Source organism: Typopeltis vanoorti, chromosome 20, assembly GCF_054136105.1.
Source record: "Typopeltis vanoorti isolate ZY-2024b chromosome 20, IOZ_Tvanoo_1.0, whole genome shotgun sequence".
Classification (NCBI taxonomy): domain Eukaryota; kingdom Metazoa; phylum Arthropoda; class Arachnida; order Uropygi; family Thelyphonidae; genus Typopeltis; species Typopeltis vanoorti.
Genome location: NC_143568.1, coordinates 36,885,977 through 37,129,769, shown reverse-complemented (window position 1 = coordinate 37,129,769; position 243,793 = coordinate 36,885,977). Strand labels below are relative to the sequence as shown.

The window sequence follows — 243,793 nt, the reverse complement described above, 5'->3', positions numbered from 1 at the left end:
GTGTGAACTGTCACTCCTGTTACGGTCCGTGAGAGCGGACGCGTGCGATCTGTGTTTAAAAAGAAACTCGAACGCCTTCTCTCCGACGCCGATCATTTGTTAATCAGTCGCGATTTTATCAGGCCTCTCTAGAAGCACGTGCGAACGGACGTGGGGTTCACGAATGGGCGTGGCCTGCCCTTTCGGAAGGTTGTCGCTTAATGAGCGTAACTGGTAATGCGTCCGTAAAACCCAGAATAACGAATTATCTTATCGCACTCCGCGAGATGACGTCACCCCCCCTATTGAACCACGTGATCTATTAGAGTTAATTGGTCCGCTCAGTCACTTCCTTTTCGGCTTTTTCAGTTGACGGCTATGAGTCGCCGTTTCGTCGAAATGCGTGTATTCAACGGCCGTCCCGATTTCGGTACATCACCTTGCGGTAAGAAGAAAACGCGTTGAAGCGAGACATCGCAGGGAAGAGTAATTTCTTCACTTGAATATGACTTAATGCTGCGCAAGACGAGAAATTTCGACATTCACAGCTCGCAAACAAACTGAAGCGCTTTTAATAATTCATTGCATTCACAGAAAATATTTCGAACACTGAAAATTCGTCATGTTTTTGGGATTTCCCCCAACACCGTACTTGAATTTGTCATTGACTAGGAAAATTTTTCTTCCCACAACTTAATAGTTTGTACATGAAAATGCCAAAAAAAAAAAAAAAAATGAAAACGCTCTACAAGAGAACATTAAAATTCAGTATTAAAAGCGATAAAAAAAAATGAATCGCCAATATCAAGTTGGTGTAGAAATTGCACACCCGACATGTCAGCCCCCCCCCCCCCCGTTTTATATTGGGGTCCTGTGTGGTAAAGAACCAATTGATTGAGCAACTAAAGGTCTTCGTTCTGAGAAAAGAACACAACTTTCTCTTTCATTCCATCCACGGATTGAAAAAACGAAGTGGATTGGCAAAGTCTGTATAATAACAGAAAGGAATTGGGAAATATTCGAGCTCTTTCCCTTAATAACTGTTTCAGTTAATTTTTAAAACCTTTTAAAAATGAAGTGAAACTGTCTGATAACAATATTTTCAAAATTTTTGATTTCTTTTAAGAAAATCAATCGGAAAATTTCTTTCGGAGTGTGTATTCCAGGAAAAAAACAAACAAAAAAAACAAATTCGTTATATTTGTATATTTAATTGAGAATAAACAATTTTCGCGCTTATCTGATAACTGGTTAAAAACAAAATTAAAATTTCCACTTTTCAGCATAACGTAAACAGTTCCCATGGTTACGTGTTGCTCATTTCAATTAATCGACCATCATCAAACTCTCCTACAGTTAAACCTGCGATCTTATCTTACTAAGACGATCCTCCATTCCTTATTGATCGCTATCAACTCTGCCCTGTGGGGATAGTGAGAAGGGGGGGGGAGGTGCTGTGATTGTACTTCTCGGAGGACCCAACTTCGGAATTCCCGCGTAACGAGCTGCCTCCGTGTTCGCGTATGTGTACAGGCCAACGCCCATTCGCTGCTTCGGAGCAGCGTGGGGTGCGCTGTTCACGTAGCCGATAACGCCTCCCCTCCGCAGCTTTTGCGAGACATTTAAGTTCACAGCTGCCTTTCGGTTCCGTCAGTTCTCTCTCGCGCGCGTGTTCAGCGTTCAGTAAACCTTCGCCGAGTGAGCTTCTGTAGTGCCGTTAGTCGTCGCCGGCTACGCGCCACGTGTGCATCTGTCGAACGGAGAGAGAGAGAAGTCCCACCGACTCCATGGATACCGCACGGTGTCTCGTGCCGACTTGAGGGGACCGACATGAGACCCCCGCACACAGACAAGCATGAGTAGACAATGGATTGTCCTTTTAGTGTGGTTTACCTATCGCCTCGCGTGCTTCGTACACACGCATCCAGTGGACCAAGTAAAGCATCCCGTCGCCTCTGAGATGGATTTTGAACTGCAGTTCATCAAGCAGAGGATTCTGGCAGAACTGGGACTGTCCAGGATCCCCGACATGTCAAAGGTGAACACCTCTCGCGAGGAGATGCAGCGCGTGCTGGAGACTTATGAACGCATTGTAGAAGAAAGTGAACGAGAAGACCGAGAAGATGAGGATTGGGAAGAAGAAGAAGATCACGAGGTTCAGAGACTTTACAGCTACAGAGACTCAGGTAAGCCTCAATTCAATTCTTGTTGCTTTATTTCACGATGTTTTGCTCATAAATATGCTCCTCTGACACTCAATTTCACGATTACCATGACGACGAACACTTTTAGTAGTTAATTTCATTGTGAATGTTACCATGGCTACCTACAGTTACTCTATCCATCTTCATACTAACAATCGCAAGTGAGTGATGAGGGTTTTTATAGCCAGAAAGAATTCCCACGAGTGTTTTTTGCATGCATTGCTCGTTTCATTTTAAATGTCGCGTTCAACTCTTCCGAGTTCTAAAGTGCGTTAACGGACTTGTTTACTATCAAAACAAGCCCTTCAAGCATTCGACTACGATTTTCTATTTGCGCACAGTTGCGGAAGCTGTCCTGCGACTTGATACGATGAGACCAGTCCATCACGGGCACCCGTACACCCACGCCAGGATTGTTGGCATCGCAAAAATGTGCAGCATCGCACGTGGTTGACATTCTCGGACTGGTGTCGGAGCAACTGGTTTTTATGAAAGTGCACATAACAGCATCGCGCGGAGGTCGTTCGGAGACGTCGCAAAAGAACATTTCGAAGTGTTTATTCGAAGAAATATTTGGAGCAAAAAAAAAAAAAAAGTCCTCTAAAAGCTCTTAAATATAACCTCGCGGGGGTATGAAGGGAGTTAATTTTAACTTCGGGGAGGGACTACTCCGAAATATGCCAAAGAACTAAAAAATGCTGAGCCGAAACAGAAATTTTATGAACGCCAGCAAACGTGTTTGGGGGTTCGCATTCTAATTCTAGGCAACGTGTACACAAACACCACGATGTATACACTACCCCAGCAAAAGTTAGCGAATGAAGTCCAGAAATTTGCTCTCACATTAATCACAATGTTTCCGTATAGTCAAAAAAACCGATTTTTTTATTTTTATTTTCACTTAATTCTTCAATTCACCACGGTATAATTTCCTTAAGAAACAGTTGCAAAATTTTCCGTCAAGTGTTGCCACAAGTGCATTCAATTACAGACCAAGACCCACAGTCGGAGTCCCGAGCACTTTCGTCATAGCAGGCGACAGGAGCTCAATATTTGTCTTTTGTGTCGTAAGGCGGCTAAGAGTGATAAGGAAAGGTCGGGATGTTGCAACCTCACGATGGTTCCAATTCTCGGACTGCTTAAGAAGACGATCTTTTTAAAAACACACGCACTTCCCTTCGAGAATGCCGTCGCCAACAAACACCGTGACCTCCTCTTGACTATCCCAACAACCGTGCACTGACGTGTTCGGAATTTTACCCCAAAGGAATGTGAACACGTCAGTTTTTCCTTTTGAATGAATCCCCCCCTCCAAATAAAACAAGTCCCTCTACTTCATTTCCCGTACCGACTTGTAATTATTCCCCCCCTACCCCTAAACCTAGGTGATTCGTCTTTCCCTCCCTTCCAACCGCTTAGGTCACTTCTTCATTCGTTCTAGTCTCTTAAGTGCACCGAATCGCGCCCACACATCAGCCACCAAGGTAGCGCAACCAGCGGGCTTCGGGGGTCACGACCCTATCCCTTTATAACAAAGTAGTTACGGCTCTGTCGCTGGCGAGATTGTCTAGTCTTGTGACACCTCATCTCTCACCGTTATCCTCCGGAGACCGGTCTTGTGAACTATGACCGTTTTTCAGGTCAGTTACGGGTTGCTCTGCATCGTCTTCTTACCGATTGTCCCGTACGATAACGTCCGTTGCGATTTGAATTAAGACGCATCGTAGGAGAAGTTGAAACTCTGCTTACAGTGCGTTGGCATCTCCTCCCCTTTAACAATTAAGGGCGACTTCATCCCGCCTGCGCCAAGGAGGGACGGAGAGAGAGAGAGAGAGTGACAGAAGGGGTATTTTAAGACTGTGAGCGTTCGGTTACATCACCTTGTTTCATCAGGATTGGTAATCCTCGGCAATAGGGCACTCTGCGAACTAACGACCTTCGAGAAGTTCTAAATTCGTCGCCTTCCTCTTTATGAAACGCACAGATAAGATAAAAGTCGCGTGATGAAAGATCTCCTTGTTTGACGTACAGTGGGTGTGTTGCCCATGTTGACATCTGTATTCACGGGCTTTGTAGATGATTCTTTGAAAATTATTGTTGCTGGTTTGCTGGCAACGTCTGGCTGAGGGTATTTCTGGTGATCACGAGATCAGTATCTTCTCAAGCCAGAGCCGAATTTCGAATTAAAAAAGATTGCAGTCTGTGAATTTGAAATCAAAGTTAGTTACAAACACACAACCAACTAGGAAGAAAATCAGACGTGATGGACATTTTAAGACATGCAAGCAATGGTTGTGTTGTAGTACCGTTAGTGAAGAAATTGAAAAGTCCAGTAGCATCTACGATGGGATTAGCAATCAGTAGAAGCCACTGCAAGGAAGAGGAGTGGTGGAAAGTGTCCAGAGCATGTGTTCCTTGAGGAGGTGGAAGAAATAATTATAAGAGGGTGCATGCCAGTTGTACTGCATGATTAATCACAACTGGACTCCGATTGCAAATGACGTTAGGAGGCACAGTTGAACCGACGATGTTATTGTGAGGTCCTTCGTAATTGATCGTAGGGTTACGATCGTGCAAGTGGAACACACACACACACACACACACACACACACACACAGGGGCGGAATGACTAATGGGAGAATCACGACTTTGCCACGATCACCAAGATAAAAGTGTATGACAACTCGCACGTGAAGTCACGAATAGGTGACGTCGCGATGACATCACAATGGACACATTGTTGGTTTACAGGGGGCGCTGTGCGTATTCTTCAAGGTCTTTTCATTCCGACGGATCCAGGATCGCCGATTTCAGGGCTAATTAAATCGATCCCAAGAACAGCCATTGACGTACGCGCACCTGCTTGCAGTGGTAGTGAAAGGGGGATGCTCCGGACCACGTGCGAAGGATTTTACGTCACACACGCGTACAAAAAAAAAAAAAAGTGGGAATTCCACACATTCGCGTGGGGGTCAACACGCAACCGTACTCAGCCGGTTCTGTACAAAGAATGATCGATTCCCCCCCCCCCCCTTTAACTTCTCTCCCACCGGGTCAGTTCTTTCCTTGGCGTGTGTAGCTCCGTTCGGAGCGTGCGAACTGAATTATTCATGACCGCAAGTCACGCTGGGGATCGGGTCGAGAGGTTATTAGCAGATCGGAGTGGTTACGGACTAGAACTCGTTCCGATGCGATTTGGTTATCGACGAGAATTCTTCTGGTGCCGACAAAGTGAGGATTTCTTTTTCGGTGTTTCGTTCGCATACATCGACGCTCCCTCCTCTCTCTGAATGTGTCGCATTCCTCTCACGTAGGACCCACACTCCGCGGTTCTCAACGAGTTCTTCCTTCCCAAACAAGCATTGTCGTCCTAAATGGGCCAATTCTCATCCGACGACTTGTCCTATCACAGCTTGTCACTCGTTTTTTTTTTTTTATTTTGAAGTCAACTCTTAAAAGGTCTTCCTCTTTTTATTGCATTCCCCGACACGATAACCTTAGAATGAGGCATTATTATCGCTGTAAATGATTCGTTCTAACCGAAAAAAGTTTTTCTTTTCTTGACTTTACCAAGTCCATCTGGTCCCGTACATAACACCGACTGTTTATTTGGTAGAATTTTTATTAAATGGACCCACTTCGCTTTACAAATGAGGAGATTCGTTTTTTGTTCAACATAATCCTGAAAAAACGAATTACCTTCGTTACTAGGAGCAAATATTTTTTGCGTACTTTCTTACAATTGTAACTTATGTGACGTTGCTATGACAACTTCTCTAAGAACGAAGGTCATTGAAGTATCTTCATGTCACGAAATAAACCGATGTAAATCCAACCTTCTTGAATGTTTTATTCTCGATGGAGCTCATCTCAGGAGGAGGGGTGTCAGTTACGGGCGATGAGCGAGCTATCAATACTAAAAACGTCCTTACAGTATGACCAGTAATCAAAATCAGCATAATGTCGGAAACTCGGAATTTGAAGAAAACATTTCAGTGTCACAAAGCATTCCCAAGAAGGCTGGAGCATTCTTGGGTGTAAGATTTCTTGATGAAAATAGCAATAGCTACGCCTAATTTACGAGTTGTCTTCGTATTGAACTTGAGATCAACTACTCGCTTTCAAATAAGTTTTATCTCGAAGAAGGCTCCATTTTTTTTAATGTATTCCTTCCCCCGTAGGTTACTGCCAGTACATTATTGTAAGCGACAACTCACTGGAAGAAGAAAGGGTAGCTTGAACTGTCGTCTTTCTTTTGAGTGCAAAACGAGAAGCAGGAATTTTATCTCTTCGCTGACCTCATTCTTATTTTGACTTCGGTCACTTGAGGAATAAACTTAGAATTTCTTACGTCTAATTTTATCAAATTTTCTTACATAGAATTCCATTTCCAAAGAAATCCAATGGACATTTTTGATGTCGTTGGACCTGCGAGTTATTCCGCAAATGGAATGAATTGTGGTGACTCAATCTAAAAAAAACTCCAACATTCAGCCCGTTTTGTAAGATGAATCTGTCCACTTCGTCACTCTACCTGTCATGCAAACACTTGTAATACTTCCAAGAGCTTTATTTGAAATTACACATTCGAGTTCGGTAACCATATAGTGAGCAATGACCAAATCAAAGAGCATCTTAAGATATTCGCCTTTCCGAGAATGGTTGGCTTCTGCATATTCACACTCCCAGCTAACCATTTTGGTTTTCCGATCCGTTATGAACATTTTAAACAGAATAAAAAGAAGCCAACCGCGGTGATGGACCGATGGGTCACTATCAATGAGAATTTTGATTTTTTTTTTTTTTTAATACTTAAAAATCCACGTACACCAAGAGCGCTGTCCAGGCGTTTGTATTGATGGTTTCACTGACCCGAGTGGTTTCGAACTGGTTGGTTTTCTTCCGATACCACGAAAGAAACCTTAAGGGGACAAAACTCCCTCATTCAATACCAAAGCAATCCTATATCAGAGTTCTATGACGATGGATAGAGCCGTAGGCGCCATCTTCTATTTCTATTTTAGTTTACATTGCCGAAATAAAGTCGTATGGTCTTTTCTTTGATAACCTAAAACACTTATTTTTTTTTTTTGTACATTTTCATATTAATTTTTCTTGAACTGTATTTTCCCACAAATAATGAGAGCCGTAGCACGAAATTGACGTATCCATTTAACGTGTCTCAAGTTTACAAACAATCCTCGATACTTGAAGGGTAGTTGGGAAGCTCGTAATGTAATACCTACAATAGCGTATTTACAAAACATGTTTACGCCACAGTTTTGCATCCTGCTAATGTTGCGTTGACAGGAAAATCCATTCTTGTCTCCACTCGTGTAGCCAATCTTTGCCTTAACTCGGCCTTGAACGTTCGCTATTTTTCTTTTGTTGATTTCTTCAGAATCTTGTCCTTCGTCGTTTTCTTCCTAGTTGGATGATCGAATCTTCTCTCTCGGTAATTTTATTGCCAAATTATCGGTAGCCTCACTTTTCGTTGCACTTCCGCGTCGTACCCGCGCACGCTTCTCCCAACCCCCTTACGTCATTAGATGGATTACAAAATATTTTTAGGGATTTAATAAAAACATTTGCCAGTTAAGGTAAATATTAAATTTCACAACTGTTAAGCTAGTATTATTAATAACAGAGCTCCATTTTTTTTATATTAAACTCAGATAAGAGATGTACGCGATGAATAAAGCAAAGGAAAGAATTTGATAAGCTATTATCAATAGTAAGCAGAGCTGCTCTGGTTACTAAAACAGACCAGTCCAATAATCAGATATTAGGTTGTCATAGCAACCATTGAATTATGACGTAGAATACCACAATTAACTCGGACCTTAAACTATCAATGTCCCTAAAAGTAAACTTAATGAACTTTTGTTACACAACAAAGTGGCCTTTTTTGTCCAACCGGGGAAGAAGAGTATGGAGTGGCATCACGGCATCAATCGGTAAGCGGAAAAACGGGCTTTGTTTTCCCCAACAGAATTTGGAATATGCTTGTTATATTGGCTAAGTTCGTTCCATTTTCACCTTTGTTTATTAAAGACATTAAAAACAGCACCGCTTCTAGAGATGAATCCCCGTTTGAGTTTTGTTGCGTTCAGAACTGCAACGATAAAAGAAAATCAGATAAATTTCGTAGCGTAGTTCAATTCGGACGGAACCCATCTTCCAAGTGAGTATGTGCGTGCGCGCAAGTAGTTTCTATTATTATTTTTTTTAAAATATACTTCTCCAGAAAATCCCGCATCTTTCGATCATCTTCAGTCTAAAAGATTGTGCTAGTCGCGAGTTGAATACACTGCCATGCCTTACGGGCCGTTCTGAAACCTTATTTTGGTTATCTTGGAATCACAGTGGCATTACCATCCTGATAGACTTTCCACCTAAGAAAAAATGCTGACACTAAGAGTAACAGGCGTCCTTTTGAAGATGCATGTCGATAAGGAGTCACTGCAGAACACTCTAAACCGCAGCTTCTGGTTTACCATCGCTGAATGGTATGAACACTGATGGATATGGCTGGATCCACACTTGGATGTTCTTTTACCATTGTGTATTGGCAGTAATTTTGATCTCTTCGCCTTTCTGTCAGTCATTGTAACATTTTTAATCAAAGAGCTGGCTGTCCAGCGTCGTATGTACTAATTTACATCTTGACACCCGGTAATTTTGTCAAAATTACCGGGTGTCAAGAGGTTACCAAATGTAACTTCTATTCAATAATAGAGGTTACGTTTTTGTTTTGGCCTCAGTGATATCGAAGTATAGACAATATTCTAGAAGATATTTTAAATGCCTTTTTAATATTCTACGAGTCTGTCAAGATCGGAATCCATCTCAAAGGAATTTAGAACAAAGCACTGCAGCAGAGTGGAATTTCCAGATTTTTTTGACATTCTTTTGATATTGCGAGAAATATGAAACTGAAGACAGAGATGATTTGACTGCTAACGAAGCAGAAATGTTAAGTAGGCCCTCTTTCGTGGAATGGTAGATCTTGGGCAATGCTACTTGATAGAGAAGGTATTTGGAAAACGTGATTGTACTCTGAAATGATGTTCCTCAAGGCTAAAAGAAGGCATCCCCTTGTGAGCTCGTGTTTGAATAACGCATTGAAGTGTCACCATTTTTCACCGCTGTTGAAAAATGGTGACACTTCAACTGCTTTTCCGAACTGCTTTTGATAACCTTGTTGCTATCTTCCAACCCTCGTTATAACATCCGATTATAACGCAGATTAAACTCGTCTTAAGTGAGATTCTAAGTGAAGGGTAAAGCGCTTTTGCCCTCACGGCCCCGTTACTGAGGAATTCGGAACAAGAAACGAAAAACCATTCGATAAAAATCAAGAAATACAATTCGCGGAAAATAGAAACAAGTTGAAAGGGTTGCAAAGGAGGAAAGGGAAGTTGAAATTAAAAATTCGTTATATAAAGATAAGAGGACTGAAAGCGGTTTCGAAATAAATGACGATCGATTGTGAAAGAATCAGACTATCATGACTACGGTGCTTTGAATAAGCAATCCAGTTCAGGTCCACTTCAAGTTAAAATGTTGTCATGGCAACGTGTGACATCACTTTGGTAGTTACCTACAGTAAAACCGTGCAGAATTGTCGCTGTCGACCATTTATGGTCCTTGCTGCACTGCAGATAAATGCAAGGTTTTCTCACTGCATCCAAGACCCTTTGCAGGACTGTTGCGCTCCCACGCGGTAATAAAAGAAAATTATGATTTTTATGAAGGGCTGAATCTTGGTGAAACAAGCGAGTTTACTTGACGAACGATAATCAAGCGTTTTCATGTATCTGAGTTAAATATGATTAAACACCTTATGACTGCATCAATTAGATCTATAAAACCCCAAAGTTACTTTCACCGTAACCGATCCTTGGGGCACATACAAAAGAAGTGGCATGAGAGATTATTATGGTGGTATGCACTCAGACGAAGAGTGTCGAAATGATGTGACGGAAGTCTTTCGTATCCACTGGAATAATATCAACGGACACACTGCATTAACCCAGCTGATACCACAATACATGGCTGAAATTCTTGCATAACAGTACGAAAAAACAACCACACTGTCGTATTTCACACCAATGACAGTAACGTACCACCTGCGTACATCTCGACTGGCTTTGCGACGTTGAAAATATTAACCATACGCCACGCTGTTATTGGTCAGAATCGTGCAAAAGCAACTCTGGCTAGGCGGCGAGTTTTGTCTGTTAACTGCGTGGGTTCTTCGGCCATTGCTTCCATTTTTGGCATGGATAGGAACCTAAGTTTCTGAAAGCAATCCTTTCATCTCCTTATGAGCACCACCAAACTGGCTTTCATTTGACACTGGGGGGGGGTGTCTTTTCACACAAATGACAATCGTTTTGGGACTCATATACGTGCATCTGGATAGAGGAAGATATCGTCATACTACAGCCCATCTCTTGCTGTTATTTCTTTAGATATTTTGTACGGCGAGTCGTGAGTGTCAAATAGATGAAATAGATGGCGCAGTTCGAATGAACAAATTAAGGTGAATTGGTAACCACTTCTAGTTCAAGATACGTAACAGACCGCCGCTGTGAATCCATTCAGTAATCTGGCGCGAAGAGTTGGTTGCCAACTAGTGCTAAACATCGGATGACAAGGCTTGATGAAGGAATTTCCTAATCTTGTCGATCGGGTTTAGATCCGCCATGACAGATTACATATAGCAACCATGGATGTGTACGGAAATGTCCAGTGGTGATCCAGGTATGACATCGGATAGCGTGTGTACTTTCGTTTCCTTATTTAACAATATTTTAAAAATTTCTAGAGAGAGAGAGATTGAGGAACAATTTCAGTAGCTTTTATACGGAATGTATAAGTTGTTTCATATTTTGAACAAATTAAGGTTGAAATACCAAAACCTTTACGATATGGTTTCAAATAATTACAAGGACTGACCTCTGAATCTTGCTTGATCGAATTGTAAGAATCGGTAGTTAACTGGTCTTCACCCTTAGTTGCCACATAGATGAGCCAATGGCTGTCGATGATTTCAGAAATATACAGACAACTGTTGACCCTTCTGACCTGAATCCTAACACTTGTATTGTTGTCTGAAATAGTGTTTCTATGGTCGATGTTTCTGAGATGTCGGAGATAGGCTGAAAAAAAATCGAAAAGTTTCTCTATTCCACAATCAGAATCGAAACTGTCTTTCTTCAGGTGGTCTAGGATTATGGCACAAGAAACGTTTATAAGATTACACACGTATAAAAAGGAAAACTTAAAATTTCAATGGATGGAAAAATCTGGATCGTTTATTTTCGATCTCTATTTTAAAGTTATATTAATAAGTGGAAATCAAAGAAATATTGAAGTAATCAGTGAATTTATCAGTGCGTTCTTTGTGCAGGTTTTTTTACTGTAAAATCCAAGAATATCGTCGCTAGAAATTCTCTGAACGTGCAGTCTCAACTAAAAGTACAGCAGTAGACGAGTTAGTTTCTTGAGTGCCCGCTAGATGACACCACTGCAACATGTACAAAACTGATTCTCTAAGTGTAGATAGAATTTAATCTATTGAGTAATTTTGCAGTTTATTTCATATTTGTAACTCGAATGAGCAAGTAATATTGCAAAGAAAAACATTATCTTATAATACTTATATTGTCTCACTTAAGATTTGCACACTAACTAAACATGGCCAATTTTAAAAGAACAGTGCGTGCGTTCAAGTTCTGCTTCAAACTGGAAAAAATTCCACAGTAAACTTGCTTTCGGACAAAAAATGTTAAAAGTATTTTATTGGTTTCTCCAAACTCTAAAGTAAAAGGGAAATTCATTGGTGATACTTGAATGATGGGGAACCTCCACTGATAAGCATAACGCAGGAAATGTGTGATTCAAGGAACCCGTGCATGAAAACAGATTGATTGCCATTAACTAAAGAAACTACCGAAGTGACATACGGGATATTAGTTTCTCCACCACGGCAATACTCCCGCTCACTTTGCATTCTTCGTGGAGTAATTGTTGGACAAAAATGTCATGAAAGGTGTTCCGTATCCTCGTGACTCCTCTGATCTCTCATTTTACGACTTTTAAAACTGAAATACTGAAAAGGAAGCGTTGATGATCGTAACCGAAATATAATTACAAGCTTGTTTTATGATCTTTAACTCGATAAACTGTACTTAATCAATTTAATCTTGCAGCTGGCACACAACCTGATTGCAAAGCCAACTAGATTTCGTGTGGGTTGCGTGCCAACCACCAGCTTTAGTTGGTCGAGTTGGTTTCGTCATCAGAATTGACTCAATCGCACATCCTTCACCCAGGAATAGGAGGATGTTTCTTTTCCTTACAAATTTCTCCACGTATTTCGCATAAGATGCAGAGAAATTTGTAGGCACTTCAAACTGAGGATGACATTGACAGACTGGGGAAATCTGCTTTGCATGGGGGAGAAAGGATAGAAGAATCTCATTTTAATAATTCCAGGCTGTCTGCTTATGCATCTGTAGAACCATCGCTACAAAACGTCTCATGGGAAGGGTGAAGAATTTGTTCAAAAGATGAATAAAGATGAATTGACAGAAACCGATCGATGCTTCTAGTATTTTGGACTCCAGTATCCACTAGAATTAATTGTCCGCTAATATTCCTCATCCTACTAAGTCATGAATCCAAACACAACCAGGTGTCTTCTAAAGACTTCGGACCATGTCATTGATTCGATGGTTTCAATCGGTCGAACGGCTGCGCCAAACTAGTGAAACAAAGATGGGATTAGCTATAAATCCAAAGAATGGCTTTGGTTTGAATCCTGTTAACACACGAGAAACACTGGAATAGAATTTTAATCGAATTTTTTTAATAAGGAAAGTTCATCCTCCCCCTCTCCGTTTGACATACAAACCACAAAATTAGCAGACATCACAGGGGAATGCATCATTGCTTAAATTTTCTCGGTGAATACTACACAACACGCCGTATAATTCAAATTAGACGTATCCTCGCGGTTTCTTAATACCCGATGCATATTTAGTTTGTGGATTTCGATCTCTTGCATCGGTTCCCAAACCCCCCCCCCGAGGGTACGTTCTGAGTCGTTCAGGGGTACACGAAAAATAATCAGTAATGGCGGAAAAACAAGTAAAGTAAACAAATTACATTAAGGCACTGAACAAACCCTTTTTAAATCCATTTCTATAAATTGTACCCTTTGTATTTAAAAACAGCTATTTTAAAAACAAAGAGTACAATTTATTGAAATGGATTTAAAAGGGGTACACTAGTGGAAAAAGGTTGGGAACCACTGATCTATTGATTTAGACCTGGCGAAATACCAGCATGCTACTGTAAAGACGAATTCAAAGGGAAACTAATGTCCTTGGAAGCCATATTTGCCATGAAAATCTTCTTGTGTTTGACTTAAATTATCATAATAAGCAAAGGGACACGCATTTTTGTCCTGCTAGTAGATGTGTTGGTCTGTTGTGAAGTTAACGTTGTGTTATCTACTTAAAGTGGAAACGCAGGAATATTTCATTGATGGTCGCTCTCATTAAAGAATCAGAGGAAACTCAAGGGATCGTTTAGATCTCCTGATGTGCGAATTATAATTCTGCAGGTGCTGTTTCAGTTGTCCTGGTATTCCATGACGATTTCTAATGAACCTTTCCGCTGGTTGTTATCCTCTGTTTCCTGTCATCTTAGGCAGGAATAAGAATGTTCAGTTCCATGTTATTAATAAGCCTGTTAAGTAACAGAGCTGCTGAATCAATTGATTCATCCCCCCCCCCCACACACACTTCATTGAAGGAATGCCCATTGTCAATTGCTTAGTAATTTTCACGCTATTCCATCTCTTTATCTCCACTGTAGGTACTTGCCATAGCTTCCGTTCTTTGGGCGGATGCTTCGCTTAACAACAAGGAAATCATTAAGGATATCGGTCCACTCGTGATTTTATATTTTTTGGCTCTCATAGAGGAGAATATTTGTCAAATGAACGACAGAACATGTGCTTCGATTAGAATGGGCTTCTCAAGTGAAAAGGAGTTGGCCAATGTCACATAGAGGTGGCAAGAATTCTTCCTCTCGTCACAAACTAATTTTTCACTCCTCCCAAACAGCCTTCCTACTTGACTTCTAGATGAAATTGGACCGAAGCAAACTGAATGAATCTGTAACGGGTGAAAACTGTGGTTCTGAATGATTGGTTACTTGAGATGAATTGTTTAGCCAACTTTTATTTGGATAGAATGGAAATTTGTTTTATTGCGATGGCTGATGACAGCTTCCGTAGCTCATTCGGTCGAAACTGAATGAACTACGGAACTCGCTTCTTTGCAATCAAAGAAGCGAGTTCGAATCCCATCTAAGATGCAAAGAATCAGCTTTAACAGAGTTAGACGGATATTTCCACTCGGAAAGTCGGGTATTTCATCCGCGCAAAACGGACCAACTAGCCAGGAGAACACACGCTCACACACGTGTTTGGACATGACTAACTTCCTTATCGTTTAGTGATGCGAAAGATAATTTGGGCCGTTTATAGACCTGTAAGTCTCGCTGATGATTATTACTGTTGACAAGAAACTAGTTATATTTAGAGTTGTTTATTAGTAATGGCACTTATCTCCTTTCTCCGTATAAGACTATCGCATCTTAATTTTTTTTTTTTTTTTTTTTTTTTTTTTTTTTTTTTTTTACGGAACCGTTCATATTTATTACGATACTCTTTTCAACTAAAGACCATCTTCGATATATTGACAGTTATGTGAATGCGCATGTGTAGTCCAGTTCAAGTATTTACTTATGTGAACGGCAGACGAAATACTTGATCGGCTGTCGTGGTATTTTACTAATTGGATGTGAAATTTTATTTGTGGGCAAACAGCCAATCTCGTCTCCATTTAGTCGATCCTTTTGAATGAAGTTTTGTTTGCACTCGGGGAAATCTTAATGCTTGGAATTATCCACTGAAAGAAAGATGTCAACAGAGATATCCTGGTCAGGGTGGGTTCAAAACAAAGAGTTAAAAGGCTGGAGTGGGCGAGGCAGGGCCAACACGAACCAGTGGGATACTGTCCAAAATGACGTGCAGGAGACAATGAACACGAGGGGAAATTCCTCCCGATTTGTGAGAAATATTAGCGAGGCCTTGAAGTGAATTAATAGCGATTTCCTCCTCCTAGCGTGTGTGTGTGCGTGCGTGTTTTTCCTTATTTGCAGAAAGAAACAATCGCTAATCTCGTGGGAGGCTCGCTTCAAGGCTCCCCTGTTAACCACTAAGTTCGACTTCCGTCACGGGAGATCCGTGAGTTCCACTTGATGAGAAACTAATAGGACGAATCGTCTACGCACAGAACACACACATCAACAGGCTGTCGTGTCTGAGTTGAGACCGGCCATAACGCGTGCACGCTACTCCATGCAACCGACTCAACGTCAGAAATATAACGGCCAATTAGTCGGTAAATCCGGGAGTCGAATTTCGTTCACTACTTGCCACGCGTGAAACTTACCACATAACAATATCTCTCCCCCCCCCCCCCTCCTACTCTCACAAAACGAACGGTGAAAGGGACAGGAAATTTATTTTTTAAATTTTATTTCTTATAAGAGTTCAGATATGTAGCCTGTTTAATTTTTTTTTACACTTAGGGTAAAAATTGTGAAAAAAAATTGCTGGTTCATGCTCACATTATTGCAATTGATAGCGCGAGAGCATGCTGTTATTGTTGCGTGATGCTTCCGGATTTCACGTTGCCATAGAAACTCGATTTCTATGGCAACTGCTGAAATCATCATGACTTAAAGCGTTTTTACAAAAATAATTTCTCGCGAATCCCATTAATTTATACTTTCAAGCACAGCTGTGAACTCGTACTCTGAAATTGTCTTTCTTCATCGTGTTTAGTCTTGACGGGACGTTCTTAATTTATTGTATCAAAGATATTTTCAGTACATCTATTCTTAGGAGCTTACGGATTAGTTGCGACACTCGTGTAATTAACATCTTCCGAATACAGAAGATGTCATTCTGAGTAGAACATATTATGGCATCATTGACGTACGATGACGTAAGTTGCTGCAGTTTTCGATTGTCATCCTGTTTTTCATAACGTTTGGCGTGGGTGGTGTTCTGCACTGTCACTTAACTGTGCAAAAACAATGAGTCTAAGCTTTGTTGAATCCGGTTGGGAATATCCAGAGTAAGGGGGAGAAAGCTAATGATTAAAATTGTCAGAGGTTAGCACGGACTTCGTGTTTACCAAAAACGCTAATTTGGTGTCATCAAGCTGCAGTGAACGTAATTCGTCGATTTCACAATCGCCGATTTTGAGACAATCGCTTAATTATGAAACTCTTCATAATTCTAAAACTTTTCTTGCAGACGTAAGGCGTAAGATGCTAAAAGTCATGTTACGAGGGAAATATGTCTTCACATAATCATACTAAGATCATAATATAGCATTTTGTTTTGCACGATCTTTTTATTTTTTTTAATTACATGCCAGTTGTTTATCTGTATATATTTTTCGTTTTCTGTTCACCCTCATCTATAACCGATAATTTTTATGGAAGTGTTTTCACTTCTATATATGGAAATGCATCCATATATGGTAATTCGTATTTGGGAGCTATCCTTGTGCATAAGAAAAATGCATAATTATTGGATCCTTTATGACGTGTTATAAATTGTTGATTTCAAAATATCCAATTCCCACAACGATCGCAGTTGTGAGTTTTATTGCAGGTTTAACTACAAGTTAAGGTTAGCTTTTTTTTTTGTACTTAATATATAAAACTAATTTTTTTTTCGCTGTTATTTACAATGAGCGAAAGTTGCTTTGTGGATCGCACAATCATTCAGTGATTATCATGGGAAAAAAAAAAACAAAAAAACAATAGCCCCTCTTACAGTTCGAACCGACTGAAGCTATTTTATCAGGAAGGGGTTCTTAGCCAATTATATCCCGATCTCTGAAGACGACCCACATTTGTGAGAGCGCGGTATTTCCTGGGAGGAAAGTTGACCCACAAAGAAAACGACGCAGACTACCAAAAAATATCCCCTCAAGCCCCGCAGCTCGTTGATCAAAGGCTGTGCTTAAGTAGGGTCGAGATGCAGCCGTTGCTTGAACAAAAGACGCCCTAGTTGGACTGAGCGCATTCAAGAGTACATTAAATAATTACAGGGTAGTGATGTGATGTCATCGTAGCGATTATGCTGATCACGGCAAACGGGTCATGAATTTGCGGACAATGAATTTTTTCCCTTGGGATCATAAAAAAAAAAATGCAAACGTCTGGTTCATTTGGGAAGATTGGAATTCAGGGACTTTATCACGCATGCGTCAAAAGGTTTCGTCATCACTCAAGTTTCCCGCCATTTATTCAAATCTGTGTCTTTCCTCTCTTTTTTTTTTTATTTTTTATTTTTTAAAGATGCACTGCGAAGGTGAAAGTCATGTCATTTTCCGTATTTTCTTTGTGTAAAGCGACAGCTTCGGTGGCGAAATAAACCATACAAATACCATCCATTGCTCTCTGGCGAACAGATTTCATTGCGTACTGTATATCGTAGAATTTCCTCAACCTTAAGTTACCTCTAAGTAACTGACTGTTTCGATCGTTACAAGTAACGCCATCTAGTGATCAGAATATGAATACGGCATTGACCATTGAATAAGATATGGACCGGACGTTTGTTTATTATTGTCGTTTCCCATATGTAGAGATCAGAATGGAGGGATTTAGATGCGTTTTGCAAATCATCCAGGAATGACTTCCTCGTTTCAGATAGCGATGTTAGAAACGCGATACACACGCTACAATCGCAAATGCGTTATCAGCTGCCCGTCAAAGGACACGGAACCACATACACGTCGACTCTGGAATTATGGTCGATAGCAAGCTAACAACATCCGTTTTCGTGCTCCTTTCACTGATAACCGCATTCCATCTCATCTTCCTCTTTACGCGTTAGGCCTGATGATTTGTCACGACCAACTAACTCGGCTTCCTAGAAACAAACCCAATTTGCTACGCAGGGTGGCTGATTACTCTAATAATTCTTATAACTTCTTGAAAGGATTTTTTTAATGTTGTGCATTTATTCAAATAATCTTGTTTATGGGCTGTGAATAAATCAGTCAATTAAGTTGTCGTTCTCTCTTTCAGGATCACCTCTGCCGCAATTACAAACGCCGTTCAAGGAACGCGGACCATCCCCGACACTTGTTTTTCCCCTTGGACATCGTGGCTCACCACGGGAACAGAACGGCCGGACTAACCATCCAGTCCGCTAAGCTACGAGTGTACGTGAGACGACGGAGGAGCAGGAGGAGAAATCCCCAAACAAACGGCCAATCAGGTCGCATCGGAATCACCATCCGACTGTACCAAATCACCGAACCTCCGTCCCAAAGAGGGGGTGACGGGGAAGCTTCTAGTCGAAGAGCGAAATGTGGTGCCCGACCGGGACACGTGGGAGGTGTTCGACATTTCGCGAACTGTCAGTTCCTGGATCCAGAATTCGTCGCACAACCACGGACTTCGGCTGGAGTGCGATCGATGCGAGGCGGCCAATTACGTCTTCGTCGCGGGGCCCCCTCGAAGAAGGGCGAACGACGCGAGATTCGACCGTCGAGCCATGTTGGACGTTTCGGTTCTGGAATCCTCCTCACGGACTAAAAGGACGCTGGGGAGGGAGAAGTTCCGCGGCTCGAGACTCGAGTGCAACAAAAACACGAAAAGGAAGGTGTGCTGTCGGCAGTCGTTGAAGGTGTCGTTCAAGGAGATCGGCTGGGATTGGGTGGTGCAGCCCGTCGAGTTCGAAGCGTACTACTGCAAGGGGAAGTGTCGCTACAAGAACCTGAACTACGCCACCACGCACGCGCTCATCCAAGGAATTCTCAATCACCGAAAATTACGACGTGTGCCGAGGCCGTGCTGTGCACCAAAGAAACTGAAACCTCTGCACCTCATCTACTACAACGACAAGAACCCGCCGGAACTGGTCGTCACCGAACACAAAGGAATGATCGTCAAGGAGTGCGCATGCTCATGACACGAAGACTCCCCCTCCCCGCGAGTGCAGGACTGCTGTGATAGAATTACCTCAACACGCATGTAACATAGCAATGCAATAAATTAAATTTGAACCTTCTGCATTTGGTCTGTCTCTGTTTCACCCTACATTGAAATATTGCCAATTTTTTTTTAAACGAAGGTATGATTTTAATCCAAAATAAAATTTGTGTACCATTAAAGAAACAAGCAGTTTGGATAATCAACAATAAAAATGCGCATTTTGCAACCACATTCTTTGTATAGCGACGTCAGAGTGACGTCATCATCACAGCAATTGCACCTGGAGCTATTTTAGCTCGACGTACTGTATTGTTTGGTGTGATGTTTACAGCCGAAAGTGAGTACCTCGACAAATATTGATGAAACTTGCAAATATCAACCACATTATTTAATTTTCAAATGATTTCTTACGGTTCAAATCATAACTTAAGAGTTCATCCAGGTTACACAAAACCGTGAAATTACGGAACCAATAGATAGGCGATCATTATGTACGAATGCATATAGAAAAAAAATGGGAAAAACATTTTTATAGTACAGGTTTCGTATCTAAAGAACCTTTCTGATACAATTACATCGTAATTTTTAGGATATAGCACGTGCACCCCCCCCCCCCCTCTTACGAGTATCATTGCCTTGTGAAACGCTAGTAACTCTTTTCGCGAATTCATTCTACACATAAGAAATGTCCGCTGATCTCTTTTTTATACACCACAAAATGTGTATACGGGTAACGCTCGTAAAGCGCGGTACTTATACAACACGGTTCCGATATAACACCGTCTACAAATTGTAGTAACCCTTTATCTTTTCATTTATTTTTCACCGCGTGACTTAAAAATCAAATTTTATCTTCGTTAAATTTGCATCTGCCCGTATCGCGCATGTAGTTATAAGTAGCGAAGTTTAGGTGAAATATCCTTCAGCACGCATGTACGTCAATTGTAAACGAAGACAATTGAAATTGTCTTCGTTTTCTGCCAGGAAAGCGCATTAAAAATCATAAGTGTGTTGATCTTCTCAAGCTGAGCATTTCATTTTCTTCTGAGTTACATACAATATGTAATGCTTTTTTTATCTTAAAAAAAATTTCTATAGTAATGGCCACTTAGAGGGCTTTTGCGATATGGTTGAAAACGAAATCAGTGAATTGATGGGGAAATAGATTTCAATGAGGAGGAACTGGTACAATTGATAGATGACGTCGAACCAAATGGCGGGGAAAGTTCTGTCGGAGATTCTGATTGATGAAGCCGTTAAAAAAAATTCAGTTTAAAGAAATTAGCAGAAGGATTGGACTTGGCAAGAATGTTATCTTATTGATAATGATCTCTCAATGGAGCGCTCCGGAAAATTCACGAGACAATTGGATATTTGTTTAGTTCCGTATTATGAACTTAATAAAAAATTGCATCATAGTGGTAAGCAAGGTTTTATTACTGACTTCTTGATAACTAAACCAGCCGAAGTATGCAATGAGAATTATACAAATTGTGTCCAAGAGATTTCAAGTGATGACGACGTCCGGCCACTCGTAAATAAAGAACATCTACGGAATGTTCGTTTTGAAGACATAAGTGATGACGATTAAAACATGCACTTTAGTTTATTTTGCCTAAAACATTTATGCATCATGTGCAATGACGTTTGCGTACAATTTGTGATTTTTAAAAGTTTATATTATGTATTTGTTTTATAATTTATGTTTTCTTAACTTACATGAATTACTTGAATTAAATAAAAAATATATTTTTGTTGGATATGTCATTGTTTATATAATCTTAAAAAAAAAAAAAAAAAAAAAAAAAAACGATTTCGGAACCTAACCCTACTTTTTCTATATGATCTGAGTCTCGCATAACGCGATTTATATAACGTGGCATTTTTGTGGAACCTAACGGCCGCGTTATACGAGGGTTACATGGAATTGAAAAGTCGCATCCATTTCGTCGTAAAATCGAATTATCTTAGACTTTTGGGAGGAGAATGTACACTTGCTGAAGTGTATACTGGCAGTTGTACAATGCTGATATCAATGACATCGTAGCCTGAAGTTTTAGGATAATTATGACGCTTCTAATTCCTTTTCCGAAATGATATCCACTTATCTTTTCAAAGATAAGTAGATCTACCATTTCCTTAACGTATTGCAGTCAGCTTTGCTAAAATATAATGTGAAAATACTTGGAGATTGTCGCAAAATTCAAACGAATCTGTCAGTTGTATTTAAATCCTGTTCTACTGCCATCACTTACTGGAAGATTTTTTAAAGTTTACCAATTGTTTACAAACATCCTTTGTGCATTACTTCCCCTCTCATCTCTTAAGGGATTTTTTTTTCTTCCCTGCGCGACCGATCACTTATCATTCTTTGACTGATTTGCATATTACTATTACCCCGAATCTTATCTACTCTAGAGTTTAAAGGAAAAGAAATGCTGCTTTTGTCACGGAAATTTTACTACCGACCTTCGATCTCACCTCGCCACAGGTTGATGCCCCTTAGATTTCCTTCTAGGAAATTCTGATGTTTCATCCCTCCAAATCAGCCTAAGAACACACGCAATCAACAGCCATAACACAATGGCTTCTCTTTGGAGTGTAATTCCAAATACCCCCAATTCTTGTTCTTAACACTTCATTTATATTTATCAAATGTCTTTTTAATCCCAGTCTCCAGGAAGAGAATTTTCTATGGTAGAAGCGTTCTCTTCTTCCTAATAAGATTATTCATTTGCCTTCAGATTATCCTTTTTTGAATGCTCCGAGGCATGAGAAATCGTCCACTTCGTTCAGTGCCAAGCAAGTACGTCAAAAGTACTCTTAGTCTAAGTACTCAGTTTTATTGTTATTTAACTGCACGTCTCGTATTGTCATTTTCAACATTTCGAAACCAACTTCACGACTGTGTAAACACGGTACATCCCATACTTTGTTGAACTTCAATTCCAATCTTAATTCCACCTTTTCGCTTTCTTTGCAGGCTCGATGGCTTCCCTATCCTATTTTTGACCATCCTTGGAAGCATTTTAATATTCTTACATTTTTGCATTTTTTCAAAAAGATCTTTTCTTTTTTTGTATTTTTTTCCCCCTCTCCTATTCACTCATACGAAGCTGTTAACGACATGACGCTTCCGCTAATCAACCAATGCGCAGTCTTCGTGAACTCCTTTTATTTATGACATCTTTTGCGCATTACATCACTTTGTGTTTTGCAAACTGTTCGTTTTATTTTGTTTTTAATAATGGCAAGTGAAATAAAGCAAGGGTGCGTTGCTAGTGAAAATTAGACGCGTGAACCTCTTGCGTTACACACTAAGATTAAAATGATTCACTTGAGTGACGATGGCGTATCGAAAGCCGAGAACAGGCCTCGCCTAACTTATCTCGCACTACAGTTGTTAAAAACAGTACTACACGAGTTAATACTACAGTTATTCCCAAAAAAGTGTTCTCTTAAGCCCAACTATTCAGAATAACATTTGCGTATCGGATGAAATGTCATATTTATGTACGACTACTTAACATTATTCAATCATTACACCCACTACAAATGGAGGGAAAGGCAGCGATTCGCTATACGCGGTGGTCTGCAACCTAACGTGTCGTATGACCCGGGTATGCCCCTATATGTCTCGCAATAGCTAATTTTCTTTCAATCCAGAGGTAGTCTTTCTTCTTCGTTGTTACCATTGTCTACACGAAACATTCCTGTATCTTTTACATTCTGTCCATCTGCAAAATTTCTCAGTTTTGTATTAAAATCACCTTCGATGATATTGCTTCCGTTTAGTGCTCACAATATTTTGAGACTTCTCCGTAGGTGTCATCGTGAAAATTGGTTGACAAGGTCTCCGATTTGTCTTCTCTACCGCAGTGCTGTGCTGTATTCAGTTGTCTTCTAAACCTTGCATGCAAAAGGTCACTCAACGGCCATTCCGTGATCCTCTTTACCGAAGACACTGGTGGCTTGTATGCACGTGATGCTGACGATTACTGTTGACTATCACCAGAAATACCTTTAATAAATAATTTCTCGTGCGGTAATTTATTGATAGAAAACCCATTCTTCGACAAGGAGTAATCTATATTGATAATCTCAATTTGGATTGTTTTGAAGGAGAGAATTCTTATCTCTTTCCTTTATAAGATTTTTTAAGTTGATACGAACTCTTTACGAACATAATCAATTTAGTTTAATCCTTTATCCAAGTGTGAGCAAACAAAGTTTGCGCCTGAAAATATCTTCAGGACTGACCTTACCTCCTCAGTCCTGAAGATACTTCGATGTTTCAATGGCTTAAACTACTAATTTTTTTTTCTCCTTAAATTCTTCCTCATTATTCAGAATTACCCGATAAATCTTAAGCAAGAATCTACAAAATTCTTAAGATTTATCTGGTAATTCTGAGTGTTAACTGCTCTTTACTAAAGAACTCATTTACTTGAAGAAAATACTTAGTAACTTTCTTCTTTTATGCATGTTATCGATTTATTCTTAATGTATTCCTTAAGTATTTAAACCATTTCTCTGTCTTTTGTCTTCTTTCTTAGCTGCTCATCGACTCTTCTTACTCAACAGACTGTTTTCATTGTTTATTTTCAAGAGTCTTTTCTTAGAGTTTTTATAGAATCCTTAAAGTCCATTCGAAGTTCGTTCATTATCTCTTGTTCCTCTGCACTCGACGCATCCTCTCTGATTGACGGTAATGCTCATCTCCAGTAAAGCGATCTGATTTTTCATTCCTGCAATCTAACCCCCGTTCTATGACGCAGTGGTTGCAGTCCATCTGATACCGCATATAAGCGTCAATTTAACTGATAGCGCGACTAGCTATACCATTGAATATCTGCACCTATAACACGATTATCGACACGCCTTTTGTTCCACACCACTAATTTTCTTCCTGCTTTCATCGATGCTATCACTTGCTAGCCGGCTGCTATTTATAAAGGCCTGTAAGCAAGTTTTAAATCTTTCCAACTGAGTGAAACCTTAGAAACTAAACCTTATTTGTTGATATTCTACTCAATGATGTTTACTAATTGGGAAAAAATTAGCCGTGAGTTTCTTTTAACGTGTTCTTTGCATTAACCCGCAGTTTACTTGATGATATTAACCAATGCGAACAACTGAAAACATTTAGTTATATTTTCTCTGTCAGTCTTAAGATAAACACCGATGCGAGTGTCGGTCAAAACCTTGAGAGGTTCTGGGGGGGGGGGAGAAAACCACGTGCATATGGCAGGAACCGACCAAAAATAGACCATCGAACTCGCTCTAATTCCAATCGGATTTCGGATCAGGAGATGGACTGTCAGTTATGTCATACTCTCTCCCTTGATACTTCGGAAATCATCGGTAGCCTTGAGCTCAGTTATCAGTGACGGTTAATGGATAGAGCCTGCCTGAATATCGAACTTTCAAACACTTGGTTACGGCTAAAGGCGCTTGGACTACTCCCATTGAAAATAAAAGGTTAGATTTTTATTGCTGAGGCTCTGCTGAACTGGCCACCATCACTCTTTGCTTCCTTTCAAACATGCAAGAACACGAGCAACTGCTGGATAACATCGATTTACTGTCAACCAATCAACAATTACTAATATTTTTTAAAAAATTATATTATGATGAAATATTATTCCAGTTTTCGATTCAAACCTAGTTGTCTTACGTGGGAAAAAAAAAAGAAGTCTTTCCTCGCGCCAGTTGAGAAATTCAGATTCGGGATTTTCATTTAATGTTCATTTATATATATATATATATATATAAATATGGGCCTCGAAGTACTAACAGCTTTCCGGCAACTACTCATTGGTATTTTTGTTTGTTTCATCTCCTCTATTTCTAACATCAAAGCCATTATTTTTTATGAGAGATTTTTATCCGGCAGTACTCTGACTTCCTATATTATTAGATAATAAATTAATTTTCTTCTTTATTCCAAACGTATATAAACCCATTTGCGCAGGATAACTTTTATCAACTGTGACGTAACAATGGCCATCGTTTAGTACAATATCGAAGTTTTAAATATAACATATCACTGAAAGGAATAGCACATGTCTGTAATAAATTGTTCGCTGGTAGCGACATCTATCGACGCGTTTTCTAGTGCACGGTAACAAAAATAGTAGCAGCTCTTGTGGGTTTGTATGTATTCATATTGACATGATTCCTACGGACATGGTTTACTAACGCCACCGCATTCTATTTTAGTTTTTCTTTCTTTTTGACTTTTTCTAGAAAAGTAAACAAGTTCGTAGTGCGAGAAGTGTGTTCGGATCCGGTTCAGTGACACTATATTCTCCTTCATTCTTTCTCTCCCTCTCTGCACGTTCCGTAATCCTGAAATGACTCATTCACGCGGATATAAACAGCGATGCTGCCAGCAAATTATTTTTTCCCCCCGACTAATTGATGTTCAGGTTAACAATGTCATCACGAAAATCGTGTATTTTCTCGATACAAAATCTCGACACAAAAAAAGAGATTACGTATAAGGCATAGTTTCGCAATTGGCTGGTAGATGGCGCCACTAACAAACACTCGGTGTACTGTTATGATAGTCGCTGCTCTAATAAAACAGATTTATTTATAAGTTGTTCGCTTCATAGAGAAAGGTTTGTGCATGTTTTAAATTAGATTTCTGCATTGTGTAGGAAAGAATGTTTTAGTGGAGCAGTTTATCTAAGATTACATAAGATATGCTTAAGTGCTGTAATGGGATCTAGAAATGAGGATTTGCGTCATATCACGGCTTGCAGGTGATCATAACTCGAAACGCTTCCTTAATTGGTGTGGTGGTACCCTGGAATGGCAGCCACGATCGTGATCCGGTTGAGACGCCATTGTCCCTGCGGACCACCTGCTCGCGCGCTTTCAGAGGCTCCTTTCGCTATCACGACACGGGTGCTTACTTAGTTAAGCAGGCGGCGTGACTTTGATAGAGCGCTTGAGTCGCTTCCTACTCATCTGTGTCCGTTGCAGTCTTGGCGGGGTCCCCGGGAAGAGGCCGCTTGACTGATCAAGTGCAAAAGTACTGCTGAAGCGTGCGTTGATGCCGATCGGATGGGGAACTCGAGTGATCAGAGTGGGGAAAAGTGATCGATTCGCAAAGGTGGATGCACTGATTGTTGGTGGTGACGTCATAATTGGGTCATGTTTAAAAGCCATGCGCGAACGTTAATTGTTGGCGCGATTATTGTTGCAAAAAAATCATCCGTTTGTTGCGAAAGTCGATGAATATTATAGAATGAAAACAGCTTTTTTAACACAATGCTTACAATAAGAAGTGTTTCATTTATAGCACAAAAAAGATGAATTTCGTGCACCTTCCTTCCTCAGTGTGAAAAGGAATCCTGAGTTGCATTCCATTTCTAATGAGACTTACCTGAGATGCATTGAATAATGGAGATGACGTTGCTCGAATCGTTGCTCTGATGAGGGTGACAGACCTTCGAAAGAGGCAACTGAAAGTAACGGGTCTGCCGAAAGCACGATTGTTTATATACGCCACCCTTTTTTGTGCCACGGCTTCCTTGTAATTTTGAGTCCAGGGTATAAAGAAGTGACAGAATTCTGTCAACACAAATAATGCAGGTACTTTTTCCTCCCTTCCGTATCGAGAGAACTCCGTCTACTGGCGGAAGTTAGTCAGTAGAGTCGGAAGTTGACAATAGAGTCGCGGCAGGCTGAGTGTCCTTACGGAAATCACTGGTGTAGAAATTCGAACTACCGTAACCCTACTTTTGAATAGAATGTTGTTTCGTGACTCGTATTCGATCAAGGGATTCAGCGAGACACGTGCTGGCAAACTCGAAACGTTAATTACTACTATTCATAAATAGACTACAGCACATTGAGAAACAGCGCAAAACGCGCAGTTTCTCTCCTCAAATATTCACCAAATTTGGAATACAGTTACTCCTTAGGATATTTATGCATTTTCCAGAACAACAGCCTAGTTGAAATATTCAGGGGGATGGAAAACCATGCCCTCCATCTGGTATAGCTTAGTTCGGCTGGTTGCGACCAAATTTGGAATTCAGCGGTTTTGCTAAAGTTTCTTTTGCAGGTGCGTCGCTGCCTCATTCAGCCCACTGCGATTAGTCATTTGTTGGTTAATTCACTCAAACGTGATATTTCGTTCCTCGTTTAGAAATTACTGGAGGTGGGGTGGGAGTAGGATGCGCTATTGTTTTAAGCCAGTCGCCTAGTACTGGACAAAAGATGTTTTCAGTGGTTTTTTTTTTTTTGGTCTTTTATGAAGTCAAAAGAGCACACTGAAGAATAACAAGAAGAATCGATCAGTTTGGAGACCTAAAAAATTGGTGCTGTGATGCGGTAATTGTAATTGTTCTTCGGAAGCTATTTTCATAATGTATAGGCTTTTTTTACACTTTTCTAATCTGTGTACTGCACGAAGTGAAAACTCTCTCACATTCATACAATTTTCCGAAAAGAAAAGAATTTAGTGCTTTCCTGAACCTTTGTAAAACAAAATAATGACGTCTGCTAACAATCGACGTCTACGTCATCTGGAAACCTCTCATCTGATTGGTGATCGAATGTGTGAATCACTCCGCGAGAAAGGAGAAGGATTTTATTTTATAAAATCCACTTCTGAACAAATATCACACGCTCAAGTTTCTTGTCTTTATTTTATTTATTTATTTGCGAGTCATTTTTACCACCTTCTATCGTTTTCCGTTGATTAATGTTGAGAGTTAACACCATTTTTCTGTCAATAATAAAACAAATCGTTGCATTGTTGAAGATGAATGTGCCATTTTGTTTCCATGACAACAATAGGGTTGGATTATTAATTGTTACAGAATGGATGACATTGCACAATCTACACAGCGAATATTTAAAAAGTAACTTTTTTTTTTTTAATTCTAAAATGAAGCATTTACAGAAACGCTCAAGAATTGCCAACAAATTTACTTGTCAGTGAAATCAATGAAAATTCCGATGTGAAAGACTGTCTTGGGAATACTGGAGCATCGCAACATCCTTGTAAAGTAAATAAGGGCACTCAGTGGTACCAAACGAAAAGAGTCAAAGTGGAGATCGTCATCAAAGTCAAATGCTAACAATTTTTCTTCCATTCTTAAGAACCTCATCTTTAACTAAAGATTGTGCCATTAGACTTCTCACTGGGTGTCGTCGGTGTGTTCGTAGTATATACACGTGCTCTTGATAATATTTGTCGTAAAAATCGAGCGAAATCGTCGGGATTCGTATATTTTGACAAATATATTTTTCAATAATGAGATTGAGAGGAGTTGTGGGACAACATACAGAAATGTATGATAACATTTTGGCACTGATTGCCAAACACGATTGTCTTTTAAATAATATTCTGCATCGGAAATTGTACGGCGAATATGAACACACTGATGGTGTTTATAAGTTTCAAAAGTATTTCATGTTGCACGATTATTAAAGGATGATTTTGCAGTGATGATGATGATAGTATTAAGCGATGTAATAAGCGATGTAATCCTACTGACTTTAAAGCTAGTCAGCTTTTTTTTTTTTTTGAAGAAAGTAGGATTAACGTACACAACCTACCAATAACTGAGCCTCCGTAGCTCAGTGGATACTACAGACGAAAGACCTGCGTTCGATTTCCGTCCATGACGTGAGGAACTTTATCTGGTCTATTTCGACTAAAGGTGAGTTAGCCGGTCTCATACGGAGGTTTCCTTCCCCTAAAACAAGCAAATCGGCCCCATGAACATACGCATCTACAGACATAGGACACACCGGAAGGCATAGGGATAACCACCTTATCCTCGAGTTACGGTAGCGATGTCCAAGAATACTTGGAAAGATCGTGTGAGGGCTAAAGTGCCTGCTAGGGCCACTAATAGGGGAAAAAATATTATCTCCCCATAATTGTCCGCACACCTCTGTTATTTCAAGTTAACATTCCAGGTTTGTTAACGGCATAAAAATCGGTGTGCAGATCGTAGGAAGCAATATTTCATCGTAGCAGGTGAATACACGCCGTATAGCAACATGACGTGAACTCAGTGACTAGCTAAAGGTGTCAGCGTGGGCTGTCACATTGGTGACATGTCCATACGTGCCATTGTCGCTCAACTGGAGCATCCAAAATCATCGGTTGGCGATGTGATCAACGAATAGACATGTTCTGGCATCACTAGTGCAGGAAAACACCCAGGGCGGTCGTCGATGACTGACAGGGACGGGAGAGAATGTTAAATCGAAGATGGTTCGGCACAGACCATCCTTGACGAGTTCCAGAGCGCCAGTAACACCATGGAGAGTACAAGTCGTGTACGAAAAGCACTCCATTGACTGGGTTTCCACGGAAGAGCATTAGTAAACAAGCCGACACATCGCAACAACGCGGCTCGTCTTGCCTGGTGTAAAGAGCGTGAGCTGGACAATTGACGCACTCCAAAGCGATGAATCAACGCTCGTCTGTTTCCAGTCTGGTGGGAGGGGGTAGAGACAGCCTCATGAACGCTTGTTACCAGTGTTAACAAGCTTGTTGGAGGTTTGGTGTAAAGTAAAGTTTAGTGGTGGAGTAATGGTGTGGTGTGCATTCAGCTGGTTTGAAATGGGGCCACTGGTCGTTGTCCGCGGTTCCATGAAGGCAGCTGAGTACTACCTTGATATTCTGGATAATCAAGTGCTGCCTACACTGTGGAGTTTTTATGGAACGGACCCGTGTTACTGTCAAGACGACAATACCCCATGCCACAAAGCTCCATCTCTTATGGAATGGTATGAAGAGATGGGTGTTAAACGACTGCCCTGGTCTGCACAGAGTCGTGACCTCAACCCCCATCGAACACTTATGGTATGAACTAGAGCGGCGATTGAGGTCCTCGGTCTGTCACTGAACTCAGTGCTGCTTTGATGACGGAATGTAGACATTCCACCTGATGTCTGCTGCACATTGGTGGAATGTGTCCGGAAAATTATTGGTAAGTAACGTATACTATCGATGTTGCTTTTATGAATAGAAGTGTTGGCCTTTGTTTCTGTGGTGGCTCATGTTCTGGTTGATTAATTGCGCCGGTAGGACGCTCCATAATTAGTGTTCTTTAACACTAAAGCATTATCGTAGCGTGTTCAGTTCTTAGGTGTTGTAGATTCTGTGGCTAAGTTAAGCAGTATACACTGCTTGCAAAAAAGTTAACGGACACCATAGTGTGAGGAACAAACAGCCATGGCGCCGACATTAAGATGTAAGCAGTCCTTTCGCTGCAGCATCCTACGGGGCATATTTTCCGCAAGCGTTCGATAGCAATCCATGAGAATTTTAGACCATCCTTGCTCGCATGTAATGAGATCCTGGACTGCTGTTGGGACAGACGTCTTTTGACTTCACCCACCGTTCCAGGTCATCCCACAGATGCTCAATAGGGTTGAGATCACGGCTCTGTGGAGGCCAATCAAATAAGGTGATGTTCACGTCCACAAACATGTAGACATGAACATCACCACGCAGTTCTAGTCGTAGTATTATGATGCAGATACCTCTCGCACCGGAGAGGTCCGAGGCCAAACCAGGAAAAACAGGACCATGCCATCACAACTCCGAATTTCATACTTTGGGTTACGAACTCTGGTGAGAGACGTTCGCAGTGAATCCACCGCACCAGTCCTTCTGTTTGGTAGAGGGTGTAGGGATTCGTCTCTTCATAACAGCTTTCCAAGCTTCCACGTCCCATTCAGTCGTGCTGCTTGCACCACTGAAGACGATGCGGCATGTCAGTTCGGGTAATGCGGGGCTTGCTTATTACGGTCCTTCCACGGAAACCCATGTTGTGAGCCTCGGTTCTGAATGTTTTTGTGCAGATTCGTGTTCCACTCGATGCCCGGAATTCCGCACTCAACGTGTCGGCCAACGGTTGGTGGTTTGTATATATTATTCTTCGTAGTATCCTACGGTGACGTTCGGTGAGTCGTCCCCGGCGGTTGACTCCCTACACTTCCTTCCACCTCAATGTGGTATCACCGATTGTTGACCTGGATGGCCCATTTCAACAATTTGCCGAACAGATAGCTCTGCGACTTTACCTCCTCTCACAACGCGTCTTTCGAACTCTGTCAGTTCCCTTCTAGCAGCCATTTTATTCGGACGCAGTTGCACTCACTTGGGAGCATCCCATTCTTCCAATTTATACAAACTCGTGACTCTTCGCGATGCACCTTGTCCATAGAGGTGTCCTTTGACTTCTTTTCAAGGAGTGTATTTGTGTAAGTGAGCATCGATGCTCTCAAGTTGTACCATCTGACTGTGAAGCGGGTTGTGATTTGTGTCTGTTTATTGAAATAATTTCTTAATAACATCACGCCATTTCTCAGGTATTTTATACTCATGTCAATCATGCTAATTCCTTGACGTATTGGTTTCTTTAAGTTAAGTGGTATTATATTTGAGAAAATTTTGCTACGACGATGAGGAACTTGGTATGTGAGCAGTTCCTTTAAGTCGGCAGTCTATATAAAGGTCGAAGTTTTGAGGGAGGGTTGCGAGTGTGATTTAGGGGGCAATGACAACTGTTAATGCAGTGGTGAGCAAAGTACCAGGGGCGGATATTATAATAATTTATTATCATTATTAACTGTGTTGAATCTGAAATATTCGACATGTCCACCATAAGAAGTGTGATCTACGAGTCAAGAACCAGAATTGCGGATGGACAACTTCATCTTCCCTTTACTCCGAGTGACACCCTTTAATTATAAGGCGATCAGTCATGGTGTCTTGTTGGTAACGTCTGTATGACCAACACTAATTTATTCAGAGTGAATCGTTTATAGCAAATTGATGGTTCGCATTTGTAATTGAGTGATAACACAAGAACTGCTCACGTCATAAATTGTTGATTATTTCATGTAAAAAATTGTCTAGGATGTATCGGTATTTTATTGATGTACATATTTAATTTAGTAGTTTTTTTTTTTAAATGTTCAGTAAAAAATGGTTGCATGATAAACGTAATTACTTTTGTGCTTTCTGATCCTTCTAATTGTATGCACACTCTTTATTGTTCTGGGCTAAAAATTCCATTTTTATTAGTACTATGTGGAGAATGCATTTTCTAGATGCAGAAGAGTATTGCAAACGTGTTGGAGAATGGTTCTGTACAGAGCCAAACCTTGGGAAGAAAATCAAATCAGTGTAGCAAAGACCACCCGAATGTCTTGGATAATTCAATGTCTTGAATGCCTGTTGTCACTTTATACGTAAGTCGCTTAAAATACGCAGCTGAAGTTCAAGCCCACACAGCCACGAAATTAAAACCAAAATATGCTTGCAACCTTCGCCCAAGGATTAGAGTTTGAGTAACTTTTTATTTTTCAGAAGAATCGAAAGGATTTTTCTTTGATGGAAACAGTGTCCGGATTAGGGATCGCAGCAGTTGTACGCAATTCTTTTTTTCCTCCTTGGCTGTCCTTTTCAATCATTTGATAGTCTTGGGCAGGCCTGCTATGTGCGATTGGTAAGTGAGAATATTGGCTGTCCCCATTTTCCAAAAGTTAGTTACGGCTGAAAGGCCTGCCTACATCCTTGGAAGAATAAAAGGCATTAGTACAAACATAATTTTATGAGATCAAGTTTTGTATTTCGTAGTTTCAGTGTATACTGTTCAATTTAAATGTTCTTCCATTGAGGGACACCAAGAAGTGCATTCATCTTAGGTTCAACTGGAATTTGGTGCTAGCTTCACATCAGCGCAAGTTTGCCTCATCACGTGTGCGTTCCCTTGTCTACTTACCCTGAGGGAGAACACGAAGCAAAGGAACGCCGGGATGAATTTCTTGACTTCCGGAATTCTTTTCACATCCGGAATCTCAAGAATCGATCGCCCCTCACACACACACATACCAGAGAAAGTTGCCACCTGGCTTACGAGAGGGTGCACGCTCTGATTTAAGAAGGTTCCGGGGTCACTGTTTTAATTAGTGCCTCATGAAACAAGCAGTCCCCGAGATCTTGACCTTGCAAGCGAGGAATGTCGTTAAGCGATTAAGGCGGGATGGGGAGGACCCGCCAAGAGCAAAGTGGAGAGTCTCAGTAGACTTGCCTTAAAATTTGAAATTGTAGCCTAACTGGATATTTAAATTAATTTTGTTCCTCTCAAATCAGCGACAGAAATTCAAATATGAAACATGCTTAATATGTATGAAAACAAGACGCCACCTACCGAGTGTTCATAAAACAATCTAATATCGAAGTGCGCGTTATTGTTCAGATGGTTGTTTGCATCTGGATGATCGACGGTCCTCTTCAGATTGTAACCGGGGAAGGGGTTGTTCCGTATTTTTCTTGAAGACTTACCATTTTAACGTCAGTACAGTCGTAGTTAGTGCACGCCCACATTCCAAAGTGAGGTTTGTTTGAATTTGGTAAAAATTCATTGGTTTTCTCGATGACGTGTCGTTTCAACTACGAAATAGATAACGAGGTGTGGTCAGTCTACTACGACGTTGCGCTTTTGTGCACCGTGCGTAGGGCTATGGCATCGCGAATACATGCCCGTGATAATATTGTTCTAAAGTTCTGTGGCATATTTGAATAATTTTCATCGGCCAGTGTGAAACTCTTAACCCGCTTATTGAAAGCCAGAAGTGGGTGGGAAAAGTCGACTTTGCTTTGTCGCTAAAGTACAGTTTCCGAATTTTCAAACCCTTATCCCGGCGCCGGTACAAATGTACCACGAATTACCAAACTTTTGTATTAGTGAAATTAAAAAAAAAAAATTGGTGGTAAAGATTTTTAATTTTGGCATAAGTAAGATGATATAATAGATCAATTTATTTTACAGCCAAATATATATTTAAAAAACTTTAAAAAGTTTCGAAAATTTATCAGTAAGTCTATTGGATAGGGTCCACCAATGGCCAAAGCTTGTTTTATTGGTTCCTGAATACAAACTGATATCTTTCGTGTTTTCAAAGATTTCCCCATCTTGTCTTCTGTTAACGTGCTAGAATTAAAACTGTTACAGCTAAGCACCATGGTGTTCTCACATAAACCTAATATATGCCGTAATAGGACAGTTAATCCTGTCGATTAACATACGTGTACGATATCTGTCCACGTGTGTATTCTCTAGCCGGTTAGACAACTTTTAAGGGTTGGAGAACCTGAGTTTCTGGGGGGAAAAGTCCGCTTATCTCTGTATGAAATCAGCTAACTGACCTTGAATCAAAAAGCCGTTAAGAAGAGCCTTCGTTCTGCATGGCATTCGAAACCAGGTCTTGTTAACACACCAAAAGCATCGTGACATGAAATTTAGATAGTCGACCTATGGCGGCTGTCTCATGTTCTGCCTTCTTATGTTTAATTTCTCGAACATGTTTCATCTGTGGTATTCTTCGCATTCACTTCTGTTCTTCATAAATAGCACACGCATCAGGTAATATGTAAATTTTTCGAGTCAGTTTTGTGCATAACATTTTGTTGAAGAAAGCCATCATTTGATATTCAAATCACCGAAATGCTCAGCGAGTAAATAGGCTTCCTGCCTCAGCCGTATCATCTGAGCCAAAATCACTAAGCCTTTTTCATAGCAACATGAAGCAGGACTTCCAGCACAGCTTCGAAACGTCTCTTCGCATTTTTAGCAGCTTTTCGGGCCTGCGCGATCTTAGCTCATCTAGTTTAACTTTGTCTTGCACTCTTTTTACGCTAAGAGCGGTTCTTCCCTCTGCGAACGCTTATGATAATCGCAGGTAATTGCTCGTGACGCATCGTATCAGTGAGTCAGTAAATTGGAAGCTCCTCCTCGTGCTTCGCGCGCTAACAATCGCCTTTCAGTTGGTGACCTTCCTAGCAGGATGAGCCATCGTGTGGCGTCATGCGGATCACTTATGTAACTGCTCACGAGGCTCTCATCTGGAGCAAGCTCGCTTTGGTCACTTGAGAGATAATTGCGATAAAGCGGTTAATCGCGTGAATTTGTACGTTTTGTTTGTACTGACTAATACTGCGTCGAGAAAAGGATGCGGTGGAGCAACCGTTTTAAAACGCATGACAGTTGAACCCACGATAGATACAGAGCAGTAGTACTTGTGAACGAATCCAAATATGACAGAACTTTTTCAAACCACTTTACGATCCAATGAGCAGCGTGATCTCACAGCGGATGGTAAAAATCATCCATGACTTAGGCGGGAACTACTGGAGATATTGCAAATGGTTCATCCACTCTACGTGGCAAACAATCTTCATCTGACTAGTCCCAGTTCGCCTCTTCGTATTTTAGACCTTCGCATAAATTCCATTTGCGTGATTCAACTGACCTCGTAAATTGGTTGTAATTTTAGCGAACTTCGGTGCTGGTCTAAAGAGAAACTAACTCACCAATCATCTTTTCCCTCTGTCGTTTTTGAATATTCGATTCAGTTATTATTGCTCGACCTTACATTTCAATTAGAATTACAGCGCGTGTTGGCAGTGCATGCGTTTTGTTCATGATCGGTCTCGAGGGAGTAATAATGATCAGACTTTGAAAAAAAATTCTAAATATGTTGATTTTCGTTACATAAGCCGTGTCACTTTTCGTGATTTTATGTAAACACCACGCAAGGAAAGTTGTCGATCAATACAAGCATACACCGACAACGGTGGGTGGGGCCATGGACAATGGCGGCTCGTGGCTTGAAATCGTGTGGGGGGGGGGTGCAACTTTCGAAATATACATACACACTGTAAGTACAGTGTATACGTGTTTGGATAAAATATCAAAATTATGGTAAAATTTAAAAAAAAAATTAAACATGAAAAAGTATTGTTTATTATCGATAAAATTATAGTTTAGTATAATTCAAAATTATTTAAAAATTACTATAACAAATGTTATGTCTTTAATTGTGATGTCCAAATATTTAAAAAGACGGAGTAAACACGATAAGCACTACGAACACAAACTGCATATAAACAACAATGGAACTGCGCGACGGACAGTGCCGCATTACGCTAATAGCTTGCATCTCCTATGACGTGCATATGCTTGCACGCGTAGCAATACGACACTGTGGTAAACACAGTGCTGCTAGCGCCCTCCCAAGTGCTACAAGATGGATTTTTATTATTTTTTATACAAAATAAGAGAATTGTATAGGACTGTTGATGATAAAATTAAATATTACAAGCAAGTATAAATATATTTATTATAACGAGAAAAATTGGAGGTGCTGCAGTTCCGCAGTGCACGAGGCGTCCCTGGCCACGGATTAAATAACCCGTGCTCCAAGCGTCCCTGCCACAGTAGTGTTCTCAATCCATTAACTGGAGGGCGGAAATGCGATCCGCTCTGAAAACGAATGCTTGCGGTAGTTCTCCCACCCTTCCGGGAACTAGACGACCCACTCACCCATTCTTTCCTTACGCAGATACTTCAGTGGGTGAATCTATGAGTAAGTTCTTTTCTTGGGGATGTTTCTCAACTAATTTATTAAAGGACAATCCAGCTACTAAAGCGAGGACACTTCTTGAAACATAAGGGGCCCATTATTCGTCATCAAGAAAATAAATCTAAAAATAAATGATAACAGAAAATGCATCACATGACCACTAATTTCTGTAAAATTATTTTCGTTCCGTCTCTTATTGTGTTCAGCGGGTGCACTAGTTGGCGCCTTTCAGCTGTCAAACTAGCGCACGCGCCATGAACAACGCGTGCTTTCGTTTTTCTTTTAAAATGTCCACGCCACTGCAAAGTTCCATTGCGCTATTTGGATTGTTTCCAGTTCAATATGCGCTTACACAAATATTCTGAAATAGATGGTGGCGCCATCTCTTAGTATTATATGTAAACAGTAAAGTTGTACGATCTATTTTGATTAATGCTGGCTTATTTACAATTACATTTTTTTCAAGCAGCAAGGTATAAAATGATACACGATTTTACTGATTATTAAAAAAATAAATGTTTTAACTTATCAAAATTATTCTTAACTAAATGACGTCAAAAATTATACGCGCGCACAGGGTGGGGAACACCCTGTGTGCGCGTATAATTTTCTCGCTGCTGAAGGATGATGAATGGATAGATAAGCATCGGATGTTGCAAATAAGATTGTTTATAATGCATCATTGAAAATAAATTTGCTCTCCCTATATGCGAAGAGGGCAGTACCACACAAACGAAGTAAATGAAGTTCTAAATGTAAATATCAGATTTTGTTCGATCAAAGAAAAGAGAACGCATAAAAATGTACAAACATAGAGTAATTCGTCATTTTGTTTCTAAACATCAGATGGCATTGTTATTAATTCTAAAAGCACGATATGCAGCTTGTAATTTTCAGCTTATTGAATTGTAAGCATTTTATTCTGATGAAAAATGTACACGAAAGTAGAATCCAGACCCAAGTAACCACACTCAAGTTTTATTATCACTTACTATACAAATAAATACGCACAAATCATTCATTGTAAGCCTCAGTAATTCTCGGAGGTATAAGTTAACCGGCTCCATCTCCAATGTCGTTTTCGTTGTTATTTAAAAAAAGAGAACCAGTAACAAAATAGGCGAATGTCTCACGGATACGCAAAAACTAAACACACAGCAAGACATCGTACAATCCCAAAAACAATATCAAAAAATATTACATTTGTCAGCATTAATATTGCTTTTGTAGGAAAAAGCTAGGTGCACACCGATAATTCCAATACAAACAAAGTGGCGCACTCTGGCGGAACGATTTTTTTTTTATTATTATTACCGGTTTTTTTTTATAATTAAAATAGTTTACTCTGAGCAAAAAATGGCTTGAAATTCGAGCTAAATTTACGTGCTCCCCCGCAATTAATTCAAATCGATTATTTATCGGTGTAATACCTTGAACTCCATGCAGGGGTGGAGGACAGAGGAAGATGGACGAGGCTGCTTTAGTAGTGGGAGCTACAGACAAAGGCAAAAAGAGTAGGAAGATACGTCGTACGCTTTGATTGAAAAAGGAGCAAGCTCTCACTTGAAGTAGACACCACTGTCGGTACAGCAGAGCAGCCAGCAAACACCCACAATAAAGAATCGGGCCTCATCGTGAGGGGAAGCGGAATGGTGCGAAAATCTAAGGCTAAAAGCTGTCACACTGTTTGTCCAGGCAACCGTCACGAATCTGTAAAAAGCGTATTGGAACACCCATATTTACAATCACAATAATCCCGAACAGACATTCTCACACACACGTATATATACATGCACTAGAATAACAGAAATTACACAAGAACAGTTTTTTTTTTTTTTTAAGCGCAAGTTCAGAAACCTAATGTGTTCTAACAAAAATATTAACATTATTGTACACAATATCCTATACAAATGTTTCTGCACCTAGCCGTAATTCAAACTATTAACAAAAGAAAAGAGAGAAAAAAAAAAGACCTCCCTGCCGAACTAATTCAAAATCTGTACTTGTTCTCTATCCAAAAACATAACAGAATGACTCATTGATTTTTTTTTTTTTTTTTTTTTTTTGATTCATGGACACGTGTGCGATATGTACAGAACTACGTGTTTTGCGTCATCATTTGTGCTTCTAGATATGCTGTAATGTTACCCTTTGGCCTCGAGTTGCAAGATATTATTATAATATCTACCAACAATTCTTTGCGTAATAGTACGACAAGAGTTTAAATAAGAACAAAAGTGACATCTAGTGAGAGATTTCTGTATGAATGACCAACAGCACCATGGAAGTTACTGTACACTATTGTAGAGCCTAACTTCGACTATTTATACACTGTGGGTGTGTGCTCGTTCCACGAATACAGCTTTCCGTACGCCATATCTTCAGGTGGATTCACGTCTCCAGTCCAGGTGCACTGTCCATCAACCTCCTGCCAAGTGGCGGGATTTCTAAATGACCAGAATAAAGCCCAATTATGGGGTTTTTTTGATACCCGTTCAGAACACACTTCCGCTGTTGACGAAGTAAGCGCGTTAGCTCTCCATGCTGGCGGAGAAGTCTTCGTCGTCTGGCTCTTCCAAAGTGATTTGAAACTTTATTTTTTCGGCCGCTGCTGCCAAGTTCGTCGACGAGCCGTCTTCATCGTAGTTCTCTCCGTTATCCAACACGCCTTCTTGATTACCGCCGTTAGGACTGAGAGGAATCATGTTCTGGTACCAATCTCGGTTCTCCTCCAACGTGTCCAGAATCATCTGCGCATCGGGGTGGACGAGATCGGCCCACGTTTCCCACAGTGGATGAACAATGTAGTCGATGAAACCAACCTGAAAAAAGACGAATTAAACGCATGAACACAAATTAAAATCAACACTCAATAAACAATGATAACTTTTAGAAATAATGATACGAGAAGTAGCACGTGGTGCGTTTTTAACTGTCCATTGGATTGCATTAAATTAAATCGAGAACTCGTGTGAATAATCAGAACAAATGTCAATAAATATTCATCTAATTATGCACATTCAGTTGTTTTTTAAAACTAGAAATTAATTTTTGATTTACGATCACCCACCTGTGATTTCTCGATGGTCGCCGTATGCCTGTCGCACATGGGACTGATGTCCAACCCAAGTTCCCTTTCCTTGTCTCCCTGCTGGAAGAATTCTTCCATGATGAGATCAACCCAGTGTCGGTACGTGTCCAGAGGTTTGGTGGGATTACTCAGATCGGCACAGTGAACCATGTTCTGCAAAACCTGAAATTCCAAGGAAGATATGAAATCGTTATTGATGTAAAAGTGAAAATCTTTATCTTCCTTTCTTCTTTTATTAGGTTTTATAAATATATTAATTTAATCTTTAGAATGTTTTTCAGTGTCATTTACATTAAACCCCAAGAATTCAAATTATTAACTGCTTCTATTAAACTATTTTGTTTCTCACTGGCCTTCTTTAAACACCTTCCGTGTTATCAGAAGATATTTTCATTTCATATTTAGGAACAACTTTGCAAGTGTATAGAGAAAGAGCTCGACTATAGTTGTATCTTCATTAGAAATATTTTGATCATCTGCATGCGGTGACGTATTCAGTTGGTATTTTGATTCTACATGTTTGCAATTCGTGTAGCATTTACACTTTCCCATTCTTTAAGTATTTAAATCGATATATATTAAAATGGACACGTGCGTCCCTGCCGTACAACTCTATTTTTATCCATTCTGTAGTCACGTCATTGGTTTTTACCGCTACAGTATTATTTTCAAAGTTTTTCCGTTTTAAGGCGAAGATTGAAGCAGTTAGCAACTGATAGCAAAGTAGTTTTTTTTTTTTTTGAAGTCAAGAGCTGTCAGCATCTGTAAGAGGTCTGATTTTTATAGGCAGTCTCATTTTGTTAAATATCTCTAACTGAACGGTTTAAATTAATGGAAATCAAAATATAATTTCAAATCATTATTAAAGAAATTCGTTCGTTACATAGCTTATGCATGAGGGTGACATTGCACACGTCTAGTTTAGGAATGTAAGTAAAAACGAAACACTACTTTTATTATTCAACGAAGGATTCAATCGTACGCAGTTTGGCAAAGGATAACAAGTTACAGGCCGACAGTTAGTTGCTAAGGTGGCAATGAGTATGAACTGTAAAAGTTACCTCATTCTTAGGACTCATCGAAACAAGCATATCCACAGAATTGTGTTCGAAGCAGTTATGTGCATTTCACAAGAAAACTGAGGATAAAACTAAGCCCTAAATCGGCTAACTCAGTGCTGGAGATTTAAAAAAAATGTGGAGAGCTTACAGGAAGATTAAAATAGACTGTCAATATAGGCAAAAGATGATGGGTATCAGTTTAATGTAGAGTTATGCACTTTGGGATAAATAGATTACAAATAGATTGATGGCAGTATAATCCAGGAAGTAGATGAAGCTAAAGATTTAGGGCTGGTGGTGGAAGAAGACAGAGGGTTAAAGTTTAAAGGACACATATTGATAAGGTGGCCCATAAGATTACTTGGTTATTGAAGAACACATTAAGAAGTAGAGATAAGGAAGTTGTTATTCCTCTCTGTTAAGGCCTTGATACGCCCACATCTGGATTACTGTGCTCAAGTCTGACCTCTCCCTCTGGGTTTCTTGGAGATGCGAGAGCAGTGGAGATGATTCAGATGGTGAGTTGTTTAAAGGGTTTTATAGGATTGATTCAGGGGAAATGTTTCAGCACTTGGCTAGAGGGACCAGAACAAGGGTTCATTCCTGGAAGTTGAATAAAAGTGTGGTTAGTAGGAGTGTGAGGACTAGATTTTTAGCTTGGAGAGTGGAATGGGTTGCCAGAGTCAGTTGTGAGTACTTTGTCGGTTAATGGGTTCAGGGAGAAGTATAATAGACTGGGTCTCCCGCGATGAGTTTTCGGACTCCATGGAAGTGCCCGTATAATATAATAATAATAACGCTAATGACGGGTATGGACCATATTGGTCGGTCTGTTCCGGTCTCATTATCCACCCCAAATCCTTTTTTGAGATCCACCCTGCTTCTCTTTCCAATTGGCTTATGTTTTAGTATTTCTTTAGGATGTCGGGTGTTGGCCATTCGGTTTACATGTTCAATCTATTTGTTTAGTTTTTCTTCTGTTGATTTTGTTTTTAGTTCTTTTAAATGTCTTCGTTCATTTTTTGATCTAATAATGTGTATTTTGCAGTTGTTCTCATAAATCTCATTTCACTTGTTTTTATTCTTTATGTTGTTTGTTTATTGCCCAAATTTCACTGCCATATAATAATGTGGGCACTGCTAAAGTATTGCATATTTTCAAGCGTGTTTCTTTTTGTACTATTTGGGTTGAGAGTTCTATTTATCAGGCCTATGATCTGTAAAAATTTTGAAGTTTTTAATTTTATGTCTTTTTCTTCTTCATATGATATTTCACATCCAAGATAACTGAAAGTATTTATCTGTTCTATTATTTTATTATTAATAACTATTTTGCTTCTAATTGGAGTTTGTCCATAAAATGCCATTGTTTTAGTTTTATCTATGGATATTTTCATTCCAAACTGTTCTATTAAAATGTTCAAAATTATATATTGCTCTTTATAAATTGTCTTCCTCATATTACCTGATCATCTGCAAATAATAGCGTATTTATTTTGTTATTCTGGAAATTTCTATACCTTGATTGTTTAAGGTGTTCCACTGTATAAATATTTCATTAATGTAAATATTGAAAAGTATTGGAGACCGAGGGCATCACTGTCTTACTCCTTGGTTTATAGATTGTTTTTCAGACATTTTTTCATTTATTTTTATTTCTATTTCATTATCATTGCATGTAGTACAATATTAGGTATATTTATTCTTTGCAATATATCAAACAGTAAATATATTTTTACTTTGTCCAATGCTTTTCGTAATCTATAAACAAAAGATGAGTTTCCAAATTAAATTCTCTTCTTTTTTCTGTAAGTAGTTTTAAACAAAAAGCTGCATCCATTTCGATATTCTACTAATATTTTTTCACTGTATATTTTCAATATAAGTATTCTACTATGTATTCAATAAAACAATACCTCTGTAATTAATCAGCTGTTGTTTTAACACTTATTTAAATATAGGTAAAAGCCCCAAAGAAGGCTTTGTGCTTATTTTATATATCCCCCCCCCTCCCCAAATACAATGTCCTACGATGCTAAGTGACCTAGCGATTGAGTAATATCATTTTTTAATTATATACTAATCTGTCTGTAAATATATTCTTGAATTTTGTTCGTCCACTCTTTTCCCTCTTTCATCGTGGGAAAACTCATAAAAAATGAACTCGTCGCTGGCTTCTTATTGGGATTCAGAAAAGCACTAAGTTGAGAGCCACAACCTGACAAGCGACTTATATAAGGGTATCAGTTTCCTGATTATTCACCCTAAGGGGTGTACTGGATAATATGCAGTAAACATGTTTACAATATTATTAATCTCCTGTCAAAATTTTCCTCCAAATTAGTCTGACCATCAATCTACCCAAATCTTGGCTTTCCTGCCACCGTAGCACCCATTTTCTTAATCTTTCCCTCTCCCACCCCATTTAAGTGACCATTAACATTTCATTTGAACAAAAATCTCAACTAAATTTATATTCTTATTGAATCTCACCTTAAAGTTTAATCCTCACTTATCGACTAACGCCATCCTGTAATATCACACGAGGTCATCTACATATTACTCCACCCAGTTTTATGTCACCGGCAAACACACAAACACGAGAGATAGATTTTACTCTTAATATTTGCACTTAAATCATTTAATTAAAATATTAAGCAAGAAGGGATCGCAGCGCCTCGTTAAAAATAATTGGTTTAATTATCTCCAACATACACATCTAAGGATGACGTTATCCGTTCCTTAAGCCTAATCCGTTGCCAAATGTGTTATCTGACTACCCCCATGCGACGTGCTCCTTTTGATGGCCACCTACCTGAATTCTTTCTGTGTAATTGTCGAGTAGAAGAACTCCAGAACCAGCGACTTTCTTCGTTTCCACCATCGTCTTCAGATCTGCCAGGAGACTCATATGCTTGGACATGTCTGTCGCCAGAACCTGAAAATAAACAACCACACAGTCAAACCACAAACTATTGCTTGTGTATCATTCCAAACATTATAGTATATTATTCTCTCTTTCTTTAATGGACCACGTTACAATAACATGTATGCTATTGTAACGTGGTCTTGTATGTTAATAAACCTCAGTTGGGATGCGTCTCCACCTGACTGATTTGTGTTCTTTCATTGCGAATAATTTCTGCCGACTCTGAAATATTTACATATTAATTAAAAGTCTATTAAATATTAGTTCTTTAGTCACTCGTATGAAAAACAGAAGTGAAACAAGAAATGTAACCGAAACCTTTGATGCGAACACATCAATCAATGATGAACCGCTGGAATCTTGAGTCCAGAAATTGGACTTAACTACAGAGGAATATTTTTCCGAAAGATGGATAGTCGAAAACATTCTCAGGAATATCAAATAACTGTTGTCAGTTGATCGAACTTCTTTCGCTTTGTTCACGCAGATGTTTTTGTCCACAAAACCAACAGGAGAACTTGCGCTGTTAGCAAATGTACCCCTTCGATTATAAAAGTTCCGCATTACGTCCAAAAAAGAAGGTTGAGTGCATCGCATAGTAATTTCTTATTACACCTAAAAGGGATGTTTCGTAATACTTGAATTGCTTGCGCTTGAATTCGTGTAACAGTTGCTTTAGAACAATCCCGATAATTGAAATCAGATTTTTATTGTGAATTGAAGACGGAGCACTCAGAGAGGAGTCCATTAAATCGAATTAAGTGTAAACAACCGATTCTAGAAACGAGGTCAAGCGAAGATACTGTAGAACGTCTTACGGGAATTACGGAAATTACACGAAGCAGGCTCAGAAAGCAGACAGCGCACTTCTAAGTGAGCTTCAATGGATTGTGTCACAACGGATCTGCTCCCGTTTGGTTTGTGGAAGATAATGGATTACGGGAGCTAATGGATCGAAACCACGCAGTTCAGCGACTTTGCGGAGAGATGCAGAACAATAGAAGAAAATAAGGCCCCGCATATTCGTAGTTGAAGGGAAATGATTTCGCATCTGAGGTACAGCAATGAGAACCGGCTTGACTGACAAAAATACAAGATCATTGGCGGGTACTGTGATGTTGACAACAAACAAAGTTTTGTTGTCAACCGACTGATAATAACACCTTATATAGGGGATGTTTCAAAAAGAATGACCCGATTTCAAATAATTATATTTAATAATGAAAATGTGGTAGATTTACAAAATAAATTACCAAGTATGGCCTAAAGTTTCACTCACCACAATTACACCACAGGCCGTTCCCATGGTATGAGTCGCATTCATTTGTGGTTGCAGAAGTATACAATTTCCCAATCGGGACATTCTTTTTGAAACACCGTGTATATAGCACATCGGTTTTCTTCCATCTAAGCCTATGTGAAGGGGTGTCCAATGCGTGGTTTACTTCTGAATTGCTATAATGGGATCGAAGGTATTTCTTGTGTTGTCCGATGGATGTTATTACAGCTTCTCTGTCTGTGGCAGGCAGTTGCAGCCACAGGGTGCTCCACATACTCCAATAGGCGATATAAAATGGAGTTCGCCCGTTCTGTATCGCATGTTGGAGCGATAAAGAATGGAGTTTATCTTTTGGTGAGCCGATCCGACTTGCTGGTTGAAGTGTTTTGCTTGAACGTGGCGTGAAATTATATTTCTTTAATATACGCTACGAATATAAGGAAGAGGAGGAATAGTACTGCATATTCGGATTGGGCGACATGTAGTACTTGACCCGTTTTTAGGGCAGTGTGACGGAGATAGCGGTTTTGTAGCAAGACCTGCGTCAGCAGAACGAACAGCCCTGGTATTAGCGTTTTGAGTATCTAATGCTGTTGGAGTGAGCGAAGGTGTGATTAATTGTGGAACCATCTTCCAGTGTTTGGTTCTCTAAAATAATAATAATAATAGCGAACCATCTGAAAGACGAACTGGTATATCAAGAATGGGTGGACAGTTGTTTGTTTTTTCTAAGGCGAAGTGAATTTTATTAGATAAGTTCCAAAAGAATCTTAAAGTACATTGACCATGGGGGTCAAATGGCAAATACGTCGTTCATAGCGTAGCCAAAGGTTGGAAAGTGGCTGTGCTTTTGTGCTCAATATAAAAATTAGGCAAGGGAGGAAGCTCTTCTGATACCATTAATTTGCTTGTGGATTTTTTTCTTGCCATGTAAAGTAGCCGACAAACAAGTCAATTTGAATAATTCAAGCGTGACAAGGGAGAAATGTGGCTTATTAATTCAAGAGTCTGTTAGTGCTACATTAATAAATAAAAATGTAATATCAAAATTAACCATGATTGATTTTATAAATATAGGAGAATTACCTGTTAAAGCGCAAGCCATTTTTCTAAATGTTTGCAAAGTGTTGTGTGCAATAATGGGTATTATTTGGTCCCTGCACAAGATACCTCATATTTTTTTGTTTGTTTGAAAAAAATAAACAACTGTCTACCCTTTCTTGACACACTAGTCACTCGTCGTTCAGATGGTTCACTATCTTTTTCTATATTTAGAAAGCCAATACACACTGAAAATTACTTGCATAAACAATCAACGGCCCAACAGTATGGGATCCCACAAACGCTAATTCATCGATCGAGGAAGAGCTGTTTGTTCTAAGTGGCGCACAACTCAACTGCCTCTGCTACACTTTTGTCCAATGATTGCAACTCTTACAAAACAAATAAAAAAAAAATATCTCCCTACCTTCCCTTGCCAAATACAAAGAGCAAAACAAAACTGTTAACCCATATATCCGTAGTGTATCTTAAAAGATAGCTAAAGAAATATTTCACATCAAGTGCAAGCCAATTTCAAACTAGCCACCCTGATCGACTCACCAAAGGAAAAACTAACTCCATCCCTCTTTTTCATATTGTGGGATGTATGAATGTATTTCTTGTGTTCTCCGCCTCGGAGAATACAAGAAGGTATATTCACCGCCATCATCACGACAATTAAGGACTGATGTATACTTGGGCTAGTTCTTCATACAACAATATTAGAAGGAAGAAAACTTATGCGATGTAGAAGTTGTTACAAGTTCGGAGAGAATACTTCTTTTAGAGTGGCAATGGCTAGAACACGCGCTTAACTTCCGTAAATATGGCCGCCTTAACACATGCACTACTTACCATGTCGATAGCCATCTTCCTTAACGTTTGCTTCTGCTTCTTGGACAGATTGACGAAGATGTCGCAGTTTTCATCCTGAAGTAATTTAAAGCCCACTGCCAAGTGGTGGTTTTCCAGAACGGACTCGTCGTTGTACATCAGCGCCAATTCCGAGCCTGCAACGAAGCAAAGCGCATTAGTTTCTGGTATTTCCCGAAGAGGGCACTGAAATTGCGAATAGTTAACTGATCGAATTAATCTCTCCCTCACACACACACACAAAAAAAGAAAAAGCCTGTGCTGTCATTTTAAGTTTTCCTAATTATAAACTGACACTTATGACTTACTTGAGTTGATTAAGTACTGATTGGTGACACCAGGGTGATCCACATCGTGCAACGATGAAGCAAAAAGTGCGGCTAAGATTTCGAGATCCGTGAAGACATTCTGTAATTAATTATAAGACATTTAATTCATTCATCGAAAAGCTTTACACTTTTACGTCAGAAATGACAATATTTTTAAAAATAGGAACACATTTCATGAGCGAAAACATGACTTATAAGCATACAAAAAACTATTAGTCAGTGGCGCCATCTCACCGGCTGATTATGAACTAGATGGGTGCATCGCAAGCGTATTCGCCAATAATAATAATAATAAAAAAAAAAAAAAAAAAAAAAAAAAAAAAGATGCAGCTAATATCTGAGACGGATGTGCGTTTGGGAGTGTGAACCAAAACGATACTTACATCCAGGGCGGGTGAGAGGAGAAGCACGTGAACGGACTGTGTGACGTCAGCAGCGTGGGCACTGTTGTGGTATGGCACTTTCAAGTAGTGTTCCTCTAAAGTGAGCAGGTAGTTGAGGAAGGTCTTTGAGGGAATCTTGAAGGTCTTCAGCAAGTCTCGTTCCTGAATAAAGTGACGTCACAATCAGCTAAATTAGGACAACGCAGAATTTTTATTTGTGAAATATACGCAAAAATAAAGACGATTTTAGAACGACGATTGTTAAAAAAAATAAAGTGCACTGAGGTGTACACGCACACACTTCAGCGCATTTGATTAAAGAATCTCCCCCCAGAAATTCTCTAAATATAAAATTTAGAGTCTGTTTTCTAGAAATTATTTTTGGAGGAAAATCTTCATAAATTGTTCGATTTGCTGAATTTTCAAAATTAGAAATCTTCAAATTTCAACCAATCATTTAAAATTCTGTACATTTAAATTTTTAAATGGGTAATTTAATATAAATTTTTAAACATTAAAATTAAAATTAAAATTAAAAAAATGTAAATCTGCTCGAAACAATTGGCGAGAGCCGACTTAGCTCACCCTCCAGTAATAGTCCACCCCATAAAAAATAACTAAGTCTGTTAGGTAAAGAAAATATTTTATGCATTTTATTATTATATTTAGTCTTTCAATTTCTTAAACATTTTCCATCGTAAGTAGTTATTGCTGTCACGATTTATTTAATATATACTGCATTTACATCGCGTACCTGTAATGTTATATTTGAACGATAGATGGCAGCAGCATCGCACCACCATCATAACGTGAACGCATTGATCTGTAGGTTGGAAATCAGATAATTTTACACTTCAAGCTCAGTTTATGTTCAAAATATTTCGCTCCAGTTATAGTGAAGACAAGAATTAGTGCTGTTGATAAACTCTGATAGTGAATTTGTAAGCATTCTAAAGAGGCTTATTTCGTTTTGCTTCTACAGCATACAAAATGCATGAACATGCATTTTGTAATATGAAGGAGTTAATTCTCTTGATTTCAAATATTTTGAAACTAATATAAATTTCATTGTAAAAATAATCAATAAAAACTTACCCTAAAAATGGTGTATACGATTGTAGTGAGGGGTCTTCCTCCAGAAAACTCTCCTACTTGGAAGATATCGATCCCCCACTGGTCCAAATTATCCAGCATCTAAACAAAAATATAAATAAATAGTTTTTTTTATAAAATGCAAGTACGAACTGGAAATCTTTAATAATTTTTACAGTCAATCTTAAATCTGGACGCAAGACTATTTTTCAGGTTAAAAACATCCAAAATTAGACATCATACGTAGTTCTTTATCGACTGCAAGTGGGAAAAAAAAAAAACGGAAATATGATTCTTTTGTATGCAAAATATATCTCCGATATGCACGTGAGTTCGAAATTCATGGGACAACAGCTGATTTTTAATTTCTAATTAATTTTAATTGTAAATTTATATCAATTTAAAAGCGTGATAAATGTTATACGTGAAAACTGAATAAATTAGCAAGTAATAAAGAAGTATTTAAAAAAATTAAGTATTTCTCGATCAGATACTCCTCATGAGAATGAAGTGTAGATTCGCTATTGTGGAAAAGTTGGTAAAACCTGCAGATTTTTTAGATCGGGAAGAAAGGCTATTTCTTCACAGCTCGTACTTGCAGGCTATGTTGTTCACTGATATCTTGCCGTTGGCACTGAGCAGATTTACTTGCCAAGTTTAACGTCGTAGTTTTTTTAGCATGTTGTCGAAGGCAGGCGGCTTAATTGGAAAATGCAGCATTATTTTAATAACGCGAAATGTGGATTTAGAATTGGATCGATGATGAGGGGATCGATTTAATTCATTACAAAGTTTATGCAAAAAAAATTTGGTAATTTATTTCTAGGGGAAAAAAATGTACGCCGACATCGGAAAAATCAACAACATTGCTAGAATTAATTTTGTCCCTTTCAATGGGAAGTAAAATTAAAATCACGTGGTTTCAATTAGTCTTTAGCTGATTCTTTTGACAACTTATTAAACTGTTTGATGGTTGGCGAGGTGATGACTGATTTTCAGATAACTTGCTGTGGTTTTCGAGTCTCAACTATAGGCGTGGATGTTTGCGAATCCTTTTTAAGGTGGTAGATGATTTTCGTATCTCGGTGTGAGACTACAAATCTGCTTACTGTAGCCTAACAAACAAAAGGTTACATTTTTGATCGCAAAGGCAGATGTACAACAGGCTCACACTCTCTAGGTTGGTTGGATTTGCATGAAAACTGAATGAATCTTGTTTTTTTCTGTAAGATTTCGCTCTCCCCCCCCCCCCCGTTCACACACACAGTCACGAATCTATGCGAGATTCTGAATTTTTAAAGGATGATTTGTGTTCTCTAACTTAGCTTCTACGAGAACATTCTAGTAAAAAATTAGTAGGAGTAATGAAATCAGGAGCAGCTTTGATCCAACTAAAAAGGAGGGGTGGAACTTTATCTCGTGTTCACCATCGGTACAATAATACTGTGGGTAAGCTACAGTATTACTGTAGCGAAAAGGTAGAAACCAGGAAGGCTGAAATCGTATCAATTTCCACATCTATCCACTTACGAGGGTTACATAACTAAGTTCATATTATTTTGCAGCGCCTCAACCTCGCTATCGGTAGTAGCGACGCCCTCGGGTTGGAACATAAGAAAAGTTTATAGAACCTACGTTACCTGGTCGTAAGCAAACAGGCGATCTTGATACGTTGAGTGTAAAAGTGTAATTCACGTTTACAGAAACTTCACATACGTTTATGTTATTTTCTTATCAGTGTGATATCCCCCACTCTCCGATGATATATCGCTGAGAGGGATGACGGAAGAAATGAGATTTTGGAAACAAAATAAGATTTTCGTATTAATGATTTTCAGTTATATTGCGTACAACTAGATCAGAACGAAGTAGGGATTGGAATCAGGAAGGTGATTTTTTTGAAATTTATTCTAGAGGACAGGTTATACGATAGGAAATTTTGGGTGAAGAATATCCGAAGTGTGTATATATATAGTTTTTATGACAAATTCTTTGAAACGGGGATGTTAAGTCGAGAATAAAACGCTTACGTCTGAAAGCTCTTCTTCGTGAGGTGTTTCCACTCCGAACTTGGGGAGTTTCGTTAGACTGTTGGTATGGCAGAGGGGTTTCTTCACCCCCGTGATCTGAGACATCGCCTGTCCTGCTTTTTGTTTTGTGCGATTCGTTTGCGCTTGACTCTCTTCTGCCCATAAAGATGGCAGATCCAGTTCCTGCTGTTTGTCTAAAAGAAAGAAAAAAAAAAAAATGTAAAATTAACGTCTGGCATACATTTGCACGATATCGGTTGCTATGACAACCACATATAGAAGACAATCCAGAGAATCAGCGGTATTGTTAATTTAATTGTTCGTTAATGATGACTTAAGGGGCTTATGAGTTATATTATTATTATTTGTTTGTTTTTTTTGAGGGGGGGTTAGCTTAGTGCTACAAAGATCTTTTATTAAACTGGCACATGTCAAATCTAAGCGAGGCTGAACCGCAATGCGCAACGTTGCATTTTCTTCATAAAGAGTTGACCTTTTTGCGCCGTCTCCCCCCCAACCCCAGCATATAGAAATTCCTACTCACCGAGGAAAGTGCTGCAAATATACTCCGATATTTGGCATCCTGATTTAGATTCTGAGAAGTGACTCAACTCCTTATTCAGCATCCTCTTAAACTGAAAAGTAAACAAAACAAATTACACGACACTATTTTCGTAAATTTTATAGAATAAATAGAACACAAAAGTTAATAAAACTCACATTAACTAGTATTACACATATCTAGTTTTAAAATAAAATGAAACCAAATAAACCATTACAATATTCATCGTGCATTGCGGTATTAAAAATGGCTGCTTCTTAGAAGTACGTCTGATGAGGACTTCATTGTAAATTCCTTTCCTCAGCCCCCCCTTCCCTCTTCGAGGCCAAGTTATATCTACAGCTTTCTTAAATGTTTGCGAGACTTGAATACCTAAGTTTTTCCTATGGCTTACCGGGTGGTGCCGTTTTTGACCCTCGGTACAGACATGATGGAGCCACGAATGGTTTAAGTTGACGTGACTACTCGTGTAACGGAGATGTTAATTTACGACCTTCGTGATAACGAACCTCATTTAAACAAACAGTTTACAGTGTTGGGACAATTCTTGGAAATGTACGCCAAACATCTTAAATATCTTTTCGGTTTTTCGTAAAACGCAGGTGCACCCATTGACTTTGGACAATGTCAGTTTTCTCGAACGGACATTTGCTACTTATTCCCCCCTCCCTCCCATAACCACGAACGTATAATCATACTCCAGTCAGTGTCCATAGTGAGCGGACTTACTTCTAAACAATCCTTCCTTAATGTGAGATGAGACAAGCAAGAAACTCACTTTGCTGGAAGCCATGTCTCCCACAGATCGATGGGTGTGAATATTCTCCAGTTGATCCAGACACCAATCCAGTTCTTCCAGAGTTTCTGAAGCGAGTTTGGAAAACCCATCATCTGAAAAATGAAATGAAAAAAAGTTAAGAAATAATTATATACTTCCGCCCTCCTCTTTCATGCATTTAAATATATTTTTTTTCTATATTATAAAATGCGCATTCTAAAAAAGGTATATTGGATTTCCTGGTTCTCTTTAATTCATGCGTAAATTACTGAATTAATCTATTGTATTGCCAGTCTGAAACCCTTAGCAACGAATTGCGCATGCTCAGTCAATTGAAACTCTTGTATTTGACATATAAGCTGGTAGTTTTTCAACGACGAAAATTTCAATGGACTGAGCATGCGCGTTTCGTTGCTAAGGGTTTCAGACGCATGCTCAGTCAATTGAAACTCTTGTATGTGGCATATAAGCTGGTAGTTTTTCAACGACAAAAGTTTCAATGGACTGAGCATGCGCGTTTCGTTGCTAAGGGTTTCAGACTGGCATACAATAGATTAATTCAGTAGTTTACTCATGAATTAAAGAGAACCACATATAAATGTTGCTGTTTATCATCTGAAAGAGGTACTGTTTATTACTTCAAAACAAATCCATATTAAATCAAATCTTACAATACTCATAATTTAATTCTAAATTTCATAATATATGGAAGAACGCATGCAAACAAGACACGTGTCTTCATCAGAACACAGTTAAATCACAGAAGCATATCACGTGATCCCAAACAATCGTGTAGCGCAATGATTTGCGTGGCTTCCAAGCGATTAGAAAGGTAACAGTACACGAAATACGTGCTAGCCTAACGATGCTAGTGGAATATAAACTGAGAAGGCGGATTCAGTTTAACACACGAAACGGATGATACCATCTGTGGAGCAAGAAAGAAACTAATAAGGCGCCGTGGCAGTAGGAGTGGCACAAAATTAAGATATGTGTAGACTGCAATGCGTTTAACAGTCGATCACGTGATCATATTTAAAACAATATTTCTCTTAGAACATAAAAGGAAAATTGAGTAATGGTGGAATATCGGAAAGGTAAACAATTAAAGGAATATAAAAGAAATTTTCTTAATATTTTTCATGTACAAGAAATTAATTTGAATAAAAAGTCATACTTTTAAGATTATTTAAAGAATTATATTAACTATACATAATAAAATAAATACACCATATCAGTAATAATATAAATTATATATTTATTATTATCATATAATTATTAGACAGCAAAGATGAGATTGGTAAGTAATGTCAGTGATATAATCAAACGGTAATTAAAATTGTTAATAATTACCTGAAAAAGATTTTGATGGCGTGGTGGCAAAGGTCGGAGTATTGGAGGGCCTCCTGGAACTCCTGAAAGCAAATGATTAAAATTTTGATTATTTAAAGAAAAAATAAATCAGGTGGATTATTTATATTCCACCTGATTTATTTTTATTTATACGTACTAAAAGAAAAATTACTATTCCCTCTCTAAAAACACAAATAGAAAGGATGGGGGATTTTAAAATCAACGGTTTATTCCTCATCCCAAAATATCCCCCCTAACTTTTGCTTAATCGGTGTGCAGCTTCTCACAATTACGAAAGAACTCGTGGAGCTTCAACCTGATAAATTGTTGCACAGTCGAATTAACCTCTTGTGTGAGTGCACGTCATTAGCTGCAATGCCAAGACAGTCTTATTTTTTTTTAGCAAAAGAACATTTTTGTACTTCGCTCATTAAAATGCAACTAAAACGCTTAATAGACATTTGAAAGGGGCGAGGAAGAAGGGATTTAATCCGGGAAGCTAATAACACAAAGAAATTATTGAGGCAGTCACGTGATCCAAAGAAATGAGAATAAAAACGATGGGTCTGGATAGCATCTCTCTCTCATACACACACAGCATAAACGCCCTGACTTGAACACTCATTTCGCTCTGTTCTCGATGTGCCTTAGGATATACAATATCTTATATTCTACTGAGAAAGATTTATTTATTTTCTTTGAAAATCAAACATTCTGAATTAAAAAAGGAGATCTGATAATCTCATTTTGTTCTTCAGAAAAATGAAAGTAAAGCAAAAAAAAAAAAAAAAGAATCGTAAATGAAAAATAGGCTTACATTATGGCGCCCATACGTACTTGTTTGGTGCAACGTTGGTGAGACAGATATAATTATTGCGGACATTTTTCAGACTGGCAAGGATTTGGGCAAACGGGGTGACGATGAGATCCTCACAGTGTCTGCAAAAAGAAAAAAAAAAAAACAAGTAGAGATAATTCCATTAGCGATCTTACGTCAACGTAAGAAATACATCTAAAAACAAACAACTCTAGTATAAAAAGAAAGTGAAGAAAATGGGATTTGTAATGGATACCTGTTATGCTCTGGTGTGAGAGAACAAGCAATTGCATTAATTGGAATCATGTCACGGAGCGATATCCAATTACAATGGACTCCCTCAGTTGTTCATCCCGAGTCCGTGTGTGTTTTGAAACCATTTGTTAGTTACTCAAGGCAAGCACCGAGTCTCTTTTTCGGAGTCGGAGTTCATTCAACCCATTCTGAGAACTTTCTTTTTGTGGGCATCTGTCCAAGGCGATATCTGGATTTTGTCCATCAAAGGCAAAAGAAATTACGCAGCCAGAAGCTGATTTCATCCGCTGTGTAATTTCAGTGGAAAAACAACACCTGAGTATTCATGTGCGTGTGTCGATAGATGGCTTGGGCGTATTTTTAGAATGCCTTAATATTTCTTTCGCATTGTCACCGAGCGCATTAGCATTTTCTTACGACCACGCGTTCATTTTCTTTATTCACGAGAGTTATTTAAAGAAAACGAATTTTCCGCACGTGGAGATCCCGCATTCACCGAACATTTGGAAGGAAATGGGCCTCGATCAGGAGTGTCAACCCTCATCATTCCTTACGGTAAAACTTATCTACACACCGCTAGTCTACATCACAAAGAAGACAATTTTGCGGAGCGCAAATCACGTCTATTGATAGAGTAGCTAACGAAGTGCCAAAAACTCATTCGTTAAAAACATCACAGAGACGGAATGAAGACGTAACCTTTCACCTTTGGAGGGCATTGCAGAATTGGCGTTGTGAGATGGCGGTGCTGATGCACACAACACAAGATTGTCTCTTCCCATTGCTGAGAATATTTTGCAGTTCATGATGCGCAGCCGCGAAGTATCGAGAACGAATGGGACAAAAGTTTTCATCCGCCATGCGAGTGATGAAAATCTCATCATGTCATTGTTTAAACTAAGGGATGGATCAAATGTAATTTCTAATGTGAACTTTACCCTTCTGTTTATCTGTAAGTCGTTTAAATTGAGGTTTTTACGTCATTGTTTGCATCTCCTTAAAACTTTAACTTGAAGTGGATTGCTTCTTTCCACACCAAATCCCACGCCATTTCTGTTAAGTCATTCTTCTTCTTGGCAATTATTCCACAAATATGCGGCGATTATTGCCCTTCTTAGCACAATTTCGAGTAGATCTTTCCCAGTCCTTGAGAATGACGTATGCTCAAAGCGGTGAAGGCGCAGTCAGGCATTTCGCCAAGCTAGAAAAAGGAGTTCCATATGGTTCGCGATAAAAATACAAAACCACTTAAATGAATGTACGAGGAGCGAAGGACTCCTGTCCGATGGAATGATGCATAAATAGTCTGCAGCATCCCAACGATGCCAAAAACTCTTCACACCGTCAGATATTACAGGAGTGTCACGTGATAGGAATGGTGTAACCGGAAAAATTTGCGATGAGCAGCTAAAAATGTTTACATTTTTAGCTGCTCAAACTATTTCGAATTCGATAATTGGAAACTATTGTCGGGTCCATATCAAAACAGGGGCTTTACTCTTTTTTGAAATTATTAACTATCGCTATTTTTTTTTTCTTCGTATACATTTTCTATTGAAAAGAACACACGTCTTTGTTTGAAGCAGTCTCTTGCAGATGGATTTGGCACGTAAGTGGTTGCAGTCTTTGACAGCCGAAACCGGCAAATGAATTTTTCAAGCAACTGTGATATTTCCGTGCAGCAGGAACAATTCTTTGCAGATTTCAATCAAAGAAATTGCCGAACTAAAGTAGTCTTTCTTCATCTGCAAAGAGCCGTATTAATTCTATCATTTCAGTTGAGAAAAAAAAAAAAAAAAACAGCTGCAGTTTCAAATTGCAAGCCTTTGCAATCTGAAGCAGAGAATTATCGCCATTCTAGTTATCAACAGTACTTTAGAAAGAGTCACAAACACATTAATTTCTAGCATGGGATTAGTAACCATGAAAAACCAGCAGTCATCCACTCCAAGGACAAATACATAGACGGACGTGACGGAAGCACTGGTTCTGGTTGAATCTGGTTTTGGTCGTTTACGAAGCTGGGAGCTGCCACAAACAGGCATTTCGCGTGTCATAAACAATATTCTCGAGTTTGTAGTCAGCAATAATATCGCATTAAAAATCATAACATTTCCCCACTTAATGCGTTGTGTGTTCATCATTTAATTCTTCAACGTCTGAACTCAATCTAGTCGCGTTACTTTTATTGCGTTTTAAGACCTTGACGAAGTATTGATGGTAAAAGCGAAGTTGTAAATTCTCTACGCGTGGGAATAACGCGTGACATTTCCTTGCTGCAACAGAAGATGAAAATATATGCAAAAATACAAAGAAAGGATATTTTGCAATTTAGTAGGAGAGTGTAAAACCAGAACTTCGTTTATGGACAGCCTATTGCGCGCATTTTACGACTGTTTTCCAAGAAGTTCATTAAGAGGCGCTTTATATTTGCTAATAATTCAAAAACATATTTAAGTAATTAACCCGAATATTTGAACCAATCTAGATTGCAAAGAAAATATTACTGCATGCAATAAAAGACTGCGTGTGTCACAAGTGGCCGATGACGTAATGTTGAGCTACTTTTGGCAAGTTCACGATATGGCAGAAAGAAAGCCTGGAGCTCGTTGCCTTTTACAGCAGTCAGTAGTTCTTTTGCATCAAACCGCTTCCAAGGAATAGAAACAGAAATCCGTCTCTTCTACAGCATCTTAAAAACAATACGAAGCAGTTTTCTATGAGCATTTCCTTGCTAGCGATTCTGTAAGAGCGACAGCACACATCCCACCTACTTATTTCCAAGAACATCGTCTTTCTTAGTCTTTATCCTTACTGACAAATACTACCTTTGAAAGATGTCTGCGACTAATGTAAATCCCTTGGTCTTAACTCCAACACGTAAGCCTCTCCCCTTACACAGAGAAGCACAGTTATTTCGCTATGCTGTTTGTTAAATGCAGACTAATCCCTAATTCCATTCCTTGGTTTATTTCACTTTTCCAGTAAAGTTTTTTCCCACCAACTCTCAGAAAACAGGGATTTCGTTAGATACGTCTTGACAGCCTTTTTAGACTACCTATTGTGACGTATTCTTAGAACTTGGAGATTATTAGCGAAGAATGACACATTCTGCTCTGAATGTCACGATTGTTTATCAGGAGTGCTTGGAATTTCGAGTCATTTAAATCATCATTAACATCTTGTTGCTAGGTAACAGCATAGGTGATATCAGAAGAACAAAAAATTCTTTTAATGAAAGTTAATAATTCTGAATTTTGTACGCGAATAATCGACAAAAACAATCCAGAAAAGACTTTGTGCGTGAAAACAAGAGCAGTTGTCAATGATGGGGTCGGTAACCTTTTTTATCCTTGGGGGATAATTTACATCCGGAATCCTAAAGGCCCAACAATTAGCCATCAGGGTGCTAATAAATTTATGATTGCACAGGTGTAATATGTATTGGTTATTTGCTAAATTTTTTTTAAATATTAAAATGAAATAATTAGCTTTTAACTATACAGAAAAAGAGCGGTTTGCTAGGAAAATATATGTCGTAAGGTCCGTAAAACAAACTCAAGGGACTCGACTGTCGACCGCACCCTATGATTTTTGTTTATATATATTTTCATCACCCACAAAAGGTTGTTAACCTGTTGTACGTTTAGTACGGCGAGTGGATTGAAGTTAATCTATTCATTAGTGTAGTGATCGAACGATGGATCTTTTTCCAGGCTATTTCAGGCCTCCAATAAACGTGACAGAAATCTCACACTGGGGGATAAATATCATTTACATCCAGGCTCACAGCAGGGATGTGAATCCACACTTTATCGGCTGGAAAAAGGATGTTCCACTCGGTTAATCAAACATTTATTGGTGTATTCAACAACAAGAATTGTAGCGATGACACAAAAATTGTTTGAGTGGTCAGATGTCGGAACATTATTAACTTTATGATAAAAAAACGGATGCTTATTTTCTTAGCACACACACACGTTGCTTATCACTTCAAGAATTACTAACACAGCAATGTGGTCTAAATGCCGATTACAATTTTTGCTATGAAGTTATTGTTTTTTTTTTTTTTTTACTACACAAAGCAATTCTTCTAATAAATGACAACACATTTGATGAAACATGTAGCGTCGTTATTAATCAAATACCACCACATGATAAAGAAATCATTCCTTTTAAAATCTTACATAAATTCCAGGTTTTTTAAAAAAAAAAAAGAAATGGATTCATGTCTTTTTGCTCCTTAAGTAGATGGAGCTGTTTAGTCCTAAATTTATTTCCCCCCTCACCATCGAAGGATCCGAGTACATTCCTACAGCGTGCTAGATGAGAGATGTTTCCCAATTTTAAACGGTGTGTATATGTACACACACACCTGCGTGCTTCACAGTCGATTTTGCCAAGTTATAGCATTAAACCTGCGCCAAACGGACTAACTCTGGAAGTGGCTGAAAATAGGCTTAGGAAGAGGTGCGCTGGTCACCGATTGCAGCTGAACCTTTGAGTCCTTCTACTGCAGCATCAGAAGCCAAAGTATGCAGCATAACGAGTTTTCTTAACGTACAACAGCTAAAAATAGGGATTTCCACCATCGATATAGGATTACTTAACATTTTGCGTGCCATTACTTAGGGTGAATTTTTTTTTTTTTTTTTTCTGCCTAGAATTGCAAGATAGCAATATGTGGCGGTGGGAATTTCAGTAAGTTGTTTTGTCTTTTTTTTTTATCGTCAAATACTTTTAACCTTTGGACGTTTATTTGTAGACCGATAAGATGCGCAGCTGTGCTGTGCTGTCTGGAGAACGAACGAACAAACAACTGCTGCACACATAACGTTGCGATACACCATCTGAGCAGCCAGAATAATTGGAGAGAACATTGGAAAAGGCGTCTGGGCTACAAAATGTTGTTATCTCAATTTACCCGCAAGCACGTGACCTTCAAGGTTATTTAAATAAAAAATGCAGAAACATTAACTAAGCAGCAGAAGAGAATCGGTGGAGGGAGAGAGGGCGATGTGGAAATGAGATTTTAATGTAGTTCCCTTCGTTAGCATTCCTGGGCTGCAACTGAGGAGAGGCGAGAGGAATAATTAGCACCACCACGTGCGGCCCGTAATATCGCTAGCGGAAGAAATCTTTTTTTTCTTTTTTTAAATTGTAAGAAATTTATCCTACCCTGTTAGATCCCGTCTTGAATCTGCTCCCATCAGTCGCTCCCAAAAGGTCGCCCTCTGTTTTTTGATCCGGAGGACACTCGTACTGAAATTCCTCGGCAGCACCGACTCTTCCTCCATCTTGGCACGATTCTCAGCTCGAAGGTGGTCGCAGCTTTTGTGAAGTTCACTACCGTAAACGACGTGCACTGAATCTAATCTTCACCGAAGTTTTGCTTACGGATTCTTTCCGTGCACCGTCAGTGGTCGCTAACACATCGAGGGTTGAGCACTGTCATGACCTTTGGCATCCACCGATCGTCAAGAGTATTCCGTGCGAACCTTCATTCCGAGAAACACGGATTCACGCAAACAAAAGGTTTTCACGTGCGCTTTTCACTTCCCCCTGACGAATATCCGCTCCGATCAAGCCAACACCGCAGTGCCGTGTGAACGATGAATTTTCGACGCACCAGTCTTCCGGAAGTTGCAGACGAAATAGCGAGGTTTTCCTTGTTCGAGAACGACATCCTCACAGCTGATCCTCCCACACATCGGGGACCGTCTCTCTTTTAGCACTACGCATCGAGGTAATCAATATCATCCCAACTGCCGCGCACTCCCGCCTTTAAAGGGGGAATTGACGGCTGTACTGCTCTTCGAGTTATCAGTCGACGCACGTGAAGGAAGCCAGCGCTATCTAGCGGGAAAGTTTGGATGTGTGACGAAGAGCTCGTCGGCAAGAATCCGTTACCAAGGGGCAGTGCAATTCGATGCCTGAAACAGTGGGCTGCGCTGTTGCACGAGGCGCGGGAAAGAGACACAGTTGGAAACATCACCACAAGCGACTGACGTCGTCTTATTTATTTTTAATCTTTTCCTCCGCCCTGAACGAAGACAAGTGTGTGTGTGTGGGGGGGGGGGAATGCTTTCGATGAATGCCCTGTTAGCCCTTCGTTGGATTTATTCAGCTGGTGGTGATTGCGATGTAAGGAAGAGAAATGCGCGAAATTGCACAGAAAAGCTTCGTCATGGATAGAAAAATAAATACACTGGTTGTTCAGCATTAAAAGAATCACAGAAATACGAAAACTCAAAGTTACAATTCGTATTTCGCGGATCGCTGTAAGGTTTCTGTTCTTGGCATATCCGAACACGAGCGATCACGTTAACATTTGAAGAGCGTTTTCTATTGATATTTCGAGAAGGACATTAGTCGTAGCTTCATCTCCTGTGAAGAATGATTCTCAGTTGCCAACATCCCTCCCTTCTCCTATGTATCGAAACTTACACGAGATGTTTTTATTCAATTGCACTCGTGGCGCGCATGCAGGATCCAGTCGGTCACAACAACGTACAGACAGACATCCAACCTAGTTGATTGCATAGTTGGATTGTAGAAATGAGACAAATGCTCCGTATACGCGTTTCCCATTTCACACTATTTTGAATTATCAGATGTGGCGGCTTATGAAACATTGCCGAGTTCTCTTTCGGTGTGTAATTCCTCTTTAGGAAGAGAAATTTGAATGCGTATAAAAATTAATCTATAAATGAAATATCCGCAATGTACAGTGAGCATTTCAAAATCTCCATACAACGCGGTTTCGATATAACGCGCGTTATATCGAAAAAAAAAAAGCGCGTTATAACCCTTGTTCAACGCTGTACTTATACAACATGGTTTAAAAAAAAAAAAAACACGGTCTACAAATTGTACTAACCCTTTATTTTATTTTATTTTTTTATTTTATTTTTTATTTTTACCGCGTGACTTAAGAATCAAATTTTATCTTCGTTAAATTTGCGTCTGCCCGTATCGCACACGTAGTTATAAGTAGCGAATTTCTATTAGGGGAAACACCCTTTCGTGTAGTACTATCATATCCTGTACACCCCTTGAGGGTACATGGCAGGAATTTGATGATGATGAAACACCCTTTAGTACTCATGTACGTCAACCGTATAAAGTGTTTATTGTTGAAAATTGTCCTCGTTTCTGTCAGGAAAGTGCATTAAAAATCATAAGTATGTGTTCATCTCGAGCTGAGCACTTTATTTTCTGCTGAGTTACATACAATATGTAATGCTTTTTTTTATATAAAAAAAAATCTTTTTATAGTAATGGCCATTTGGAGCGCTTTTGCGGTACACGCGTTTGTTAATAGGGATAAACCCACCCACTGTAAACTGCCAAAGGTAACAATTGAACAAGACTGAAGATACATTAGGTTTCGATCAGCACATGAGACTCAACCTTCGCGAACTTCTTCATAAGTGGTTCAATCTCTTCGATAGTGAATTGATTGATGGGGAAACAGATTTCAATGAGGAGGGACTGGTACAATTGATAGATGACGTCGAACCAAATGGCGGGGAAAGTTCTGTCGGAGATTCTGATTGTGATGAATCCGTTAAAGAATTCAGTTTAAAGAAATTCGCAGAAGGATTGGACTTGGCAAGAAAGTTATTTTACGGATAATGATCCCTGAATGGAGCGCTCCATGAAATTCACGAGACGATTGGATATTTGTTTAGCTCCATGTTATGAACTTAATAAAAAATTGCAGCATAGTGGTAAGCAAGGTCTTATTACTGACTTCTTGATAACTAAACCAGCCGAAGTATGCAATGAGAATTATAGAAATGAAATCATCACTTGAAATCCAAGAGATTTCAAGTGATGATGACCTCCGGCCACTCGTAAATAAAGAACATCTACGAAATGTTAGTTTTGAAGAGAGTGATGACGATTAAAATATGCACTATTTTATTTTGTCTAAAACATTTATGCATTATGTGCAATGAAGTTGACGCACAATTTATAATTTTATACTATGTATTTGTTTCATAGTTTTCTTAACTTACATGAATTACCTGAATTAAATAAAGATATATTTTTGTTGGTATGTCATTGTTTATATAATCTTAAAAAAAAAAAAAAAACGATTTCGGAACCTAACCCTACTTTTTCTATGTGATCTGAGTCTCGCATTACGCGATTTATATAACGTGGCATTTTTGTGGAACCTAACATCCGCGTTATACGAGGGTTACCTGTATATAGGTTTCGTTTGATGACGAGTGTGACGTAATGTTACCATAGCAACTGCAAGTCCACATTTGGCAGTTGGCTGACACGATCGTGCCTTCTAGATGTCCATAAATATTTCAACTTAAAAAACGAAACGAGCAACATTCTTGCAGGCCTCGCGCCAAAGATGTTTTACTTACGTCTACTTCACTGGAAATTTTACACACTGCATTTGACCTTCCTGATACTTTTCTTTAGCTTGATGATCTCAGACCGTCTCAATTTTTATAAAATATTATATTTTATAAAATTTTTATAAAAGGTCTCTTTTACTTTTCATTATAAAAGAAGTTTCTTCATATCTTAAAGTATTCTATGTAAAACTTGAGGTAATCGGTAGGTAGCCACTCTCACTTTTCAGCATCGCTGCAATGGAGTGTATTTCTGCTGCGTACGGAGACGAAAATCAAGTTGACTAATCCGAACCAGTATTTTTTTTTTTTTTTGTATGTGTGTTCCAAGGTCGATTGGTCCGAGGTAAGAGATTAAAAGTTCGAGTTTCTTCTGGGAACGAAAACCATTTGTCTGCTTCAGAGACCGGAACTTGATTCTAGTCAGTGAATACATCGAAACCTCCAATGGACTTTCTTCAAATTGTGGTCATTTCATTTTAGATGCTTTTTTTATTATTATAAACTGAATGGATTAAAAAGGTAAGCAGTGATTTGGCATCTCCTCTCTTTTAAATAACTCGGAGGCATCATTGATCAAGATTTAGTCACTAACTTCGTACATAAAACCCGTTACATCCAAATCACTACAAAACTAGATGGTACGTCATTAACTTCTGTAGTTCCACGATCCGTGTGGACTGAATGCTATCGCCTCATAGAATTCAGACCATAAGAAAAAATTAATACATCATTCTGTAGAGCTAGATTTGCTCTTCCACTCAAGGTATTCCTACTATCTTGAATAATATATATGCAAGTCCGAGATCGACCGAACTATGGCTAATCATCTCAAACAATGAAAATGACCACATTACGAGATTCACTTGATTCACGCGATCCATCGATTTCTCCTGTATTCCATAGCTAAGGTTAAGTGTGAAGAAATCGAAACTAATCAGGAGGGATTCAACTTGTATCGAATGAAGCTCCGTATGCAAAGTAGAGGGGAGGCGAGGCGACTGTGGAATATGCATTTTCAACACGGACAACAACACCATCTTTGTAAACGATAGGAATTCTCTATTAAGAAAATCAGTTACTCGGGAGGACGATATGGAGGTTCTCTTACGTAGCAGAAAAGATGTTGAAATAGAAAAAGTCATCTGTTTTTTCAAGGGGCATCGTTGTGAGGAAGATGTTGCATACGGAGGATAATGAAAAGGGAGGGAGATGGCGTGAAAGAAAAAAGACTAACGTGAATCAGACAAATAACTTCGTTCTAAGCGAAACAGAGAGGAAAGTAATGGCGACACTAATAAGAATTAAATGGCTAATAAGGAAAAACGAAAGCTCCTTCATTAACTGTGGGATGGACGCGTTACTTATTTTATTCTCTGCTATTTTAACTTGTAATTTTTTATGAAGGTCTATTAGGTTCTGTCTTTCCCTTCTACTCCCCCCCCCCTCTTTCGTGTGTGTTAATCTTCCAACGCGTGCAAACTAAGAATCTTTGCATACCTCGAGAACTTGCTCTTCCGACCAGCCAGAAGCCCTTTTGGCCTGAAATCCCCATTTAATAACAGCGAAATCGTTTCTCGTGCATTTGTAACACGCCATTATTTTTAATACATCAAATGAACCAATCTTTCAGTTAATCTTCGCTTCTCGATATTTTTTAAATCCTAAATCTAATCTTCTATGAATGTCTTATAGCAGCACAATTTTCTTATTGCAGTTGACTCTCCCCCCCCCTTCCATTTTCACAATTTATCTCTTTTTTGTGACCAAGTTTCTGATTATACACAATTAGGAGTTTTTTTTTTTTTTTTTTTAAATAACACTCAGCACATGGGAATTTGATAAATGACAGCATAAATGTAGCGTGCGTGTGTGGGGATAATAATATTAATTATTCAAGTACTAGTAAATTTCCACTAAAATTAATTATTGTCTGTAGGATTCAGTCCCGGTTGGAGCCAACTGCCATTAGGATACACACTGAAAACAGACGTGCGTAGACACGGAAGATCCCAATTTAGACAATCAAGGGACTAATTAAAGTTCACTGATGATTCGCGGTGCAGTTGGTGTAGCTACGGAAAGCGGCTATAAAGGAATGAAAGAACTGCAGAGGCAACTAGGAAAAAAAAGGCAAAATAACAAAGTAAATACTAGTAGGCAATATGAATTTAAAAAAAAAGACTTAAGAGAACTAAGCAGGTTTAAACTGAGGTATTTAAGACCAAATCCTGCTGTGTTTATACTGTGTAAGACGACAGTATAATCAATCCAGAAGGAAAGGTCATATCTACATGACCTTTGTACAGGGCCAAATAGTCCAGGTATACTCACAACCCTCAACGCGTAGCCACCTCGAAAAGCTAAGGATTAAAGCTACACACACACACACACACGGATGTCACGTTTGTTTATTAGATTTAAACCATAGGGCTTCACTCCTATAGAAGACCAGGATTGAGAATATAAAAACTGGAACGCATATATAAGATTCTTTATGGATGATACCGAATTATTTATGGTATCCTCACAATAGAATAAATAATGCATTTAGAATATATAAATAAATAAAATTTTCTAACAACTTTGCAGTGTGTTCACGGAAATGTGTGAGGGGTTCTTTCATTCCTAAGTTTCGTTCTCCACTTCTTATCATCGCGGTAGTTGAGAGCATTATCTGCCACTTTGCTGTATGAGAGGCGGTGCAGTAACTAAGTGACGCCATCTCCTGTGTTTATTGATTATATGCGTGTAATTATGTGTACGACAGTAGATGAAGAAGAAAAGCTAAAATTCTTGTATTGCGCTGTGGAATCTTCCGGGCAGCCATGCGGACCTCCTGAATTAGAATAAAATGCCTTTGGGATTTGCTTGTTTATTGAAATACCCTCATGTATTCGAACATGGATACAAAAACCCAACGTCAATTTCTCTAAACTGGTAATGCATTTTGGCCAGTGTGACACCGTTGACATGTAGAGACCAGGTTGTACTACGCATGACCATGTTTCCAGACGTGCCGCTAATCTATTACTGATTGTGGTTGAATGTCCTCCCGTTAATTATCTTCTCTTTCTTAAAGGATCTTCTCGGTGATATTTTATGAAGCATGCAAACAATTCAAACAAACAAAAAAATATGTAGAAATGTGTTCATTAAATAGAAGAAATATCACTTAACTGTTTGTGGCGAAATCCTGCTGTCTTTTCCTTGTCCGGTAGGGGGCTCTGACCACTGCAAGTACACAAACAGTGCGGTGTATCTCAATCACAAATCTGCATACCGATATTTAATACACTTACGAAATTTGTGGCGTTAGCAGGCAGCAGCAAAAGAAGTTTGTGGTTAGGAAAAATCACGAATGAGAAATTGAAATAAAGAAGAAATTTTGGACTTCAAAGAAGCATAATCACATGACTATTCTAATGTCAAGCATCATGCAAAAGCGTTAAGATAGGGGAGGCATTCTCCCCCCTTCTAAAAGCAATTTCGCATGCAACTAAGCTACCAAAACATTTCGGGCGTATCATGCACCGACCTATTTATCGCCTTACAACACGTCCTCAACTCCCTAATGGTGCTATGACAAGATGTGTTATGTAGTTAAAGATTGTCTGCGATAACATAGCTTCTGTCTACCAATATATACGCTCCCTCGCTGGTTTTATGTGTACGCGTGGGATAGGCATGTCTGTGAGAGAGAGATTTTGGCTACTTTGTAATCTGATAGGCATCTTTCAAGAAACGGGCTTCGAGGAAGGTTAAAAAAAAAAACTCCGCTAAACGTCAAGGAACGGTCGGTGATAACATGGTTCGCAGCGCCATCTATGTGTGACTCAAGGTTATCACAACTGGTTTTCTTGCGATGACGTCTTACTATGGGAAGAAAAGATTTCGGGCCAACTGAAAACAGAAGACACAACAAACTGGGATTGCGAAAGACGAGGCCGATAAAAGGTATTAACGAGCTTTGAGTAAACCCTCCGTGATTTACGGCCACGAACTATTATTGTTCTTGCAGGACGGAGGGTCACACAAGTCTCATGAAAAATTCACCGACACTAAGGAGACACTATAAAACAGGAAGTGTCGAGAGGATGCGCGTGAAGAGAGATATTCCCTACTTGGAACAGGTCGGGAGCTTCAGAAACGTTCGTTTCTGAAGCTCCCGACCGAAATTCGTTAACTTAGGTCACGTGATGGAAATAGGATAATTACGTCTGTCACGTATCTGGTAGTCTCCATGCAGTGCAGCTGAAATGCAATGCTAATAATAAACATAGCTGCAGAATATTTTATTTTTATTTTATTTTATTTTATTTTTTTTTTTGCGCAGTGTGCACGCTTCCGAAAGTATAGTTCTCTTCCCTCCCGCAAAAGCTATTTGCGCAATAAAATTATCGGTGCCAACAAGGCGGCTAATCAAAGGCACTTAGGCAGCCTGGAATAAAATAATAAAAAGAATTTTTAATCAGGGAACAGTAAAATAAAGAAGAGAATGCGAACGAAAGCATCCATTTTGATCATGCGCAGTCTCAGAACCACGCCGGTTTAGCAGAATAACTGCATAGTGGGAAAAAAAAAATTAAAAACTTGGAAATCTAAAAGCAAACAATGCTTTGAAATTTCAACTATTGTTGCCTTGTATGTTGTTGGTTAACAATCGCGTATTTTATGAAGTCACGTTGAAGCGCGTGTTAATAAAAAAAAAAAAAAAATCATTGTATAGTATGCATTCATGACACAAACAAACCATCAAGTCAGACTGAGAAATACGCGGATTACGTCATCATATTTCATCCCCGGACAAATGGAAGCAACGTACTGAAAATTACTTAGTTTATGACCCCGATAAATATTTGTACACTGTTCCCTTGATTTGTGGCTGTGTGTAGAACTCTCTGCAGCCGATCTTGAAGGTCAACGATGTTCAAACGAATTAAAACAGAAGTCGATGAATTCGAAAGGTCATGACCTCGTACGTAATAGAGCCTTCGCAAGGCCAGGATGTAATCCAACGTGGTTTTATTTATTTTTATTAATAGCTCAGACATTCACCTGCAACAATTAACTATTCGTCAGTTGAATCCACCTGTAATAAGTAAACATTTGAAGCCGGCTCGTTTCTCTGAATAGAACGCATCTCTTCCGACAATATGGATCGATTCGGAGACAGTGGATTGGAAATATCGAGAAAACACTGTTAATAAAGAAAAGGTTAGGCGAAGATCGTCTTATTTCTAATTGAATCCGAGGAAAGGTTAACCCACGCACGCCCATTTGTAGCATCTTTCCCGGGGACTGCATTCGATCTATTTATTCTATCAACAGGTCAACGTCCTTTCTCTTCGCTCGCGTTTAAGAACTTTTAAGAATAGACGAAGAGAGAAGGAAAGGCAGATCCCTAAGGGAAGAAAAAAAAAAGCTTCTGTAGAAGGAACTCATTGGCCTGGGAATCATATTCCACCCACGTGCCTCACGAGAACGCGGCCAGAGTTAGTGTCGGCTGCTTGATCGGGGGCGGAGAGAGAGATGCTATTCGATCAGATTACCTGGGATGCAGTTGTGTGATGCGGTCAAATTGCGAGGGATGCGACAAGGAAATGGAAGATGCGCGAAACAGATTCCCAGGGAGTTCATCCAGCATGGTAGTCTGTTAGAGAAGTTGCGTAGGCGACCCACACAAACAAACGTTTGCTGCAGTTCCATTGCGAAATCCCGGGCTAATTAAACCTCGCATTAATTGGGTTGTTCCAGTGGTTTGCAAGGCCATCTTTTCTCATCCTTTGTGTTGCAGCAAAAAGTACGCAAGTGTGTACTTTTTGCTGCACTTCTGTATACTGCGATTCTCCGATGTAAGATACTATTTTATTACCGTCCTCCGATTTCTATTTCCATTTATGGATTCGATTCGTCCTTCCAAGATCTTGCATTAAATTTAGTTTCATATTTGTCAGCTCCGCTGCTCTTCTTAGAAATCGATAAAGGTTCAAAAAAGGTTAGCCCACAGCATTATTTCGAAGGCCTGCGCTGCGTTTTGTTTGTGTTGTTTCAGTGCTACACAATAAATCTTTTAAATGTGGGGGTTCTGGAATTTGTTGTTTTTTTTAGAGAAGGTTTCTTTTGAAAAGGTTTTTTTTGATGCCGAAAATAAAACCTGCGTGTTTGGCGAAATTTATTATCAATGGGACAGCTTCGAACTATTCTTATGCGAACGTAAAAAGAATTAAATAAAAAAAAAAAAAAAGGAAGCGAAGTAGCTTCGATAAAGGTCATCCTTGAGAGGCAATTGCATGCAATACGCGTGCTCCTCGAATAAAAAAAAAAAAAAAAAAAAGTACAAACACCGAGGGCCCAGTTTATTAGTGTACCTATCTAATAGCGAATCAACCAGCAGAAGGACTCCATTGATTCATATGAAACCATCAGCGTGGAGCAAATGGAACAGAAGCTCGCTCCATTTCTTCCGGAGTCCTTAAGCCCACTGTTGTATTGCGTCGCCACTTGACCCTTTGTGGTTCGGCTGTTCTTTCCTGACATTATCTCCAGCCAAAGAACTTCTTGTCATATGAATATTTCTTTCTTGATACCTCAGTCCATCTCTAGATTATGCTGCCGAAGTATCGGTGGGATACACGTTTTAGTAATATTTCAACCGGAACGAATAGCGCCAACTATCACCTCATGTTCATAGTCACTCAAATCACTTTGTTGACCTATTATCGCATTGAAATGAGCACACACAATCACATTAAAAACAAAACATCGGTTTATCTATCAACTTGGTTTACGAAGTCTGGTATTGACACAACAGCACCAACTTCCATTGAAAATTGGAGGGGGGGGGAAGATAACGAATAAAGTGGTAGATCAACGATTACAAAATCAAAGACATCGGTAACCTTAGCTAAGGGTTTTCTGAAAAATTATCCAATATTCAGAGACAGGATAAAATGAATGCAAGAATAGCGACCACCGGAAATTATTTTTGACTGATGCCGATCTCAGAGTCCAACCTTGCGGCTACGCGAAATAGTCACACACCGGTCAACTCAGTTTCTTCGAACTGTTAATATTTGTGGATTTACAGTTATTAAACTACGCCCCCCCCCCCCCCCCAGGAGAAAACAGTACCGTTCTAATGATGGCTTTAACAACGCTGAACAGAATGATATCCGAGGACGAAACAACCCTTTCTCCTGATTGGAAATTGGGTATACGTCGTTTCTTGCTTTTCAAGCAGATCTACGAAACAAAATAGATTTACAAGGCGTTGATATATTTTTTCCATTTTGCCAAATCAGTGGTTCCCAACGTATGGCAAGTGTATTCCTGTCATTCAACTAGTTTTGGAAAGTGAGTACGATAACCTCTCAGGCCAGGTCATTCCATTATGTACCTTTTAGTGGTTTCTCTGTAACATAACGAGAAAGAACTACAAAAACTTGCTCTTTCATCTCTTACAAGAATTATGTAGTGGATGTCGCTGCGGTCTTAGAAATGTGACCGATGATGAAATATTTTCCAGGAGGTGGATTTAGAGCAGTGATGCCATAAACAGGAAGAGCCTTCGATGTCCTTGCAATAATTGATTCACAGAAGTTCGAGACGGACTCATTAATTATTCAACACTCGCTAATGAGGGGATCTGCTTGGAACGAAATCGGCAGAAGGGTGGATCAAAGAATTTGCAATGACGCATTAGCTCTCAGCTCGTCAATCGGAAAAATTCTTTGCGTCCTTCAGGGCAATTTCGGTCCCTCCATCACACTTCAAGAGAGCGAAGACTGAACTATTTTCCTGTTTATCCTCCCGTCGGATTATTTCTACATTCTTTCCGGTTCGACTTTCTTCTTTTCTCCCTCCAGCACGGCGTAACGATCCCTAAAAGCTTCTGTTTCGCACAGACGAGAGAAAGAAGGAATTACTTTCGAAGTGCTGAGCATTTCCGCCAAGCCTGGGAGGCATTTGGTGACCTTAAATGTTGCTAACGGCAAGCGAGTGTTTCTCCGGCAACTGACTTACGGCTTTCCTTCAAGATTCAGTTACTTCTGGCGACTCTAAGAGGATTGAGATGCACGGATGCTAAGCCAGGTGCAATTGATGACCGCACTGCAATATCACGTGACCCCTAAATGCTACAAATGCATCGAGAACGCTATGCGAGTGTCGAAGCTCCGCATCCTGGAGCACGTGGACGGTTAAAGAAAGTAACTTACATGTTCCAGTATCCGTAACACACGACCTCCATCTTCACGTTCTTCTGTGCGGCAAGCATCCACACTGGCGGTGTTTGCTCCGTCGACGGCTCTTAGTACAACGAGGTCGTGTCACCAAATCGTAATTTCTTCCCGGAAATGACTTTGTTGGCAGCATTTTGTAGCCGTCGCTTTCTCCATTGAGAGCATCCCGTAGGCAGACGAGTGTACATTTTTGTGTGTGTGTATGCGGATGTGTTACCAGGAACTAGGGATCAGAGGAGGGGGAGGCAGTTTCGTGCATCGACTCATGACTCAGCCCACCTTTCCAGAAACAAGCCCCGCTTGGCACTCACTCGTAAAAAATACTTCTTAGAAACGGTTAATTCACCGACTATTATATTTTTTTTTCTCCCCGCTGTTTAAGGAGCACCCGTTTAGATAAATGCATTAATTACAAGAAGAGCATATCTAAGAAGAAAGAGAAGTCGAAGTGAAGCAGTTGCTTGAAAAACGGTCCCGAAGCTGAAACGGTTGCTGGAACTTCCAAAACCTGAGTTTGTCTCCTCTGCGCATGTGCAGAAACAACTCGGAATGAAACTGTGAAAACCTCATCGCTCCCAGCAGCAAAAAGGATTTCTTTGGGACATCCGTCTAGGAAATTTAAGAAAAATAAAGCAATTGCTTAAGAAAGAACTTACTTTGGGGGAGACATGACACTCCCTATAAAAAAAGAAAACTCCAAATTCTTAATACTCGTTCACTTTTCCAAGCATCCACGCACCTTCTTTAAAAGCGCGCAGTGTTGTAGCTCGTGCTGTTTTAGGAAAGCTGGTAATAGATAAGCGGTCCTTGACACCCCCATTGTGATAATCGCTTGTTCCCTTGACAACTGCACGGTATATTCCCGGTGGCTCATTCAGCGAGTTTCTACCGTTTTAAGAAATTGCGGTGTGTGGACAAATGAGATACGACACATCAACGACTGTTTAACCTCTTGGCGTGTGCCTCGACGTAGGTCACGCTTGCTCAACAAACAAAACTACCGCTCTGCTAAAGGGCCAAAACAGAAAGGTCGTGGCGATGACGTAAGTGGAAACGAAGTAAAAATAGAAATCAAAGCTGAGCAGGCAGAAGGGTGGTTGGAATAATTGTCGACTGGAATCGGGAAAATGAGGTGTAAATAAAAAAAAATAGGATAGCCGAAGAACGGAGATCAAAGGTCACTGCATCAATCATCATCCCCGTTTTGACAGCCAAGCCACACCTCGGTCACACACGAATGGCCGGAAGAATCAGTCTCGGTAGGTGATGGAAATGAGCAACTGCAAAAGACATTTCTCTTCCTTATTTATTTTTTTTTTTTGGGGGGGGGGGGGAAACGCGTGAGCAGATATCGCTCAAAATAATCCACTAAATATCATGCCATCAGCGGAGATCTTTCGTTCAAGGCCGTCAAGCTAAGATCAGCGACCCCCGCGATTACACCCAATTATCCAGTGGCTTTAGATAATTTGCGTTAGCGCAAATAGTGAATTATTTGCGCTAACGACGATGTGGTCAGCAAGCGCGAGAAACAAAGAATGCATTTATTGCTCTGAGAGATCAATAGATGCATTCTGAAATTAGCGATGCGGTTGGGGTCTTAAGGAGAGAGAGAGAGAGCAAAGACGCGCGAGACACTTGGCGATTGTCGCTGCTGCAGGAACGAATTCTTTGGCTAGTTGCCAACATTCGAGTTTGCTTACAAAAAAGATCGGATTCTATTGCTCTGATGAGTAGCCGAGTCAATTTTCTTGTGTCCTTCAGAGGGCACTAACATTGTTTTTCCTAGAGAACATTGTCTTACAGCTATTTTCCTTTGAGTGTTTTCTATAGTCGGTGCGTATCCCAAGAAACAGCTATTAAGAAACTCCAGATCTTTGCCAACAAACCATTTCCAGTAATCATCGCAGTCATATTTTACGTCACCTGTAAAACAGACAGCTTTTAAGTTAACAACTGAAAAACAAGAATACGCGCATGCTCAGATGGTTTTGTTTACGTAACAATGAATCACAGAAAAGAGCTTGCTTGTCTCCATTATTGCGTCCTTTGCCTTTAGACCTTTAAATGAAAACTATCCGGGAGTTTTTAAAGCAACCTCTCGTTGGAAGTAAAGACCTCAACACATATTACACCTCTGATTGATACAGGAAGAAGCTGAACAAAGAAAAAAAAGACGCATCTTTTAAATAAGAAGATGCTCCAATAATCTGATTATGATGTAATGTGCTTTGTCCAACCCAAAACGCTTTTAATGTTTCCCATCAGCTGTTTCGGAGAGATTAAGGGAAGCCACAACCTCTTTCTGTGCAATATCCTTTTTATCAGCACCGTCTGAGCCGCGAATATTTCTTTTTTTTTTTTTTTCTTTTCTTTCTTCCGTTGATAGCCTTTCAAACACGCGTGCATCGCAACGACAATATTTAAACCGCGTGCTTGCGTTATCTCGGGTTTCCTCTCCTCTTCCCCCCCCCCCCCCGCCTCCACAATTCTCCGTACGTTGTCAAGCACGTGCAGGAGGGACCGCCCGTAATTGACTCGCTGCAATTTCACGCGGCATTTTTCACCAAACTTTTACAGCGTCATAAACGCTTCCATGTTTAATTCAAGGTTGTTTTTATCATTCCATCGTACCCCCTCCCCTCTAACGCTCTCTGGACCCCCCTTTTTTTCTGTTGCCTTTTTGTGAACTACAAGTTCTCGTTTCCCGAGCAAAGTGCTCCCATAAATCCTCTTACGAACTGAAGTTAGTTTCTTGCAAAGTATTTGCTAAGATTTGTCAAGTGTCATCTGGAATTCTTTGACGTGTTTTCATTTTTCACTCCGCTGCTTGTCAGTCTCCATTTATCTGCCGATGCTCACCGCGTGTCAGTGGCGCGAAGATGGAGCGCGCTAATTGCACACGAACAGCGTGTCTAAGAACAATTAGTGACACGCCGAGAGCTTCAAGAGGTTCTTTTCGCTTTGAGTTTTTTCGAATAAAACTCAAGGAAACTCTCTCTCTTGACGCATTGGGAAACTTAACCTGTCTGGAGTCTACGAATGTGCCGGAGATGGCAGTTAAGACACCCTTTTATATATCTGTGACGCGTCGCGAATTCCTGTCGTCAAGTTTCTTGTTAACAGTAAATGCAATTTATTTGTTTATTTTTATTAAATCTAAGAGGGTAATTTATACAAACTTTTAAGGTGATTTTTCAACTCTTTTTCTAAACACTTAGACGGTCTGACGTCATTAAGGGATGTTCACCTGAAAAGACCGTTTTCGGTTGTTTCTTCTCTGCTTTGGTTCAATGCCCAAAAGGATCACTCGGAACGAGGACCAAAATTAACAGTTCTTTAAATTTAAGATAAGATTTCTGTTTTCATAAAGGCTTAATATAGTTCTGTAAATTTAAAAATAATTTTTTTTTTCATTTTGAACGCGTATGTCAAGTTCTTGCCCGCTCCCCTAATTTGCTGATTACTGAAATCTGCAATTATTCGGTGTATTTGTATGGGTGTGTTTTTATGTTTTTTTCATACAATATCTTTCCTTTTTATTTACGTATCGTAGGTTTATTCCTAAAATGTAACTGATCATCAGCAAAGCTTTCGTAATGAGGATGTTTGGGTTGTGTGTGTGTGTGATGGCCAGCTGATCGACTTTTTTATGGCAGGAAGCGATCTCGTATTTCATTGGACATAATATATTATGAGAGAGAGAAAGACGAAAACTCTCTATGAAAAAAAAATATATGAATTTTAAACTTATAGAACTGTTATTAGGCCTTCATGAAAACAGGAATCTTATCTTAAACTCGTAGAACTGTTTTTGAATGTTCATAATGTTTAAAACGATAAAATAATTTAAATAAATTATTTAATAATAAGCTTTACTTTTTGAGATAATTATTTTTACAGTCAGTTAACCATTACTTTGCAAAAGAAAATGAGCAGAAGGTGATAGCAAGCGCCAGTTTAACGAACTGTGGGAAAATGAGTTCTTATTTATTGAGGGGCCTTCAGGAAAACCTTGTGCATTGTTTGTGAAAGCATTCTCTCAGATAATAAAAGACATGATCTTAACAGACACTATAGAAAACATCAAGCTGAATTAGAAGAAAAACTGAAGAGACAACATATATTTGTGAAACGAAGTTGTGAAAGTGTGGCAATGCTGGAGGCTAAAAAAACACAAGCCTTTCTCTGATGGAGAGGAAGTTGTTAAGCCCTGTCTCGAAAAATTTGCAAAATGTCTTGGTGATAAGAATGTTGAAAGAAAAGTAAACCAAATTGCTCTGTCCAAGCAAACAATTACAAGACTCATCGAAGAACTTTCCCATGATGTTACTGAGCAATTGAAAGACCATGTTCATGCTTGTTCTTTCTTTTCTTTAGCCTTGGACGAATCCGCTGACATGTGTGACGTAGCCCAATTAAGCATTTTTATAAGAGGAATTGATGGTAATTTTAACATCTTTGAAGAACCTATCGGTCTTGAGTCACTTCATGGAAAATCCAGAGGGTCAGACATATTTGACAAAGTAAAGTGATGTCTAGAAAATCAACAACTAGATTCTAGTAAGCTCATCAGTGTTTGCACTGATGGAGCATCGTCAATGGAAGGTAGAGTTTCTGGGACTTTAACTTTACTTGAAACGTTTTTAGGTCGTTCTCTACTAACGTATCATTGTATTATACATGAAGAATCTCTGTGTGGAAAAACTCTAAATTTGAAGCATGGTATGATGCCAGTTGTAAAGTGTGTGAATAAAATTAGAGCAAGAGGGTTAAACAGAAGAGAATTCAGAGAATATTGTGAACTGCTATATATGGAATATGGTGATCTCATCCTTCACTGTGAGATGCGCTGGCTTTCTAAAGGACAAGTTCTCAGTAAATTTTGGAAGCTGAAAGAAAGTGTTCGTAATTTTCTGGAAGAGAAGGATGAGCTGCATGAGGAAAAAGCCCTGTTGTGTGATGAGAAATGGCTATTTGATGTAGCATTTTTAGTTGATGTTACCAGCGACCTCAATGATCTAAATTTGGAACTGCAGGGCAAGAACAAATTGCTTCCTAGCTTAGTAAATGACATCAGTGCATTCAAAATGAAATTAAAACTGTTCCTCCCCCAGTTAGAAAACGGGGGTTTAAGTCAATTTGCACATTTAAAAGAACATAGTGAATCTGTTGAAGATAATGGCAACTTGACAGAATATACTGGGAAACTCAGATTATTGCAAGAGTCCTTTAACAGTGGTTTTAGCGATTTTGCCGAAGAAGACTGCATACTTGCATTTATAAATCCCTTTTAGCTTATGAACAAAAAATCTTGACGATGCCTACTAACATACAAATGGAACTTATTGATCTCAAAACCAATTCATTATTGAAAAGGAAATATAATGAACTTCCATCACTCCCAGATGCTTTTGATATAATTAATTTCTGGTTATCGTTTCCCTGTGAACATTTTCCAGAACTGAGAAAATTTGGTCAGAGTTATATCTGTCGTTTTGGAACTACCTACAGATGCGAACGAGTATTTTCATGAATGAAAAGGATTAAGAACAAACTACGGTCGCGACTGACTGATTCAAATTTGAAAAACTGTTTGATGCTTTCTGTAACTGATTGAACACGCCAAACATTACAAGCTTAGCAAAAGCAAAGCAATTTCAAAAGTCAATAAAATAATGCATAACTGTTAAATATATCCATATACCATATTTTAAAAGGCCTGAAAAGTAGTTTAAGTTTGTATGGCGCATCTTAACTAAAAAATGAAAAAATTGACGCATAACCTATAAAAGGTTGGCCACCCCTGGTCTAGTGGCTTGAGGGTGTCGATGTGGAATTGCAAATTATGTAAAAATAAATAAATAATACAGAAATTAAAACTTACCCCTTCTACGATAGTAATGTACTATAGGTTTACAACCTTGTTTGGGTTGGGTCACAAAGTAAATAAAACTGGGGGGGGGGGGGACTCTTGAAGACTGAAATATCCCTTAAAATTAATCGAAAATATAAATCTTTAATTGTACTAAAGTTGCGTCGTTTGTTTTTAATTAATGATAAGGCGGATAAGTCAAAGAGATGATTTATGTCATTTCTGTTAATAAGTGTTTCTTTTGAGGGGGGGGGGGGATACACTTTTGTTTTCTTATGATTACAGACGCAATAAAGGTTATGACGACAGTGATGTGTGATAATTATTAATTCGTTTATCTGGCGGATTTGACTGTTTTCCAGAATGAAAAACTTGACTTGTTGGGAGAATGCCATTTGGAATTATGGAAGAAGCAAGCAAGGTGATGAGGCCAGTGCACCTCATCTAGTAAATGCGCGTGTTCTTCTGGTCAGTTTGCCTGTTTTGCGGGATGAAAAAAATTTGAGTTTTCGGAAAGAAAAACCTGCCAATTTCGTACAAGACCGGCTGACTCACCTTCAGTTGAAAAGTCCTAAAGGTACGTCCCATCCTAGGCGGGATTCGAACTCAGTTTTTTTACCAGCCAAAGATTAAATGCCACGTCACCTTTGCGATAGCACCCCAGGAAAATCAAACCACTTCACTTCATTGAGGACCGGGATGAATGAAAGGAGCTTAGAAAACATCCATCATCCTTCACTGGATATTTTCGCCATCACTTTGGTAACTGAGATTCACTATTATAACTACTGCGCGCTTCGATGAAAGCATTAAAACTCTTCTTGTCAGCGGTGACCTTTGTCGGATAACTGCAATGCTTAAGGGCTTTCATGCAAACTCAAGAGAATGACATCACGTCACAACCCTCATTCTTAAAACAGAAAAGAACTTCACGCGCCATAAAACAATTAGCTGAAATGCACATCCTATGTATGCACGCGCACCTGAATATCTTGCGTCTTGGGAGGTTTACTTTCACCAGTTTCGGATAATCCGGGTCTCAAACAGCTGTCAGAACTTGTAGCGATCCCTCTGATAAGAACGGAAGAGGGCAGCATCTTTTCCTTGAAGTGTTTTATTTTTAGCTCTCTTCTCTCCCTCTTCAAGTGGGAGTTTTAAGTGCATTTTTGAATCAATTTTCCGCCGAGGTGATCATCAGTTTCTTTGTTAGATGGTGCTGGCATTCTGCTGTACATTCTAGTGGCACGCTAATCATACATTTAGATAAACAAACACTGAATTATTCCTTCAACAAGTTGAGAAAACATTTTTGGCCTTCGCCCATCCGATATGGCCCATGTGTTGCAAAAATTATACGAACACCATTTTTTTTCTCAAATATCAATTGCTTTTATATATCGCAACACGACATAAGAGCAAAGTGGACGTAGTTTAGAGTAAAAAAAATCCGAGAAGGTGTTATAATGGGGTTCTCATATTAACCAGTTATATTAATTAATGATTTCGTACTATGGAAGTAAATTTAAAAGATAAAAAAAAAAAGATGAGACGATAAAATATGAAAATACGATTAAAACAAAAGAAACCCAAGGAAGGGTGGGTAGTCAGACTAAACGAGATAGGAGAGTGTCTAGAAATTGTGTCTTTCTAGAATATTGCATGCCTTGGCTTCCGTAGAAGGTAGCCCAATATGTAATTCGACCCTGATTTGAATCGAGTGGTGCAGAGTTCGCTGTCATTGGACAATAGATCGTTGGTAAGACGTATGAAGATACGAACCATGAAGCATATCCTTCACATAAGGGCCTACTGATGACGGCTGCCAGAAAAACTATTTTTACCAGAATATATCATCTCGAGTGTAGTACTGTGGCGTGTGTGAGAGAGAAGGGGGGGGGATGCTTTTCGTTGCAACTACTTGTTATAGATGGCTAAGAGAATGGCAAAACGTTATAACATTATGAACAATTCTCTGACCGTTTTGTTTTCACTTGTAGTTTCTATGGAAATCACGCAGTTGCGCAGAGCATCAATACGACAATACATTATGTTAAACTTGCTGGTTTATCGATTTTCTCTTGAACCCTACAGCTCCCTTATAAGCAAGACGAGTTGGAATGGACAGAGATTGATCCAGTTGAGTTAATGAAAAACAATAATGTGCTTGAAACAAAGACGAGGATAGCGCACATGCAAAAGAAGTAGCAATAATGATGTCCAGTAAAGCAAAATCCTCGATGATAGAATGGGAACCAATTAAAGAAAGATGCATAAGAGCGAGATTTAACTGAAGATTCTATAAAGTGACAGTTATAAATGTATGTGTATGCACTAGCTAATGATGAAGATGACAAAGAAAAATGACACAAATCCTAGATTATAGTAATGGGGATCTAAGCTAAAATAGGAAGTGATCGTAGAGAAATGATAATGGGAAAACTAGTATAAATGAAAATGGAGAGAAGTTATAGGATTTCTGCATGGCGAACGAATTAGTAATAGAGGAGCCATCTTTAAATACAAAAATATACATCATGGAGAGCAGTAGATGGAAAGATGTACAACCAAATTAATCATGTGATGACACAAAGAAAATGGAGAGGATCTCTTTTGAGAGTAAGATCAAAGAGAGGAGCTTATACTGACCATTTTTGTAATGGGAGAAATTAATATAAGTGCGATGGTATTAAAATAATAATAATAGATATCTTCACGCACAAAACTCAAAATTTATGAAAGAAAAGAAATTAAGAAAAAATAATAATAAATACAACATAAGAATAACATTAAGTTACAAGAGAAATATAAAGAATTTAAGAAAAATGCAAGAAAAGATAACAGGTCAAATAGCAACACAATAAAGAACAATCAATAGAATGGCAGTCAAATCTTTATTATCAACTTTGTGGATTTCGAAAACATTTTTGACAGCGTTGCCAGAAAAGCAAAATGGAAATTAATGTCGTATTACGGTATATCGTGTAAGATTATTAACATAGTTAAAAATTAAAAAATACAAAATCCTACACAATGGAGAACTTTTCTGAAAATTTTTGATGGGGTTTACTAGCACAAGAGCACATGAAGACCAAAACAATAAAACTCGATGAAGAAGTCCTGACTGTTGGACTTAAGAATAAACAAAATGCAGACATAATCCTGGATGGTCAAATTTTAGAAACATTGGAGAACTTTAATTACTTAAGATCAATAATAAATAAACACGTAGGAACATATAAAATCTAAGATACGTGTTAAGAAACCCATTTCAGTTAAGTAGTCAGAATTTTAAACAAAGAGGGAAAATGAAAACTGTGCTTGAATTACTAAAGCTAGCAGGTTTCGTAAGTTCCTTAAAGAAAACGATAAACATCCTTCTTAAGATAGCTGGATAAGAATGCGCAAGATGTTTAAGTAATGTGTGCTTAACTTCAGAAATAAGATGCTGATGCAACTGATCTTGAAATGCTGAAAGTGGTACACAATTTCTCTGCCATCCTCTTTGCATCGTTTGTCCTGTTAGTGGCTCAGTTGGTCGCAATACTTAGAATCGGGGAGGGGGGGGAGCTTATTCTCACTCGCAGACATGAGCGAATAAGCACAAACACAGGCATGGATCGAGCGTACCCAAGGAAAATGCATTAGCCCAGTAGGAAATGGGGGAATTTTCTCCCCTATTATAAAACATTACGCTTTATTGAGGATTTAAAATGGCGAAAACGACTTCATCCGCTCAGTAAGCAAGCTACGATTCCAGATTCAAATCCAGCATTTTTCATCTTGGAGAGTTCAGACTTTTCTACTTCGAGGGACAATTTTACATCCTCCCCCCCGCACTCCGGAGAATATCCTGAATATAAATGAAGTATAAGAAACTTGACAGCCATGGTTTTTGTCTATGAGTTGGGTGAATTTTTCTAAGCACAAAACATTCACTACCACTTATTTCACACGATCTTTTGAGTTCCGTCTTAACTCAAAGAACTATGAAAGACTCAAAGAGAAATAAATTGCGAATGAGAAAATAAAATCTTCGTCAAAACTCTCAAATTCACGTTGGTGAATTAGAGAGGTATCCGTGCTATCGAAGTTCTTTTCACATTCTCGTGGTTCCGCATATGCTCGCTCTGACGTCAGGTGTTTAAACACAACATCGCATCGTAGTGATCTTCGGCTAAAATTCTCGCATGTTATCAAATGCACAATTAAATTGTGGGTCGAGATTCATACGAAGCACTTCATCCAGTCTCTTTATTTCGCTTTTAAAACAATCAAAACTTAAAATCCGAACTTTCGCCACTGTATCTTAATAGTGAAGTCGTCTTCGCTGGTGACTTTATTCTTTGCAATTCTAATCGGCTCTCCTTCCGCTCCATTTTTTCCAGCTGTTCTGACCCAACAAGTAAATATGCCAAAGGGGTTTGTTAACTCCAACGCCCTTACACAAACTGTCCTCGCCGTTCAGAATACCAAAGAATCCTAACCATCTCTTCAGAATTTTAACTAGTCGAGATACTTCTCACTTTGTCCTCAAGACAATTCAGATCACAACTTGGTATTGATTTCTTTTTCCGACTTAGTTTTTACTTAGCATTAGAAGGATGCCACGTGGGATGATCTTCGATTTATAGTCTACATTTTCTTGGTTGCAGTTACTATTGTTTACAATCTTACTGTGTAATATTTGTACTTACGGTGATCGTGTACTTGAAATAATAATTATAGGTATGGATAACTATAGTATTTTTTTCCTACTTTAAAATTGTGCCCAAGCCGTCCAAGATAAGAATTTTGTGTACAACTAGTCGAAATCTACACTTTCTTATTTTTTTTCCCATACTTGCATATTAATTTATAACCAATTAGTGTGAATAAAATGAACTGTGGAACTTTTAGAGCATCACTTCCTCTTATAGAGAAAGTTCTGATTCCTCTGCCACACACAACTTTTATCTAAAGTATTTCCATCTATTTTGCAACCAGCTCGTTGCATCATCACTTGCAGAAGAAACCCATTATCTGGAATTTTGTTTTCTCTTCATCTGAACACATTTAGATAAATCCAATCATCCCATTTTGAATGCATCGTATTTAACGATAGAAGTAAACAGTCCCATTAATAGCCAACTTCAAAGCTCTATGGAAACCTCTCAACTAATAATGAATGGAAGTAGAATTCCGACTTTATCGACCCTTTGGATCGATAGAGACAGAATTCTCGCTTGTGCTACTCATCTTTTCAGTAAATGCCATGAAAAGATTGGAGAAACTCAAGTGCTTTACGCTTTTGGCATCATAGTTTAAGTTATTTCTCCTAACTCAACCCCCGATATTAGTTATAACTGCAAATAACTTTGAACTGTTTCGCCATTTATGAAAGCCTTTAGTGATAAATGATTTATTAAACGGTGTGAGACCAATACCATACGTTACAGAGACTGAGTATTACTTGAGGGGGGGGGGAGGATCATAGTTAATCTCTAGAGAATGGTCCCTGGTTTATATAACCCCTTTTCCTTCCAGGATAATCCTACTTTTGGAGTCCGACCATTTGTGATCGGGATTTAGAAAATGCAACTGATTGGCGTGTCTTAAACTGAAAAAAAAAAATAATTATAATATTAATCCTATTAAAAAAGGGTCTAGCACAAGCGAAATATTTGTAAGGAGAAGTGCATAACGATGCAAATAAGAAATAAAAAGCACATTAAAATAAGTTAAGAAAATAATAGACAGCAGAGAAAATACTGTAACCTGTGGACAAATGAACTGTGAAAAATACAAACTTATAAAAACGAGAATAAAAATTAAGGCAAAAGCAAAGCAGTGGAGACGAAACGAGGCAGAGAAATTGAGGACCTGCGGAGAAAACAAGACGCTGCTCAAAGAAGTGCCGACCGAAAACTGGAATGAACGGATGTAAAAGAAAACAGAGATAAGTACTTCGGATGTCTAAGGCTTAATTAGTGATGTAGGAATCAAACAGAATTTTTAAATCCTTTGTACGAGAAATTGCATTTTAAATCAACATTGACAGCATCACCAAAAGAACCGAATTCCATGCCTCGTGGGGATTTTTGAAAACATTCAGCCTCGTGAACCATGTTTCTTAAAATATTCTTAGAATCTTACACGGAAGAATAAGAAAATTAAAAAGAAGCCTGGAAGTATATAGTTTGGAGATTGCGTAGGAATAAGAAAACCTCGGTTTTGAAGAGAAGATAGAGGAAAAACTAAAGAATCAGGAAATGTTTGCGTATCTTTTTGACAAATGAGAAAGTCTTTTGACAAAGTACATCACAAGAAACTAATAAGTCTACCACGCGGTATTGGAGTAAGCGGAAAAGATGGTGGAATTGTAAGGAGACCTTGAACCATAAAGCAAATATAAAAGAGGATTTATATTTACAATGAGGACGACGAGGACAAACGCTCAATTTCATCAGCACGGTGCTGTTACATGCTTACTCAGAATATTTTATAGAAGACTACAAGAGAAGAAGTATCAAAATAAATGGAGTTCTAAATACTATTATCAGTTATGATGATGATACAGTGCTACTAGCAAACTGGGAGAAGGGCATTAATGAAAGTGCGTCAAAAAGGGAAAGTGAAGAAATTGGATTCACTTTGTGTGTGTCCCACGCACTCAAGTTTGTAAACCGAGTTAGCTTTGCATTAGAGGAATTCGAACCCGTAACTCGTTGGTCGGAGAAGGACTAACCATTCGGAGAATAAGACGAGCAATAGACAAGAATAAGACATTTAGGGCTGCAGGATAAAAAAATATGCCAAAGTAATCGTCACCCCACAAAAAAAATCGCCAAAGTAAGAGAAAATACCGGAACAAGTGCCCCACAAAAGACTGAATTCCTGGCCAAAATAACCTTCCAAGCCTCCGATAAAATCTGCATGTTTAGAGAAGGTCAGAGTTATCCTTTCCTAGCGTAAACATTTAAGAACTGGCATCTGATTTTCTCTCAGTGACATGCATGACCTCTGGACATATTAATCTTGCACAAATCCAACCAATCGACCAAGAACGTGTTGGTTCACGTTGTTCACAAATTCTACCCCTTCTTTGAGGAAATCGCTCAAACTGATCTTTTCCTCACAAAACGCCCCCCCCCCCTTACACACTTGATATCGCCTCTTCTGTAGGCATTTCAGGACACAAAAATAGTGCAGAATCCCTCCTAAGATGTCTCTCTAAGAGAGAGATTCTCGTGTTTCGCAAAACATTGCCAAATCGTGTTTTGTTTTATTGGTGAAATATCGATTTTAATTTCAGATTCAAGCACTTTCAGAAAGTAACAAATTTATTCTCATTAGAAATATTCCTTTCCTGTCTAATTCACTTTGAATTCTTGACTTTTATCGTAGTCGTTTTTTATTAAAATGGCTTCAACTGCATTTGTGAGGTGCTCACGGCATCTCAGTTACACTTGATGTGGTCCTCCACAAACGCTTCTTGAGCAATCGCTAATTGTCTTCCGCTGGCATCTTCTAACTGGTTCCCACTTTTCTCTCTCTGGTTGGTCGTCGTGCATGAGATAGCGGCTTTATCACCTTTCGAGAAAGCCAGTCAGCTCTGCTGTTTTCAAAATCGTGGCTCCAGACAAACGGACACCCACAATAAGCCCTTTATCGAACTCCGAAAGTTCCTTTTTTTTTTTTTTTCACTTTGATCAACACTATTTGACGAGTACTGACCAACAGCATTCCTAAATGGCTGCCTAGAACACGTGGTTACGTATATGGGCATAAACGTTCCTAATTAAGTGGTCGGGGTATGCACGTGTATTATCAGGATCGTATAAGAAGCCTTCGTAGCTCCCTCAGTATAGACGAAGCCCTTCGGTTGGAAACTTCTGGGTTCGAATGCGGCCCAGGACGCTGATAAAACGCTTTTTATCGGCGTTTTTCAACTGAGGGGTGTCCTCACTGGAAATTCGGGTTTTTTGTCCTACGAACCGGCCCATTAGTACAACACTTGACTGACAAAAGACTTTATAACTAGTAGTATTGCAGTGCCGGATTTACGTGCAAGCTAAAAAAGCTACAGCTTAGGGCCTCGCAATCTTCCGGGGCCTCAAATAAAAAAAAACGAAAAAATATAAAAATTGATAAAAAAATATTCGTAGAAAAATCACTCGATTGAAGTCAGACATATCACGATGATAATTTCTAAATAATTTTAAATATAATATTAAAATAATTTTGGCGCATTGTAAAAGTGATTGAGATATATTGTCTTCTTTTTTTTTTCAAAAGCATTTATTTGAGAGTTTTTAAAATGTCGGCTAACTTCAAAGGGTATCTATCCAATAATTTTTGACCACTCTTAATCTTACATAGTCCTTCCAAGTGGGCTTGCCCCAAGGTCATTGTCTTTCGGCTTTCCCCACTTTAACTGAGAAAAGTCCCCCAGGGGAATAATAGAACGATACAAAAGAATTAAAGATTACATTCTTTTTAAAATTAAAACTACAAAGTTCCAAAATAGAAAAATAACACGTTTAAAATGTTAATTTCTGTTGGGAACGGCAACCAATTCGTTTGCTCTCTGTGTCTTCTCAGGTGAAGTTAAAATTTATTGAAAAAGAAATTGAAAAGGTAAGTGGATGTAATATTATTTTACTCTCCCCCCCACCCCAAGAATGAAACATCATTAAAATCGATATAAAATAAAAACATGTATTTATAATAACTAACGAAGGTTCGGCGTGCTCTCCCCTAGCCGGGGGGGGGGGGGGCGAGACATGTTGTAGAGTTGATTGATAAATTCTGGCGGATTGCACGGAAGATATCTTGTTCAGGAAGTTTTTTCCCTCTCAAAAACGTATTAATTAAAATTGTTATCTTTAATACCTAAATAATTTTTAATTAATTTTTAAAATCATTATTTAGAAAATGTTTGTAATCTTTTATTTTCTAGCATTTGCTTCTGCTGTTCCATTTCCAGCCATACAATGAAGCGAACATTTGTAAGCGGATACCAGAAAAGAAAAGAAAAAGAAAGCTGCAGCAGCTTGAAGACGAATTCAAAAAAAGCAACAAAACTTGATATATATTTCACCGCAGCAACGAAAGATGATCCACAGACCAATTCCAAAACAACAGCCTATTGTCTCTGAGATCAGAGTGTTGCTGGAGAACCGGCATCTACAGTTGAAACAACAAAATTCACGAAACTCAGTGATATTGGTCAATGGGGTGTCTTCACACAGGATGAACTCTCATACTGGATCTTAAAAGGTCCATCAGAGTGTCAGCACTGGAACGGTCCATTTGAAAACTCTAAGCGTTCATTCAAAAATCAGGTTAGATATTGTTCACAAGGTTCAGAATAGGAAGGTTAATGGTGAAGTATACGATCGGGAATGGCTTGTGTACTCACCAACAACAGGTTGTATTTATTGCTTTGTCTGCAAACTGTTTTCAACATCAGCTGCAGCACTAGCTTCTGATGGATTTTCTGACTGGCGAAATCCCATCGCAATTCAAAGTCATGAGCACTCTGAAGATCATAGAAGAGCTTTGCTTACGTACTTGACAAGAAAGCGTGGTCAAACCTTAGACTCGGGACTAGCAAAACAAATAAAAGAAGAACAGCTTTATTGGAGGAATGGGCTTGAGCGTGTCGTTGCAGTGATATGCACATTAGCAGAACGTGGTCTGGCTTTCAGGGGAGACAATGAAACTTTTGAATCGCGAAATAATGGCAATTACCTTGGTTTTTTAGAATTGATTGCTAAGTTTGATCCATTTCTTTCCAATCACATAAAACATGGAAACAGAGGATCTGGGTCTCCTTCATATTCGTCAAAGACAGTATGTGATGAATTGATCCAGCTTATGTCTAATAAAGTAAGAAAATCAATTTTGGATGATCTGAGAAAGGCAGGTTACTTCAGTTTGTCTGTGGACTCTACGCCAGATCTTTCCCATGTGGATCAACTAACTGTTATAGTAAGGTATGTATCCCCTGGTGATGGTTTACCTGTTGAACGGTTTCTGACTTTCCTAGAGTTGGAAAATCACAGTGGTGAATGTATGGCAGTATGGTGGTGGATTATCTAAGGACTGCAAAGTTATTTCAGCAAATGCAGCGAATATGGCTGGCAAATACAAGGGAATGCAACAAACAATCCTTGAGTTAAACAAGCGTCTAAGGGGTGGTCTGTGATGTTATCTTTCTTGAAAACAGACTCAGATACCAGAGCACTAAAAAGACTGTCTGACACTAGCTGGGAAGAAAATGTCAAAGCAGTATCTGCCATAAATGTGAGTTATAAGCCCATCATAGATGCTCTAAGTCACTTTTATGATGGTAAGAATGAAAAGAGAGCTACAAGACTAGAAGCTGGTACTCTTCTGGAAAAAATGGAGGAAGTAGAGTTTGTTTTTATGCTACATTTATGGAATCATTTGCTCTCCAGTATGGCTCTCCAGAATCCAAAGATCGCACTTGCCACATGTGCAAATCTGTACAAATCACTTTCTCACTATATTAAAAACATTCGAGAAAATTTTGATGATTTTGAAGAAGTTAAATCTAGATTACCTGGTGTAGAATATAAGTCTACAGTAAAAAAAAAAAAAAAAGAGGATGAGAAACAAACAAGCCAATGATGGAGCTGCACCTGACGTTAATGAACAGCTTTCTCCAAGAGACAAATTTAGAGTGAAATCCTTCATTCTTATCGTAGACATCCTTGAGGCAAATTTAACGAGAAAAGCAAGTCTACAATTATGTTGCAAATAAATGTTCATTTTTAGTTGATTTAGAAGTTTCAGAGGTACAGCTACGAAAAGCAGTAGATACGTTAATAAAAGAGTATCCACACGATGTTGATATTAATCTCACGAGTGAATTGAGGCACTTCCATGCGTATGCCAAGCAGAATTATCCTGAAAAAGAACATTTTCAACACAAAGATTTGTATCAAATCATCTTGCAAGACAAGATTGAGTTAGTTTTCCCTCAGCAAGTCTAAATCCGGCCCTGGTGTATTGGTTTCATAAGATGGTGCCGAATGCTCGAGTGTGTTCCGGTTTTTGTATCATACACTGAATAAAATCATATCTGTCGTTCCCTCAGTATTAATTAAAAAAAAAAAAGTTCCCCCAGAACATTCGGTATAGGAAGAGTGCAATGCCAAAGGGTATAACACAAACAGGACATGTTTGTGTTATACCCTTTCAATGTATTTTATAATGAATTATACCAAATGTTTAAAAATGTATACTGCAATATTTATAAAAAAAAATAGAGTAACATTAATTACATTATTATTTCTTAGCGAAGTAAAAAAAGAAGCGATTTAAAAGGAGCATACAGGAAATGACGTTTGCCTGAAGCGACCACTTCGTACTCTGCACGAATTCCCATTTGGGCGACAAAACTTGTCTAAGAAAACCAGAAATGGGATTCGAACTTCCAACCCCGTATTGTCCTCAACGTTACATTCCTTTATAATTAACTATTTAATAATAATAATAAATGCAGTTATCGTAAACTCAACATCCTCTTTCATTTTATAAACACCAATAAAATATTTCATCTCGTTACTCTTCAAAAATCCGTCATCATTGTTATGCACAGTTGAGTTTGCAAACAGATTCGTTTGATGGCCTTTTGATGCAATATTAGAAGAGGATGCTGTCGTCATGTTTCCCACAGTGTTGACCTTCACTTATCCCTTAACGTCCTCTCCAGTGTCCGAAGCGGACATTGTCTCTTTCATCATGTAAACTATTAGACGAACTTGTTTCGGAATTCTAGTAATTAGTTCGTCACACTGACCTCTTTTGGTGTTTCATTGCAATTCGCCTCACTTTGCGTTTCCACAGGAACGTTGTGTGTGATGTCACACTTAGAAACCCCCCCTTCCACTTTGCATCGAACTGCTCGCTCCGAATCCCAGACCATCTGCATTTTGATTACTTGACCACATTCGCCAGCAACTCCGTCTGTTTGGATGACCCCCACCAAGAAACACCTGCACGCATCGGCGAGCAATCTCTCTCCTCATAGCAAGCCAGCATCGGATGAAGATTGCGTATGCAGAATGTCATACCGGTAGATGGCGCTGTCGCTTGCTCTGTTCTTCAATTATTGGAGTGGAACGATGCATCTCGACACGAGGGATGAACTAAAAAACTTCTGAGTGGTGCAAACGAATATATTTGTATATTAAATTGTCGAGTAGAATCAGTGGGTGTGATCCCGAAGGCTCTGGGGGGGGGGATTAAGAATTTATAAAACAAAAAAGAAATTCAAATTCTCAAGGCGTGTTTTTTACCATTAAGAATTCCCTCTCCTGTGGATAACTGTAAAAATACCTGGAGAGAGTAAATGGAAAAAGTGTGAAGAATGCATAATACGATCCAGAGAGAGAGAGAAAGAAAGAAACCGATGCCTTTGGTCTCAAAGTACGAAAACAAGCGCTTCAAATTAAAACGCTTTATTATGACGCAAGTATATCCTCATGCTTGGCAAAGTGCCAAAGGTAATTCGTTACCATAGTAACAACCAGCTTCAACTGCTATCTCACTAATGATACAAATTTCGCCTACGGCTCTACAAGATCGAAGTGTTAGGGACTCGCCGCAACGTGAAAACACCTTCGAACCATTCCTGTGCAATCGCTCGGGAATTTTTTTTTTTTCAACTGCTAACGACCTACCCTTTACGATGAACGCAAAACCTTGAAGTGTTTACGTTTAAAAGGTGCGCTTGTAAAAAAAGCAACAAACACGAAAATGGAGCAGACGTGCACTCTCGTCCTCAAATTCCCATCGCCGAAACCAACGCAAGCGTGCACAGTTGCACGTCATGAAAATTAACGAGGGGAGGGTTGCATCGTAACAATCTAAAGACAGTAGAAGAGGAGCGGGGGGGAGGGGGGGGGGGAGTGAGATCGCCTCGTGCAGTTGCTAACGGGCATAAACATGTATTCATCTCATAGTTGGACGGTTGCCATCATTCTCCTGCCCAACAACCAAACAGGGGAAGTTGCTGTTGGTTATCAGAAAAATCGCACTGGGTTCGAGGTTATGTGTACGGGTTTCCGAAACCCTCCGCTTCTTTGTTTTAATCTTTTGCTTTGTCGCCTTCTTTCAACGCCTTTTCTTTGACCTCCGATTCGGCAACTTTCCCTTATTGATCCCGCAGACCTTGGCCCAGTCCCAAGTCTCTGGCAGAATACTCCTGATTATTTACCCTTGATCATAGACGAATGATTCCTCCTCTCGTGAATAGCAAGGTCAAGCGTCCGTCGACTGCAGTTGAGCTACTGATCGAAACAACAGCTGCATCATTATCATAAAAAAAAAAAAAAAGAAAAATGAGCAACCACGGAATATTTTCCCTTCTGGCAACATTCCAATGCAAGGCTTTGAAAGTTTTCGATCGTTGAGTGCTGCCATCTAGTAACAGGATAACGAACTAACCTTTTGTTGACAAAAAAAAAAAAAGAAATAAAAAAATGCTAAAAGAGATTGTGATCTTTACCAGAAATCTTACGCAACATCCCCAGCCTCCTTCACACCCACACTACATCCTGGAACGTATCCCTGTTACGTGCACGGCATCATTCCATTGATCTAACGCGAAACAGTCACCTCCATATCCTGACGGTAGCGTCGTAGAACAAACTAATCGATAGCTTCGCTCCCGCCGGCTTTTCTCTCCATTGATATTAATTCAATAACAGCGCTTGCTTCTCCTAGTTTATATAATGATCATACTCGCTACACCACCGTTTTCTCCCTTTTAGCGATCTCTTAGTATTAAAGAGAACTCAGTAAGAGGGGGGGGGGGTAACTATTGTTGTTGCAGTAATCACCTATTTCCACCTTCCCTTGCAACAGATACAAGAAAACACACAGATCCACTAAACTGAGGTTGTCTGACTTGCATAATCTTGTTAACATGGGCAGCATCAACAAGTATTGCAAAATATTTGCAGTATTCACCTTATATTCTTATCTGCGGCTTGGAAAGTCGAAAGTTTTTGGTCACTAGAGGGCGTGTTTCGGAATGGTGTAAAAAAATAAATCTTATATTAGCCGGCAAACAGTGTTAAAATCCCGGTGGTCTACAACGTTTCATGGGTTGGAATTATGTTAAAAATAATTACCTGTACGGCACATTACATGGGATTCGAACCCAGGTTTATTCCCAAGTAGAAAAAACAGGTTTTGACGCTGAGCTTAAAGCGTGGTCTTTTTAATAATGTCAGGGATTGTGAAACACGATCCCGTCTCCTTACTCAAAGTTAACAATAAGAATGAATACGCCAGAAAGACGCTTACAGATCACAATAAATTTTTAAGCTATCGAGAGCGTCAACGCCGGTATCGTGAAAATAATAAAGTAGGCTTGAGACATACACGAGTACTATTAATGATGATAATAGTCATGATGCGAGTGCCAGCTATAAAAATTGTGTCCAATCGAAAAGATCGAGTCCACACCCGAAAAACGAATGGGCGAGGGTTGACGAAATTAGATCAGGATAATTCAAATCTAGATACGTACTAGGATTACTTTTTCGCACATTCTTGTATTTATTAGAGGAAGGATAATTGGACGAACAAATACTGTACGTAATTATCACAATCTATCGGCACCCGAGATTAAGCTGCCCTAAAATTGAAAGAAAGTGTCGCTGTGGAAAATATTGGATAGAAAAGTTGTGATCACCTTGAAATTGTCCATCGTTTACGGAACGTATTCTTAATATTAAGTTAATCAATGGCAAACACATCCTGTGCCATACACGAAAATGTTATGAATGTATAAATAGCCTGAGAATATCAATGCCATTTTTTTTTTTTAATTAAAACGAATTTTTCCCCTCTTTCAATAGCGACCGCAATGCATTCATCTTTTTCTGTATTCTTGAAGAAATAATCAACCTTAGAAACCGATAAAGCGACCTCTTTTATGGTTTTAATTAAACTGAGCCAACCGAATGCATCTTAATCATCGATGTAAGCTTTGATGCGGGGAAAGCCTGAGCACATCTCAGACGTTTCCGTGTATGTTTCTTAAAATAAATTTCCTCTTTAGATATTCAGAAATTTCTTTCATATATTTTTTTCTTTTTCTATAAATAATTTAGACTTAGAACGTCAATAGAACGGATGTCAGAAATTACTGGAATTTATTTTGTGAAAATTATAATTTTCGATTTCAAGCAAAAGGCAGAATTATATTAATATTTAATATTCAGTATTTATTAATTTTAAAAAATTCACAGAATTAATTTAAAAAATACTATTTATAAAGAAAATTATATTTCCAAAATATTTTTAAATTTTAAACCTCTTAAGGTTGAAAATGCTTTTGAAAAAAATGCCAAGCAGGAATCATACGCAAAGATCACGTAATTTTATAAAAATATTTATGACGTCATTTCTTTATTACAACAATTGTTGTAAGAACTTAGGATAATAAGTCACGGTTGTGTATAGAATATTTTGAATTTATGTTCCTTGAGGGTTCTATAAATCAAAGAATTTTTCTTCGCTGTTTGATTTATGTTTTAGCTCTTCCATTTATTTTGCGGAAAGGTTTCGCATTTTGGATGATAGATGGCAGCACAAGAACGTTTATTGGATTTTGCAAGCTTTCCAGTCTTAAGAATACTATTTCAGGTTTTCGACTCCAAATCTTTGTTGAAAACAAAACGTCGTTTTATATTTTCGTTACCAAATCTATCAAAAGTTTTATATAATTTGGTTTCAGCTTATTTTGGCAGGTCCAATTGCATCTCTAGCAGTAAAATTGCAACACGAATACATTACGATGAAGGGTGTGGAAAAGTATTGACTTCCATAGGGTAAGTAAAAAACTTTATTTTCTAAACGAAGTACGCAGAAGTCTTTAGGCTTGAACTTTGGGAAATAGGTAAGCAGCCGGTCTTCAATCCTTAATCATTGCCGATAAATCCTTGGGTATCGACTATTTTAGACTTATGGCATGCAAATAACTACGCCATTTCGTGCTCCTAAGCCCAACCGATGTTATTATTGGAAATGGTGAGTTTTACTGCCTTTTTAGGTAAAATTCCAGTTTCCAGGAGGAAAGAACGTATACTTGGCTGCACCAAATCACTCAGGAGCTAGTTTTCTTAAGCTTTCTAGTTTTAGCTTTCTAGTTTTCGTACGGGGTAGAAGGCTTTTTCCACCCGGAAACTCGGGTTTTTCGTCCCCCCAGAAGACAAACGGGCTCCGTACGTACGCACGCACGCACACACACACACACACACACACACACACACACACACCAGGAGGCATAGGGCTAAAACCACTTTATCCTCGATGCGGTTGCAAGAATAAGAAACCTCGACACCGTAAAAGGTAGAAGAAATGGATTAAGAAGAAAGAAATTGAGCCTTATTCAAGGGGCTAACTACTACTAATGAAAATGCAGTCTCGATGGTTTCTATTCTTCAATTTCTAAACAGTAATCGCAAGCATTTACTTGAATGTTATTAATACTAAGTGTTTACTTCAGACATACACGCTGTAAGAAATAAACAAATACTCTAACGTCTTTTATTCCTTAAGGACAGTAAGTGAAAGCGTTTAAGTCTTAACTCTTGGAACCTGGAAAAACCCAACTTAGTCAGCTGACCCATGTTTGACAACACTGATTGTTGGAATCAATCAGTTGGTCGGTTTGTTTATTTACAGGATGAAAAACCATTCGAGTCATTTGGTAGGGGAGACCGTATAAGAACCCAATTTCAGTTACTAAAAAAAAAAAAATCCTTTATAATAACGAACGTTTTTCACGTCAGCGATGAAAATCGAATCCCAATCCTATGAACCAAATGCGCATGTCTGAAAATCCTCTCAAAGTGCTCGAATCTGCTACGGAGTTTCTCTCTCTCTCTCTCTCTTTTTTTTTTTTTTTTTTTTTACATACTTTTCATTTGTGCATTCAATTAGAATTAATACTATTTCTATTATTTTTTTTTCAAATACTTTTAAGGATTGCATAAACCGGATCATAATAACAAAAAAAAATATTTTATTTGATTTTAATCAGTGTCAGCGAACAATAAGTAGAAGTATCTTTCAACGTAGTCGAGGGATGGTTTATACATTAACGACGACGATTTTATTTGGAAACTGGGGATTCAATATGCGCACGAGTCAATTCTCGCTTATAACTGAGAGATAATTAAGCATCAATAATCGATGCTACGACTGCGACTTAAATTGAGAAATCATGGCTGAATAATTCCCTTCGATAAAAATAAAAAACACTTGTTAATACTTGCGTCATCTGTAAGGTAAATAACAAAAATAATTGCCAGTCTAAGTTAAATGATTAAAGATTACTCAGTGACTAATTTCTTCTTTTATTGAAGAGTATTTCGAAGCTAATTAATAAAAAAAACATTTCGAGAAATCGCCTAATGTCAAAAGTACAATTGTTTATTATTTAATGATTATTTTTAGCCGATTTCAACAGCTTTCTGGTAAAAGCATTGTTGGCAAAATCCTAACAGACTGTGGACTGACAACAATGATCAGTAGCAAGAATGAGTGAAACAAACAGAATAACAATGACGTTACCGTAGTGTTGCAAAAGCTGAGCTACCAACATGGTGAAACAAGACTTTTTTTTCAGATTTCCTGGAGAGAGAAATCTCTAAGAACGGATGGTACTCACAGTATCCGGATTAGTGTGAATTCTTGATGATCAGAAGCAACGGAAATTTGAAAGCAATGTGTTGTTTTGGATTAAGTTGTTTTCTTGGAAGAACTTTGGCAACGTGAGTCCAAAAGAAAGTTCTAGGATTAAATCGTGGATAAGCTATGCAATATTGAAGATGAGGGTCTAAGGCACATCTATCATGTTCATACTAAAGCAAGAGGCTGCGACAGAACCGCCACTGACTGAGCAACACAGAGCAGCCCAGAATGTCGAAATATTAAATGATTATGTTTTCTGAGCCACGTCTACACATCCTAATCCCTACCAGGACAATCCCCCACGCCATAAGACCATTGTCACTACGCTTAACAGATGGGACGATACACTGTGACTTTCCCTTTGAATGCCTGTACGTGTGTGATGATCTCTCTCTCCATCAGTCTTTCAATGATTGCAATCAAGGTCAACTCCAAACATTACTGGCGCTGATATTTTAGCAGTGTTCCCATGGAAAAGGAGGACGTGAGTTTACAGCTGTAGACATCCCGAATTCCAGGCTACGTGATGCATGATGGGAGGAACAGACACGCCCTTTCGAGACTCTTCTATCCTATTAAATCTTTTTATATTCCCTACCTGTCGGATTATTGGATACCTTGTTTAGCATCGCATTTTTATTGATGGAGTCTAAATCAAGTCCCATCTTCAGTATCTCATGCAACCATTCAGCATCTTCGGGAAAAAATGAAGGTATCCCATCATTTTTGTCAATAGTGTACATACACCATTTTTTCTCGTGACCATTAATTTTTGCCTTGGTGATAAACTGCAGGAGTTAAGTGATCCCAAGAAGTCCTACAAGTTTATTCCAATTCACTGATGACACTTTAAGATTACAACGAAAGTCAAACATCTTACTTTCAATTCTCAAGCAATCTATCCATCGTTTAATAATAAAAAAATAAAACGTTGGAAGCTTATAACCTAAGAAAGAATAAATCGATCTAAAGGTATGAAAAGCGAAAATGCTACATAATTAGAGAAAGACTAATTGAAAAATCTTCACTTGGGACTCGCTTTAATGGCTTCCTGCGTACAAAGTACTTTGCTAATCATTCTATTTGCAGTTATTCGGAGCCGTGCTTAAAGCTTAATGATAAGGCACGAGAGTCTAAACACCATCACGCTGAATATGTTAAAACCCCGAGAGCGATGGACGATTAAAATATCGGACGTGTTTTTATGAGGATTGCCAGGGGAAACCGAGTGATACGCGAGTCGCCTTAAGGTTCATAATGAATATTTTAATTTTTCTTCTCATGAATATTTTAATGAAGAATTAATGTCAAAAAGAATCTAAATATTCAATAGGGCATTGGGTTATTTCTCTTCTCCATCCCTCCCTGAGTTTCTTAAATCTGTCGAGATCGCCGACTCAAGAGTTTCAAATGCTTTATTTGCAAAAACTAAACAGAAATCACGAAGGAAACAAAAAATATATTAAAAAATTAATTTAGCAAACGTGGTGGCTGATGAAGAAAAAAATGGGGACTGGATATACCTGACTTCAAATGTTTCTCGATAGATGGCGCCACCAGCTCTTAAGAAAATTGACAAAAGGAATCGGAGTAATGTGAAATGGATTTTCTGGAGCAAACCAGTTTCGCAGAACTTTCATTCCATTGTACTGATATTTTATTTGCTTGAGGCAATGTTGAGCACACAGAGATAGAAAAGGCTTAATTTTGTGGGATTTCTTTGCGAGCTCCGATTGATTTTGTCACGTGTCTATTCCCGTAAAATGAAGCGAGGAATCCGTTATTCTGATTGGAGTAACAAGCAGGTTTCTGCTGAACTTTATCTGCGGGTGGAATTGGGATTATTGTGCAGCACTAGTTCCAATTAAAGTGGAGTTAACCCGCAAAAGACATATCGCCATCTAGTGTCAGAAATTATCACTAGCAGATTATCAAGATAAATTTAAAATTACAATTTTTTATTTCTTTTTAATGCTGTAGTTGTGATATATGTTATCTTTCTTATGTCTCGAGTGTTTGAGAAGGACGCATTATCAACTAAAGCATCTAAAGTAATTTTATTCTAATTGTTTAGATGATTTTCGGATAAAAACAAACAATTAAAGATATGCAATATAGTTAGCGAATTGATTTGTGTGATTCCTCTCTTAGCTGATAGATGGCAGCACATAAATGTACAATGCGAACTATGTTTAGTCAGCAAAGGGGTTTATCGTCGTGTATCACTAATCAAAAAAATAACTTAGAGAAACATTAGAAATAAACGAAAAGATTGGCTACGGTGTAATTAATTCCTAAATTTTTCAAACGAAATCATGCAGTCTCCCGCACAGATGTAGAGACGAACTCCAGCCTATAATTAAGTGCAGCCTACGAATGATGGGCAACGAGCCAAGTAGGAACGCAATGAGAGAAGACAACAAATCCATTACTGCAAACTTTGAACAGATTCATGGCTGCAACAATGTACAAGTTAGCGTATAGGCGTCTGCTTCTGACTGCGCGAGTCAATTTAACAAATGCTCACTCACGCATGCGCCAAGCTAAAGAATAACCATTGCACGTTACATAAAATACAAGCAGAAAGAAAAGATGTTATCTAGATAAAAACTTTATTGATGGCGAAACAGTTCTTTTTGAATGAGGAAAGTCTTGTTTGTAAATCCCCCCCCCCATTTCGAGGGAAAAAAACATTTTTTCCCGGATTGTTCCTCCATTATAATGAGTTTTAATACCAATTAACACGTATTTTTTTCTTCCATATCACGAAATTTCTCATTAACATTCTCTCCTAATTTTCACACTGATTAGTGTGAGGGAAGCGCTGTTCGCATCTCGCCATTTAGGCAAATCATTTCACGAGGTACCCCATGCAGCGTTGGAACAACTATCCAATTGCAATGACGTCAAATTAATTGTGCGAGGAAATTGTGTGTGTCGCTAGCACCGAGTATTACCAGCAGGGTATAAATAGCTATACGGAGCATGCGTAATGACATTCACTGAGAAATGGGGAATTATCAGCAGCATAAAATGATTTGATTCCGCTACAAATTGTAAGAAGCAGTGTTGCTGTCACATCTGACATTTGGCTGCAGTTCAGTTCCCTTCACTGTGGAACTACCGTCTGTGCGCAACATAATTACGTCGAGAAACTGCACATTAAAAACAGCAGAAACCACGTGATAGATTACGATAATCATTAGTTGATTGTTACGTCATAGTTATGTCCGGGAACTATTGTTGAGTATAAAGAGAAACATCACAGCGGTCAATAATATATCTAAAAGACATTAAGGAGGGACTTAAAATATTTCTTGGGTTTTTAGCATTTCTCTTTGTGTATTTAACACTGAGAATACATTTTAAAATTAGCCGAAACCTACAGAACCGCTTTGATTTAATTCCATTGTAACTAATGAATGATTCTCTACAATGGAAAATTTTGATTCATGCACTGCTGTACTAATTACGTGAGTTTAATTAGATTTATACTGCTCTAATTACAATTCTAATATGTATTCTATTTCCTTACAGACGCATTCAGTTTTCCTCAAGCGTAATGCCGTAGAATGAGACTGTACGAAATAAATTAATTTTCTGTCAAGGCTTGCAAAATTTTAGTACTCTCTAAATGCAGCTTCCCTGCTGAGCTTGTGTGTCATGCGGGGAAGTCTCCCATTCTTGTAACGGCCGTTTAGAATGAAGAATTGCCAGATTTCAGTAGCTTTGATCTCATTTTATTGTAGTTAAACGATTTATCACCAGATGGCGTTAATATTGGTTGGTGATAAATGACTGTTTCGTGATCCTTGGCCCCATTATCTATGTTTACAGTGATCATAGTGGCTCCCGCTGTACGTGTATCTGTTTAGATCAATACTTAATCTCTCTTGTGATGTACTTGACTCATGCGATGACATTTAGGACCAAACGAAATCCTAGTATTTCTGGTATCAGGAAAACAGCTGAAGTTTGCACCTGATAAACACCGTTATCAGACACGATAAGGCTCGTGTACAGGCCGGTAGCAAAACACCACTTTCGATGCTGTCCCAGCTGATAAATTGAAATAATACCAATGGATGGAGCGAGTAAACATCTTTGAAGAGCGAAGAAAGGATCGTATTTCAGAATTAAATCTCCCTCAGATGGTGACAAGCATCTAAAAAAAAAGCTAAAAATATTTGCCTGAACAAAACTACGAGAATAAAAATATCACGTGTTTTAATCATTAATAAGTGTTGTTTTTCAATTGTGCAATACGACTTCTTGTTATGAAAACAGGGAGATCACGCAGTTTAAAAACGTCCACGAGGTAAACATAATAGATAATTATAAAATTTTGTTTCGCTCGTAAATGATGAAGCTCATCGGGATATTACCCAAGTATGTTTTTTCTTCTTATTCTGTATTTACACGTAATGAATTTTAATGATCAAAACGAGCGGCTTCAGTTCTTCATATGATAATCGGCACTCATACATTTTTTAATCCTCTTATTAGTTGTGAAAGGTTATTCTAATCATGGCAAATGAGGAAACACACACACGCACACCGAGTGCACACACACACACACACACACACACACACACCGAGTGTTTATTGATCAAGGCAATCAGGCTTCCCATGAGACTCATAAGGAGTGCACGATCAGAAGAGGGTAAGGACATAAAGAGGTTGGGAATGGTGTTAGAAAAAAGCAATGCAAGCTGATTGGAGTCTGCATCATCTTACAGTTACTAACCAGCAGAATTTAAAAGTCTTCCGTGGTCGTTAATTAGTAAAAAGGATGTTAAAGCATTCAAAGCATGTTGATTATTTTGGATCTAATTACTATCTACCAACACTAAAAATATTTAGACAATTATCTAAATCGAAAACATTTCACCTGAAGCTTCTGTAATTCACAGAAGCTGCTTGTGGAGATTACACAAAGCAACGAGATGGTTTTTCTCGAGTGCGTGTATTAAAGTTGGATCACAACACGATTGCACTGTTGTGCCACACGAGCAACTCTTCTCCGATTCTAGTACCGAGTCTAATCACAAAGACCATCACACCTAAAGGGAAAAATGGTTGTGGATCTCTTCTAGTCGTCTAGAAAATGCTTACATTATACAACAAGGCTTACCGTCGAATAACTGTAAATATGTTGAATAGCTTTGCTTGTCTGAAGTTGAAAGATGGGATTGGTTTTAAAAATGGGTCGGAAAGATGTATAAATGAGAAGAGGATAGGGGTGACTTGCTACGTTCAGGCTGGCCTTGTCTTACTTCTTTTTCTAAGTTAAGGATTAGGTTAGAGAGAGAGAGAGATCCGTACTTTAATGACACAAGATTACAGCTTTGTTATTTGGATTTATGAGAAGGATCTCGTTACTTCATGGTCGAAATTTCGACAGAGGGGAGAGCCCTTTTCAGCAAACTTCATAGAAGCATAAACAGAAGAAGGGAGAGGAGGTCTTTCAAGCATTAAGAACTCCTTCTTAACTTTAGATAGATTAAACCAACATTTAAAGGTCCATCTTAGAGCGATGATGCTCGTGTTCTGCACAACAGCCTAGACATTCCGTTTCTTAACTTGAACCCACGCATTGAACTTGGCCTTGCGTGGAAGTCGTAGTCACTTGAATGCCGCGATAAGTAAGAGTTCCACATACAGGATGGCCCGTAAGTCAAGGTGAAAGGAATTTAAGTTTTTTTTTTTGTAACTAATAAAAAAACCCTCCAGGTTCTGTATTTCAGTGCACTAAAAAGAAAAGTAATTAAACATTTAAATCCCCTTCGTGACTTAATAGTAGGCCACCCTACTATTACAAACCAACTCCTCATTCATTCAATCCTTGGCCAGCCCAAAGCCAACTTTAATTTTTTATTTTCATTTTTAAATATTCCCTTCATTCAAGGCGATTTCGTGTGATGGCTTCGCTATTTTCCGTTGCCAATTCTGGTCTCGTGCATGTCGAAAACCCCCCCTTCAAGCGTGTTCATTCGCTACAATCTACCGAGTGACGATGGAAGTAGGCTGGTTAATGATACTTACGGCTCGCTGCCGATAGAAGAATGACGAGAGACGGACTTGGGGGACATCTCGAACTCGCTGTCGGATCGATACAGAAATGATTCCCTCCTCTGCGGCAAGGACTGCAGGACCAGTCCTGACGAAGGACTGGTGGCATCGAGGAAGTTGCGATTCTGAGGAGATCCATCTTCTGCATCAAAGCTGCAATAAAAAAATAATTGTAAGCCATTACAAAAATGGAATTGGTATTACAATACTACAATTCGTATAGATTAATAATATTAATATTAATTAATATTAATAATAAATAAAAATAAATTAATATTTATTAATGTATAGAAAAGGGGAATAAAATTATTGCATTGACAGAATTATTATACTTTTTTCATGTTGTAATAATGAACTTATGGTAAGAGCCATTGCCTTTATGCGTCTCTTTTTTCCGTTATATAAAATTTTACTTTAAATCTCTCTCACGGCCAAAATTTTGTGTCTTTTACATCTTGGGATTGTTATCTTACATCGTATAATATTAACGTTCAGCTATAGTAGAGAGGGATTTAATTTTTTTCGATACTAGATGGCAGCATAAGCAAGTGACTGAAATTTGAAAAAAATAAAAATAAATAAAATAAATAACTTACGCTAATATTTTAAATAAAACGGGAAACTAACTAAAAGCTACATAAGGATAACAGTTTTTACTTCGACTTTAATTTAAAAAAATTAAACGCATTTATTAAGATAAAATGCTGGCTTACCGGATAAAATTTAAAGAAATTAATTCCCTTCATGAAATAATGGTTGTGTCATGATTTTATCGTGATATATTATATTATACTTGCCGTCTACACTGCGCTGATCTCTCTCTCTCTCTGTGTTAACACTAACATACTCGAAGAATAGGTTTAATGACGATGAGTTTGGACAGATACAATTCAGTTATTTTCATGACGTATCCACAGAAGACATTCAGCTCTTTGTTTAACTAAGCAACTGGTTTATCTTATGAGGAGGAAAACACTTCTACGTCAATCTACGATGGATGCGAGATCAGATTCATTACGCTCACAACTAATGGGACCTCCTTTCTCCCTGATCACAATTTCTACCCTTCCATACATGCTGTCCACCGATTAGGCGAACACAAACAGATATGTGGACTCATTCTTCCTTCGACATGACCGCCAGTCCGTTGTCCCAAAGGCGTTCCATTGAACTGACCGGTCGACACAGGGTTTCGATTTCCAGGTTTTCCGAATCATTTCTGACATCCTGGTAACAGCATCTGCGATACGACACCGTGCATTGCGTAGAAAGAGGCGGGTCTGCTCCGTAGAATTGTTACGGCATAAGAAGCGTGTTATGCAGAACCGTGCGATGTATCCATTGGCGTTCATCCTTCAAGACCAAAGATTCAAAGAGAACATCCCGACTATTCATGCATCAGATGTTTCCCGGGCATCCACTATTCTCACCTGTCCAATCGGAAAAGGGATTTGCGACTCGTTGCAGCGTATCACGAACCCTTTAATCTTGTCGCTGACTTCCAACTCATGGTTGACTGTTTTCATCTGCCAAGATTTCGCACATCCTTTGATCCCTTGGTGTTAGCTCGTCTTGACATCCTCACATCGACTGACAGCGTCATGCTCAGCTGGTGTTCGATGATGCGTTCTTTTATCGCGAATGAAAAAAGCTAATGATAGGGCATCACATAATAACATCTTTTTTAAAGTGCTTGATTTTTTTGGCATACATTATTAATAGAAAACACCTGTATGAATCGATTTATTTTTATATGACAGTATAGGCTGTATTGGCTGACAAAAATATACATGGCAGGGTTTGCTACAATGCATAGTTCGACGCGAATTGTCACTTTTTTCAGACTGCAGAGGATATAAATGCTATAGAGCCTTTTTTTTATTTCCGAAGGGGGAAGTTCTTATTCCTATGTTTAAGAAAAATCGGGGACCAATTAGGCTCCACCCATAGTCGTCAATGATAGCTGGGCACACGCCTTTCGATAAGTTCAAAGGCATCAGGGGAAAACAGCGAACAAGTGTCAAAGATCACTCACTTGAGAACAGAGTGAACAACTATAAAGAAAAAGCTCCCCTGTCCATCAATATATTTTGAGTCATGACTATGAGGATAAAGGATTGTGTTTGCAAATGGCGCGTGTTATTTTTGGCCAATTCATCTACTTTGCGGAACGAAAACCCGAGTTTCCGGGCGTAAAATCCCGACATCTGTGTGTAATACCCGGTAACTGACGTTACGTTAAAAGGTCTTAAGCGTCGAGATTTGAACCCAGTTCTTTCCTACCAAAGAGTTATGGTAGGAAAGAACTTTCCTACCGACGGAGCTATGCAAGCTCAGGCCTCTAGTCGGCAAGTCGAATCGAATCTACAGCCATCTTTCTTCCGGTGGTCTACCGCTATGGACGCAAACACCTTTTCCACAGGGATCTTAAAAATAGTGATAATTTTTATTTTTGTTGTATTTATTTATATATTTACACTAAATACATCGTGTTTAACATAACATAAAGGCAATATTTAATGCAGTAAACCAGAGAGAGACTCATTAATAGCAATTCATGTCTTCCTCTGGCATTATAACAAAAAAAACTAACAGAAACCGAACTTGGATGAAGGCGTACCACGTTAACGACATTAACGTACAAAGAGGCGTTATGGCAATCGCCATTTGCAATGATGTCTTTTTGGTTGTTCGCCTTGTTTATTTATCCGAAGTTAACACACACCAGCTTTTATGTTGCAGCAAGAATCTGTCTTCAAACTCGCACTTGAAATTGTTGCTGTCAGCGTGATTGGCAGTAAGCACACTAAACAGACGCACGCAGACATGTCTCGTGTTAGATGTCAGTCACGATGTTCTATATTACAGATCTCAATAGAAATAAAACGAAAAAAAGTCACTAATTTCCTTGAATTAAAACCACGTGACCTAACTAACCGTCTCTGTAAATGTCACATCAAAGTATTTGACGTCCGTAGTATTTACAATAGACTGTGCTGCCCTCTATCGTGCAAAACATTACCCAGATAGATGCCATGCATTTGTTCTTAGTTCACTCCTTAAAGTTTTGTTGGGACTAGGTGTGGTATTCAATCGATTCGTGGCGCATCCAACAGAAGGTCAGAATAAGGCTTTACACAACTATTAATAACTTCAATTATATACAGGGCGGGAAGGTCTCCGGTGGATTTGCTAAAACAGACCCACCCCTGTGGAACAGCACGAAACATACTTAGCACAATAACACCCATCTGGACATGGAAATGTGGGTGTTGATCCACTAAACTCGCAGACAACTTCGCTGCCAATTAAGGCGCGAAGATGCAAGAAAAAAAAAACACAATAAGTTGTTCCGAATTATGCATATGACTTACGATTCTTTCAATGCTGGTTTTTTTTTGCATTTTATTTTCCAAAATGATTTCCTCACATGAATTGCGCTAATCTTCTTTTCCTTTACCATAAATCTGCTAATCATATTTTCCTAATTAGTTGCGATTCGCTCAGCGTCTGATGCATTCACAGCAGTGAAGAAAATCCCAGGGAATTGGAAATGATTCTTCGGCGAGATGTGAAGGGAGAGAAAAAAAAACACAAATCATTCCTTCCCTAAAGATGGAATTATTTTCATATGCATAGCCCCCCGGGACGAACACAAAAGTGAACGCCAGAGAGGTAAGGGGGATCCGCAATGGGATGCAAATTTGCGAAGCGCATTTCCTTTAGAACGCCACGGTTAATGAGAGCCTTCGATGAAAGGAGAATGACGGAGATGCTGCGGAAGAGAGACACAGAGAGATGCCAGATGGTGCCCGTACACACGTCAATACCTTAAGTTATGAGAATGTTTTCAGTTTTCTTCATAATTCCCAAAGGAAATTCACTCACTCATTTGCACAATTATAATAGTCGTTGCCGGTCTGATGAGCAGCCAAAAGGACGAAATAGCTTTTTTTTTTTTTTTTTTTTTTTTAAATAAATGAAATATAAATCAAGGAACTGTTAGAGCATATTAAAGTGATCTCTCCCATCTGGAGTGGGGATATAATTGCCCTGCTACCTTGCTAGGATAAGAAGTCAATTACGTAAAATCGGAGCCACAAATGATTTTGAATTACTGAAACATCATCCCACCGGAAGCGGCTAAGATTATGGTTTTAGAGGAGTAATTGTAATTAATCTTCACTTTAAGTGTTAGAGCTGGTAATTTAGCTTGTCCGACATTAAAAGTGTCTCCATTTCCTTGTTTAGGTAAGTGGGGATCACGTCAAGAAGTAGTTTTCTCTTCGATTTAGGAGCCATAAGTAACACTCGAGTGCCCCTCTCTCATTGCCTGACGATGTATCGACTGCTTATTATTCAAAAGTAAAATCCGACATGTGCTCCATCGGACTCGGCTGCTGCTCTTGACGTCCGTGTTGTCATGACAACCCCCGGAGTGCTTTTACGAACCTTGGAAAATGGTTTTTGAAGCAGTTTGTATCATCCAGAAGTAAAAGAAAGACAAAAACATCATCGCAACCGCTAAAATTCTCAAGCTTTTAGTTTTGATTCTTGTTTTGTTAGGGGGGGGGGCGAGGACTAAGTATGAGTAGACTTCAAAAAAGTGAAAACATCCGCAGACAATGTAGGTACTAAACAAACGAAAAACAGTCAGGAGAATACTTCGAAAAGAATAGCTGGATATTCAGGAAGCATAAAATGATTTTGGGCAAACAGTTTTATTTGTTTTTTTACGAAACATTATACGAAAAAAAAAATTGAATGTCTAGTCCAAGGACAATGGCTTGTTCAGACCAAAGTTCCGGTGCGAGTAGCACGCTAAATTTTTTTCCCTTTCAAAACAGTTCAAGGAATTCTGTATTAATTTATACCCACAATATGTAGATATATAAATGCTTTATAATTAATCTATTTATTGTTAATTACAGTACTCTACATTCGTCTAAACAATATACATATTAAATCATTTTGTAAGGAAATTATTATTTTTTTAAACGCTTTAGCATCATCACTGATGATGTTTTTCTCATTTTAACGTAACGTTTCAAAATCACTAGTCTTGAAGCACTATGAAGTATTCACAACAATGAACTGCATACGTAACAGATACAACACGTGCGTAAGCTACTTTAGTTCTGCAATTGTAACAATTGCTTCAAAAAAAAAAAAAAAACAAACTGCCATTAATCCAGTTAGTTCCAAATATTTTTACATTTTCGCTTTTCAGCCTACTGTACAAATTCATCCTGATGAACGTCAGGAAACACGTATGTATTTTATGAAAATAAATAGCAGATCATTTTTTTTTCCTAAATAAATTAACAGCATCCAATTACTCTACAGTCACATACGCGTGAAAAAGAAGCCTTTCACACAACCGACTTGGGTTCGAAATATCAAAGATAAGTTTATTCCAGTGGAACTAATTTGCTCTTATTGGTTTTCTACAGAACACAAGATGATGATCGAAGCAGCATCACTTCTAAGGATCATTTGCTACGGATGATTTAACGCCAAGACAGTAACTGTACGAATCATCTTAGAACGGTGGTTTACGATTGATAATTATAAACCGGATCGGTGCAATCACAGAAATAATTCTAACTCAGGAAATCGATTTTTTGGTATTATTTTTTTCCTGCTTGTGATAAAGTTAAAGTTCGTCCAGTGGTGAGCGCATTTAATTGGGAAAAGATCCGACCATTTTCTGTTGGTTTGCTAGAAATCATCTCCATCTTCCCACTGCAAGCAATAAAATGATGGAACTTATCAAGGATTCAACGAAAATAAATACAAAGCTTCATGTAAAGCGAATTCAAGGGCAAAACTGAATGAAAATAAAAGCACAAAACAGATTCAAAACGAATCGAAAGCGCTTGTCCAACACTCTTAACTGGAAACGAACCAGGTGTTGCTCTTTCCACCTGATCAATGGCGGCAATTATGTCGGAAAGGTTATTGCGAACCAGCAGATGTGGAAGAATTCCTTTCGCTTGTTTTGGGGGGCAAAAACGCGACAGAAATAAAATCAACATCTTTACGTTTTCGTGGTAAACACAGGTGCATGTCTTACCTGACGGACGTCCTGTCCTGATGCAGTCGAGGATGGCGACAGGGCAGTGAAGAGCGAGGTCCTGAAACGGTTCTGGGTCCGAAAGGGTAGTGTGTGGCGGGGGGGTTGTCACGGTGGATGGTCACATGATCCCGGCCCCTTCTTGGGTACACGAAGCGGAAGAAAGACAGCAATATAACGGCTGAGGCGATCATTCTCAGTCACCATGTCCGCCCGCACAGGAAATGCACCCTCGCGGCAAGTGAGTAGCGAGAGGGATCGACAACCCCCAAAGCGTGACGACGTTCGCGGACACACAGCGAGAGGTGCTCATCACACTCCGTAAAGCGACCCCCGTCTCATCACGGCACCGACTGTTCAATGTGCCTGCGAGGCTGTCGGTCATGCGCTTTCCATCCTTCAGCACGGCGATCCATGCAGTGACGACATCGTCCGCAAGCGCGAGCTTTCGAAGGGTTACCGTGAGAACGCACGTTCGAGGAACGTGTCGGCGATGACGGAAGTTCGGCGGGGTCACGGGATCGAGTGGAAACGTCGAGTTCAAAGGTGACGGGTTCGTTCGTTTACTTCCTCCGTTCGTTTTTCTCCTCTCGAGCGCCGACAGTCCCTTTTTAGGAAAAGCACCACACGTGTCGTGACGTCATCCAATTCGACTCGTGCGAAGCTGTTTCCAGGCATGGGCGACGTGGTTGCCGACTTCTCGCTCATCGCAATTCCCCAGACGCGCCGGAAAAAAAAAAAAAAAGTTCTTCCACACACCTCGTTTCCCCACGGAGCCGATCATTCGAGACGATCCATCAAAAGTCGCACTTTAATTAACAATTAGGCGAAGCTTCAGGCGGAGGAGGGTTTTGTTTTGTTTGTTTTCCCTCGCGTATTCCGTCAACACAAATCTTTCATCGCTGGAAACATTCGGAACGAATTCGAGAAGAAATTGGGGAGAAGAATTCGCACGCTTATGACTCGAATGTTTCCCGTCGTTGAATTAATTTCGGGCGAAAGAATAAGACGAAAAAACATACCGAAGACTTTCTATGAAATGCACTTCATCGACTAAAAGGTCGATGGAGTCACATCGCCATCCATTAACGAGTTTCTTTTTCGTTGTTAATTTTCTTCTCTTCGTTCCATGGGACTACTTCACGGCATTTGCTGAACAAAATCTCTCGTGTGTCAGATTTCTCAAAAATAAACAAAAAAACAACAAAAAAAAATCGTCATTAAAGATAATTTGGAGTGCATAACACCTGCCAAGGTGAGTAGTTCCCCTTCCCAGGTTGAATTAAATTCGTCTTCCTTTTGAGACATCTTGGTCAGTTGCTAAAAGCACCCCTTACTTTATCTTAAAAACGAGTCTTCTTTCTTCGCAGATTTCTTCATGTTTACCGAAAGACTTGAACCAACGAGAATGAGTGAAATCTGAGACGGGCCAACATCCGGGATTCCGGATGCTTTGCGAAGATATTTCCGCAATTGCAGAAGACTAACTGCCTCGTCCTCTGCTTAAAATCGCGCAATTAAGAAGCACCAATGAAAGATGGTCGGTGCAGGTGAAGTCTAAACTGGTGTACTTCAATGAATATTGGGTTCGTCATCCTAGAAGCAGATTTTCCGATGCGGAAGTGGAAGCACGCCAATAGGGGCATCGTCATACAAGTAACCGAGTTCGCGCATCGAATGCGAGTCTATGCATTTCAAAAATAAGTGCTAGTAAGTCTGTATTGGCGTGCAACGTGAAAGCGATTGGTCAATTCACACTGTTTGGTCAACCCTGTCGTGCTTGGGAACTATGGATGGAAAAGCCTAGACTGGTTACCGTGGCAACGGGTGGTAAATTTTTATGTCGTCCTCCAGCTAAGGGGGGGGGGGCGATAGGAAGGGAAATCTGAACTAGAAAAGACCGAAATGCATGCTAGAATGCTTTAGCCCAGAGCGGTAGTTGACTTGGATCCATAACGCAAACTCCATTAAAGTGGACTTTCTAATCCACCCAAACAAACCTTTCAGTGCAATCAATTATGAGTTTATTATCGCGCGAGCTTCGCTAGGCTCCGATCGTAAGTTAATTAAGCCAATTTCTGGCGGTGCCAACGCGTGAAAGGCGAACTTTGGAAACGCATTACATACACAACGATGAAAAGCACAGTCGCCAATACTCGCGAGGGCACTGGCACGAGACTTCTCCCTCATTGTTGCCCGCGCTCTAATCAAAGAGCGTGTAATTACATCTTCCAACGAATACAAGCAGCTCGTCTGGAAGACGCGCTGCGCCCTCTAGGAGCACGAAGAGGAAAGTACACGTCAACAGCTCCACGGATTTTTGTTCGAGCATTGCTTTGAACACCGATCGACTGCGCGCACACACACACACACGTTCGATATTATCGATCGATGGTTAAGTATGGATTTCTTTGATGACTCCGGTGTGCGAGGATGCTGTAAGTCGGTTTGTCTGTCTGAGTGGAATACGAGAAATTAATTTGCTTAAAAGTTCGGGAGGAGACGAAAATGACAACCGGAATGTGCTGAGGAGGTTCGATGGAGGAGACTTCGCTCTTTCTCACAGCCTGAAGGATTAATAGAAAGAAAAGAAAAGCCGATATGCGAGAATGGAACTGGTGGTTGAAAAGCAGCTGGAAGGAAGCCAAGTGGCTGCACTCAAAGAGCGCACCCACGGGATTTTCCCTTTCTTCAAACAAACCTACCGATTTGTTAACGGTAGGGTTAAGAACTACCGCTAGATGTCGCAACATGAAAGTGGAATGCTATCCTAGCGTGCGTGTAGCAATTCTCAACATCACGACGAATGCAACTCTATTGAAATAAACTATTTCAGACTCTACTGCTTAATTTTCCCCTCAATGCATCCCTCACCGTTCCCACCCTCAAAAATCCTAGCAAACTTTCACATTTACTGAAACTTCGAGGCATCTCCGCGATGTGCCGGGCGAGGAGACGAGAACAAAGCAATTACGAAAGGCACTTATTAAATATTCATTGGCGTCCGGGTCACAGTTGAGCCGTGCAAAACGTAGCACCCCCTTACACGTACGGTACATTTTAATTTTCTTGGCGGAACTAATCTCAACGTTCGCTGGGATCTTTCCGCCCATCCCCGATGAGTCACTCACGGCCTCACGAAGTGCAAATTCCTGTATTCGGTGCTGATGGCGGCAGTAATCGTAAACAACGAGTTGGTCTCCCTCTAGCGTGCCGTTCGGGCAGCCCCTTCGTTGTCCTCTTTGGCGACGCCCAAGGAGAACTCCGCATTCGGTAAAACGGCACTCGCGGGAGTGCAGCCGGGGATGTATCTTTGCTGAGCGAGTTTCACCGTATCGATTTTCATTAGCGTTCCGTAAGCATCCTTTCCACCCCCCCCCTTCCCCGTTTCTTAATTGAACTCGAATGTTGTTCGCTCTTAAGAGCAGCGTGTAAATAACCCTCGAGGCGACAAGGCCTACGGACACGCCCAAATCGATGCCGAGTTCTATACTGTCTCAGCAATTTAATCGACGCATTCTTGAGAACTTCGTCAGCACCCCCCCCCCCTTCACACATAAGGGACTTCGCTTCACTGATATGTCTTTAGAAAGGTGGGATTAATATGCCAGCAGTTAACGGTTGTTATGCCAAAAATGCTTTTGTAGGAAAATTGCAAGCAATCGTGAAGTATACTGAGCAACGTCTAACTCCATCTAGCGGAAAATATGCCAACTTGATGAGAAATTTAACATGAAATACACAATATTTTGTTTTCTAAAAGTATTTTCATTGACGATAGTTTCAGCATTTTAAGCCTTTTGGTTATATATTTCGAGGTATTCGCATTTTAAAAATATACTGTATAGAATAATTCAAATAATTATTCTGCTAGAATTTAAGGCCTTTAAATCTTTCAAGGCAAAACGTTGTAGCAAAGAGAACCAAAACCAATCTTGCCATCGGATGATGAAATCGTTGCTTCGGGCTCCAGTAAATCTACGATAACTAACTCTCGATCGTCTTTTATCACTAATACAATTCCCTTCTACGCTTCTGCGTCAACCTTGATTAAATTTTCACTCCATTTGCGGCTTCATTTTGTTACTCATCGATTTTTTCTTTCTTTTTGCGTGTCTTTTAAGATAATGAAATTTTTCATTTGAGTTCAATCGGATCCACTTCCTTAATCCAAGACGACAGTGGAGTTAAAATCTTCGCACTATTTAAAAGTCATATTCGCTATATATTGTCTATTTTTAATCTGAAAAATATTTTATGTTTATTCAAACACTAAGCATATGAACGATATTACTGTCCACACACCCGGTGGTATGGTGATGCCATCTACCGGGTCATATCGGAAGTGAAACTTATTTGAAAAATATTATTTCAAAATTTTTGCATAACAATCGCAAATACTTGCATTATATTGGATCAGGGCTGGCAACTTTTCTAACATTAATATATGTTAATGTAGAACATTTTGGTATTATTGTTAATCTTATTACTGGTTTATTATTGCTAATTTTAATAATATTAATTATCAGTAAGTAGGTTTAATTAAAAGTGATTCATGAACATTTTTTTTACATATAAAAAAATATTTTTTTTTTATGACGACTCCACACATGAAAGATCAAGACGTATAACGCTACAGCGCCATCTGTGGGCGAGTGATTAAGGAGAAAAAAGGTAGCCTGTTGAGATGTTTCTTAAAGAGTGGGAGGTTGTACTCAGTGGGACAAACAGTATGGGGGGAAATTGTTCCAAAAAATTAGAGGTGGATGGAATAAAGGAAGCTGATGAGAAGTTAGTTTGGTGTGTTCGACAGTGTACGATGTTGGCCAGTGGCTGCTCAGCTCTTCTGTGGTTAAAAGAAAGTGGAGGAATGGTAGCAGCCAATTCAGAGGAGCGATGCCCATGAAAGTACCCACGAAATTCCTACTTCGTATAACGGACCTGAAACAGAGCGCCTCTGATAAAGTGGCTGAAGGGAGTCTGTCAGGGAAGGTTCGCCTGTTAAGCGGGTTGTCCGCTTCTGAATATCATCGAGAATTCTTAAAGGTCTTTGTGCGCTCTACCCCAAATGTGGGAATAGTACTCCAAAGTTGGACAGATCTTAGAACAGATCTGAGTCTTAGGAGGTGAGAGAAACAGAAGTAATGTTTAAAGTAGGAAATAACCCAAGCTTTTTGTAGGCTATGTGAGTCAATGCGTTTGGATCAGGATAAACTGGATGTGACAGTCGATCCAAGAAAAAGTTGATCTTGAAAGGAAACTGGAACATTATCAAAAATTAGAGGAGCTGGGGTAGGATTTTTCTTACGTGTAATAAGGCAGGTAAGAGTTTTTTGGGCATCGAAATTTACTAAGATGTCTTCACTCCATTTTAGGATGTTGAGGAGGTCACTATTTAAGCCATTGATTATGGAAGCTTGCATCATCTAACATCACAGTACTGCGAGATGCTACTTTAAGTTACTGCTTTATCGAATAAGGAATGCTGTCACCCGCGAATTGGATTTGAACTCCGAAAAAAGGAGGTCCTTGATGTAAAGGAGAAAGAGTGTGGGTGCGAGCACGGAACCCCGAGGCACTCCAGCATTGATGGGGAAATCCGATGAGAGGGAGCCACCATTACACACACAATGGATGACTAGTGAGGAAGCTGGCAATCCAATCACAGGGTAGAGAAGAGAGGCCACAAGATGGCAGTTCGGGAGGTGATTTGCTTTGGTCTCCCTGGACGACCAAAGCAAAGGAAAAAACAAATGCCAAAAGGTACGCTTTTTTTTTTTTTTTGAGAATCGGGGCTTGGAAACAGTAGAATACGGGGTTTTGCGGTGAAGTGAGGGGGGGAGGGGAATGAAGGTTCTCATTCCAGTGAGGATTATTTCAGTTGCTAGTTTAGTGCAGGTGTTTGGATCGGGAGAGAGCGAAAGCAATAATCTGACCATAGAAAGGAGGCATAAAAATCTCGGAGGTCATCCCAGTTTGCACACAATTACAGTGTCATGGAGCACGAGGCCGAGATTGGGTGGGCGAAGGAAGAACTGTATAGAACAAGTCAGAATTGCCAAGAGAGAGTCGACATCTAAGGCATATTTGGAGGGAAAGTGGGTTAAGAAAAAAACGTTGGTAGAATGATGAGGATTGTCTGGTTTGAAGACCGACTATCTGTGTTAGGTCATGTGACTGATGGCAAATCTCAGCTTCTCTACCGGTTTCATCTGTGAAGTTGGAGTAGGGGAGCCAATTTGTGTTACGGACGGTAAAGTCCCCAAGAAGGACAGTCTCACGATTTGTTGTTTTTAGTGATAGGCAGTCAAAAGGGGAAGAGCAGAATTGGGAGAGACAGGAGAGCAATGGAGGCAACGAATGAAGGATGTCAAGTGGAGTGAGGTAAGGAAACTTTGAGCAGATCGAAAAGGGAGGATTACAAGTAAGGAAAATATTTGGCTGTCAAGTTTGAACTTATTCGTTTGCGATTGATAACATTTTGTTCTCAACTATTATTGAAGCTAATGTGCTATTTTTGTTTTATAAATAATCACCCAAGATTTACTGCAAATGTAGAAAATTTCGAGACGACGAAGTCTTCAGCATTTTCCACATAAAACAGTTTAGTGTGTTAGCCTTAGAGAAAATTTATCTGCCGAGCTATCAAATCGAGACTTGTGGCGACATCTAGCGTCCGCACATCTACATTACTAACATAAATGAAAACAGTATGTTAGCGTGGGATCATTTGAACGACTCTTCGGTGATCGTATTGAAAAACTATTCGGAATAAGCACTCCGTCGTGCACTTTCAAAAACTGCTGAGCGGCGCGAGGATAACGCGTTTCACTTTATTCGTCAGTGGAAATAATGCGATTGTGTTCGCCAGTAAAAATTTTCCGTTCTCACTCGCACATGAAAACTGTCCCCGTATCGGCGGAGCCTTCCGCACTTTACGGAGGTTCTTCCGACTCTTTTTTTACGACCCGCAGTCGGTTTGACACGCGGCCCATAAAGTCACGACGAAAGACGCAAACTTAAAATCAACTCAATAAATTCGAGTTTTAAGTTCGTATGCGAAATCCTTTTTTGCGCCCTCTGGTAGTAACCATTTGATCGAGTGCACGGCATAAATGCTGTTGCCTAGCAACGGATTCACAAATGAGGAATTTGATTTTTTTTTTATTCAAGATGATGGATACTGCGCCATGTTCACAAGGTGAGAGTTTCTCCTCATCCTACCTCACCCGTTCTGTTGGTGACGTAACAGATCACGTGATTTGCTGTACGTGTTTAGTTTTAGCCGGGCCTCTCTGTTGGATGTCCTCGCAACGAATACAAATCATTCGCGATGATGCAGCACTTCTAATTGGGAAACCAAACACGTCTCTCTTGGGTGTCATTCTCCATCGGGAAACGGCCCTCCACGATCTCCCGTGGCGCGCGAGAAATTACCTGTTTTAGAGATGCGTTGTTTCGAATGGAGATTGTAATTGCTTCGCAAAGCAGGATCTTCTGTCATGTTCATTGCCAAGCAATGCTATCTTTAGTATTATGACAGGACCAAATATTCGTTTTAGTTTACTGGATTTGTGTATGGGCGGAATGAGTGCATAAATAGCATTTCAAGAAATGGAACAGACTGGAACGTAGTAACTATGCCCTATTTGGAAGCTTTCCTCGGATTTTGAACTACTTGAAGCAATATCACTAATCCAACAATCACCGGCAAACAATGATTTGTTTGCACGAGATCAGAACTGATCTCGTGCAACCATTATGTTTTATTGAGTACAACAAACCCAGTCCAGTATAAATTTCAGATCATCGCTGCGAAGAATTTCCGCAGAATTTTTATTTTATTTTTTACTCATGACTTCGTTTTGAGAGTTGAATATTGATCGGTTTCAAGCTGGTAGCGATTCGCTTAACCGAATGTTTAAGTGTTCTTAGAACTTCCAAGTAACAAGGGGATCTCCGGTTGATGCTTGTGACGTCATCTTTTCGTAGATTAACACAAAACTGTTCGAGCCCATGCGATGGGTAACTGTTTACGCATCTTTCGATTTACACAAAGAATTTAAAAAATATCAACAACAGAAAGGAGTTTTATAGAATTCTGATGTTTAGGTACGACCACGTTTACATTACAAAACTTTTGATGCAATTGTCAGCGGGGGTGACAGGAAGTTGACCCGAATTTGGCATGTTTCCATGCAGAATGTACCACAACAAAGTCTGCTACTTATTCCACGAGTTCTGATTTTAGCAGAGAGCTGTAAGTGTGCTCCGCCCACTTCACTGGATTTTGAAAGCGTTTCATAAAGGAAACAAAACAGAGCGAATAAATGGGAAAGGGCTGCATAGTTTGTAAGCATTTTATATAGCCTGCCGACCCGATTCATTTCAAAATTTGCCTTAAAAATCCTTTAGATTAAACCGAGTACGGGTGGAAAACACTCAAAAAATTATTTAAATTAAATATTTACGAAATTTAAATCCGTAGACCTTTCACGTCTCTTATTTCGGTTTAGTTAGTGAGGAACAAGCAGGGCGAATGGGAAGCCTTTTAATATTCCCCAGGTGTTTTTTTTTTTTTTTTTTTTTTTTCCGCATACAGCCCAGCCGAAACTACGTCGAAAGAAATCTGGACGTGGGGGGATGTTTCAATATGGGCGGAACAGGTGATTATGAAATAGAAAAGGAATTGGAATAATTCTTAGTTTGTTCCAGAATGGGAATAGAAATCAGCAATGGAAAAGACGGACGCAATCAAAACGCATATTCACGGCGAGGTACTCACAGCTTGTCATTACGGTTCTTTCTTATCCACACCGAATACTCCTCAGCTGCCTCCTTCCTCTCTGCCAGAAAGAAACCGTACGAAGCCATTTCGCTCTGAGATGAAGCTCGCGACCGATTTCTGAGGTGCATCGAGTTCGATATTTACGATCTGATTGGGAAACATCCGAGACCACACAGTTACTGCCGACTGTGTAGTCTAGCTTTTCTAAGGAAGAAACATCCCTCCCTCCCACCCATCCCCCGACTCCACTGAAGATGGAGTGGGGAGAGTTTCGGCCTTTCAAGCCTAGTGGTGTAACTTCTGCCGGTGTTGAAAGACTGGAAACATCTCCGACTGCACTGTCGGTATGCAGCTCACGGGAGAGGGAGAGAGAGAGAGAGAGAGAGAGAATAGCAGAATTGGAGCCACACTTGATTCTGAGTGGTGTCAGTCATAGCCTCCGTGGTTCCGTTGGTTTGGAAGATGACCTTTGGTTGGAAACATCTTGGTGCGGATTCTGCCTAGAACGCCTTTATGGGAACTGAAGTGAAGATGAATTAGGGGGTGGAAAGATTTATTCCCTCTTCTCCTCCCTTGTGGGAGATTATGCAAATTAACCGTTTCAAAATTCTCCAAAAGATCCTTCGCATCTTAACTACGACTGGATACAACGGACCGCCGTCAACATAATCCCCTTCGTGATGATAGAACTTGCTGCAGTATCAGTGATAATCGAGGGGGGCGGAGCACCGCCCCTCAGTTTATTTTCCGTAGCATATGCTCGAACCTCATATTCTGAGAGCTTTCACCGTAGTCAGGTTGACAGCCGTCGTCTCATTCCCCAAGCGAGCGACATACTAATCCCCATTTCTGCTTTCGTTCAGAATCCCCCCCCCCCACACACACACAAGAATTTAATCCTTTTAAGAGAATCCCTCGGACATAAATTTCTTTTAACCCTCGCAGTCCAACAACCCCTTGTTTGTGTGCCTTGGGCGGCGTCATTCCGTGACGCGCTTCATCGAAGGCCTTCGCGTCAATAAATTTTGCAACAGCAAACGGCGCTGTTGTGAATATCCCGCCTTTAATTTAGCCGTCGGTGTCGACACACACACCGGAGGAATGCTTTACGACCGATGGGCGGATTTTATTGCTTTATTTCATTTCATGCTTCACTCTTTCGGTATGTGTTGAATCAAGAACGTTAATTGGTCCTTTTTTCAACTTACTTAAGGGTTAAAGGTCACTCACAACAATCCCTTCCTCCCGTCCAATAGTTTCGAAGTTTTGGCGTCCTTAATTATCGGTGAATATTTTTCATGTTTTTTTTTTTTTTTTTTTTTTTTTTTTGTGATGCATTTTTGTGATTGACGGATTATTGCGGGGTGTTTTCGACTGAAAGAAGTTTCCCGTGCAAAATCTTCGTCTTGCGGTGTCATTTTTCATTAGCCGGATCGGCCCAGAATGGGGTTTGTAGTTTTTAATAAATTACAGCCATTACACGATGTCAACCGCTGCTGGAAGTGGCAGCGCAGGGTGACAGTTGCCATGACAACCAGGCGTGATAAAGGTGGAGCGTTGTTGCAAATGAACGAAGCGTTATTTCCAGACGATGCAAACGAGTTTTCGTGGGAATTGCAGCGTCCTCACAGAGGGTGGTGGTCTTCGGGCGACGATTGGCGAGAAGTTCGGAATCGGGAACAAGCTGGTGGGCGGAGCGCGACAACTTATTTGGACTGGTTTGCCTTCGAGCTCGGCCTAGAAAGAGTCGACCAGCCAGCCGAAGTCAGTGTCCACAATGACCTTGGGATGGCCTCGCAAAAAAAAAAAAAAAAAAAAAAGGGTGCAAGACTGTTGACGCTAGTGTACGTATTTACGGGGGCTGTGCAATCCTCGAAGGTTGCGACTCTGTACGTGCGAACAAGGAGGAAATTATTCATTCATCCGATTCTGTACGGTGGCTCAGTCTAATCTTCTGCGTGTGTCGTCCCACCCCATCACAGACGCTGCAAAACTCTTTTCAGCTCCAACGTATTTACATCCTTGCCGATCCGAATCCCAATGGATTATCCGCAACATTTCCGCTCACTGCATCCCACGATTCCGGTCTTAGTTCATCCGCCCTCCGTTCTTATCGCTGAGGAACTTACAGTGATCTTGCAGGGAGGGGGAAGAGATCCAGGAGTTCTGAAAATTTCAAGATCCCAGAGAACCCGACCTCCTCGTAAACTATTGTTGCTCAATTCTTCATGGAAACAGCGACGCACGTGCGCTTCAGCCACACCTCTTTTCATTATGAAAGAGAAGGTCGTTCACCACGATCGAGACGTAATTTGTGCAAGTCCATCCCTCAAAACACCTGCAACTGGAGTTGGTTTATGCCATGCAAGAATTTCGTGTCTTTCACTGATTGTATGAGATGCAATCAGAAACCAACAAAGCGCGCTCTTTTTTCATTCTTTACAGCGCGAGTTGCAATTGTTAAACCCAATATAACAATGGCCGCACGAGAATAGAAGAGAAAAAGCAGCAATCGTCACTATAGATCTCAAGTGGATATCAGTAAGTAAACGGTTTTAATTATAAAAAAAAGGTACGGACTAATCAAAAAGGAGTCGTCGATAACCATTTTTCTAGAAAACGTACTGTAAAAAAAAAAAAAAATGTTTCGGGAAATTAAGTATTTTCGATTTATAGAAACTATTAATTCTGGATAGGCGATCTTTTACAACCCTTTTACGATTTATTTATTTTAAGTTCATTTATTTAATACAAATGCAATTTAACAGTGCCAAATGCATAAGCTCACACAAGCGCATAAGATCATCCGGGTTATAAAATGTATAACAATTACAGAAATCAATATACAACGCAGGGCACAAAAATATTGCCAAGAAAGGGGATCAAACACTAATTAATTAGTTTGCATTGGTTAATTTCTCATTTTATATTCTTATTCTAAAGAAATTTATAATATTCTCATAAAAACGTAAGTGCTCTCTAATCAGCTTTCTCTGTGGTCTCGTTTCGTATTGAGAGGTAAGCCATTAAAAGATTTGTGCAGCCAAATAGATGATTTTTTTTGTCTTTTTAAAATTAAATATTTTAAGCCCGCTTTTCTGATGTTTAGGTTCTGATCATCAATCTTTAAAAGTAGCATCCTGCAAATATATATTTATACTAGGGGGGATATGCTCCCCCCCCCGTGTTTCGGACTGGTGGGCCGGTTCTCCTTGAATTCTGATAACTCGAATTTTGAAGACTCGACACTCAGGGTAGCCCCTGAGTTTCAAAACGATTCAAAAAACGTTACATAAAAAGGCTTATCATTTTATATATATATATATATATATATATATATATATATATATATATATATATATATATATATAGGGTAGATATTTATCTAAGCGGAAGGATATTTAATACGGCATATTTAGCGTTCGCCGTAGTGTCTCTATATTTAATGTTAGTTAAAATGCGTATTAATTTATTTTGCGACGAGATTAATGGTGTCGGTGTGGTGCGATATGTTCCTCCCAGCTTAATACACCGTACTGTATAACAGTTTGTATCCAGGAGAAAGTTAATCTTAAAAAAAAAAAAAAAAGCTGGCGATAGCATAAACTTTACTTTGTTGCATGCTTCTGTAATATGTTGTTTCCAGCTTACGTTGCTGTCTATTTTTAATTCTAGGTAGGTTACAGTATCCACATTTTCTATCTCCATACAGTTACACTTCAGATTACTTTTACAATTCCAGTTATGTGGGAATAAATGGAAAAGTTGGTTTTACTATTAGATGTATTTCTGAGTTTAAAAATTTATAAATTTTGTTTTTCAGCATTGAGACCAAAGTTTATTCACATGAAACCAGTTTGTCACCGTTTTCAGATCTGTGTCGACCATGTTTTGCAATTCACTTACAGAATTTGCAGTGAATATAAAGGCGGTGTCATCGGCAAAGGTGTTTACTCTACTTGATAACTGGAGGTCACAGAACTTAGTTGTTTAAGACTACGAACAAAAAAGCAACAAATAAAACAAATATGGAAATCACGCACGATAATAAAAAAAAAAGGCGTTTGGCAATAGAAATCGCGTATGGTGACGTCATTCGTTATTGAAAGTTGAAATAGTTTTGGCTTGTAAATTTTTTTTTTTTTTTCCCATTACAATTTGCAATAATTTTATATCGTATTTAATTTTTGCTAAAAATTAAACAAATTTTAGCAAATTTGTTGAATAATTTGCTAAAATTATTCAACAAATTTGGAAGGAATAAAAGAAAATTCCTGACGGTCAAAACCACGTAAGCTTGTGGGTCCATTGTGCTATGTTTGTAAACTGCGTGTGTTCTTTTGTCGTCATACTAGTTTTGCTGGACGAAAAACAGGTATCTTTATAAGGAAAAGACCCCTTCACTTCCATGAGATTAACTCCCTTGCGTTCATTTCAGAAGCCTTAATGAAGGAAGATTTCTTACAACATATAAAGGGATACGAACCCGGATTTTTTCGAAACACACGACGCGTTTCTTTCCAACTGCGACATCTCTATAGGGTTAAGTATTATTACTTTCTCTTTTTACGACTTGGGTTATCAGAATGACCAGCGATTATGTTAGTTTTAGCGGAAGATAAAATTCAGCGACAAAATGCATTTTAGTGGCATATTTACGAGAATAATGTAAAAAATATATATATATATATCGTGTGTTCCAGCACGAAAGATATCAGCGTCAACTTCATAAAATATTCAACTAAAGAAAGTGCATTATCGGGCCAATAACGTCTTGCTGACTTTATAACTTTTTATTTAAGACGCCTCAAGAAAATTAACAGTTCAGACAAACCCAAACATTTATTGCCGCATTCGCTCAGCATTTTAGTTCTAAATAACGATTACCCATCTTAAGCAGTCTCTAAATAAGGAAGTCCGAATCAGATTCAAATACCAACGGGGAATTTTATTTGCTCGAGTGACATTAACAGCTTTCTTTTCGTTATTTATCGCTCGATTTCCGAAATTGGCAAAAAACCTGACTCAACGCTAATAACAAGATGAAGTTAAAAGGAATGAAATTCAAACCCGTTAAGGATATTTGTGACGGAGGGTATAAACAGCATCGGCAATACTCAAAAGGCGAGAGTTCAAAGCCGGTTGGCGCAGTTTAACCTTGCGTCAACCGGATTTGAACCCACTACTGCAGTGGGTTCAAATCCGGTTGACGCAAGTAGTGGGCAACTATTCAACGTGTTTATGTTGTCCTTACTGACTACAAAATGAGCGCGCTGGATTCAGAACTTCCACACCAAGTCGCACCTCAATGAGTGAACGAAATACCGCGTAGGTAAACTTCCAACTACCAGTCACGCCAAACAGACATGCTGTCGATAAGCGTAACACACATTCGCAAAATCGAGATAGTGTAATCTACGACAAACCGGCTTAGCCCCCCCCCCCCCTCTCCCAAAGTGATAAGAAGTGTGTATTCAAGGAAACAAAACCACACTCATTATTTGTTATACTGACAAGTCATTTCCTTCTAACATCCAGTTTGATTTTAAGACTTTTCGGTGATCCTTGCAAGGAGTGATTATTATGAAAATAAACACCAAAATGAAAAGTCATTGACGGTGTCCTTGCGTGCGTGTGAGAGAGGATACCTTCTCTATGGCGAGGTCATGGTTTCGGTCAATTAGCTTCACAAATGCTAAAAAAAAAAAAAAAACTTATTGTACCAACGACTTTAATACTCGTGTACGAAATGAAAGCGAATACCGTATTTTTATTTATTTTTTATTTTATTTATTTTTCCTGGAGACCGGATTGTCATCGGGATGTGAGTGAACAATCAATAGAATGAAGGCTAAAGCAGAATCGCCCGTAGACAGCGAACAAAACAACAGACGATCTTAAGAACAACACACAGGGGAAATCTTTCTACAAAATTAAATGTACGAAGAAGAAAACGTCTTTTACAAGAAAAGGCAAAAAACTTTCTTAGTAAGTAACGCAACCCAAAGGTACGATTACTAAGAAAAAGGAAATGTCTCAACAAATCCAGGGTGGCTTGAAAAGAGAGAACAGAAAGGGAACTCGTGTTTGTCTCCAAGAAATAAAGGACATCGTGAGAAGTTTTCTTTCTTCTGGTGTGAGTTTCCATAAGACGCACTTCTTGGTCACTTGGGTTACGATAAAAACCAACTTAAGTGGGGTGGCCCTGACCACTACGGCGGTGACCTCGAAGAACGGCTATAAATAGGATCGCCTCTCTTCACCCCAGTAGATAGAATAGCTGCAATCAATGCTAATCTCATGTTACACGATCCCTCAAAGTCCGTGAGCAGCTCCCACCCCCATGGGATCCTCATATTCCAGTTTCGCTACGAAACTGCTGTTTTGAGCAAACACGTGTGAAACCCAGCAGGGAAAATTAACCCTTGGGGGGATAATTAAACAGACAGCGTCATATTTATTGGTGTCGGCATGGAAAACTGATGCTGCGCCTACTGCGAGTCCCAAGCGTCCTAACCTGTAATTATACTCCCGTTACAAGTTTGGTAATAGGGAACAGATATTCATAATTCTCCCTCCCCCCTCGCTTTACGAACTACTTTTAGCCGAACTGTAAAACAATTTTTTTTTTTTTTTTGGGTGGGGGAATAAATAGACCCAGTGGAGTTAAACTCAACAAGCGAATGGTAAGTAATGGCAAACATGAACAAGATTCAGATGGGGAAACTTAAGCCTAAAAGTGTCAACTGCATTGAGGAACACGAGAAAGGTTTGTCCATAACAGACTCCCTTATTCCGATGTAAGACATCCAAATTAAGAAAGACGTTGTCATAGTAACTGATTCAGATAATTCGCAACAGTAAAATTCGTGCTGATATCAAAAGAAGTTTTAGGGGAGTTGGATGTCTTACTTCGGTCGCTTGTAATGTTGGAATCAGTCGCAAAGGATTGCTCCATGACGACGTCAACAGTAACAACCTGAATATTCTGCAATTAATTCGAATGTGCTTCTCGATAAATTTGGTATATTTTGTGGGAAGAACCTGCGCTTTTATATTAAAAAAAAGTATAGGAACAGTTGTTCGTTTCTTTTCTCCTATCTTTAAGGCGATGTGCAGAAGTCAACTAATGGTTGGGCGACTCTGTCTGAATCGGTGTCACCATTCGTAGGCGACATTAAGTCAATGTAAGATTCCAAGGGGAAGAACTTCACAAATTACCTAAATTCACATTTAATTCAAAGTTCGATTTTATGATAAACCGTTGTGCACTTATCAATGAACAGAAAAACGCCAGTCACGTGATCACTGCCTGTGAAGGCTTTAAGGAAGAGTTCAGAAGAATATTGGATGCATGACAGGATGTGTCTGTAAAGAACCGTGGGGGAGACGTAAATTCCTGAACAATTACTATAGGGAACGAAACAATCGACGGGACTTTTCCGCTAAAATAAACTCCACTTTAAGAATGGGCAACTTCTATAGATAAAGGAACAGGAAATGCCACCCATATCCTGAAACAGCATACAACCGCATCCTTTAATCGCTAAGAACGAGTTCGGTGGATCCCAGTTCTTTGGATTTCACAGTTTAGCTCGAAGGGTTTAAACGCAATTTCCTGAGAATCTGCTAAGCAGACTGAGTTAATCTTATTCATGATGCAGGCTGTCGATATCCCCATCAAATTTGCATATTCGTTGCTTGCATCCTTTGCTACCGAGTAGGAGAATACAGTGATAATGCTACCGGTCTGAATTACCGTCTTCCTTCCCCCCTCTAGATAATAATGGCACATTCCATGCATAAATCGAAACAGTGAGGAGATGGCTCATTTATTGTCTCGTGGCATTTCTCTTTCGCTGCTTGGCTCTCTACAAAAGCACACGGTTACGCACTACAAAAGGGGGGGGGGGTTAGTAAAAGATATAAGGGAGTGGAAAACATGTGCAACTCACCTGCAAATCCACGAATGTCGTCTACGAGGCTCAGTCAATGCGGGGACGTTCAGAAGACGAACGCCGATCGTTCCTGCTCGCTCCTTATCGTTCTGCGACTGGGACAGATGAATAACGGGCACGCTGAACATGGCCGACTTCCTAATTAGGTACAATTGCCAGCGCAAGGAAGGCGCATCGATGTCAACACGAATCAACGGTTGTCTTTATTTTGGAGACGGAGAGGGATGTCTAAACGGAGGAGAAAATCTCCTGAGCGTTTCCTGCTAGATCAACAAATGGAAAAACGCGCACACGAGACACAAAAATTGTACATTTCCTGAAACCCGTCACGCTCTTCTTCGACCAACACTAGAAACGTGAGTAACACGTGGGGATGAAACTTGTCACTTCAACGCACGTGATTACCTCGCAGACTCGAAAACTTTCTCACGCGAACACATCGAAACATTTTCGCAGGCACTCAAAGCGCGATTGGTTCCGTGAACGAGTTCGCTTCGGGATGCTCTTCCAGCCGCAACTCCTTCGGACGGTTCCCGGAAACGTCACCAATTCTTCCCTCTTCGCGGCCTACTTCAAACTGAACGGTGACGAACGAGAAAGCGAAGCCGCAGGGGAAATGATTGACTGCGTTCCACTGCCGCTGTCCACTAATCGATTGTTTACGCTTCTAACGCAGCCAACAAGACGGGGGGGGGGTTTGCAGAATCTCCTCTTCCCCCCGCTTGCCGACGTAATGGGCCAGTATGTGAAGGTCGTCCTGTTCGCTGGACGGACTTTTCCACTTTCGTATTACTTGAATGGCACGGAGTCCTCAGAAGGCGTGGTTGCGAGACAAGATACAAATGCAATCGCCGGAGGGCGCTAGTGTCGCGATGCATGCATGCACTGACCATTCCACGGAACAGGAATCATTTAGTTCTGCATAACATCGCGTACTCATTGATGCTTGAACAGAGCAGAGGATGTACGACGCATGTCCGTTGGCGTTCTTCGTATTTTGTCTGTCACGTGTTCATCGAAGCGAGTGAACTACATACTGCTGTTTTCCGCTGAACAATTACAGGACACCCTCCACTGTGGCAGAGTAGACCGTGCGCCCCCTCTCGGCGTTTATTATTAAAGTTCAAATGCATAATAAATACGCCGCTGAATATCGATGGGTTAAAGAGCGTCAGTTCATGCGGGATGTCTTTATTTTCATCAATCAAACAAGGACTGCGAATCCAATTAATTGGACGTTCAAACACGCAAATGAGATACGGCGGCAGCAGAAGCTCCAACATAGCCATGCCGATAGATCTGAACGGAATATTCGACCAAACAGTCGGTGGTTTATTGTTTCTGCCGACTCTTTGCACGACCACGTGGTTATCTCCGCTTTAAATTGGGAAACACGCTGGACTGCAAAACGTATATTTACGAAATTCAGTAAAGCGAGGTAAGTTGGTTAAAAAAAAGGGGGGGGGGAGAGGAAACTGAACACCGGAAAATTACTTCGATGAAGTTTGGAAGAGGACCTTGAAGGAAGGGTGGGCGGTTCGCAAATGCTTTAATTGGTTTCGGAGTAATGACGTGTTCTGAAAGGAAGAAAATTATAATTCACTCTCGCGAATAATACTCTAAAAGGTTTCGACGTCAGTGCAGTAACTGTCATACTAAAAGAATTACGATTAATATTCCAAGAAAAATCAATTATTAATTGAAGCTAAGATAAAGGAAAACAGGGGGGGGGAGGATTTTTTTCGAGAAACAAAGACTGCCTTCACAGCGTGCATTCAAGAGCAAAAGAATTAAATAGCCTGAACTGAGAAGATAATACGCGAATTTACCTCGCATTTATCAAGCGATTTGAAGATTCCAACGAGGTTTTGTTATTAACCACGTGTTTGTTATTGCTAAAACGCGCAGAAATCAAATAATTTGCTGCAAGGTTATGATCTCTCAATGTCTGTCACGAACACCGTCTGTCGTTTTCAATTGAAGCCGTTTATCATTGCCTTTGTTGTCTTAACCAAAAAAAAAAAAAAAAAAAGACGCAAATATATTATGGAAAGAGCACGTGTCTGTCAAGCATCGCATACGATGTGAACAGACTAAACGGCACGGGGATACCTTGTTAAGACGAGGGGGAAAATGCGTACCACCCTCTGTTCAAGAAAAGTTATTTAGGAACCTGAACTGAAAAATAAGCAGCAGCCTAGCGGCGACATCGGGAGGTTAAAGTTCATTTTTATCCGCAGACGAACTAATGATGCCGAACGTGACTAGACCAGCGCTTCCCAAACTGTGGGCCACGGCCCCCTTGGGGGGTCGTAAATTTTGTTGAGGGGGACCGTGAAATAATGAAAACAAATTTAAAATGTTTTAAGACTTAAGTAGATTTTTTTAATCTTAAAAGAAACGTATTTAATTTTTATTATTTATTCTTTTTAAATTAACGCTTATCTTGTTTCTTGAAGCATCCTCGTAATGCCGAATAAAAAAGGATCAGAAACTGAATCTCTAAGCAGTATCTATTTTTACCGCACTCAAATCACAAAGCATACAACAAATATTTTTCAGTGTAATTTTCGTTCCCAAGTAAAAATGCGACACTTCAATGGGCCATTTTTACACAAGTCATGTTAGGTTGCAGTTTTCTATTCTTCGCCAACTCGTTGCACTAACATTTTTTTAAATGTATGTCTACATGTAATTACGTTCATATCACTGTCACGCTTACGAAGGAGGTCCATGGGAATCGACTACTTAAGTGTGTATACATTTATATCGACATAAAGAAATGTCATTGCGATGATACACCAGTGTCTAGTTGTTGACTCTACTAACCTCTTTATTATGGTACCGGTTATACCTGTAATTACATCGAAGTAATTAAGACTGAGGCTAATATATTGTGTATATTAAATGCGTATGTTTTAAGACTGGTGTGTCTGTTTGTGGTCTTCCCTACGAGACTCATTAACTTGTCTTTTGTGGAAAAATCTTCATAAATATTCTGACATTCTTCTATACAGAATTCTAAACCAGGTCTTTTTCCGACTGTGATACAGAACACTTTTAAAATAATAATAATGACGATGATCCTAAGCTAAGGATGGGAAATCGACAATATAGTACTGCGATGACTTTGCAAGCTAGACTCATGAAGAGTCGTAAAACTAGAAGACGAGGAAGCTACGATGATTGGACAAGGAATTATATCAAGCCAGAATCCCTACTCTTGAGACAAAATGATTAATAAGTGCTTTTGCATTTCGAAAAGTACCTAAAAAGGAAACTGACCAAACAAATAACACATCTAAAAGATTCAGGTTGATAAGCTAGCAAAGTCATGCCATGCGACTGTGGGAAGTTTGTTATTCTGTAGCCGTGGAGATAAAACCAAAAAGATCTCCTACCTCATGGCTACATCAGCTTGATTGTTGTGCACGAGCTGCCTCCCCATAATATTGAATTCTAACAGTGTCTGAAAGAAAGTTATATTTGCAGCAATAATACGTATAGAATTTTCGGTGACAAACAATATTTTTATATTTTCTATTTATATTTTTTTTTCAGCAGTCTCGGCAGCACTTTATATATCAGTTCTACTTACAAAAGATTGTCAAGCTCATACGTTGGTACCGCGTGTGTAATTTGGAAATCCTTTTTCTAAAGCCACTTCAAGTCTTCGATGAGCAAGTGATGATCTCATGCAGGAGGAGGAAAAATCATTGACCTCTAAAGCAGTATTCATTGAAGAGTACACACAGCTTGTTGTGTGTGTGCTCTTCGATCTACTGGTTGAATAGAAGGGGGGACAGCCATCCTTCTGGCAGCTCAGTCAGCAAGCACAACAACTGCTACTGCCGTTGCACAAGGGAATACGTCCTGCTGGTAATGCAAAAAGTTTATTCACGTGATCAAATCAATTAGTATTCGTCTAGTATCACAAACAGCCTTTGAAGGTGGTCACCCCCTAGCTTCGAGATGCAAAAACAAGTCGGTGAAGGTTTTCTTATGTACCTCGATACAGTCAGGAATATTTAAGACAATCCCTCCAGCCATAGGTCTGAATTGTCAGCTATGCCGGTCCCGAGCCCGGATAAAGATAGGGGCGATTGAGGTGGTGCCGTACCTCCCCGTAAAAGGGGCTCACGGCTGTTGAATCACCATACGAAATGAAAGAATGACTACCTGTTAACTTTAATGGCGAGATGGACGTCAATCCCTTGGATTGTTATCCCTTCATCGCTACATTGTGATTATTAATAATGTTTTGAGTGTACTTGGCAGCAGTCTGGTTGAGATACGAAGGGATGTCTGGCATGTTTCCTTCTTGGTGGAGGAGAGCATTCCTAACAAACCACGGGGCGTCGAAGATCATTCGGAGGCATTTATTTTGTAGTACCTGTAGTCTTTGATGTTGCTGAGGGAGGTGTGGCTCCATGCCGGCGATCCGTACGTTAGTATGGGTCTGATGATTGTTTTGTATATTGTTAGTTTGTTTTCTGTACTGACTTTGCTTCTTCGGTTGAGTAGCGGGCAGAGTTGAGCTATTGCTGAGTTGACTTTGTTGCATGCATGTGAGATGTGGGGGTTGAAGCTGAGTCGGTTATCCAGTTTGATTCCCAGGTATTTTACTTTTTGCCATGGGATATCAGTGTCGAACATCGTGACTGCTCCGTGGTGGGTTGTTTTTCTTCTTGTAAAGAGTATGGCCGTGCTCTTGCCGGCATTGACATCTATCCTCCATTTCTGAAACCATTTTTCAAGATTTGTTGCTGCGTCTTGTAGTCGTTGTGTGGCCTGAGTGATCTAGTCAGTATCGCCATGTCGTCTGCATAGAAAGCCATGGTGGTTGATGCTGTGCTTCGTACGTGTGAGATGAAAACGTTGAAGAGTAGCGGCGATAGGAGGGAGCCATGTGGGACACCTGCTGTGATGCTTCTCATGGAGGATCTGAGGCCACGTAGCTTAACTTGAAATTTTCGGTCTTTCAGATAGGATTCTATGATTTTGGTTAGGTTTAGTGGGTATTTTGCAGCTATTAGTTTGTGGATGAGGCCTTTGTGCCATACTTTGTCAAAGGCTTTCGCCATATCCAGGAAGATTGCACCTGTGTGTTGTTTCCAGTTGTATCCAGTAGTTATGAATTCTATAAGTCTGTGGACCTGTTGGGTTGTGCAGTGGCCTTTGCGAAATCCGAATTGTTCTTTTGGGATTAGGCCGATCTTGTCCGCTTCTTTTTGTAGGTGGTTCAGAATTATCTTTTCCGCGATTTTTCCCAGATTTGATAGGAGGCTGATAGGTCTGTAGCTCTGGGAGAATTGAGGTGCTTTTCCTGTTTTGTGATGAGGATTACATCTGCCTGCTTCAAGCGAGTGGGGAAGTAGTTGAGTCTTAGCATCGCTTTGATGATAGCTACTAGATGCATAACTGTTTTATGGGGGAGTGCTTTTATGGTTTGGTTTGAAATCTCGTCAGGACCTGGGGCCTTTCTGTTGTTGAGGCTCTTAATGATTTGGTGTACTTCCTTTGGTGTAGCATAGCTTGTGTTTTCTTGGCTGCTGGTTTGATGGAGTACACAGCGGACATGACTGTGTATTTTTTCAATGAAGTGCAAGTCCGCATGCGCATAGTTTGGGCTGAATTGCAGTTCCAAGGCGTCCGCGAAGACTTCTGCTTTCTCGTCGTCTCGGTAGGCTATGCCCCTTTCTCCGTGGATTGGGTGAATGTTGGGGCAGTCGCTACGAAGGGCTTTAGTCATTTTCCACAATGAGTTGTCTTCGGTGTTTAAGGAGCTTAGCTTCTTTTCCCACAGCTGGTTCTTGTGATCTTTGATCGCATATCGGACTAGGTTTGTTGCCCTGTTTACCGCTTGTTTATCCTGGGGGGGGGGGGGAGTGTTGTATGGTAACGGCGTCTGATCCTATTTTTGCTGCGGATGAGCTTTAGAATCTCTTCTGGGAGCAGGTTGGCTTGAGCTGGGGCGGTAACGGTGGAAGCTGCTGCTAGGCCAGCTTGGATTGTGCTTTCCAGTTTTCTGATCGCTGTATCTATTTCTTTAGGTGAGGAGATGGTTGGAACGGGTCCTGTGAGGTTGCGGAGAGTAGCGGTTCAGCTTTTCAAAATTTATGGACTGCCTGGGGATGATTTCTGTTTCCCCGCCTAGGCTTAGTAGTACCGGATTGTGGTCGGAGCTAAGGTCATTGACTACCTGTAACTGGAATTGGTGTGAGGTGTTCCTGAAAATGGCTATATCCAGCACATCGGGTCTTCTCAGCGGTCCGTAGTGTGTTGGTTCGGTGGGACCTGCTATGATGATGTTTCTTATCATCATAGTGTGTAGGCTCTTCCCGTTGTTGTTGGAGTTCCTACTGTTCCATGCGGGATGTTTTGCGTTTAGGTCTCCCGCCACAATTGTTGCTTCGTTTGTGTCGAGGAGCTGGGAGAGATCCGAGGCTAGTAGTGGTTTGCCTGGAGGGTTGTAGACTGAATATAGCTTTAGGTTACCTGCATTGTTGGTGTGTATCACAATTCCAGTTTCTTCCAGGTTTGTAGTCGTTGTTTTTTTGATCTCGTTGTATCTTATATATTTTTTGACAAAGATAGCCATTCCACCTCCTCTGGCATTGTCTGTCATTCCTAAGTAGTGCGTGGTTCCTTAGTTTGGGGTTGTCACAGGGCCGAAGGTGCGTCTCGTTGATTAAGAGGATGTCTTGCTTAGGCCGTTGGCATTCCAAAATGCCATCTGTATGAAGTTGTTCGAACCAGGCGTATTACTCATTGCTTATCACTGGGAAGATGACTTGAGTGTTTTTTAAGAACTTGTTTGTATCACTCTGATTGGGGTTGGTCCTGCTGAAAGCCGTTAGCATCTCCTCTAGGGTGGCAGCTAGGATAGCAGCTGTGTTCTGACTGTTGGGCGTAGGTTCTGCTGATTTAGCCTTTGAGGTGACTGCTGCAGCATATGAGCTGTGTGATGCTCGCTGATGGATTCCTTCTTCAAGGGGTGTTGCACGTTTTTGAGCTGGTGGAGTGCCTGCTTTTCTGTTTCTTGCCAGGTTATCTGGGTGGAGAATGCAGCCTCTATAGTTGGCTGGAGTTGTGCGTGGTTTGGAGTATGTGTGAGTAGGGTGACTCTCCCCGCACTTCACGCATTTGTACTCCGCTCTGCGCAGTTTCTGTGCGTGCTCATATCTCTGGCAGCGATGGCATTGTCGCTTTCTTTCTGAGTGGTTCTGTTTTAATCCTGAGGTTGCAAACTGTTTTGAGATCGTAAATCTCTCTTTGTTCCTTACTAATTTCCACGAGAACCAGCGGCATGGGACTTTGTCTGCCCGATACATTCTTGATATTTTCATGGGCTCCAGTCCTTGAGATCTAAGGTCGATGGCTATTTCTTCGGACGTGATTTCTTCTATCAGTCCTCTGATGACAACTTTTAGGTTTTTTTCGCTTTTCAGTTCGAAAGTGTGGTATGGGGTCTTTAGCTCGTCCATTAACTTTGTTAGCCGACGGTAGTCTGATGTCCCTTCGGGCTGGATAAGGACTCCTTCGTCGGAGTTTTTGGCTGTTTTGAATATATATCTCGGAGTTTCTCATGGCTTCCGAGCTTGTCGACCATTGTTTTTTTGTCTCTTAAGATTACCGGCGGGACTCATTCTTTGATTTGTGCCGCTGTGTCCATTGGCTGATGTTCCGGTTCTTCGGGTGGTGTCTCTTTTCATCGCTTTTTTCTGCTCACCGTTTGGTAGTCGTCCGGATCTTCCGAGGTCGGGGTATCTGTGGTTGGGTTGTTGTTTCTGTGTCATATTGAGAAGTGCTGGGGAGAGGTTCTGAAGGTTGATAGTCCTGAGATTCGACTTCCGCGATCTGATAGATCTCTACTTTGCCCGGCCATTTTGTATGTAGCAGGTTTTCTACAGTCGGAAAATTGCAAGCAGCTGCTTAAAGTCTAGTTCATCGTACGGACTGTTTATGATGATTAAGCCTAGTCTGTAGTTTGCTGTACAATCTTCAGAATCATTATATATACTCTGTGATCACCTGTCTCAATCTTTACCTTGACTTCTCTTTACTTTACCTTCTTATGCCTGACTACCTCATCAACTGAGAAAAGGTTATATTTTTGATATACAAGTTAATGAATGATGTTTAAACATAATTTACTATAGGATTAAGAAATATTAGTAGTTAATTCTACTACTAGCTAAATTTCTAATAGTTAATTATATTTTCATGGATATTTTATAAGATAAAATAAAACTTCTTGATTGTTACAATTCGGATACAACATGTTAAAATCAAGAAAAAAATGTTAATGATGCTAAAGAAGGATGACTTCGTAAGCGGTCATGAAAACAAACCGTTCTAATCGATGCGCGATGTGTAGTAATTTTCTCGAATATCGATCCCCACTGAATATCAGTCATTTTGTCGAAGTTTGAGTGTAGATTTTAAAAGGAAAACCAAGGGAATGGATTGCATTATTTCCAACGTGTACCAAGTCCACGCCTAAATACGTCATGACACAAGATTACTTAATGAAGAGGTCATCACACGGAAACAAAATTCCATACTGAAATATATTTCAATTAGACTGATTTCAGCGTATTTCGTGAGTTCATTTCTCCATTTTCAATATACAAAGTACACTTGGATGATAAAGAATCTACCGTTTACATCGTTCTTGATATGCAAGCAAAACCAGTCTTCCCATGGAAACAAAGCCGTATCTGACTCCGAGTTATCAAACAAAAAAGCACTTATTATATAGAAAAATTGTCCCTTCTTGCTTCACACTCATCTCGTCTTTTCCTCAGAGTAAAACCTTCGTATTTATTTCATTGTTCTATCCAATCTTTTTTTATCGTTCTGTCTTTTGGGAAAAACAAGTGTAAGCCTTTCCTGAAGTCTTGCGTGTTAAACTACTGTTGCAACCTTTTCAAGAAATTTAATAAAAGCAACCAGAATGGCAGGTTTTGCAACCTTTTCTTGTAAGGGGAAGAATCTCTGGCTCCCTTTTGTATATTTTAGATTTTGTTATCGAAGATTAGAGACGTGTATCACGCCTCTAATCCTCGCATCCTAGATGGGATCTGATCCGAGAGCTTCTCAACCAAAACAGAAAGGTCATCCTTTCATCTGAGCTATGACCCACGACTCCACACTTAGCAGCAACTATTAACCTATACGGTATAGAGTAAGTTCATCCTTCTTGAATAAACTGCACCAGCAAAGATAGTTAAAACACTTCATCTGATAAGTTTATTTCATGACGTCTCTGTTCAGCGATGTTTGGTCGAATCATTAACTTGTTACAAACCTGAACGAAGCCCTTAGGCTATTCCAGGAATTTTATGATTATTTAAGAAAGCCAGTTACTCCCTTTCCAACCTCCTCCTCCAAGTATTGCTGTGTAGTTAGACATCCAGCTGAAGAGTGTACGAATGTGGGATGAATGAGGATTGTAAGTTTTTAGTGGTGAAATTTGTATTAAACTTAATGTATCGCTGTACATCCTGATCTTTTTAATGATGTTCAGTGCAGACATAGCATCTGTGTTGAGTGGAGTGCTTTAAAAAAAATAATTTATTGAACAACGCGATCGAGAGTCTGCACAGATAAAAACAGGTGCTTTGCACGATGGACTAAATGCAACTGTTACGTGCTCCAGAGTGCGTTAAAGTTTTGGTGGGTGCTATGCTTAAAACAGAACCATCACTGAGAGTCAACTTTAGATTCAAAAGATAGTAGAGTAATTTAAATATACCAAAAATGTACAGACTACCAGCAAATTCAAATATTAAATTTACTTAGCTCTTTGATTATAATTTTTGATGAGTGAGTGCTGATAAATTTCCTTGTAACGTCCCCACAGTTCAAGGAAATCTATACTTTCATGACCCGGATGAAAAGACGCACGATCTAATTCGGTACCGAGGAAGTTTTAAACACACAAACAACTGAAATAGGCGCTGAGGATCCACAGAATGAGTATGCGTGCTAATGCTCACATGCAACGAATCTTGCATGCACAGTATTACCATCGTTTCCGCTATTGCTAGCCGATTATTTGCAATCCCTTACATGATACTCTTCTTCCGTCCCACACTAGAATGGGAAATCGCTTGAGCACTTCAGCTGACCCTTTCCCCGTACCAAAGTTATACACAAAAGTAGGCAGTCTGTATCGTTCACAATGTTATTTTAGGTCATGGTTGACGAAAGTTGCGGGCCTGCTATTCACACAAAAAAAAACCAGTCGGATAAAGAACAGCCTACATCGGCGACGAAGGGAAGCCGTTCTGGTCGTAAACAGAGCCATCCGATCTTCACAAATATCGCGTCTTTTATCGAGTAGTGGTCGCAGTGCGCTCTATCGAACTTTCACTTACAAAGGGAATTAGTGAACGGATAATCTTACCTTAACACGGAAGCCAAGGTGTGTCTCCTCAGCTTATTCTTTTCGGTGAACCAGTAGAAGTTGCGAACTAAGGTTACCATGGTTACAAAGCTGCACAGAGGGAGATCTAGAACGGCGCCCTGCTAACATAGGAAATTCAATCCCAACTAGAACAGCACATGCATTATCCGAAAGAAGTGATACAGCAATACCCCTTTCACTTAAACCCCGCCCCCCCCTTCTTTCAACGGTGGCGTAGCTGAACAACCCAGACACGGGCTGATGAGTCTATTTCTGCCAACTAACGGAACATTTCACGGATGGATTCTTTTTGTTACCCCCCCCTCCAACACGACAGATGCGTCCCTTAGTATAAATTTATTACCCCCCCCCCCCACCCCCATGTCTTAGTCAGCATGTTTCATATACGCAGTTCTGGCCTATTACAAAACAAAAACTAGGTTTGGAGTTACTTCTGGTTTCTAAACATTCTCTTGAGGGGGGGTGGGCTGTGTTCAATCGATGGAAACGCTGGGTAATAACAGGTTTATTCCTATAGATTGCGGTGTCATTTGTCAACACCCTTCGGTCGAAACCTTGGTCACTGTTCACAGTATGTCTGACCTGAGTTTTCCAATGCAAACTAAAGAAACGAAAGAAGTAAAAGTTGAACTCAGAAGGCCATTTTTCTTCTTGTCACTTCATAAGAGTGGAAACAAAAAACTTTCCACTTCCCCATTTTCAGTCTGTTAGCAGTGCGTAGCCCACGTTTGTCCCTACGCAACGGTGCAGAGCGTTGGGCGAGAAAGCTGCTGATCAGCCTTCTGCAGTCATCTCAAACCCAAATGAAAGAAGGAAGTGGAGCGACGGGAGACAGATGAGAGAGGACACGAAAAATCCATTACGCTGTCCCCATGGTACAACATAATGCGTTAAAGTGGTCATAGATCAGGTGGAAGGGAGGGACGAGATAGCAGGATATCACGTGGGTCTACCATCAATGTGTTATGCGAAGCTGAAACACTTTGCCGAAAAAGAATTCATCTCGTCCAAACTTGTTTGCGAAAGTAATACGAAGGCTCCTTCATGAGAGCTACAGTTACCACAGCCGGAAGAAAGGTCGAATCCATTATATGGAAAGGGGGAGCTGAGGTAGAGAGATGGGACGAAGGCATTACGAACAGAGGGAGGAGTGTACTGTAGTCTTATTTGGATGAAAACATGATGACACCGTGGAGACCCCCGCATTCCTTAACATAACGTGCCATGACACTGCAAAATCACCTTGGTAAACAAAGCCCTCTGACGTCAGGAAGTGATGACATAAAATTGGGGACAGGTTAATCGCGAGAACTTTAGTTTGTTTTCTTAATACTGAGGGAAACGAAACGTTCACAGGAAGGCGTGGAGTGTTTTAATATCAGGCGCGTGCGTTCAACGATGCGTGCTTTCCTCGTAGGTAGGAGGGGACAGCCAGGAGTGTATACACCCTGGAGAATTGAGTCATTCTCCTTCCAATAAACTCCGATTGTCATACAGGATGAAATTCTTAGAGAAAGCGGTTTGTTTCCTTATAACTTTGCCACTTAAAATCGTCTGGATGTTTCACGGCATCAGCAGCATTCCCATAATTCAAAGCAACTCGCACCACGGGGCAGCAGCAGGACTTTGGACGAGTAATTACAGGAACATCGAAGCATGTCTGACATCACTGATGACGACACGCTCGTGACCTTCGGATGTACAGGAAGAAGCTCTTTAAACCCTATACAGTGGGCGTCCATGACCCGATGTCAGTTCTCTTTCTACGTGTTTGCATTTTTCTAAACTACCCTTTCACCACTTTGGTGCTGAAATAACCTCTCTAGAAACACGTATCTACGTCACTCCCGACGATACAAAATGTTAAAATGTTCATAGATAAACGTGTTGAGTAAACAATTAAAGAACACTCCAGGTGGCGCTAGAAGCCACATTGGATGACGCTTTTATTGACCAATGTATTTAATGTTTCGTTTTTTTTCCTTATATGGTAATTATGTTCTTTTTCGTGACACGAAAACTCTCCAAAAAAAGGTGCCGACATAATGTGGTTATATCCCACGTTAACCTCTCCCATTCTGAAAAACCAAATGTTATTTTTCAGATACCCCTCCCTAAATGAAAACACAAACATCTCTTATATCCGATCTTCGCAGCACAACTAAAATAATTTCCGTTTATCGCGTCGGTTGAATGCTGTTTTAGTGTGCGTAGAGTGGAGGAAGAAGTCCAAACAATTCCACTATATGCTGGTTATGGGCGGTAACAAACCGGAAATGAAGAGACAGGAAATGACGTTTAGTATCCGATAAAATGCTTTTGTTGAGTCATCGTTTCTGGCAAAGAACGAACGTGTGGTAATGGAGTGTGCATAGTCCATTAGGACAGTACCGAGAGAGAGAGAAAGAGAGAGGTTATTAGCATTGGTATACGTTCAGGATTGACACAGCACATAATTCCGAGGATAATGATGGCTTCTCTGTGGAAATCCAAGGTTGATTACAGTCGTAAACTAGAAATAACCATTTACGTTACCGACACAGCAACTGCATGTTCGTTATAGAGATGCGGGACGGTGTCAAAGCGTATGAATGCATACGGTTATAAATGCAGATATCATCATTACATGCTGTATCTGCCAACAGATGGAGCATCAAATATGCTCAGATGTGTTTTAGGTGCATGTTGCAACAATATGTAAGCATTCAATGGCTACGTGCTCAGTATTATGAGTCTTGCCATCTTATACTATGCGATATTAATGCTAACAGCTCTCACTGTAATTTAGCCCAAGGCCATCATTCTGGATCGCAGATTATGCATGCAGGAAGACAAGAAACGAGTTTTTATTATTCTAGCACTTAGTCTTATAATAATGATGTATATTTGCCTTTTCTGGCTGATGTACAAATTGGCACGGTTGGACCTGTTATCACATTATGTATGACTCCACCATTTTGACTACTGAAGACTGTACGTTTTGATTATTTTTTAAAGTTAACACTGTAAACAGGTTAGGCTATGAAGAGAGTAGAGAAGTATTTTCTCAGTTAGTCGCGAGTTTGTTTCTTGGAAAACTGAGAAAGGTAAGAATCGAATTTCTGGAAGAAAAATCCTTTATTCTTATGTAAATATTCTTTTGCACCTTAGATCTAACCTCGATTCGAACCTAGGTCTTTCACAAACTGTGTCATTCTTCCGATGTATTGACTTTTCTTGGATACCCAAACTCAATCGGTATCGATGACGCTCTTCGGGTTGAAAAATCGAGGTTTGAACCTTTCATAAAAGGTCTTTTCAACTGAAGGTGAGTAGCTAGTCTCGTGCAGAGGTGGGGGGGGTTTCTTCGCCACAACTGGATCCAGTAAAACAGACAGGCAAATCACACAGAAAAACACACGCAGTTAACAAACATACCAGGGCGGTCTGAAAAATTCTCGACCTCGACCATAGATTGAAACACTATCGGCAAGATTTATTTTTTCTCAGTTGGTACATCTGTCATAAGCATCCAAGTGAAATTGCAAGTCATTCTATCAAGTAGTTTGTTTTATACAGCTGTCTGAAGCAAAAGCGTTATCTGTATCCCTTGAAATGGATAAAATTTAGTATCGTGCGGTTATAAAATTCTTTGTAAAAGAAGGTTTAACGGCAAAAGAAATTCATTCGAAGTTCATGAAAGTTTATGGGCACTCTTCTCCTTCGTTTTCGACAATTAAGAAACGGGCTGCAGAGTTTAAACGTGGCCGTACAGGTCTTGAAGATGATCATCCACGTGAAGGACGTCCAAAAAGTGTAACACCACCAGAAATCATTGATCAAGCACACGATATGGTATGGATGACCGACGAGTAAAAGTGCGTCAAAGTGCACTGAGATTATAGGCATTTCAAAAGAACGTGTAGGATATATTTTGCATGAAGAATTGCAAATGAAAAAGCTTTGCTTAAGATCGGTGCCGCGTTTGCTCAGAGCAGATCAAAAACGCACTCGCATGAAAATTTCTGAACAGTGCTTGGTGCGTTTTAACAAGAATAAAACTGATTTTGTGCGTCGATTTATTACTATGGATGAGACTTGGATTCACCATTACACACCAGAATCAAAACAGTGGACAGAACCCAGTTGTTCAGCGCCAAAGAAGACAAAGTCGGTTCCATCAGACGGAAAGGTCATGGCATCGGTTCTTTGGAATGCTAAAGGCATTTTGTTTATTAATTATCTTGAAAAGGGTAAAACAATAACCGGGGAATATTATTCCGATCTTTTAACCAGACTAGACGAAAAAATTGAGAAAAGACCTGGTTTGCAGAAGAAAAAAAGTCATCTTTCATCAGGACAATGCACCTTCCCACAAAGGTGTTTTGGCAGTGGGAAAATTAAGGGATCTGCACTCTGAATTGTGGGAACATCTACCCTATTCACAGATTTGGCTCCCTCTGACTTCTATCTCTTCCTCGCTGGTCAGCATTTTTCTTCGAATCAAGAGGTGATTGTAACTGTAGACGAGTATTTTGCGGATCTTACTGAGAATCACTACAGGAACGGGATAATGGCGCTAGAGATCGCTGGCATAAATGTATTAGTCTTAAAGGAGATTATGTTGACAAATAAAAGTAATTTTGAAATTATAAATTCGTTTTTTATTGTTAGGCCGAGAACTTTTCTGACCACCCTCGTAATACACTGGACTCATAGCCTTAGTTGATTCGGCTGAAATTATGAGATTTATTTGCTGTTGAGTTTTTTTTTTTTTTAATTTATGAATTACTGCAAGCATTCATAGAATACGTACTCATTTTACTTAAAATTGTCTGAAGGTGAATAGCCGGTCTCGTACGGAGGTGGAATGCGTCTTCTCGACAACTGAGTTGTGGCGAGGAGACCTTCCACCACGTGCAAAACAAAAAGATATGCCAGCACGTATCTTTTCAAAGCCGAATATTCATCGTCTGAGATGCTTTGACGTCACTTCCTGAGGACGTCATGTAGACGTTGGCTCAAATTATTTTAAATCTCTTCTATTACGATGAATTAGTACATCGCTTTTCGAACACAAATATCACTTACGCTGATATTGACGAATAGCGTAAAATAAAAATATTAAGACAGTCTCAAAATACGGAATAAATTTTTGTCTCGGAAGCCCCCCCCCCAGGGCAATTTTGCGAATGTTATTTACAAAAACAAGTATTATGCTTAGCCAACAATTGAAAGCATAGCTCCGTCTAGCGGCATTTTCAAGTACTAAATAAAAACTGAGTGCGTTGGATGTTCGCGACTATCAATTACAGAATTAAGAAAGCATTGCTTTTGCAAGGGATTGCAGGAACAGCACACGTGCTGTTTAGTAGAATAATTAAGGTGTCGAGAAAGGCTTAATGAAGACAGATGACTTGTAAGGAAGCTATCTATTTTCCCGTCACTACAGTACAGAAAACATTTACGGACATTTTACTTATAATTCCACACTCATTTTGGGATGGTTCTGCTATTCATAAAAGCATTATTTTGGTTATTATAGGGGACCGTATAATTAACTGTAAGGAGAGGAAGAATTGTGGGTTATTTCGCCAAAATACTTCCTTTAATCTGCCACTTCTACTTTGCAGTATTCCTCCGAAAAGCTATTATTGATGCAAGAAGGGTGTTGGAAAGCAGACTTCCTAAGACGGCGAAGAATTCATTTAATTAGCGACCATTGTGGGGGTGCTCGTGTTCGCTTTAGATACGCAGTTCAGAAAAAAATAAAAAAGTTTGTCAAACTTTAGCAGCAGAACTTGTTCGCGTCATTAGCAACACTTTGTTCCCGTACTTGTTCTGCGAATTGCTAATGAGGTTGTTAAGAGAGCGTTCTTGAACTAGCGCCAGCCTTTATGGTTCTTTCAAAGCATTTCTGTAAATAATTAGCTTGACAAAGTATTTATCTGTCGCACTTAACCATTAAGAGTATTTCAAATGTCACAGCAATGTTTTTATATTGGGCTATGAAAGAGAAAATAAATATAAAGAGAGCCATTTAAACATGCCTAAAGCCATGTGGCGTACATCTCCACCTCGTATTGTTTATGCCAGGTTCATCTAAAGGCAAATCTGTAACAATTGCAGTGATATGCGCAGAACTCAATTAAAAAGGATATGCGCAATAGTCGAGTATATTTCTGATTTGCTATACATTTTTAAATTGTTTTCGCGCAACAGTTAATAGCCGTAGTAGCATTGTTGGAATTATAGTTCTCGACGAGCGCCACCTATAATATAAAACTCATAGCTCAATAGCGGAAACATTTAGAAATTTTATTACTACCGTTAGAGGGCGCTCATGTTATAAGTTCCTATGCTGTATGAGACTGTAGTTGGACATTATATCATTATTCAGGCCATCGACTGTTTTCAATTTGTCATTTTTTATAAAGAAATTTAACTAGAACTTCGGCAGGATAAAAACAGTCTATTTCATTCTTGATTAAGCATTTAATAATAATTATGCTGCTGACAGTGGAAATACGTGACTACTCAGCTACCCGATATACGCAAACAGAACTGTGTTACCATGACAACAAAATGTAACACTTCTAAAAAAAAACAAAACACAACAATACGAGTTTATTATGCAAAAGGTATGCATTTTTAAGGACACAGGAGACAATAATTTCACTAAAGTTCATACATTTTCTGACCAGTAAAGAACAAGAACTTACGTCTCTCTGGACACTATAAAAGCGAAAGATTAAGAACAGTAGCAAAAATCAATTTAAACTGCTACCTCTTGATAGCTGCAGTTTTGGAGTTATACGATAGATGGCGCCACACATCGTCATCACAAGAGATAAATCGAAGTCTCAAATGATGAAAAGAAATCGCGTCAGCTTCGCAGAACGTACTGTTAATGCTTCCCTCAGAGCAAACAGAGCGCCTCATCGAGCCCACCCCAGAGATTAGAACGGATCAAGACTCACTTCCATCACACGATACACACACACACACACACGCCAAACACCACCGCGTTACAAAGGACTGGCGGAAACACCCGAGGGCACTATCAATAACCTCCTCACGTGCATCGTAAACCTCATTTTCTCGCCATCCCTATCGGTAAGCTGCCGTCATTCCTTGGCGAGCGCATCTATGTTAGCTTTCCACCTACCCCCTTAGAAGAAAAATAAACACTTTTTGGACGTGTGCTGCCCTCTAGCGGTCGAATATGTTGACATGAATAACGAGGTGAGAATTAGGTTTCGTCGCTTTTGCTAGTAAAGAAAGCCCGAAGGAGAATCGGCAGCATTTTGACCATCTTCGTCGCTTCCGCTCCTGCGAATCCGTATAGTTGGTTCGTACACATAATCATCGACGAGGAAAAGGTCATTATCACATTCGAGTGTTGTCGGTGAATGCAACAGCTTGAGAGAGGATTATTAGCGCGCTCGTGATGGAAGTAACCCTTTCATTGCCACACTGCTCATTAAGGACTCATCGACAGAGCTTAATTCGGTGTCGAATTACTTTCCGAGATGATAAATGAACACAAAGCAATGCTTCAAAAGAGATCTGCTGGAACTAATGGATACTCGTGGCATGTTCTGCTGTCCTTAAAACGACTTAGTATGAGCAGCTAAGGTCATGCGCATTAGAGCTTAACGTAGACTGAGTCATTTGATGAAATGTAAATTTCTTTAGCTAAGCCTAAAAATTATCTCGCTAACTGCTTTCCTCGAGTCTACTCGTGTAAACACGGCGCATGCCTCAGTGCGCACGTGTATACTACAACAATGAAATGTCAGATAAACGTTTCAATATATGATCAATGGTGATTTTAGATTTTTGTTATTACCGACGTATAAAACACAGAATGAAGAGAATGAGAGAAGGAAAAAAAAAAGTATACCCAATTTAACCTGTTTGCGTTCCATCTGTCCAAGTAATGGAGGGATAGCAGCTGCTACATACAATCATTTATTAAAGGGAGTCTCTGGGACGCTTCCAAATGTATTTCAGCCAAGGTCGAAAAGTAGCGAGTAGGGGGAGAAAAAAAAAAAGAAGAAAGAAACGGCAGAAGCCCTTCCTGAACATCAGTAATATGTAGTAGAGAGAGAGGGATAGCTTCATGAAGTGAAGCAGACGAGGTAACCTTGTTTTTACCCCTTGATACGCCGATGATTTTAAGGGATTCCGGATTATCTATTTTGTAAGTGGTGTGAAGGATGGAATGGAAAAATTTGCAGACTAAAAGGGATCCTGAGGTTTTTCTTGATATTTGTTTTGGCCGGAAGTAAAGAATTCATAAAGGTAAATCCACCTTTTCAAATACTCGTTACTATAGCAACGATCACATCTCCTCTTCATCAGAGCGATACTGGACGAAATGTAAATCTTTTCTAAAGGTGATAGATATACAGACGTAGATGGGAAAGGGGATTTGGAGGAGTTTTTGAATAGAAAATCTGATTTAAAAGTTCTGAACATCTTTCGTTATTCGGAACTTTTGGAAAAAGTTCTTAGTAGCCTACAATCAAATATTCAACTCATTCAAAATTTTCCGGATGTCACATTCGAATATTTAGAAATTTTATTACTACCATAAGAGGGCGCTCATGTTATATGTTCCTACGCTGTATGAGAGTGTGGTTGGATATTATTTCATTATTCAGGTCCTCGACTATTTTCGATTTGTCATTTTTTTTTAAAAAAGAAATTCAACTCGAACTTCGGCACGCTAAAAACATAGCCTATTTCATTCTTGACGAAGCATTTCACAGTAATTATGCTGCTGACAGTCTGTTGTCTGGCAATAAACGAACAGAAAAAGAATATGAATGCTGTCTATTTAGGACGAATAGCGAGCTATGGTTGGTTTAACTGTAATTGTGGCCTAAAAAACTAAAGCAGAGCCGATGTATTAATTTCTTCTGTTTTCATACCAACTTTAACGTAAGTGAGCGGGTTCTAAGGAATTTTTGTCACCTGAAAACTCATTCATGTTTCTGCTCCAACAAAACCAACTGGAATCTACACAAGTCACAGATAATACAGTGACCCCCCCTCCCCCAAAGACTTAGTTGCCTCCTTTGTAACTTCATCCACACTCTCTAGAAGGGATTTGAACCCATTATTCTACTACGAATAATCAAACCTGGTTTCGAATCCCAGGTTTACTTCTCCGTGATTTTACTAATCGAGAATGACCTGGATTCTACTACAAATGTTTAAACTGCGCAAGCGCAGTTCAAATGGCACTTAAAAATGCTTTAAATTAAGGGGATATTAAATCCCACATTATTTCAAAGACGAAACTTTTATAGTAAACTATAAAAGTTTCGGCGAATCCTAGCGTAAGCTTTATATACTTTGCTATAAGTTCTACTCACTACAACCCGAGTATTATCTAGGTCTACCTACTCACTGATGAGACCTCAATAAAGGTCGAAACCGGTCTGGGTAGTGACCTTCCCTCATAATGCGTAACATCATATATCTCCTAGGAGATGGGTTTTGCATTATTAAGGTGAAATACTAAGGACAGTGACCAGAACTTTATCCACCTTTGCAACGAGTTGCCCTAGCGTTGAACTACGTGCTTTAGCTTACGCTACAATCCGCCGAAACTTTTATAGTTTACTATATATATTCGGGATGAAACTCTTAGATTGCTATCTTTGAGTTTCTTATTCGGCTTTGAAATAAGGTGGGATTTAATATCAGCTATCAAAAAATCAAAATCAGCTAACGACTTTTTGTTCCCGTATACGGGGGATAGGCGAGGCCATTTAGCCCTATCTAACTTTTGGAGACTAAGTGGGCAGTTCAATCTCCACTGGTAGCCAATCAGAGATAGATGGCCCAAGGCTATCACTAATTAATCGGCAAGCAGTGAAGAAAGCGGCTAGTAAGTGCAGCCATCTGGTGGTCCCTAATCCTAACACAATATATTTAATGTCTGAAATAATGTGAGTTCTACGGTCGATTTTCTTGAGTTTCTGGGAGGAAAAACCCTCTTGCCCGTGCCAGAGATCGGCTCTCTGGAACCGGTCGAAAAAAGGCTTAGAAAAAGTTCCTCTAGTCGGCGACTAGATTCGAACGCCTTTCGTCGTGCGGTCAAGCGCTGTAGAGTGTAAACGCCACTTCTACTGAGGTACACAGGCTCTTAGGATTTAATATCCCTTTAATTTAAATAATTTTGCATCGCCGAAGTGAATCCTTTTTGCTCTTTATTTCAGTAATTTAAAAATGCTTTGAATGGCGTTGTTCTTGGCATTGACATGTCATGAGAACTCATCTGTCCAAAGAAAGCATTCCCAGCCACTGATCAAAAATTTACAAGCGACATGTCCTCTAATGGGCGATCTTTAACGCCTTTCAATACACATTGTAATACTGGATTTATGGATTATCTAACCTTTAACCTGCTCACCGTTCTAATGTACGATGGGTTCATAACTTTTTATGGATGAAATTTACATAACGAAATACGGATGGATTCGAAAATAATCCTGGGCTTATGGTGGATCTTGCTGATTGAAATTTCCGTAGTCAATTGTTTCCTAGTCCTTTAATTAAACAGAAATTTCCATTGTCGCTGGATCCTGTGTTTCATTGTTATCGCCTCTGTTCAGGAATTTGCTTTATACACGGATGCACAATAGTGATGCAGACTTCAAAAAAAAAAAAAAAAAAAAATGCAGACTAAAAATATTCCACTGCCACAGGAACACTGTCGAGTTTCGCTTGTCATTTTGCACGTTTCGATTTTAAGCCCACATCTCCTGAGCCAAGTTCCGACTTTTAAAAGCGACAAAGAGAATTCTGCACTTTGTTTAGATTATTGACAGCGCCAACTGTTGTTGCTGCAAAGAATTCCACAGATTAAAGGCGTATTAATTAGAAATGGGGGGGGGGTTTGAAGACGAGCCATCATTTCTTCTCCATGGAATGATCCCAATTGCAAGTCAGCAGCTTATTTTTAGATTCAAAAACTGCACGTAACTAAGTTATTGGTATAAAGCCACCTTTCTTTAAACACACTCTCTTGAAGAGCCGTTTCTCATGATCGACTTTTTCTCGGATACTCATGTGTAGCGCGTGCTTCTGGCTGACGTTGATGCGATACGCGCCAAAAACACTAATGAACCTGTGGGAGAGAGAGAGAGAGAGAAGAGAGGAAAATACGAACAGCAGTAAACCATCCATTTACATCACAAAATCTGGCAGGTACGAGATCCCCCTTGAGGAGATTCCATAAGCACGTGACACACCTGGCAACACGCCAACGATGTTTTTAGTATTTACTAAGCACATAAGACTAGCGAACGAATAATACCCAGGGGTCACCCTACGGACATGGTCGTAATGTATAGGAGGGAGAAATCCCTATCATCTTCCGGTTATCATAAAATGGAGTCTTTCTCTGTAAGATGTTTTCTTCGCCTGAGTGCCACGGTTCCATTTATATCACGTGGGAAGATTTACAGGTAGTCCCGACTGTTGTACTAATGGTAGTCTTGCGTGACAAGTTTATTTAGCAAGTTAGCTGCGAAGTAATCACTTGGGGAAAATGCAATTCAACCTCCAAATAATAATAAAAAAAAAGATGCATTTCCTATCTTTTCATTCGCTTCTACTTCCTGTTATTAGCGCATCAATGTATTCGAATATATTCTTGGAACACAATGAAATCTGCTATCCCAAGCATAGAAAGCTTGGCCACGCCCAATGGCCATCAATATCATAATGACTAGAACAGTTGTAGGACTGACGCAACAATCAGTTATTGACGTCGCAGAACAATGCAAATGGTTGACACGAATTTATCAGGTTTAGAATGGTTGCCTAAGGTTGATTTTTTTCGAAGGATGTAATTATTATTATTTTGAAGAATGGTTCCGTGTAATGTAGCCTCCCCTATTGGGGACGCTATGTTTATTGGTATATAACTACTTTATTTAGCCTCAATGTCGCTCTTAATGTGCGAACGTCTGTCTCAGCATTGAAACACATGTTCGCTGATAATACTTAAAAACAGACAAGTAGGCTTAGCCGAACGGATGGTGTTAACTTTATTTAACGTTTTTATTCTTTATCGCCAAGAGGAGAGGTTGCAGTAGCGCGATGCTGATAAAACCATTCAATTATCCAATTGGATTCTCGATGGCAAAAAAATCAATTTGGAAAGCAAGCGGCCTCAAACGAACAACTCACTGCGATCAATATCTTCAGCTGTCGACATATAAATGAAAGAAAAACGATTACAGAAGGGAAAAAATCCGGCATTTTCTCCTTAACTAATCGTAGAGGAGCTTAAGATAAGAATTCTTGAGCAAGAGAAGTTGGAATACGTGCAAATGTCTAACATCTTTCGTGTTTAATACCGCTTCTCGCCAGCGGCGCAGTTAAAGCAATTAAAACTGCATACCTGATCCAGTTCTAGAATGCAAGTGCTTATTGCCGATTAAATTCGGTAGCTCGATTTTTGCGTGGTGTGGGCGAACGGAACCATCGGTCGAAGTGCCGATCTGCTATAAGAAACAAAGACCTCCGAAGCACCGACACCAATTGACGATGACGTAAGTGTGGGTTTGCTTGTGAGTCCTCTCGGCGGGACACTTGGAATGGAAATCGATACGTACGTCAACGGTAGTTGGTGAGTCACGGTATTCACAGCATCGAAACACGTAATACACAAACAGCACGTGCCTGGCAAATACACCTCGGCGACTGCTGCATCGGCAAATGGACGATCTACATAGCACGAAGGTCATCTATGATCATCTCCTGACTGCATTAACTTCGACACCGTCCATCACGCCTCGTTATGCACATCTTCTATGGAGCGCCTACTCTCGACACCACCATAATAATACGTAATTCTTCCTCCTTGCCCTACCGTTCGCCTGCCTTTACGGAGATATCAGCTTCTCCTCATAGTAAACATTCGCAATTCCATTTTCATATTGCATGTTTAATTATCTTTGAAAAAAAAAATCTTAGCGCGGACTAAACTGTGATATTTCGAAATCACTGCTAACTGACGAGACCCCTTCGAACGAAACGTACATTATCCGAAGAAATATGTTGAGCGATCATTTTCACTTCTTGGAAGTGAAGGCGAAAAAAAACAGATGGGATGTCTTTACGAATAAAGAATCAAACTCACCCGCACATCCAGGAATGTCGTCTGCGATGAACGGCAGGGATACTCAGAACGCCGACGGCGCGCAAATAAGACTCTTCCTTCTTATCTTCATCCGGGGAACTTAGCCGAATGGATGGAATCGTCAGTACCTGTGACCTCTGACCCATCATCGTGAGCAAGCAAAAGACACGACGAGCTTCAAACTCAGAAGTGGCAATGCACTGGCCCAAGCCCCCCTTTCGAAGTCTCGCGCAACCCTGTGGCGCACAACTCAGGTCTGCTGTGGCCAAGTCGACTCCACTCTTTTCCTGTACGATTAACCTCCTACGCATCGAGGAAGCGAATGCGATTAATTCTGGTCCGCAGAGTCGTAAAATGACACCGCATTTTTCCTGCTGCGTTTCATTTTTAGTTTCTTCTTATTTAAAGAAATGACAAAAAATAGTTCTCCCCCGGTAGTTTCGATTTTTGACGGTAGGCGGCGCTGCACTCCGTTTCTCCTATGAAATGTTTGGCACGATTATTTTTATTCTAATTGCAACCAGTCATCACACGCATTGAAGCCAAATATTTTAGTTCAATGGAGAGAGAGAGGGGGGGGGGTCATCAAAATTTGTTCGCGATTATCCTCGTGAAACTCGTATTTTGAGAAATAGAACTGAGTGCGAATTTTTCAGAGTTGATTTACAGCTCGTCTACATCAATATTGTGGTGTTTGTATTTCCCACTTCATTTTGTTATTCAAAAAAATGCATGAAAAATAATTATTCCCATCCATCAAAATGCCTCGTCTTTCTACAAACATTGTCAGCACCTTACAACGTAGCAGTTAAAAAAAAAAAAAAAAAATTGGGGATGGAGAGTTCGGTATCTAATCGAAGAAGTATTTCAAGATAATCTCTTTTGTTTAGATTAGATACAGTTTTTAATGCATGTACAAATGTGAAATTAATGAAAACACAAAACATCGAAACAGTGCCGCTAACGTAGGATTAAAAAACATTCAGTGTCGACTAACGAAACTTATCGAAAACACTCATTAAGCTAAAAAGGATTAGTAAACTAAAATAATGACGGTGTGAAGCAGGCAATGATCAATACAATACAACCAACAAAAAAAAGGAGAGACAGATGGAATACAAAGCAGTGTAAATAAAGTGATCGTTTAACAGAGAAAAGTAAATGCGACAGTCGTTTTGATGTAATAATCGATGTTTAAATTAAAACAAAAAAAAAATGGAATGGAGATAATAGCGCCGTCTGGCGGGATAAATGTGTACTCGCCCCTAATCCCATCATGCTTATTTATCTCCCTCCAGTACTTACAGAGGGAGGTGGGTGCTTAATTTTATCATCACCCTCTTTATGATGTCTGCACCGTTCAGGACTCACGAAGGGTTCCGGTGTCCGTCTCCTGCAAACAAGAAACATACGGTCAACCTTTGAACTATCATCACCGAACAAAATTCCTAATATAAATGTACATGTGGATTTTGACAAGTTAATTCTGCCTTATTAATATAAAATGGCACACCTTATCTCCACTCTCGTGCGGGGTGAAAAAAACCCCGCGGTGTTCCTTACCAAAAGTGTTCCACAAAGCCTGCCGTGAAGCGTGCTAAGTTAAGCAATCACAAGTGGAACAATGCGAAGAATTCCAGTCAGTTGTGTGACGTCACAGAGTAAAGTTTCATGACGCAATCAAATGTAAGATATTATCGGCCAAGATTTTTATCTCGGCAATATGTGAACAGCCATTTCTCTTAATGCCATAAATAGCACGTTCAACGAAAAGTAAGAAGCATGGAGATATTTATAATACTTAAGACGCCCAAGTAGCTGTGCGTGCTCGATCAAAATCTGCGTAATGATGGCTGTGAGTTATGAATTCTTCCGTCCACGGCAATGCGAGATGGAACTGAAACAATGCTTCAATGTTAACTGGTTAGTTTTTTTCCCGGTGCAGAACTCCGACATAAGAGTGCTTATCTTCGGAAGCACAGTTTAATTTTCTGTGTTATTTGTCAGCAATAGAAATCCACCATTTTGGTTTATATAAGTGGTTGCTTCTTTCATAAGGAGTTCGATGTGGCCCGCTGACTTAAGACATCGTAAAAGTAAACGAACAAACAGGCCTCTTTGAACTATTTAAACGACACGTGGGGGAATGTAAGTTTGTACAGCCGTTCCAAGATCAGCAATACTTAATGACACTCCACGTATCTTAAGTAATAAACGTTTTACTGTGTTTATATCAAAATATTGTAGATTAGCATTTAAGAATCGTAAAACTAAATACATAAATAATCTTTGTGACTATCCCCAAACTTCAGCCATGTGTGGTAACCATCCAAACCCCCGTAGTTCTTCCCTTTCCAAATTCCGAGACTGTGACACGCGCGCGTACACCTACATAAAAGGATAATGAAGCCGAAAGAGACATCGCATCGTGAAAAGGAGTAGCGAAAAATACAGCGGAAGTCGAGTGGATGGGCCCTTAGAAACTAATTGATTGTTGCTGACCTGAAAGAGCAGGATGTGCCATTACGGTGCTCATTTCCATTTCAAAGATTGGACAGCATCGCCGACTACGTCTGCACTATTTCCATAAACCCGACAATGTTTCATGCACAAGATTCATCCCAGTGCACTCTGTCGTTAATTACCCTTTTTTTTTTTCTCGGTACATTCCCGTAGCACTTCACGTCCCAAATAACTTCAAAACACATCTCGATGACATCAATGTCGGATGCCGTTTTTTTAATCAGGCGTCCTTTTAAGTTAAGTGGTTCCTTTGAATTTCGCTGTCTCGAGAAACGAAAAAGAAGACGCAAAAACACTCAGCATGACAAGTTGAAGAAACTCCTCCTTGCTGTTAACAAACGGAATCCTTGAAGCTTGAAGAATATTAGATTTCGACATTGAAAATCTTATACTTGTATGTTAAATTAATTCAAATTCGTTGAGAGGAATTTTTTTTTTCTACGCATATTTATCGACGGCTTCAGAGATAGCGATCAATTGAAACAAAAAAAAGCATACAAAGAAGAGCGATATATGCATAAGTGCAGTTAAATAATTAAAAATCTTGTTTACAACGGATAGAAAATGCTTAAAAAACTGAAAAAAAAATCCAATTAGCATGTCAATGAACATTCGGAACTATCCAAATGGTTTAACGCTCATCTAGATGACTGTTATAATCCTGGAAAAGCTTTTTCTTCAACTGCAGCTAAATTAATGGGCCTTTTGCGGATATTGCAGTGTCCCCCCCCCTTCTGTAAACTAATGTTTCTTTCCCTTAAGACAGACAAACTAGTCAGAAGAATGCACGTAAGAAACTGACATAAGATGGTCTCCTAACCATAGTTGCTTCTCGTCTACAATCCAAAGCAACCTGGAATAATGGAAGCAAGGGTGTATGGTCCGGAAATTAACTTCTCTAAGGCTCGTATATCACGTGTTTAATACTTGGGATCGGTTTATTCAATTTTTGATCAACTAAAAGATCTTTAGGTGGAGCCACAATTAACAGGTCAAAAGGACTGTCGTTATTTAGTATAAGGATAACGTAACGTTTTGAAGCATTAATCTCACGAGCAAATGTTATAAACCTTCTAGTACATTAATAATTGGGAAACTCTTTTTTCAAGGCTCTTGAATATTCACAAACATTCAGTGGTTAAATTCAGTCGAGGTTCTCCGGGGCCTGGCCCCGGAACTTTTCTATGCACCGCCCTCTCCCCCCGGAACATTTTTCTGTTTTGTGACTTTTCTCCCTTTACGGTAATTAAGCCTAACGCGAAACAGACAGCAAAGACAGGTTATTAAAACGTGCGTATGATTGGTGCGGTATTAACAAAAGATCGCGCAACCGAAAGATAAAAGCATAGCTGACAATTGAGATGAAATGCTAACTCTCTTCAACCGAATTCCATATGGGAAACTGCCATAAAAACATTCATTATAAGAATTTCTTAGTTTAAACACGTTTACCAATTTTTACACTTTCGGTTGAATTTTATTGCAGCTTTGAGACAGGCGAACTCACATACATCTAATTAATAACAACAGATTTTAGTTAGATACTGTGTTTGCCATATGTTTTTGCTCGAGTCTATATATACAGTATAGTTTCTGTATGAGGGAACACGTGATTCATTCATTAGTGTCGTTTTTATCCTAGTTGTCTCTAATTGCACTATTTGTTGAGAAATATATTACACAGACTCCTCATACCTTATTCACTGACATAATAAAAGTACTTGCTTTTCTTGCCTCTGCAATATAGTGGCTATTGGGGGAGAGCGTGTTGTTTACTGCGGGAACAAGTTACTATCGCCCCGCTCTGAACGCGGTTCAGCTTTTTTTTTTTTATGTGTGAGGTATATGCGAAACTTTTTAATTTCTTTTTTCAAAAGTAAATACAATTGGTTATTTTGTATAGGGCCCCGAAACTTATTCGTTTAGAATATAACCACTGCAAACATTCTTGTCCACAGTAGGATTCAAACTACACTCTGTTGGTTGAAGAGCGTCTATCGTAGAGCAGCATAGCTAGGAACATTACGACAGTATGTTATTATCAATGATGATTGTTCTCTGGTTCAGAGATAAAAACTAAAGAAAGGAAAGAAAATAAGCAAGTGGGTAAGAAGGAGGACATTCTAAGTTCCTGGAGTTAAAAAAACCCAGATTATGTTAAACCTGCAAATAAGATCGTAGAACTTATAGAAACGTTATGCTTAGGGCAAGCGGTTAAGGAGAATAAAAGGAAAATATTATTATTTTCATCGGGAAGGGGAAGGTTGTTTTCGAGGAGCACCGCTTAATAAGACTATTCCTGATGATAAAGATAGATGGAACGAAATTACTTGGTAATTTCGAAATTCCGTAGCTCAGTCGGTTTTGACGCTTCCCTTTGATTGGAAAGACTTGGGTTCGAACTTTTATCGAGGCTTTTCACCCAAACGTCAGTTAGCCGGTCTCATATGGATGTGGCAGGATTTTTCCCTCCCGAACACACTCAGGTTTTCATCCTGCAAAACCGGTTAGAAGAACACACGCAATATACAGTCATGGGAGCCTATGGGAATAATGAATAACCATCCTATTCCATCGATCTGGTTTCGCAAGCCGGCATCGTACCGTGTGGATCTTTGCGTTAGCGTAAAACAGGAAGAAAAGAAGAAATAAGAGAGAGAGAGAGATCATCAAGAAAGTGGCTGGAACGAGTTTGGGAACGAAGCCATCAGCTGTTCTCCTCTGAAGCGTTGGAGGTCAAGAAAGACTGATGGAAAAAGTGAAAATGGAAACGTAATGACCAAGAAGAAATTAAAACGCGTCTTCTGATTGGTCGAAAAGATGGAAACACTCCCCCACCAGCTCCGTTCCATTGACAGAAAATGACGCATTTCTTAGGATGATGGATTCATCTCCAGAGATTCTACGCTTTTGACTGCAAGATGGCAATTTAAGTGATCGTTCATCCATTGATGCCTTCATTCCCCGCAATATAAATAACTTTATTTAATGGACCTCTCGTAAAAGATCGTGAAATAAAAAAGTCCCCGTAGTTTTATCTAAATGAGCAACGCAGCTAATTGCATCTCTCACGCGCGTGATGAACTGCCGTATTTGATGGCAGGAAGCAGCGGTTCATGCGACAGATGGCCATTAACGACGAATGATGGCCATCGTTTCTTTAACACCTCATTTGCAAATTTCCTCCGCTTTCTCATTAGCACGTGAAGCAAGAACGTCGTGGAATAATACCGGCGTGTGGTCAGCGTTACCCTACGGTGATTTGCAATCAAGACGAAGTACATCTCCGTGATTATTGCAGCGCTTTATTATAGTGTTATGTGGTCTATAATGTTATCTGTACGCAATGTTGACGTCATGAGTCACGTGGGTTGCTTGATTATAACACCTTGCGTGATTTTAAGTAGACTGCATTTGAAGATGGAGAATCGCGATATAATAAAAAATCTCGCGTGTACTTGATGAATGATAATCAAATGTTCCAGGAAAATGATCCTGGAACATTTGATGTCTTGGAGAAAATCCTACTTTCAAAAATGTTAACATCCGAAGTGAATTTTGTATTATCGACTTTAAACATTATTGCGAAATAAAAACTCAGTGAAACGGACATCAGCCTAAGACTCGACGATCTCTTCTAGTACACAAGCGCAACCCGGAAGGTGTGTTAATGTGGTCTTCAAGCAGAGCTTAAAACGCACTATTAGGCTTGTGGTCATCGTTGGCTGTTTTGTCCACAATTAACGATTTCGTAACGTGTAGGAAGTTATAATCGAAAATTCAGAGAGGTCTATTCCCGTAAGGACATAACACGCCAATCTTGGCTATTTGCATTCCGGACCCCTCCATGTGGGGCACCTGTTCGTGGTGGAGGGGGACCTCCCAGTGATGGTACTGGCCCTTTTCATTCTTCCTCTTTTTCTTTGCTTTTCTTCCCGTATTCTTTGCTCTACTTCTCCTGATTCTTTTTCACTATCCTTTTTCCAACGCCCTGCTGCCATGTTTGCCGTGCGGTGCGACCCGTGGACATCCGGAAAGGGGGATCCTGGTAGTCTTGCACTACTTTGGATCCTGCTTCGGCAAGACGGCCGGTCCTGGATGGTCCAGCCAGAATCAATCGGCTAGTGGACTTGCCCGTTGACCCTTGCCTGCAAGGTCAACGGTGTTCCAGTAAGTCTCTCACCCCATGCTCCAGGGTCGGGATCCCAGACCTGCTGCAGTGCCGGTATAGCGTCCAGGGTAGCCCTGGCGTTCCACTCCTGAGCGCATTCTTTGCTTTCCGGGTAGTGGGCGTTCATATGTGGCTCCGTGGTGAGTGAGAAGCTCTGGCGCCGAATTAAAAATTCCTTAAATATGAATTCTTCATCCTGAAATGTTTCAGGGACCCTAACAAAGTACCAACCAAGTATTGATAATATAGACACAGCATATGAAAACAGAAGATATCGGATACTAACAAAAATGTACCAACCTTTTTAATCGTTCATGCAACAGGTGAAAAACCAATTGGGAAAATGTCACCCTTCTTTATCCAAAAAGGTTTAGAGGGACTGGTAGGACCTCCCAAAACTGTCAAGAAATTGCGTTCTGGTAATATCCTCGTGGAAACACCGTGTCAGCAACATTCCGAGAAACTACTGAGAGAAACGACAATGGATGGAATACAAATTGCAGTAACACCTCACAGAACACTCAATTCCAGTAGAGGAGTGATATTAGAATGGGATCTCCTTGAGGTTCCTGATGAGGAGGTATGTTCAGAGCTTAAAGATCAAGGGGTGACGGGTGTGAGGCGCATCCTGATACGCAGGGATGGTCGCCTAGTCTCAACCAAGAACATCATCCTTACTTTTCATACACCTAGGCCCCTGACATCTGTAAAAGCAGGGTATCTCAGCTGTTCTGTTAGAATGTACATCCCTAACCCGCTGAGATGCTTTAAATGTCAAGGATATGGATATGCCCAAACTGCCTGTCGTGGTTCTACTACCTGTGCTCGATGTGGTAGTAAAGAACATGAAAATAAATCTTGCTGTGAAAAAAAAAGCTATATGTGTCAACTGTCAGGGAGATCATCCAGCATACTCTCGTGCATGTCAGAAATGGAAAGATGAAAAAGAGATACAAAAAATTAAAACAGAACAAAACATAACATATCAGGATGCAAAAAGAAAGCTGGCCACTATCACACCTGTTCTGAGATCCTCTTATGCTGAGAAGGTAGCAATTAAGAAAGTGCCAACAGCAACTCAAACATGTATGTCTATTCCACCATTTGATAATTTCACCATATTTGAACTTTATGATCGCAAGTGCTTCTCTGGTGAGCGCATTAATCACAAGACCTATGGCCTTACTCAAGAGACTACTTCAAAAATGCTCCCATTCAATGAAAACTCATCTGCCAAAAAAGTTATGGTGGAGACTTCACTCGAAGATAAACCACCAGACACTCGCACAGAAAAAATGGATACCTCGATACTACCCACTGAAAGCAAACTAAGCATATACCAACTGACCCCAACACACTTGATGTTTTGAACACTCTACCAGAGGAAGAGATGGACACTGGCCGTCCATACTTCCCTAAAACAGTGGATAAATATAAATCTGACAAAGGTAAGTCCTCAACCTCTCGAAAACAAGACAAGTCAATAAAATCAAGACAATAGGAAAATTTTTACAATGGAACTGTCGTGGGATTCGCCAGAATATCGATGATATCAAGATTTTGTTGCAGAAATACAAACCTTTCTGTTTCTGTCTACAGGAAACTTACTTAAGACTCAATGAGGACCGTGCCTTTAGGGATTTCACTGTTGTACGTATGGATAGAACTGGAGGTGGTCCTGCTCATGGAGGATTAGCTATCCTAGTGGGCAGTCATATTCCTTACTACTCTGGAAGCAGTAGCGATTCGACTCTCTATGGGATTTCTTGTTACAGTAAGTTCAATTTATTTACAGCCGAGTGCTGAGTTAAATGAAACTGATCTTGATAATCTTATCTTGCAACTGCTTGAACCCATACTTTTGATGGGTGATTTTAATGGTCACAATACTCTGTGGGGTACTGCCAACACTAACAGACGAGGTCGAATCATTGAAAGAGTCCTTGATGATAATAACCTCTCCCTTTTAAATAATAAAGTTAATACTTTCTTTCATGTGCCTACCCGTTCTTATTCTGCAATTGATCTTACAATCTGTTCCCCTTCCATTCTTCCACTGCTCACACGGGACGCTGAAGAGAAGAAAACATATACGGAAGCGATCACTTCCCCGTTCTATGCACAATGTCTTCACAAGACCATGTTCACCCACACGAATACCTATATGGAAGATGGATCAGGCTGATTGGAATAGTTTTTCTCATCTTGCAAAATTTAATGCCGATACTATCAGTCAAACACCTATCAATGAAGCGGTAAAATATATAATAGAGTGAATTGTCCAGGCAGCAGTAGCAGCCTCCATCCCAAAAACATCATCTCCGTTTCCACTCTATCCAAAGCCTTGGTGTGAACCCAGAATGTCAGACAGCCAAAAAAGATCAACACAGAGCATGGGGCACATTTCGTAGATACCCCACCACATCAAATTTAATAACTTTCACGCGTGCTTGAGCCAAAGCACGTTTTGTAAGACGTCAGAGTCAAAAACAATCATGGATCCAATTTACTACATCAATTAATCAAATGACCAGTCCAAAAATAGTATGGGATAAAATCTGGAAAATGAAAGGCAGATATAGTACACATTGTTTGTCCACCTTAGACTATAATGGAAGTGTTATTGCTGATCCCAAAGCTATTGCAGAGACTTTGGGAGAAACGTTTGCCAGAATCTCAGCAACAGCTTCATATTCTCCTGAATTTTTAATACTAAAAGAGCACCAAGAGAAACAAAGGCTTAATTTTTCTACCAACATCCTTCAGCCATATAATCAGCCATTTGTCAAGGGTGAACTAAATCAAGCTCTCCTACAATCTCACCCTAGTGCAGTAGGACCAGATGACATCCATTATGAAATGATAAAACATCTTCTTCTATGGCCCTCCTTTTCTTACTATACAATAGAATACTTGCAGAGAAAGAGTTTCCAAATTCTTGGCATAAGTCAATTGTCATTGCTGTCCCAAAACCAGGAAAAGATCCAACGCAGGCAAATAATTATCGCCCCATTGCTCTGACCAGCTGTCTTTGTAAGATACTAGAGAAAATGTTAATGCCAGACTTCTCTGGTATTTAGAAAGCAACAGTCTTCTCTCCAGTACACAGTGTGGTTTCCGTAGACATTGTTCAAGTTTAGACCATTTAGTTCGGTTAGAAACTTGTATAAGAGATGCATTTCTGAGGCGAGAACATCTTTTCTCAGTTATTTTTTGACATGGAAAAAGCTTATGACACAGCCTGGAGATATGGCATATTAAACGGTCTCTAACCTAGGTCTCAAAGGACACCTCCCTATATTTATTAGAAACTTTCTATCCAGGCGAACTTTCCAAGTCAGAGTGGGAAGTACACTATCTCGCCCATATCATCAAGAACAAGGTGTTCCCCAAGGCTCTGTTTTAAGTGTGACCCTTTTTGCTATTAAAATCAACTCAATCATTTTACAGCTTCCTCCCACTGTAGACAATGCTCTATATGTTGATGACTTCACAATTTACTGTCACTCACCTAACATGAGGGTAATTGAAAGACAATTTCAGCAAGCAATTGATCATGTCTCTCTCTCTCCGTGGGCTCGTAATAATGGGTTTAGGTTTTCGACAGAAAAAAGTGTCTGTGTACACTTCTGTCGAAAACGCACTCATCACCCAGATTCTGAATTAAGAATGGGACTTACTGTTATTCCAGTAACTACAGAAACCAAGTTCTTGGGACTCATCTTTGACAGAAAATTTACATTTCTAGCACACATTCGTCAACTAAGAGAAAAATACAAAAAAACTTTGAACCTCCTTCGCACTCTATCCTCTACTGAAGTGTTTCTCAAACTTCAGAAATCCTCGTACCCCTTCTTAGATTTTCATTATTACCAAGTACCCCCTTATCAAATAATAAATAAAGTATATTTCATTGTAAATGTCCATTTTATTTGAATTTATATGTTTATGTAAACAAAAAATATGATTTTTTTTAATAGAACAAAATTTGGAATAGGTTCCTCTTCATTGATTGGTTCTCCACAGATGTCAGACGACACACTCTTATCAATTTCATTCGATTCAGATGCAATATCAACGTTTTCTTGTTGCTTACAGCTACTGGTATTTGCTATATTGCTCTCTTTTGTGCGTTTTATAAATCCAGTCTTTAACCAATGATCCATACTTAAGAATTTGAAAGCTAAAAAAATTATCGTATTTACTCGATTATAACTCTAACGTTTTTCCCAAAATTAAAGTTAAAAATCGTGGTGCGAGATATATGCGGGATTTTCGGAAACCAAAGTCTTCAGAAAAAAACTGAAAAAGGTGTGACTTACCAAGAAGCTCCTATTCGCTATCGCTACTTTTGGCATCGAGAACTGTTTCCTTGTGTGCATCATCAAAGTCATCTACCCAAATAGCTTCATCTTCTTTCCCATTATTTCAAGCAAACATTACCAGTAATTTACAAGACTTGAGATATATAGACCAGCTATGAAGAAATGCATATGACTGGTGCGGTATTAACAAAAGATCGCGCGAACCAAAGACAACTTATCATTTCAACAGTTGAGTTGAAATGCTAATTCCCTTCAACCGAATTCCACAATATCTGAAATATATTCACTATATATTTCTTAGTTTTAACACGTTTACGACGGGGTGGTGTCAATACAGCAGTTTGACTTGGGGTCTATACAGCAGTTTCTATTGGAAGGAGATGTGATTGATTAGTTAGTGCCGTTTTCATCCCAGTTGTCTCTAATTGCACTATTTGTTGAGAAATATAATAATTCCATGCGTTAATGAGGCATAGCCTAAAATTGCCATGTATCCCCTAAAGACCTATCGCGAATCCCCAGGGGTACGCGTATCACACTTTGAGAAACACTGCTCTATTGAGTGGGGTGCTGATCGAGCTTCATTGCTCCATCTTTATCGTGCACTTATACGTTCAAAGCTGGATTATGGGTTCTAAGGCTATGGTTCTGCAAAGCAGAGTAACCTACGATGGTTGGATTCCATCGATCATCAGGGTATACGGATAGCTACTGGTGCAACCTCTCACTTTGTCAGCTACAGAAATCTTATACCCCATCATTCATTTACCTACAATTGTTTAATGTACACAGAGCAGCACACGCTGATTTCTTACCCATTTATACTGACGGTTCAAGAACCAACACCTCTGTTGGCTGTGCTGCTGTGTTTCCTGACATTATTATCTCAAATCAGATCCCATCAGACTGCAGTAATTACACAGCAGAGTTACATGCCATTCAGCTTGCACTTATGCATAAAAGAAAACTGCTACCAAAAGTGTATAATTTATACAGGCTCATCGAGCTCTTTACAGGCTTTCTCCTCTCTTATGTATAATCCTCATCCAGTACTTTATGAAGTGCTACACCTGCTTCACAAATGAAAATCCTTAATTTCGATATTCAGTTCTTCTGGATTCCCAGCCACATCGGAATCAAAGGAAATGAGGCTCCAGATGCAGCTGCTAAATCAGTTCAAACTTTCTCCGCGTACTGTTTGATAGTACCATATACAGACTACAGACAGTTTATACGATCAAAGCTAATTGCTCAATAGCAGTCATCATGGCAGGAAGCATTAACAAACAAATTATATGACATTAAACCTGAAATCAACCATTGGCATTCTAGTCAACGAATAAAGAGAAGGGAGGAGGTTGTTCTTGCTAGACTCTGCATAGGTCACACGGTCACAGTCACCTTACGCACTTATTTACTGAGAGCTGATGACCCTCCCATATGCGAAAAATGCAACACACATCTCACTATTCACCATATTCTGGTAGATTGTCAAAATTTTACACGAGAGAGGAATGAAAATTTCACCTATCTAACCAAGCCATACACGCTCAGAGAAATGCTAGCAGACTCAGGCAGATTGCATGATGTTTTTAATTTTTTAGAAAGAATTAATTTGTACAAACACATTTGACTGTAAATTTGTTTGTATGTAAATAATGTATTGCTTAACTTCACTTTTATACATATATATTATTCATTAGGTTAAATTTTGACCAATTATATATTACCATGGGCCTTGATCTTGTATATTTGTATCACCCTGCTGCAATTTTGTTAATATGTAAATACCACAATGCTAAACGTAAATTTTATGCATCAATGCTGTATAATAATTCCATTCCGACTCTTTAAGTATTAGTATAATAACATTTGTTGTGATCTTATTATGTGTAGATACTGCTTTCCTTGGCTCAGTGTTGCGTATTTTGCATATTAACTTATATTGTTAACTATTTTTGTACTACCGTAATAACCTCTGACCTTGTGTGTTGCTGTGCCCTCTGCAACAGTTCGGTTTATCTGTAGATGCTGCTTTGTGGAACTAGATTCTTGTACAGACATATTGTTTACAATTTTCTTTAACTGCTTATGTATAGCTGTAACCTTTAGTATGGCACAGTATGACCTGTGTTGTCTTTGTGCCAAATAAACTATGAACCGAACCAAGCCTTCCGAAATAACACACACATCTAGCTTTCAAATTTTAGGTGACAAATGAATTTCATTGCTTAATAAAGGTCTGAAGTAGCTTGAAAAATGTTCCATGTTTGGTTTCTAAACAGGGTTCCGGATTAATAAAAATATAGAAGGAATAAAAAAGAAAATGTTTAGCCACTCACGATATTAAGGTTTTATAAGTTTATAATCTTTCGTGGGTGGAGTCATAAAAAAAAAAGATGGGAGATAATAATGATAAACCATAGAACCAAACATCTGCCATTGTTATTGAAATAAAAAAAAAAATTCACGCATCAACTGAAGTAGGGTAATAATCAACATATGATTAGCTTGAATGAAACTGAATGAAAATTGTGCATTGTTAAAAAATAGACTAATATAAATGGCTTTTGACTAGAAAAACCATTTATCTTTTGCTAATTTGATGATCATTTATTTTATGCTTTACATTTCAGCGACCTCTATGGCTGTCATTTGAGCTGCCACGTTAGTCAATTCCATTCCACTTTCAATAAATAATCCTTCAATTACGTAAATGTGAAATGGAAATTTTTTTAATTTTAGTAAAATACTATTATAAAAAAGGTTTTGTAAACAGTAAAGCGCCCTCTACGAGGAAAACAGAGAAAGCTAAAAATCACTTTCCACTGATCAAGTAGGTTGATTTCCCGTGCTAAAAAAATTGCTATGAAAAAAAAATTCCGTGCAATTTACTAAAGTACACACTTTGTTTATTGATGTACATACAGGTTTCTAAATAACTTAAAGAGCTGAAAAAGTTGATTCAGCAGGGACAAAAAAAAGCAGTGATGAAGAAAGAAATGCCGTCCTTAAGGCAGGATATGCATTATCAGTAATAAGGGTACGTTTTTGGTGCATTTTTCCTAATTTGCATAGATAATGATGAGTCATTTCAATGAATATTATATCTACGTAACTTCGAATGTGCTCATTAAACATAATATTTGTTTATAGGTCAGAACAACTGAATGAGTATCATCCCCCCCCCCCCGACAATAACTGAATCTAGAAATAAATTCTAAAAAAATTGTCATACGTAACTGCGTAGAATATATTTTATTACACTATGAAGCATTGCCCCGCCCGCTCCGCCCATCTAAACTTGACCTCTTCAATAAAATCGTCCATCTTTAGACTAGTAATATATTAAACTACTTGCACACAATTAATTTTTTAAAGTTTAGAACACGTATGTGAAATAAAAAATTAATGTAACCATTTACTATTGTTTCTAAGTCAACTAGATATTTAGAGCGCTTCAGGCCTATGCGTAAATAATAATGGCTGAGAGTATATTGTTTTAAAAGCTAAGAACATGCTCTTAAGCAAGGTTAACTTCAATGTCAACCTCACCTTACCTAACAAAGCATACTTATTTCTAATAAGAGAAACAAACAAAAATATTCCAACCATTTGCATTTACAACTGGTATTCCAACAATAAATGAAAACTATTGTTACGTACTGGATTTTTGTGCATTCTGTTTAGTAGAGCACGAGATCAACAATTAGTATGGCCTTGTGCTGTCCTTATTAGGAGATAAAACATGACATTTTTATGAGCTATTTATACGCTATTTAGTGTTTGTGAATAGAATGTATTCTGTGTAATTAAACTAAAAACATAAAAAAAAAACAATTTATAAGGTAATATCATTAGTATGTTCAATAGACAGGGTTACTCCTTTTCGAAGATATCCAGATTTTTAATCCTGAAACAGTTAAAAAATTAACAGAACACAATAATACTGATTTGGATTAGGAACACGATATGGCGATAGTTGTCAGTTTATCCACTTCTTTTAGTCACGCAGTCAATTCCAGTAATGCCGAAGCTCTCGAGTGACCGCCGACCAATTTCCACAAGTAAGGGCTCAAACTAGCCCCCCCCCCCCAGGAGGAAATTTACGAGTGAATTTAAATTTCATTTGCCAACTATTATCATAAGTGAACCACGTATTCCCGTTTTAAAGAAGAAAAATTACATTTAAAAACACATATCCTTCTTGCTGCGTCCATTTTGAAAATGGGTTTTCCAGTTTAATATTGCTAATGCTATGCAATAATTACAGTCCGAGAAATAGAGCTCGCGATGTACGAGTAAGTGACGTTGTACACTGATTTCCGTGTGTTCAAATTTCCGTAGCTGTTGCACTGATTCATGTGGAAATTTCTGGAACAAAAAGCACGTGAAGCTGGAATGTAAATAAATCTGAATAAATTACTTATTTACAAGCCTGTCTTCGCCGATTTTGTTTTTTCTAACAGTGTTAACTTGAGCTAGCAGAATCGTCTTGAACGTTTTAGTCAATTATTTATTTGCATTCCAGTTTCACGTACTCTTTGTTTCAGAAACTTCGTAGACTGAATAATGGATTTAGTCTGCCAAACTTTTAATCAAACCCTGAAGTTAAACAAAACTTGAAATTTGCAGGGGAAAAAAAAACAAACAGTCGAATGTTTTTTTTTTTGTATTCAACTCTAGACGGATGGCCGCATAACGGGTTCGAACCGAAATGTTCGAAAAGTCCACTTTTAAACTAAAGACAGCACACGAATGTGTGTAGACAACCTTTGATTATCGGTTTCGTACGCTTCCTCAAGGAAAGTCGTCAAAGGACAGTCATTCATAGCGAAACTGCTGCTCTGAAGTCATCCATGCACGGACCAGTATAGTACGCCCACAGATTCGAGATCCTTCAACACTTCTGCGCATGTCAACAGAAGGAGAATCCATTCCGACAATAAAGTAATCAATCCGTCTTCTGGGATGAGTTGTTTATTATTACACGTCGGAAAATTTAGCTTTCCTTTTACGAACCTTGTAGTTTTTAAACTAGTACAGCGACAGACAAGAAAGCACGTGATTTCGCATGTTGGCGACCAATTCGTGCATCCTTCATTTTCTTTCTCCCCTTCAGCATTGAATCGACTATTCTTGGCAGAAATCCAAGCGAAACTCTACAAAGTGTGGGCGTACTATATCCCTTAGACTCCCCCCTCTGAATTATAAACTTCACCACAAGCGCTTCTCTTATTTCCTGTCTGCCATTTTTAGTCTGACCAATGAACTCGGCGTTAAACTAAATCAAAAGGAAAACTAATCAAATCTTAATTAATTTGGATTAATACAAACCCTATGAAGTTTTTCGTTATTAAAAAAAATAAAATGAAGAAACCCCTTACCTAACAACCCACAAATCGTTCCTATGAATGTTCACTTCGCAGACTGCTGCCACTATTTGGTCGCTAGTCCTAATACTTTACAAATAAAAGAACGAGACAATTGTAGATATTTATACCTTCCCTCATCGTTGTTGTTCTGATTGTATGAACGAGTCGAAGCTCAAATCACTACTGAACGTGATGTGGTTCACACGAGCATCTTTTGTCACGTACTCGTCGCAAGATGGACCTGGGATACGACGAAACTGCATCCTCTCTCGAAATATACGGAGCCAAGCAAATTCTTTCAGTCTGAGAATTAATACAACCGATATTCCAACAATATTGAATTACTAGCTACGACTTTTCGAGTGAATCCGGTATTCGAACTTCAAATCAACCACAGATAGCGAATGGTCTTAAAAAAGGCAACAGAGGATGCAATCTTTTTTTATTTTTCTTCTTCTTCAAAGAACTATTTGAGCCTAGTGGAAGACTGGGAAACATCAGGTGTCACATAAATCCGGAGAATTTAATTAAAATCGATTCTCAACTAAATTCGGCAACAAAAGTATAGAAAGGGAGTCACGGTGCGAAGAATTACCTCGGGAATGCGAATTAAGTCGCTTATCAAATTCAAATTACAGCTGTGGAACTTTATTGGTTTAGCGAAACTGAGCGCATTCCGAGTGGCGCCATCTTGCGGGAGAAGGAGAAAAGTGCCGGAAGTCTTTAAGCTGAATAGTGACCAATATGCCAATTAGCGCGTGGATACTACTTTCGGTTTAAAATAATGTAGTGGTGGGGGGGGGGTTCACTGTTCTCAGTTTTCCCCCATTATAGCAGAAATTCTCTCATACTCTGGCATTTATTATCAAAGGGTGGAGAAAGGGATTAAGAGCATCCGACAAGGCCGTCATCTTCACCTCGATGTGCTAACGGACCCTCGTTATGTTCTCTAACAAGAGCGTGATGAGGGAAATCAGAAGTGATCAACGCTGCCGGTGCGCTAATGGAATTCACGTCTTCATGGGATCCGAGAGGAGTTGGATGTTAACTCGCTTCCCCTTCCTCCCCCCCCCCCTCTTCTGCTTGAACACGTTGCTGGCGGAACGACACTGAAGTGGGATATCTATCGCGCCTCGTATCTCCCGAGTCTCCTGGGGGGGTTACAGTAATGAGTCGAGAGCTAATTGTGCGTTCTGAGGTTGGCTCAGATAGAGTGAAGGAAGGAGATTAGGAGAGAGGATGTCGCATTCGTAATGGCGATGGAACCGTGAATTTCGGGCAGATGATCCCGCTCATGGCGTATAGATTTCTTGAGCAGATTGGCATTCCCTCGAGAAATATGAAAGATTATATGAACTGAAGGGACTTAATGAATCTAACAAAACAAACAAAACAAACGGGATAATTTTATAAAAATTCAATTGAGGATTAAAACGGATATGCCATTGGTTTTTATGATTATTATACACCCTCTGTCTGAAGAGAAATGGAACTTTTCGAAAATAGAAAAAACTAGTGGCGCCACCTGTTGTATCTTTTTGTTGTTGAAAGCGGCAACCTTCATTAGTGTTGTGTCAACTGTTTATGACATTTGTTTCATTAGAAGCCGAGTTAGAGTGCCAAGAGTGAGAGTGTGTTTTGACGAACGGTCGGAAAGTGAGTTTCAAACAGAGAGCTGAGATTGACTTTTGTGTTGAACTTGGTGAAAGTTTTACCGAAACGCATCAAATGCTTCAAAAAGCATACGATGATGAATACTTGTATGCTGTGTTGGATCACTGCACCCTCTTATCTTATACGTGTGTTCGATCACTCGCCGTATTCACCTGATTTAGCACCCTGTGACTTCTTTCTCTTCCCCCGTACTCAAGTTTACGAGTGGTTTAAGCGATTTCAAAGCGGTCGTGAGACGCTCGAGGACGACGAAAAGTCGGGCCGTCCAAATACTGGACTGAGTGAAGTTAACATCCAAAACGTGCGTGATTTCATCAACGAAAACCCAAAATCGTACATGAGATTGATTGAAGATGAACTGGGGATTCCAAACTCAACTGTACACAACATTTTGACAGAGAGTTTCGGCCTTCCTAAATTGAATTCGCGATTGGTTCCCACAAGTTGACCGAAGACCAAAAATTGTATCGAATTGAACACTGCAAGGACATCATTAAAACCGCTCGTAGGGACTCAGACTTCCTTGAAACGATCGTTACTGGTAACGAAACGTGGTGTTTTGAGTACGAGCCCAAAACAAAGCGCCAGAGTGCTGAGTGCAGACCACCAGACGAGGGGCATCCGAATAAAAGTCGCTTGGAGAAGTCAAAAGTAAAGATAATGCTAATTTGTTTCTACGATTCCAAGGGCATTATCCACAAAGAATTCGTTCCGCCTGGCCAAATGGTCAGTGGAGGTTTTTCGAGGGATAGCGAGAATTCGTCACGTACGGCATGAATATCGTGACGACCGACCGTTCGTCAAAACACACTGTCACTCTTGGCATTACAACTCGGCTTCTAATGAAATAAATGTCATAAACAGTTGACACGACACTAATGACGGTCGTCGCTTTCGACAACAAAAACATACATCAGGTGACGCCACTAGTTTTTTCTGTTTTCGAAAAGTTCGGTTTCTTTTTGGACAAAGGGTGTATATATTTGCCAGCAAAGGTTGGTCGATTGATAGAGCCTCTGCTACTAATGGCTCAGTTAAGTAAGTTTGAGCGCGGTTAGTAGTTGGAAGGGGACCAATCGTTCGATGCTGTTGGCACACTCTCCCTCGATGAGTCTTTGGACTCCCTGGAGGTGTCAAATAATAATAATAATAATAATAATAATAATATAGTTTCATAGACGTGTGATTTTGAAGCTTGTGCTAAAAGATACGAACTTATGTGTGCATGGAGAGGAGCTCTCCGTAGAATTCTCCGAAATGCAGTGGAAAAGGTTTCAACTAAATTTTGTGTTTGCCTATTCAGTTCGCACACAAGACAGAACTCTTCTCAACAAATGAAATTAAGGGCAGTCTTTTTGCACGTGACGGGAAATAGTTTTGATTTTTTTTTTTCATAGTCGTGAACATACGATCGTCGTGTGGTTCTTTGCTTGTCTTGCTATATTAACGGTCATCGTTTCCTCTGTTATTTTCCTTTGACCGGTCCCTCTCCATGAGGGATTTCCGATGAACACCAGTCACGTGAAAGTAAACAGAAAAAATAATCACGTGCAGCGTCCATTTTCTTGATGGGATTACGCCTTTTCCCCCCGAGTCGATCAATACTAGATCCGATTAATCTACATCCCCTCCCTCCGTTTCATTTCCTCCTCATTGCTGTACCGAAACACGAACACCAGCGAAGGGGTGGGTGGGTGGGAAAGAAAGAAAGATGGGTTGGTTTTAAATTACCAAGGAAACCGGTTATTTATTCTCGTAAAATGTAGGCAGGAGTTTCTGTTGAGGTCAAAGAGTGGCAAAGATCTCGTTTAATGCAATCAGCGATCAAAGAAAATCTCGGATTCCAGATGGAGTCCGTAATGAAGGATGGGAGGGGTCAGAAGTGCACTATGTTGGCTGAGTACATAAACTGAGTGTTGCGTTCTGTGCACGTAAAAGTAACGAATGAATTTGTTTGATTCAGCGCAAGCAAATTACCAAAATCACGACAGAAACAAACCTTGATTTCCTTTGCCAGAGTGTCGCGGCTTCGGTTTTCTTATTTTTATTTATTTTTTTTTTTTGAATCATCGCGATGATTGAGAACTTTTTGCAATGTTTTCTGTGTTTAATGCAATATTTTTGACACCGGCAAAAGGCTCTTTTGTATTCAAAACTGGGTAACGAATTCCGTATTCATAGCAAAGGAAATGGAAGGCTGACGTGCGTATAATGTTTCCTTTATTAGCTAGCGAATCATTTTTTAAAAAGACAAATTTGGCTTTCTGTTTTTCTTTTTCTCAACGTTACATTTCTGTAATAACAGTCGAATTTTAGAAATAAAAACAAATCTTATTTTTGCAAAACTATTTTTCAGAAGGCTTTAGGAGTCACCACAGAATCGATCAAGACTGTGAGGCCAATCTCTTATGTCCGGGATGAAAAATCTGAGGTTTCCGTAATAAACACTTCCAGCTGATTGTGAGACCAACTAACCGATTTTTAGTTTAAAAACCATTAAAAGGTTTTTTTACGTCCTGAAGAAGATTGGAGTCCGTCTTTCCCCAAAGGCTATTTGCCTATCCGAAGCAAAGAAGGAATGCAGGTTAACGTTGACCCTCAGTTCGTGCTATGTGCAGGTGACAGTGCAAGAGGTCATTAGATAGGTCTAACAAGCGAGGACCATCTTACTATAACCCGCCAGATAATACACCCGATGAATATATTACGACCACCCGGCCTGTTACACAGTTAGCTGGAAACATTGGGTACTCTCGTCCTCAGTAACACATACCCTCAACGCTAATTCTGGACTATTCCAGCAAGAAACGCCCCGTGTTACAAGGCTTGCAAGCAGGGTTCGAGGAGCACGCCATGCGCTCTCATGGCTGCTTATTTTCCTGGTTTGAATTCCATCGAACATTTGTGGGATCAAATCAAAGGCAGCATCATCCACCGATCGACGCCAGTGCCTCACTCATTCGCTGACCTCCGAGACGTTGTTCTATGTAGTTGATCCAGAATACCTCAGGAAACATTCCATCGTCTAGTGGAGTCAATGCCAAGCGTGCAAACGATAATCTCGACATCCAAAGGAGACCCAACATTCCACTAGGGAAGGAGATAATGTTTTGGCTCGTGAGTATATATCGGAGTCTGAATTCGAAACAAATCGAGCTAATTTTCCTAATTATTTATAACCAAATCACTGAAAAGCGCTTTGGTACAGGAAATAGGAAAAATAATGGCACTTCCGGTTCGTTCTTTGTTACAATCATAACAATCGATGATTGCTTTTTTTTTAACCCACTTTATCTTGTAATACAAAACGAAACCTGTCCGTTAGACTCGCAATAAAAAGTGTTCGGATTAAATAGTGATAGCAAGTTGGTACGAGTGATTTGGTGATTGGGTAATACATCAAATCGGTAACCTGAGAATTCACTGCAATTCCAGCCACATAAAAAAAAATATGATTTTCTTTGACTTAAGAGGTCTTCCCTTTTTATCACTGACATTCCGAATAACTGCGGTCAGGCACCATCTTCGAGACGTTCCTTACGTTTCAGTGGGATGCACGTGCGGTGGAGTATGCTAATGAGGAATAATGGCCCGAAAGGTTTTTTTTTTTTTTTTGTCGTTGGTCCCCTCGCATAGCAGGGATGTTCTCTAAACGTTAATGATCTTCCTAGCCTGCAGGCATTATTTTCTATTTACCTGTTCGAGCTAACCGCTGTTGCTACGGCAACGGAAATGTTGATAAACAGCTACGCAACGAGAGCGTTGGGTAGACGTCGATTTCTGTAATCGAAGAGGACGCCTCTGTGTTTATGCCATAAATATTTATTCAGATTCGCCAGGAGCGTTTCTTCGTGTCCTCCGTCAACTCATTTCGTGCTGATCCGAGATCTCGCGCTGTCACCTCATTAACGTGATGGGTTCCGGCTAAACAGAACACTGCGGGATCGATTGTTCGATACTAACATCTTAACTATCATCAGCGTTGTTCTTAATTTGTTGTAGTTGAGGGATGTTTGAATTTTGCGGGTGTTGATAAATGCGAACCCAATGCTTAAAATCGCAGAAAATTGAAAATAAGTCGTAATACACCAATCCAGTGATACGTCACGTGATTCTTATGAATCCCATTGATGTCGTGGCTAATTAAATAAATTCAATTAATTACAAAAGTTCATCAGACGCAAATAACGAAGAAAAAGACCTGGTAGGTGACTTAAGTCAGACAAAGAAATTCTAAGTATATCAACGATGAAGAATAAGATCGTAAAATAAACTTAGATATTAAATGAAGTATTTAATAATATCAAATAAACAAAATTTGCAAATTTATATAATTTTTTTAAAGAGCTGTTTTGTGCAATCAATAATGCTAATTGTAGTGCTTGAATTCGTCTTGATGGGATTTTAACAATGCATCACTAGTTGCTTATGATATTCAATACGAAGTTACTGTGGGATAAAAATAAAACCATTTACACAACACTTTATTGCCTCTGGAATTCGATTTGCCTTTATGGTTTGATGATTATCTCTCTTTAGTATACAAGCAAAAAAATCTTATCAACGCTAACACTTTTCGCGTCATGGTAAAAAAAAAAAAATCTTTTTTTTCCCACCATGAGTAGAGCAGAAGCTAAAGACTGGCATGAGTGTCTATTGATCGTGTGTGGTGTTATGGTTGGTTTATTTTGCGGTATAAAAAAAGTTGCGTTTTTGGAGAGAAAAATTCCATTTTTTGACTTACCACAAAAAAGAAATATTTTGGTTTTACGTGTGTTTGGATCAATTGTTAGTTTATTAACATTTCTGTCCAGGAAAGAAGTGACATTGTCTATTCTTTCATTATTCCGGATAAAAATATTTCATTCCAGTTTTTCAATTGTTATTATTATACTTATTTCAGTTCCTTCTAGAGTCACGAAGACGTTCATCCACAACTCCACCATTTCGAAACCTTTTCGCTAATGAGCAGCAATATCGACTCCATCGCTGTCAGAATGAACTTGAGTAGCCTCTTGATGTGTCTACGTCAATCGACAGCATGGATAAAATACCAAGTAGGTCCTCTCCTTATCTCTTCTGCTTTTTGAAATAGTTACGTGCAATGAGAAATCAAAGTGGATCCTCAACTTCCCAATGAATGCCAAAGGACTCATTTCATCCTTACACTTCAACCTATGAACAATGAATTTAAATACCACAGTTGTTCTTGTATCAACACATCCCCCCATCTTATTTTATAAAAGGCGCTATACATGGACAGGCAAATCCACAGGAATATTTATTTTCATCTCTACAAATGTTCATCTCCATCACTCTCCAGTGGAGAGTTGACAATTGAGTGAGCTTTAATTCCTCAGACAAAATCCCGTCTTATTTTATGGAAACAACACAAGCGTATTGAATCATGTTTTGCTCTTCTTCCGTTACATGTTACCAGATGGAAGAAGATCATCTTTATGTTCTTCAAAGGAACTTCTCTGTAATTTTTTGACGTGAATAAGTAACTGTTTCAACATCTAAGAAACACTGCTTTTTCTTTCAAGCCAGGGACTATTTTACTTCTGGAAAAGCCCTCCTTAGCCAAGTTGGAAACGACAATGATAGGAAAAAAATTTTGTTAAAAAAATAGGAAAAAAAGCAGGGTTTTTTTCCCTATATAAACCAACAGAATACTCCGTGAGCACCCGAATTTATTATAATTACGTGACACCTCCAAGAAGTAATCGCGGAGGAACACCACACAACTCACCGTCTATACTACTTAATCCTCTTTATAGACACTACGCCATTCAGAGCCCAGTATTTTTGTCTGTTAGTTGCGTGTATATTCTGGACGATATGCCTGTATGCGGGATGAAAAACGCTAGAGATAAAGACTACCTACGTATGAGGTCGCCCAATTCACCTTCAATTGAAAAATCCTACAGAAAGCTTCCTCTCGTCAAAATGAGATTCGAACTAGAATTTTTTCCAATCGATGTCCCGTAGTTTTTTTTTTTTTTTTTTTCAATTGGCTTGTTTATGCTCCTAAGGACGCCAAGTTGTTGATTTTCAGAAATTAACGTTCAATTCATTGGCTGCTGTTAATCAGAATTGGCATCTGCTGTTTCACTGGACATCTTAAAACGCGTCCTGTAACAGCTGGCATCCGATCGTGATTGAAATTTTAAATTCACAGAACGACTATCTCACTTTATCTCCAATAAATGCGAAGTTGTGGTTCCATCTGGGTGCAATTTGCTATCTAAATCCACTATTTGTGGAATTCACCGAGATAAGTTTGTCATTCGATTTTTTTTTTTTTTTTTTAAGATCTAGAAACAGTGAAGTAACGTCAGCCAGTCAGAGGGAGCTTTTTTTCTCCATTTAACAATAACACTAGATTTTATTAAGATGAGTTACCATGATTCGAAATAACTGTCTTTTAAGATAGGAAAAAAATCAAGTCAAGACATTATTTCATAAGTCAAGACATTATTTCTTTCATTGTTAAGAATTTGATAAACTAAAAATTGTGTTACACAGGATATTCATATGAAATTTATACGGACATTTATAATTATTATTTAAAAAATTTACAGCTCGGACATGTGGCATTCTCCAAATTTATTTTTAAAAAAAATAATTTTTTCTTAGAAATAACTCTGCAAGTTTTATTTTACTTATAAAAAAGATTTTTCTGCTTTAAAAAAGGTAAATGATTTTCTAAAATCCTACAGATAAAGAAGACACTTCTATCCATTTCAAATGTATATACTACAATTGAAACTTTTTTTTTTGAACAACGTGATATAAACAAAGTCGTTTATATCGGTGGCTACACATACACATTTTTGCCTACCAAATTTTCATCCCGTACGATTCTAGGGTACATAATTGTGATACAAAATTTTAATCTTTGGTGAATACGACAAAGTTGAATTTACTATCAATGAATATTAGTAATTCAACGTCAACTTTACTGATTCCAAGGGCGAAGCAAGATGCTTTTCATATTCCCCGCTGTCTGAATGGATACAGTGAAGAAAAATGTTTATGAGCACCATGCTCGCCTTGAGAGGGCAAGGGGATTATAGATCATTTCTTGAAATCAGGATAGCTTTAGGTCTTGTGGTTGTACAGATCCGTTTCATCATAGTCAGCAGCTTGTTGTACCAGTAGATTGGGATGTGTAATCATGGTTTGTCAGAGATGTGTAAACATCTCTGACAAACCATGGGGCGTTTAGAATCATACGAAGGCACTTGTTTTGCACTCGCTGCAGTTTGAGGATATTAGTATCAGCGGTGTGGCTCCATGCTGGCGAAGCATATGCGATTATAGGACGAATCATCAGTTTGTAGAGGAGCAGTTTGATTCGGGTGTGTAATTTTACTGTTTATTAGGGGACAGAGCTGGGCGATGGTTTTGATGTCTTTGCACACGCGTCCTTGAGGTGGTGGTTGAAGGTTAGTCTTTTGTCCTGCAGTACATCAAGGTATCTGACTTCTGTTTTCCAAGGAAGTTTGGTGTTAAACAGGAAGATGACCCCTGTAGGAGATACTGTTCTTCTGGAGAAGAGCACGGCTATGCTATTCAAGGGGTTTACTTGTAATCTCCAATTGGAGAACCATTTTTCTAATATTGGTAGGTTTTCTTGGAGTTGTTTGGTGACTAGGTGTGGGCGAAGAGATCTGGTTAGTATCGCTGTGTCATCGGCGTAGAGGGCCAAGATAGATGACATTGGATTGTGTGGAATATCTGCCATAAATATCGAGAACAGAATGGGGGTCAGCAATGATCCTTGCGGAATGGGGCACTTGGTAGATATAGCGTAGTTTATCTTGACCTGCATAAATCTGTTGCTGAGGTATCATTGGATCAACTGTACCATCTGTAGCGGGATGTTAAATGCGATGAGCTTGTGGAGCAGACCATAATGCCACACCTTATAGAAGGCCTTGGCCATATCCAGAAAGACAGCTCCGGTAAGTTAATGCCAATTATAGCCTGTGATAATATATTCAGTTAGTCTATGGATCTGCTGAGTGCTGCTGTGATGTTGACGGAAACCAAATTGTTCATTTGGGAGGATATTTAGCTTATTTACTATGGATTTGAGTCTGGTGAGGATGACCCTTTCGGCAATCTTTCCCAGGTTTGAAATCAGGCTAATGGGACGATAATTTTACGGTAGATGTGGGTCTTTACCTGGTTTATGAATGGGGTGATATAAGCAGTTTTCCACAGGGGATTATTGGAATCTAATAATCTCGTTGATTATGTTGGTAAGGTGCACAATGGCCCTGCGGGGTAGTAGTTCCATCTGGACCAGGAGCTTTTTTGTTGTTAACATTCTTAATGATCTCGTGGATTTCTGCTGGTGAAGTAGGGACAATTTGATTAGTACAGGCATCAGGAAGTTTTAGTACATGTCTCACATGACAATGAATGTTATACAAGTGGTTGAAATTTTAGTTTTCATAAGCAGGTCGAAACTGCTCTTCTAAATTTTTTTTTCAATGGTTTCTGCCTTATCTGCATCCGTGTGCACAAGACCCAGGTCCGATTGTAGAGGGGGAAGAGATTTGTTTTTGTTTGTGAGATTCCTCAAGAATCCCCTGAGTATTAGTAATGAACATTAACATTTCTGGCTAGATGAGTGAAGCAAAATTGCTTTTCATATTCCTCTTTGTCTTGTATGGAGTGTTTGTGAGCTGTATGCTCGCCCATTGAGGGCAGTGAAGTTAGTTGTGTTCAGCTGAACTTAAGATAGACTTTGGTCTTTTATATTTATAATTTTCTGCTTCATTATATTCCGAGGCTTCCTTGATTAAAGGGTTTGGATGGTTACTTGTCTTGGTAAAGAACTACTCAGCTAGATTTAGGAGAAGGGAAGAGATATGAGGGATATTAACTTCTCTGTGGATCTGGGTGTTTCTTATAAACCAAGGGAGATCCAGAATCATCTTCAGGCACTTATTCTGTAATCTCTGAAGTTTCAGAATGTTTGAATTCGCGGTGTGGCTCCACGATGGGGATGCGTAAGTGATGACCGGTCACCTTCCTTCTTGTAAATTGTTAATTTTGTTTGCGTGTCCAGTTTACTTTGTCTGTTGATCATAGGGTAGAGCTGTGCTAAGACGTTGGATGTCTTTGAGGTAATGTAACTAATATGTGCTGAATAGTAGTTTACTATCAAGAATCACTCCAAGATATTTAACTTCATTCTGCCATGGAATCTTTACTCCCAATAAATAAATATCCTATATGGTGTGGATTTTCTTTCTAGTAAACAATATAGCTGAGCTTTTCTGGGGGTTAACTTGGATCCTCCAGTCTGCCATCCACTTTTCTAAAATGTGTATGCTGGTTTGGAGTCTTTTATTTGCCAGTTTTGGGCTCAGTGATCTTGCCATCAGTGCAGTATCATCTGTATATAATGCAGTGAATGTTGTTCTTGGGTTCAGAGGGATGTCCGCTACATAGATTGAGAACAGGAGAAGTGCCAGAAGATATCCCTGAGGTACGCCTGCCGAGATCCTGCGTCTGGTCGAAACCGTTTCGCCGACCCTGACCTGCATATATCTGTCTTTCAGGTAAGAAGGCATTATTTTTATTAACTTGACTGGCAAGTTAAATTTTATCCGTTTGTAGAGGCCTTAATGCCATACTTTGTCAAACGCCTTCTCTGCGTCGATGAAGATAGCAGCTGTATTGAGTTTCCAGTTAAAACCTTTAGTAATGATTTCTACCAGCCGGTGCACTTGTTGAGCTGTACTATGGGCCTTACGGAAGCCGAACTGTTCAATAGGCAAAATTCCTAATTTATCTGTTTCTGCTTGGAATCTTGAGAGAATCACTTTCTCTGTCACCTTTCCGAGGCTGGACAATAGGCTTATGGGTCTGTAGCTTTAGGGAAGGTGAGGATTTTTTCCTGGCTTCTTCAATGGCATGATGGTGGCTGTTTTCCATGTAGGTAAGGAAATGCTGGAATCTAAAGATGGCATTTGTAATGGTGACGAGATGGACTATGGCCTTTCTTGGAAGTAGTTTTACTATTCTATTAGTTATGCCATCCGGTCCTGGAGCTTTTTTACTGTTTAGATGGGAGATGATATTTATCATTTCTGCCGGATTTATAGGAGTGATATGTTCGGAGTTAACAGTGTTCTGTCTTAAAGTTGTCCTAACATGACGATGAATCTTGTACATAAGCTTGATATTTAGATTTGTATAAGATGGATTGCACTGAGATTCTAGGTTATCTACTAGTGCTTCGGCTTTCTTGGTTTGTATAGGGGGTATGAGTTGTTTTTTGGTGTGGATTGCTCTTAAGAATTTCCATACAGAATGATCTTCAGTTTTGATGTTAGCCAATTTGGTTTCCCATTGATGGTTTCTGTGTTTTTGAAGAACTTCCCGGACCTGCCTGTTTAGATTGTTCAATACTGTTTTATCTTGTGGGGCTCTGATATTGTGGTATCTCTTTCTGGCACTATTTTTTGCTCTGATTAGCTCCATGATTTCTTCAGGGATACGGTTGGTTGGGTGGAAGACAGTGGATTGTCTTACTGATTCTATTGCTTTCTGAATTTGTGTGGCTAAGTTATTTACTGCTGTGTCAATCTCTTCCTTTTTACTGATATTGGGCACCGGACCAATATGATCGGGAAGAACTTTGGCTAACTTGTCCCATGGTATGAATGTGTGCAGAGGAGAGAATTGATCTGATGAACCTAGATTAAGCACTATGGGACTGTGGTCAGAAGATAATTCGTTGACTGATTCCAATTTGAATTGGCATCTTAAATGTTTAAAGATGACAATGTCTAGTACATCGGAGCTACCTGAAGGGCTGAAGTGGGTGGGCTCGGTAGGGCCGGCCACAACAACAGAGTTGAGCATTGCAAAGTTGAAAAGTGTGTGACCTTTGGTGTTAGTTGATGAGCTGTACCAAGCTGTGCATTTTGAGTTGAGATCTCCTGCTATTATTATGGAGTCATTTGGACCAAGTATGGAGTCCAGATCTGTTGTCAGCAGAGGAATGCTCGGAGGATTATAAGCAGCATAGATCTTGAGACTCCCAGCATTGCAGGTATGTACCTCCACACTGGTCACCTCCAGGTTTACTATTTGGGGCTTGTCTATTGTATTATGATTCAAACAACTCTTAATATATATGGCTGTGCCTCCACCTCTTGTGCCCATTCTGTCGTTTCTGTACATAGTTTTTTCCACGGATTTTTGGGTTATTAGCTGGTCTTAGGTGTGTTTCGCCAATCAAGATGATATCAGCACTGAGACGAGTTGCAAATTCTTGAAGTTTCAAAACCTTGTTCATCAATCCATTTGCATTTTATGCGATTATCTCAAGAGCTTTTGGTTTGAAATTATTACTCAGGACAGATGGCTGTTATAATGTTTTGGGTGCCTTACAGGAATCTCTTTCTGAAAGATGTTGAGGGGTATGTCTTGCTGAATTCTTGCAGCATGGTGGCAAGTGAGGTTGTTAAAACAGATGTTATGTTGGAGCTTTCTAGCTCGAGAGATGTAGGAGGCTTAGTTCTTGCAGTCTCAGCATATGTTTTGGTCATGGTTGTTCCGTCCTGTGAGGTTGAAGGCGAGGTGTTTCTGGCTGGAGGACGATCTATTTGGTTGCTTAAAACGTTGTTACGTGAAGGAACAAGATTGGCGTTTGTTGATCCTCGATTTTTAATTTAGAAATAATTTACAAATGTGTTAAGACACAGATGGAGAAAGAGTAGAGATTGCTCAGGTGTCCCGAGCAGGTTAAAGATAATCCTGTGGACTTTTGAGGGTCCACTAGCAAATCCCGTAGACACTCTTAGGTGTCTACCAGCAATAAAATACAAGTAGCTGTCCTATGATAGGGAAAAGGAGTGTTACAAAATCACTTGGCCACAGACTAAAATCCTACCTCCCTAAATAAAACCATAAATCCACCACTGGTCACATTGTGGGTGGGGCCTGCCGGCCATTAGAGGGGGAGACAGTAGGAAACAAACTGTCTGCGCCAGTGCAATGCGCGTTTCGTGAAAAACCTTGTAAACAAACTAATCAGGCTCAGTCTTATAGTAATGCGGGATCCGTTTAAATTATATATAAATATTATCTAGGATATAAATTACTGGATAAATTGTTTTATAAATTACACTTTGTCAAAGAATATTACGCGATAAAAAAATCACGACCGCTGTCTCAATTTACCGATTGTCCTAAATTTTATAAAAAAATAAAGGAATTTTCATTAAGAATAAATAAAGTAACTTCTCGTGTGAGACATGATACTTTTTTGCGGCGATTCTCACAGAATAAAACTGAAAATCTTATAATTGCACACCGTAGCTAGAAAGGAATGGTTCTTGTTTGTTAGTCCACCCATTTGTCAGGATCTGCTTTTGTGGCTGAAAATAGCCAGCAGATTAAAGAATTGTTTTCTAGAATAACTTCTTTAACTATGAATCCAAATAACCTCGCAGTCAAACAAGTCAGCACGATTTCAAGGCGAAGATAATGAAACAATCTGTCTTTCATAAGGTTTAGTTCTCTTTAAACATTTGAAATTCCTTTACGTAGAATTTAGTGAAGAGGTTAATTCATTTGAAGAAAATTTTCTAAAAAAGAAGCGAGTAATCATATTGTGAATTGAAATAAAAAAGATGAAAAAGGTCACTAAAAATGAAAAAAAAAAAAAAAATCCAATCATATGGTGACAGCAATCAGTGAAATCAGTGGTGAAAATTCGCTGAATGGAGAGAGAGAGAGAGAGAGAGAGAGAGAGAGAGAACAATTGGTAAATTTCAATCGAAGGAAAAGGTCAAAATGTGTCGGATGCAGAAAGACATCCCCGTAACGATGAACTGGGAAGAACTAATGCAAGCCAATCTACTGTTGTTAATGAAAATAAATGAAAACAGAATGGTCTTAAACAAAACCTAATTTAGCTACGAGGCCTGCATTCATCCTTGTTAATCGAGTGTGTTTTGGCCGAAAAATCCTACTTTTTCTAGTAAAATAAACTCGTCTTTACTTCAGAAGGTCCTTAAGTATGGTCCTAGTCGAAATTCGATTCAGATCTTTCTAATCACCGAACTACGCAGAACTCATCGCCACAGGGCTTGGAAAAGCCAATGCGAATCTTGTCGATGATATGAACGTACAGAAGCGTAGGTACATTTTTAGCGCCCGTGACAAATTCGTAACTACGCGTCTTTTTTAGTGTGACACATTCCATCATAAAATATCCTGTCGCTTGAGTCTTTCTGACATTGGCGTCTTTGGCAAATGGCCCTTTTATACCTATGAGCCATGGTTGTAATGTATATAACCATGGCCTTACTACGAAAGGGGGGGTATCCGGATATTTTTGTTCAGATAGTGTATATTAACCATTCCACTTGCCTTTATCAGGAATCAATTGATACAATATTCAAAATCTCTTTTTCTTCCTAATTATTTGCAGCTGAAGGCTATCGATTGCAAGTAAAGTTAAGAGCGATGTGTTGCTAAAAAATGCTAAACACAGAATTTGTTATTGGACAGCGGACTAAAAATTAATGAAATTCAGATTTTAAATCCTCGACTGAAATGTGACGTAATGTTCCTATGGTAATAATGGATTCTATTGCCATAGAAGTGTAGCCAGTGTGCGTTTTTTTTTTCGACGTACATTAACGAATTAGGTAAAAACATAATAATACAAGCGCGCTTGCTCTTATAACTTCACTTAACGACTGTTACCTAAGAAACAAACGGCTCTCGAGTTGCTTCATACAAATGAAGCAAATAAGTGCCAAAGCGTGCATAAAAATAACAAAATATATTGTACGTGCGTATAGAGGAAATAGTTCTTTTATCACAAAAGAAAGCCTAAAAAAAAAAAAAAAAGCTAAATAAGCCAAAATTACTACATATTCGGCTTAATCTTGAGTCAGAAGCATTTTCGCGTATAATCTCGAAACCAAACATTTGTCGAAAAACAAAATGATATTTAAGAGATTTACTAAACACATTTATTTACTATATAGGTGATTTAACGCTATTATTAAGCTTTTTAGTAGACTAGCAGTCGAATTAAGAGATTTATTCAACAATTATGAGTTGGATATTTACATACAACAGAGCGAGCACGAGATTGCTCTAACAACAATGGCCATAATATAACAATCAAAAATAGCTTGGAATCAGTGATTTTTACATGCCGATCAAATTAAAACTTACTGTTTTAAATAGTTAGTTTTTATTAAAATTAAAAGAAAAACTAGCTCTAAAAGAAAGAAAATTACAAGCGGTCTGATCGATTGTAATTTCGTGGTAGTAGAATGGAACTGACTTCACTCGTCTGTGATATTCAATGCTGATACTTTTGCTTAAATTTAAGACAATAGACTATTACATTTATGTCTTCCGGTTTTACCACATCCTTCATACTATTATTACTCTCACAGCACGCGATGTGCTCGGAGATGATCGGATGCGTGCATTTGACCAACACTTCTGGCCACGTCGATGCCTTCATTAAAGCACTGCTTAATCACCCCCTCAATTCATAACCCTCGTTAATGAACGCTCACAGAAACTTGTGGTGGCTACTGATTCTAATTCGTCACGACAGAGAGCGCGAGATTGCCCTAACGATGGTCACATAAAACAAGCGTCAGTATTAGGTAGGCGCTACCCACTGTTGGTGTTTCCCTAAAGCTGTCACAATAATAAATTGCCGTTGGCTAGGCAACCCATTTTCCTCTTACCGAGTTCCTACAGACCTCACGTTCTCTTCGTCCCCTCCCCCCCCACCGTTCATCTCCCCCTCTCTACCGTAAAGCTCGTGTGGCTCTTCGTGAAAGAAACGCAGCGAGGCCCTACCGTCGGTGACATCGGCGCATTCATTTTTAAAAGAAGACGGCGATTCCCATGATGCATTTCGAAATGGTAGTGATAACAGAAAGGAAATAACTATTTCCATAACTTGCGTTTTGTCCGTCAGAAGATGGCGTTCTCCACGTTTATGCGCTCCCCCTCCCGCTCTACTTTCAAATCGAAAATAATTCCACACAAGACGAGACCACAGGGAAATGAAAGTGTCTGGAAGAGATGAACGACTTCCCACAGACACTGGGGGGGAGGGGGGGGAAGTATCATAGACATTATTCGCTTTGCATTGAGGAATGCTGCATTTTCTGTTCGCGGTATCAGCGGAAAGCTATGAACACACTTTGTTGACCTTCAGTGACCTCTTCCTTCTTCCAGTAATGTTGGCATTTAATGATAGCATTACTGATTATCTTTATATAAAAAAAAAATGATTCGAATGAAGTACCTAACGATGGCCAACATTGACTCATGAATAAAAATATGCTAAAAGCGGTGTTCATTAGAATCGTAAATAATAACAAAATAGCAAAGCTTATTTGGTGATGGAGCTACCCCATTCTCCAGACAAAGGCTAAATTAGATTTGACTGATTTAATTTTGTTTATTTATATAAAATAAAAAAAAAATTAATTAGTCAAATCTAATTTAGCCTTTGGTTGGAGAACAGGATAGCTCCATCACTGAATAAGCTTTGCTATTTATTTGTTTGATATTTGTGTTAATTTAGGAGTGACACGAAACTCTGTTGTATATGGCTCCTAAATTAAAAAATGCCTACACTAAAATGACATTATTTACTACTGAACTTTTGACAGTCTTGCTCACGCATTATGTTTGGCTTGCACGTGCCTCGTCTATCCAGAAAATAAAGTTTCCGCATCTATCTCAATCGTTCTTTTTTCTTTCTCACTCGCTTTGTATAAGACACGTTGTTTTCATAGATGCCGCATGTTTTCCGCATAGAATCTGAACTGTTGTGAATAGCACGCGTCCTCCGATATAGGGATGAAAACAAGGCACGCGACCATTTGATCGGCATCGGCGGAGAGCGCGTTGAATAAGTAAAAAGCAATGGACGGCGATTGCTAACGACGTGTACGGAAGTTTGAATTAAAGGGTGAATATTTAATAGGGTGTGTGCACTACGGTGATATATCGTGAAAGCACCAGCGACGGAGAAAGCGAAGCTAACAAGTTATGTATGTGTGTGTGTGCAGCAGATAACTCGAAAGACAAAGCCGAAGATGGAACGAAGAGAAGCAAACTAAATTCGTATATGGGGAAGGGGAGTAGTAGGAAGAAAATTTGAAAGATAGATAGAAAAAAAAAATAATAGCGCAGAACTTCTCCGCTGTACTCTCCAAACGAAGACCGAATGGTTGGTCGCACATACATCGTAGCGGTACTTTTGTTGGCTTCGGAGCCGCATTTTCAATGATGATAATGCGAGCCAGAGAGAGCGATTGCCGTAGTTCGTATTCCCGCACTCTTGGGTACAGCGCGAGCTGATTGTCCATTATTGAAAGGCGATGTCTAATCTTCGGCCAGCAGACACGAAGTTGAATTCGGAAAACGTACCGGGCCTGATCCATTTTTCACGAGCAGGAGAAGAACGAAGATGGGGAGCAGGATTGGATTGGGAGAGAACTCGTTGATGGATTGCATAACAACAGAGTGCCGGCTAATTAACAAAAGGAAGAGCAAAACCCGGAAGTAGCGCAAATGCGCAAAACAAAAGAGTTCCTCTCGACATCAACGCTATTTTGCATCACAGATTATTTCTCTAAACAACTGCTAATATCGATCGCCGTCACAAACACTACATTCATCACGGTATTCTTTTGACCTCAGCCCCGCGCTGTTGAGTACAGCAGCAGCAGAATTATCCGTCAGAGCTGGTTATAATCACGACACTACGGCTCACTGAAAACAACAGAATTAAGCAGATCAAGAAGAGTTCGCCGTATTACGGGCAAACTGCAGTTAATAGAACGGTGCTAATTAGCAGTTTCGGAACGTATGCTAGTGTATTTAAGATACTTGACTACAATGCACTACTTTTAAAAGCGTCAAATTGTAGTCTTGTGGGCCACATTACCTGATTTCTTGTACTTGTGCAAAAATAAGACAATGACACGCCAAAGTATTAAAAAAAACAAACAAAACTAAACACCCTGCACCTGTGTTGAACGGAAAGCTAAGATATCCCAGTAGATCATATTTTGCCGTCCCCAATTTGGAGCCACTGACTGGAAGGAGAACAATCCTCATCGCTTAACAAAAGCTCCCTTCTTAGAACCCCCGAATAGGTGATTCACTCGCTAAAAGCACAGGACGGTGACGTGCTACTTAGCCTGACAAGCAAACTCCCTGCCTACCCATTACCACAAATCCTACAACCTCTCACGTGACGTATCAGTACAGTAAAAGCCATCTTATCGACTTTTTACAACCATTGTCGTAATGAGGACAACCTTAAGAGGGATGTTAAGGCTGAAAGACATTTGCAAAGTAACGCATCGGTAGGCTTCCACGTTATTCTGTCTAACATTCGTTACTAGCTTTATTCTGATGATTTGTTTTGTATTCTTATTGGCCAGAATAACTTTTAATTCTCTAAAAAGCAGAGTGAACCAATTCCAGAGAATGCAAACGCCATGCCTAGATTAATTTCACTCGAGGACTAAGCAAACATTTATCCGGTAGGTGAGCGCTGCCAGTACGGCAAGATGAAGAAGCAATCTACCGGTAAACTACTTCCTAACCATTACGTTCAATATCTGGTATATTCAGATAAACAAAAATATTTCAGAGAATTAGTAAATACGTTTTATCTACGAAACCCGTTACGTAAGTCCAATACAGTTTGCACACAGTCGATCTATTTAATAACTGAAGTGCTGCATTTAATAATAGAGGATTGGATCAACTTTGCTACGACTACATTACCTCGAATTCGGTTTCATCGCAACATTAAATATTTCCCTCATCCCATAGCAGATGTTGGGCAATACCGACGGGCTTATGCTGCTTTGAATAGAAACACGTGAAGAGTGCTCCGCTGTATGTAACTTTTTCGGTTCGGGAAAACCATTACGGAAGTTCAAGAGGATGGCAATCACAAAGAAAAATATTGCGTGGAATTTAAACGGAGCAGATGGTCATTCAGAGGAACTCATGAAAGTGAATGAAGGAAGATGAAGGAGGGTAACACAAATGAGCCGAACTTGGTCGGAAATTAAAAGGAAAAAAATGGGGAAAAGAGACAAGTAATAAAACGATTAAATGAATAATAGAGAGAAAAGCAATGATAAAAATACGTTGGGAACCTTTTAAAGATTGATAATAAAACTAAAAAAAAATAGTAGTTCTTAATGACACAAGCTATAAAGAACCAGAACGAAAACTACTCAAGTTTAGGTTCTCGTATTTTGCTGAAATTTTTAATCCGCAGGAAAAATCATAGATTCGACTTCAGTTTTAATTATTAAAAGTCTCAAAAAGTAAAATACCGAGTTTAGCCACTTGACCTTAATTGGGCGGTTTTTTTATCGATATGAGTTTTGTATGACGGAGGGTGAGCCATTTCAATGACTCTTCGGAAATTCTTTAATTGGATGATGGTTGCCAATGCGGATCGTGCTCATAAGACACAAAACTAAACTCGTTCATCAAGGGAGGGAGCAAATATTTTTGTCTGTTTTGTCACGCGCTGTTAATCTGCCTCTCGAAGAACACCCGAGTAGTTCAACTTCAAACAAGCTTCGTTTTTGGACACCAAGAGTTCTATAAATTATAAAACAAGTGCTGAAAAGCACCGTAGTTGTTCATTAAGAATAAATCACACGAAACTAAATAGCTGGTAGCCGACAGCAGTGTTAAGCTGAACAAATTTCTCACCTGAATTATGCGAAGCGACAGAAAACAATTAGCCCCATTGCACAAGTTGACAAAACACATCAGACAACGTACTGTATACAGGTTGGTTTATGCTACAAAATACAAAAAAGTTAAAATGTTGGAAAACCTTCGACTTTGCATGCATTCAAATAATATGGTCAACGATATTACTCTGCATCAGTTCCACAGAAGATTATGTAGACGTAAGTTTGTACAATAAGGGTTGCCCAAGATCCCAAGATTCGTTAATAGCAACAGATTATTAACAGAATGGATGTGGTTGTTTGATTTATTGCTGACGTCGTGTAAATAGGAGATAGAAACCAATTAGAGTATATTTAAATCTATTAAATATAAAACGAGCAGGTTGTAAGATCAATACGAAATTCTTCAATATGGTAAGAACGAATCGAATATAAAAGAGAATCAGCGAATATATCTCAATAATAATAAAAAAAAAAAATTGGGTTTTCTCGAATGTACTTTTGAAGTCGCGTAGACTAAGAGAATGGGATTTCACTCTCTTCTTTCTCTCATAAATCGATTGCGCGAAAAAAACTTATTCAAGCTGAGTCAAAAGTTCAGTTTCAGTGATGGAGTCAAAGGAAAAAGGGAATTGAAAAATAAAATAACAAGAAAGGGAAAAAATTGAATTCAAAAGTAAAATAAAGAAGAATGGAATGCAACATTAAAAGGAATGAGTAAAAGAATAAGCGGGGGGGGGGAGAATATGGAATAATAATAAGAAAGTAGGAAATCAGAAAGAAGATACGTTGCAGTACATCGTCTCCTGATGTGGTGCTGCATTGCCTCATCTTATATTTAAAAAATTTCATCTCCGAATGTTCTAGTACAGGGTTTTTCAAACTTTTTCTACGACGGAACACTTCACAAATCCTGACATTTTCACGGAACACCTTGGTTATTTTGTAATATATTAATTAATAATATATTAAACCATCGATTAAACCATCATTAAATTAATTTGTGCTGATTTTCAATGACATATCCCATTCTGATCACCAAAAATGTATTAATAATTAATTAATACATTACAATATCAATAATTAATTATGGCATAATCATAAAGAGTATTAGTACACTTGTGTATACGGTGTGACATGTTGACAAATATAAAATTACATTTAAATCAGTTATCAATCACTGGACTAATGAAATCTTGTAGCATATTGTAGTTTCCTCAGGCCAACATCATTAAATTAATGCTGTGTCATTGGATATTTCAATGGCTATGTCATTGAAAATCTGTTCTGATTTTCAATGACATATCCCATTCTGATCACCAAAAATGTATAATATTATTAAAAGTACTTACGAGTGAATGCAGACTTTTTCTCATGTGTGCTGGTAGTTTTCCCCTCCTTTTCTACATCCTGGAGATCGCTTTGTAGGCTGGAGGTGGATGAATCACTATCTATTGCGTCACAAACAACTTCAATAAGAAATTTCTTAACACCAAAATTAAACAAAGTCCCTTGTCTTTTATTCATATTAAAATTTAAATCTGTAGGCCTATTACTTTTAAAAAATCACGGCACTTTCGAAACAAGCACTTTCACCCTACAATACGAACTTGCGAAGAAAGTATTCAGTATTACTAGATTTGAGAACCGGATACAGACTACCTCGATCTTCAATTTCAGTAGAAAAATTTTCTTTATTCTTCCTTGCTGATTGGTCACTAATATTTGCAACACAGATGTTATTTCGTTCAATTTGAGAACAAAGGATACGCTGGCCATTGTTGTAATCGGCTTGCAGGCAATTTTTGTGATCGGTCATAAACGGCGGTATTCTTTTTCCCAAATGCGGAAGGGTTTCGATGTGTGAAAATTAACGATACATAGATGTTATTAGGCGTTCTGGGTCTTTCGACATATTCGCGAATATTAATCTCTTCAGAATATTTTTACTATAAAATATTTATTCATGAAAAATGCTTAGAAAACTAAAATGACAAATTCCAGAACTTCTCGCGGAACACCTATTCACCTTCCGCGGTAATGAAAATCTGGTATATGCATGTCTTACTTATTGGATGTACCATTAGCTTAGTTTTCTGGGATGGCCAAAACCAATCAAAATGGCTTTTTACAAATGTAATTTTGATTCAGTCAATTTATAAACTTTGCACTAGAAATGGTATAAATTCACCATAACCGTTATGTTGATCTAAACTAGCGCTACAAAAGTCTTCTTCCTCGAGAGGGAGGGAGGGAGAGAGCACATTTCATCTGAAAGCGACCTATAACAGACGCAATCTATTGATCAATAAATCTGCCCTTTTCAATCACAAACAGACCTTACATGGCGTTTTCTATTTATGAAACCCTTCTGATATAAACTAATGTCTTTGTAATGGATATTGGAGTTTTAAATTCTGTCTGGCTTCGAAACGGAAACAGCCCATCAATGTCGTTTACTGTTGTGCATTTGTTCAGCACATGAGTAGGCAGGATCGGATCTTTAACATCGCTTCAGTAAGAATCAAAAAAGTTACTTTTCCTACAAAAGCCAAACAGCAGATCACCTCTCTTTAGCAGCACTGTGGAATGAGGTAGTCGCGTAAGAAAATTATAAAAAGAGGACCTTTTTACCATTAAAACAACGAAAATATTTTTAGTCAAACAGAGACTATCTCATATTGTGCTGAAATCTTAGCAAGATAAGGGACACGAACAAGTAATTAGTGGCTAAAATATTAAAATTAACAGCAGTTATGACACAGGAAACAGCGATTTTTCAGCAGTCATTTTGCTTCAAATGTTCGCAAACTATTTACATTTCCTTCTACTTTCCCGACATCGCTATTTGCCGCTGTGCTCGCGCATTTTTCTACGTGATTGAAGTGTTCCAATACGTTGGACAATAGTCAAGCATCGGGCCTTAAAGACATCGCGTAGCTGATTTAAATTTCATGAATGAACATTACTTCACTTCTGGAATTTCGTAGTCGCAAGGGGACAATTTCGTCCACCTGAGTGCTCAAAACTTCTTTTACGGAAGCGAGTAGGAAATTTATTATTCTGGAAATGTGAAGGATGCTACTGCGCGATAGCTGTAAAGGGAGGTTTAATTACGACAGAGTTCGTCTTTCCTTTATCGATGCAATTCAAATGAACTAGAGAGAAACATTCACGCCATCCAGGTTCAAGTTACAAGTAGAAAGGTGTAGTCGGTCTTGATTCGTTCCCATAATCCATGATTTGGTGCTATACGGTTGATTGCAGTTTATGCATGCCGCAAATATTTATTTTTTTATATAAGCAAACCAAATGATCTTCAAAAGAGCTGCCACATCTGGAAATTTTGTGAACTAATTCACAATACTTAAGGAACCAAAGAAATAATTTCTCTGGTTTTACATAAATTGATTGTCTCAATGCTCAAGCACATAACAACCAGTTGCTGGTTGAGACAATTATATCCAACTAGCAACACTCATCTGTTCACATAAGGATAACTCCATCCTTCATCACATCCGGAAGTGCACGAAGTACATTTCCGTTCTTGTAAACTGGCTTGCTATGCACAGACAAGAAAATCTGTTGACATCTGCCTCGGAGAACAGAAGTACATTCGCCACCATCGTTATGACAAAGTAGGGACTGGCAGGCTATGCTTTGTACACCCCCCTCCCTCCCTTCACAGAAGATTACATGGAAGAAAGCCAAAGTGCTACACACAGAAGTTGTTACAAGTGGGAATAACCTTTTGGATTAGAAGCGGCTTTGAATCATTCCACAAACCTCAACTAGTGTGGATATGTTAATTCGCCAAATATGGAAGACAGTCATTTTTGAGATCAAATTAATAACAAATTGTGGTAAATAAAGACTTTTGTTCTTTGTATTTGTTCCGTTACGATTTAAAAATTCTTCCTATTAATACTAACACTATCTGTGCCCTCCATTATTTTATGTAGCTATTAACACTTTTGACTCCTTTCACACTTCCAGTAGCAATGGCAGTAGCTTTATATTTGCTTTCTAACTCTTCCTTTATCTGTCATCGTGCATCTCTCAAAGAATTCTTTTACGTCCCTTTTATTTTTATCGGTCACGTGATAATACGTGTGATACATTGGACACGCAGTAGTTTGGCAGAGAAGCCATCCAAATCTTCACACCGTTGAACTTTATTCTATCTAACCAAGGCTGATTTCTGAATCAAATTCTTGTATTTTACAGATATATTTTTTTTACAATAACAGTGAGAGGGCGCTTTTATTGTTTGCCGAAAACCAAACGACTTGCATGGTATCTAAACAGCAGTTTTTTTGCATTTGTTAAATGATTTAATTTTTTTTTTTACAATAACAGTGAGAGGGCGCTTTCATTGTTTGCCGAAAACCAAACGACTTGCATGGTATCTAAACAGCAGTTTTTTGCATTTGTTAAATGATTTAAGTTTACTAAATAATTATATATTCAGTACATGCTGCAAAGAGAGATTGTAGGCTTCTTTTTATAACGAAAATAAATCAAAACAGAAGTAAATTTTATGTGAAATGAATATAGTTTAGTAGTAAATTATGCATACTAATCAGAGCGAGTTGAACATGACGTCGTTAATTTTTAATTTCGCTGACAAATGAATCAGTTCGCTTTACCTAAATTACAGTCTGGACTAACTGCATTCAAATAACATTACCACTATTAAATATTGCAAAATTAATCGCATCCGTGTACAAGGAGTGTCACTGTTGTTTATTGAGAAATACTGAATAAGAAATTTGATATGAATTTAAAAAGCTAGAAAGAAGACGAAGAATAAGAGTTTCTAAAATCCACTTTATGTGAACAAGAACATGCTGGGCGGAAATCTATTTCTGGCATCGTCGCTTTAGCAGTAATTCCACAATGCAGATATCCTTTGCAACACTTTTACTGCCATCTGTTGGGAAGTTAAAGTATTAATGCACAACTGTATGTTTTAAAATCTCCTTAGGGATGTGCACGTATGAAAAATAATGGTAAAAATATAATAATAATGTGAATTAGACTTTCTGTCGATGTCACAAAAGAAAGCTTTTGAACTGTTGTAGTACAATCACTGACGTAGCATCGGTGTATGGGGGGGGGAAGAGGGGAGTTATGGATGACAGCAGTTTTGAGTACCTGGAGGCCGAAATTCATACTATATTCAGGCTTTCTCTACGGAACACCCGAGAGACAAAGAAACAGTACAAATATCGGAGTGACTCCGTGCTTTTACGTTGGCAAGTATGTATAACGTTGAGTATTGAATTATTTTAGTTTTATTTTCTCTTATTTGATTTAAAATCCTCACATTCCTCTAAGTAAATATGACCAAAGCCTTGAGGTGATTACGTTATTTTTGACGCATGTGCAGTTCGTTTATTTTTCCTCTCCTGCAAAGGCTTTTTTTGTGTGTGCCTGTGTGTCTCTCCAAATAGGTATAAAATCGATTTATTATTGTGGTTTCTTGGATGGAAACACTACCAAGTAGTGAGCAAACAGAAGACGTCTAAGAACATACATGGCCAAGAATGATAGGTACATACACCACCGGGTGGCGTGGAAGAATAAATTCTTTAGCATACAATGCATTGCATAAGCGAAAGTTAAAAGAAAGAAGCAAATGGCAATGGAATGAATGCCCTCGAGAACACCTAGTGGCATTGGGTTAAAGCAAATATCACGCAACGAAGAATCAGTCTACATTCGCATACCCGCTTCTAATTCTCCGTCAAGGCACTCAATAAAGCACACATGCACGCTGGCTACTGTTGGAAGGATACATTAAAATGCAGTTAAACAGACACGGAGAGATATAAAAACATACGCCAGACGTTGAGCTACATGTGATAAAGTAATTACCGAAAAGAATATAAAAGGATGGGCTTTAATATTCGTGGTTTATTTCAAATTCGTGGGCTTAATGAGAAGAGAACTAATGGCGTGCAACAACAAAAAAAAAAACTACCTTGCCTTGAAAAAAAAAGTATTGAATTGGCAAGTGTAGCGCACGACGTCGGGAATGAACGAGTGGACAAGATCTAACACGAAAAAAAGGAAAAAATTAAAACGTGCTCATTCTTATCGTTTAAGAGATAAAATGTTAGGGAAATCTCATTAGAAGCGTATTTTTAAAATGAGAAGGAAAAAAAACGTACCAGAAATGTTAGTAGAGACTTGAGCTGTTTCTTATTAGCGACAGGTGAAAACTATCGATAATTGAACATTACGTCACACATTGCAAACGTTATACTAAGGCTGGATTTTAATTTTTCGTCTTCGCCTCCGATTGAGTTGCATTTCATATTTAAAAAAGCGTTGGCTTTGCAATAAATGCTATAATAATTTTAAATGGAACTGAAAGTTCAGTCCTTTGTTTGCACAGAATCCACAAACACATTCTCATTTTTATTCTTGTATTAGTAAATAAATATTCAGAGGGTAATTAATTATGTTCCTGGATTTTTATACCAACGTCTGTGAACATGTGAGAAGTCTGGTTTTAATTTGAAAATGATTCATATGAGGCTTGATTAAAAAAAAAAAAAACACTTTAAATTCAAAGTCGATTTGAATAAAGGGACGAAGCAGTTGGAATAGCACATAACGGATGAGAGGGAGAGAACGTCGGTCCAGCAATGAACAGAATTTTTTTTTTTTTTTTTTTTTTTTTTTTTTTTTTACGAGTGCCGAGAGAGCTGAAATGCGATATATTTGCTGTAGATGAAAATGTCTGTTCTCATCCACTGTAAATAAATCTCGCACCATCTTAGATGGTCATAACTTAAACCAGACGGCTTCACTTGAGTGAGAGAAAGTCAATAAACACCGACGGTAAGTGCTGGCGAAGATTACTGTGACTACAACCCAAGCGAAGCGTGGATAGTGTAACAATATTCAGCGAAAACGTTGTAATAATGGATTCGATATGCTACCAAGAGGAAAAAAAATAAGCAATGGAACGACATGTTACTAAGGGAATTCTTCAGAGGGATTACCCTACTTCAAAGAACTCGTTGATCGGGGAACACATTTGCTCAAAACAAATAATTTCACAGAAAGCCAAAACTTACTTTTTTAATGACATTGAGACACCAATGCATGTCAGGATTTCGTTGTTATGGTAACGTAGTTTTTGCGATACTAAGCATGCGCAGTGCGTTGAGTGTAATTGCATTGAAGGTTAGGGAAAAAAACTGCCAAGGTAAGAAGCCACACCTGTTATATTTCGTGACGTCATGTGTCCCCTCTAGGAATTACCGATTCGGAGTTCTACAAAATAATACGTTAATGCATCACGATGGGCGAATCCTTACAAGTGTTTGGTGCAGTGCCAACATGGAAAGACGGAATCCGTAGAGGAGATATTTTCTTCATAGTTTGTTATTTTGTTTCATCGGAGGAGATTTGTTGACGTGATGATGATGACAATAGCGACGATTTAAACATATCCGGTGTAAAATAGCTTATTTCACAATACTTTAACAACGTTCTCAAAATTCAAATATACGCTTGGGTGACACCAGAACAGCTGCGCCCTCTAGCGATATTCCAGGGTATCATCTTTAAAAAAAGGAGTTTGGAACTCTTGAGGATTTCTATCACCAACGCACTCTTCATTTGCGATGTAGATTATGTGAAAAGAAAAAAAAAAAAAGAGACGCTATCAAAGGTCACGTGCGTGGTTAAAAACTCGAACACGTTGAGAAACACTCGCCAACAAAAACACGAGACACTGAAGACGGGATATTTATCTGCGGTGTCGTAACTCCGTTGCAACAGTTTTTCGTGCACATTCTTTAAAGGTCACCAGAAACAATTTCAGATCTGACGCCACTGCGATCTTAGAGAGACAGAGAATGTTTTTACAGTTTCAAACTGAATCAAGTAGGTAGACATGCACATCACATGTCTTTTTTAATGGACTCTGTCGGCTTGTCTGTTTATTTTTTATATTCCTTCACCGTTCCTTTGGCTGCCCGAAGCGATATTCCGTCAAGCATCCTTCCTCAAACACACAAATAACGAAAGATTTTTCCACAAACCTACAGAGCTAGAAAAATGTGCCAATAGATGTATTGTTGCGTTGAGAAGACAGTTGCTGTGGAAACGGAAGGAAGGATATAGACATTGGTGGAATGTGTCAGCTATCAACGCCGAAACAAACTAAGAGCAAAGTTTGGGCCCTTCACGGACAGCACCAAAAAGAAAGTTATGTTAGCAGCCCGTTATTTAAACTGTTGAGAATGTATCGGACCAGGATCACTCTAATACATCTCAATTCTAGAGCGTGTAATTTATTTTGGTGCAAGTCCGATAGGAATCGTACCACAAAAGGCGTTAAATTCCTGTGCAAATTGAATCCTCCAAGTCACGTTGTTGGCACGGCATCATATCAACCAATGAGCTGTAATGCTCGCCACGTATACAAATATCCGTGGCTACAGAATATTAGCAGACAGCAAGGAGGCTCTGAATACGTGAATATCAATCGAATATCAGACCTGCGTTTTTACACGTATTAAAAGCGACAGACAGATAGACACATTACGGGATGAATGCCAAAGAGCACTGTCCTTCAAGTAAACATGTTTAAGTTGTTAAAAATCCCGCTTTACAAACGTGTTCGCTGAATAAAATATGCCCGAGCTCGCGCAGATGATCAGTATATGAAAATAAGCATACATCGCTTGATTGATCCGTCGGTAGCAACGACGCCATTTAAACAATATTTAAATGATGCGATATCAGAATGTGTCCCGAGAGTTCGAAGGATAAATAGGGTAAGAGTCAAATGGATGTGCAATCTTATTAAGCAAGAGATTCGTAAGAAAAGAATGACGTGGAAGGAATACCGTCTGCATAAGGATGGTGTCCGTTATGAACGTTATAAGCAGCACGCTAGAATAGACAACTGTTGTACGGAAAGCGAAGTCTGAGTATGAAAAGAAACTGGCTCTGCGTGCTAAAGACAACCCAGAAGAATTCTATCGATATGCTGCAAGTAAAAGAAAGAATGAATATGAAAGAATAACTCTTCTAAATCCAGAGGGCGTAAGAATTACAGATGCAGAAGAGGTTGTTCAGTTAATGAGTGTCCATTTCGTTAAAAGCTATCAACCTCGTGAACGCAACATTGAACTCACTGTTACCTCTTCACTAGATGAACGCAGGTGTGTGAGGCCGACGTATTAGAGCTGTTGCACAAACTGGATAAGAATTCAGCAATAGGGACTGATGGAATATTATCACGTGTGCTAAAAGAGCGTTCAGCTGAACCGGCCATTCTTCTGACCAGGATGTTTAATACCAGTCTCGGAACAGGGAAGATTCCTCAGTAATGGAAGGAATGTATGGTAATTCCATTGCACAAGGGTGGTGCAAAGACCAATGTATTCAACTATCGACCAATTAGTATCTCAGGAGTGGTGGTGAAGTTTTTGGAAAAATTTAGTTAGGGCCCGCATTCAGAAATGGGTTGACAGTGAATCTCTACTTTGCAATGAACAACATGGGTTTACTAAGGGAAGGTAACGTTTTAGCAACTTGCTCACATTCTATAACAATTACCATTGAACTAGACAAAGGGAATGGATACACCATGATACTTTTGGATTTTGCTGAGGCTTTTGAAAATGGGTTTGGGTTATAGAATATTAGCGTGGATAAGAGGATGGCTGACTGATATATATGAAAAAGTGCTATACGGGGGATCTGAGTCTGCAAGGTTTAAGGTAATCAGTGGTGTACCACAAGGATCGGTGCTTGGTCCACTGTTATTCAATCTATATGTTACTGTAAAAGCCCGAAATTGGTAAATGCTAGGATTTACAGGTAAAACCTAGCATTTACCATAGTGAGGTGGTAAAAGTCCGAAAAGACTTGTATACGCTTCCATTTCGGGCTTTTACCAAACCATTTCGGTAAATACCACCATTTACCAGCACCAGTTGGTAAAAGCCCGAGTACAGACGGGTGTCAGCACTACGATCTAGAATCAGTTTAGGTCAGGTTCCAAAAACGTACTCTCGGACAAAATGTTAGAATAAAAATACGAGATGTTGATAGAGCGAAGATGGATCCGAAATCAATAATAGCCCTTATCACTGACATTAAAGGCGAAGAATTTTATGAACTTGGGGTACTAAGTTGGGTAAACTTAAAGCGTTGTACACAAGAAACCAATTTACCTTGTGCAAAGAAAATGTTTTAAGCATCGAAGAAGTCGGAAAGGAAGAAATAAGTGCACGTGAAGTGGTAAAAAAAAGCTTTCTTTAGTTGGTGGAACAGGGACTACAAATGCAACTGTTCACAACATCCACGAAGATGTGTTGGTGCAAATCAGCCAATTTACTTTGTAACTCGAAATGTCACAACAGTCAACCTTGCTGTAACAAATAAGTTTAATTATGATTCGATAATATTGAAGGAAATTGTGATTAATAAGTTACTTTTATTTCATGAACATTTTCTTATAATACATTAATTAAATGTAGTAAAATAATAAAGCAGTTATGTTTAATGTTATTACGGACATTATGCTTTGAAATTTAAATTGACAAAAGGTAAATTATTATAATCTAAACAAAACGGGATTTTACCAATTGGTGTTGGTAAATGTTGGAATTTACCGAAATGGTTTGATAAAAGCCCGAAATGGAAGCGTTTACAATCATTTTTCGAACGTTTACCACCTCACTATGGTAAATGCTAGGATTTACCAATTCAGCATTCCAGCAATTTTCGGGCTTTTACAGAAACATGCACATTAATGATATTTTGAAGTAAATTTGACAAGCGACATACAGCTATTTACTGATGATGCAAAGATGGGCAGGCAGGGTAATCAGGAATGCTGCTGATATGCAATACTTGCAGAATGATTTAAATAGGCTGGAATTGTGGGCATGGGAAAATAGATTTCAGTTCAGTGTCAGTAAATGCAAAGTCATTCACTTCGGCGTGATTAGATATCCAATGTCGTATTATATTGGTGGGATTAGGCTAGAAGAAACTGATGAGACTGGGGATCTTGGATGTTAATAGATAGGAAATTGAAGTTTGGGGGCCATGTAGCAAAGATTGCAAATGCAACTCAAAAGACAATTGCAATGCTGAAATGAACGTCCATATGTAAAGAAAAGGATGTTATTTTGCCTCTTTACATGTCCTTGATAAGACCTCACTTGGACTATTGTGCGCAGGTCTGGTTGTGATTCTGATATTGTGGAGAGAGTACAAATGAGAGTGTTAAAAATGATATCAGGATTGAGGAATACTGATTATGAAGACCGATTGAGAATGTGTAGACTGCAGACACTAGCAAACAGGAGAAAGAGGAGTGATATGATTGAGATTTACTAACTTCTGAAAGGGTCATACAGGATGTCAACTGATGAGATTTTTCAATTTATGGAGAGTGGAGAAAGGACAAGAGAAGCTGTCCTTGGAAGCTGAGAAGGGGTGAGAGTTAAATTTTTCTCTCAGAGGGTGGTGCGTGATTGGAATGGATTGCCAATGGATGTTATGAGTGCAAGCAGTGTGAATGAATTCAAGAATAACTATGATAGCTGGTGTGTGTAGTATGTGGCCTCCCTTGATGAGTCTCTGACTCCCTGGAGGTCTCTCTTAATAATAATATTTGTAGCCAAATTTATTTCAGCGTAATCTATACGGTCAATGAACAGTTTTCTAGTCCTAACGTCATGCAAAAGGGCCAGTATTTAATGGAGTATTTTCTTTCTAAGTATAATCCAATACACACTTAAAAGCTTTGTTAAAAACTTTATTACTTCGTTGTAGATTGACTTTGGATTTAGATGGACTAAGCTACGAGTGTCTGTTAGTTGAATGTAGTCTTTGGCCAGTACTTACAAAAAATATCAAATCTTGTACGAAATCTATTAAGAAACACAAGGATGGAAGTAAAACAAGGAATATTTCAGTTATGACAACGAACATGACTAAAAACCGATACTTATGGAACAAAATCCTGCTAACAGTTCGGATCTCCTGTTGTCATGGCAACGGTGACTAGTATGAAAGCGATCCTTTTAATTCACGATCAACGAAGGTTTGGATCCAGCATCAAAATCCTAGCAGCAGTTTAGCTGTGCTGCTGTTGTCATGGCAACAAACACTAGTATTGAAACAATCCCTATGTGGCAGCAGCTGCCCCTACAACTTCTCCACGGTAATAACAATAGCAAAGAACAAGACAGGAGGATGATAAAACATAATAGTGCAGAAGCTTTTAAAGAAACCCAACTCTTAAACAGCCCTCAAAGTGGTTACAAAATAAAAGGGGAGGGGAAAGAAAAGCCACGGAGGAGCGGTGTGGGTAAAGAGGAGGCAAAGTGTCCATTATTCACCCTGGAAGCGGAATGGAGCGACTGCTTGGGCGAGCTGTTTTCCATCACTTAGTCAAGATGCACACAAAAGAATGAGTTGCGCTGCCATATTTCCATGTTATGCGTCTATTTATTCAAGTAATAACGTCTTAATGCACTTCTCTCTCTCTCTCTCTACTTTACTCTGCATGAGGGAAACACGAAATGGATAGTAATAAATCTTCTTTGTGCATGGTACACTATAACAATGTTGCAGATTTAAGTTGTCACTTTTCTTTCTTTTTTCTGGTTACTTTGCGTCGAAGAGTGACGTCATCAACCATTCTCACGTCAAACCCACGTCTGGGCCTACGTCTTTATTTTGGCTATTACGACCGCATCGCAAATGGCTTCGTTTTAATTGCATTCTCCGATAGACATGCCATTGAATTTTGTGTGAAAAGAACTGAAAATTAAACAGTGGATTTACCTGCAATTGTAACAATGGATTTTAAGCTGAAACGTAACAATGGGTTTTAGCAGAAAATTCAACGAGCTATGCATTAATTTATACATAACGTGTCGCTTATGATGTACATATCAATGGAATCATTTCTCATCTCTTAACGCTACTCATTACAGGAGCAGAATCTCGCCATAATTATCAACAACAATTGCTTTTGTTGCTCTACCAAAGCGCTATGAGCGAAAACCCATCACACACTCAGCTCACGGTAATTAAATGTTGTGAATGGAATCAGTGAATTTTAAAATCCCCTTCTCGGTCTTATCGCAGCGTAGAACATTAGGTGCGGCGATGACCTCTAGGGAGTCCTTTTGGTGAAGGTCATTCGGTACGCCTTGCCGTCTCCGTAATAATCGACGCAGCGACCAATCAATACTCGGTTTTCGATGTTGTAGCAACTGGTGATTTTCCGTAACGATCTTGACTGTCCCAAATCGTCACACACACAAAAAAAAGACTTCTTGGGACGTGTTGAATCTCATCCCTTTCTGTAGTCTTTCTACTTTCCGGTTGATCAATTTAGAGGGGCGAAAATGGGATTTGTGAACAGTCCGAGACTTCATTTAGTTTGAATTAATGCAGTAGTTGTGTTATGTCTATTAACTGCGTTTGCTTTTCTACCCCACCTCCGCCTGAGACGGATACCTCATTTTCACGTGAAAAGCTCTACTATAAACGATTCTTCACATCCTAGGTGAGATTCGAACTTAGATCTATACAGCCATATGAGTCCGTTCATTGTGTGTTTCTCGGCTGGTTTGTCTATGCATTAAATGAACAAGAAATGATTTCCTTCTTGAGGTATGTTAAAAATTCATTCCCACTTCTAACGATTCCTCTTCGTTAAAAAGTGAATTTAGTTAAATAAATAAAACAGTAATTTCCATAAACGAGAAGGTGGTAAGTATATTTGTTCCTGGATCAAATTTTATTTTATTCATTTTGCCACAACAGCAGTTTATCCTCATACCATGACAAGAGACGTGTAAAACCAATCTATGACATAGGCGTCGCTACTGTCGACAATGAACATCAACTATCTTTCTATATATATGCTGAATGCGTAATTCGCATATGTCATAATGATCAGTGTTACTTTAATCCATCGTAGCACGCATTCGAAAATAAAACCTGTTTCTTCCTTTTAAATGATAGCTTCCCCAACTTCCTTATGACTATTTCTCTATAATATAACTTTGCCACAAAGCGAAAGATTTTTTTCATATATAAAAGGGAACATTAAGTTACTAAAATTACTTTCGTTCCCATCAACTGTAACGCTACTTTATTCTTAAGCGGATCATTACGAAAGGAAGATCTGCTTCAAGGAAGGTGAGACTACCGTATAATTATTTTGCATTGCACCAGCTACTCGCAGTCTTTTAGCTTATTGCCGTCTCGACGTGCATAGCCTTTACACAACGTTATCTGGTGAACCACAAAATGGACAGAAAGCGGCTATGAATAACAATTAAACTAGCAAAGCGTGGTCGAATGGAAGCACTTTGGATGCAGATTAAAGCAGCCGCGCCACCTAAAGAGCTGATAATATCTCTGGTTGGGGATCAGTAAAAGGCAAATATCGCCGAGAACAAAAATAATTATTTCTTTTGTGGAGGTTTTCAGTTATGAGAATAGAAACATATCAAAATCAGCAGGTAGATCTTTGTGAAGAAAGATACCATCACGCCTTATGAGGAGGTATGAAGAGAATAATAGTTAAGGCTGCCGTATATGATCTTAGACGCTGATAGGAAACCTTTTGCCTCTGAATGGATAAATTAGTTTGCTTGAAACTGACCTAGGAAAACGTTCCTCGCACTCTTTTTGATGATTAACAGAACACGAAAAACCCTGCGGTTTCTGGAAAATTCTTTTTGCGAAGGAGTTGATGGTGAGGAAAAACAGCAGAAAACTCGATTTAATCAAACTCGTGGTCTTTTGATAAGATGAATATTAAAGAAGACTTCGTAACACTTACCCTCCACAAATCCACGAATGACGCCGACGAGGAACACTCTGGGGTATGACGAGGAAGCCTAACCCGGTGTTGGAACCTTCTTGTTGATCATCCTCCTCGCCCTCCTCGAGATCGTCCGGCAGCTGGATGCAAGGGGGTTTGCTCATCATCGGATGGGACCTGCCGCTACTCTCTTCCATCGGGGATGTGTGTGTGTGTGTGAACGGTGGGGAAGGGAGGGAGGGAGTTCAGTTCAGGGGAAGCATCGAGATGGCGACATCAACTCTCGCTACAGTGAATTTGGCACGGACATAGAAAACAAGTAACTTCCTTACTGTCGTCCACGTTCGCCTTTCGCTGACCCCCAACGGTAGGCCTGGACCGGGGGCCGTAGTACAAGTGAAGACGATTGAGACGGGAGCTTCATGCTTTGCTTCCGTGAGCCTCGAGGTACGAGCGTTCTCTGACGGCGAAAGTCTCTAAGTTCTCTTGCAATCGATTCGCTGGGTGGAGCCACGCCTGTGCTGGGTCGCAGGTGGCAGACGGAATAGACGGCACAAACGTGTGTGTGCCGAGTGCTGTTGGGGATCTTCTCTTCATTCGCAAACGGAGTTGGTCATTTGGAGTCGTAGGTCGCGTCGGCTCTTCCCGGTATTGTGGTTCCTGCCGAATTGTGTGCAGGGTCTAACTTGCAGCTTCCCCCAAGGAGCGGAGCCATTTTTCCGATAGGGGTGGGGATGCGGATGACTCACAGAAATCAATAGGACGCTCGCAGAGACGGCACCGATCTCGCACCATTCGGCCTACAAGTCATTGTTCGGATTCGTTTCTTCGTTTTTTAAGAGCCGAAAACACGCGAATAATAAACAGCATTCTCCTCCCCCCCCCCCACCGTTTAATGAGCGTGAAAGTGCACCGCTACACAGTTCATATCAGGTCAGAGCTGCATGTCATACCGTAGACCTACCGCATTCAGAGAGGAGCGGCGTGCGTCATTTGCGCGCGAGGCATCCTTTAAAAAAACATTTGAAAGAAAATGTTCGTAATTTCCTTCCTGTGCCATCAGCACGTGATGAGGAAACTCAAAGAAAGAAAACACCACCACACTCGGTTTACCAGGGACAAATTTTAAGTGAGCATGCGCAATGGGAAAAACGATGAGTAGCATCATCAATGCACCAGTTACGAGGTGGGGTTTGTGTGTGTGAACTACGCTCGCGAACACCATTTCGGTGATAAGAGTTTTTGAGGTCACATCGCGATATCAAACGAGCTCCTTACATTCCTGAGAGATCGACATTACAAATTCTGAATTCTTGGAACGCGTCACATCAGACGCAGACCCAAACGTCAATCTAGATTAAGGATTCAGAATGGTGTCGATCTGTTTCTAAATTAAAGTTCAAGACTTGCGTCGATCTATTTGTAGATTGAGGCTTACTTTGGTCTCATTTCTTACCTTAAATAATGAAACACAAATATTACATCATGCTATAGACCGAAATATCGGTGATTTCAACTTAATAACGCAGGGGGGGTCTATTACGTAAAGCTCCTTTCGTAAGTCGCTATAATATCGAGGTAGCTCCGAGAGATCTTATATTCAAAGGCTAATACTTGCTAAGTAAGCAGAGCACTTTGCCAATGCACATATAAACTTACGCCACGTTAAACGCGACCTTGGTAACATTATTACGGGTCCTCCGGGCACAGTAGCAGACAACCCAAACCAACAACATTCTCGACGATTTCCGACAGACACATTGATCCATTTTCTGACATTTCATTCATGACAAGTATCTTTCCAAATTTTGGGGTGCGCAGTCATGTCCGTACTAATTGCCGACTACGTGTTCCGGATTTCTATCGTTATGGACTCCGAGGTAGAAGAAATAGTCTGCTGTGCGACGAAGGTGAAATTTCCACGTTTCGCTACGTAACAACTCTCGGAGTGCTCTGAATGTCAAAGTACGGTGTCCTTCCCCCCCCCCCCCCTCTAGTTACGGACGAAACACGAATGTCGTGGGAGCGGAACACTAGAGTAACTCAAGGAGAATAAAGTTCATCGGATTGGAAGGACTGTTGTGGGAGATCAACCGACGACGTTCAAATTGAAGTAGCGATGCATCGGGAATAGAAGCCGTAAAGGGCTAAAATAAAAATAATATATTAAAAATAAATCAACTGTCAAAAGATCGCATTGTTTAAAACAGTTTCGAAATAATGCATTCTAAAATGCAAACGATCTCAGCGCCTTCTGTGTGGTTTTTAACGCTAATTGTTTTAAATAATAGTGGAACGTAGAAAAAAAAAAAGTGTTTCTTCTGCTAACTTATAAAGGTCACTTTTTCTCAATTAGGAGCTTAGAATGTTGTCATTAGAAGGAATTAGTTAACCACGATGCATTTTTTATATCCTTCATGATTTTTTTCTCTACTGCATCAGCCTGTTAATGAATGTCTCAGTTTTTTTTTTTTTTTTTTTTTTTTTTTTTTTTTTTTTACTGACGTCATCAACAGCTCTGGTTGAATAGAACTCATCGGTGATAAATTTATGTGCAAGTTACATTGTCACATGTGTTTCTTCTTACAGAAAAAAAATTAGAAACTTTCGTCAAATGTTTTCTGGGTGCGAGAGTGCCACTGTAATTTTTTTTTTTGAACAAGGAATGATTGATGATTCGAGGCCTGTTGCATAATCGGATTAAGAGTCTACGAGGTTCACGAAACAACACCAGTGACAAAGCCTCGAAAACCGATAAAGAAATCTAAGCGACCGACAAGAGCGCCCTCTGTAGTGTCTTTCATCCCGATAGCATTAAACGAAAGGGTGTTATTTTGTGTAACCTTTCCACGCGGTATCGCTCGCATGGAAAGGTTACATTTTGATCGATGTAATTTAACTCAGCATTGCAGCCAGCTTGAAGTCGTTTTGAACAACATTCCAGTTGAATTACAATTGAAAATGTCATTTTCATGTAAGTGAATTCAACAGTTTAAATAAGATAGAGCTCTTTCATGTTTTTGTTTTGAAATATTTTTTCCTCGCGCGATTTCCAAAAGACACCTTTTTTCCCTTCTAATTTTTTTCTCCTATCTCGGTCCGAATTTGTAAACACTGAATCATTTAAGAGCGAACAAAGTTAGTCCTGCCCTATTACACGTTTGGATTCTTCTTCTTAACATTGGCACTTTATTTTGAGCAGGTTTTATTGTTGTAGCTGCATCTGATCGGCTGCAATAACACAATTAACTTTGTACTATTATTAAATAGTAATGATTAATGTATCCGGAAGAACAAGTACATATGAAATAAAACAGACAAAATTCTGGAAAAACCTTTGAGTCAGTCTTGTATATAAAATCTAAACCTTGGTATTTGTATTCAAGTGTATATTCGAGCATAACACCTTAAAAAGTTAGTACAATTAGAGAAAGGGAGTGGCAAAGCTGTTGGCGAGAAATGAGTGATCACATTGCACGGGAACATGGGGTGGTCCTGAGTGAACACCTTCAAGGCTGTTATTTTAAAATGACGCCGTAGCAACCAAGGATTGAAGCGAGTGTTATGTCGATTTGTAGAGGGGAAAAACCAGAAGTATGAGACATCTTCAGCTGAAGAACTCTTACGAAACTTTATATCTTAGTTTGGGTTCGAACCCGATTTCTTATCTCTATCCTTCCGGAATATCGTTTATTATTTTTTTTTTCATACCTCAAAGCAGTGTAACTGGTCAGAAGAACTCACACGATTAATAGATATGCATTGGCTTCATAAATTCTAAACAATAAAATGGCAACAGTTTATAATTTTACAGTTACATGAAGTTTAAACCTAACAAACATGATCTTATGCGTAAGACTTTTAAAAATGATATTTATTACATAACTTTGATCTTCGAAGAAAACTGAAGTTAATAATAATAAGTATTATTTCTTTTCTTAAATTGTCCTACTTCGTGAAAATCTTAGTTTTTTATATAAATATAATAAATATTTCAGGATCATTTCGCATATAAATCGTTATGCGCATATGACGTTGACTTCACTCACCTGACCATTGTTCCCCACGTGTGACGCCTTTTTTTCGCCATCACGTGACTGTTCAAAATGAACCTAAGATTTATGAGTTAACGACCGCGAAAGGAAATAAAATCCCGATTATTTATTTTTTTTTTCCTATGGGACGACTCTATCACAGTCGATCTAGTACGTTAAAGATCGACTTAGTTAAACTGTACACGGACCAGATGGAACTACTAGAGGAAACCTGAAGGGAGTGATGACAGCGTTCATACGTCATTAACATTTGTATGCGTGTGTTGTGTTGCACCCCACTTAGGTAGAAGCATTTCAGGTGAATAAATAACAGATGGGATCGCAAAGTAGTGTTAGTCGTCCTCCCTTCTGCAGATGAACGGAAATGAGTACTTTCGACACTGCCAATACGGGATCCTCGATTTCACAGCGTTTAGATTCTGCGTCACATCCGTGTAGATGATGCGCGTACCTTGTATAGGACCCTCTTCGATGCAAACAACTGCATATGTATAAGTGTTTATGCATATTAGTAGCGTACTGATTTAAGCCACGTACGAGTTCACGAGGGTGGGGGGGGGAAAGGAGCACGAGCACCTGTTGAATGTTTTCGTTTTGTTAGTGAAATTCTTCATAAGAAACTCACAAAGTCTTAGGAACAGTTCGGTCCTATTTGCATGGAACTCATCATAGAGTAATACCAAAACTGATCTACTTTCATCGAAGTGGAACTCATCATAGAGTAATATCTACTTTCATTGAAGTGGAACAAACATAAATTACAATGAGTACGACAGCTTTTCTGAACTTTTAATTTTAAATTTAAGCAGTCGTTTGCGATTTTGGTATCTACAGTTCCTCTCCTCATAGTCCGATCTTTCTTTATAAAGATCTATGACAAAACAAAAATGGCAAAAAAGGAACACAAAATCTTCCTTAGCTAGTCAGTACAATAACCACCAACTTTGCACATTCTGCGACATCTTAAGGTTGTCGTGGAAACAAAGCTGTATCTGACAGCTATTTTCATGACAATACATAAAGCAAATATATCGAATAAGATACGAGCTGAGTGTTGTCAATATAAGCGTTACTTTTATACTGAAATACATTTACAAAGAATAAACAAGACCGCAACGAGACATTTTACAGAATCGTGTCGCATGATGGAGGAAAATCTCTCCCACTGGAATTAGGTGAATGCGACTGAAGGATGGCCTAACCTGTTGTTACAAATGCGAAAGTCTGAAGCTTGTTTTTGCAGATCCTGTCAAGCAGAACTTACACAACTGTCAAAAGACGATTCTGCAATTATTTGATAGGAAGTCAACTCCATTAGGATCTGTTATACGCAGAGCAACATTATCAGAATCCTAACCCAGGAAAGACTATGCCGGCTTGCAAAAGAGGATTGGACATCCTTGTCTTGGACAAGAGGGCAAATTCATAGCGAATTCGATTATTTTTTATTTTACATATTTATGGGATATCTAATTTTTTTCTACTTTTCACAGCAAAATAAAATTAAATCTCATAACGCCTTTTATTCCTAAAACGTAGAAGATGGAACTGAGTCCTACGTAACTTTACGAAGATCGATGGACACCTAGGCTTCTCCCTTCGGTGATCACTGACAGCTGAGCTCAAGGCTGTCGATGAATTACGCTTTTCAGGAAGAAGTTACTGTAGATAAGTGCCGTCATCTCGTGCTTCCTAAAATCTAACTGTGTGTGTTTTTTCTTCGACCGAATGGTTAGTTTATTCCCTTCTTTACTAGGGAATTACAATATAACGAGGTGGTTTCCCGCTCTCCTTGTCCAATAATATACAATGTCAACAGATACGGGGATGGTCTGCCTGCTTTCAGAGACAAAAAAAAAAAAAAAAAAAAAAAAAAACGTTCTCTACCTCCACTCCATATGAGACCGGTCACTTACATTTTCATTGAAAAGTCGACTTTTTTTTTTTTTTTTTTATTTGAAGGGTTAAATTAAAAACCGGGCATACTGGGAGGAAAATCCTATTTGCTTGTACTCAAGAAAGAATAACTGTAAAGTGAGCGAAGAAAAGGCCTAGAAACAGTTCCTTTAGTCGGCAACTGGAATCGAACCAATAAAGATCGTTCTTCGGATTGCCTCGTGCTTCTGAAGGAAAGGCCATCTTCACAGGCACGTTTTTTGCAACAGCCATAAAAGAAAAGGAACCGTTTCTCATCCTTACGTATATATGAAGGCCTGATAAGTGGATTGAAACAAATCCATCCATGAGTATTAAAATAACTTTGTTTATTAAAATTAAAATATAAGAAATTTTATTTCATACATTATATTTTTACATAGGGTACTTCCTTTAGCTATATATTAATATTAAAAGAAAGATGAATTTGTCATGTTGCAAGTGGTTGCAGAAACGCATTGAGAAGCTTTCACTGTTGCATGGTAACGAAACAGAAGACTTACAAATCTAGAAAATTTAAAAACTATATTATATTATTATTTTAACAGCAACGTCCGGGCGGTAAGAAAAAACAAAACAAAATCGTATTATGCTGAATGTTTTCTAATTTTTTTTTTTTTTTTTTTGATGATAATCTTTCCAAGAAAGGTTTGGTTCAGACAGTTTCCGGTTTATCATTGATAAACCGGAAACTTTGTTCTGTAAACTAAAAACAGCATCGTTTCAAAGCTTCCAATAAGCGGGGAGATTTCACCAACGATAATTTTCATCTAAAATATAAAAGGCATTCACAGACATTCGTGTCTGTGATCCGATTCGAACCAAGGCTTGTCGCTTTGATCTAGCATTTACAGAGACCTGAACTGAAACGAAGTGTAGATCACTCAACACGATAGCGGAGCTTAATGTTAATGGTCACGTGATTTTGTGGGATTATGTTATAAATGTTAACATAGTAACGAATTGTTAGGACCTGAACTAAACTTCGGATCTCCATCCTAAATAAACTAGAAGGCTGTTCAAATGCGAAGATACCATTTTGAATGCTTTCTTGATTCTCGCATTTACTACTGCGATATTCTGACATTTATTTTAGCTGGAAAATTGATTTCATCGTCCATCTGAAGCAGCATAGGATTTAAGGATTATGAAACCATTAGCCCATTTACGGTACTAGTGCATGAGATTAGAATTTCCCCAACTTCGCTGTTAATAGTGAGAGATAATCCACAATAGCATATGAATTCGTGTCTGGATGGTAACAAGTAAAGTAACAAAAAAGCATAATTAATTATACATTTATTGTAACTGGATAAAGAAACAATCCAGTAATTTAATATTAAAATTAAGTGAGAACAGGAGCAAAATTCAGAGAGAGAGAGAGAGAGAGAGAGAGAGAGATAAACAATCTACAAAAGCAATGTAACCTTTATGATGGGAAAAGAAAGGAAAAAAAAGCAGGATTGATAATGTAATAGGAATAAAAGATCTTCGGTCAATAATAAACGAAGTAATCAACACGGCCTCCATCAGGGCCAATCCGCCGGTTTCTCATTTGGCAAAAAAATATTTTATTCATTTATCACAACCTTTTAATATTAATAAGACAAGAAATTAATTAATGTATTTAATTAATTCCCTATTTCACAAAATCCCTTGCGGTTAATATGAAGGTATTTCATTAGCAGTATGTTGCCCGACCTGACCTACATTATCACAAACGTTTACATTCGCGTTCCTCTCTACGCCCATCTTTCATTAAAGTCGGCATTCAAGCAAACTCATAAATAAAAAGTATTCATTTAAAATATAAGTGACTGTAATAACAGATTTTACGTAACACAAAATCTACCAGGTTTTAAAATATCTGTTACAATTGACATTGTTGTAATAATAATGACGTCACAACACAAGAATGTATTACGAACATTTCAGAGATTGTTCAGGATCATTTTTATTATTTGTTCGGAAAATTAAAAAGGATAATTTTGGATAAATTTTTTTATTTGCAAAATAAAAGAATTGTTTTTTTGGCAAAAGATGTTGCAGACGAAAAAGAATACAGAAAATTTCTGTATTTTTTTTCGTCTGTCTGCAATATATTTCGTCTGCGTCTATATTTATAACATCATTTTCTAAGTTTCGTGAGTACTTAGAAAGTACTTTCTAAGTACATTGCCGACGTATAAATAAGTGTCTTCCAAAACAGAAAGGTCGCGTTCATTTTTTTTTCAGAATAAAATAAATATTCAATAATAATAATTAATAAATATACAATGAACAGATATTGGATAAATATTTAATACGAAATGCATCGTGGCAGTAGGATAATAGACTCCTACTGAAAAGTGTCTGGGAAGAGAGCCAAAGTAAAGACATGCTACAACAACAGATTGCTCGTTTGTTAGGATCTACTGAGCAGACGATGCAAGAAAAATGACAGCAGAAGAGTTACAATACGAAACAGAATAAAAAATAAAAAAGTATACTAGTCAAAAAGAGTAAAATCGCTAAATGATACCATCATTACCAGTTTTGTAGAAATTCAAGAGATCATCAACACAGGAGAACTTCGCAGATGGAGAAAAGAATGCTGTCATTAAAACATCAGGCACTTTTTTCAGCTCGAAGTCGTTCCAAAAAAAGTATGGTATATGATCGTAAAAGATAGAATTGTGAAAGTGGCCGCAGATGTACCTGGGAAAGAGATTAGTGACAATGCTGTACACTGTTTGGAATGAATTGTAAGATATACATGAAAAAAATACGTTAATTCTTGGAGCTCAAATATATGCTCATAAACTCCGACATCAATAGATTCATTTTCATTGCTATAGGATTTTATACGTTTTTTTTTTTTTTGACAATAATCCATCAAGGGTTGGATGTTTTGAATTAAAGCCGAAGAAGTAAACTAAGGCTGTTGAAGTCAGAGTGCTATGTCTTAATTGTGTGCGTTCTTTTGGCTGGTTTGTCCGTTTGTGGAATGAAAAAATATCGGCGTTTCCGGGAGGAAAACCCTACGCCTTCGTATGAGCATAATCCACTCAGAAACGCTACATACATACGAGCAGATCTTGCTGCAAGAGGCACAAAAAGCAGTGGACTTGGTCGTGAAGATTAAAACAGAAGGATTTCTGCCTGAGGTGAATATAAAATATTAATTAAAACGTGTTAAACCAGAAACTACACCAAAGTAAAATATCGAAATTGCATTCTGCGTGAGAAGAAATAAAGTCCTTTTAGCGTCCCCCCCCCCCCCCTCTCACAATCGAAGGAATATCAATTTGGCTTCATCGACTTAGTTTGTTCACCTTGGCATAGCATCCCATAGCACGTCCTAGAACATCCCACGGGGTTCGACGATGCTTGAGTGGGTTGAGATCCGATGATTTATCTGATATTCACGATCGGTGACATCTTCCGTGTTTTTCGAAACGAATTCCTTAGATCAGGTCAGGTGAAATTATCGCCTCGAAAGACTTCAACTTGGCTTGAGAACTCATGAAACCTAACAGTGTGCAACTTGCTACAAGCAGCCACAACTCACTCCTGTCATACGCGTTTCTTACTACTCAAGAGAAGCCTTAATGTGACCACCAAAACGTACTTCACATCGCGATCTCATCTGCATCTAGTCCGAATCATGCAAACCATTCACGCGGAGCTCATACTCGTGTTTGCGCCGTATGCAAAGCCACCCATTTCAGTGATGTAGTAGAAACCGAAGTTCTTAAGACCATCACATATTTCTCCGCCCCCTCTAGTGTCCAACAACATGCTGAAGTAACACTCGTCATCACTGCTCTCCTTTGCACCGTATATACCCAACCTACCTTATACTAACACAATCTATACGTACCTTTACACACTGCAGTACATGTTCATTCGTTACAACATGCATATCTGCAGCCAAAAAGTGCTGTAGATTGGATTGTTGTATCAATCGAATTTGATTGCCACATTTGCTGTAGATTCAATTGTTGTGTCAATTTTTGTGACGTCAATCGTTGACGTCACAAAAATGTAATTATTTACGTAGTTGTTCACAGCTAATTGTTACCGAATAAAAACACCTAATCACAATGAACACAGAGAGAATTTAACAAGTAACCTAAATAACAGATTGGGTATCTGAATCCATCGTCAGTGCATAAATATCTATTAACCAGTTTAATTAACAGAATATTCTACCTTTGTATTGTATAGGCGTGTTATTTCTTCATTTATGGAAAATCCACAGGTTTGACTATATTTTAGACTCTAGTCACGTTGGTATTTATGTACGTCACATGACTCAGTTTGAAAGTATTGCTCATGTATGTATGCGTTGTAAATTTATTCATTCTTTTATTTTTCATAGATGCCTATTTTTTTTTTATCAGTCTTTAGGCAGAAAATATCTGTATAATATTTGAAATATTCCATACTGTTATTATATTAAAGTGAATGTATGCAGTCTAAGCTTATTTCTGTGCTTTTGAAGACTGTAATATCACCTACAGGTTTGAGTTTCCTACCGAAGTATATTTTATTCAGACTGACTTGGATTACGGTTCTAAATGCGGATTATTTTCATGAATAACATTTATAGAAGTTATTCCTAGTGTCTGATATCAAATAACAGCTGGTAGCGCATGTTTTTAGCATAAAAAGTGTTCCATATTTGTGTTTATCTCCAACGTATCCAGATGTTAGCGTTGCTTTAGTTACATGCGTTCGGTTGCTGTGGCTGCTGCGTTGATGCAGGGAGTCGTTTATTCGTTCTGATCTTCAGTTCACTTCTTCGAACGTATTCTCCTCGATAGGCTGAATTTCCCAACCCACGACAACATAAAAGAACTCAAAAAGTTTCCCTTACAAATTATCAGTTCGGCGTAAAATGAGTTTGGTGCGTTAGAAATAGGAATTAGCATCCTTGTAAGTGTAAATTTACTGAAAAAGAATAAGTTTTTTTTTTTTTTCACGAAATTTACGCTTACAATTCAAAATCCTTGTGTCAGCACATCACTTGTTTTTAGCGAAAAAGACATTACAGAATCGCGCATGCTCATAGCAGAAACTACGTACAATGCAAATACAATCTCGAGTCATATTTCCACTAATCAATCATTTAGTGTTTCCCTGAGGGGATAACCAGCTGATACCTTCGTGTAATTCATATTTCTTCCGAACATCAGCCTTAAAACATTCATTTAAAAAAAAAAAAAAAAAATCCAACGTGCACACTCGGCACCATTTGCATTAGCGCCATCTAGCGCCGAAACAGATCATTTTAAATGCACAATAATAAAAATTAAGGATAAACGCTACCGATGTTATTACGACCCTCTTAACAAAAGGAAAAGTATTAGGTGATATTTGATAATGCGAAGCAACCCCACAACAAACTTTATATTTGCGTGTTAATAAAGTAAGAATTTGTCATTAACAGCTGGTTGTGACCCAGTATTATGGAGCAATTTTTTAAAAAAAATCGATTTCCTTCAATGAATCGAACTTTGATATTACACGCAACTCGAGCTTTGATCTTAATAAAAAAAATCTTATAATCATGCTGAGTATCGCATGTCTCCTGGTGGCTACAGAAGTCGCATAGCTAATAATAAACACAGACACGTGATTAGTCACGAATACGCTTCAACTACCTATGATTATGATAAAGCTCTGGCTTCCCTAGAGTTTTTACCGTGGAAAGCTGCACTTCCCCATAAGGTTTCTGTTGCAAAAGCTTTGCTTCTGCTTTCGCTGTATTTTTTTTTTTAACACCGCCAAAGCTGCAGTTTCTCCATTTCTTTTTGCACAGCAAAAAGAAATGTTTCTTTCTGTTGCACAAGTTGCGAGTTGATTACAGTTTCTCTTGCAGAAACGGCAGTTCCTCCTCGTCAATTGTTCCGCATATGAAGCGCAAATGGAAAAGCGATGCATGTCTACTGCAACCAGCGATGCCATTACATTATAGATGAGACCGAAACACTCCCAGCAGCTAATCTGTCTTCCCTTTTGTTCTAAATGTCGCGTGTGAGTGTGTGTGCGGATCGCCCACTCTGTTCTCAGCAGCCAGCAACATACTACCGACCCGCAATCACGTCTGTACACGCGTCACGTGCAACATTTGCCATTTACGCGCCTCCTGAACGGAGTTCTCAGACAACGTCGAGTACAAGGTTACAGAAACAGCGGCCCATTCCCTAAAGGTTCGCACTTTCCATCAATAGGCGTAAAGAATCATTTCTTTTTAAAAAAAAAATGTTCCGAATCTGAGGTATTAAACATTAGTTCACTAACGATCACCAGGTGTCGCTGCCTTCCCATTTCCTAATATGCAGTAATTGGTTTTTTATTACTTCTACTCCACTGAATTGTCAGTTTATAGACTAAGTTATAAGTGACTGTGAAAAGTTACGACCGTTACATGCGATCCGAAAGAATGCGAGCCCAGGCGGCAATACAACAAATTGATTCGATTGAGTCTCTGGCGAGTTGAAACAAGAAAACACTTGATTCGGGAAATGAGACTAAACTGTGGGGATTACGATGCATTCGAGTACTTTGATCCGGACACCAAAAGTTCTATGGGTAGTTAGAAAGGGCGATTTTCACCAAATGCTCCACGAGATTTCTGACAATACATTAATATAAGGAAGACTAATTAAAAATGAGTATTACTGCTTCTGAATAAAATATGTTCGAGTCATCTTTGCTTCCTCCATTTCCTCAAGGGCTTCAAGCGAAAATTCATTATTCAGTATTGACAGGAATCTCTACTTAACGTTTTTTTAACTTCCAATCTCTATTTGCTGTAAGAAGGCAGAAATATAAAAATAAATGGTTTCGATGAAAGATGAGATTTTTTTTCTTCTTCTTCAAAAGTTGCTGCTTTGAGAGCCAAGTAAATGGAAGTCGTATTCCCTACGGACGTCAGTTCATTTGCATTCATATTAAAAAGGGCAGAAGGCATTCTATTTGCCTTGAATGTGCAAATATTCTAACGAAAGCCTGTTAAAATGAATTTCTTATTGTCGACTGAAAAATGTGCCGCACATTGTCACGAGGAATTGAAGGTCGCGTAACCAGAAGGCATCAAAAGATCTTTTGGTGCGAATCTTGTGGAGAAGGAGATTTAGAAGCAGTTTTTCATTCATTCGAAGTGGATGAGTTACAATGCACGCTAGACGAACGCAGATAGATGCATGTTCAGCATATTCGCTCGTAGCTGCGTTGGATGGTTCCGCCGCTGACGTAATTAAGCGAGAAAATAAACAGCGGATGGAATTCATAAAAGAAATATGGAGGCCGCAGTTGTCACATGGTGTGGATCAAGCGAAAGAGATTATCTACGTAACCACTTTCTATCGTAATCTGTTTCCTGTTATTTCCAATCCAGAAAAGGTACACAAAACATGCACAGAATAATCACACGTGCATATTCACAGCCTGTATTACGTTAAGTACAAAACCGTCTTCCTTTAGTTACAAAATCCTCCCCCCCCCCTTCCAAATCATTAAGTAATTGTTATCATTTATTATTATAGACAAATCAGACAGAAAAACCGGTCTCGTGAACACACAGATCTATAGGGTATAAATACTTGCCCTTAGGGGATGCGCCTTAAATGAAGTTGGGGATACATTAGCAGAATTCTATGACTTTGGTGGAGTGGCGATTCATGACTTGTAAAATATCCGGTGCATGGAAGAAGTGACCCAGTCATTTGGTTCCCAGTCAGTTCCACCCCCCATCCCCCATCTCTTCGTATATGTATGGTAGCTCAGAGAGTGCTATGGAAATACTCATCAGCAGTATTATTCGTTTTGGAAAAAGTTAATTGCACGAACTATTGTAAATAATCGGAAACAATGTGTTTTAAAGGCGCGTGGCTTCTCAAGCTGGTCATGAAGTATGAGAACACACATGAAATGATACGAAGTGAAAGAGAAATATCTAATAGCGCCTATGCATCGCTGTCGGTATGGCGATACTGGTTTGAATTAGACGTCTATGACGAGAGGAACATCAAGAACTTTCAACTGAAGTAGACTACGGCGATAGAATTAACGGCCCTTTCCACCATCACTACCAAAAAACATACTTATAAGAAGCTAAGTTATTTGATCGTAACAAGCTGCCTGGCCTGATAAATAAAAGAAGAATTCGATACGATCAAATTCTACTGTTTCATCTTATATTTTTATTATAAGTTACTATGCAATGAAGTCCAATGCTTCTTTTGTGAGTATCCCGCATCCCCCGAACTATGAGATACCTCACGTAAATATTTAACTTATGCAGTAGACAAATAAGTATTTCAGTTATCATAAAGTGCCACGATTCGTGGCGCCACCTATTAGTCTTCATATAAATTAAGAGTTCTCAAAATATATGGAAAATATATTTCCTCTTAAGCATTACTTCTAAATTCCTGTGATTACAAGAGATAAAGAAGCGGTTCTTAGACGTAAGCAGTGGATAAGAACTCGGGTGGGCGACTTAATTACGATCCAAGTGTACTGATGTTAATATTTTTGACGTTCGTTCTTGGAGAGCACACAGGACTCTTTCTGTTAGACCAAATTTAGCTCTCAACTACTACAGAAACATAATTTTAGGAGCATCGTAAGAAGCCAGGAATGACTATCCGATAACCAGCTTGGGAAGCCACGCGCCTCTAAAATACATTGCTTCCGGTTATTTTCCAAATAGTTCGCACAATTAACCTTTTTCCGAAACGAATAAAAGCAGAATAGAAACATTTCTGTCATAGACGATCGATATCAACTCCGTATTGTTGAATTAGGTCATTCGACGTCTGCGATTTTGTGTAATGTTAGCACAAAGCGAGTTTTTCTTTTGTTCTTTTCTAGTTTCACAGCATTCGCGACATAAAACTCCTTGTAATAAATCGGTAGAGGTCGCTAGCTGAATGAAATTGACACGTAAATTTCAAAGCAAAGATTAGTGTTTCTTTGTTAGGTAAATTCTATTGTTATGGATGAATAATGCGAACAATGCTTGGAAAGATTCGATTCAATTGTTTATTTAAACTGTCTGTTGAAAGGGTAGCATTTGATTTGTATATTTTCCTAATACGTTATTAGTGGCATTCTCGAACAGAATTCTTAGGAGGAACTTAAATTAGAAAGATCACTGGAGAAAATCGTATCGGAATGGCCCAAATTCCATTGCTCTGAATTGCACGGATACTATCTGACCACGCATTGCACTTCTTTCTTTGATAATACTTAATGCCGAGTCTTAATCCGTACGGATCCTTATACACACAAATTCTTTTCATTCTTCGGTAACCAACAAGGACGTGTATGCTTTTCCGTAAAAGAACCTCGCTGTTTTTTTCTGCATATATTTAATTTTTTCAAATTTCATTTTTAAAACGCAATATTGCGATTCATTTAGAGATACACGAACACACAGTCTCCATTGGCAAATAAGGATTATTCTTCGTGTAGATAACAGAGTGCGTTATTTTGCAATAATAAAAATTGTGACAGCTTTGCAGTTAGTGATGACGTCACGACAATTTCAACTAACTAAATGAGAATTGTGTTGCATGTATTCGTAGGTACTAATATGTACTGGAAGTGGATTACATGTACGGTAATTTGTTATAAAGTGGAGTTAACATCACTTGAATTCACGCCACGTTCGCATCCGCGACTGAAGTTCAAGAAACAAAACACTCCGAGTACGTTTACCAAGTAGCGATATTTTCTTAGCGTGGGTTTACTTTTTTATACTTCCTTCTGCGTGTTTTCTTTACTTTCTTGTTATTTTAATCAAATTCGTGACAAAATTAAAGGTTGTCTATATTAAGTAAACGGAAATCTTAAAAAGGAAACAGTCGCATCGTTATTCGCCCGTCAACCTTTGAACTTGAGGGGATTATATTTCATTAATGTCTACATAAGAACGAGACTATCGTACTTTAAAAGGTGTGTGGGGGGGGGGAGATAGTCGTCTTCTGCGAACGAAATTAGAGCATTTCAACGGATAGGCCTTCAGAACTACCTTCGAGATTTGCGGCTAGAATAGCGAATTGAAATATTATTCTGCATGCGTGACATACAGCTCTCAAGATGAGATGAATTTCACCACCCGATGTGAGACCACCTACCCGCTTATTAGAGTCCCGAGGTGGCTTGAAGAAATTCAACGCTTGGTCTCGAGAGCAGAGTTTGGGGACTACGTAAAAATGTAATGAAAATTAAAAATAAAATTAAATTCTTAGCCTGTCTACAGTAGTAACATACTGTAGGTTTACAACCTTTGGTAAGAATTACAAAAAAAAAAAAAAAAGATAAGTCGGCAAGCCATGAGGAATCAATCAGTTAGCATTGATAGCAGTCGTTGAAAACAGATCGAAGTCCAACAAAAACTAATTTTTGCATTGTCGCTGATGACTTGCAACTAGTGCTCACTTTAGCGTGTAGTCCATATTAACTGAATTCATTTTAATTCATGCCTATTAACTCTGTTTATGACAACGCATCTTCTCCTGTTAAGCTCGTTAAACCTGTCAAAAAGTTGAAGACTGATTTTATTTTTTTTTTATTAGAAATGCGAAACGTGAGTACATTTTAAAAGAAATAATTATAATAAAGCTACGAATATTTAGCCTCTTTGGATACCTGCTGAATAAAATCGAATTCATTGAATGATTTATCGTACGATTCCAAAACATTGTCTTGCAGATATCAAAATACGTAACTGTCTCCGTTTATAATAAAATGGTTGAGTTAGTTTTTTCACTAAAAAGGTATGCGACGATGCATCTATACCTTATGACACTAAGTTCTGCTTGCTTCTTTCAGGTAGCAATAGAGTTGGTATATATTTCCGCTACATCCTTAATAACGTTACGTCATTAGCGAAAGAGGTGATCCTTCCTTAGCTCAGTTGCAAGAGGCTCGTCATTGCTTTTAAAATTTCTGCGTTCTAGCTAACGCCACATCAGGCTGGGCAGTGCGTGCGCTATAATAATTGTGTGTGTTATGAGGGCCAAAAGGAATAACTAAAGTATAAAAATAGAAGTAAAATTTGGGTTTTTTTAAAGTCAAAACTGTATTTCCATGACTTCTTAATATGTGAAAAGGAATGTCTTACGTTTTGCACGCTTTGTGATTACGGAGAAGGAGGAATTATAAAAGTTCTGAAAGAAAATTGTTCTCTCGTATAGGGATGATTTTACAATGCAAAGTGACGAAAGAAAATCGTGGAGGTCTAATTTTTTGTTTCGGGTTGTGTTTGTTTGCACTTGGCCTTCTGAAAGAGAATTTTTTTTCTTTTTTTTTAACAGAAACAGTCTTGAAGAAGTTAACGACAGTAACCACAATTGCTTACGTGGCATTTGCACGGTCTCTTGCACAACCAAAGACAACTTAAATGGACTGACATTTCTTGCAATTAAAATGCGCTTCTCTAATTCTTGCGCGTATTATTCGACGCTAATGAAGAGTGCCTCCTTCTTTCTTTCTTACTCTCAATAACTCACACAGACGAAAAGAATGCTAAACCGAAAAAAAAGAACGTAATTTTTCTTCTTGCAGGGGGGGGGGATGCCATTGTAGACACGGCGGAATACAAGCGGAACAAGGTCAGTTAAACTGAGTATCGGAAGTCTGTCGTACCGCACGATGTTTACGACAGAATTTTCAGTATCATTTCTACGAATTCGATCGAATTCAGTCTAACGGGGGGGGTTTACACAAGCTTTTACCCCCCCCCCCCCCAGAAGGATCTTTCCCTTACCAGATGAACCGAAGTCACTTCTGTGTTTGGAAAACCTTCCGACACTTTGAATCACTTTTTAGAGCGACGCGCGTCGTGTAACAAGCGGGTGTAATTACCTGTAAGAAGTCCTTGGGAGAGTAAAGATAAGAACATTAAAAACAAAAGCCGTCTTAAAGACGTCGTTAGCTAAATGTGGCGCCACACGATCAGTTAATCATTCTTTATTTAGTTGGCAAGGGATGCTAAGAGGGAAATATGCTACTGACACCACAGCGCCATCTATATATTAAAGGAGGTGACATCCTTCTTCTCTTCCTTCCCCATAAAATTCTTAGTGGGAGGTTTTAAATGACGGATTTAATTTATTTTTTTATTTTATTTATTTATTTTTTTTTTGCGATGTCCATTTACGTCTCCAACCTTTTATTGAGGAAGAAACCTTCATACCAAATGATCACCTTTATCCTTCCTTTTTAGTGACCTCGCTTAAAACCAATCTCTTTTCTTCCTGCAGAGTTGTTGAGATGAACTCGCATTGAAAAAAAAAAAAAAATCATAAAATGGTTCTGAAATGGGATTTTGAAAAGATGATGCATTTTAAATATGCATTCGCGTCCCATTTGCAGATTTCGGCTTTATCTTTGAATTTTTTTTTTTTTTTTCCTGTCTGAAGTCAGAATTTGTATCACTTTTGTGACTACGTTGATCCGTTCGCTTTGATTCTTTTCAGGGTAAAACGAATTATTCTTTCTATGCTACAATAAAACAAGAAAACGTTTTAAAAACACAAAACGAGTTAATATTCAGATTGGCTGATTTAGTTGTTTGCGAGAGAATCTTTTAAGGACGTAAAGAAATCGTCTTAAACTTTTAAGAAATGTTAGTTCTCTTATTTGCAATTACGACGTTGCTAGATGACCTCCTTTTCCGCCCATCGACTTCACACACAAAGAGTTGACCGATATGACACGAGCATCATCGCGGGTCCACGTTATTTTGCAGCAATTCGCTTTGATAAATGGACACTAATCGGCGAAAGACCCATCTTTAGTGAGCGTCTGTACCTTCACCCAAGATGTGAATAAGGGGTTGGCTGAAAGCAGATCAAAATGTTTTTCCACTCCTTGAGGCTTGGAAACTTCTATTTGGCATAAAAGCTGCTTTTTCGGGGTTCTAATTTTCAAGACTTACAGAATCTCTTCAAAGGAATACGCACATAAAAATATATCATTTGAGTCCGCACTCCCTAATATACAAAATACTTAAAAAAAAAAAAAAAAACCATTTGCATTGGTCTACGTCGAACCAGATAAAACGATTTTAATAACCACTAAACCATTGTAGTTTTCATTTTCCTCCGCGAAGATGCAGCTTCGCTTTACTCGCACTCACTTAAGAGCGAGGTTGACGGCCGAAGATCACAATCATAGAGCCGAAATAACTTCGTATCCTTTATGCGAGTTCAGCTGCTATGGTGAACGCGACGTTTTTGGTGGCTTATTGGAAATTACAACCGAAGCAATTACAGAGTTTACTTTGTTAGCTATTCATGTGTGATGTTACCGAACGCCGTACGGTCAGTTCTGTATTATAATAGGCTAACTCACGTTTAGTCGAAAAGTGCTTAAAAATAGATCTCAGACGAGGTTCAAATCCGGGTCTTTCCAACCAAAGGGCATCGTCAACACCGAATGAACTACAGACATTCAGAGTTTTGAGTGGATCACAATACGTGGAAAGTTCACAAAATCTAGATCAGCTTGAGGACTGTCCATTCAGCGCATTGCTCGCCAACCAACTGTTAAAATCAGACTAGTACCCGTCTTCACTTGAATGTACCGTCAAATCTCTCGTGGAAGTTGTTAGAAAGTAGAAATATTTATTTTTTTTACAGACTATTTTCAGTAACGACTCATATTTTATGTACGCTTATCAACAAGAAGCCACATCCAATCCTCATCTGCAAGACTTCTCGAAGAAAATATTTCTCCGACGAACAAATCACAACTGTCGTCGATATGGCGTGAGCCAGTCAGTGATCTGACATACCAAAGGTTTGAATGACTTAGTTTTGTTTCTCTACATCAGGACATTTTAGCTGTCGTCTTCGAATAGTCGTGTGGTTGCTAACGGTGAACAACATTCATTGTGTCAAACAAGAATTAAGAAACGAGCTTGAATGATGTGCACGAGCGCTTGCGTGAACGCACCCATCCACCCACCCACGCTAGCAACTAAAGTGCTCGACACTTAGGAGTTGCTATAGAAACCATCGAACATGGCAGCGGTATAAGAGTGGCATCCCTTATCCAGCGTGTAATTTTAACAAGTCTGCGATATCGGCCGGACATGAACGACTTCTTATCGGCGTCGTGTTTATTTATCTTTTAATCACTCAAAGAACTTGCCGTTCACTTCAAAAGGGTTGGGTATTGCGAGAGTATCAAGTTTCAAAGAATACATCGAGGGAAAAAAAAAAATCTTTGACACTTGAACTAGTGGAGATTTTATTGTTTATCTAACGTCATTGTAACTTCTAAGAAATTACTATCTTTTAAAGTAGAAGAAACCCGAGCTCCTTACATTCTTTTCCCTCCTCCTATTGCTACAAGAAACAAAATCGCAGCCTTGATAGAACGCACCGCTTGCTTCCTTTGATCTTTCTCCAGAAGGGTATCAAAAGCATATCTGACTAATCCAGATACTCGGCCTCTTCTCTCTGTGGATATCTCTTCAACTATACTCAAAGTTTCCCCTCCAAAATGACCCCTGTATATGGGCTAACTTGGAAGGTATCCCCCCAAACACAGCTATTCCTCAAAAAAAAAAAAAAAAGCCGACAGTCGAATTATCATTCCACTGTTCTCACCTTGTCTTAGAAGTAATGCAGAAAATCGTCAACAGTCATCTTCTCCAGCACATGGGCCTCATTTCAGCTATCATCCTTATAAATTCCATCTCCTCACAAATTACAAGGAATTTCGAGGTGTTAGGGAAAGTCCCAGTGACATCCGGTCGCTTCTTAGCATTTTCATAGCATTAGATCGCTTTTAGCATAATTGACTTCCTGTCCTGTGGTGTTTAGTTTGCTTCTTACATGGTAGCTAGTTCTTCTACCATGATTCTTCGAAATTCAGAGGTGTCCCTTCCAATTATGCATCGTTCATCTTTCTCTGATTTCAAGCCCTTTCCGTTTATCACTCAGTGATGTTTCGATCCTGTCTTATTTGACAAACATTTCAGTACTCGCGCATTCCCGATTCAGAATCGTTTCATTTGCAATCCACCTAAAACACTGATCTGGATGGGTTTTTTAAATAGTGGGAGTAATACAAGTGAAATATAGTTCTCTTTCTTCCCTGAAAAATATCCCCATTCGTCTAGTATTACGGTGATTCCCAGAGGAAAAACAAATCTTTTCAAGAACTAACACTTACGTTTAGCATTTTCTAGCGCAAACACATCTTCATCTCAAATTCCCTGCACTTTGGTCCATTTGGAATATTGTTCCAAATGGACCAATTGATTCAATTCCTTTCTCTATAAAACACAATACGTCTCTTTTTTTTTTTATTTCTTATGCTTTTCTATAGAACTTCCGTTGTTTAAACAACCAACAAGACTTCCACTTTTATCTAAAGAATGGTTCTCCAGTCGCAATACAATTGATGATCGCTGAGGGTGTATAGAAGGTTGCGAAGAATCCTAAGAAACCATAGATTAAATAAATGTATATCTTGTTTCGGAACTGAGTAACTATCTGAGGGGGAAGCCTGTCCCTAACGCATTCTCATACTTTGGAAATATTGGCATTATGGTTGCACAGTAGTATTCGGGCCTGACCGATTATAAGCTTGCTTATCTCCCTCTAAACCTACTCAAGAAGGTAAACAATTAACCCTAATTTAGCAGGGAGACGTACTGCCTCTGTACAAGTGTTTAGATTATAAGGACTGTGCATACGCATCCAGAACCAGCCTTAAAGCGATTGGACCAACTGGAATCAGAAGCAAGAAAGTTATCTGATAAAAGTTTGGAAGATTTTACTGAAAAAAAAAAAAAAAAAAAGAAGAAAAATCTTTACAATTATTTTTGTAAAATCATCACTCAATCAATATATTATTTAAAAGCATATATTCGCGATGCCTAATTATCTTAAGGGTCCACCAAACTGATCCTAATTGGACTCGTTATTGGTACGGCCAGGACTGTGCGCATCTCCAGTAATAAGCCAAATCCGCCCATATTCACGTTCTACATAACAACACATTCGAAATAACTAATGCCAGAGCTTCAATTTGATAAAAAAAAAAAAATAAATAAATAAATTGTACTAACGTCATCTATTATTATCCAAGGGGAGTAGACGGAACCCTAATTGACTTTTGGAAGTCGATGATGAAAGAAAAAAAATAAATTTAAATAAGCTTAACTTCCCTATCAAAAATAGACTAACGCGTAACCAGCTGAAAAAAGGCTTTCCTCGTCGGCAACTGGAATTGAACCAATAACGTCTTCTAGCATGATGGAACCAGATACTCCACAAGCAATAAAAACAATACTACACAGGCACCCGAACGCTGTCTATCAGTTGAAATCCTTAAAGAACAAAACTGAGTCTTACAGAGGCAGCGCCAATCTCCAACTGGAAGAACTTCTGTTGTGCATTTATTCTACTTACAAAGTAGAATTAGGGATAAATATTAGTAAAAGATCGAGTCTCTGTGAAATACTTTGTATTATTTGTTTTGAACAGTCGCTGAGTTTTGTCGTAGGCTTCTTTACTGTATTAGTTGACACGATTTAATTAAAATGCTATAATTAATTACGAGCTCCATACACGACTCCTCGCGTACGGAATTAAGGATAAACGTATCAAACTAAGTACAAAATAAAACGCACTGAAAGTCACTTGTGTGAAGATGTTTAACATAGTGTGGAAGATTCTTTATATAAAGTCTAAAATATAAAATCTTGTCTTTTTATTTTTTTGCAGGGACCATAAACATTCCCCATAATCACAGCATTTTAATCCCGAATTCATACTTCATCTACCGAGCACGTCTTTCGTCTTTCAACATTTTTTGTTGTCATCCGACTGTTCCTTACGCTTTCATTATCTTCATAACCAGATAGATTAGTCTGATCACGGTTAGTTAATTGTCCGTAATAAATGCAATCATTTCTTAGCCGTGAGCATTATTAAAAACCAACCATCAACTCAAATGTAGCGCAATAATCTCCGTAATGAATTTAATATTTCCCCCCGTTCGTTTAAATTGTACGACGTAATAATTTGACGTATGCATAGCAACAATGGATGCGCGTGTTGGACAACAAAGCAATCGATGTTATGAATGGCAGCAGATTAAAACGGATGCGACTTGCTCTCCATTGTATGGCAACAATAGGTTGAGATTGCGTATACCAGGTGGGAGTGTTTTCAACAAATGAGATAAAGTAAGGAATATTTCGAGGTACCAAAGTGGTAGTTAAACAAAATATCTTCTGAGCCAGATTCGGTAAAATTTAATACTTGTAAACACCTAACCAGGAGATTCAACTTGCCTGAAAATGGAAAGAAGAAATACCAATAACTGATTGTATCACGCACATACGGAGATGTAAAGCAAAATAAAAATAAAAAAATTCCTTTCCTCCACACACGCAAAAGGTTACTCATCTCTGGTGATTGATCTCATTTTCAGTTGGCGCAGGAGGGCACTTGTTGCTAAGGTTATTTCAGATTGACTGAGAGTTTATAGGGAAATGAATGAAAGAGGAAATGACAGTGGAAATAATATGAGAGAAAAGATATCAGCAAAGTTAATTATACTCCTTCGTACAATAGCCTTACTTTATTAAGTTCACTGGAGTACGATGAACTTGAGAAGGCCTTCGTTCTACAAATGCATGTTATAAATAACAACTGTTGCGATTATGAATGACGTCACAATAGAAGAATACAATTTGGAAATGTAGCGTACCCGTCTAGGATTATATCCATTCTTGATAGCCGGATATCAAGAATGGATAATTTTAAACTTCAGTTAACTAAGGTTAACTTCAAGAATTGTAAATCTTTTTTTTTTTTTTTTTCGTAAGGGTTACGGATATGTAAAGCAAGCCATTATTTATTTGAAGCGTGTCTTGTACAAGAATATAAAAAGGAAAATAATATTTTCAAATAAATCGACACTTTCCTTAACGTATTTCATTCTATGTAGAAAGTACTTGTAAGAGATGCACAAGGGTCATCTGTTACTCATTTCACGGCAACCAAAAAATAATGGAAGAACATTATAGAAGCTGATGTGTGGCTCTCTGCCAATATCTCCGTGCCCAAACATCTCACCTCTTCCCAGGTGAGCCAGATCATGACAGGTGTGCTGTATGAAAGATGAACAGAAGGAATTCTTTCTGTTCATCTGATTGGCGGCCTGTAGAGTGAGTGATTGTGCCATGCATCCGCCATCTGTGCAATCGGAATGGATCACTGCAATACAAAAAAGTGGGCAACAGTCGCTAGTGGGAGAAAACAAAGACGGCACATTTGGCAATCAACACACCCTCCCCCCTTATCTTTTTAAGAGCTCAAATACTTGGCCTCTTTGTTGTGTTGCGTGCTTAAAATAGCAGCTCCAGTCCGATTGTCACTCATCTAAGACACCCGAAAAACAACATCTGCTGTTTAACCCTCTCGCTGTCCCGTCCCTCCCTCCCTCTTCACACAATTCTTTCCCACACGTTGCTGCAAATCGCGTGTGGAATCACGCCGATGTTTTCATTAATCATTCAAAACAAAACGCTTTGTTTTTGCGAAGTTTAGCAAGTTGCATTTAAGTTAGCCGAGTCATAACCCGGAGAGGAAAAGTGCGTTCCAAGTTTTTCGGGGTGGGGAGAACCCTTTCATTTAAAAAAGGTACTTTTAAATTCTTATATGAAAGATGTTGCAGAAGTCAGTTGAAAAAATCAAAAACAAACCATCCTGACGCGTATCACATAAACGTATTCTAATTTAAGATAAATCTTTTACCCCCCCCCCCCCCCCACAATTGTAGCGAAGTGAAGACGGACTGAGTTTTAATTATGTATAACACCTATAAATCCAATAAAAATGCGAGTTAATACATCATTTAAGCAGAAATTCCGAAGCCAGAACGAATATACCCGATCATCTATCGACAGAATACGCATGCGCAGTTGTACGCTAGACAAGGGAATACTTGCAGCTCACAGCTATTATGGTTTTTATTGTTACACTGAAATTTCAAAGTCTCATATAAAACATAACGGAACCGAAATATATTTTATGACAGTTTAAGTAGTAAATTAAGTGAAGATACATATAGTCTTGTGGCTTTGTTTTTTTCTGCACAATTTCCTCTATCGTTTAAAGTTTTGTTTGATAGTTCAAAATAAAAAAAGTTACTTTTACACGGTTTAAAACTATTTTATTGCTCTTATAAACAGTACTAATCTCATAATTCAATATTTTAAAAATAACATGTACAATTAACTAACTAAATTTAAAGTCAATCTAACTATAAATAAGTTTAATTAAAATTAAATTAATTTTTGTAAAATTTTAAGAATATTCTATACACCTTTAAATATTCCATATAGAAGATAATAAAATAATAATGAGGTAAAAAAACTATTGCTGTTACCCTCTTGCCACGATCAGAGCTTTAATAGCTCAATAACACCTTGTCCCTACACTGTCCTCTACAGATAACGGGGAAGATGAAAAGCATTCTTGCTTCGCCCCCTTTAAGCCAGTCCTTTTAAGGACTATAAGAAGTATTAGTTGTAGAAACTGTTTGCCTTGCGTAAACCTAATGTAAAAAACCTAAAATAAAAATATTTGGTATACATCGTTAAGGATAATTAACGTGATAAATGGTTGGAAACACCATTTATCACCATGTAAGCTGCTTAGAGCTCACCAAGTATATCCTGAAACTGGAAACAGCAGTTCGCTGTCATGTATGATGATGATGATGCATCAGTACAACTGGCTACTTGAAAATCTCATCATATTTTAAAATTTCAGGAATTCGGCTTTTTTTTTAAAAAAAAAAGAAAAAAAAAGTTTTGTTGGATAAAGAAAGTCAGATTTTTAGTGCAATCAAGTAAACCGAATACAGAATTGTAAGCTACTTACCTTGAAGTCGAAGTGAACTGGAACTTCTGTCCGGTGACCTTTTTACTGACTGACCTGTTATAAGACACTGACACAGACTTAGTAAGCACCTGTCTGGTCTCAGTCATCCGACTGAACTGGACCCTCTGCGAAGAAACTTTCTTGAAATGACTCATGGCCGGTGTGGTTGGAATTTTCGTTGTGCACCAGTTAGGGGAAACATCAGGAAGTGTAGCCGCGGCAGCAGCTCACGGTGTGCCTCATGCAGTGTCAGTTCTCCTCACCACCCCCACCAAAGAAGAGCGAAGGTTAGAATTGTTGCAGAAAAACTCATCCCAACACGAAGTCACGTTTCGGACTCCCGGTGCTGACACCGCATCCACTCAACTCTCACCAGGGTTACGCTAACAACACGAGATCAGCCGAATTACGGAGGTCGGCACACACCTGAACACATCGAGACCGGGATCCGTTTCGTGAAGGCGAGCAAATCGCAGTCTGAACGCACGCAGTCCCGGAATAGCAACCCTCAGCTGGCAGGACCGCACACGTGATCCGTTGCGCGAAGTATTTTGACATCGCCACTTCAAGCGTCTAGGGTCACATGCGAAGGGGGATAGCGGAGGCAGCTGTAGGTTGCACGCAGAAAAGCACGGGCACACCAAGGGTTCGTGGGTGAGGATGAAGAGGAAGTGTTGCTAGTCAAGTGGAGGACTTTGACATCGATGGCGTCAAGAATTCGCGGACAGGCACTTGAGATCCGATCCTCCCTCTTTAGTGTCCCCCGTGGGACTAATTCCATTAGGCCTAACGTCACAATATTTCCAGCCCCCAAAACTTTCTCTGTTTGAGTCAGTGATTTGGTTGGCAGGTGGCGCCACATGCGTCATTAGTTAAGAGGACCAATTAGTCTGCATTACAAGCTCTATAAAGCATTTGATTCTCCGTATTTCTGCTTCTGTTTACTTCAAAAGCTACAAACTTTTGATTAATGTCTTGATTTAAGGTTTCCACTTCGTATAACGCCGAAGTCGCCACCGCCAACCTTAACAGAGAGCATAGTTCAGGTAAGTTTCGTAGACGCAATTTGTCTCCATTTCCTCAACGCGAATCTTCAGTCGAACCCATAGGTAACATAACACTGCACTTTCTCCGTGTCTCAAACACATCAAAAGTGATGCGCACCGAAACGACCTCTTTGCGCGGGTCACCGAATGTGACTAGTGGTGACGAGAAAGGCTCATCTTGCACTGTGAACCACAAGTGCTGATAAACGACAAGCTCACTTCTTTCACCCCTCGAAACATCTGTCACCATCACAAAAAGAAAAGCGTCATCGTCACATACACACAAAAAAAGCGTATCGACTGATCTATGACATTACGTCACGGCTTCCGATGTAGGTCTTCGCCTTTCAAGAGGAAGAGGGGAAGAACTAAAAACGTTCCCAGTTATAAAACGTCTTAAGCTGTTTTTGCCAGTCGCATTTAAAAGAAGTGTTTTATTCCTATTAAAAATATTAATTTTATTTACAAAGTGTGTTTAAAACTCTTGGAATATATTCTATAAAAATCGAAAAAAAAAAAAATATCGAAAAATGCATTTCTTAAATCGAATTATTCCCAGCAGAATATTTTTTCTTCGACGCGAAAGATAAGCTTTTTTGTGTGTGAAGACAAGTCTTCTTTCACAAGCTTACCTTTCAGTAAACGGATCGCTAAAGTGGGTTTCGCAATCTTTTTTGACTTACCTACCATCACTTGGGTGTGGGCTAACAGTCGTAATTTCCAAAAAAAAATATATATATATATACAGATCGCGTATTTGAGACTGCACACTTCACAAATACAATTCGAATGATAATATTAGCATAACAGATGAAATGGAATAATTTCAAAATTGGCCATCTCTGGTCGATGTGTTTGAGAAGGTGATTGTGCCAACTCGCTACGGTAAGAGGATTGTACAAAACTTCGAGGCATAACTAGGAGCGTTACAATATGAATGCATTGCTTTGTCATCTGCCTTCAAAAAAAAAAAAAAAAAAAAAAAACGTCTCTAAAAATAGCACGTGCTTGGAAGGATGACTCGCGTTAATTTCTACTGGTAGCAGCTCAGAAAAGCTTCTAAATATGTGAGTGATGGAAACTGGCTCTTCTCCAGTCTTGTCGAAGCGCCATAAAGCACGTAGCTCCGACCACCCCCCTCCACAAACTCTTGTTGCTTCATTTAGGAAAGCACAGTTGCAAAAGCTGGGATATAAAAAAAGGTTATTTTCATTGAAGTGGATTGACGACAGGGGCTTTCAACGGATTTAGATTTTTCTGAATTTGTCTCAAAAAGTTACGTGTTCAAACCTCCACGAAGTCTACTATTAAAAGCTAACATCTGAAACACGCCTTTTAAATGCATTCGTTTATTCTTTTGACAAAATATGTCAAAAGAATAAACGAATGACACAAGAAATGGTCCGAAGAGCATTAACGAAGAATGTCATACGTACCTCTCAGAAAATTGCGACTCTACTGGCGTTTAAAATGCCCCAAAACACAAAATTCTCAATCTCAGTTTCCACAATCTCACTCAAGAAATCTAATTTAATAACACGATGTGTTTATTTATTTCGAAGAATTATTCACAATACCAAATGCAAACTAGTTAAAGAATGTCACGTGATACTGGATCCTTCATCGCACCTATTCCAATAACAGATAAAAAAAACACACTTTTTCGTAGATCACTTCAAACCGTTATGGAATTAGATAACTTATTTAAAATAAACACTTATTGATGTTATTTTTTCGATAACAATGAAAACATGCACTTATTATTGCGTCTACTCAGAACCTGAAGTTGTTAGTGGAAACGTGACGTCAGGCTTAATCTTTTCAAGAGGACGATCAAAATATAGATTTTCCTCTGCGATGATGCAATCGGGATTGTTTTATAAGACTGCAATGCAAGAGATGATCACATCAACGACATCATGAATAATATACCAATAGGGTAGACAACTGTTCATCGGAAACTAGTCATAAACTGCGATAAAGCTGTCTTGACCTCTCCTGACCCGTCTCACAAATACCAGTCGGTGGTACAGAAATTACCCGGATGCTCTGATCACAGCACGAGCAAACCTCGCGCTCTCGATTGTGAGCACACATCACGAGGACTAACGTGAATTAAAAGCTTTCTTCCCGTAATGTGGTGCAAGCAGGGAACAAACAAGATCGATATTGTGACCCTTCATCGTGAGGTTATCAGAACTGCTTGCGAAATGGCTTCAGTTAATCGGAAAATTCGTGAGAATGCAAACACAATCATCAGTTCTCTGAAATAAATTATAGATAGGCAAGTTTGTAGTGCTCATTAAAGTTGCTAACACATCCCTCCTTCCCCTGTCATTCACTGCAAAATGAAATTTCTACAATATCCCCAGATACAATTTGCGCATTTGTTCGTTTATATTTACGTAAGCAGAAAATTAATGACCCCCCCCTCCATATGAGAAAGATTAACTCACCTTCAGTTCATGAGCTATTATGATTGTTTTCATATACTAGACGGGATTCGAATCCTGATCAGCCAAATCGACCGAAGAACTCGCACCATTTCAGACATAATATATCTGTTAACGTTTGGGACCACTAGATGGCGGAAACTGTCTCTCATAATGTCTACCCTGAAATCTTAATTCATTGATAGTCTCCAACTTATCAGTGAAGGTGAAGACCGACTAACCACGGATCTTCATAAAATTAGAGCTAAACGAGATCCACTAACTCCCTTTTTTTTTACGATTTTTTTATTTTCAATACGAGAACGTCACTGATGCAAATATTAATATATGAAAGTTAAAGGTTTAATCCAAACTGCTATAAATGAATAATAATATTATCAATTAACATTAAGCTAATCATATTTTAATAAATAAATGATAATTTGTACTATTCACGTACTTTGCAGTACGAACGGACCAGCACTGGGACAAATTAAAAGTTACTTCGATTGCTTTATCACAAGGCATGTTATTATTGACAGCTTGCAGATGTCTAAACACTATCACAAACTCTGCATTTCTGTTAAAACAATCAGCTAATGTCTTTAATTCTCGTATAGTCCGTTTTAGCCCTATCTAACTTTTGGAGACTGAGTGGACAGTTCAATCTCCACCGATAGTCAATCAGAGATAGCTGGCCCAGGACTATCAACAATTATACAAGGCACTGGTGAAGACGTGCGGTCATCTCGTGGTCCCTAATCCTAACCCTATATTTTACTGTCTGAAAACAGTGTGGGTTCCACGGTCGATTTTCTTGGGTTTACGGGAACAAAAACACGCTTACCCGTGCCCAGAGATCGACAAACTCGGGAACCGGTCGAAAAAAGTCTTAGTCAAAGTTCCTCTAGTCGACGACTAGAATAGAACTTACAACGCTCTTCCTTCGAGCGGTCTAGCACCGTGGATGGCACACGCAACTTTCACTGAGCTATACAGGCAAGGAGATAAATCAATTTTTTTTTTTTAATTTAAATTGAAGTGTGTGCATCCTGTCTTCTTTTACATGATTGTCTAAAATGTTTCGATAAGGTGAAAGATCGTTAATATCTCGTAATGTTTGGTACATCCACGCTACTCTAGAACCTAAAACAGGATAAACTACTGCAACATTAGCATTGGAGGAAAAAAAAAAAACATATCGAGTGAAAAGTGCTGACAAGAGTGTTGTCAGCGCTTTCCGCTCACCACTTCTACTCGTCTCAATGGTATTTACCCCCCCCCCCCACTGATCCAGTTATCAGCAAAAGGTGACACTTTGCTTAACCGTAACAGCCAGTAGCGAGCCCACTCCGATAAGGTTGTGTACCACCGAGATAGGGTCGCCCGTACTCTCTTTGCAATCATGCATTATTCTTGAAAAGCTACCCCGATTCGGAAAAGAATATCGGATTTCATTGAGTTGCATCAAATACACGAGAAACAAAGCAATGAGAGGCGATGCAAACCTGTCAGAGATAATTATCTCTACAATAGTAGAGATAATTCAGAATATTATGATACCTCGTGGAAAAAAAAGTCATATCTTATTACACGATCAGAAATAATCTTCGTTAACAATCTTTCGTTAATAATCTTTGGTCAGTGAGTGCAAAGATTAGATTTTACATCAAAAACAGAGATTGTTGTATCCAACTGGAGGCATGTCCTATACGTATATGCCTTAATATTTTCATTGTTTACAAATATTGTGCTACTGTATATAAGTAGGTTACACACACACCTAACCTTCGATTTAAAAAAGGTACTCGAAGTGCACGATTTTGGTTTGATACATGGCTTAAAATTGACAACAATAAAAAAAGTTGAAAAAAACTATGCAAATGCTATATACTTATTGTTATGGGCCCATTGGTAGCGTACGGCTATTGAGCATATCACTGCAGTTCTTATTATTGTTACAGCACGGTATCAGTCTGCCACACACGTGCGTCCAATTTTGAGACGTAACAATTGAGCTGTTACTATCGTCCATTATTTCTAACGAATTGTTGCAGAGCTATATTGTATTTTAGGCTATCACATCAAAGAAAAAACTCGTCAAATTTATATGTTAATGTGATTATGAATATATAAAACTGTTTTTAATAATTTACATAAAATATTAAGTTGAAAAAAAGTTGTTTCGTTTTTTTTTCATGTAGTGTAAGTTGAACTCGAAGACAAAGTGTTTGGAAGTAATGGCAAAAGTATTTTCTCACTGAGCTACAAATACTTCGTGATTCATTCTTGCCATCAGGTAGAAACCCGTGCTTGTTAAGGAAATACGTCACATCCGTTTTGACAAAGAAAAGAAATTATCATATATATATATATATAAATACTGTGCATAATATTATATATTTTTGTATGACATTATTTTAACTTTATTATGTAAATATGAAATAAGGCTACAGAGCGAGAGAGAACAAGAAATAAATGAGTAAAAGAAACTCAAAATAACATTTAGTTCTATAAATATTATGATTTAATTTTTTTTTATTCAATGTCGGCTGCTGAGTGTTTTTTTTTTATTTATTTTTTTTATCCGGATTTGTTAAATCCTGTCGTATCCAAATCAAAGAAGATTTACAAAATTAATATAAACACACACACACACGTAAACATCCCATTCTTAACTGGCAATAATATTGATTAAGCTGAGGGCTGTTTCACGCTGATCATAAAGCAGCTGTGCTTTTTCTCGACTAAACACGTTCTTTGGAAAATGGTCCAACCAATTAAACAAACTTTTAAGAAAAACATCTCACCTTCTTCTTCTTAAGGTAAGGTAATCGGCTGAAGGACCGAGTTGAACTTGGTCATAAAAACTTAACACTCTGACAGGAGGGTCGATCGTACCTGCTTAGTCTGATGTCCGTTTTTCATTGCATGACTCTCTGGCTGTCCTCCTCCTTCGTATGAGTCTGGCTAACTCAGGTCATAGACAGGATTCGCATCTGTCTTTCCTCCCACGTGACACGGTCAATACCGACTGAGACACGGAAGCTCTTTGAGATTTTTCTGATTCGTTTGATCATCCCACGATCTAGGCTTCTTGTTATTAATGCTTTGGATACAATAACTTCTTAGCCATCCAATATCTTTAATTATTTATAGCCTACGAAATGTTTTATGGATTTCTAATTAATAATCAGTTAACGAATAGATTAAGAGCCGCTAATCTTTCACTAATGTTACCTCCTGGTGAGAAACTGAGCTAGAAAATAAAAAACAATTTCCTTAATGATGTATCTGTTATGGGCTCAAGTCCTCTAAGAAACTGGTTTTCCTTTTTGATCTTATCGATGTTTTTTTCGAAAATTATTCTTAAATTTTGATTATACTTGCTGCACAACTCTAGCGGTCGTATTATTTGTCGTTCTATCGATCGTCTAAAATCCTTGATCGAAAAGGATTTCCTGGGTCTTGATTTTCATTCGGCGAATGATGAAAAAGAGCAATTTGTTTTTAATATGGTGGAATTTTGACGCCGACTTAATTGCAATCTTTGGGTTCCATTTAATTTCCAACTTAAATTAGTAGACTTGATCGATCCTCGAAAAAAAAAAAAAAAAAAAGTTTTTTTTTTTTTTAAATAAACTCACTCAATAAACTGTTGGATTTCCCAGAACTGGCTTCTCAAGTGTTGACTTCAGTCCTTTTAATTTTTCAAATGACTTCACGTAATGAGGACCAATAATTAACTTATTGATTATCCTAAATGAGAAGTTTCTGAAGACAATTTAAATTGTCGTTCTTTCTTCAGTTACAAAAATGCCAATTTTAGCGGTGAAGACAATTAGATTTTAACCAATCCTTCTTCAATTCCATTTGTTTCACTTGAGTCTTATTAGAATTAGGTACGAAATATAAATAGCTGAACAGACTTGATTTTCACTGGTTTTATAAACTGCAACCTAATCAAAATTAATTTATTTTTCTAAATTGAGAATCGAATTTCTGGAATATAAGAAACCGTTTCTTGTTCTATAGCACAGAATGTTAACGATTCAGAAGTAGATAACTTCAAGTCTTTAACACTTTCAAAGAATTCGGTGTTATTGATTCATTGTGAAAGATATTTAATACAAAGCCTACCGTTTTGTGAACGGTGTGAAGCTTTTAAATATTTTAACACTAAAAACGTGACTGTTGTAAATATTTTACAAATGGGAAGGTTCATTATCATCGACCAAACCGAGGAGTTTTCAACGGTGCTGCACGTTAAGACAGAAAGGGTTAGAATCTCACGCGGAAGCCCACTTGGATAGTCTTTCTACTAAGCCTGATCGAATGCTTTTAAAATATCCAAGCGATCATTCGACTTCCTTAGAACTTTGTGGATTGGCCAAATGCGAATTCTTGGCTGTTTCTTAAACCCAAAACAAACAAACGCTTTCATTTTTACTTGAAAAGTTTCAGCCTCTGGCTGAATTTCTGATATTGCACTGCGTCAGCTGAAGGTATGCAAATGAATTTCTTCGGATATGAAAATTGATTTTTCTCATGAGATTTTTTTTGCAACTTATAAGGCTCACCTCGACATCCGATAGTCGATTCTTGTTCCTTTCATTCGAACTTCGATTCAAAGAGCAGTGAAGGATTCGCTCTCGTTTTAGAGATTGCTCTTTCAGCGCCAGCAATCTTAAGAGACTTCGAAAGAAAGAAAAAAACCTCAACAAAAAAAAAGTTAAAAAAAAAGTTAAGGCAACCAAGTCCTAGCTTACGCAGCAATGAGAATTTTCATCCAACCATGCTGACGTCATCTACATCAAAGCTTACCATTGAGTGAACTACTATGTGACACCAAGCGAATCTTTTGGAGTCCTTCGCTTGGCTAATTTACCGAACAGCGAAATGAAGTCTCGGATTGAGCGCATTTTTGGAAAATTTTCTTGTGTTTTTTCCTCTTTCTTTTTTTGGGGTCCAGGGTCCCTTGTCCCCCTCTCCCTGGATGCGCCACTGGTGTAGACAGAGATAGAAAGCAATTTAAAATCAGATAAGAAAAAGAATTCAAAGCGTATTAAAATCATAGATAAAAGTTATGAGAACGACACCAGATGGAGTAAAATTAAATGCAATAAAGATAATCCAAGCACTTAACATAATACTCTAAAAGAAACAACAACATTGCCATAATGTTACAATACATTTATGGCAATATTGGCGCATTGCATTTGGACACGGAGCACAGATTTGTTTGTGACAGCACCAAACCAATGCATTAGCTGCACGCAAGTTTCACGACAACTTTCTTCGAGCAAAAAACTATCGCAAACCTCTTGTGAGTCTCCTAATGACTGACACCTTTCTAGACGTCGTTTGCGATGCTAAAGTTCACTCTCGGCACCGGTAAGAAGAGAAAATCGCCACAGGCACGCACCAAATTTTGTTTGTAGCAGACGAAATCCGTAATAAAAATATTTCCGAGAAAAACAGAGCGAGAGAGAAAGAGTGAAGAACATGACAATATTCACGTAAGAAATCAGAAATGAATAAAACCTTTAGAACGACCAGTTGGGTGATTATAAAATTGATTCCGACACTTACCGTAAAACAGTAGCAAGCGTGTGACGTCGGTTTTCGCACTTCGGCAGTTTGCTGAACTTCGTCGTCATTTCAGTCGGGTCAGAGGTCATCTTGAGGGATGCAAAACGTTCGGTGAGTGTTTCAAAAAGTAGCCCAGTTGACGAACGTTTTGCGTGCACAAAGGATACTCCGACAAATATCGTTCAGTGGTCGACACAGCGCTTTGATGAGCGGGAAAAGGTGGAGAGGAGAAGATTTGTTATCATCACGTGATAGTCCCATCCGCCGGTTGGGATTGGACCAGCTCCTGCTCATAGATGACGTTTCGAAGATTTCACAGAAGGAACGAGCAATTCTTGACGTGCTTTCTGCAACATATTTTCATATCTCTAGAACGAGGGGGATTGCACTAACTCACGTGAATTCGACAATGGGGTTTCTGGCGTGCGCAACGGTGACGTAGTCTCTATATGTACCTCATCTTTGGAGGACCTTGAAGATAAGATAAACGCTGTTGCTAGATAAGTTCAAAAACATGTGGCATGAAGTGCTCTTTCGGTGAATGGAGATTGATTCGGTTGCGATAGAACCCATCCACAAATATTCACGTCAAGATAAAAAAAGGAAATGATCTTAATGCGATGTGCCAAAGTCTCTCACCACGAAACTTCCATTTTAACACGAGAAAGTCGAAGCCGTTTTTTTCGAAAAAAAAATTCAACTGAAAGTGGCGCCCTCTATTGAAGGCGATTACCGGAGTAAATTGCAAACACCCACAAAAGGACAATCAAAATCCTCACCACGTCGGCTACGAATCGGAGGCAATCAGTTTGCCTGGCAGACGGAAATCGATTTTGGATAAGCCGGAAGTGGTGTGGAGTTCCCCGCCAAGTGACGGTCACGCTTCTTTTTTTTTTTTTTTCCCCTCATCATCGATCCAAAGTCCTTCAAAGAAACACTTTCTTCAGAAAGACTAATTAGCGATGCAAACTTCGTCTTCTTTTAGAGAATTAATTAAAAAAGGAAATAAAACGCCAAAAGCAGGGCAAGGTCCCTTTCGGCCCCTTGTGGTTCATTTTGTTGCCCCAATTACGTTGAAGGATTAAGTGGGTGATTAAAAAACGCTTGCTAATTAATTACGTCCCCGTTAATCAGAAGTTCCAAAAGACATTCCTGACTTGTTAGTCGAACTCGAGTGCTACTTGCGGGGACTTAAAGTTCACTTGCCAGCTGGGAACAAAGGAAACATTTCAAGAAGCAAACTAAGAAATCATCACGTTGATTGGGAAAGGAAAAGGGCCCTTTAAGTAGTCCGCAAACTCTTCGCTTTCTCCGGAGAGAAAAATGCTGCCTATGTAAGCACACTCGCTAACAACCCTCCACGCAGAATATTTGTGTGTGAAAGGGAGATTTAGTTTCTTGTTCACTTAACTCTAAACCTCCCCCCCCCCTTCCCACCTGACGATTAATCAGTGTCGAGTGGGGACACTTGAATGATCCTTCCATGCCTGTTGATGCGAGAACAAATGCAGACGCATCGTTCATCTCTGCTTTGAGAGCGGCCAAATGGTGCTCGCCAGATTCCATTACATTAACCTTGTGATTGGATTGTGGTGCGATCTATCGAGGCCGATTAACGTCGATCGATCGGCTAATCTAATTTTCATTCCTTTGGTGGCGCTAAGGCCACCGCAATAGATAGTGTCGCTTCTCGTCAATCCCTAAGAATGGTACAGGGGGGGGGACGACATTCTTGTTCAGCGCTGTAGGCTACGATTAAAGCTACACACACACACACACACACACACACACACACACACACACACACACACACACACACACACGGCTGGCTGCAATTATGAGGAGTTCTAAGACTTGAAGTGACATAGCTAATGCAGAATAACTGTTAACATTGGAAAGATGGCATCGAGTGCCCCCTAGTGTGATACTGTCGAAGTTTTTTTTTTTTTTTTTTCATTATTACAGCGAATCCGATCGGATTCAATCGCACTTTTTAAGAATGGATTCCGCCAAAAGGAGACATTCCAATCCATTTTAACGACACTCTATGCAATAGCTACAAAAGGGAATTCTCCAGCAGTTAAAGCAACGTCGAGACTGTTTAAAAGGTGACCTTGAAGAAGGTCGATGCAATTGATTTTCTAGAGCAGCGTGTCGGTCTGATGCGTACGTTCACGAATGCATGAAGAATGTTCCGTAGAACAGTCCGCATTTGCACAAGCTTTGTAGCGAGTGTATTTCCTCTTCTCCGGATGCACGAACGTGATCCGGCATATCATCCGCAGTAAATACAGATACAGAGCGTGCATTCTGCCGAAAAGCATGAATTTCGCTGATATGATACCGGCCTGTATAAACAACAATGAAGTGCCGAGTTCGTGCTAACAGCTTCTGCATCAACACGAGGTTGTTGCAGAGGAACAACATGCAGTGATTGGTGCAACGTTGAAGAGGTTTTAAGTGATGATTGAAATGGCACGGACTTGGGTGATTACAAAGCATTCGATAAAGTTACAGAACAACAAATAAAATAAACATAACGCAAACCTAAAAGGATTATATTATCTGTTTCTCGTTTTTGAATAAAAAAAAAAAAATCAAATATTTTATGGTAGTTTTCAAATGAAAGTGCGCTTCATCTTCTTCCGGTGCTTTAATCCACAGCTTTTGCACGTGCTGATATCGTATTGGTTTTCGCGAAAGAACTGCTAAAATTCGGGGAAAAGAGAAGGCATTCGAAGCTCGTGTCTTTCGGTAAACAATAATTAATCAGAGAGGGGAAATGTTTCTTATACTTTCATTCTTTCAGGGCATCGAGCCATAACATTCTGGTACTCTCTTTTTTTCCATCTATCTATCTATCTATCGATCCGTGTACGATGCATTAGTTGGAATTCGTTTGTGTATGCAATATTCAACTCATCGTTCTTGATTTAATCCTCATGCACAGTGGATAATACTGGAATGTTGTAGAACTCGAATAATGGAAGAATATTCTACAACTCTCTGAAACAAGTTTCCTAAAGACGAAAGAAACGAAGTAATGAAATAAATCTCGCAATGAAATATTTAATTTGATGAAATAGAATTCGAAGACAACCTGTTCGCAAGACCCCCTCTCCACTCGGCCAAGAAGGCTAAAATGAATTACCACTGTGAATCTGATAGGAAAAGTCGACCAAACGAAAGAACCAATACAAACAAATGTACTGCAGTTTAGAAAACAGCTGACCAAGTTGGCCGAGTGGTTAGCGTATCCAACCATCTCGAATCCTGTCATGGACGTTGATGCTTGTGATAGTCGTTGGGAGATGAATTTTCTCACCTTGTGTGAAACCAACGACCAGCTTAACGGAGGTCTGAGGTTTGAAAAAGTTCCATGGTTGGTCTGTAGAGTAGGGTTTCCGAACTATGTTAAAAATCATAGTTTGGAAACATATACAAAATAAAAAAAAATATACATTTTTTTATTTTGTTATTTTATCCAATCAGGCTAATATAACTAAATGCTTGCAACCTTTTATGAGTGGGAGTCAAAAAGATTATTGAAATAGTGTGAATTCCCATACAAAACTGGATGATTCCAGTCTAATATATACTAAACACTAACGTAAATTATCCTCGGCCAGATTCGACACAAGAACTTTTAACGTCCATTTCGAGAGAGAACGGTTAAAAGACTACGATGGGTCAACGGCTGAAGATAGTGAGGCCCGGCCTATCCCCATCACCCCAGCAAAACATCTGCAGATGGGAAAAGTTAACCCGATGATTTTGGCAAGTTCTATCAGCTGATGCTAACACTATCTTTCTTTCAAAAGCATCCGATATTCTCGCATTGAACTTCTCTTTCGGATAGTAAGTATCAGGATAGATTGATCTTTTTTTTTTTTTTAATCCCTCCCTGATTAGAAAAATTCATTCTCTTTTCCTGCTTCCAATAAGACAGCACGAACATCAAGTCGGCACTAATGAGAATGGTTCCCTGGTGGAGTCCGTTCTTTTGCGAGAGTCTGTAATCCTCGTAGCAACAGAGATACTGTTTTAATGAATGTAATCTGGCATGAAGGAAAATCATAATTCCACTCCCCCATTCGACTCCCCCCCCTCTATAATCGTCTCGCTTTGCATTCCGCTAACAAAAAATGAAAAATTTCGAACTCGAGCAAGCAATTTCTTCGGTAGTCGAAATCGTTAATGAAGATCACAAGAACGAAGGAATATCGTAAGATAACTTCGTGTATCAGTAGCTTGACACAATTGTCAGAAGCAACCGCTCTGCAGTTGCGCCACCTAGTGGACGTTATCGTTAGCAACGTCTAGTTTAGAACAATGGATACGATTTTCTTTCTTTGTTTTTATGTGAGCCTCATTTTAAAACTGAAATTGCAACCGAGAAGAGATGGACAGTATTTATTCCCTTGACAAGATATTTTGAATTGTGCGATTGAAAACAAAAATAAATTAAAATAAAGGTGCTTTTAAAACTGCTGTCAGGCCAGTGAAAGCCTAATTCAAGCATTATTAAAAAGGTACATACGGGATCCTGGTAAATACGAGTATTTGAAACTTTAAGTTTCTTTTTATAATTAACTATAAAATATGGATGGAACCGTAATGTCTTTAATTTTAATAAAGGTCTCGTAACCTTTCATTTGACAAGGGATTCAATTTTTATATGAGTTGTATCCTACCTCAAACAAAATGTTATGCGCGTGTGAAGATAATTGAGGATGTTCACAGCCGATGAGCCAAGGCTATGAGAGGAACGTAAACCATACAACCTTATAACTAGCCTTACTCTTTCTATTATTCATAAGCTGATAAATTATTCAAAGCAGCTAACACACAGACATACCCATCGCCTTTGATCCTATTGGCTTATGTATATTACAGGTTTTTCATTTCTAGTATTTTTATGCATTTTCATGATTGCATTGTAATCTTCATGTGTGATTTGATTCTAATATGTTGTTCGATGTTTATAATTTACATCTTTATACCTTTTCGGATCTTCATTTTCTGTATTATACTGCATAAATTAACTTTCTGAAATTAAATATAGATGGCGCTACAAAACGCCTATCGTATTTTTCTTTCGAATACTCCATATTAATATATCCTTCAAAATAAACCTTAATTAGTAGTTTTATTAGCCTTGGGGGGGTTGATAACAAGAGAGCTCTAAGTTCTATTAAGCTTTGTTAATTAAATTTAGCATCTAAAAATTTTCAGAAATCTTAACTTATAATTATGCCAGTTTTTACTGACTGTTTTAGTCATTGTTGTAACAGTTGCGAAAAAATTATGACGTCACAGCAACATAAAAACCTCGTAACCTGCTTAGAAATGCAACAGTTTCATGTAAAACGTAGTTGTACAAAACATAAAAACACAAACTTCTCCACACGCTACTCACCTCGCTTACTAGCGCCACCTGGCGTACAGTACAAACAACTTTTACTCTCTCTCTCTCTCTTTTTTTTTTTTTTTTTCAAAACTGCTTCCAATTCCAGCTATGGAATACGTAATCATAAAAAAATATAAAAAAAATACTTCTACAGAATATGGAAGCACGCGGTCGCACAAGCTATGACACTACAGTTCCGCGTGCTCACACTGGAAACTTCTGACAATGCACGAGGAAACCCGCAGGTGTGACCTTCACGTGTCAGCTCGTCCAGTGATTAAGACAGATGAATGGCCGTAGAATCGCTTCGCTTTTCTTTTCTTACGCAGAAGGAACCTGTGGCGAGGCTGTAATGGGAACGCAAGATGAACGATCTGGTTCGGAGATTGCACCTCCCGTAATCCCTTTTAGGTTGTCGCCCGGGCCGAGCTGCGTGCTGCCATAAATATGGTAATGACGTATTCCCGCTGCGGAGCCTCGCGTGAAATGAGAACCTCCACAAAATAAGATTTCTTTTTTTTTATTGATTCATTAGCGCACGCAGAAAAGCGAACTTATTTTGATCGATTGGGAGCAACAAAGAACTTGTGGAATGTCAAAGAAAGAGATGATCGATAGGATGGAACATTAATTCAATGGATTAGTTGGACATTTACATGGCAATGGATATTCCGACTTCTGAAATCGTTTGGTGGTTGAAGTGGTTTCAAAAAATAAAACAAAATAAATAAATATTTGGCGGAAGGACAGTTCTAAACCGAGTAGAAAAAATTTTCGACCTCTAAAAGCTTACGTTTTTAGAATTTTAAAGAGGTTTTTCATTTTAAATTTTTTAGAATTCTAAAACTTTAAAATTTTTGAATTTTTAAATTTAAAATTTTAAAGTTTTAAAACTTTAAAGTTTTTGAATTTAAAAATTTAAAAAGTTTTTGAATTTTACATTTTTTAGAACTTTAAAGCTTTAAAATTCACGTTTTTACAATGTAGAATCTTTTGGAATTTTAAAGTTTTAGAATCGAAAATATTTTTTTTAGAATTCTAAGTTGTTTTCTAGAAGCTAAAAATGAAAGTAAAAAAACTACCAAAAAAGACCACAACAACACACATATGCAATTCTTTGTGTCATGAACTTTGAAAAAGTAATCCACCCTGCTGCAGGTAAATCTCTCAAAGCATTTTATTTACAGCAGATAATGACACAAAACCCTGATCTCCATCTTTTCCACAGTCACGATCTTGGCCATTAAAGACTGTACGTATTGAAGATCCATCTCTAGTAATAAAAGCATGCATTGCGTAATCATCATTGGTACTTCTACTGCTCACGACCAGCCAAATGTCCTTGACTTTCATGATCTCAATTTATTACGATAAATTAGCTAGTTTTGTGTGTACCATGTAATTAAAAGAGCAAGTCGTATACAGTATTTGAAATCCAAAATTTTTGGCACAATTTACTCTCGTGGCTGCCCTGTTTCCTGCCTAATGTGAATTACGCCACAACCTTGAACTATACATCCTCGAAATCTGTGAATTCGTATCGCAAGGATGTAACTTTCATTTGAAATTCACAAGAAAACAGCTTCAAAATGATCACCGGAATAAATTGTGTCAAAAATTCTGCATTCTAAATTAAAGCAAATGTTATTACTAATCTGTTGAAATCTTGAATTTCATGTCTAAAAAGTATTCACTTCTCGCGACAGACTTTTTTTTATTTTAGTCAGTTATGAAGTATCCTCCACATTCTTATCTTCAGCTCATATCCCAACGTGTGCGAATTATCTGTCAAGGATCCATTCTGAGTTTTATCTTTTTTTTTTTTTTTTTTTCTCGCTGTTTGACTACCGCCATGCAGCGCTAAATGACATCGAATTCCACACACAAACGGAGTAACTCGGGTGTGGCGTGGTAGCTCAAGATAAGCCTGGACAGATAATGAGAGTCAACATCTGACGGTGTTTTGGGGCAGCGATAAGAAGCACGCAGATCACAGTTTTTGTTGCTTTGGACAAACAGTTGACATTTCTAATACGAGCAGAAAAGCAGTGGGGTTGATAATAAATAAACAATATTAGACATATATGTCGAAGTGTTTTTTGTATGCACACTGAATATATTAATAGCAATCGATATTTCCCCCCCCCCCTTCACTTTTAGGATCATAGGTGAATCGGTCAAATGTATTTAATCTCCTCTAACACAAAATTTTCATTGCGTGTTAGTGCTGCCATCTATCGGTGATACTAAGACTCTTACAATGTTATCGCTAAATCACGTGTTATGTTAGTTCTTCAAGGACCTTTCTCTATAAGTTCCTCATGTGTGACATTATTTCTTCCTTTCGTGTAGTTTTTCACTTTTAGAGTTAATAATTGATATAAACTGGATAGCCTGTAGATGGCTAAAATCTTGTTATTGTAAAATAATTTAATAAGGCTAAGATTTGAAAATTTATTGTTTCCTTTTGTTAAAGATTTTACCAGACAAATGAAATAAAATTTCCGATGTAAAACTAGACAGATTAAAGGTTGATTAACAGGAATGATCCAGTTGTATAGGTTGAAGGGTTTCTGTTATTAAAGCACACTTAATAACCATAATCTCGAACTCGGCCTTCTTTACATAAACAAGAAGCATTTAGTAAAGAAATATAAAGATAACTACAATCAAGGAAATCTTGCTGGTTAATTAGCTTCTTAATTAGCTATTTTAAATATGTATATATACAAGGAAAGCAAAATTAGCAAAATTAGGATTATTCTAAAGGATTAAAAATAAAAACATGGCGGAGTAAATATTATTAAAAGGTAGGATAAAAGCCTTTCTTGGAGTAAATATTTTGGTAGTATTTGTTTTCGTTTTATTCTCATATTTAAGTTTGTATCTTTCTGTGTGTTTATTTAATTTTCGTAGCTGTCCTTCGACTGCTGCGAGTAAACCCTATTCCTGTTTCTTTACTGGTCTACAGATTCTAATTCGCGTAAGGATGCATTCTACTTTAACTACCTTAAACCTCCTATACTAGTTCTCATAGAGAATTTTACGATTCAAAATGAAGAAAATAAATTCTATATAATCACAGAATCCAAGTTAGCATAATCAACGTGAGAAGTGCCAATGGTAAAGAAGTGGCAGAAGAATTAGAAAAGTACCACGACGTTCCCCTCTTTCCCTGATCATCATTTATCTGAATATAACATCACCTTCTTCTGACAAATACAAGATGTTATAATTCATCGCTAAACACGAGAATAATCAATTTGAGTGGTAAGCAATTTCACAATGAGGAATTGGACAATGAGACCTACTTGTGTCTATGCCCCCCCCCCTACCAAAGAATGATGTACTAAATAAGAAATGGAGGAACTGTTCGAGTCATTGGAGCAGGCAGCTAACATAAAGAAAAAGGGGGGGGAGGTCCTTATTGGAGAGATCTAAACAGCAGAGTGGGGAATGATTATCAGACATATAGAAATGTTTTGGGAAATTTGGGGAAAAGAGCAAAGCTAATAAAAATGGCAAATATCTGTTGGATTTCTGCTCAGGACATGGACTGGTTATTACTAACACCATGTTCCAACAAAAAAATATGTGCACAAATTCACATGAATAAAAGAAATGTCTCGTCGAGTGTTACGGTTGATAGTCGCCGAATTGAAGCCTCTTGGCTGTTTATTTTAAATAATTTATTGGTATACCTTCTTGACAATTCGTATAGCAGAGTATATGTAAGCTCTGTTCACTACCATCTTGGTATTATTCTGGTCTACCTACTCACTGATGAGACCTCGAAACCGGTCTGGGTAGTGACCTTCTCTCATAATGTAGAACAATAATACATCTCCTAGGAGCTGTTGTTTTACATTATGGGTAAATACTAAGAACAATGATCGGATCTTGCTCCACCTTTGCAATGAGTTACCCTGGCATTGCACTACCAGGTATTGGCTTACGCTTAAACTCGCCAAACTTTATATAGTTTCTATATTCAGCATGAAACTCTTAGATCAGATTTGTATCTTTGAGTTTCTTATTTGGCTTTGAAATAATGTGGGATTTAATATCCCCTTAATTTAAATAAGCTTTATACACTATTCTTTTCAAGAAGAAATTCAGTTTTATCTTGTTCGAAACTAAAAAGATAAAACTGAATTTCTTATTGAAATCAAGAGTTTGTAAAAAAAGTTTCAAAAAATACGCAAAGTCGAGAAAATGTCAGATCAAAACTGAATTATAGACCCAAAACACAAATCTTACTGGAAGTTAAAAACGAAAGATTATAAAAACAAGAACCTAATCGTGGAGAACATAGGGGCAGACTATGAAGAAAACATTCATTGATTCAGCCGGAGAGGCACGTGGCGAAGTTGTCTGCAAATATAGAAAATTCAGAATTCCATGGTGGACTCGGAAAGTTAAAGAGGCAGTCAAAGGAAAGAAGAAAGCGTATCAAA

The 243,793-nt window shown here is 39.0% G+C and overlaps 2 protein-coding genes across 8 annotated transcripts; one reads left to right on the top strand and one right to left on the bottom strand.

Moving 5' to 3' along the window:
* The first annotated feature begins 1,563 nt into the window (after window positions 1-1,563).
* LOC150095375 (uncharacterized) lies at window positions 1,564-18,842 on the top strand. Its single transcript, XM_090410777.1, has 2 exons — window positions 1,564-2,165; window positions 18,384-18,842. The coding sequence occupies exons 1-2, from the start codon at window positions 1,835-1,837 to the stop codon at window positions 18,509-18,511; spliced, it is 459 nt and encodes a 152-aa protein (XP_090266903.1). The 5' UTR covers window positions 1,564-1,834; the 3' UTR covers window positions 18,512-18,842.
* An 18,833-nt stretch (window positions 18,843-37,675) lies between these two features.
* On the bottom strand, window positions 37,676-226,120 carry dnc (phosphodiesterase dunce). Of its 7 annotated transcripts, none has more exons than XM_090410771.1 (15): window positions 224,857-226,120; window positions 100,852-101,031; window positions 66,148-66,201; window positions 54,352-54,453; window positions 53,515-53,576; window positions 52,162-52,274; window positions 51,366-51,456; window positions 50,822-51,015; window positions 48,795-48,893; window positions 47,700-47,861; window positions 47,296-47,395; window positions 46,970-47,124; window positions 43,681-43,803; window positions 39,784-39,966; window positions 37,676-39,535 (listed from the first exon to the last, which is right to left on the bottom strand). In XM_090410771.1, exons 1-15 carry the CDS (start codon window positions 225,009-225,011, stop codon window positions 39,245-39,247), a joined length of 2,064 nt encoding a protein of 687 aa, XP_090266897.1. In that variant the 5' UTR covers window positions 225,012-226,120; the 3' UTR covers window positions 37,676-39,244. The 7 variants fall into 7 exon arrangements, with proteins under 7 accessions (XP_090266897.1, XP_090266900.1, XP_090266899.1 ...); XM_090410774.1 differs by lacking the exon at window positions 224,857-226,120 and adding an exon at window positions 148,588-148,631; XM_090410773.1 differs by lacking the exon at window positions 224,857-226,120 and adding an exon at window positions 123,698-123,843.
* Between the last annotated feature and the right edge of the window lie 17,673 nt (window positions 226,121-243,793).

Coding starts and splice junctions, on each gene's coding strand:
- LOC150095375 (XM_090410777.1), top strand. CDS start 1,835: ATGAGTAGACAATGGATTGTCCTTTTAGTGTGGTTTACCTATCGCCTC. Junction 2,166..18,383: donor TTACAGCTACAGAGACTCAG/GTAAGCCTCAAT, acceptor TCTCTCTTTCAG/GATCACCTCTGCCGCAATTA.
- dnc (XM_090410770.1), bottom strand. CDS start 107,148: ATGATCGCCTCAGCCGTTATATTGCTGTCTTTCTTCCGCTTCGTGTAC. Junction 54,454..66,147: donor GCAGGATTTCGCCACAAACA/GTTAAGTGATAT, acceptor TTCTTTTTGCAG/ACACTGTGAGGATCTCATCG. Junction 47,862..48,794: donor TCGTATACACCATTTTTAGG/GTAAGTTTTTAT, acceptor CACTTTATTCAG/GAACGAGACTTGCTGAAGAC.